Genomic DNA, 267161 nt, shown 5'->3' on the forward strand with positions numbered 1-267161 from the left:
ATTATTTTCCACGGTAAAAGTAGTGAATACTGTGGAAATCACTGGGATACTGTTTTGGTCAGACTGGGTGCTTCTAGCAATCACCCGTGGAAATAGCTTATTAGCAGAAGGAGCAAACAATGCTATGTATGATGTGACTTACTGAGGGGTGACGTATCAATCACACGTGTGAAAGTCCCTCTCCCCTGCTTGAGATTCCAAGTTCTGAATTAACTTGTTCCACAGAATGCTTCACGCAGGATGAGGAGCATATTCAGCAAATGTACCTGATGTAATATGCAGTTGTTAATTAAGGTTATGGTCTAATCTGGTTATCACTTCCCAAAGAGTTCTGAACCAGTTGTGACACTCCCCTGCCGTACTACCACCCAACAATACGATTTTGCCCTCGCCAAACTTCTCTGCTTATACTTGGCTAGCACCTTGTGCCCTGTAGACCCCTACGTCACACTGCTCCAGAACTTCTTCGGGTTGCCTAAATGATTTTGTCCCTTTTGCAAAGCACTGCTTGAAGAGCATCTCTCTCTCTCTCTCTCTCTCTCTCTCTCTCTCTCTCTCTCTCTCTCGCTCGCTCGTTCTCTCCCATTAGTTTCAAAAACACAACCTCTAAGGAGGTTAGAATTCGTGGCATCACCAAAAAGTAGTAATTATGCTGGCTATTATGTGTTTCTAGCTGAGTATTAAAATCTTTTGCAGCCTTGATAGGTTTGCCTCTAAGCTATCTTTGTAATCAATGGATGACTCAAGGCATATTTCCTGGCAGTCTTAGATAAGTTGTAGTAACATCATCTACAAAACTGGAGACAGATAAACCACCTCTAATACCAGACCTATGTCACCCCTTCCAGTCTTTTCACAAATATTTGATGACAGAACACTAATTTAAGTGTTTTTGAGGAGAATTTGTTAACCAGCTGTCAGTTTGGCTTTCATAAAGGATTCTCCACAAAGAAAACAATACAAGATCTCACAAAGAAGTACTGGCAGAATTAAACATGAAAAATTATTGTGTTGGTGTGGTCCATGACTTTGTTAAAACCTAAAATTGTGCAGATTATGAAATTCTACTTCGCAGACTAAAAGGTATGGTATTAATGACATCCCTCCATCATGGATAGAAAGCAGAAATCGGACGTTCCCATTAACAGACTGTATCTCTGGCATAAAAGTAACTCCACACTGGGGAAACACAACATATGGAGTACCAGAGAGACTGTTACTGGGTCCTCTCTTCTTTGTAATCTACATAGATGATCTTCCAATAACATTTAAGGGCAGTTCAAAAACTGTAATGTTTGCTGAAGACACAAGCATACTAGTTAAGGGTTCAGACTCAGCCATAGCAGATACAGCTCATGTAAAGCTGAACAAGCCTACAGGTGGTTCACAGCTAACAGAAAAATCTTAATCTCACAAAGACTCTTATTACACAAAAAACCCTGTTCTTCGGGCGACATTCATCTAATGATTTTTCTGACGTTTTGCCAGCACGAGTGGCTGGCTTTGTCAAAGCTTCACCCTCCATTGCCAGTGGTGAGGGTAAAGCTTTGACAATGCCAGCCACTCGTGCTGGCGAAACATCAGAAAAATCATTAGATGAACGTTGGTCGAAGAACCCGAGACAGAAGCCAATAGGCAATCTGAGCAATATTGCAATAAATTGCCTTGTCTATGTTGACAATGCTGTCCTAATAAGTGGTAGCAAAGAGAACTTACTGCTCATGAGAAGTTCTTACAGAAATGTTGCAAGGAAGGCCAGGTTACAAATCAGCGAGGAGAAAACAGGGTACACGGTCGTGAGCAAGGCACCCAACCATTAAACCACATTGACAGTTGATGAATTCACTGTTAAAGTAGTACATATATGTAAATATTTCGGAAATAATTTAGCAAGCATAACAGAATGGAAATTGAGATTAAGGCACGGATCACTGGGGAAAATGGGTTATATTTTGGCATATGGATCATGTGGTGCGGTAGAGCAGTTTTGAGAAGTTTTAAAAACAGATTATCTTCCCAATAGTCTTACATGGCTCTGAAACATTTACATCAAGGAAAACAGACGAACAAAAGTTGCTAAACAGATGAGCAAAAACTGCTGGTCTTTGAGAGAAAAAATTAAGGAAAAGATTTGGCCCTAAGAAGGACGCCGAGTCACAGGAATGGAAGATACTAGAAAACCAGGATCTGGCAGACCTGTATTCCCAAGCTGATATTGTTCAAACAATGAAGAAATGAAGATTGATGTGGGCTGGACACCTGATTAGGATGGAAGAAAGAAGACTACCATGAGCAGAAATCTCAGGATCCGTGGAAGGCAGAAAGGGCCAAGGCAGGCCATGGATAAGATGGAAGGATAATATGAACAGGGATACAGAGGTGGTGGACCTAAGAGAAGAATGGACCATGAAAGCCAGGAACAGAAATTTTTGATGGAAAAATGTAGAGAATGAATATGGTCTCCCAAGCCAAAGTGACAGTTAGGAAGAAGAAAGCACTATGCACTGGTATAAACAGACTACTATAATTATTTTAAACATTTGATGTATTTTACTGTTATTATCATTAAACTCTTACATCTCTGTGAAGTGTTAGAAATGGGGCTGATGGCAAGTTATACACTGAATTCCATTTTTCAGTTGCCTGAGACTGCAGTTTTGTTTGTTTGTGTGTGTGTGTGTGTGTGTGTGTGGGTTGGTGGGTGTGTGCACATATGTCTGTCTTTTGTTGACGAAGACCGTAATGGCAGAAAGCTATAATTGTGAGAGTCTTTGTGTTGTGCCTATCTGAGACTCAGCATCTCCGCTATATGGTGAATAACTTTCCTTCTCATAATATTTTTGAATTCAATTTTTAAATATTTCTCTACAAAGGAAGGTACAGGAGTATTGCCCCAGTTCAGTTCTTGCATGACTGCAAAGATGGGTGATACAGATATTTGCATCAGTGTTGTTGAGAAACAGCGCCAATCACTAATACTGAACAAGGCTTCAGATAAAAGTAGAACCCCTTTCAAATTCTCTTGGGACCCATGGTTTACACTTATGAGAATGACCTGGCAGACAATACATGAAGATGTTAAGAAAAGTAGTGTTTTTGAATTTTTTAAGTGAAAACTCTTAAAGTGCTTTAAATAAAACAAATATTCTTAACATTCTATATCTTTATTCTTCATGCCTACATATTTATTTCTCAACATAATAACTGTAACATTTTTAGGAGTAGTAGTACTGGGATTGAGAGGTGTGCACAACAGTTTGATCATAATTTAACATTCCTTCATTTCTTAAATCATTCTTGAGCACAATTTCTCTATCAGGAGGGACAACCCCCAGAATAGCTTTGTACTTTATTATTAATTAAGAAACCAACAAGCTACTATCATTAAAATAATATCAATGAGCTCTCCTACAAGTTGGCCAATCACACTACAGAAATTTAAAGAACTTTCTGATAATAAGCAGAATAGTTTTACACCAGTAAACCTTATAAAAAATACCTTTAGCCAGAACTGTACTTCTGGAATATTGATTAAACACAGCTGAATAAGAAATAAACTTAGGAAGTCACGTCCCTCAGCAAGTGAAAGAGCAGATGGTAGTCACCAAGAAATCCTTTAAATAGATAAAAGTTTCTTCAACTAAGTACCAGATTTCAGTGACTATCACTGGCCTCATGACCTGTATCTCAAAATGTTCAAACTTCACTTACCCATAAATCACAAAACATAGAAAATAGTACATTCACCGTCTGATTTAATGCAATGTCCATAAGTTAGAATGGTACAGTGGAACAGCTTTCCAGCCATGCAAGAACATCTTTTTCGCGATACACGGTGCAGTTGCTTTTCAGTAACACACGGCCTGTGGACCCAGTACATGCCATTGGAACTTAATGCACAGCCAGGTGTACCTGCACCAGCATCCTCATTTGAGCATTCTAATCAGGTTGATAGCTCCACAGGAATTTTGGCCCCTGGGAATGCAGTGCTGCTTCTCCAGGCCGCGAAGTGCCCTCCCAGCATTTGTGGCCACTATATTTGTTAATCCAGCAGAGCGGTGCATGCACACGCTGCGCTGGACTCTCTGAGTGGGAATTCAAATCTGCAGGTACTGGTGACAGAAATTAACCATTAAGTAATCCTGCCAACAAACACATTTTCCCCACTAGAGAATAGTTTGTTGACACCAACTCTGTAGAACATTTGACATTGACGGAGTCACAACCTTGCCTCTGCTTGCATCAGCATTCCTTAAGTTTTGGAAACAGATGAAAATTGGATGGAATCAACTCAGGGCTATGTGGAGGATGACATGACAGTTAATCCATGATGTATTGTCATGCTGAAGGAGAGGGTGCTCCATGTGTTAAACTGTTCAAATTTCAAACATGCCATTTCTCACACACCAACAGAGTTATGTTACACACCACCATGTTACAAGCTGTAGTTCAGAGCCCTCTTGTGGCCCAGGCCTGCAAATATGTAGACATGAAGAATAAAGATGTAGACTGTGAATGACAATTGTTTTATTTAAAAGTATTAAAAGGTTTCACATAAAAATTCAGAGGCATTACTTTTCAGCACACCCTTTTATATAGAAACCTCAGAATTCCTGGAAGTACAAAATGCTGTAGAAAAGTAAAATCATACAGTTAACAAAATGCAGAAACATGGAATCCAGTGACTACAATACCAGTGAGTCACAGCTGCAGCCAGTCAACTCTTACAAATACCTGGGTGTAGCAGCTTACAGGGATATAAAATAGAAGATCATATAGTCTTAATCATGGATGAGACAAGTAAAAGTTCATTGGTCAGGCTGCAAAGAAGATTCTTTATAAAAACACACTTGCGACTTGGGCAACATGAATCATCACAGGTTTGTTTGACCCACAAGAGTGTGTAATGGAAATCTAGAAAAACAAGCCAGCAGACGATCAAAGCAGGTGCCAGTTATTCTGAAAAAGCCTACTTAAAAACTTTCAAGAATCAATAATATATGAAGAATGCCAGAATAATTTTATTTTATCCTTTATGAAATCCAAGAATATGCTACACCACTACATATTCTTGCTCCTGTAAGGGCTGTGGAAAAAAGATTAGTTTAAGTAGAGGATACAAAGTCATATTTAAGCAGTATTTATTGTCATGATACACATGTGAATGGAGCAGGAAGAAATCATCTGTTGTGTACTTGACCACAGTTTGAGAGTATGGTTGTAGATGTAGATGGATGTCACTGTTTTACCATGTAAATGAAGATAATGTTATCTTTATTTTAACACTAGTAAATTGAGCAAATAATGCAGCAATGTATGGGTAGTAATCATAAAGTATTAATTATCACCTCAAAAAAATCAGTTGTGATAATGAAACTTAGTGATGGTGTCAGTCCTCTTTGACATTTCTAGCTTTCGGTGGGACCCATTTTTCCCAACAGTGAACGACATGGTGGAGAACTTGGCTGTACAAGACTCGATTCTGGCTGATCAAGAAAGTTCCACCTCCAAAAGCACCTCATCGTCATATTGGAAATACCTGCAATGCAATGTTTTCTTCATCCAAAGAAAGAGGGAGACTGAGGGAGGGAGGAAGGTTGGCCAAGGAAATAGGACTCAATATGACTCATTCCTGTACAGGATGTGTTGGGGCATTGTCGTAGTGCATCAGCACTTGCTTGCACTGTTCCCCACAACCCTTTGTGTTGGTCACAAAACACAACCTTATAACGTGATTTCAGTAGTATTTTCATGTGATGTTTACCCCTGTATGAGCACTAACGTTAGAGTAACAGTATGGCAGTCTCAAAAACACTCAATATCGTCTTGCTGAACGAAGGTTTGGTCTCTGTTTCAGCAGTTGCAAATCCACAAAGTTTCCTTGCTTGGTTTTTTCTTTTGTCATGAGGTCATAATAATGAACCGAACACTTGTCTATGGAGATTAGGCATCTGAAACTGCCATCTGGAAAAGCCTAACTCAGCTATTAGATCTCAACTACTGCCTCAGTTCAGCAAGTTTGCTGGAATCCTGCTGATGGAGATCATTGTCATGTTCAGAATGTTGTGAAAGATGTTGTACACTGAATCATGACAGGATTTCACTTTTTCCACTATTGCATCAATGATGGTACTCAGGTCTTTCAGCAACAGGGACTCCACTTTTCATTCAACTCCTGGTTCTTCATAGATATTCTGTCATGTTATACATCCTCTTTCAGACTTGTTTGATCACACTGGAAGCATCTGCACATCACAGCCACTGTGTCATGTGATGGTGAGTTGTTGCTGCACACTTCCACCAACTCAGCATTGGTAGTTGCAGCATTATTCCTCATCAGAAACAGATTACAGCATGTTATTACAGTTTATCATAGAGCTGTGCCATTTTGTTTTGGTTCGTGTAGTGGTATGCTGGGGTACTGTTGCGTGGGTATTCGATATCTGCCAGGCCTGAAGATTTGTCCCTGCAAACAAACCGACAAATAATTATGTACCTATTTTAAGGTGATAACTTAAACTTTATGACTGACCATGGTATTATAGTGCACAAAATCATAAACCTACACAAGATAGGAGAATAAGCCACTGATAATCTTATTCTTGCAAACAATTTTGTTTTATTTCCCAACAACATTCTGCATATTTCTGTCAAAATTCTCCAGATAACTGAAATAGGATGTAAAGTGAGTCCCATAACCACATATTCTGCTCAATTTTACTTTTGTACATAAATTTATAGAATCCTGATCTGTACTGCTGCTGTCTGCATCTTCCTATCCTCTAATTGCTCTTTCAGTGCTAAAAATTCTGGTTACACTTTCACGATGAATTTCTCCTTAACCCCCTAGTAATTTGTACAGTTGTTATGTGTATCAAAAGCCAAAGAAACAGCACCAGGCATGTTACCACTGGTAGCAGAAGAAGTATCACAGTGATGGGAATGTAGCACCATCACTATTTTGTGGATGCTATTGTGAAAAATTGCAGCTCAGTCAGAGCAGTTGAAGTAGCCACAAGTAGCCGACAGGTACAAAGGCACTGACATGCCTAGTGCAGCAACAGGGCTCTTTGTGCATAGCAAGGTGAGCCAGACCAAACACTGCAATCTTGATCATGCAGTGGAAAGATGGGACTTCTGCAGGACAGGCTGGTCTGTTTCTACACTATCAAGCCACGGATTTGTTGTTCTGTATGTGGCTGGCAGCAGTACACTGTCACAACAAATGATCTTCTAATTGGTATAAATACACTTCAATTGTAGCAGAGGTGCTGCACTCTGGTAGCACCTACTATGATGAGAGACTACACTGGGTCAGAAGGCAGCCGCCACAATTTTGGGCCTCTGCCACTGCTGTAACATCTGCTGACACTAAGTTCTCCTACCAGGACTTAGCACTTTCTACCGATGAGTCGCCTCCAGGCTCGGGCTCTCTTCAGCAGCAGCCAGAGGGGCAGAAGATGTGACTGGCATTACAGCCGCTAACCCTCCTAAGCTGGTGTGGGGATTCTGACACCACGCCTCTCTGTCTGCAGGGGCAAGTTAAAACCCCTTGCAAGAATTCCAGCAGACTTCCGCACTGCTGAAACCTACTGAAAGCATTGCCAAGCCTAACTGGGGCACACAGAACTAAGCTGGTTTCTAGGCATCAGCATTCCAGGATACCAACATCACAAGCGGCCTCCTGGCTGACATCTGGGCTCAGCAGCATTTGTGGGTCATCTACACCAGGTGCTAAAGGGAACACGGCTGATGCATAGTGGCACTAAAAGTGCAGGAACAATAACATATTTGACTTTCTGATACTATTTTCACACGCTATCAAAGAGCTGCACACTTGCCATGACTAACCACCACAACCTCAACCTGAACAGTAGCGGCCATCAAATGTCGGCCACTACAGGAATTAAGTCTTTGGACTGGGACCAAACCTAGACAGATCTGAAATATTTTGTGTGCTGACCAGGTACATATTGTGAAATTTATTATTTAACAGTCTGATAAGGCCATATTGGTGGTAGTTTTATCACATGATGTGATTTTAACTGGTTCTACATTTAACTGTTTTATGCTGTCCATTGACCAGAGAAATTTTACTATTTTAAAAGGACTTAAAAGTATGCACTTCCTCATCAACAGGGTAGTGATTGTTTTGTCAAAATATTTCTCAGAGGATTGCATTTTTTCCACATTTAAATTTCCCTGATATAATTTTTGCTGCATGTGAAAATAAGCTTAACTAACTAGGTCATTTCCTTACATGATTTGAAGTTCTCAAGTCAGTTATTAGCAATTATTCCATGTTCAGCTAGGATTGAAATAAAGATGTAGATGAAACTGATGATTTAGTTGTTACTCAAGAAATCATTTTTATATCTTGTTTTATTATAACTTTATTTACACTGAGAATATTCATACTAGATATTATATACAATCTGCATTATTTTATCATTCAGAATTGTTAAACTGGGTCTAAAATCAATATAGAATAATACACATCAGGGTAATTGTTGCAGTGAAAATAACATTTTTTTTATATATTGCTGTAAGCTATATGCCCTTGCTGTGGAAATTTCTCATTATCATCGTCTGTCATCACTCTGTCCCATGTCATGTCACTGAGTGATAACCTCAGGTGACCAAGAAATCGTTGCAGGAACTCACACTGAACGTCTGGAAATACACATGAGTAGAATTTTACAGCAATAACATATCATGTTTCAAAACAGATCTCACAATGTGGCCATTGACTTCCTTTGAACGTTTTTAATCATTCATATTGCCTGTATTAGGTGCAAATGATATGGAATCAAAAAAGTATCACTGTTAATTTGAAGCATGATCTTGCAATGAAGTTGGCTAAATACTACTTTGCACTGAAATTGAAATTTGGAAAAAGGAACTGAAGTCTGAATATTCAGTGCTGATGCACAAAACATATTCCAAAGTGGGTGTGTATATTAAAAAATTAAAAACATATCTTTGTTTTGGTGCAAATGATGAAGTGACAGATACCTTGTAAATTTCCATGCACCTGTTACACACCATTGGACTCTCAGTCATGCCATGGAAAACAGATTGGAGGTCCAAGACCCACAGAAATTAAAGTAGACTCTCGAGGTTGGTGAGTATGCCAGGGTAGTCATCATCCAACAAAAACCATTACAAGAATTCATTGCACTTCCTGAACTTTTCTTATCAATGGTAAGCAATGAAAACCTCAAAACTCCATTGTTAAACTTTGCAGGTGAAGCAAAACTGGCTTCTTAAAAGTAATATAAAGTGATACAGAAAGTTGCTACATGTGTAATTGTATAGCAGAAGTTTAGTTACTGAGAGATTAGAGAAATACATACACTTTCAGAGCTCTGTGATTATGGAGTTACTGGAATTGTGAATTTTCACAGGCAGATGATGTTACAAGATTTTCATTGCCTACCATCGTTACACAGTTTCACTATTGACTGCTTCTATAGAATAATCTCAGTGACTGAGAATTGCTTGAGTCTCAGATTTTCCTGACTTTTCCAGTAAATTAAAATTCCCCTGAGGATTTTTGGTTTTCCACATTTTCCAGTCAACTCGCCACCCTGATCAACCAAACCTTGGTTTTGCTTTCACATCTGTTTTTGATGTAAACACATTTTTTGTACCTTCTTTAACTTATTAACAAAAGACACAACATTTTAGTGTAATTGTAGAACTAGTGCATGTTGTTAAAAGTAAACCAAAACATAAATATTCGTCTAAACCATTCTCTCTCTCTCTCTCTCTCTCTCTCTCTCTCTCTCTCTCTCTTTCTCTCTCTCTCACTCACTCACTGTGTGTGTGTGTGTGTGTGTGTGTGTGTGTGTGTGTGTGTGTGTGTGGGCGCCAATTTATTGGCAAAAGCTTCTATATGGAAATATGGAAAAGAAGTATTATGTGAAATTCCATAATATTATTTGAACTTTAACAAGATTTGTAGCCTATCTCTTGGTTAAGTGCTCAGGACTTACCCTTCTCTTCTTCTGTTGAACTGAATGGTGCAGAAGATTGTTTGTGGCATATGTGACATTCATTTCATGATTGTACCATGTTGCTTTATTACTAGCTTTTATTCAGCAATGGAATAATTTTACAATCCAATTTAAAATCTGTTCCGTTTCAAAACTGATGGTAACAGTGAAAGTGAATGAATAAGTAAATTCAGTCTAAATTCTTAAAAAATATACACCATATTTATGAGATAAATTTCTCACATTAAAGGTGTGTGTGCACCTGTGAGCCTTGCAGCTGGTCACCATGTGGCTGTGCTTGGCCCACAAGCAAGTAGCGGCACTTATCTCCCCGTCTGGTATGAGGAGACTTCTACGCCCCCATGTGCAGAGGCATGTGCCACTTTGCACCAGTGCATGCACCTCCTCGCCTCTTCGTGCAATGGCTACACACGCCTACTGCTCACAAGAAGTCACACAGGTGTAGATGTACCTTAAGTCCCCTTTACCTTCTCATGAAGTCTCTTCAATAAGCGGCAAGTGTAAGTCTGATAAAATAACATTAAGGAAATGGGTAATATCAAAACTAATGGTAAACATTGCTGTGCATGAAGGAAACTGAGTAATATTACACATGTATATTTTTATTGAATATATACACTCTTTTCAAATGATATATTATCAAAATAATAAATAAAAATGTTAAGTGATCAACAGCTATCACATCCAGTCTTCATTGGCATTGCAACAGAACATGTTGCTACTTAAGAGAGAGCTTGTGTATGTACCACATTTGAACATGGTCCAAGTAGTGTGGCGGCATAAAGATCTGTTTTTAATATACAATGTTCAGTCTCATAGGAACATTATGAACCATTTGTGCATAATTGTAACACTCAGTTTTCAAATATTGCACTGCACATTTCATTGTTCTTTCTGTTAAGAGCAAATGTCCTCCCCGATACAGGAATAACCTTGTATTTTGACTTGCGTAGCCTGTGTTTGCTACCAGGGATTCGTTCGACTTTGAAGACATTGTGTCTGAAACAAAGGAAAAGTTAATTTCTTTTTTAAAGTCACCAGTGACTAAACATTGTGAAATATTTTCATTAAGCACAGACTTACAACTTCCAATTGACGCTAAGTGTGCTTAAAGATTTTCATTTATCTTCAAAGACAAATAAGCACAATGTGATTATTACCAATCAGCATATATTTTAGTAAAATGTTGTGACATCATTAAGAAAACGCAATTCAGTAAATAGTAATATATTTGTTGTATTTCAAGAACATCACAAATCTACTTGAAAGTTACATTTCAAAAATTTAATTCCTTACTTTCAATTAGGGGTTTGGTATGGAAAGAATTACTGAAGTGAAAATCTTACCTCACACTTGAGTCTGGCTGTTTTAACTGAAGACAGAGTGCAATGTTATTAGAAAAGTCAATATCTGAAACTAGATTTAGGCTTGATTCTGTAGATATGGTGAAATCTGCTTGGCTCCTAACAAATTCTGTGTCAACTTTCATTCTTCCTTGTAGCACAAGTGCAGCACTGCAATCAAGAGTAATAGTTAATTACACAAAACAAAACAAAAATTATTCCGCAAAACAGCCATACAGTAGCTAATATTTGTGAAAACGTCCTCTATTGGTAACACAGAATTTATGGGGACACATTATGGCATGACGTTTGGTATACTTTTTACTCTAATTAACTGATGCAGTGATGCTCTAGAGCAGTGACAGCCAAGGATTCAGCACACTGACAGTGCTCCTGCTTGTGTGCCACAGTTCTCTCACTGGCTAACCACTTATCCCACTGACACATCACACTATCTGAGCATGAGGAATGGGAAGAGGAGGAAATTGTGACAGTGCCAAATTTAAATAGTAATACAGTCATACTGCATACAACTTGATTTCAGGTCTCAAGAATGTACATCACAAACAAAACTAATTTTCATTATTATTTAAACATTTTTGGCATGCTCAAGACATAACAGAATTTTATCTGCACAAACTATCAGTATTTGGGCAGGCATAATATTTCATGTATGTTTACATTCAGGTTGGCATGTAATTGTTACTTATTGAGTTTCATAATTGAAAAAGCCTTTCACACACATCTGTTGATGGAAGTATTTTCACATTTGCAACCTCGTTATGGAGACTAAATTCTTCCTGGGGGAAAACAACAGATAACTCCTGGACACTTTTAAAGTAAGAGAATTCATCTTTTAATGGGAAATTACACTGCGCAGATCAATTGGTTCCACTTGCACATGCACAGGAGCACTCTCAACTGAAAGAGCAAATGTACAACTGGCAGTTTCTTCAAAATGTTTGAAAGCCACAATGAATTCTTCAGAACTCATGTTCTCTTTAACCGAAGTGAGCCTAGGGATGCGGATGGTGTTTTTTGTCAGAATTTGTCCTGTCCTCAATGCAGTTTTCTTTTTAAATGTACATCCATCAAATCAGAAATAAGTTGTTTCTCACCTCACTATATCTTACTGTGCACAGTGTGCAGTCAATTCAGCTTAAAATGGGAGGTCTGCAATTAATTTTGGATGTTCTAATTTTCATTCCTGTTCTCCTTTTCATAATTTCAACAGTAGCGGGTTTTAAAGCCAAATATTATTCCAGGCATGTTTCTTGAGTTGCCAACCTACACTGCATCAATATGAGGATTATTTGGAAAGTAAGATCTGTTTCGGTCCAAAAAATCAAGAGTACAAGCCATTCTTTCCATTTTGTGTTCCTGAGTTTGCGGCATGGGAACCTGACGCATGCAAAATTTGTGAATCTGAAACTTTTCAGAGACACTATTCTGCAGAGTTGTTCTACCACATTTGGAAACTTCAATGCTAAAGTTGAAATTATGAATAACCGGTCTTCACAAATCTTTTCATCCATGACTCTGAGCAGATCTTCTGAGATCATTGATGGTTGGCCTGATTGCAGTTATCATGAACATTTTCCAATCTGTCTGTGACAGCTCTCACCTTCTTGCACATCTTGCTGTCACTCATCACATTGGTGCCCTACATCTCTGTTATCCACCAACAAATTTCTGCTTCTGCAAAGTTTCCTGCTGTCAAAAACTGAATGACTGATCATATTTCCCAACTGGTGGGCTGACTATTTGTTTAAACATTCTGAACTGACATTGTAAGCAGCACATCATGACAATGTGAAAGCAAATGATGTCATTTGATGAGCAAGACATGCTGAGAGTCGGTCTGCTTGCACGTTTCAATGTTCACATGACATTTGATTAGCTATGGCTATTTGGAACTTACTTTCCAAATAACCCTCATATATAAAGTCACTATACTCTTCATTCAGTTCCATCAAAAACTATTGCAACTGACAGTGGAGTAATGCATGTGACTTCAAAAGATTTGCTGTGCATAACACCAATTTCCAGCATGTGCTGCAAGCATGCAAATGTACCACAAAGTGCTTCATTACATACAAAACAATGAATTCCACCTATCAGCTGTTGTAGTTTGTTGCTCTTTCACCATTAACAAAATCTTTAAATTATTTTGCATGCTGGTGTAATGTTGCCTATTATGCGATTGTATACCACATAACACATATTAAGAATTTTTATCCTTCTCTCCTATCATTCCCATTCATTTTTAAAGGCTTGTGATGGTAGGTCACCAGACGGCCTTTCTCGCAAAAATAACCACAGGACTTGTGAACTTCTTTTGTATTAGGAACAAGCAGGGAAGGGTAAAAACTGCTGACATCCCAATTTTGCTGAACTGAAGGAAGTTGTGCCAACCAAAAAATGCCATTCTGCAGAGCTCTATGAAATGTCATGCTGTGCCAAATACTTCTGAGACATATTGAGCAAAGTTAAGAAAGGTCAAACCTCAACCCACATGTGGCCTATAGATTGTGCTCACATGCAGTTTGGCATGCTGTGGTCAACCTTTCTCTAGGATATGCCAGGAAAAGCTGGTAAAAGTTTCTGCTACATTCTTATCTGGAACCAGATAAAATCATGTGCATAGTTTAAACATGAAAATGCAGAAACCTGTGAAATATGGATCATTCTCCCCAACACCAACAGCATCTCTGAATTACATTGCTGGGAGCTGTCCATGCTACATGTTCTTTGAACCCATACACCTCTGGCCTCAATACCCTTCACTAGCACCTGCCCCACACCCAAACCCACTTCCACTCTTGCCCTTCCTTGGTTCTATCACCTCTCCCTGTCTGCTCTTCCATGTCATCTTGCATTGCACGCAATTCCCCTGTCCATGGCCAGAAGGCACAACATAATGAGCCAGGAAAATATCACTGCATGTGTGTGTGTGTGTGTGTGTGTGTGTGTGTGTGTGTGTGTGTGTAATTTAATTTCCATTCCGACAACTGTAAACAGATGTTACTTACTTCTTTTCCACCAAGGAATGAGCATTTCTGTTCCACAAACTGAGCTGAATCTGGCCAGATAGGTCAAATGATACTGCGCCAATTAGACTTAGTTCAGCCACAAATCCAGGCTGGAGTGGGAGGTACTGCAAGTGGTCGTGCAAAAGTGCTAGTGCCTGAAATTTTATGATAATCAAATATTAACACAAAAAGGGTAAATTCTTTTTACTGTGTACATAACACAGGCCAACAATGGAAAAACATTAATGAAAGTGGTTTATTACTGTGATTTTTAATGTAGTGAACCCAAATATGATAAAATAACTGTATGATCCACCATTATATTTTACTAGTAACTACAAATATTTAAAAAATGCAATTTTAGCAGTTTTAAACATATTGTATTTTTAATGCAATTTCAGTTAGTAAGAACCTTGGATCTTTCCTATGTACGGTGGTGTGCAAACCTTAACAATACACATAGTGGTCTGTACCTTAGATGCAACCACAGTGGAGGGATATCTGTGGAGAGGAGAGAGAAACATGTAGTTCCTAAAAAGGGCAAAGCAGCCTTTTCAGTAGTAGCAGGGCAACAATCTGGATTACTGGTCTGGCCTAGTAACGTTAGCCAATATGGCACCGCTGTTCTGGTATTGCAAACAGCTGAAAGCATGGGGAAACTACAGCTGTTATATTTCCCCAGGGGTATGCAGCTCTTCTGTATGTTTAAATAATGATGGTATTTTCTCGGGTAATGTATTCTGGAAGTAAAATAGTCTCCCCATTTGGATCTCAAGACAGGGACAACTCAGGAGGAAACAAAACTGGCATTTTATGGGTCAGAGTGTGAAATGTTAGGTCCCTTAATTGGTTAGATGAATGAGAGAATTTAAAAAGAGCAACAGATGACTGAATTTAGATATGGTGAGAGTTAATAAAGTACAGGGTCAAGAAGAACAGAACCTAATCATGTGACGACAGAGTGATAAAAAGAAATTCAATAATGGTAACACAGGAGTGAGTCTGATAATGGGAGACTGGAATTCTAGGAGAATATGGACTGGGCTAAAGGGATGAGAGAAGAACCCACATAGTAGAATCACTACTAACACTTGTTTTAAGAATCATATACAGTATGTAGGTTGTATTTGTGAAAGAGACCTGGAGGTACTGGAAGGTTTCAAATCGATTTATAATAGTAAGGCAGATTTCAAAACCAGATAAGACATTTCCAAGGGCAGATGTGGACTATGACAATAATTTATTGGTTATGAACTGTAGATTAAAACTAAATAAATTGTAAAAAAGTAGGAAATTAAAGAGACAGGATCTGGAAAAGTTGATGGTTGGGAGATTGAGTGTGAGGGACCAAACAACAATTTTATCAGTTTCATGACCAACAGTGTCAGAAATCAAGGGAGGGATGACACAAGCAGCACAGTTCATTCCAGGGAGAGGGAAAATGGGCAAACAAAGAGGTAAAAGAAATGTCGGTATTGGGAAGTGGAAAAAACAGGATAGGGGTGGGGGGAAATGGGGAGAGCGGGTGTGCACCATAAATGCTAAGTGCAGTGGGGCAGTAGCAGTGCCACTGGCCCCTCATGATTCCCACAGACTACAATGATCACAACACAATGAGGACAACACCAGGGAAAAAACACAAGAAAGGGGGAAACAAAACTGGACGAAAGACCAGGCAGATGATAGGGAAGTTGTGTAGAACCTGGTCGGTGTAGAGACAGGGTCAAGGTTTCCATAACCAATGCAACACTAACTGAGGGGTTCCAATTCCAGAGGATAATTCGTTGAGAGTCATCTGCCAACACCTGAAATTAGCTCTGTAATATTCCCACCTATCAGCATTTGCGTTCTTTCATGTTGGAATTATTACAAAGACAGTGTTTTGCATTTCTCATATACCTTGAACACCAAGTGAAATAGTTGCATAATTGCTGGCTCTCCCAAGGATCTCAATAATTTTAAGAGAATGTCACCAACTACAAGAACTTAGATATTTCAGTGTTGTGTCACATTCATTTCATGGTATATTTCCTATCTAATCTTCACCTACTTCCTCTTCTCTTTCTTAATATTGTTCTCAAACTTGTTTCCCTTTTACAGGTCCTCTGTATACTTCCTCCACCTTTCAGCTTCTTTGTTTTGTAGCTAGACTTTTTTTCATAAACTTAATTCAGTATCTCCAGTGTTATAGGATTTCTACTATGCCTTGTCTTTTTACCAATTTGATCATCTGATGCAATCACTATTACATCTCTCACACTATCCATTTGTGTTCTAGTGTATTCCCTTCCCGTGCCACAGTTAATCATTAACTAATGTTCACTCTGAAACTCTCAAAATTTCTTATTGTCTCAGCTTCTACATCTACATCTATGTATTTACTCTGCTAGCCACCAAGAGGGGTGTGCCAGAGGGCACAATTTGCGGATCGTGCGAGGGACAAATGAATGTCTGAACGCCTCAGTACGAGCTCTCATTTCCCTTATCTTCGAGTGATGATCATTGCGCGATTTGAAAGTTGGTGGTAGTAATAGAATGTTCTACATCCTCAGTAAAGATCGGATTTCGGAATTTTGTGAGCAGCCCCTTCCTTTTAGCGTGCTGTCTATCTGCAAGTGTGCCTCACTTCAAACTTTCTGTGAGATTTGTAATGCTCTCGCAATAGCTAAATGTACCAGTCACAAATCTTGCCGCTCTTCTTTGGACCTTCTCAATCTCTTGAATCGGACCCAACTGGTAAGGGTCCCATACAGACAAACAACACTCTAAGACTGGATGAACTAATGTATTGTAAGCTATTTCCTTCGTTGAAGGACTGCATCGCTTCAGGATTCTACCAATAAAACACAATCTAGAGTTTCCTTGCCCATTACTTGTGTAATCTGATCATTCCATTTGAGATCATTTTCAATAGTCACACCCAGATACTTGATGGATGTTATCGCTTCCAAAGACTGGACATTTATTTTGTACTCATACATTAATGGGGATTTCCGCCTTTTATATGCAGTAGGTTACACTTAACTGTTGTTGAGATTTAACTGCCAGTCATTACATCACACATTTATTTTCTGCAAATACTAATTGATTTGTTCACAACTTTCATGTGATACTACTTTCCTGTAGACTACAGCATCATTGGCAAACAGTCTAATGCCGCTGTCAGTACCATCAACCAGATTGTTAATGTAAGTCGTAAAAAGCAGCGGACCTATTACGCTGCCCTGGGGCACACCTGATGTTCTATCCAACTGCATATGTCATCAGATAGACCTTAAGCGTGCACTTTTTGGAGCAAGCAACAGTGTGGAACTGAGTCGAGCACCTTTCGAAAGTCGAGAAATACGGCATCAACCTGGGAGCCGGTATCTAGAGGGTCAGCTGTGTCTCGCATGACTCCTGTTTCCTAAAACTGTGCTGGTTTCTGCAGATGAGCTTCTCAGAGTCTAGAAAGGTCATTATGTCTGAACACAAAATATGTTCCATCTGAACACAAAATATGTTCCATGATTCTACAACAAATCGATGTCAGTGAAATTGGCCACTAATTATGGGCATCCAAGTTTCTACTCTTTTTATAGATTGCTATGACCTGGGCCTTCTTACAGTCCCATGGAACTTTCCGCTGTTCCAATGATCTCTGATATATGATGGATAAGAATGGTGCTTTATTTGTAGCTTAGTGAACATATAATCTTACGCGGATACTGTCTGGGCCAGATGCCTTCCTGGTGTCTGAGGATCTTCACTGTTTTATGATCCCATATACACTGAACACTTATCCACCTCCCAGAGGGCTTGCGGTTTTTTCGTGTTCTTGTGTGGCGCAAATGGGACCCTGAGCTATAGCAGCACATTCTTCCTTCCTATGCTGCATTTTCTCCCCATCTCCTCGCTCTCTGTCCTTGCTCCTTCTCCTCTGCCCCCTCTTCTTCTCTCTTGGTATTCTTATTTATATCTACCTGGCTATCCACCTGGTTTCCTGTATCCCTTGTGGTTTTATTCCACGTGCCCCCCATTTTTTGTGGCATTTTCGGTCCCCCTTTGGTGTTTGACCTGCAATTTTCTCTCTGTAGTGTCAAACATCTGAGGAAGAACTTTATCAGATATGGATTAATTGCCCAAAAATAATGAGATAAAGCCATTACAAAACAGAAAATAACCAAAAATACATTTTTTAATTGTCCTGCATATGTAATCATTTTCTTTGTGCCTTATTGTGGCATTGTTTGAAAACTGAACTAGTTCACTAAAACGTCTATCAACATAAGTGAAAAACAACAATCAGTTAAATCATATGTAATGTCAATTCTGAAGCTCGAAGTTTGATATCACATTTTAGTATTTAACAATGAAGTCTTCTTACTTTACGTGATAATATGGTATTAGATAGCAGGTGCAAACTTACAGTCAACCATTCACAAGCAATAGCTCAGTCATGACCACATATTGCAACATTTTCATTCTGTGCTTATTCGCTATCTCTACATGACTACAGAAAACTTTATGCTATAGTACATACCTCATAGTTTTTATAATGTAGAGGACTATATTAAATTTACTCCCCATATGGTATACTGTGAAACTCACACAAAAACATAAAATTGCTAACTTCTAAACTAAGTATATTGTTTCTTTAGCAGAAGAACGAATGGGACAGAAAGAAGAGATAATAGTGATATTTAGTATATAGCATAAGTTGCAGGACAGGTCACCCATGACCCTAGGTCAAGTGAACTTATTGGAGAGATTCAAAACTAGAAATAGAATGTTGGTACCTCAAGAGATTTGGAAACTTCTTTTTCCAACTTATTTCTCCATTTTGCCAGAGGGAAAAGCTCCTGATATTGAATGCTAAACACTTCACACCTTTTTAAGTGTTTCCATTTATTGCATCTGGGGAATAGATTTTTTATCTGTCCCATGCCTGACAAGTAACCTGATTAAGGCAGGAGATTCCAACTTTTTACTATCCACCTGCACCCCAATTGTTTCATGTGTTTTCATTATGCTTAAGTAATCGGTATAAATCTTTAGACTGTATTTTGTTACCTGTGATGCTTTATTTTTGTGTAACCTGTTGTTTTATTTGTGTATTTTTCATCATATTTGTCATATTTTGATGAGATGTTTTGTTTTTCATTATTGCATTAAAATGTAACTATTTTCTTGAAGCAATATTCTGAACAGTCTCTGTGCATTATTGAGTCTAGTAAAGGTCCGCTGTTTGCATTTTGTACCCTTTGCCAATACCCAGCAGGGTAGCCGAGAGCACTAATGTACTGCTTCCTAGACGCCAGAGAGCACGCTGGCCCTGGATCAAATCCGCCTGGCAGATTAACGATGACTGGTGTGCCGGTCTTCCTGGATGTGGTTTTTAGGCAGTTTTCCACACCCCTCTAGGTAACTACCACACTGGTCCCCACATTCCGCCTCAGTTACACAACTCACAGACATTTGCACACGTTTGCATTATTTCACGGATTACACTAGATGCAGACAGCTCGGGTATACTACTTACGTCCTGAGGGGTTGGTGGTGGAGACAGGAAGGGCATCCAGCCACCTTCTGCACCTAACACTGCCAAATCCGTAACAACACGGCTGACCCTGTGTTGAAAATGGGGACAAGGCCCACAGAAAGAAAGCAAGACTCTTTGCCAAAGGGACATTTGCATATGCATCATAGAAAAAATAGTTTCAGAATATGTGGAAATAAAAAAACACCGAATCAACATTTTGGGTAGTCCTAGAGTTTTCATTTGTGTTTCTATAACTGTTTGTGATGTAAGAAAGGGTTCACATCAGTTATCTTGAGATTATACTGAAACTGAGCTGTGATTTTTGATTATTTGCTAGCAAGTATACAATCCACATTATACATACTTTTGTCCCACGTTTTGGGTGTTGTTGATGTTGCAAGCAGGTTTGCCACAGTTTTCTAACCTCTCACTGCCGATTTCGCAATGGTCAGTCAAAGTATAATCACAAACAGGAAAAGCTACAGGTACATGTACCATTAATCGTGCATAATCTTTCAGTGTTATCGTTATGCAACCCAGCTCCTACAGAATGAAGTCCAGAGTGAGCAACTTTGATTAATTTTTTAGGATGCTTGTTCGCACACTGCTGTTCTCCACTGCATCAAAAAAAATTTAAGTTTCATATTGTCTACATAGGCTTGTATGGTACGGAAAAAAAACTATGGACGGCACCAGATTTATAACATGCAAAGACCAAAGTTTCTTTCTTATCATATTTTTGTGTTAAAATAAAATATGTGAACTGAAATGGCAGGGCCATCTGAATTTCCTTGTTAGACTAGTTTTAGTTTCTTTAAACAAAAATGGCAGTAATTACATTGGTCAGTACTATGAAATTAAGACATTTATTAACTAACAGTTATAAGTACTTAATAGAAAAAGAAACAAATAATTGGTTAATAGTGATAATTTTTGTCTAATGTATAAGTACTATCAAAGACAAACCTGGAAAGCAGGAGTCTTTTCTGAAGCTGTACCAGACCAAACATGACCCATAAGATCTCCTTGCCCACTGAAGAAAATAAATGGCCTCAACTGAACTCCAAGAGCAATAACTTCCATACCAGCAGTGGCAGGTTCATCATCAGGTTCATCACTGTCATCTGATGATATGAGAGAGCCAAGGCCTCCAGCAAACAGTCCAAGCTGGAAATAATTGGAAGTTACTTGTGATATAGACATCCCAGTTGAACATTATATATTATATTACCAGTACTATTGTTGCTAGGCACCAACTTACACTGAAAATTTCCTTTGTTTCTCCATTCATTTCAAGAACAACATCCACTGTACCTCTCTTTAAAAAACCACTGGATATTTCTTGTATAGTAACCAGACTTGCATTACCGTATGGGTTGCTAAATAGAGATCTTGTGAATGCTGTTGAAAGACCTCTCAATGCCATTGCGTGGTAATTTTTCAACAATCTTTTTTCTTCTGTAATTATTTCATTCACCAGTGACCTGAATTGTAAATCTCTTTCTGACATCTGTGTCACTCTTTGCCAGAGGTACTGCTTCACTTCATATGCTGTATCTAAGGAAGTCAGCGATATCAGAATTTCCTTGAGGAAAGATTTGTCTGGGTTAGTTTCGAGCAGAATATCTATGGCTAAGGTTCGAGCACTTGAGTCGTACTTTTTGTCAAGTTGAAAATAGATTCGTTTCATTAGTGACATAACAGTCTGGTCCCAGTACTTTGATGGAAGTGATCTCAAGGCCTTCATTGCCGTCACACTGGTCTTTTTGGTACCATTGACAGCATGCTGTAGCAGTATTGGCACTGTATTACCATCGCCAAGATTCCGCAAGGCTCGTAAGTATTTTTGCTTGCATTCTTCTGAACTGCAGTCATTGAGCCCATCCACAAGGGATTTTCTTGTTTCTTCAATCACCTGGACATAATAAAAAAAAATGGATTTATCATTCAGAGTTTTATTCATTACAGTATTTATGGTTAATATGACACTGACTTAATCCATATCACTATGTGAGTGCCTTCATGGGGTAAGGCTAATAGCTTTCAGTGGAATAGAAGTTTACTGCATCCTTAAAAAATAATGAAAACAAGAATGGAAATATAATAAATTATGACACAGACTCACTGCCCAGCAGTACTTACTTTCTGGTGTGCAGTACTTCTGATAGACACATATAAAAGTAAAAGACACACATTGCCTAGAGCTTGTAACTAACAGCTTCTTTGTTGGGTAGAAGAGTGTCTTAGGTTCCTCAGTACAAGTAGATCTCTCTCATCAAGTGGTCCAAGTGACCTGCCTTTCCTTCTTGACCGTCCCCAAACAATGTGTGTCTTCTCCTTGAGGAAAGAACTATTAGTTCCAAAAACTAGGTAATATATCTTTTTGACTTGTATTTGCAGTACTGCTGAGTGCATGTTTTTAAATGGTCCCTCTCTGTGGTGGAAGTTGGCTGACTTCATGCTGCTCCAGAATGTTTATGTTCGGTGCCAACCATAGCTATGCAACAGTATTGTGCCCCATAACAAAATGTAGCCATTGTGAATATAGTTTTGATCTGTGTGCGCTGTTGTGCATAGTGATCATTAATAACATTTACAAACATGAGGGAAGAGGCTGTACTTGATCTTTCTATTCATTCACTATAAACTTCCAAGATGCACAGTATAAATTCTGTGATGCAGTAATCAATTAATGTTCATTTCTTTTATACACTATAAACTGGCTGCTCTGGGAAAAGAAGGTGGAGCTTGTCTCAACAGCCAGTGTGCTATGAGCTCATCACAAGCTTCTGTCCCAGCATTCTCCATTCAGGTGTGAAGTAAAAGTGTGCAACCAGTACACATTTCACCTCCTGCAGGCAAGTCCTGGCCAGCAAATCTGTTCCACAATTTATTAGTTTTCTTGATTTAATTTTTCCTCAGATACAAATATAAAGCAGAACAATATTATCTCAAGTATTAGGTAACAAGTAAAGGGCCAACTGGATCATATAGATCCAGCATTCCATTTCTACTGGCTACACTAAGAACTACAGGTTTAATTATAGCTGCTGAAAGTTTCTTCTTGATCAAGTTTCAAGAAAATACCCAGAAGTTACCTTATACTGTATATGGACCATTTTGAGTGCACATTGTTGAATTATCAGGATTCTTGCCCTATTGTTTTCTACTGATCCTTTATGCAAGTTTTGAGATGTTGACTTCTGGGGGAGAAAAACACCTCTTTTCCTTCTTGTGCATTTCATATCAGCCTCACAGACGAAATTAATTAAAAGTCATCATTTAATATTCTATCTATGTAACATTTATATCTGTAAATGAGCCATGGAGCTTGCTGAAGTGGGGTGCCTTGCATGCCTCAATGATAAAGAGGTAGGTGTGTGTGTGTGTGTGTGTGTGTGTGTGTGTGTGTGTGTGTGTGTGTGTGTGTACTGTAGCTACAACCAGAACAGAGGTATATCTGTGGACAGCCCACATGAAACTGTGGCTGCCAAAGAGGGTCAGCAATTTAGACAACTGACTATCTGGCTTTGTGATATTAGCCATCATAGTAGGTACTGAAAAGGCTGAAAGCCAGGGAAAACTACAGCTGTTGTTTCTCTTGAGGGTATGTAGTTCTACTTTACAGTTAAATGATGATGGAATCCTGTTGAGTAAAATATTCTAAAGGTAAAATAACCCCCCCCCCCAATTCAGATTACTTGGCTGAGATGACTCAGGAAAATGTCACTGTCAGGAAAAATGAAACTAACATTCTACAGGTTGGAACATGGAACATTCGACCCCTTAATAAGATAAGTAGAATTTAAAAAGGGAAATTGATAGGTTGAATTTAGATGTAATGAGATTTAGTGAAACGTGATGTCAAGAAGAACAGGACTTCTGGTCCCCCCCCCCCCCCCCCCCCCCCACCACGCACACCTCAGAAGATACACAGGCCCACAGTTTCTGGCCACCAAGGTCTGACTGACAGTGTGGCTTAGTGTTTGTTTTGTATAGTTCAGAAGAATGCCTTTTGGCTTAAAGCTTACTTGTTTGGCAGCCTTTTTGTTGTGCCTATCTACAACTCAACATCTCTGCTTTATGCTGAATAGCAATCTATACTTTTCAAACAATGGAAAATCCAGGATGGAATGTAACAATATGAGAGGAAGAAAGTTGCTACTCACCATATAGCGGAGATGCTGAGCTGCGATAGGCCTTTCCCTGCAATACGTCCTACGTTCCCGTAACCCTCCTGGCCTCAACCTTCGTTACTCACTGTCCTCACCCATTCGGCCCCCCTCCCTGTTCCCATATCAGCACTACACACCCGTTATTTCACCACCATACCCAATCTTTAATTTCTTTTATTTTTATTTCTCTCCTTTTCGCTACTTACCCCCTCCCCCCTCCGCACCTTCTCTCCTACCTTCCGTCTAAACTGCAACACTTCACTGTCCGCCACTCCCACAATACTATCCCTCCACCCCCCCCCCCCCCCCCCCGCCGCCCCAGCCTCCTCCTTAACCCCACCCAGCTGCCACGCCCATCATGCATTGGTGTTGCTGGTAGCAGTGTAGTTTTAGCTCTCTGAGACTGCAGATGTGTGTGCAAGTTGCGCTTGCGTGCGTGTGTGTATTTGTGTCTACTGCTGACAAAGGCCTTAATGGCCGAAAGCTTTGATTGTGTGAATCTTTTTAATGTGCCTATCACGGCTCAGCACCTCTGCTATATAGTGAGTAGCAACTTTCCTTCTCTCATATTGTTAATCTATACTTTTCATAACACGGTCAATATTCCATCCCATTGTTTGATGTAGATTGTTAAAAAATGTTTGTTTTTATTTAAAAAGCTTTAAGAGCTTTCACATTAAAAATTCAGAAGCAGTACTTCCAGCATTCCCTCATATAATTAAGTATATTTGTTTGAAAATTTACTGTCTGTGATTTTTAATGGCAGGGTCATAAAGGTGCAGGTATTTACAGTTAATGTGAAAATAATTGAGAAAAAGTACAATAAAACACACTTGACCAATCAAAGTAGCCAAGGTAAGCCAGTATTTTGTTCTTAATTGACAGTAGGAAATTTCTAATTAAAATATATGCTGAAATAATGTTAACTGTGTTCGTTAGTTGGTTAGTAAATGTGTGTGTGTGTGTGTGTGTGTGTGTGTGTGTGTGTGTGTGTGTGTGTGTGTGTGTCTGTGTGAACATCAAACATAAATTTTAAATGTTAGTTAATTTTTTCTAAAGGCATTTGTGTGGGATGTAGACTTTTATGGAAGTGAAACAGGAACAATGAACAAGAAGAAAGAGCTTTTAGAATATGGCACTTCAGAGGAATGTTGAAGATTACATTGGTAGATCAGATAACTAAGTAAAGAGGTATGGGAGCAAGTAGTAGAAAAAATAAATTTTTGGCACAACCCAACTAAAAAGAAGGGTTCAGTTGATAGGACAAATCCTGATGCTTCAGTGAATCAATTTGTAATTGGGGTAGGGGTGGGGGGTGGGGTGGGGGGAGGGTTGAGTTTTAGAGGGATTAGACCACTGTGGATAGCTACAGAGCTACAGAAAATGAATCTTCAGACTGAATACCACAAGGACTATAATGTTTGGTATATCTTTTATCAATAGGGTTTCTTTGATGAGACAGTGCAAGAATGTGACAAGAACTAAAAACAAAACTGAGAATTAGTGGTGGCAGAAATAAATAAAAGTTGTGCAAGACACTGAGTGGCACAAAGTAGGTATTGGAAAAATCAAAATGAATTTAAAAAAATGAATAGAAAATCGATTGAAGGCTTCAAGCAAATTGTATACACTTATGAGAAAAAACGTTATGATCACCTGCTAAATACCATGTTCGTACACCTTTGGAATGCAGTACAGCAGTGATTCTGCTTCCATGGATTCAAGAAATCCTTAGTAGGTTTCTGGAGGTATGTGGCACCAGATGTCTTTCACAAAAGATACCTGTAGAGATAGGGCCTGAATTATATTGATTACTCAGAAAAATATTGCACTGTAGCCCTTGGCGAATGCTTTGTATATTCCACTTTGCTCTGTGTTGTGCAACAATCATTGTTTTCTTTGCTTATTTTAGAATGAGTGAAGGGACTAATTCTGGTCCAGGAAAGTGTTCAAGCACAATCCTTACAACACTAAAAAAGAATCAGCAGTTCCTTTGACCATTACATCAGTTCTGTTTCGCAGGAGCATAAAACACAGACTTTGACGGCCAGCCCTCCAAGAGGGAGTGGGGCTTGTTCCCTGACCACTTCTCTCCCATTGGGCAGTCCCTCATCGTCGCACAACAGTTTACAAAAATATAGAAAACATCGAACTAACAACAACAACAGGCGACAAGAAGAATCGGATCCAGTGAAGAGTGTTGCAGCAAATGCGCTCGTTGATGGACCATGTGTGTTTCTTGGATGTACTCTTAATTTTAATTTGGACATAAATGATACCTTCTCTCATGGTGATTGATGGTTGACAGTTGCCACAGTAAGAGGAGGTAGTGGAGTTCTAAGTGTACCTGGACTCGAAAGTTTTAATGATAGAGATGTAATTTCTTTTCGCACTTATCATATGTTTGAAATTGCTGATAAAGGCACCCGGTGTAGACAACATTCCATTGGAACTACTGACGGCGTTGGGAGAGCCAGTTCTGACAAAACTCTACCATTTGGTGAGCAAGAAATATGAGACAGGCGAAATTCCCTCAGACTTCAAGAAGAATATAATAATTCCAATCCCAAAGAAAGCAGGTGTTGACAGATGTGAAAATTACCGAACTATCAGTTTAATAAGTCACAGCTGCAAAATACTAACGTGAATTCTTTACAGACGAATGGAAAAACTAGTAGAAGCCGACCTCGGGGAAGATCAGTTTGGATTCCGTAGAAATATTGGAACACGTGAGGCAATACTGACCCTACGACTTATCTTAGAAGCTAGATTAAGGAAGGGCAAACCAACATTTCTAGCATTTGTAGACTTAGAGAAAGCTTTTGACAATGTTGTGTGGAATACTCTTTCAAATTCTGAAGGTGGCAGGGGTAAAATACAGGGAGTGAAAGGCTATTTACAATTTGTACAGAAACCAGATGGCAGTTATAAGAGCCGAGGGACATGAAAGGGAAGCAGTGGTTGGGAAAGGAGTGAGACAAGGTTGTAGCCTATCCCCGATGTTATTCAATCTGTATATTGAGCAAGCAGTGAAGGAAACAAAAGAAAAATACGGAGTAGGTATTAAAGTCCATGGAGGAGAAATAAAAACTTTGAGGTTCGCCGATGACATCGTAATTCTGTCAGACACAGCACAGGACTTGGAAGAGCAGTTGAACAGAATGGATAGTGTCTTGAGAGTAGGATATAAGATGAACATCAACAAAAGCAAAACGAGGATAATGGAATGTAGTCGGATTAAGTCAGGTGATGCTGAGGGAATTAGATTAGGAAGTGAGACACTTAAAGTAGTAAAGGAGTTTTGCTATTTGGGGAGCAAAATAATTGATGATGGTCGAAGTAGAGAGGATATAAAATGTAGACTGGCAATGGCAAGGAAAGCGTTTCTGAAGAAGAGAAATTTGTTAACATCGAGGATAGATTTAAGTGTCAGGAAGTCATTTCTGAAAGTATTTGTATGGAGTGTAGCCATGTATGGAAGTGAATCATGGACAATAAATAGTTCAGACAAGAAGAGAATAGAAGCTTTCGAAATGTGGTGCTACAGAAGAATGCTGAAGATTAGATGGGTAGATCACGTAACTAATGAGGAAGTATTGAATCGGATTGGGGAGAAGAGAAGTTTGTGGCACAACTTGACCAGAAGAAGGGATCGGTTGGTAGGACATGTTCTGAGGCATCAAGGGATCACCAATTTGGTATTGGAGGGCAGCGTGGAGGGTAAAAATCGTAGAGGGAGACCAAGAGATGACTACACTAAGCAGATTCAGAAGGATGTAGGTTGCAGTAGGTACTGGGAGATGAAGGAGCTTGCACAGGATAGAGTAGCGTGGAGAGCTGCATCAAACCAGTCTCAGGACTGAAGACCGCAACAACAACAACAACAATAAAGACTTTGGTAAATCTGCTTATGACTCTACATCTCCACTTGTATTGTATACACTTGTTTATCACATGGCCAATGGGCACAATATAGTGTCAACATTACAGTCATCTTTTAGAAACTCAAAATAAAATGACAGCAACGGACTTCCAATGACAAAATTGTCTTTAATTTACAGTTACTATGCAGCAATAAATTCAGCTGGTTTATCGGGTTTATTTGCGTGACCACATTAACTGTACAAATAATGTCTCTCTGAATTGGTATTGTATTGTGAAACAAATATGCACATTCCCTACAAAAATGTGCCATTTGTAGTTCTAGGAGAGAATAATTTATGTGTGCACATGCGATTGAGAGAGAGAGAGAATGAGAGAGAGAACATGAGTGCATTCAGCTAAACATTTCTACTTGTTGAGGAGTGGTCTAACTTCATATACACATTTACATTCTGTCCTCAATTTGCTATCCATTCATTAAAGAAAATGTGTTATATTTGTTGAAGCATGCTGAAATGCAACATGTTTTAGTTTCTCCTGAAATATCACAGTCTTTGTATTACATAAATACTAAGCAAAAAGGATAAAAATCATTACAATGGAAGAATACAAAACAGCATTGAGGTTATAGTTTGTAGTTCCTAGTCTCAATAGTTGAAATGAATCTATGAAATGTGCCCCGCCAGTTGCTGCACTGGAAAATAATAAATGCAGATTTACAGAACAAACAATGTGAATCTAATGCTTTAATCTATTTGTAAACAGTTTAAAATGTACTCTGCAGGATCATCATACTCGTTTGATTGAAGTATCTTGGCTTACCTTGTACTGCCCACTTCCTGGTAAATGAGACAATCTATTTGACAGAGCAGCAGCAGTTAGAATAATAGTTTCTTCCAGCTTCTCACTTGGATTTGTTTCATGACTAAGTTTCAAGACACCTAAAAATAGAAGAAAGTATCAGAAGATAGTAATTAATGAGTGCTGGTGCGCACACTTTGGAATATGTATTTATGATAGAAAAAGAGTGGCAGCCCAAAAACTAAGAATGTCTCTTATGTGTGACACAAACATTTAACACCACATTCAGGTTCTGTTGAATGGTTATCTTTCAGCGTTGTTTTCTGCTTCTGTCCTGCAATTTTCTTAACTGGAGTGTTCAAAATATAAAACTGACAAAGCATATTCTATATATCATTGAATCCCTTTTCTTTTCTTCTTAGCTCTATTCTTGAATTGAAAATCGATTGAAGGCTTCAAGCAAATTGTATACACTGATGAGAAAAAACATTATGACCATCTGCTTAATACCGTGTCCATACACCTTTGGAATGCAGTGCAGCAGTGATTCTGCGTGCATGGATTCAAGAAGTCAGTAGGTTTCTGGAGTATGTGGCACCAGATGTCTATGCAGTTTTGTAAATTGTGGGCCTGTGGTTTGTGGGCACAGAGCTGGTGCCAGATAATGTCCCAAATGTGTTCAATCATATTCAGGTCGTCTGAGCTTGGTGGCCAAGATATCAGCATATGAGCTCACTATAGTGTTATTCAAACCATACTAGCACCCAACAGTCTATCATACAATAAAGAGTTTGCAACAGATAGTAAAATAAGTGGTAACATTATAAACACTGATTCTAAAAGAGACAGGTGTATGACTGCAAAGTGAAAGGTTACTTCTAGTACTGGGGGGGGGAGGACTCTTGATACACAATTTTCTAGTCTCATTGTCATTAATAATCCCAACAAAGTACAGCCAAATCCTTATACTACACTTCTGACAACATAACAAGCCTTCACATGTAAGAGTAGAAGTAGTAAAGAACTAGCAAACTTAACAATTATGGATATTAACTTGGCTGCAAAACCTTCACAAACAGGAAACAAACTTAGTGTGTACTAAGACATTGGCTTTCATTTTAACATATGTTGGATATTTAAATAACCGTTTCCTTTTCTTTTAGTAAGATCCCTTATCATCCAAATAGTTAATCATAAATAGGATCTAGATCTTCACTAGAAGAGGCAAGGCTATTAATAGAAGAGGCCATACCTGCGCAGTTTGAAACAACTGTAATTCCACCAACCTCTCCCTCTGAAATCAGTAAAATAATAAACTCACTGAATAGTAAAAGCTCTTACGGAATTGATGGCATTTCCAGCAAAGTACTTAAAGCTTGTTCCCCACAGATAACTAGGATTCTCAGCCACGTATGTAATAGCTCTTTGGAGCAGGGTGTTTTCCCTGATAGACTGAAATATGCCATTGTAAAACCATTGCATAAAAAGGGGGATACGTCGGATGTCAACAACTATGGCCCAATCTCTCTTCTGACAGCTCTATCAAAAATTTTTGAGAAAGTAATGTATTCAAGAGTAGCCTCCCATATTTGTAAAAATAAAGTACTAACAAAATGTCAGTTTGGTTTTCAGAAAGGCTTTTCAACAGAAAATGCTATATATGCTTTCACTGATCAAATATTAAATGCTCTGAATAACCGGACATCACCCATTGGTATTTTTCGTGATGTGATCTCTCAAAGGCCTTTGATTGTGTAAATCATGGAATTCTTTTAGATAAGCTAAATCATTATGGTTTGAGTGGGGCAGTGCACAAATGGTTTAATTCATACTTAACTGGAAGAATGCAGAAAGTTGAAATAAGTGGTTCGTGTAATGTTAAAACAACAGCTGATTCCTCAAACTGGGGTGCTATCAAGCACGGGGTCCCACAGGGTTCGGTCTTAGGTCCTTTACTGTTCTTGATATACATTAATGACTTACCATTCCACATTGATGAAGATGCAAAGTTAGTTCTTTTTGCTGATGATACAAGTATAGTAATAACATCCAAAAACCAAGAACTAAGTGATGTAATTGTAAATGATGTTTTTCACAAAATTAAGCGGTTCTCAGCAAACGGACTCTCTTTAAATTTTGATAAAACACAGTATATACAGTTCCGTACAGTAAATGGCACAACTCCAGTAATAAATATAGAATTTGAACAGAAGTCTGTAGCTAAGGTAGAATTTTCAAAATTTTTAGGTGTGTCCATTGATGAGAGGTTAAACTGGAAGCAACACATTGATGGTCTGCTGAAACGTCTGAGTTCAGCTACGTATGCTATTAGGGTTATTGCAAATTTTGGTGATAAGAATCTCAGTAAATTAGCTTACTATGCCTACTTTCATTCACTGCTTTCATATGGCATCATATTCTGGGGTAATTCATCGTTGAGTAGAAAAGTATTCATTGCACAAAAACGTGTAATCAGAATAATTGCTGGAGCCCACCCACGGTCATCCTGCAGACATCTATTTAAGGATCTAGGGATCCTCACAGTAACCTCACAGTATATATATTCCCTTATGAAATTTGTTGATAATAATCCAACCCAATTCAAAAGTAATAGCAGTGTGCATACCTATAACACCAGGAGAAAGGATGATCTTCACTATGCAGGGTTAAATCTGACTTTGGCACAGAAAGGGGTAAATTATGCTGCCACAAAAAAGTCTTTGGGCACCTACCAAACAGCATCAAAAGCCTGACAGATAGCCAACTAACATTTAAAAATAAATTAAAAGAATTTCTAGATGACAACTCCTTCTACTCATTGGCTGAATTTTTAGATATAAACTAAGTTTAAAAAAAAAAAAAAGCCTTATTCATTGGTGTCATGCAATATTTTGTGTAATGTAATTTCTTGTACAGACATCTTTTATTAACCTGACACGTTCCACATCATTACAAAGTGTTGTATTCATGATCTATGGAACAAGTATTAATCTAATCTAATAAATGCCATCACATCCATCCCTGCGCTGAAATGTTCGTCATGACTCTGAATGACACTGGAAGCATGTTGTTCATGTACTGGCTGAGAGAACTCAATCAGGAAGAAGAATGCACTAAAATGACTCTGAATGACACTGGAAGCATGTTGCTCATGTACTGGCTGAGGGACCTCAATCAGGAAGAAGTATGCACTAAAATAACCACAAATTACAAATGATTTAATAGTGACACAAGGTCACTTTAAGAATGACCATTTTTCATCAAATGTGGAAAATAAGTACCTGCTGAGCTACTGTGAGTTTTTTTGTGTTATTTAACTACAGAAAACCACTTGAAAAATTCAGATAAGGGAAAGATTAATCTTAAAATGCAAATCTATGGTACACACTAGATAAGCTACCCAACATAACGTAAATATGGTTATCTCCGAGAATGATTTCAAACAAACATATGTGACCTGCTAGTGCCAGAAAGTAGAGAGTGCCACACACAAAGCATATAATTACTCGTCATTCAGCTGTATAATAATGGAATCATATATATAGATCAACAAAGACACTTAACATTATTTTAGCAAATTTTAATTAGAAACCTCCCAATTTGTCAACTAAAACCAAGGTACTGGTTTACTCAGATACTTTGACTTGCGCAAGTGCATTTTGCTGTATTTTCCTTAATCATTTTCACATAACTGTAGTTATCTGAACCTTGCTAACCCCACATTAACAATCACGAAAGGTAAATTTTCAAACTATCACATTTAATTCATTATAAGAGGCCATGTTAAAAGTAATGCTCCTAAATTTCTAATGTGAATACTCTTAAAGCTTTTTTAATAAAAACACACATTACTAACATTCTATATGAAACAATGGAAAATCTGGGATGGAATAATGACAACTTCATGAGAATTATAAATTGTTACTCAACCCACAGCACCACAGATAGGCACAACAAAAAGACTGTCTTTTAACCAAAAGCTTAGTTGTTTGACAGTCTTCTGAATTGTACAAAACACACCCTCATGCAACTCTTGCACTTGCGCAACTCTCGAACTCTCACACTCACGCGTATGACCGCTGTCTCTGGCTGCCGAAGCCACACTACCAGTCTAGCCTTGGCAGCAAGAATCAGTGGTTGTGAGACTGAGAGTTGCATTTGCATGAGGGTGATTGTGTTTGTTGTCTTATTCGGAAGAAGGTCTTTTCTCCAAACTTACTTGTTTGACAGTCAAATAGAATACATATTGATGTTAGAACATGTCTGAATTTTCTATTTGACACAGATTTCGATTTTACACAGAGTACGCGAAGGAACTTGCCCCCCTTCTTGCAGCGGTGTACCGTAGGTCTCTAGAAGAGCGAAGCGTTCCAAAGGATTGGAAAAGGGCACAGGTCATCCCCATTTTCAAGAAGGGACGTCGAACAGATGTGCAGAACTATAGACCTATATCTCTAACGTCGATCAGTTGTAGAATTTTGGAACACGTATTATGTTCGAGTATAATGTCTTTTCTGGCGACTAGAAATCTACTCTGTAGGAATCAGCATGGGTTTCAAAAAAGACGGTCGTGTGAAACCCAGCTCGTGCTATTCGTCCACGAGACTCAGAGGGCCTTAGACACGGTTTCACAGGTAGATGCCGTGTTTCTTGACTTCCGCAAGGCGTTTCACACAGTTCCCCACAGTCGTTTAATGAACAAAGTAAGAGCATATGGACTATCAGATCAATTGTGTGATTGGATTGAGGAGTTCCTAGATAACAGAACGCAGCATGTCATTCTCAATGGAGAGAAGTCTTCCCAAGTAAGAGTGATTTCAGGTGTGCCGCAGGGGAGTGTCATAGGTCCGTTGCTATTCACAATATACATAAATGACCTGGTGGATGACATCGGAAGTTCACTGAGGCTTTTTGCAGATGATGCTGTGGTGTATCGAGTAGTTGCAACAATGGAAAATTGTACTGAAATGCAGGAGGATCTACAGCGAATTGCCGCATGGTGTACGGAATGGCAATTGAATCTCAATGTAGACAAGTGTAATGTAATGCAAATACACAGAAAGATAGGTCCCTTATCGTTTAGCTACAAAATAGCAGCTCAGCAACTGGAAGCAGTTAATTCCATAAATTATCTGGGAGTACACATTATGAGTGATTTAAAATGGAATGATCATATAAAGTAAAGCAGATACCAGACTGAGATTCATTGGAAGAATCTTAAGGAAATGCAATCCGACAACAAAGGAAGTAAGTTACAATACGCTTGTTCGCCCACTGCTTGAATACTGCTCAGCAGTGTGGGATCCGCACCAGATAGGGTTGATGGAAGAGATAGAGAAGATCCAACGGAGAGCAGCGCGCTTCGTTACAGGATCATTTAGTAATCGCGAAAGCGTTACGGAGATGATAGATAAACTCCAGTGGAAGACTCTGCGGGAGAGACGCTCAGTAGCTCGGTATGGGCTTTTGTTAAAGTTTCGAGAACATACCTTCACTGAAGAGTCAAGCAGTATATTGCTCCCTCCTACGTATATCTCGCGAAGAGACCATGAGGATAAAATCAGAGAGATTAGAGCCCACACAGAGGCATACCGACAATCCTTCTTTCGTCGAACAATACGAGACTGGAATAGAAGGGAGAACCAATAGAGGTACTCAGGGTACCCTCCGCCACACCGACAGGTGGCTTGCGGAGTATGGCTGTAGATGTAGATGTAGACTACTATAAGCAGACTGAAGGCGTTGCTATGGGGAGTCCTCTTTCTCCTGTCGTCACTAACATGTAAGTGGAACATTTTGAGGAAGAAGCTTTAGCGTCAGTGCATCTAAAACCTACCTGTTTCTTCAGATATATGGATGACACATTTGTTATTTGGCCAAATGGAAGAGACAAGCTGATGGAATTTCTCACACATCTCATCTCAAGACACGAGAATATCAAGTTCACCATGGAGGTAGAATCAGATGGGATGCTCCCCTTCTTGGATGTTCTCATCAAAAGACGAGATGATGGCAGGCTGGAGCACAGCGTGTATAGAAAGAAAACTCAACCGACTTATACCTACATGAGGATAGCTGCCACCACCCCGCACAGAAGAACAGTGTACTAAAAACTCTTGTACACAGAGCTCGCACCCTCTCTGACGAGGACAGTCTCCAACAAGAATTGTCCATCTGAAGTCCATCTTTCTGAGGAACAGAATTGAGGAAAGGCAAATCCAGGATGCTCTACGTCCAACACTTGCAACACAACTGGCAAAAACTAATGAAGAACCTGAGGAAAGCACGACCATGGTATTCATTCCATTTTGTGTAGCCTTATTGGGAAACGCTGGATGCATTTTATGCAAATATCAAGTAAAAACCATCTTCTGCCCTGCAACTAAAACCAGAGCACTTCTTGGTAGTGTTAAGGACAACCTTGGTTTACGTAAATCAGGGATTTACAAAATACCATGCCAATGCGGTAAGGAATACATAGATCAGACAGTTCATAACATTGAACACAGATGCCATGAACACCAATGGCACACGGGATTGCAACAGTCTAATAAGTCTGCAATCACCGAGCATTGTCTGTCAGAACTTCACGGCATGGATTATGACATGACCAAAGTCCTAACAAGGACTTCGAAATATTGTAAATGTATCATCAAAGAAGCTATAGAGATGAAAATAAGAAATCCTGAACTGAATCGTGACACAGGCTATTCCCTTCACCATGCTTGGGAACCAGTCATTACCCAGATTAAGGAGAAGATGGAAATATTCCTCAATGTACTGACTTTGAGGGCAGGGGGAGAGGAATCTCTGAAACGCCACCAGCAAACCTCCCTGGGCGCAGACCTACGAGGGAACATCCAGATGCTGGGCCACAGGCCACGCGTTGAACCCCGGCAAGGACGGTTAAGAGAACACCCACGGCACGGACAGCGGAAGGAGTGCCCAAGGGATGGGAAAGGGGAATCTGATATATACCTCACGCCTACCATCCCTTGGCAATACATCAGCACAGCTGATGATGGCAGCAAGATCGATTACCGAAATATTGATCAGCACACCTGATGATGGCAGCAAGGTCGATTACCAAAATATTGTGTCCTTTGTACACTCACACCAGGCTGTTCACCTGAGATTTATTTTGTCATGAAATATGCCTGGAGAAATTGAAGAATCACATCACATAGAATGTTAATAACATTTGTTTTACTTGAAAGTCTTACAGAGTTTCCACATAAAAAGTTTGAAGGCATTACTTTTCAGTATTCCCACATATATAGAACTTTTGTATTTTAGTACTTCTTATATTCTTCTGTCATATGAAACAAATTAATTGAGTATGTTTGCAGTTTTAATTGTATACCTTTCAAATTTTATATACATTGTTTTTGTTTGTGAATTTGATTCTACAGTATGTTTCTTGAATTTTCTATTAAACTTTGAACTAAGTATCCTCTTGTGCCTAGACACTGAATAATTAATAACAAATGAAAATATTTTTGGAGACATTTTGAGAAATATCTAAGCACAAAGACTGAGATATATCTGTGTCCAACAGTTTCAATAAATATAAAATTTTTGATACTGTACCTTTTACAATTTGGGGGCTAGGATGTGAACCAAGAGAGAGAGCCCAAAAATATCTTTCATTCTCTTCCAGTTTTGAATCATCACGCAGCTGAAGATATTTCATAGCTGCTTCATGAGCTGCTGCAGTCTGTGCAGCACCAAACACATCCAGAAGTTGCAGCCTGCCATACGAATAACAAAATAGTCTTTATTTCTTGTGCATTGTAATGGTTAGATCAGTTTTACTGTTATGTCATTGATCTGGATGAAGTAGGCCTATGTCAGCTAAGGTGTCAAATGAGACAAGAAGTTCTTATGCTTCCAGGGAGAAGTGGTAAATTGAATGCACTGTTATATGAAAGGCACTGGCAAAATAAAACTCTATACAGTCAATCTTGTCTAAGCAGAAACTACACTTCCAATTTAGAAATTTTATATATAATTATAGAAAGTCTGATTCTGGTGTGCACGAATATGATCCCAGGAGCCTTATAGTTGTTTAACAATTTAAGAGAATAATTTGGCTCAATCACACTTTTACATGTAGTTTTTTAAGATGATTAAGATTATACTTCATGTACATCTTGCAAGTCACTTTACAGTGTGAGACAGAGGGTACATTTGGCATGATTATCATTTCCTTCCTGTCAATAGCCCATTCACGAATGAAATATGGGAGTGACGCCTGCTGGTAAGCCACCATATGAACTAAAATTTCTGATTCTTTTCATCTTGGTCATTTTAAAATTCTTCCAGTGAATCTCAGCCTGGCATCTGCTTTTGGCGAAATTAGTTTTGTGGTCATTCTCCCTTAGATTGCTCCCCACAGTTACGCCTACGTATTTTAGGATTCTTACAGTGTTCGGTTATTTGTCGCATGCAGTGTAATTGAACAGTAACGGATATCTATCTATATGTGCAAGTTGTGTTACATTTATCAACAGTCAGGCCCTGCAGCAATTATCAATTTTCTACAGGTCTTCTTGCATTTTACTACAGTATTTTTCTGACATTATCAACTATTTATACATATTGTTGACATTGCTTTGGGATACTTCCAAGCTACTTTTACATCTACCAGTTTTGTTCTGTTAAGAATAACATACTGATTTCTATCTACTAGAAAGTCCTGAATCCAGTCACAAATCTGGTCCAGTACTTAGCAACCTAGGAAGGTAATAGATAAATTAAGTTTTCCTTTGTCTTTAAGCAAATGTATTTAACTGTAGATATAGCTCAAGTACAACAGAACTAATCATGACAGCCAGGTAAGTGCAACAGAACTAATCATGACAGCCAGGTACATCTTGACTGCTGCTGGTAGTGTTGCAGCAAAGATGAACATAGTGGGTCCTATTCTTTCTGCTGCATACTCCAAGGTTCGGCCTGTGATAAAGATTCATAATTCACAAAACATAGAGCCAATCAAAAATTGTCATTAGCTGTGTCAGATGTAAGGGCCAAAGGTCATGAGCAGATACTGTGTCACTGTACACAGGCAATTTTCTGGAGGTAGTGAAAATCCACATATTGAGGAAGGCCGTCGGTGACCGCCTGCCTCCGCCCCCCCTCCCCCAAAAAAAAAATCCAATCACTGATGACCTTGTAGAGCTGGTATGGTAGCACATTATGGAGAACCATCGCTCCACAATTACGGATCTCAACAGACTTTTTCTGCAGATATCACAATCTATTTTGCATGAAATTTTTACTTAGCATCTGATGTTCAAGAAAGTGTGTACCAGGTAATGCTGAAAACCTGACACCTGAACACAAAATGAATTGCTTAGGAGCAGAAATGAAATTTTTGTAGTGGTACCATGATGACAGCAACAAGTTCTTTGACAGAATTGTCATAGGCAATGAGATGTGTGTTGCTCAGTTTACCAAAAAAAAAAAAAAAAAAATCAAGGAGCAGCTAGTGCCTTCTGATTACAGTGAATCCCCAGTCAACACACAACTCAGACTGTGCCAGTGCAGAAACTGATGTGCATGGTATTCTGGGACAGCAAGAGCATTCTGTTCGTTACTTCCTGCCCTGAGGTGTAAACAGAGAATGCTGGCAATTAGCTGGCCACTGTGGCCGAGCGGTTGTAGGCGCTTCAGAACTGCACTGCTGCTACGATCGCATGTTCGAATACTGCCTCGGGCATGAATGTGTGTGATGTCCTTAGGTTAGTTAGGTTAAAGTAGTTCTAAGTCTAGGAGAATGATGACCACAGATGTTAAGTCCCATAGTGCTTAGAGCCATTTGAGCTGGCAGTTACTCTGTAGCACTGCAGAAATTTCAATAGGCCTTTCAAAACAAGGTGCATAGACTGCAAAGTGCAGGCATTGTATGCATCCATGACAATGCTCCTTGCACTTCAGCACAAAACAACTGTTCTGAAGAAGTTCGACTGGGAGCTTTTTGATTATCCTCCATACAGACCTGATCTTACTCCTAGTGATTTTAATCTTTTCTAGCGCCACAATGATAAAGAGCTGAAGATGACTGCCATTTACTGATTTCATTCTCAGGCAGCACAGTTCTACAACACAAGAATTCAAAAAGTTAATCCCGTGATATGACAGGTGTCTCACTTTTGGTGGTGATTATGCTGAAAAAGAGCTAAAATATTGTAGTATCTGTTGGCAACAAAGTTTTATCGTGTAACAATGTTTTATTTTTAAAAATTTGGAAACTTAATTTGTGTATTTTGTTCACAACTCCACTGTGGAGAACAGTATTGAATGTCTTTTGCAAATCAAGAAAAACAGCATCAACTTGACCACTACTATCTTTGGTGCCGTGAACAAACAGACAGAACAAGCTGAATTTCATGACATCTGTTTTCGGAATCCGTATTGCTTTGCAGAGTAGATTTAATCACACTGAAACTGAGATACTTCGGGAGAGCAACTGTCCACCATCAGACACATATATCATCACAATACTTCTTTGTATACATTAAGGAATAAAAGCACAAATTGGTTAATATTTTTTTAATAAACAAAGAAATCCAACTGCTAAGGAAAGGCAGTGATGACACCCTAGTCTGAATATTTTACTATTTTTGTATTTATGAACCAATTTGTGCTTGCATTCACTGAGTTCTGGCTCTTGTTGTGGTATGTGTCTGAAGATGACAGCCTGCTCTTCTGTGATAGTTCAGCTTTAATATGATTGAATTTTAATGTCATTAGCATTGTGAGTATGGTTGTGCCAAATTAGTCTCATATGCTGTTAAATTACAACTGTCTCACTTCCACTAGCTATGGATAAATTTGAAGTATATTACAACTGTTACTAACTATAACTAAGTATCTGGATTATGATTTTCATATTGATTTTATACCAACCTTACATGTCTGTCATTAGTAGCATAACAAGAATTTAACTGAAATTTTTACCATAACAACACTGAAAATAGTGACTAATTAAAAAGAATACAATGAATAAGATTCTTCTTAAGTTCTTGGTAGTCTCACTTCAGATTACTAATGAAGTATAAAACACTAGGGAGGATTATTTCAAACTGGCTGAAAACCATTATTTAGCTGAGCACAAATATTGTAGTATAAATCCAATTAAATCTGTACTTTGATGAATATTGATGTTAAATGTGATAATATGAACATAGTAAGCTCACTCAGCTCTGACATTCTGGTTAATGTGTGTATATTTATGAACAGCATTTTGCTGGCCACGGTGGCCGAGTGCCTCTAGGCGCTTCAGTCCAGAATCGCGCGACTGCTATGGTCACAGGTTCGAATCCTGCCTTGGGCATGGATGTGTGTGAAGTCCTTAGGTTAATTATGTTTAAGTAGTTCTAAGCTCTAGGGGACTGATGACCTTAGATGTTAAGTCCCATAGTGCTCAGAGCCATTTTTGAACAGCATTTTAATTATGATTGTACATTTTCTAATGTTATTGGTTTTGAGTGTTATGTAAATAATGTAATTTAACAGCACCTAATTAAAGAGCCACAAAGATTGGCTTAACTACTCACTCCAGTCTAGAAGTAGATTTGTGTTAAAACAGCAGTCATGACAGTGAACTAGATATAGAATTAATGAACCCACTTTTTAGAAAATCCCACTTTTAAGAAATATTTCCATTAGTTCTATTTCCGTTGGTTCTGGCAAAATTTCCATAAGAACACTGCTACTCCTCCACGCTTTTAAAGAACCTCGCTTTAAGAAAAAGTCCACTTTTAAGAAATGAACATGAAATATGTTGCAAATTGGAGTCCAGTTTATATTTAATTCCTAACAGACCTGAGTGGGTTTCCAATTTCTTTCTGTTTCACGTAAGTAGTATGTTTTGTCATGAGACACATTAAATGGTAATTGATTCATCCGGTCATTACATAACTAGATCAAACTCAGTAATTCAACTCCCTTTGTAGTGATACTGGCAGATATGCTGAAAGAATTGGAAACTGATTTCCATTTCCATGTAACGTATGTCACATGATGTGATGTCACCATCACAGAGCCAACAAACTATGAAGCCCAAAAAGTGTAGTTGTTTGTTTATTGAAGTGTTGACTTTATCAGTTTTGCTTTTGTCGAGTTATGGCCTGCAAACATAGAAAGTGTAAAGTTCACCGAAAGCTGGTGTTCATCTGCACTGTCAATGACAGTATTAACAAAAATCATTCCAACATGCTGAGGAAATACAGTTTAGTGCCATCTACACATGTGGTGTATTCAAAAATAAGGGAGCGTTCTTAAATGTCAAAGCTATATAATGATTCCTGTAGACCCAAAAAGGAAGAACATCCATATCTCTATATTTAGTGATGTGGAAAACATTCTTCTTAAGTAGTTACAAGGACTGCAAAGTGAAAGTGTTCCTATAAGCAGAATCATACTATACGATAAATCACTCCAAAGATTGACAGTGAAAATTTCAGTGCTAAGAATGGCTGGTTGAATTATTTTAAAATATCATCTTTCGTTACCAAGTGTAAGTTGAAAAGTGAGGCTCCAGTCAAAGAAAGTATACTCTATTGAAAGAACAAAACACTAACATGACTGATAAAAGATTATGAGCCCAGATACATTCTCAACACACATGAAACTGGCGTCTTTTACAATTTACTTCCTGCAAAATCATATTCAGTTAAGGTATAATATGCCATGGAGGTAACAAAACTAAAGAAAGGAAGACAATGCTATTATGTGTAAGTAGTGATACAAGTGAAAAGTTCGCCCCCCCTTCCCCCCACTATTGATTCCAAGGTGTTCCCAGAAGATGAAAAATACTTCTTTGTGCTTACGAGTACAACAGCAGTCGCATGGAGGTGTCAGAAATCTATACAACTTTTCAGGCATTTAGATGCCAAGATGGGTGCAGCAGGAAGGTGAATTGTACTTTTTATTAATCTATGGCCCTGTAAATCCCAAGCAAAAATAATTTCTGAAGAATGTAAATGTGTTGTGTTCCTTCCTCTGAACTGTACAAGTCATCTGCAATCTCTGGACCTGGGCATAATACAGTCTGTTAAAGCAAAATACAGAGTGGCAGTTACATAGAAGTCAATTTCACTGTTTGAGAGAAAGGAAGTGATGAGGCTCAGCAATGTACAGGCTATGCCTATGTTTGTTACTACCTGGAATTCCGTAACACAGCAGACTGTATTCCACTTTCTTCACAACGGCTAGATGTAGTACATCAGTTTCTGATGAAGAATAATGGAGTAGCAAAACTGATATTTCTGAAAATGCAGCATTCTAGGATATTATTTGTTGTGATGTGAAATCCTGATTTCCACACTTGCAGTTGATGCAAGTGAAATGCTTATGAATGAAGGAGCACAGGCAGAAGCTGGCAGTGATGGAAATGAAGAAGAAGAAATGGAGGGCACTGCATCAAGTTCCGTTGTTGCTTTCCAGAGACTTGGTACTATTAGGAATTTTTTTTATATTTTAATGGAGATGAATCAATACCGACTTAATCAACCAGCTGGAGTGATAACTTCTTTCATTACAATATGCTGGAAGGACAAAACAAACAAGATTTCATAATTTTTTTAAAAAAATAAGTGTATGTTCTGTGAAAAGTGTAATATTCTCTGGTGAAGGCTGTGACCAGAAGCTGCTCTGTAAGTATCTTTTCGTTTTTGCCTGTCTGCAGCTTAATGTGTCACCTTTATGGTAAGTAGCAATCTATCTACATTTTAAGGGATTTTGTATCAGTCTTGCTATTGATACTGTTGAAACCAGATACACTGATAAAACTTCAGTTTATTACTATTGCTTGTAGAAAACAACTGCAAAAGAGTTTTTTTATTTCAAATTATGGTACAGAATTGCTAACCAGTACTTACCTACACGTATCGATAGACACATAAAAGTAAACACTCTACCCTAGCATTTGGAACCAATAGTTACTTCCTCAGAGAAGAATGGGGGATAGACACAGGATAGGTTAAAAAGGAAGGGCAAGTTATTCAGACCCACAACAAGTGGCTCCCTCTCATTCTGGGATCTCAATGATGTACCCTTCCTTTTTTCACCTTCCCCAGTCTATCCCCTCTCTCCTCCCTGAGAAAGGAGCTATTTGTTCCAAAAACTAGGGTAGTGTATGAAGTTTTGTGTGTGTGTATTGGCAGTACTAACATTTGTCCTGAAGTTCAGTACTGGAGAGCAATTTTATCCCATAATTTTAGTTTTACCAAAAGAGTTGTTTTTCTTGCTTTATTTAAATATGTAAGTAAATACTTGATCTATTTATTTAAAAAAGTTATAGCCAGTTTATGTGCCAATGATACACAAAGCACAAGATGAAAGTGAAAATTAGTGTTCATAGTGCAGTAGTAACAAACAATACACAAGTCACTTCACATACTCTACATATTCATAGTATGTGTTGTTTCTGACACCTTTCCCCATCAGAAATTTCTTCTTCCTGCCCCCCCCCCCTTTCTTTAATTCATAATGCCTGTCTTTTTCTCTTTCTTTCTGCAGTTACGAAATAGCTTAGGGAAGGATAGTCCTCTGTTGATTCCCCAGAAAATGCCAAGCATGTACATTGTTGCAGGTTGTGTCCTCTTTGTGATTATGTTGTGCAGGATACATGTATTTGATATTGCCACTATCACGTAACAAAAAAAGCAAGTTTTCTCCACCACTTCACTATGTAGTAGTCCAGAGTCCACCATGGCAGATGCAAGTCATAAAGGTGTGTCAACTGTGCCTGACAACAGCTACAGGTCTTAATTTTTTTTGCCATTGTCTTTGTTGTGACACCCTGCTTGGAAGCTACCAAATGAATCACAATACTAACTGAACTTATACGTTGCAGTAACTCATCATTCTAAATGTATTATTTGCATACTTGTTTATAAAGAAAACACTAGTTTTCTTTCTGAATTACTGATAGTTAATTTCCTGAGATGTTTCACATTTTACATGAAAGACAGCATCAGTGCATGTCAGTTTTTTTTCATATCTTTTCACCTGTGACCACAGAGAGAATGAACAGAAACCATCAGAACAAGCGAAAATATAATCCAAACTTCCTGGCAGATTAAAACTGTGTGCTGGACCGAGACACGAACTCGGTCCAGAATCGAGTCTCTGTCCGGCACACAGTTTGAATCTGCCAGGATGCTTCATATTAGCGCTCACTCCATTGCAGAGTGAAAATCTCATTCTAAAAATATAACTGACCTCCTCTGAAGATTCCTTTCATATAGAAGGTGAATCTCATCAGGGAAATTAAATACCAATATTGCAAAAAAGTGTTTTATTTATAAATAAATACTTACATAGTTGACACGGAACACAGTCACGCCAACATACTTGTCATATCTATTTGGTTTATTAGCCATATAAACCTTTAAACCTAACAACAAATTATGACTAGTGCTAAACTACTCACATTAATGACTATGGAAATTACTTCAAGATTACTTTATATATGCATGTATATTAGGAGAAAAACAACTACTTTGAGAGAAGCCATTATGCTTCTATTTTCTTCTTGTATGTATTGGTTATGGTCCACATTTCACTTTCATTTATGCTACACTTCAGACGTGTGTCTTCAGAAAAGACTTTTGAAAACTTAAATTTATATTACATTTTAAAACCATTTCTCTTTTTCAGGAGCACTTTTATTTGCTATTGCTAGTCAGCAATTTATGTCCTCTACTTCTGCCATTAGTTATTTTGCTATCCAAATAACAAAATTCATGTGCTACTTTTAATTCCTCATTTCCTGATCTAATTCTGCCTCCTTCTCCTCCTCCTCCTCCTCATCATAATCATATTTAAGACTACTACATTCCATTACTCTTGTTATACTCATCAAAACAAACGTTCAACACTGACTATTCCATTCAGCTGATCGACTTAGTCCTTTGCAAACCTCAAAGTTTTTATTTGTTTTCCACAATCTTTAATTTTAGTTCCAAATTTTCCTTGGTGACCTTTACTACACACTTAATGTGGAGTTGAATAACATTAATGAAATGCTACAATCCTCTTTCACTCCCTTCTCAACTATTGCTTTCTGTTCTTGTCCTAAATCTGGTTTCTGTACCAGTTATATTTGATCAATTTTTTACTGATTCAGTTTTATCATACAATATAAATTGTACAACTGATATTGGACAGAACAAAATGAGAATAAAGTAGTATTTTGCGTGAGTAGAATGGAAGTGAAAGTAAGTTGGTGGATATTCTTTGAATCTAAACTATAGCTGTAATTGTGTAAGGACAGGTCAATAAAAGGGTACATAGTATCAGCAAAACAGTAGGCAACTTAAAATTAGGTAGCTATTTTTACAATCTGATTTTTTAAAGTAACATTCATTTTACATATTCAGAAATTCTTTTGCAGAATGGAAACAGTGCTTTGTCAGAAATGTCTCTCTAACTAGAGAGTTTCAAACAATATGTTCTTAAGATAGGATTCCAGGGGAATCAATAGGTGGAAAATCCATGAAGACAAAATCTATGACAAGAGTATGTGAAATACCTGTGGCAATTGCACTTCAAAAGGAATTAGACTTGCCATGATTCTCAAAATGTGTGTAATCCAAGTCATTGTTCAATATATCAAGGCCATCCATCATCTGTACAGGATAAACTTTAGCTCCATTGAAAAAAATATGAAGCTTATGTCAGGAAATTTTGTGTTTTTGGTATATGGATCTGTGGTCTGCTGTGAATTATTAGAGAGTAATTACAATATAACTATGATTTTTTACCCCAGTTCTCTTTGTTTCTCTGAAAATACCTTCAAAACAGTAAAAATGTGTGTATTGCGCAATCCTTGTGACGTGGAAGGATCCCATAAATGAGGTGCATATCTGCCATTTCTTAATCAATAAACATATCCTGCTGCTCTGATAACTTAATGCACAACTATCGCTGCCAGGAAAAGTAATCTGAGACAGAATCCGGTGGTACTGAATGCAAGCTTGAGGACGAAGAGAAATTGAGATATTACTGTTGTCAATAGTACATACTGGGAGTGAAAGAAACAGGCTTGTTTCCATACAAGAAACATATTGCATACTGTTGATATCTGGACTGTTGTGCACATACTTTCAGTGCAATACAGATACAAAGAGAAATGGAGATGAGAAATCTAAAGAAATGTAACTACTTTGTGATGAACAACTGGAGACCACAGGTCCCCAACTCCAAAATACTTAGTAAATATCCCTGATGACTCCCTAAATGCTGCCAGAGTTCTGTTTTAACCTGAGAAATTGTCATGTCATAAATCATTTTCTCCCAACTTTGTCCTCTTTACTGCACACTTTTTACTCGAAATAAATACGGAAGCACACAAAACTGTATCGCTTACAAAGCTGTAGTAATAGATTTCTCAATTATCACTAATTATTATGATAACCCAGAAAAAGATATAAGCCAGACAACTATATGGCAAAGTAAATATCTGCTTTTGAAATCAACTGTATAGTATCAAGGTAAAAAAATGGTATGTTAACACTCACACTGTTTCTTCATTCTTTGTGTATTTTAATATTTTGAAGAGGTCTTCTTTCTTTGATTCCCTTACTACCATTAGCAGCTTGAGGAAAGCAGTGGCTGAACGAACTGTGCCAAGGTTATCCTTCTTCAGAAATTTCTTATTTTCCTTTAACACTGTATGAAGCTAGCAAACAAAGGCAGATTTTAAAAATTATGAGGACATGCGAAATGGAAATAACATGTCATTATTTTGAGCTTGCTGACAAAACATATATGTGAGTGATTAAGTTAGTAATTGTAGGCATTACATTCACAGGACACAATGGCTGTAAGAAATTAATATGCAAAGAAACTGCCACAGATTGCGTGTTATTTGCTGTGGCACTAGTTTCATCCAATAAACTTGAGCATCTTCAAATATTAATTGCCCTGTTGGCAACATATTAAAGATTCAAAGCTGTCCATGACATCCATATCATGCAAAAAATTGTGTAGCACATCTAAATTACACTGTAATAGTGCTGCACAGAACTTTGAAGCTTTCAAATGTTGCATTAGCATTGTTAGTAACTCAAGATGCTCTTGTTATAGACTGTAATAAAATAATACGATCTATACATGAAATACAGTCATCAGTAACAATATACATGCAATATCTAGGACTTTAAAGTTTTCAGTTTAAAAACTAGGGGATTGATCTTCACATTTAAATCTGTTTTCAGTGGTTATTGGTGAAAAATTTTTAGGTGACTGAAATATTAAATAAAGGTATGAGAAGATCGATTAGCTGAAAATTCATTACTTTTCCCCCTTATTCAGAAAGTAGTTTATGGAATAAATACTAAATTTGTGTATGTTTTGTTCACCCAAGGAGCCCAACAATAGGTAGGAGGAAGCAAACCCCCTGCCACATTTAACCACAGCTAAATGGAAGTGGCCTGCTTGTAAGCTTGCTACGAACTCTTCGCTAGACAATATCTCTACAACAAAATCATTAGACAACACATGAGTAACAATAATCATTTATTGTAATGAGGCACATCAATATAGACTAAGCTTCCACTTCCAGTGAAGGCAAGCATAAAATAGTCCCTGGTATGAAGTGACTGACCACACTGTTCGTGCCACCACACTGAGACAGCCTGTTACGCGGCGTCCTCTGATGCTGTTACTGTACTGTACCTGGCAGGGACACAGCAGTGTAAAATTTTTAAATGACTGCAGAAAGGAACTAGTTTCCTTTTATTTCACTTATTTTGGGTTATGTAAGATAGATTGTGATCATACTTAAAATGCTCAAGTTTTGACTAATAATGTTTATGAAACACAGCAAAACATAATGGCAACTGAAAACAAAACTAAATCTTAGCAATTTTAAACAGAAAAACTGCAATTTGCAAACCAGAATAATGGACATTTTCAAATATCTTCTTCAAGTAAAATACCATAAAAAGCATGGCAATGGAAAAATGGAAAAGAAAAAAAAATAACTTCAGTGATCAGACATGAATGACAGATATCCCTCATGTGACTAAAACTAACTTCAAATTAATAGGAAGGATACTGGGAAAATGTAGTCAGTCTGCAAAGGAGACTACTTAAAAATCGCTTGTGCACATAGAATATCACTCAAGTGTGTGGTAACTGTATCAGAAAGGACTAAAAGGGATAATGTATGTTTTCAAACAGGGATAGAATGAATGAATGAACAGTAGTTTCTTTGACCCATGGGGTGCATCATGGAAATTCTAAAAAATCAAAAAATCAGAACTGGTGGATGCTTGAGGACAACTTTCAACTATTCCAAGAAAGCCTGCTTTCAAAGCTTCAAGATGCATTATTTAGTGAGGAATATACTGCAGCTCCATATGCATTGCTCCAATGTGAACTGTATTGACAATATCAGACTGATCACAGCACTCACAGAGGCGCTGGAATATTCATTCTAACCACACTCCATACCTTAAATGGAATGGGAAGAAATCCAACCACATGGCACAATGGGAAGTTTCCTTTGCTGTACACTACACAGTGGTTGGCAGAGTATAGATATAAATGTAGATGTTGATGTACATGCAGAGATGTCCTTAATTTGATTATTGTTGTAATGTTTTATTAATTGGAATATATACATACCACTCACTTCATAAACTGGCATTTATCAAGGTGAAAGTAGCCTGCCAGTACCTAGCAAATTTTGGGAAATGTTTTGAAGAACTCTTCACATTTTAAGTGAAACTGCAATATTTAGACAATGTTTTAATGATTGCTCCGTATCACTACTGTAAAGGATTCTCTACAGAGAATGCAATATGTCATATTACAAACTCCATTCTGACAGAATCAAGCAAGAAAGTCACCCTGCTATATCTGTCTGTGGCCCCACAAAGGCCTTTGTGTATATCACAAAATTCTTCTGGGGAAACTAAAACTTTATGACATTAAATGTATCCTCCTGCATGAGTAGTGTTTTATCTTTTTATTTTAACAACAGAAAATAATGTCACATTGGCTAATGATAGAACAGGCAAAAATTTAATAGTAAGCGGGGAAAATTAAATACACCACAACATTGTGATCACCTGCTTAATAGCATGCTTGTCCATGTTTGGAACAAAATACATCACTGATTCTGCATATCAGGGATCCAACATTTTGCTGGTGGATTTATGGAGGTATGTGACATTAGATTTTTGTGCACAGGTCATGCGAATAATAGGGCCCCTGATTTGCATACATGTTGATGGCCCCGATAGTGACCCAGATGGGTTCCATAGGATTTACATCTGGCAAATTTGGTCACCGAGACATCAACATGAGTTCACCATAATGCTCCTCAAATCACTGCACCATCGTTCTGGTTTCAAGATATGGACAGTTATACTGCTGAAAGATGACACTGCAGTCAGGGAGACATCAAGCATAAAGGGGTGCAGGTGGTTCACAGCTGTCAGTGTGTCTTTGACTACTACCACAGGTCCCATGCAAGCACAGCATAATACTGTTCCCACCAGCCTCCATTCGTTCATGCTGCTCTTTTCGAGCCACCATTCACCTCTATTATGGGGTTTGTAAAGATGACCAGTGATGTAGTGTAGCAAAAATGTGTTTCACTGTAAGAGACAACAAATTTCCATTGATTGACTGTCAAATCCTGATAGTCCCATGCCCATTGCAGTCGTAATTGATGATGATGTTGGGTCGACATGTGAACACATACGGGAGGTCTGTTGCGGAGCTCCATATTCAACAATATACAATGAACAGTGTGCTCCAAACCACTTGTGCATGGACCAGCATTTTGCTCTTTCAGCAGAGATGTCACAGATCACCATTTATCCTACTTTACAGAGTGGACTAGCCTCCAAACCCCACATTCTGTGAAGGCATGGATGTCCAACCATTTAGCACCTAGTAGTAGTTTCACTGTCCTACTTCTTTCTGTAGATGCTTACGACAGTAGAAAATGAACATTCAACTAGCTTAGCCGTTTTTGATATACTCATTCACAGGCTCTGTGTAGTAACAGTCTGCCCTCTGTCAAAGTCTCTTATCTCAATGCTTTCCCCCATTTGCAGCCCATATCTCTGCTAGGGTGATCCTCCATCTGTGTTTGCTCCATTTACTTACTTTTATTACCGCATTGTGTGCCCATAATGCCACCAGACAGCATCCAACATTGTGGTGGGCAGTGATCATAATACTTTGGCTTGTCAGTGTATGGTATCTTGCAATATTTAATATTTTGTTCTTGATCTGAATAAATGATTTACTGGGTGCCCATAAGCTGCAATAAAAATGATTTACCAAAGACATTGGAGGACTTCGAAAATGTAGATGTTTGCTGATGAAAAAAATATTCTGGTGAGAGGCCTAAAACATATCCACACACTCAGGTACAATAATGGTCTCCCGAGGAGCTCTGTAATTAGAATGGGATTGCATTTACTACATTTTGCACAAGTTTAATAAGAACTAAATTATTTTTAACCATACAAGATCTTCTGAAGGCAAATTATTGGCATCAGCCTGTAAATTACTGTTTACCACAGGAATGTGCCAAGGTAAATTAACTAAAAATCTCTCACATTTTGTGGGACATTAGTGTGACCACCTGTTAAAAGCCTGAACAGCCCTCTTTTGCATTGCAGAATGCTACAAGATACGCAGAAAAAGGGAGTCATTGAGGTTCTGGAAGTTATTGACAGGAATGATGAGCTATGCTGTTCCATCCCAGGTGCCCTAGGCTTCTCAGTTGAAGATCTGTGGTATGAATGACCTGATCAAAGTGGTCCCACAGATTTTTGATTGAGTTTTAATGTGTAGAGTCTGGTGGCCAGAGGAGTACAGAAAACTCATCCTCGTACTCTTTGAACCATGCACATACACTGTAAGCTGTGTAACATGTTGCACTGTGCTGCTGGTAGGTGCCACACTGCCAAAGAGAGACAAACTGTATGTAGGAATGGACACAGTCCCAAAGGATAGGTGCATACATGTGTTGATCGACTGTAACTTCCTGGAATGACAAGGTCACCCAGAGAATGTCATGAAAACATTTCACAGACCATAACGCTCCCTCCTCTAGCCTGGATCCTTCCAATGATTGTTGCTGGGTGTTTGCTTTCAGACATTTCACGCTGATGGAGCATAAAACATGATTCATCTGAAAAGGCCACTGGTCGCCACTCAGTGGATGATCAGTTGCAGTAATGGCATGCAAATTCAAATCTTTGTCACCAATGAATAGCAGTCAGAAGCAGCAAAGGTCGCTGAATTCTTATTGAGTAGACACTACTCGTAGCCCCTTTTTTCATCTGGCCAGTCAGTTACTCAACAGTTGCATGTTTATTCACCCATAAACATCTCTGCATCTGTAATTCAACCCTGTCATCTATGGCCCATGGTACACCACAGCTGCATTGTTGCCAGTTTTGGATAGTGTCATTTTGCCACGCACCGTGTACTTTAACCACAATGGTAGACGAGCAGTTTACAGTTTTGGCCAATTTGGAAATTCTTTCACCCTCGGTCGTAAGGTCAGTGATTATGCCCTTTTGGACATCATATATATCACTCCATTTCTGCACTATGACAATAACTGAATTGTTTTCTGTGTTCCTGAACCCACTATACGAGGTGCTATCCAAAATTTTTGGGCCTGGTGCTGCCCTCTGTTGAAAACCTTACCTTTGGACTAATGGTCACCATCACCCTCGAAATAGATCCCATCCGCTCGTACACACCAGTCCCAGAACTTCTGCCACTGGTCACATGTTTTCTGGACATCCTGTTCTTTGAGGGCATTTATCACCACCAGCAATGCTTCTTGAATCATCTCTATAGTATCGAACCGATGGCCTTTCAACTTAAGTTTCAGTTTTGGGAATAGCACGAAGTCGCAAAGTGTGAAATCTGGCAAGTACGGTGGGTGGGGTACAGCTGCCTTGTTGTTTTTTGCCAAAAAGGTCGTGGTGAGCAAGGACATGTGACAGGGCACATTGTCATGATGCAGCAGCCAGTTCCCTTGATGCCAAAGTTTGGGCCGTCGTCGCCGCACGTTTTTATGGAACCACCGCAAAATGTCAAAGGAGTAAGCGGAATTCACCATTTGGTTGGGTGGGACGAATTCTTTGTGCACAATTTCCTTGGTTTCAAAGAAATTGATGATCATGCTCTTCACTTTGCTCTTCACAGGCTCCATTTTTTTGTCTTGGAGAACCCGGGTTCTTCCACTGGGATGATTGTTGCTTTGTCTGGGTCATAACTGTAAGTCCAGTTGAATCATTGCAAGGGTCTCTGTAGCACTTTTCCTGCAATTCACACAGCATTTGATACACACATGTTGTTCTGTTCGTGGATCCATTGTAAAATCATCACACACCAGACACAGAATATTACGGAAATCACTGTGGACACGCAACATGTCCTCCCAGCTGAATGCCACTCCGCACACTGAGTCATCAGATGTGCAGCTCTCACCACCTAGTGGTGCAAATATCTACTACTTCTATTTTCCAGATGGCAGCACCAGTCAGTCCTGAAAATTTTGGATTCCACCTCGTATATACTCTCCACTGCTAGTGCTGCCACCCGCCATCAGCATGTTGATATAGAACACAGGTGGTGGTCACATTAATGTGACTAGACTGTACATGATGAAACCACAGCAGGGAGAGGTGAAAAAAGTTTCTTGAGGTTAATTTGTCAAGTAGAATGTACTGTACTTATCCTTACAGTTTACTTGTGGTGTTAGTTACATGGGCAAGACAGATGTGAGTTCACTTCCATGCTCTTTAAACTACTGTATCCTTATGTCCTTGTGACATGGACAGTTATCCTGCTGTAAGATACCAGACCCTTTGGGGAAGACGGCAAGCATGTTTGGATGCAGATAATCCGCCATAATGTTCGCGTAGCCCACAGCTATGAAAGTGCCTTCAAATAGCAGTACAAGTCCCATGGTAGCCCAAGTGAGCCATTTGTCCAGATGATAGTAACTAGGTGACACATTTTCTTTGAGGTGCAGTCCAATCTCGATGATCCTGTGCCCTTTGCAATAATAACTGACTACGTCATTGGTTCAGAATGAGGATACAGAGGTCATCTGTTGTAGAGCCACATGTTCAACAATGTGCAGTAAATCATGTGCTCCACAACACATCTTCAGCATTGCACCTTGCTATTAGAACTAGCACAGATTGCATATCTTCCTGTTCAGACTTGCCAAACCCCTGACTTCCACATTCTGTGACGATATGTGGAAGTCCAACACCTCGCTACCTCCTCATGGTTTCTTTGCGCTTCACCCTCTTCCCCTAGATGCTTAAGACAGTAGCATGTGAACAGCCAACCAACTTTGGTATTTATGAAATGCTCTTTCCGAAGAACTAGGCCATGATCTTCCTTTTGTCAAAGTTGCTTATGTCAGAGATTTCTCCATTTGTGGCCCGCATCTTCACCCGAATAATTCCCAATTCATCACTGTTAAGCTTATATTCTTTCCTTATCATGCTACATGCCTGCAACATCACCCGGTGGCTTTCAGTCTCACAGTGTGCAGAGGTTAAATGTTTTGGATTAACTATATTCACTATTTCAGCTATACAAGCGTCTCAAAAATGAGATCGACAGGAAGTGCAAAATGGCTAAGCAGGGATGGCTAGAGGACAAATGTAAGGATGTGGAGGCTTATCTCACTAGGGGTAAGATAGATACAGCCTACAGGAAAATTAAAGAGACCTTTGGAGAAAAGAGAACCACTTGTATGAATATCAAGAGCTCAGATGGAAACCCAGTTCTAAGCAAAGAAGGGAAAGGAGAAAGATGAAAGGAGTATATAGAGGGTCTATACAAGGGCAATGTACTTGAGGACAATATCATGGAAATAGGAGAGGATGTAGATGAAGATGAAATGAGAGATATGATACTGCGTGAAGAGTTTGACAGAGCACTGAAAGACCTGAGTCGAAACAAGGCCCCAGGAGTAGACAACATTCCATCAGAAATACTGACGGGCTTGGGAGAGCCAGTCCTGACAAAACTCTACCATCTGGTGAGCAAGATGTATGAGACAGGCAAAATACCCTCAGACTTCAAGAAGAATATAATAATTCCAATCCCAAAGAAAGCAGGTGTTGACAGATGTGAAAATTACCAAATGATCAGTTTAATAAGCCACAGCTGCAAAATACTAGCGTGAATTCTTTACAGGCGAATGCAAAACCTAGTAGAAGCCGACCTCGGGGAAGATCAGTTTGGATTCAGTAGAAATATTGGAACAGGTGAGGCAATACTGACCCTACGACTTATCTTAGAAGCAAGATTAAGGAAAGGCAAACCTACATTTCTAGCATTTGTAGAATTAGAGAAAGCTTTTGACAGTGTTGACTGGAATACTCTCTTTGAAATTCTGAAGGTGGCAGGGGTAAAATACAGGGAGCAAAAAGCTATTTACAATTTGTACAGAAACCAGATGGCAGTTACAAGAGTCGAGGGGCATGAAAGGGAAGCAGTGGTTGGGAAGGGAGTGAGACAGGGTTGTAGCATCTCCCCGATGTTATCCAATCTGTATATTGAGCAAGCATTAAAGTCCATGGAGAAGAAATAAAAACTTTGAGGTTTGCATATGACATTGTAATTCTGTCAGAGACAGCAAAGGACTTGGAAGAGCAGTTGAATGGAATGGATAGTGTCTCGAAAGGAGGATATAAGATGAACATCAACAAAAGCAGAACGAGGATAATGGAATGTAGTCGAATTAATTCGGGTGATGCTGAGGGAATTAGATTAGGAAATGAAACTCTTAAAGTAGTAAAGAAGTTTTGCTATTTGGGGAGCAAAATAAGTGATGATGGTCGAAGTAGAGAGGATAAAAAATGTAGACTGGCAATGGCAAGGAAAGCGTTACTGAACAAGATAAATTTGTTAACATCGAGTATAGATTTAAGTGTCAGGAAGTCGTTTCTGAAAGTATTTGTATGGAGTGTAGCCATGTATGGATGTCAAAACATGAACGATAAATAGTTTGGACAAGAAGAGAATAGAAGCTTTCAAAATGTGGTGCTACAGAAGAATGCTGAAGGTTAGATGGGTAGATTACAAAACTAATGAGGAGGTATTGAATAGAATTGGGGAGAAGAGAGGTTTGTGGCACAACTTGACTAGAAGGTTGCAGTAGGTACTGGGAGATGAAGGAGCTTGCACAGGATGAATTAGCATGGAGAGCTGCATCAAACAAGTCTCAGGACTGAAGACCACCACAACAACAACATATTCACTGTGTTGTGTTCTGCAATATTAATGACGTTTTTATCATTGGCCACAAACAACATCATGTAGGGTGTATGCACTCCAGGACAACCAGGAAATCCTGGAAAAACTTGGAAATTTTTTCATCCAGGGAAAAAAACTGAGAATTTTTGAGTATTCTGGGAATTTTTCATTGTTTTAATTTTCAGCTAAATTTTTGTAATTTTGACTGACAAGAACTGTTAATCTAACAAAGAATTCTACTTTCACCCACTACTGCAGACTATTACTGCGGCAATGAAACATAAACAAAAGAAAAGCACCAAAATGAAACCTAAATTGCATTTACAACAAAATACAGTGCACAAAAAAGCGTCTGCTTATAGCAAAATGTGTTAAAGCCATTAGGACAAAAACTATGCAATACTTTGTAGCAACAAACTGCTTTCGATGAGCATGATTAATCAACTGTTTTGTTTGATCAGATGTCAGCAGACTCATGTGCATTCACAGAGCTGAAGTCACATATGAGCAGAGCTTTCTCCCATTTCTGGGTACTTGAAGTGTGGTTGTTAGCTGTATAAGCAGCAAGCACCCTGATACTAGCCAGAAAGAATTTTTCTGGGGCACCCAAGCTGTCAGATTTGCGCGTGCACAGAGCAGTCTGAGTTGTAGTGTTTGTGTGGGTAGTGGGGGGAGGGGAGTCTCCACATGAACTGTGTTTAAGTCTTGTAATTTTGCTATTTTACTCTTTGTTTACAGCTCTCAGATCAAATAAAAACAAAACAAATTTCTGTGGCCTTGAGCTATCAAGTAAGTTAAAATACAGTCATATAATTATGGTAGACTAAGATATGTTGTTAGTTTCAGTTTTCTGATTTTATTTTATTTTCAAATTATTAGCAGTCAAGCATTAATCATTGTGCAGAGCAGTGAAGTTATTTTTGTAAGTTTGCTAAAGAAATTTGGCTTTTATTAATCTATTCCATTGAGATAGACAATTTACTTGAAACTATTCTGCACTATTGCCTAATTTCAATTCTTCAATGAATTTGAAGTGCACATTTTCACCTTCTGGCACACTTGACATAATGCCATAATAAAGAACCAAACACAAGATAATACGGTACTTGTACTCCAAGGAAATTGCAATCCCAAGAACCACATTGAAAAGGTAGAGACCTACTTCAGTGTGAATTTGGACATATGAATGTGCACTTTAAGCTGAATTATGCATTTTCGTATGGTTGATTCCAATGCTTTTGGAGTATACTGGTGTCCTGTTTCTTTTATGATATAATGTAAGATCTGGTAATGCTATATATGTATGAGCATAAGTAAATGTTCACTGGAAGATGACTAAGTAGCAAATTTGGCAAGTAGAACGGAATGAAATGTTTTTTATCAAAATATAAATAAAATAGAAAGAAACTTCCACATGGGAAAACATATATATTAAAAATGTCTGCTTGTGTCTGTGTATGTGCGGATGGATATGTGTGTGTGTGCGAGTGTACACCTGTCCTTTTTTCCCCCTAAGGGAAGTCTTTCCGCTCCCGGGATTGGAATGACTCCTTACCCTCTCCCTTAAAACCCCACATCCTTTCATCTTTCCCTCTCCTTCCCTCTTTCCTGAAGAAGCAACCATCGGTTGCAAAAGCTAGTAATTCTGTGTGTGTGTTTGTGTGTTTTGTTCATTGTGCCTGTCTGCCGGCGCTTTCCCGCTTGGTAAGTCTTGGAATCTTAATATATTTTTATCAAAATACATTGACAGCTGCAGCAAAATTTTACGAAGCCACCTTCCATGAAATACAATGTCTCTGATCGCAAGACATGTTTCGACACATGTCTGGTACCTCCTCTAGGCTTGACTTTATTTCTTAATTTGTGTTATTTAGACCTTAAATTTACAGAACGCCATTCTTCCGCAAATTATAGACGGGCAGCACATCGTGTTTTGTCATTGTGACTTATGTTTACTCCTGTAGTAGAATGCAAACTGCCAGTTGTAGTTACTTGACTGCAGAGGAATGTTATTAATTTGAAAAAGTCACCAAATACTTATTGTCTCAGTTCTGTCATATACAAACAAGTTTATTTTTTTAAATTTTTGCATGAAAATTTATATTTGTTCTTACTAGCTTTTTGCTGTGTGGATGTAAACCTGATTGGAAATGCTAGATAACAGTATTGCAGAGTACAAATAAAAAAATTATGTCAACATCATCAAATAACAAAATATTAGGGCACTTTTCATTGTGAAGTCTAGTTTTGAAATGAATATAATGCCAAGGGCTGCTTTCTTATTTTGGGTTCCTTATCTGGACAAAATATGATGAAACAATTGCCCTAAGTATAACAGGTCTGTGTGTCCTCTCCAAACAACATGCTGCAGTGCTGCACATGGTCAGGTGATGCCTCCATACACATGAAATTCCAAACAGAAATATGACAAAAGGCATATGAACAGATCAAACACCAAATATGGGCTTCCTGCGTCATTGTAGCTGTGCATGCATAGTAATGCCTGTTTTCTGGTGCTCTCTGGCAGCTGTTCAAATGAACCTATTTCTAACAGGTCATGGGAAAATATTGCAAATGTTGGTTTGAGAAGTGTTACTTTCAAAGTCAGTTTCCTTTCATGCAAGATGAATTACGTTATGTGTGAGAGTGTGCTGAATTTCTTAAATCACAGAGCATTAGAAACTTAGAAAAATTTTGGGCCCAGAAGACCAGCTATTTGTCATTATTTAAAAGTTTACTTGCACATTTGTGTTTAATACAGTATATGATACACGTTGGTTGGTGAGGCCTGGCACCAAGTCAGTGTTCGAAAACATCCCAAAGGTGTTCTATAGAATTCAGGTCAGGACTCTGTTAAGGACAGTCCATTACAGGGATGTTATTGTCATGTAACCTCTCTGCCACAGGCTGTGCATTATGAACAAGTGCTCGATCATGTTGAAAGATGCAATTGCCATCCCCGAATTGCTCTTCAACAGTGGGAAGCAAGCAGGTGCTTAAAACATCAATGTAGGCCTGTGCTGTGATAGTGAAATGCAAAACAACAAGGTGTGCAAGCCCCCTCCATGAAAAACATAACACCACTGCCTCCGAATTTTACTGTTGGCACTACACACGCTGATAGATGAGGTTCACCGGGCATTCGCCATGCCCACACTCTGACATCATCCCACATTGTGTACTGCGATTTGTCACTCCACACAACATTTTTCCACTGTTCAAACATCCAATGTTTACATTCCTTACACCAAGTGAGGCGTCATTTGGCATTTACTGTCGTGATATGTTACTTATGAGCAGCAACTTGACCATGAAATCCAAGTTTTCTCACCTACCACCTAGCTGCCCTAGTACTTGCAGTGTATCCTGATGCAGTTTGGAATTCCTGCGTCATGGTCTGGATAGATGTCTGCCTATTACACATTACAACCCTCTTCAAAATGTCAGCGGTCTCTGTCAGTCAAAAGACAAGGTAGGCCTGTACGCTTTTGTTCTGTATGTGTCCTCACATTTCCGGTTCACTATCACATCGGAAACAGTGGACCTAGGGATGTTTAGGAGTGTGGAAATCTTGCATACAGAAGTATAACACAAGTGACACCCAATCACCTGACCATGTTCAAAGACTGTCAGTTTTGCAGAGCGCCCCATTCTACTCTCTCATGATGTCTATTGACTACTGAGGTTGCTGATATGGAGTACCTGCCTGTAGGTGGCAGCACAATGCACCTAATATGAAAAACGTATGTTTTTGGGGTGTGTCCGGGTACTTTTGATCACATAGTGTACATCTTAAAGGATAACATGGGCAATAAAAGGACCAATAACATGTGTGATAACTTAGCTTTGCTTGTAGCTACAGTATATGTATATTGATTTAAACCAATAACTTTTCCTATTTGTGTGTTCACACTAATTAACAATGACGTTGCCCTTGGCTGACTACATCACATGTCCTATGCTCTGAATATCTGCTGTCATTGGTTGGTGAGACCACATGACATGAGCTATGGCTGGCTGACAAAAACACATATCAATCTCGATTTCAGTGCTTCGGAAACTAATGTGGTGTGTTTGGTGAAATTTTTATTTGTACTTTTGCAATAAGCAGTGTACATCTTGCTGCACATCAAATATCTTTCCAAAACTTTTTTTCTCTCCCTCTTGTTTCCTTTCCTAAAGTGCCAGGAAGTTCTATTGTGGTGTATAAAACCTTTACCATGAAAAGAAATTACCTTCCCCTGGGGAAAAAGCACACTTTTTGCCATAAAATCTGTGCCCCCCCCCCCCCTCCCCGTCTGCATACTGCATATACACCCTTCTGCGGTAATGTTTTGTGAATGTAAGAACTCAAGTGACTTGCACAAGAATTTCATTTTTCAACTTTTCACAATACCTAACTGTTCATATTTTTTAAAAGTGTTCTCCGTGCTGTCACTTTCTTCCGCCACAGAAATACCCTGAAGTGAAAACATGAGAAATACGGATCTGTTATGTCATTCTAACCCCCCCCCCCCCCCCCCTCGTCCTCTCCTTATGACCTGGAGTGGTTGAGCAGTGATCCTATGGAACTAGGCAAGTTCAGTGAGAAGAAAAGAAAGTGGCATGATACTCAGGTATGGTTTTATGACATTGCCTCACATGGCTGGAAACAGCCTATGAGAAAAATGCAACAAGCCACCCTCTGAATAAGTATTCATGACCTCCCGACAATGTCACTGATGTCATGTATGGAGTGGTTTGTCATCACTTATCAAATGTTGCACTAGGCAAATAATTTGTGTTGTTCTCTACATTGTTTAAGTCATTTTTATATTAAGTTGTTGGCTGTGACAGGCAATGGTAGTGATAAGTATTCACCATGTTAATTAAAGTTACCTGTACTTATCCATGTAACATGTAACCTGCTGCAGTGTCCTTATAAATTAAATTAAGTAAATAACCAAATGTGTCTAAAGTTTTATAAATCTCTTTCTGCAGCTATTTTCAATTATTGCTTCTCATCATGGGATGGCTTAATGAAGTAGATAGTTTTTGTGTTTTTGTGCAGTTTATCTCCAAATTAGTCAATTTAATTATGAAGTACAATTTTGATATACTGCTTTCATATTTTATTAGCCATCTCCACATAGCTAGGAGATTTCGCCATGTTAATTTAGCAGGTTAGCTCTAACAACAAAATTTGGCATACACATAGTCCACATTAACTAACAAAATTTGCACCAAAATATCTCCAAAAAATGATTTAAGTTATATCTTCAAATTTGCTTTATATCCTAATGGTTTGCAGAGCCATACCAAGTTGAAACTGCTCACCTGGCAGAACTGCCAAAACCTGGGATATTTCACCTCCCTATCGGTATGGCAATGATTAAATGAAAAAATTTAACTTTTTCCTCTCATGACTTTTACAGCAAGAATTGCTGATGTCTTTACAGTTCCATTGTTGGGATGTAATATTTAAATACAGCAATTTTCATTACAGTCTAAAGCTTAATCCAGTATCCATACAGGTGTGCTTCTTCCACTTCCATGATTTGCGACTGGTAAGCATAACATTAGATTTAGATCTACTTCTTAATTTCTGCACCAGACTGAAATTTGAAATCTTGTCAGCACTAAACAGTATACTTGTACTTTCTGTAACTCTATATCAAAAATAAATGTATCATCTACAATAGGTTTTAAGTTGGAATGTGGGTGTCATCAACTGATGTCAATTGAAGTATTTACTGTAATTAACCTAGTCACTTAAAATAAATTGGAATTAATGGAAAAATGTTCATATTAAGAAGAAAAAATTTAAAATGTTTCCCTGACAGAACTACAAAAAATTATTGTAACATAATATTTTGCTCTAGATTCATTAACTTGTGTTGTGACTAGCATTTTCAGAGATTACATTGTGAAGATTAATTCTCAAACCCACTATGTGTTACTTTAGGACTCTCAAATACTACTATAATATCTTCCCCAGAACTTTTATTTCCATTTGCAAAATGGCATTTCACCAATTGCCCATCCTATGAAGCATCCTTCCCGAAACCCTTGCCCCCACCACATGTCCTATCACCTTTATAGATCTGAATGTAATAACCTGTCTCATATTACATCTGTGATGAGGGTAACTGTCACCTTAGGGGCAGAACCGTAAACTAGCTATCCCCCAGTAGAAATGATCAATGCAAAATGTGGCAAAGAGCAGTCTGTATAACCAATTACACAACATGCTGCTAACAATAGTGAAGTCAACTTGAGGATCTGCTTTACAACCAGTGTCATTAGGGTCATTCCATGAGAAAAAAATTTCCCTGAAATGTGCACATGACCAAACATTCTCTTCATCCCTTTCAGTACCTCAACCATCCCATTCTCACACTACACTAGTAAATGTGCTCCAAATGCTACTTCCTCTGTCCCAGTCATCTGCCCCTTCCTATGTACCTCATCACACTTCCTCCTTACAGTTTACTAAATCTGCCCTTCCTCTGCCTTCTACTTGAATTACACATTTCTGGTAACGTTGTACACATCCTACCAGCACTGTTACATTCTAGAAGTATTTTTTTTGTTTATTTATTTGCAACATGCTCCATTACAATATTTGTAATACTGTGTGTGTGTGTGTGTGCATGTGTAATGTAATGTTTGTGTTGAATGATAATGATGATGATAATGATGGGAGAAGGAAGCGTGTGAAACCCAGTGCCGGCACATAGCCTACTTCTCGCGAATAGCACCAACGAGGCTGCCAAGTTTTATGTCCTCATCCTACGGATGGATCACCATTAACAGTGTCACATGCCTTCACTTCATGAAAAATGGCAGAGAGGTTTGGTATTTGAAACAGGACATTGGCACAAAGTCTGGTGATCAGAAACATAATGTCACCATCACTCCTCCCCCAGCTGGCCAAATACTGGCAGTGAAGATTTCTTCCACCAACAGGATTCGAACTGGCTTACCTTAGCATGAAGAGCCACTGCACCGGTGTGCATCAGCGATCTCGGCCACTGAGGCAGGTCAGATGTATGTATATGATATTATGTAAAATCTCCTTTTTCTAGATGAGTCAAAGTAATAAAATACAGTCAAAGTAATAAACATTTTATTTATTTGTCAACACTGTCATGTGGAGTGTGGCAGGTTTCCCTCTTACCATTGGTTACCCTTCCAAAGATTCATATTTATGCACTTTGCAGTGTAATAAATTCACTAGGTTCCTAAAACTAGTAGTAAGTTTCTGTTTTAGCAGTAATGAACTTATTTTACTTGTTAAATCCTTGGAATAGCTATTTAGTTTCATATTTCATTACTGATTACTTGTTACTGTAGTTACTTACATTTGGGCAATCATCCTGGCAAATTCTGGGTTCTCGTTCTGTAATTAAGATTTGCTTGCTGAATTCTGTTCTCTGCATTTCCTGCACCTGAGTCAAAGCTGCATCAACTGATTCAGCTTGAACTGTATCTGTTACCTCAAAACGACCTAAAATCACAAGATGAAAACATTTTTTTCACAAAAAATATGTGCAAGCAACTACTAATGAGCCAAAGGTATTACAGTAGAGTATTACTTATTGTGCACAAAAATTTGCTGCATTTTAACTATAAAAAATTTTAATTTTCTTCAGTGAAGACTAAATCAAGCTTCAGAGCTATTCTGAAAAGAAAAAAAAATGTGTCTTGCAGTATAGCCTCCACCACAAAGAACCTGATACTTGCCTCTCCTAATCACTTCAGTTCCCCAACATTGGAGGCAGGGGGGGGGGGGGGGGTTGTTTAAGAGCAAGGTGTCACTGTAGCAGTGAACACCTGATTTAAGTTTTAAAATTATCGTAGTTTTTGACGTGGTCCCCTTTTATGTTAGCGCAATTTGCCTGTCATTTTGCTAATGACCTGAACAACACGGGATTTCCATTCCACCCCACAACACTGGATTTCCCATCCACCCCTCTCATACATATTTTCATCTTGTTGGTCCAGAAAATGTGGTTTGTATTTGCCAGTTATTGTTGTACTCTTGGAAATCAGCAGGACAAATCTCTTCTGTGTGCCAGAAAACAGTATTAACCTTTCCTAAGGATAAAAATGAATGTAGCCATTCTTCATGCAGTGACATCAGAGTTTGTTTCTGTTCATTCTAGCAAAGAGTTTTTGCATCATGTCTCATCCACAGCAACACATCAGACCAGAAAAATCAGTCCTTTTTAGTTATCTAAACCAGAAGTGCCTGTAAAAAAATTTAATGTTTTCTAAGGTGTGGATGTTTGAATCAAATATCATCCTTTGGTTTATCCAGTGGGGAAACAATGCTGTTTGGTGATAGCTCTGCCCTTATGGAAATAGTTTGTGAGCAATGACTTTTTCTACAGGTGGAACAATGTTTGTTTGCTTTGGTAAACTTTTCTGTTTGCCATTCTCTGTCTTAATCCCGTATCTTTGGCATGCAATGGTGAATCCATGTGTGATCTATTGTTCTTAAACAGCAAAAAACCCTTTGTAATTGGATCCAAGCTGGCCGGCGTGGCTGAGTGGTTGTAAGTGCTACAGTCTGGAACTGCGCGACTGCTACGGTCGCAGGTTCAAATCCTGCCTCGGGCATGGATGTGTGTGATGTCCTTAGGTTAGTTAGGTTTAAGTAGTTCTAAGTTCTAGGCGACTGATGACCTCAGAAGTTAAGTCCCAAAGGGCTCAGAGCCATTTGAACCATTTGGAATTGGATCCAAACAAATGTAAATAATCTTTAGCAACATTGCCTCGAATGGAACCCATTGGCAGGAAAACTTTATCACACCAAAAACTAAGTAATTCAGTTACATGAATTGCTTGTGAAAACATTAACACTTTGTTGTTTATGCTATTGTCATAAACAAGCTGCAAAATATATAACCGGAAGCTTCACAGCACTGTGCAGTCTTACAAAGTTCATACAGTTTGGGCCACATTCACTGCAGTTTTGAATTAAGCCATGAACTTTCAGTATGTACATCAAAACAACCCTTATTAGCTTGTCACTGACTTAATTCTTTACTACATACCAACAATTTAAGGTGATCGAACAAACAGATACAATAAATATGAGTTTCGGACAAAAGCACAAAAGTTTCTGAACTATTAAAGTTAAATAAGATAAAATTGACATTTACACAATAAGCAGTGGGGTACATACCAAAGAGAGGAAAATTTTTTCCTTCCATTGAGTGTACATGTTAACTCTAAAATTTACTGATGAAGTTCATACATAAAGCTTGTTAAATAGTGCTTATAAATGCATAAGTTGCTACAGTATACCTGCCGGTAGCTTAAAGGGAGGGGAATCATGCATTTATACCTGTGGTGGTACATATTTTACAGCTAGAAATGATGTGATCACAATTAGTGTAGATAAACATTTTGAATTGACAGCTGTTTAACTAATAAAGCTAGACATCTATAAGAAGTTAATTTTTCTGTGTGTGTACTGCTTACTTAGTGGTGATGTGAACACTTTTTGTAACAAACTAACCAAAGTGACACAGCCAGTTGGAATTATGTCATCTGTTATGACTACAGCTCCTGTGAATAACTAGCATTTTTCCCTTCTCTCATTTTTCAAATTTTGTACATTTTCTTGGTACTGTTCATGTGGGAGGTGTTAGAGTATTTCAAAACATCAACTAAATTGTTACTCACTTACGATTCATTATTCAAGGTAATGTTTTTGACATGCTAATTCTAATGCCAGTTTCACTGGGAAATAAGTCAATTACAAATTCTACTTAGTTGAATATTCTAGTGTGACATAATAAGGAAAACATTGTTGAGCTAATATTTATTTCTGGGCACAATGATACCACTAGCCATAAAGACTGGTAGTTCAACTTTTAAATAATTTATTCTAAATTCTGTGAAACTAATTAATTTATGAGATAATTAATATTTAATTTCAAAAGAAGCTACATTTGCTGTTGCAGATTTGTTCCTTTCTTGTTATATTTTGACCTTTGCAGTTATACTTTTGTTGACCTGAATTTTATGCAGCAGATGACATATTTCGTCAGTTGGTTGAGTCCTTAATTAAAATTTTTGAATAATTTTCAACGCCTTGCTTATATTCGTAAGTAATTCCCAAGGCAGATGCATAAAGTAGTTCCATAAACTTTTTTTTAAATTTATACACTGCCAGTTTTTCATAAACCCAAATTTTATTGGTACTTATTGTCCATTCTGAAAACCAAAATTAAACTTAGCCATTTTTCAAATGACTGTTGAGTTTTCAAAACAACAATTTCTTCATGTGCCAATCTTGAAATATTCAGATGTGTCTCAAAAATTGTCTGTCTGTGTTCATTCCTGGTCAAGGTAGTGAACATGTAACATCTATGTCCTGTCTGCTCCGGACATTAGCTTACGCAATAGCTATGCATAGTTTTATAATGTTACTTAAAATCCGTCTTGATTGCAAATTTTTTATTCATATGACCAGTTTTGATTCATTCAGAACCATCTTCAGTTCTGATATTTCAGTTACAAACCAGTGATATGAATAAAAAATTTGCAATCAAGACAGATTTTAAGTAAAATTATAAAATACTGATTGCTGTTATCCCATAAGACATTATGTTTGTTTTTGCAAAATATGCACAGTTTGTCCATAAAAAATTCACATACTGGCATCTGAAAAATGCAGTAATTCTGAAGCCTAAAAGCCTACATCAGTTTCCTTAATTGGATATGATAATGTTTTGACTGAACTGTGTGATATTTGATAGGACATTCAGACCCACACTGTAATTTTGAACAATTGATTGTTGAGTTTGGTGATCTGTCAACAAGACCTTGACTAAGTGAACTATTCACAACAAGACCATGACTAAGTGAACTATTCACCATATACATTTATCTGGTGGTTTACTATAAGACTGTGTTGTATGTTAACTGTGGCATTGTGTGTAAATATCAATTGTATTCTGCATCACAGTTAATTATTTTCTTAGCGACTTTTAGAATTCAACTAACTTATGTTTCAATAACTACAATTTTTCTGAGTAATTTTGCCACAGGATTCTTGGATGTTTGTGAGTGCCAACCCAATGGTATGCATTCATAATTTCAAAAAGTATAAAAAACTTGTCACCCTCTCAACAACATGTGTGTAGAAAAGTACAACATAAATGTTATACATCCTTGTAAAAAGAGATCTACGGATGAATAAAGCTCCTCCTCCTCCTACTACTACTGCTACTACTATTAAATCGTGGTGCTGGGTACATCTTTGGTGTGTGTGTGTGTGTGTGTGTGTGTGTGTGTGTGTGTGTGTGTAAGATAAAATGGCTGAATTGTTGTCCCACAGTGAGGAGGAAACCCACAAAATGACACTCATTCACTCACTCACACCTCACTTATGTTAAACTACACAATTGGTCTGTCTCATACTCCTTTAGATAATGGAGAAAAGGTGAAATGCACTACACTTGGAATCAAAACATAACTACAATAACAAAGCAACTCAAACAAAGGCACAGTGAAATGTGAGTGTTTGGCTATGTATAAAAAGTTAGGTGAGTCAATCACCTTGTTAACACATTAAGAACACCTCCCTAAAATCTTAGAAAACATTTTGGACAAATCTCAAAACCTTAACCACATTCATTTGAAAATTACTTAAAATAGAGGGAAGATCTGTTCACAAATCTGCTGCTGCCCTTCAGTCTGAAAATAAAACACAGTCTGTTAAAATGTGACACACATTGATCCATATGCCACAAGCACCATACATTGGAGAGTCCTCTCAAAAGAGCAAAAAGCCATGCATCATAGTGCTGTGGCCAGTGTAAAGACAAATAAGGAGGACCTTGTCCTGTCTGCTGGGCTGGAAGCAGGTATGCAACAGCTGTGTTGCGGGCTTTACGAGATGGAGCTTATCGCTGCCATTCATTGACCCATGACTCTGTACCTCAACAGCGAAACAAAAGCAAGCAGGGGGATGGTACACTAAACTGAGGATCATGATGCCTCCTTGGCAGCTACTTCTGCCCTTCCATTCCCTGCAATCACCATGTCATCTGACATCCATCAGAAAGATGGAGAATGGCATTGTGGGTATCCTGGACTACTTTAGTGGCTGGACACTTGGATTAAGGGTAGCATCTCTGGTTAATAATCAAACTGTCCTTGTTCCTGGGTTTGAACACCACCATGGTTTACATTTTGATAAAAATCATCATAAATGCCCACAAAATACTTCCGCCATATAAAGTCACCCATATTCTGCCAATGGCCTTATCAAAACGGGCGGAGTAGTGGACAAAGGTTCAGGGCACTCTCTTGCCCTTGGGATGGGAAACTACCCCTAAAACATGGGAGACTCAGCAGCGATCAGTGGCATGAGGATGCAGAATGCAATAGAAAACACTGAAATAAATACACATAATATTTATCCATAGGACATGCGGTCTGTAATTGCAAAAGTGTCCTTATGCTGTCTCCAGTCGCAAAAGAGTACAGAAGAGTCCCCCATCTGGACCTACAGGAGGAGAAAGCCAAAGGGGAGGTCAACTTGAGAAAAAGGTTGAATAACCAATGAAAGGATAATGTTCTAAAGTCAGAGCACGGAGTGTCAGACGCTTGAACACGGTAGCGAAGCTAGAAAATCTTAAAAGCGAAATGCTTTGCCTCATTATTGATATCATGGGCATCAGTGTAGTGAAATGAAAAGAACACAAGGATTTATGGTCAAACTAGTAGAGGGTAATATCAACAACAGCAGAAAATGGTACAACAGGAGTACGATTCATTATGAGTAGGAAGCTAAGGCAGAGAGTGAGTTACTGTGAAGAGTTCAGTGATAGGGTTGTTCTCATCAGAATTGACAGCAAACCAACACTGACAACAGTACTTCAGATATACATGCCAATGTTGCAAGCAGAGGATGTAGAGATAGAGAAAGTATAAGAGGATATTGAACGGGTAATTCAGTACGTAAAGGGAGATGAAAATCTAATAAACATGGGGGATTGGAATCCGGTTGTAGGAGAAGGTGGCCTTGGTAGTACGAATGAGAGAGGAGAAAGACTGACTTCTGCAATAAATTTCAGTTAGTAATAGTGAGTACTCCATTCAAGAATTGCAAGAGCAAGACTAATACTTGGAAAAGGCCAGGAGATACAGGAAGATTCCAGTTAGATTACACTATGGGCAGGTAGAGACTCTTAAATCAGATATTGGATTGTAAGCCATATCCAGGAGCAGATGTTGATCCAAATCACAACTCAAAAATGATGAAGAGTAGGCTGAAGTTTAAGAGACTAGTCATGAAGAATCTTAATGCTAATTAGTGAGATACAGAAGTACTGGGGAATGAAGAGAAGTTCTCTGAGGCTATGAACACTGTGATAATGAATAGCTCAGTAAGCAGTTCAGTTGAAGGAGAATAGACATCTTTAAAAAGGGACATCACAGAAGTTGGAGAGAAAAATGCAGGTACTAGGAAGGTAACTGCAAAGTAACCATGGGTAACAAAAGAAATACTCCAGTCTACAACAGAAGGAAATAAAAAAATGTTCAGGGCAATACAGAAGTACAAGTCACTTACGAATGAAATAAATATGAAATATAGGGGAACTAAGGCAAAATAGCTACATGAAAAATGTGAAGCAATCAAAAAAGAAATGGTGGGCGGAAGAACTGATTCAGCATATAGTAAAGTCAAACCTTTGGTGACATTAATGCTAAGAGTAGTAACATTAAGAGAGAACAGGAATTCCTGTGAAATGCTGAGGAAAGAGTGGATAGGAGAAAAAAGTACAATGAAGGCCTATATGAGGTGGAATATTTAAGTGATGACATGAAAGAAAAAGAAACAGCCTGATATGGATGAGATAGGGGATTCAGTATTAGAATCAGAATTGAGAAGAGCTTTGGAAGGCTCGAAATCAAATAAGGCAGAAAAATGATTATTCAAATTGGTACACAGAATATATGAGATTGGCGCTATACCAACAAACATTCAGAAAAGAGTCATCCACACAATTCTATGGGTTTGCAAGAGCCGACAAGTGTGAGAATTACCCCAACAATCAGCTTAACAGTTCATATATTCAAGTTGCTAACAAGAATAATATACAGAAGAATCGAAAAGAAAATTTAGGAGCTGTTTGATGATGATCAGTCTGACTTTATGAAAGTAAAGGCACCAGAGAGACAATTCTGACATTGTGGTTGATAATGAACACAAGACTGAAAAAAATCAAGGCATGTTCATAGGATTTGTCAACCTGGAAAAAGTGTCCAACAATGTAAAATGGTGCAAGATGTTTGAAATTCTGAGAAAAATAGAGGTAAGCTACAGGAAGAGATGGGTAATATACAACATGTGCAAGAGCCAAGAGGTAATAATAAGAGTGGATGATCAAGAACGAAGTGTATGGATTAAAAACAGAGCAAGACAGAGATGCAGTATTTCGCCCCTACGTTTCTATCTATACCTTAAGAAAGCAATGATGGAAATAGTGGAAAGGTTCAAGAATGGAATTAAAATTCACCGTGAAAGGATATCATTGATAAGATTCACTGGTGACATTACTATTCCCAGTGAAAGTGAAGAAGAGTTAAGGATCTGCTGAATGCAATGAACAGTCTAATGACTATAATATGGATTCACAGTAAATTGAAGAAAGATGAAAGTAATTAGAAGAAGCAGAAATGAGAAAAGTGAGAAACTTAACATCAGGATTGTTGATCACAAAGAAGACAATGTTAAAGAACTCTGCAACCCAAGTAGCGAAGTAATCCATGACAGACAGACCAAGGAGGATATAAAAAGCAGACTATCACTGCAAAAAGGGCATTCCTGGCCAAGAGAAGTCCGCTGGTATCAAACATTGGTCTTAAGTTGACGAAGAAATTTCTGAGAATTTGTATCTGAAGCACAACATCGTATGGCAGTGAGACATGGACTGTGGGAAAAGTGGAACAGAAGGGAATAGAAGCATATGAGATGTGTTGCTATAGAAGAATGTTGAAAAATAGGTAGATTGATAAGTTAAGGAATGAGGAAGTTCTCCACAGAACTGGTGAGAAAAGGAACAGAACACATGTAAAACACTGACAAGAAGTAGTGAAAGAATTATAGGACATCTGTTAATACATCAGGGAATAACTCCCATGGTACTAGAAGGAGTTGCAGAGGGTAGAAGAAGACAGAGATTGGGATACATCCAGCAAATAATTGAGCACATAGGTTGCAAGTGCTACTCTGAGGTGAAAAGGTTGGAATTTGTGGCTGGCCACATCAAACCAGTCAGAAGATCGATAACTCCAAAATAAATAAATAAATAACTCACACATCTCATCTGCTCTGGTGCTATCAATATTCCTCCACTGATGGGTACTTAGGTTGCCTCTCAATGATGAATCAACACTCCGGGCTCCAGACAAATTGCTAGCCAAACACGATTCTATGCTTCAGACCACAATGCCTGCCACTGCTGCTACCTATCAAGACAGTGTCATCTCATGCCTTCACTGATATCGTCAGCCACTGGATGTCCATCAGCTACTCCCGCACCTCAACCTGTGTCCTGACGGTCCACAAGCTCACAGCTTCGCGATACACTACCGCTGATCATCCCAAGCACCTCCCAGTTCATCAGGGGTAAGGATGGGAACAGATAAGAGTCCACACTTGAGCAATATTCTAATAGTATCAGCCACATGAGTGTTTTGTAAGTTATCTCCTTTGTAGCCTGCATTGTCTCCTATATCAGCCACCTGCTTTTATCTCAGTGGAACGCATGTGATGCTTCCATTTTGTATCCCTACAAATTGATATACACAACTGTCTTTATGAGTTGAGTGGTTCCAATTATGATTCATTAATACTGTCATATGATACTATGGTTTTGTGACTTAAAGAAAACTGCCAATCTTGGAATCATTTCAAAAAATGTATGAAAATTTGACTGAGTGGTTGTGCAGCTTTTATTAGACAGTACTTCATTGTTAAGTCACCAAGAAACAGATTTCTATTGTAAGTAGCCTCATAGATATCATAGTTTGAAAAAGAGCTCCCTCAGCTACAAATACTGTGTAGAATCTGGTACGAATTCCATTGGGTCTTGGAACTTCATCCCATTTTAACAATTTCAGCTGTTTCTCAACACCACTGATACCAGTATGTGCATTCCTAACTAGGCCAGTACTCCGTGACCAGGACTTCTATTGGTGCATAAGCACTTGAAAAAGATATTTCACTACATGACTATCATTCCTAACAGTGATTAAATCTTTCTACTCCAAATTTCTACTCTTTCCCACATATGAAGAATCAGCTGGCAGGCAAGAGTTTCGAGCATGTTTTCTGTATGTATGATACAATGACAAACCACAGTTGCCAGATAACACTTGTAGGGGAAAAAATTTCTGTGTGTATAATTTTGAAGAGCTAAAAAACTGTGCCAAGTTATTATTTTGAGAGAGATAGAGTACATCACAGTTCATTTACACACTTTATATAAGCATATTGTGACAAAACAAGTTGGTATCTCTATACTTCCTCTCTTGTTTTGTCATCTGCCTCCTTAAATTCATTTTATTTTCATTTTTGCCTAATTATCATTAACATGTGTGAGTATAATCTGCACTTCTATAAAAGAGAAAGGTTGGCCCTCAGTCTTAAGGAATATAGCACCAGATCTAATGTTGTGCTTAGTTTTGTGTATGAAATTTATTTCTTAATCTATTTTGACCGTTCCTAGTTAAATTAGTTTGCTACAGATCATTATAGGGTGACCAGTTAATTGTTTCATGACTTAAGATTCTATTGTTGACTTATTAACAAACATGAATTCTGTACTAATTATAAACATTTGAAAGAAGAACTACTAGGACTCTTAAAGAATTTATTTGACTCTATTGGAAAATATATTAGCAAAGCCAGACCTTAATTAATTCTGAAATAATTGCCAGGTTTGTCAAAAGTATTGTTTGTATAATTATATCTGCTGATTTCATTATTTAAACAAATAGTTAGGCGTAACCTTTGTTGTGGAAAGAACTGTCAAAAAGAAGGAATTTTTTGATGTATTCAGTTAGTTGGATGAGTTAGGTTTTAATTGTAATTTCTGTAACTTAAATATCAAATAATGTATAGTAGTTTCAGTACCTATTATTGCGAGGATACATAAAAAACCAAGTTCTGGTACTGAGACAGTCAGTCCATGGCCAGTTTTCAGACTTGAAGCATGTATTGGTTAGATTAACAACAATGCATCAACTTAACAGTGGAATAAGTCTAACACAAATAGACCATGTATTAGAACAATTAATGACACTGTCTGTTTAATTTATTTGAAAAACAGTGTCACACATACTGTAATATTCTGCAAGAACTGTGAACTGTGTGGTTAGGTTTTTACTCCTCGTAGATGTTCAACAGCAAACAATTACAGCAGTATGCTGATGTTGCTTGCAAGCTATTAATGAGGCTTATCAACATTTACCAATAGTGAACTGGCCATATGAATGTGTCATATGTGGAGGTTGTGAACAGTGAAAGTAAGAACTGTGAAACGCAATTGTGCGACTGTTGGCTACACTATTTACAGTAGTCAGTGCTGAACTTCCACCCCCCCCCCCCCCCCCCCCTCCTGTCACCATTTTTCAGCCAGTATAACAAGGCAGTATGTTGACAGCGAGGACTATCAATGAAGAAATAAAGAGATGGATGTCACAATATGCATCATGCTTTTATAAAGAAGAAGAAGTCTCTCTCTCTCTCTCTCTCTCTCTCTCTCTCTCTCTCTCTCTCTCACTCACTCCCTCTTTCCTTTCTTTCTTAAGAACACTGGCTGTGACACACAAAAACATGTAAACATAATTAATAAAATGTTAACACTTCCTTTGCCTCACTACCAGTATAAGAGAAAGCATTCAATAGTGATGTGGAAATAAATTTATACCCTTACCTGTTCGAGATAATTCTAAGACAGCTTTTATAGAACTACCAGCATCTTGTCGTATGGCCACAAACATTTCATGAGTTTCAGTTGCTATTACTGAGTCAATGGCTAGTAAGTCTCCTGTCATTGTATATTTAGATGTCCTTTGAGAATTTACAAGAGCACTGAGTACCTGCAAAAAGTAACTTTTAAGTTGGAGCTTGTTTCATTCAGTAAAACTAACATTATAGTGTAGTATCTTAACATCATTTGTAAATTATTAGTTAGATCTGCCTTTCATTCACATTTATGACACTCGCTGACTTCCTATGTGTTTCTAAAATAAGAGACACAAATTTAGAAAACCAGTTACACACCACTTCCATTTTGATCTAAACCATATCGAACCCAGTCAGTACTACACTTCTGTGGCTTCATTACCACTAAATTGTCATGCAGTCAAGACTATGTAATTCACCTGAAGTCAACATGTGATCTACAGAAGATGTTTGTGTGTTCCATATAACTGTAACAAACATAATAGCTCTTTGTAATATCCAATAACCATTTCCAATAATTTCACAGAACTGGTGTTGTGTAAATTAGTTTGCCAATTCCTTTAACAAGTTGTAGGATTATCCCTGGAATTTTCACCCTTAAATCATGTACTTATGTTACCAAACTATTGATCAGAGTAGTATATTCTCTGTATATTTGTTACAGGTAGCTGTATATAAACATGAATTGTGCTGAATACTGACAACTTCTTCATGTACTGTCAGTACAACAGATAAAGGTAACAACATTATCTACCAAATGATGACCTTGAACATCACAGTGCTGTACAAGTCATCATCCCATTGGAGGTGGTATGCCATTGCTTTCCTCTGATCTTTCAACTGAATTGGGTAGTTTTATTGGGACTTACAGTTTAACATGTTCTTGCAGTCACAGTGCAGTCTACATTTTTCACATTGACATGTCAATGACAGAGGCTAGTGGTAAATGACAGATAACTCCTTAGAACCAGTTGGAAATCAAACCCAGCATCTCTAGACTTGTATTTTAGAACCTACCCAATAATCCATCAAGCAGTGACACCACTACAATATATTGGTTTGTTTTGCAGTTGATACAAACATTCGAATAAATATAAAATCGAGAGTTCTTTTAGAAACAGCTGTTAATAATATTTTCAGGGCCATTAACAAATAGTTTCTAGCCAATTCTTTGTTACTAAAATTCAAAGATAAATATTTCTAGCAAATTCCTTGTTACTAAAATTCAAAGACACTATATGCAGTTCATAACTTTTAAGAGGTTTCTACACATACAGAAGAGCTTAACCTTGCTAAAATTTTGGGATTACAACTTAATAAATTCATATGAGAAGAACTTGCCATAGAATTTCTTGAATGTCTAAAACAACTCTGTTTTTGAATTGTTTGTGTTTTGGGACAATGGTGACACAAAAATTTAAAAAAAAAATGCTGTTGTACTTTGCTTACATTCATTCCATAATATCACAATCGATCATATTTTGCTGTAGCTCATCACATCAAGCTAAAGGTTTCTGGAGTCCAAAAGAGTGTAATACAAATGACTTGTGGTGTGGATTCACATCATGCAGTGGCCTTTGCAAGAAACTGGGATTATTAACTACTGTTTTCCACTATATTCATTTCTTAATGAAATTTGACAAATAATATATCTATTCCTCAAACAAACAGCTCAGTCCTTGGTATCAGTAGTACACATAAGAGTGAAATGTCCATTATTTATGAGAACATATTTTCATCAGTTTACCAGCAGTTCAGCTAGCAATAAAGTAAAGCATCATTCCTTAAATACTTCCCAACAATTAGGATAGGAGCCCATAAAGAAATAAAATCAGTCAATATCATTTCCTGCACTCATTTCATTAGTGCCTGGTAGGGAATGCAGATCACTACCAACTCTAGCATTGCTCTCCTTTCACAGTGGTAAGACTAGAGGATTTGAGAGTGGTTGCTTCAACTATCTGAAGGATTCTGCTGGTGCTATGCTTCACAACAATCTAGAGAGTTCCCAGAATTCAAACACAGCTAGCTGGTTGCATAGCAGCTATTGGCTTTGCTGAGCATGCACTTGATTATCGCTTTCTGTTGCTGTTTGCAGGAGATTTACTTAAACAGTTTTTAGGTCAATGAAGCAGAAGACTTTGGCAAGATTTCACTAAACAGCACCTGAAAAGACAGAAGAAGAAAGGAGATTGATCTTGGATCTTTGATGACTGGCAAGTAGCACATGTTAGGAGATTGATCTTGGATCTGTGCTGACTGACAAGTAGCTTGTGTTCTAATAAAAGGAAGCTCGAGATTTCTTTTTACCTCTATGGCAATGAGGAAAGAACTGTAGATCTTATTTGCACTGAAATCTGCTAGCAGAAGAAATGGTTAGGGGAGATCCTCTTTGACAGATGTTTGATGGGGTGATATCTGAGCACAATGTAATTCTGTGTTGGCCATAATTTGCCGCAGAAATTTGAGTTCCATACTTGTGAGAACAGATGTTTGATGATACTCTCAACCCTGTCACCATTGGAGTCCTCCTTCTGACAAATCTGATGACTTACTTTGGAATGCTCTTATTACCGGTACATGCAAAAGGACATTTGCTTCTGATTACTGTATCAGTTTGTATTTCATTGGAATATGTAAACCCTTTATTGTCTACATACCCCCTTAACTCTTATTATCTGATGTAAATGCCTTTTTTCTTTTTCTTTTTTCAATTAGAGAGAGGGAGAGGAACAGAAGCAATCTCCTCTTCTGAGCTTCAAGAATTAAATGTTCAGACATTGATGAAGACCTGATGCTCATTAAAATTTTCTGTTCCAATCAAGAAGATTTGCCATATGTGCTCTTATAGGTCTTGATATTCATTCTCACCACTCACTCATACTGTTAACAGCAAATTTAAGATGCCACTAATAGATTCATTATCATTCCATTAAAATCTTGAGTACTAGTCCAGACAACCACAGCTGAGCCATGCATACTGAAGCAGGCAATATGTGACCCTAACAATTCCCTTTACTGACTGTTTTATCTCAACATTGCAGTGTGATACCCAGTGGTAACTGCTGAAGACTCACAGCTTTTGAGATATGGTAGTGATTGATGTACCCTCTTCATAAGAATCCTGAGTTTGGGAGATCCAAACCCAACAAGAATTGCCAGAGTTCTCCTTAATCTCCAGGTGACACATTGTAAGGTTACAGATATCAATCCCGTACTTAACAGATCAAATCTTCCCTTACTCATGTTTGATCTAGAGGGGCAATGCTGAATGACAGGGATGCTCCATTCTACAAGCAGATTCCAGGTTGGCACCTGTCAGTGGTTTTGGTGCATATGTTAGCCAGTGTGGTGTTCCTATATAGAAATCAACATACACTAGACACTTTCCGTTTTGACCACAACTACGGCACTCGCCACAGAGATAACTTCAAACTTCCAACACATCGTTTAAAACTTTATGCCCAAACACCAGAGTGTATGGGGTTACAATTTTTCAATAAAATAAAAGGCAGTAATATATTTAAAATGGAAATGGGTTCACTGAAAAGAGTGCTCTTTACTCTTCTGGTGGAAAAGTATTATTATTCTGTCGATGAATTCATTGAGGACAGCTTCACAATCTGAACACAGGGATTGTATTACACTCATTATTTTATGTACATGTAACTTAGAAATGTAAAATATAATGTAAACTTTTGTATTTCTCTTAAAAAAGTGAAAAAAGTTTATTTTGTAAACCTTGACATGTCTCCTGTATATCAAATCAAATTATCTGAAAATTGTATGTAATGAGATGAATAAACCACATACCACATATCACGCATCACGTGTTCACAGTGTGCACATTTGTGCCACAGAACGTGTGAAGTTTTATTAGAATATTTTAAATTTAAAGACAGAATTCTAGACCAATTGAAACCACACCACAAATATCGAGTCAGTCCGGTACGAGCACAAGTAGTGTGCAATAGAGTACAAAAACGAACCGTTTGGAGAACAGATTTAATTTCATAAGTGATGAAAGCATACATAACTAATTGGTGATTGTTAAGTAGAAACAGAAATGAAAAACTCAAATATAATTGTGTTAAGCAAGTGATCGTGATTGTCAAGTGTGATAGGCCCCATAGGGATGTGTTTCTTGTGAGTAAAGAACAATGAAGTGAGTGTTCAGTGTGCACTTATGAACAGAATTAGTGGAAGTTGTGAGGAGATGCATCAATAGGTGTACCATTAGGAACTTAAGTAATTTGGTATGTGTATCTTGGGCATAAGCCCGATGCCGTTGGTAGTGAGCAATCCCAATTCCTATAACTTTAGCCAGCGAAATAATTATTCCTATAACCGAAATGAGAGCCAGCTTAGAACATGGAGCTTGGAAATATATTCAGCATGTTGCCATAGCTCCCACTGAGAAGATGTACTATAATTGTGAATCTGACATATTCTATATCATAATGAGAGGCCACAGTTTTGAACTATGGATCATGCAGATAAATAAAAAAATTCTCTCCCTCTCCCTCCCTCCCTCCCTCCCTTCCTCTCTCTCTCTCTCTCTCTCTCTCTCTCTCACACACACACACACACACACACACACACACATATGCACACATAAGGAAATTCAGTTATACATGACCTCAACTGAACAGTAAATTTACATTTCACAGAAATCATGAAATGCAGATGGTACACTTAATTATCAGAATCTGAGTAGCTACTACTAAGAATATTCCTGCACTTTATTTTTTAAAGAGAAGTAATTTATTTGCACCATATATGGATACTGATTTTTAGTTTTGGTACTTACCTGCTCTGGATGTGCAATGTATGGAACAGTTTTTGGAGAGACACATTCAGTCTTGGTCTTGGTAAATGAACGAGGATCTGTAGCTGTGTATTTCACAAGGCATTTCCCAGACGCATCCTTTTCTGTTGTTTCTACATCAAGCAACTGGAACTGTTGACATTATCATAATTAACACAAGTAAGAGTGCTATGTGGATACTTTGTTAGTGTATCCTGATGCTCTCATACTATTTTTAAAAAGTACCTGGAAAAGACTTGCTATTCCTTTTTTAAGGTTCACCATTGAGAGATCTTCACCACTGGCCACAAACATATGCTCCACTTTTCCATTATTCCAATGAACATAAAATGGACTGTTATTAGTAGTGTCAAGTTTTGATGCATGGCCAACAAAGCCTTCGGGTGATGGAGCTTTCCGAGATTTAATGTGTAGCCGAGGATTCAGCAACTGAAACACAAATTTAATTTAGTAACAAAAAAGTGGGTCATTTGTAGACTTCATTTCCTGAACAATAAAACATTATCTCTGCTTTCTTTGTGCCACTCACCACTTCATTAGTTGCTATTCTTCAACATACTATACATCTCTTGTCTGGAACAATAATGCTCTAAATTTAACAAATTTCTCTGAGAGAGTACTGAAGACAGCAAAAGATAAGTATTTTTTAAGAAGGAAACAATTGTGATGTGATTGGACTGCATAATTTATTGGGTTAGCGTCATTCCATGAAAATTGAAGTTTTTATTGTATCTGTAACACTTCCTGCTCCTTTGTTTAGTGACGCATCAGCACAGTTCACAAATTCAAAGCTTTGCTGTATCTAATGTCATATTCAGACCTATCTGTTTTTCATTTTCATGTTAATACTTCAAGGTAAACTGTACAAATGTTACATGTGTAACCACAGAATGTCCAGTTAGTGTTATAAGATTTTACTGCTAGCTTTCAATGGAAAGAATCCAGTCAGATTGAAAACAATAACACAAGTGAAAATTTTACAAGTATCTCACTTCAATTAGCTAGGATGTGAGAGGAATTTTAACAGTGCTAAAGGCACTAATAGATAGGTTTATAAATGACACGCTACCTGATGACCAATTGGAAAAATTTTCGGAAGGAAAACAAAAATGGAAGACAAATGAAATTCTATAAAGTTGTTGTTGTACCTACTCTTGAATATGGTTCCAAATCATGGACAATACAAAAAAGGAAAACTCACATACAGGCAGCAGAGATGAAGTTCACAAGATATGTAAAGGGCTGTAATGAAATGGGTAAGATTTGGAATAAAACAGTTAGATTGGATTTAAAAATATTTCCAGTTAAAGACAAGATTGAAATTGTAGTGTGTGTGTGTGTGTGTGTGTGTGTGTGTGTGTGTGTGTGTGTGTGTGTGTGTTTACATAAGAATGTTTTAGCTGCTATTTTTTTCATTTTCCATACATGCAGCAATTTGGGGAAGTGAGTCTGACAGAAAGAATTGTGGAGTTTGTCTCTTAAGCCATTCCCACCTAAGGAATGAGTGCACCCACTGTCTGATTTATTATTACAGTCACTAGAGGAAGACAGTAGGGTAAACAGGGTTTGGCAGCTGAGGCATGTGCTACGAGCATCAGTTCAATGAGGGACACAGCTACTTGAGAAGTGAAGAAAAATAAGGAGGGCAAAAAAAATGACAAGTGGAAAGAGGAGCAGGATGAGAAGAAGAAGAAGAAGAAGAAGAAGAAATGGAGGAGGGAATGAAGGGAACTAATATGAGAAGGGAATCTCTATAAAATTCTGATTTGATTGTGCTGAAAACACATGGAAAAGTATCATATTTGTATTGGATGAAATTTGTGACTGGTTTGAGAATTTCTTTGTAGAGAGATGCAGTGTGATGTGCAGAGTTATCAACAGAAGCTAAAGAGACTTCAGGTATGTTCCAGGGAATTCTTTTGTAACCCTTATTGTTCATGTTATAAATCAATGATCTGGATGCAAAGATTAGTGTATAACTTTAACTGTGCATTTACCACAAAAAGAAAAAAAAGAGGGCACCTACATCTATGAATTACAAGTGGAATGAATCAGCTCATACACTTACTAATATAATATATAGGGATTTGAAATGGAATGATCATGTACGCTCAATTGTAGGTTAAGCAAGTGGTAGACTTCAGTTCATTGGCAGGAAACAGAAAAAATGCAATCAGTCAACAAAGGAAACTGCTTAAAAATTATGCATAAGGCCTATCTTAGAATATTGCTCAACTACTTGGGACACATCTCGGTCCTAGGAAACTGAATGTATACATGTATGATCACATGTTTATCTGAGTCATAGGGGAGCATCACAGACATGAACCCAAGGCACCTGAAGATAGATGCCAACCGTCTCATGAAAGCATACTTACAAAGATTCAGGAACTAGCATTTAACATGGAACCTACAACAACCACTTGCATACTAATCCCATAGGAACAGCAAAGAATAGATTATATTAATTACACCATTCACAGTGGCATTTAAGCAATCCTCTTCCCAAGGCTCTATATCAAATGGAACAAGGATCCATAATAAATAGTATGAAGAGAAGTACCCTCTATTAAGTTCTAGTTTGCTGAGTACAAATATAGGCACTAGCAAAAACCTACATGGAATTTCAATATCACTGTAAAAAATTAGTCTGGCTTTGAGATAACAACACAACTATACAAGCCATAGATGGCATTTTGGACAGCATTAACTGTTGACCACTCTTTGAATAAATAAAGTAGCATGAATTTCTGTGACTTCACAAAAGAAGCTGATAGTGTGGACCATCCTGCTGCTACATGATCTAGAAATACGTGGGATCAGTGAAATTATTTGGAGCGGTTCAGGTCATATCTGTGTCATTCCATATCAAGCAGTCCAGGGTCCCTGATCAAACATTCCCTAATCTGATGAAATTTTGTGGGAAGGTTCACAATGTCATGTATGGATAAGCACAAAGTTTCAAAAGTTTCAGCTTGATATGTCTTTTGGTTACATTTCTACAGCTGCTTTTAGATAAAGTCTGCACTATCTACATGCATGCCAAATTTGGGTAACTTTTGTTACTGGTACTCTTGACTTACAAGTGCCTGCTTTTGTATACTTAAAACAACTTTTTATCTGAAATACTAATATATTATTGATTAGATTTTAAATACATCTGATGACAGCTGTACTTTTTTAGAATAACAGAATATTCATTGTTCGCCTTGGAGAGCCCTACCTTAACCAGCCTTAAATCATAACAGGATGCATTCAGCCAGAAATTAGTTATATGACACATAACCATTCTGTCTTCTTGTACTTTTTGTACAGCAGCCTCTGTCCTTCTCTATCAAAATATATGAACCTGCAAATTTGATGAACACATTTGGTGTGCCAAATTTTAGATAGTTACATGTTTCAATCTTTTTTTATCTTGTTATATCCTGTATTGACAATATTGTAAGTATTTATAATTATTATGTGAAAGAAAAGTCTCTTCTAGATTTAGGAGTATCAGACCATAAAGCACTATTTGCATCACTACCAAAGCAAAATGCAGTGTGCACAACAAAAAGAGTAGGAATTTCAGTCAAGAAAATGTGGAAGTATTTTGTAAAAAACTAAGCCAAACCAAGTGGACAGTCAGCAAACACACTTCCACAAGTTATTGTAATTGTCACAATAACTTTTTAACTGAATTCTTGGCCATATTCAATGAATGTAACAATGAGAAAACAGAAAGTAAAATCAGTGAAAACTGTTTTTATGTCAATAAAAATACAGGTGCCATTATATGTAAATCAATTTCTAAGCAATAATCAGCAATAAATCAATAAAAATCTACACCTACTTATGGATGAAATGACCCAAAAAAGCTTTTGGAGATTCATTACTGATATTTTTATAAAATTAAGACAGAACTTAACAAACTGCCAAACCATATTTGTTGAAGGAATATGTTTTTCTTCTTTTTCTCTGAACTGTCAGTTTCTCTTTGGTGTTGATCTTGTGATTAGCTTGCTCTTAGAAATTTTTATGACTCAACTAATTTGTGTTTTGTGAAATGGACCAAGTAGCACCTGACTTTTTTTTTTCTTTTTTTTCTCTTGAGATTGCACTGTCTCTTGAGCCACACTGTTTTATTATGGTAAAAATCACCTTAAGACAGTAAAAGGAATGTCATTGATGGACAAAAAGCTTTTAAAACTTAAATCTTGACTTGGTTTTACAGAAGATACCCAAATTTGTTCATATTATAATGCCCTGCTGATGACAAAATTCCAGTTACTGCAAAATACCCACTTCAGTCCACATGGGAAAACCAAACAAAGTTATGAAGGGTTTACAACCAACTGGCATTTCCCATGTTAAAAAGTTGTAACTGTTGACTTAAAAGTTTTCAAGCCTAGCCAGAAGCTTTGTCCCACATTCAGACATACAGCCTCTGGATGAGCAAGAATCAATGTCTACTGTTTTATTGGGGCAGTCGGTGCTCACTGCACTGTGGACACTTTTCTAATAACTATTGGAGATTTGTCTGTACAGCTTCAAAAAAATTGGCAAAAGGGATTCAACAAGTTACGTAAGGCAGAAAGCACAAGGTTCTATCACCAATGATACAGTAGTAGCTGCTGGTGTGAGCTCCACTGACGTGAAAACACAAATGGTGAAGCAATGCCAGAAATGTAAGGATATGAACTTTTTAACTGACCAACTAAGAAATGAATTGCATCACTCAAATTGTTCCAACAGGTTTCAGATTTTGACCCTAACTCCTAGCAAATGGATTATAGAACAAGTAGCAAACAAATTTTTAGTATTTCTGCTAAAATGGGGAAGCAAGCAAGGAAACTAAAGATGGAGGCTGGCACCACTTCATTTCATAATAGCAGTGTTCATGACTGAGGCATGTAAAAGAAAATCTTCAGATGGTGAAGTGACTATTTTGACAGCATTTGCTGAGGCCTATTCATTTGCCATTCAAGATGCTGTTCAAGGGTTTCATTGGGAGAACAGCCAAGCCACATTAGATGCCTTTGTGATTTACGTTAGTAGTAAAGAACTACAGAATATAAGCGTCTGTATTATTAGTGACTGCCTTTGTCATGATATAATTGCAGTTCATGCATTCATAATGTGGCTGATTAAATATTTGAGGATAATAATAGGAGAAATGAATCACATTCACTATGTTAGTGATGGATCTGCTGCTCAGTACAAGGATTTTTATCAATTTGTGCCTGGATAAAAAGGACTGTGGATCCAGCCATGGAAAATCTCCTCAGATGAAATTAAGGAAACAGCTAAAATAATGGTAGCTCATGCTAGTTTGCAGAGGCCTTATGATAAAATAATGATGCCTCTTGATCTGTTTAAGTTCTGCAATGACAGCATTTCAGGCATCATCTTTTTTACATTACACAGAAGTAAAATGAAGAAATTCAGTTTGGTTGGGAAAGAAGCTTGCCAAAGGCTACACAGTTTCTGGGACAAATGAAAATCACTAGTTCAAGCCCACAGATTTACACAAGATCAAAGTAAGCAGAGTTTCCAATCATGCTTCAGCATCTACAGTTAAAACATTTAAAGGGAATTCTAGCTGTTACCACTACAACATTATCACCAGGAATTTTGCTTGTGCATATGACAATGCTTGGTTGGTGTAAATGTTTGAGACATTTTATTAGAAGAAATAGATCCTGTGATCAGCTTTACACCTCCCCATGGTTCTACCCATTCCTTCCACTGGCCATATTTTAAAAATACCTGCTGGATCCCAGAGCAATACATATTTAACAATCACAAAAGCACCATTAACAACTTCAGGAAAGCAATGTACTTATTCAGTCTGAACAAGACAGTATTAGCAGTTTATTCAGTCTAAAAGGGTAAAGAAGTCTTATTGTTGTACAGTGTGTTTGAAGTCCCAACTTGCTAGATTTTCATTTGTTTCATGGCTGCTTACAGCTTGAAATTGATTTGTACATAACTAAACTTGTTTTTTTATTGACATCAAAATAATCTTCACCTATTTTACTTTTTTGTTTACTCAGCAATGTCACATTTGAGCATATACACTGTGTGTGAAAATTAATAACTTTGAGCCATGTTTTTCAGGCATAAGCAGGCATGGGTCAAACATTAAACTGTATAGATTCTGAGGTTTAGAGAATACTCTTTCTGGATGTAAGATGATAAAGGAGGTTGAAGAACACTTAGTTGACATTTGGGCCCCTAAAAGATATCCAAAATATTACACACAAATTGTTATCATCAAATTTGCAGGTGCATGTATTTTAATAGAGAAAGACAGCAGCTATTGCACAGAAACACAAGGATTCAACATGTCTGTGTGTCATAGAACAAGTTCTTGGGTTTATCTGTCCATAAAATTATGATTTATGACTGGTTAAATATGAGCTCTCCAACCCATAAAATATATATTTTCTACCATTTTTGAAGGTATTAAAAACAAAGATTCCAAGACTTACCAAGCGGAAAAGCGCCGGCAGACAGGCACATGAACAAAACACACAAACACACACACACAGAATTACTAGCTTTCGCAACCGATGGTTGCTTCTTCAGGAAGGAGAGGGAAAGACGAAAGGATGTGGGTTTTAAGGGAGAGGGTAAGGAGTCATTCCAATCCCGGGAGCGGAAAGACTTCCCTTGGTTGCGAAAGCTAGTAATTCTGTGTGTGTGTGTTTGTGTTTTGTTCATGTGCCTGTCTGCCGGCGCTTTTCCGCTTGGTAAGTCTTGGAATCTTTGTTTTTAATACCTTTTTCCCATGTGGAAGTTTCTTTCTACCATTTTTGAAGACGTACAGCTGTCCACAGATGCATTCAAAGAATGTAATCAGTATTATGAGGGCATGCTGAAAAGTAATGCCTCCAAATTTTTTTACGTCAAAACTCAAAGCTTTTAAAATAAAATGTTATTAACATTCTACATATTATTCTTCATGTCCACAAACTTATTTCTTGTCATAGTCACGAGGGTGACAAAAATCTCTCCCAACAAGAGACCTGTTTGTTGATATCGTCACAGCATATTGTTTGACTTTGTTGATAGAGCCACAATGTCATCTCTGCTTGCCCCACTTCATTACTATCAAAGAGAAGTCCTCAAAGATGCTCTTTAAATTTGGAAACAGATGAAAATCAGATGGAGGATGATTGATGATGGTGAACCCAAGGCATCGGGGTGTTGCAGATGCCACAGTATTGTTGTCTGGCACTGTCATACTGAAGGAGAGGATGGTTCATGTGTTAACAAACTCCTTGAATTCAAAACTCGACTATAACACACTGTTTCTAACACACTGACATAGTTATGTTACACACCACCATGTTACGTGCTATAGTTCACAGCCTTCTAGAAGCAGAGAGCTGGAAATATGCAGACAGGAAAAATAAAGATGTAGAACATTAATAACATTTATTTTATTTAAAAAACTTTAAAAGTTTTCAAATAAAAATTTAGAGGCATTATTTTTCAACAATCTCATATATATTCTTATTCAGCAAAAAAGTTTTTTAAGTATACAGGAGCATTAGAAGTACCTTCCATAAAAATTGTCCAAAGTTGACACTTTGGCATGCACATAGGAGGACACCTACCTATGAGAGGCTGTAGAAATGTAACCAGGAGACACCAAACTGAAACTATGTACATAACCATCCAAGACATTGAACCTACTCAAAAAATTTCATTTGATTCAGAAGTGGTCCATCTCTAAAACTGGACTACTTGACCTGGAATGACACATGTGTAAAATAGAAAATAAAGGATTGTTGTGGCTTCAAAACAATGGAAATCATTTATCACAATACGAAACAGTTTTACAAGGATGCCCACAATTTTCAGATCTGGATCCAGTTTTATACCATTTTATGCAAACAACTTATGTGTTAATTTAAATTCTCACATGATACTATTCATAGCTGATACTGTGCCAATCAAAACAGATGGCATTTAGCTAATTCCACCAACAAATGTTAATCCCTTCAATTAATTTAGATAACTAGTTTTACCACCACAGCGTAAAACTAAACTTTGCAAAATGCCATATTATACGGTTTAAGCATGAACAATACAGAACAAATGAACTCCAAAACATTTATAAAAACCATTTGCTTATACAGAAAACTTCCTTACCATAGAGCTGCATAAAATCTGTCCTGGGCCACACAAAAACTACTTGGCGAGTCAGCTAAATACTTTAAACTATAAAATTCTGAGACAGAATTTCTGGTCAGTCCTTACCTAGGGGAGGCAAATTATTTAACACTAACAGTACACAGATAAAAGTACATGACAGTATATGCAATTGTAGGCTTTCTCGGTGAATCTCAATGATGAGGTTTTCTCAGGTTATCAGCCGAATTAAAGCTCCATTTTGTGGCAATGTTTCAAAAAGGTTCCTACTCATCATCTTCAGAAGAAATGTAAGGTTCATGTCCATTGTATGTCTTTATAGCCACTGGATCACAGATTCCTCTGCCTCGACTCCAACAGCTGTGCCAATCATTTGTCTCTAGATGATGTGTTGCATATGTGCCCTGGAGGGACCAGGCCTCAGGTCATGGTGCCATCTGTCTATTACATTTGCTTCTTTCACCAACTTCACATTAGAGCAAGCTTGGTGTATAGCATGAGACATATGAGACAAGCAGAGTCTATCCACTGAGTTGTAGGATCTTCAGGAAATCTTTCACAAGAAAAGCTACTCGAACTCCAGCCTGACAAGGAGGAGACAGATGATGACCTGGAAGAAGATACAAAGTGCCAGATATGCCTTCCATATGCTGGACCACCCAGAGCCAAGATTGCAGGAGTCTTGAGAAAAATAACATTAGAATTATTCTCCATACAGTGCATATTCCACAGCACACTCAGAACACATGAGAAACCCTCACCTCAGTCAAACGGACAAATCTGCAGTCACAGAGCACAGCCTTAATGAAGATACAGACCAAGGTGCTATGCTGGGGGAACTACTTCTGACACGCAATTATCAAAGAGGCAGTGCAGATAGGGGTCCACAAGGATCCTGTCAATCAAGATAGTGATTTCCAGCTGAGCTCTGCATGGGGTGTAATAGTTGCAAGAACACACCAAGAGCATCCTGAAATGGAAGCAACAAAGGCAGCTGATGGAACAGACAGGCAGCCAGGATGCGATGCCCGGGCTCTCAAGTGAGTTCCCCCTCCACTAGCATCCATGGCTCTCCCCATTACCATCTGCAGCACCCCTTTTGGGCGTGTCCAGCTGGCAGCACAGCTGTTGCAGATGAGGCAGAGGACCCTTTTGTCCAATGTCCTGAGGTCAGGGAAACTAGTGTCAGGTTGGAGGCAAAACAATGTAGCAGTGACTCCATTCTCTCAGCAGCTGAGTACTGGGTATCCCCAAGGCACACAGTTCTTCTGTATTCATTTATTTGCTCAACAAGTCTAATGATGGCCATTCCAACACAAGACACCATGCAATGAACACATTTTAGTTCCTGAACGTATAAGGCCTCACATGTTCTACCTTTGATGACTTAAAATTTACCAGTGCTGAGAATGGCACAAATGGTAGTGGATGGGTGCATGGGGTAGATTTTTTGGTGAGAACATTATTGCAGGGGTATGAATTTTGAGGTAAAGGTATCAATCTTGGAATATAATTTGCTTTGACAAAGAGGTTATGGTGATTAGGAGAATGGAAGGTGACAGTGGGGATTGTGGGTAAAAAATGAGGGAGAGACTAACTCATGTCAGTGCTTGACTTGAGAAGGTCATAGATCTAAGTCTCTATTCATTCCACTTGTAATTTCTTTTCTCTCAATCTATCTTTGTTGCTCAATCTGATCCATAATTTCAGCACTGAAGATTGCACACAGTATACCAGTGTAGTACTAGCATGCAGCCTTCAGTCCAGAGATGATAGATCACACTCAGAAAGATGGAATACAAAAAAAGAAATGCACACTGTTTACCAATGACCTAACCGCAGTGTATGGTCTAATAACTAAAACTGATGCTCTTAGATTGCAAAATCGCAGGTTCTATTCCTGGCCAGATAGGGTATTTTCTTCATTTAGGGACTGAGAGGGTGTTGCTCTAATCATTTCATCTGATCTTCACTGATGTGCAAGTTGCTGAAGTGATGTCAAATAGAAAGACTTGCACCAGGCTGCCAAAAAGCCTCATATGGAGTTTCCTAGCCAATAGTGCCATACAGTTATTTCATTTTGTCAATCTACTCTATCATATGCCTCCTCCAACTTTTTTTCCTCACTCTTGTAAGTAGGTCCCTCTTATCTTGGGGTGTGAGTGACCTGCCCCTCACTTCAGTCCTGTCCCAAGCTATCCGCTTTCCTCCCTGAGAAATGAACTACAAGCTTTGAAAGCTAGGACAGTGTTATGTATTTTTAAGTGTGTCTGTTAGCAGTACAGGAATTTTGCCTCTGATTGGTACATACTGGGCAGCTGTTCAGTGACCTTTTAATTTTAGAGTAAAAAGTGAAAAATTTGACATAGGCCTATATAAACTCATCAAAATCTACTAAAGATCAAACTGGATATAGCAAGATTATTTACATATTAGACAAGTCAATCAGGACCTTGAACCAACAGGCTAACAACTGGTGTACAGAAAACATTTCAACTAGCTAACGCTACAATTTCCCAGGTTTGAAATCCAGACAAGTTCACTATAGTAGAAAAAGTAGGCAGTGAATAGGGAGAAAGATACAAATTTAACGCATTGCTGCCAACTACGTCATTAGAGACTGTGCTCAAGGTTGGATCTGACTAATGCTGGGAAAAAAGTTTGCTGTGTCCTTTTGAAGGGAACCATCCTTGAACACACCATATCTAGTTAACAATAGACTATTTGAATTTGGATGTCTATATACAGCCTTAAGCCTCACCCGCATTGTATTATGTCCAGTTCATTAATTGATGACTCAGAGATACAGATAGGACAAGCTAAACATAGAAGCATGTATGAGATGAGGAGTAGTAGTAGCAGCAAATTGTAAAGAAGCAGCCATTGAAACATAACAGGAAATAATGATGCAGTTAATAAACGAACAAGATGAAAAGGGGTGTTAACTGCTTATCACAAATAAGGTGAAGCATGTAGATAATTTTTGGTGTTCAGGCTGCCAATATACTGGTATGAAAATACTAGTATATTGCAGATAAGCTCAATATAAGAGCTCTATTGTGTTTTACTACAGATAAAAATGTTAGTTTGTTTTGTCAATGAAAGTAGTCAATTTTTGAAAATATAATAAAATTGGACACATAAAAAAATCTTCTCATCAAGCAGCAATGGGGAAAACATATATAAAAGTTAAGTAAATGTGCAAGCTTTTAAGCCAGTGGCTCCTTCTTGTGGTAGAAGGGTTTATGGGGAAGCATGAGGGATGAAGGAAAATGACTGCCAAGGTTTAGGAAATGGGTAGCGTTGGGAAAAACTTCAAATCATGGGAGACTTACCACACAGGATGAGTACAAAAGTCTTTTATTCTCATCCTGTACTCTAAGTCTCCTCTGACCTGGGGTTCTGGGTGACTTTTCTGAAGTCTCCCCATTTCATATACTTTGTCAGTCCTTTTCCTTCATCACTCTTCCTTCTCCTTCAACCCTTCTGCCAGAAGGTAGCACAAAGTCCAAAAGCTTGCACACATACATAACCTTTACAATATTTTCTCCTCTCACCACTTTGTGAGTAGATTTTTTATCTATCCCATTAGCTTATTTTCTCTTATACAACTAGAAATAATAAGAATTAACTATGCAATAGCTATTGATACAAACAACCAGTAAAGCAAAACATATTACAGACCTTTTAAAAGAATGTAACATTCATACTCTGACTGCAAGACGACCATAAATTCACCAACACACCTATCTCAGTGTGTGCAGAACTTGTATCAAATGAGTCTTAGATACTTGACACAGTCCTTCCACTCTTACAACTATTTTCAGTGTGAGCACACATCAAGACATTAGACACTGTGGGGTGTAATGAAACCCAGCTCTTATACAGCTCATGTTTCCATCACAAGAAGAGGTACGGCAGCTAGGAATCAATGGATCCTGATTGTGGTGATGTATTGCAGGTGTCGAGCTGACATTTTAGGAACTGTGCGAGTAGAATAAAATCACCAATAAACTGGGAGGGATTGTGTTCAGAATCGTTTCAAACTAAGAGGTGGTAAGAGTTTCAATGAGCAGTGACAGTTTCAAATAATGGTGGAACAACATATTCCTTTTCATCAATGTCACAAAAATCTAGAGTCACTAGTTTTCTTGGAGATAAATAAAATGGGAAACTGAATGATTAAAACAGGCCATTTGCATGAGAGAAGGGGGATAATCTGTTGCTGATTTAAGGACTTTTCTGTTGTCATCTGTGGTTCTGCAGTCATTTTCACTCCCACTGACTGATTACCAACAGCATCTCAAGACCATAGGCTGCAGGTGGCCCATCGAATACTTTCACAATATCAGGAAGATGGGCATAGTAATTTGTTGGACCCTCAGCCTGGCGCTAGAGTAGACAGTATGGTACACCCAATTTTCACCTGTTAGCATTTTGCTCAGCTCCTGGACTAATGATTGTTACATAGTAGTGCTAATGCAACTACTTTTAGGGAGCCCACACATAGAATAATTAATATACTAGAAAAATGTTCAATTTCCCAGATTCACTGGAAATATAAATTTCTAATGCTTTCATTTGTTTCTATATTTAATATTTCCCATCAGCTGTTTTTTCTCCATGTAACTTGTTCCCAACTTTAAAATTTGATTACTATTGATCTGCATTTTTTCACTGCTTAGTGATAGCCCATCAAAAGTAGCCTCTGAAGTATCTCAATAACTCCTTTAAATTGATCCAGTGTACTATAAAAGGAGAAGACACTAAAATAATGTGACATAGCAGAAGTAATAACAACAAACAACTGATACATACACTAATCCTTGTTCCATATATCATGAATACGACATTTCATAATGATGTGCAACATGTCACTTTAACGTAAGTTTTCTTTACACAAAATAATTAATTACCTTTTTTTTACAGTTACTACTTCATATCTAAAAATTCTTCTATTGAGTAGAAGGAGCTGTCATTCAGAAATTCTTTTACTTTTAAATGTTTGGCTATCTGTCAGACATATAATACTATTTGGCAAATGACCATTTTTGTGGCAGCATAATTCACCCCTTTCTGTGAAAAAAGTGAGATTTAATCCTAAATAGTGAAGATCATCCTTTCTTCTAGTGTTGTACATATGCACCTCGCTGTTATTTTTGAATTGGGATGGGTCATTAATTACAAATTTCATAAGTGAATATATGTATTGCAAAGGTACTGTGAATATACCAAGTTCCTCAAATACATGTCTGCATCGTGATCTTGGGTGGGCTTGGGTGGGCTCCAGCTATTACTCTGATTACACACTTTTGTGTAATGAATACTTTCTCTCATAGTGACGAATTGCCCATATGAAAGCAGTGAATGAAAAAAGGCATAGTAGGCTTAGGCTAATTTACTGATATGTTTATCACCAAAATTTGCAATAACCCTAGTAGCATAAGTAGCTGAACCTAACTGTTTCAGTAGATCATCGCTGTGTTTCTTCCAATTCAATTTCTCATCAATGCACAGACCCAAAAATTTTGAACTTCCTGCCTTAGCAACACACATCTGTTCATAGTCTCTACTTATCAATAGTGTTATGCCATTTACTGTGCAGCATTGTATAAACTGTGTTTTCCCAAAATTTTGTGAAAGTCCATTTGCAGAGAACCACTTAATACTTTTCTGAAAGACATTCTTTACAATTTCCTTAGCTGATTCTTGCTTATTGTGTGTGATTACTGTACTTGTATCACAAGCAAAAAGAATTAGCTTTGCATCCTCATGAATATATAGTGGCAAGTCATTAATATACCGCGTGGTCAAAAAGTCAGCATAAATTTGAAAACTGAATAAATCACGGAATAATGTAGATAGAGAGGTACAAAATTGACACACATGCTTGGAATGACATGGGGTTTTGTTAGAACAAAAAAACTACAAAAGTTTACAAAATGTCCGACAGACGGTGCTTCATCTGATCAGAATAGCAATAATTAGCACAACAAAGAAAGACAAAGCAAAGATGATGTTCTTTACAGGAAATGCTCAATATGTCCACCATCATTCCTGAACAATAGCTGTAGTCAAGGAATAATGTTGTGAACAGCACTGTAAAGCATGTACGGAGCTATGGTGAGGCATTGGCGTCGGATGTTGTCTTTCAGAATCCCTAGAGATGTCGGTCGATCACGATACACTTGCAACTTCAGGTAACCCCAAAGCCAATTATCGCACGGACTGAGGTCTGGGGACCTGGGAGGCCAAGCATGACGAAAGTAGCGGCTGATCACACGACCATCACCAAACGACGCGTGCAAGAGAGCTTTCACGCGTCTAGCAATTTTTATTTGGTTCTAATAAAACCCCATGTCATTTCAAGCATGTGTGTCAATTTTTACCTCTCTATGTACATTATTCCATGGTTTCTTAAGTTTTCAAATTTATACTGACTTTTTGAGCACCCGGTACATACAGAATTTTAACAGACCCAAGACTGAACCCCGTGGGATACCATTCTTGATACCTCCCAGTTGGAGGACTCTCCTGATTTTAGCAGGCTATCTGTACTGTTAATTTCAACCTTCTGCATTCCTCCAGTTAAATATGAATTAAACCCCTCTTGAACTCTCCCACTCATATCACAATACTTAAGCTTATCTAGAAGAATTTTCATGATTCACACAATCAAAAGACTTTGAGAGATCACAAAATATCCCAATTGGTGATGTTCAGTTATTTAATGCATTTAATACTTGATCAGTCTAAGCATATACACCATTTTCTGTTGAAAAGCCTTTTTGAGAACCAAACTGACATTTTGTTAGTACTTCATTTTTACAAATATGTGATGCTACTCTTGAATACATTACTTTTTCAAGAATTTTGGATAAAGCTGTCAGAAGTGAGACTGGGTGGTATTTGTTAGCATCAGATCTATCCCCCTTTTTATGCAATTGTTTAACAACAGCATATTTCAGTCAATCTGGAAAAATGCACTGTTTCAGTGAGGTATTCCATATGTTGCTGAGAATCCTACTTACTTGTTGGGAACAAGCTTTTAGTACTCTGTTGGAAAAGCCATTAATTTCATGTGAGCTTTTACTTTTGAGTGAATTTAAAATTTTCCTCATTTCAGCAGGAGAGGTGGGTTGAATTTCAATTTTATCAAATTGCATAGATATTGACTCTTCCATATACTGCCTTGTATTTTCTAATGAACAGTTGGATCCTATTTTCTCTACAACACTTAAAAAATGATTATTAAAAATACTTTCTACTTCTGACTTCTTGTCAACAAACTTTTCATTGAGTTTGATAGAAATACAGTCTTCCTGTGCTCTCGGTTGCCCTTTTTTCCTTTTAACTATATTCCAAATTGTTTTAATATTACTATGAGATGTGCTAATATTGGACATTAATACACATACTTCTAGACTTTTTAGTAACTTATCTTAATACAGTGCAGTAGTTTTTATAAAGTTTCACTGTTTTGGGATCATTACTCCTCCTAGCTATAAGATACATTTCCCTTTTCTGTTTACCAGATATTTCCTTATATTTATGTTGTCTTCAGTCCAAAGACTGGTTTGATGCAGCTCTCCATGCTACCCTATTCGATGCATGTCTCTTCATTTCTCAATAATTACTGCAACCTTCATCCTTCTGAACCTGCTTATTGTATTCTTCTCTTGGTCTCCCTCTACAAATTAACCTCACCAACCAACTTCCATCCAGAACCAAGTTGGTGATCCCTTGATGTTACAGAATGTGTCATATCAATCAATCCATTCTTTTAGTCAAGTAGTGTCACAAATATCTTTCCCCCTCAGTCTACATCTACATCACACGCTACAAGCCACCTAATGGTATGTTACAGAAGGTACTTCTTATGGCACTGTTCCACTCATGAATGGTGTGAAAGAATGACTGTCAGTAAGCCTCTGTATTACCTCTAATTTATAAGATTTTCTTCTCATCATCATTTAGTGAATATGTTGCCCAACTCACATTTGAAATTTCAGTTGTAAACCTCTCTATGATGCACATCATCTCTCTTGTAATGTCTGCCACTGGAGTTCATTGATTATTTATGTAATGCTCTCGCAGGTACTAAATGAACCTATGATGAAACACGCCTCTCTTCATTGGATCTTCTCTATCTCTTCTGTCGGTCCTACCTAGTGAAGATGCATTCTGTTATCTGCTTTTCCTACTATTTGTTTTATGTCGTCATTCCACTTAAGATTGCTGTGGACAGCTCCTCCTACATGCTATACAGTAGAAACTCTTTCCAGCAATTTGTTATCAATAGTGCTGTTGTGCAGTAGTGAATTTCTTTGCTGATGCATATGCAATATGTTACACTTATCTACATTTAAGGTCAACAGTCAGACTGTGCACCATTCCTCGGTTCTCTGCAGGTCATTCTGCAAACCAACACTGTCTTCTGCTGTTATTACTTCCTTATAGGCAAATACACCACTTGTGAACAGTCTTAAAGAGCTTCTGACATTTTTCGTTAGACCATTTGTAATACATTGTAAATGGTAATGGCCCTATCATATTCCCTTGGGATACTCCAGAACTTACCTTTACATCTGTCGATTTTGCTAATGGCACAACACAGTCAATGCCTTCTCTGCACGATAGCAATGGAAATACTATCAATGACAATGCTAATGCTGTGAAAGCAGAGGTACTAAACACAGCCTTTTGAAATTCCTTCACCAAAGAAGACAAAGTTGTTATTCCAGAATTCGAATCAAGAACAGCTGTTAACATGAGTAACTTAGAAATAGATATCCCCAGAGTAGTGAAGCAGCTTATATCACTTAATAAAAGCAAGTCTTCTAGACCAGACTGTATACCAGTTATGTTCCTTTCAGAGTAGGCTGTTGCAGTAACTCCATACTTAACAATCATATACAACTGTTTGCTCAACAGAAGATCCATGTCCAAAGACTGGAAATTTGCACGGGTCACACCAATATTCAAGACAGGTAGTAGAAGTAACCCAGTAAATTACAGGCCCATATCATTAACATCGATATGCAGCAGGATCTTGGAACCTATATTGTGTTCAAACATTATGAATTACCTTGAAGACGACGGTCTATTCACACACTGTCAACATGGATTTAGAAAAGATTGTTCTTGTGAAACACATCTATCTCTTTACACACATGAAGTGTTGAGTGCTATTGACAGAGGATTTCAAACTGATTCCATATTTCTAGATATCCAAAAGGCTTTTGAAACTGTACCATACAAGTGACTTGTAGTGAAATTTGACACTTAAGGAATATCGTAGAAGATATATGAATGGATTCGTGATTCCCTATCAGAGAGGTCACAGTTCATAATAAATGATGGAAAGCCATTGTGTAAAACATAAGTGATTTCTGGTGTTACCCAAGGAAGTGTTATAGGTCCTCTGCTGTTCCTTATCTACACAAACAATTTAGGAGACAATCTGAGTAGGTGTCTTAGGTTATTTGCAGATGATGTTGTCGTTTATTGTCTAGTAAACTCATCAAACATAAAAAAATATTGCAAAATGATTTAGAAAATATATATGAATGGCACATAAATTGGCAGTTGACTCTAAATAATGAGAAGTGTGAGGTCATCCACATGAGTACTAAAAGGAACCCATTAAACTTCGATCAGACAATAAATCAATGTTGTCTAAAGGCTGTAAATTCACCTTAATACCTACGAAATACAATCATAAACAATGTGAACTGGAAAGAATACCCAGGAAATGTTGTGGGGAAGGTGAACCAAAGATTGTGTTTAAATGCCATGACACTTAGAAGATGCAACAGATGTACTAAAGAGGCTGCCTGCACTACACTTGTCCATCCGCTTTTGGAGTACTTCTGCATGGTGTGGGACCCTTACTTGGTAGAATTAATGGATTACATTGAGAATTAGTTTTAAAAAAAGCACATTTTATATTATTGAGAAATAGTAGAAAGAGTGCTATGCACATGATACAGGATTTTGGGTGGACATCATTAAAACAAGGGCATTTTTCATTTGCAGCAGGAGCTTCTCACGAAATTTCAATTACCAACTTTCCCCTCTGAAAGTACAGCAGTGCAGGATGGTGATAAATGCCTTTCTGTAAAGGAACTTGGTGTGAACATGAGCGCTGTTATCTACAGCACTGTAAATCTCATGGAAGAACAAAGCGAGCTGAGTTTCAGAAGATCTCTGTTTGCGGAATACATCTTAATTTTATAGTTTATAGACAAGATTCCCTTTCTCCTTAAATGTCTGATGTGTGTGTGTGTGGGGGGGGGGGGGGGGGGGGGTACTCAGTGACAAGATTGTCATCTTCCAAAGATGTATTAATTCTTGAGCACAACACATGTTCCATAACTCTACACTAGATTAACATCAAGATATAGGGCTACAATTATGTGCATCTGTCCTATAACTGTTATTTACACCAAGACGGACCTGCACTGTCCAGTCACTAGGTACCCTTCCTTGTTCCACCAATCCATGATAAACTGCTGCTAGAAGGGGAGCAAGTCTGTTTGCATAATCTATGTAGAATCTTATAGGTACCTCATCTGGTCCTGATGTCTTTCCACAACTAAGCGATTGTAGTTGCTTTTCCTATTCAGTGCCTCCTCATTAGTTACATAATCCACCCGTCTAATCTTCAGCATTCTTCTGTAGCACCCAGGGTGATACTCCAGACAAATACCTTCAGAAAATACTTTCTAACACTTAAACCCACATTCTATTTTACCAGTTTCTTTTCTTCAGAAATACTTCACTTGGCACTGTCAGTCTACATTTTATATCCTCTTTACTTTGGTCACCATCAGTTATTTTACAGCCCAAACAGCAAAACATAGCTACTACTTTCTGTGTGTCATTTCATAATCTAATTCCCACAGTACAGTGTGATGTTATTCAACTACATTCCATTACCCATGTTTTGCTTTTTTGGTGTTCCTCTTAAATCGTCCTTTCAAGACACTGTCCATTCCATTAAACTGCTCTTCCAAGTCCTTTACTGTCTCTGACAGAATTACAATGTCATCAGCAGATCTCAACTTTTTATTTCTTCTCATTGAATTCTAATCCCTTCTCCTAGTTTCCCTTACTACTTGCTTGATATACTGGTTGAATAACAATGGGAATAGTTAAAAACCTTGTCTCACTTGCTTCTTAACCACTGCTTCCTTTTCATGACCCTTGATCATATAACTGCCATCTGGTTTCTGTGAAATTTGTAAATAGCATTTTGCTCTCTGTATTTTAACCCTGCTACCTTCAAAATTGCAAAGAGTATATTCCAGTTAACATTGTTAAAACCTTATTTTAAATCAGATGTCATCAAACTTTTTCCACAGCAGGCCAGATAAGTGATAAAATGGCGAGCACAGGTTGCATTATCATACTGCACAGTACCCCGATGCATTAATTTTAAAAAGAACATAATAAATTTAAGGCACTTAGCAGCCAGAAAGTCTCTGCATATGTGAAGATCTAGTATTCTAAACATAATATTTAAATTTAAATGGTATCACAATGTCTTATGGTCCATACATTTTTATAGAGCATGTCATTTCCATGGGCCAGGCCGGATAAACTGGCGTCAGGAGGCCGAACCCAGCCCGTGGGCCGTAGTTTGGAGACCCATGCTCTGTAGTTTGGAGACACGTGCTGTAAGTTTACAAATGCTATAAACGTATGTTTGCTTCTCCTTACTTGTCTTCTGACAAGTCACAAGGTCATTACTGTCTGGGTGTTCCTACATTTCTCTGGAATGCAACTGACTTTGCCTGAGGTCAGCTTCTGCCAGTTTATTCATTCTTCTGTAATGGATTCGTGTTAGTATTTTTCAATCATGACTTATTAAACTGATAGTTATTCACTCCTGACATCATCTGCTTTGTTTGGAACTAGTATTATCACATTATTCTTGAAATATGAGGGTCGTTTGCGTGCCTCATACATCTTGCACAACTGGTGGAATAGTTTTGTCATGACAGGCTCTCCCAAAGATATCAGTAGTTCTGACGGAATGTCTTCTACCCTAGGTGCCTTTTTTCAACTTAGATCTTTCGGAGATCAGTCAAATTCTTCTTGCTTTATCATATCTTCCATCTCATCTTCATCTACGTCTTCTTCCCTTTCCATAAAATTGCCTTTAGGTTCATTTCCCTAGTATAGTCCCTCTATGTAATCCTTCCACCTTTCAGCATTCTGTTTTTTGCTTAGTATTGATTTTCAATCTGAGCTCTTAATATTCATACAGTTGCTTCTCTATTCTCTCAAAGGCCTCTTTAATTTTCCTATAGGCATTATCTGTGAGTAATGTTCAATAAATATTGGCATTAATGCTCATACTGTTTGTAAACATTACTCTCACATACATTTGTCCCCGTCCAAATACTCCCCCCCACCCATGCAATATACTTGTCCTATCTCTTCTATTCCTGGAAAATGTGTAGGAAGTAATTTCTTAACATCCTCTTCAGTATCATCTCTAAAGCTTTCACTGCGTTGGTCTCACCAAACCGACGTCACTTAAGTGCCTTTTTGGCCGTTGGGTTACATAAAAGTCACTCTAAGCCAGGTTGGGATTCTAAGAGGGACGGGATGCATTACAGATGTGTTTTTATGCTAATACCTTGATAACAGCATTAGCAACAGACAGCTTGGCAGTGTTGTTTGTGATGGAGCTTCTACTGTCGAATGGGGGATATGATCCTTTATCAGTTGCTTCAGGACATTCTTATAGTAATCTGCAGTGACTGTTGTTTTTCTTGGAACTGTGTGCACACACCATCTCTTGGTAAATAAAAAAAATGTGACTATGGGCTTATTGTCTGGCTTCTGTGCTTGTGCTTTTTGTGATGGGAGTTGACAATGTTGCACCCATTCTGTGCTACACCACTTCATCTCTGTCTCATAGCAGTGCATCCATGTAACAGGAGCAGTCCTCAACACAGTTTCCAATAGTGGCATACACAGGCACAAGTCTGCATTTGCTGAGGAGTGAGCAGTTGCAGCATCCATCATGTAGACATTTGCAAATGTGTGTGTGTTTTTTAATTATGTGAGCATTCCCAACTGATATCCCAATGAAGTGTGCAAGCTTTCTCAGTGAAGCATGAATCATCACAAATAATGGTATCTGCTGTGTTAATTTGTTGTTTCTGTTATGGTAGTAACAGGTGCACCCGCTCCTCCCTGCATTTCAGCATTTTGTGAGCCATTTTTGAAAGCACGATTCCAAAGGAAACATGCCTGATGAGATACTGCAGAGTCCTGTCTTCAGCCATGACAATGTTTAGAGCTTTTCTCTAAGTTTGCATTCCTTTTCACCTGCTGCATTTTTATATTTTCTCCTTTCATCAGTTAAATTCAATACCTCCTGTGATATCCAAGCATTTCTACTAGGCCTTGTCTTTTTACTTGTTTGGTCCTCTGTTGCCTTCACAATTCATCCATCAAGGCTACTCATTTGTCTTCTACTGTATTCCTTTCCATCATTCTTGTCAATCGTTGTGTATTGCTCGCTCTGAAGCTCTAAACTACCTCTAGTTCTTTTAAATTATTCAGACCCGGTCTCCTTAGTTTCCTACCTCTTTGCAGTTTCTTCAGTTTTAATATACAGTTCACAACCAATAAATTGTGGTCAGAGTCTACATCTGCCCCTGACAGTGTCCTTCACTTTAAAATCCAGTTCCAAAATCACCGTCTTACCCTTATATAATCTATCTGAAACCTTCCAGTGCCTCCAGTCCTCTCCCATGCATTTCATAATTTTTAAACAAGTGTTAGCAATGATTACATTATGCTCCATGCAAAATTCTAACAGGCAACTTCCTGTTTCACTCTTTTCCCCCCGGTCCATATTCACGTACTATTTTCCTTTCTCTTACTTTTCCATCACTAATTTTCAGTTCCCTCAACTATCTGAATAATTTCTTTTATCTGATCACACATTTCAATAAACTCTTCATCATCAATGGAGCTAGATGGCACATACTCTTGTACTACTGTGGTCAGTGTTGACTATATGTCTATCTTTAGTATGATAGTGCATTCACTGTGCTGTTGAAAGTAGCTTACCTGCATTCCTATTTTTTACTCATTATTAGGCTGCCTCCTGCACTATCCCTGTTTGATTTTGTATTTATCACCCTGTTCCCACCTGACCTGAAGTCCTGTTCTTCTTGACACTACATTCAGTAATTCACACCATACTGAAATTCAATCTACCCATTTCCCTTGTTAGATTCTCTACCTCACCTATCCAATTAAGGGGTCTAACATTCCATGTTCTGACCCATAGAATTCCTGTTTTGTTTTCCCTGATGACGATATCGTCCTGAGTCATTCCTGCCCAGAGATAAAAATGAGGAAGTAAATTACCCAAGAGGATGGCATCATCATTTAACCATACAGCAGAGCTGCATGCCCTTCAGGAAAAATGACAGCTGTTGTTCCCCCTTGCTTTCAGCTGTTCACAACAGCAGCACTGCAAGACCACATTTGCTGATGTTATGGGATCAATTCAGTCAATCATCTGGACCTACATATCTGCAACTACTGAAAAAGCTGCTGCCCCTCTTCAGGAAACACATATTTGGCCTCTTAACAGATACCCTTCCATTGCGGTTGCACCTACTGTACAGGTATCTGTGTCACCAAGGCATGCAAGCCACCCCACCAAGCCAATGTCTATGGTTCATGAGGGGAGGGGGAGGGGGTGGGGGTAAGCAACTAACAATCAAAATTGGGTGAAATGTGCAACTGAAATATTGAAAGAAGCCTTAAATAGCCCTAGGACCGACAAGAAGCCTCCTGAGACGCGCCAACGTAGGAGTAGGCAAAATGCAACAGGGAATAACAATATTAATCTGCTAATAGTAAACTGCAGGAGCGTCTATAGAAAGGTCCCAGAACTGCTCTCATTAATACACGGTCACAATGCCCCCACAGTGCTAGGGACAGAAAGTTGGCTGAAACCAGACGTAAGCAATAATGAAATCCTAAGCTCAGATTGGAATGTATACCGCAGAGACAGGGTGGACAGTGAAGGGGGAGGTGTGTTTATAGCGAGAAGAAGTGCAATAGTATCAAAGGAAATTGAAAGAGATCCGAAATGTGAAATAATTTGGGTGAAAGTCACGGTTAAAGCAAGCTCAGACATTGTAATTGGATGTCTCTATAGGCCCCCTGGCTCAGCAGCTATTGTGGCTGGGCACCTGAAGGATAATTCAGAAAATATTTCGAGTAGATTTCCCCACCATGTTATAGTTGTGGGTGGAAATTTTTTAATTTGCCAGATATAGACTGGAAGACTCAAACTTTCATAACGGGTGGCAGGGATAAAGAATCCAGTGAAATTTTTTTAAGTGCTTTATCTGAAAACTACCTTGAGCAGTTAAACAGAAAACTGACTCATGGCAATAACATATTAGACCTTTTGGTGACAAACAGACCCGAACTATTTGAAACAGTTAACACAGAACAGGGAATCAGCGATCATAAAGCGTTTACTGCATTGATGATTTCAGCCGTAAATAGAAATATTAGAAAAGGTAGGAAGATTTTTTCTGTTTAGCAAAAGTGAAAAAATAGAAGATTACAGAGTACCTGATGGCTCAACACCAAAGTTTTGTCTCAAGTACAGATAGTGTTGAGGATCAGTGGACAAAGTTCAAAACCATTGTACAATATGCATTAGAGACAGCTTACACTACACTCGTTCGTCCTCTGTTAGAATATTGCTGCACGGTGTGGGATCCTTACCAGGTGGGATTGACGGAGGACATCGAAAGGGTGCAAAAAAGGGCAGCTCGTTTTGTATTATCACGTTATAGGGGAGAGAGTGTGGCAGATATGATACATGAGTTGGGATGGAAGTCATTACAGCATAGACGTTTTTCGTCGCAACGAGACCTTTTTACGAAATTCCAGTCACCAACTTTCTCTTCCGAATGCGAAAATATTTTGTTGAGCCCAACCTACATAGGTAGGAATGATCATCAAAATAAAATAAGAGAAATCAGAGCTCGAACAGAAAGGTTTAGGTGTTCGTTTTTCCCGCTCGCTGTTCGGGAGTGGAATAGTAGAGAGATAGTATGATTGTGGTTCGATGAACCCTCTGCCAAGCACTTAAATGTGAATTGCAGAGTAGTCATGTAGATGTAGATGTTCCAAGCAAGATCGTAAGAGATGGAAGAGAGCCACTGTGGTACAACAACCGAGTTAGAAAACTGCTGCAGAAGCAAAGGGAACTTCACAACAAACATAAACATAGCCAAAGCCTTCCAAACAAAAATTACGCGAAGCAAAATGTAGTGTGAGGAGGGCTATGCAAGAAGCATTCAATGAATTCGAAAGTAAAGTTCTATGTACTGACTTGGCAGAAAATCCTAAGAAATTTTGGTCTTATGTCAAAGCGGCAGGTGGATCAAAACAAAATGTCCAGACACTCTGTGACCAAAATGGTACTGAAACAGAGGATGACAGACTAAAGGCCGAAATACTAAATGTCTTTTTCCAAAGCTGTTTCACAGAGGAAGACTGCTGTGTAGCTCCTACTCTAGACTGTCGCACAGATGACAAAATGGTAGATATCGAAACAGATGACAGAGGGATAGAGAAACAATTAAAATCGCTCAAAAGAGGAAAGGCCGCTGGACCTGATGGGATATCAGTTTGATTTTACACAGAGTCCGCGAAGGAACTTGCTGTGGTGTACCGTAGGTCTCTAGAAGAGCGTAGCATTCCAAAGGATTGGAAAAGGGCACAGGTCATTTCAGCTTTCAAGAAGGCACGTCGAACAGATGTGCAGAACTATAGACCTATATCTCTAATGTTGATCAGTTGTAGAATTTTGGAACACGTATTATGTTCAAGTATAATGACTTTTCTGTAGGCTAGAAATCTACTCTGTAGGAATCAGCATGGGTTTCGAAAAAGACAGTTGTGTGAAACCCAGCTCGTGCCGTTCGTCCACAAGACTCAGAGGACCACAGACACGGGTTCCCAGGTAGATGCTGTGTTTCTTGACTTCCACAAGGCGTTTCACACAGTTCCCCACAGTCGTTTAATGAACAAAGTAAGAGCATATGGACCATCAGACCAATTGAGCGATTGGATTGAAGAGTTCCTAGATCACAGAACACAGCATGTCATTCTCAATGGAGAGAAGTCTTCCAAAGTAAGGGTGATTTCAGGTGTGCCGCAGGGGAGTGTCGTAGGACCGTTGCTATTCACAATAATACATAAATGACCTTGTAGATGACATTGGAAGTTCACTGAGGCTTTTTGCAGATGATGCTGTGGTATATCGAGAGGTTGTAACATTGGAAAATTGTACTGATATTCAGGAGGATCTGCAGCGAATTGACACTTGGTGCAGGGAATGGCAATTGAATCTCAATGTAGACAAGTGTAATGTGCTGCAAATACATAGAAAGATAGATCCCTTATCATTTAGCTACAAAATAGCAGGGCAGCAACTGGAAGCAGTTAATTCCATAAATTATCTGGGAGTACGCATTAGGAGTGATTTAAAATGGAATGATCATATATAGTTGATCATTGGTAAAGCAAATGCCAGACTGATATTCATTGGAAAAGTCCTAAGGAAATGCAATCCGAAAACAAAGGAAGTAGGTTACAGTATGCTTGTTCGCCCACTGCTTGAATACTGCTCACAGTGTGGGATCTGTACCAGATAGGATTGATAGAAGAAACAGAGAAGATCCAACAGAGAGCAGCGCACTTCATTACAGGATCATTTAGTAATCGCGAAAGCGTTACAGAGATGATAGATAAACTCCAGTGGAAGACTCTGCAGGAGAGATGCTCAGTAGCTCGGTACGGGCTTTTGTTGAACTTTCGAGAACATACCTTCACTGAAGAGTCAAGCAGTATATTGCTCCCTCCTACTTATATCTCGCGAAGAGACCGTGAAGATAAAATCAGAGAGATTAGAACCCACACAGAAGCATACCGACAATCCTTCTTTCCACGAACAATACGAGACTGGAATAGAAGGAAGAACCGATAGAGGTACTCAAGGTACCCTCCGCTACACACCGTCAGGTGGCTTGTGGAGTATGAATGTAGATGTAGATGTAGAAATAACATGAAGAATTACTGAAGACTTGAGGCATACGGAATACATAGGAGCAGAAAAGTGAAAGTGTTTTCCTTTTGTGTCTTCAACAAATATTGAACATCCACTTCTATTAAACACTGGAATAATACTTAAGGGCGTGGTTCTTGTACTTCCATTTCTTAGCAATGCACTGTGTGGAAGAGAAATGAAGCTGAGAAAAATAAATTTTTAGGAATTAGGGAGGAGTGTGGGGATCATTTACAACATGTTGCTGGATGCTGTCTGACTGGCATGTACTTATCAGCAGATGCAGCTTCTAGTAACCTTAAATGTTTTATTTGTGTGTTTCGTCAGCTGTGCGGGGTGGTACACCTTTTGAATACTGAAACTGAGATGTACAGGTAAATAAGGTAATTATAGATGCAAGCAAAGGCATTAAGAAGAAATAACTATACGGAGAACTGTAATACAAAGTAGGAAAAGAATAGTGGAACCTTTGCTACAGCATTCTGAATTAGTTAATTTGGGAATGGAATGAAGAACAACCAGGGAAAAAAAATGTGGTGCCAGTAATAAGTGGAGTATGTAGCACTGAGTTTCACGACATCAAGTGCAGGTATGTGAGTCAATGAGAGAACGGCAGAGAATGTGTGAGATTGAGAGGGTGGCGGGGGCAGGGGGGGGGGGGGGGGGCAGTATTTTTTTTAAATTAAGAACGTTGTTCTAAGAAAAATGATTGTATTTTAATCAGTCAAAGGAACAAGGAGGTTTTAGAAGAAGACACAACGGACAACATGTAAGTTAATGGACCACCCACTAAACCATGTACATTAAAGCACCCACTTCTGAGACTTGGAGAGGCATGCTAGCCATGGTTTGAATCCACCCGGTAGATGAACAGTGAGGGCCAGTCAGTCTGCTGGCCTGGATGTGGTTTTTAGACAGTTTTCCACATCCCAAAAGCTGAATACCAGACTGGTCCACATGTCTCACCTCACATACATGGTATGTAAACATTTAAAAAAACCTTCTCTCACATGAACGTAGAATATACACTATATGCAGACAGATGAAGCACCTTGATTCCAGGAGACTGACGGTCTTAAGAAGTGTGGTCTCCTTAAACACATTGTCCACAGCAGCAGTAAAATAAATGAATGAAGTGCAACAATGAACGTAAGTGCATAGCACAAATCTGGAGGCAGGCCTAAATAATCAATAAAATAATATTACCAAAATTATGACAATACTATGAAAAGGATAGATTGTTACCCACCACATACAGCAGACACTGAGTCACAGATAGGTAGAACAAAGAGACTTCTAAGCACAGAAGTTTTTGCCAGAAGGCCTTCTTCTGAAGTAGACAAAATACACATACATACTCAGGCAAATGTTGCTCACATACATATAACCACTGTCTCTGGCACCCAAGGCCATAATTTTCTAATTATTCCATCTCGTATTTTCCATGCTTGATTACTAAAATAATGCATGGCCAACATATCAAGGAAAAAAACTATGCATTGATAATAAACCATATATTCCATTAATGAATTTGTATATTTAGGACAGATGAAGACAACAGCTTGACAGTTTCTCCATACTTAAAAAGCGAAAATTGTAAATTGTATGCCTAGTGGGTTTTCACCTATATGTTGATTTTTTGTATCAAAACCACTCAGGAAGTAAATGATGCTTAGAAAGTAATGGAGAGATGTGTAATGGAAATCAGCAGGTGACATAAGAAAACTAACAAAAGATCAGGGAATAGAGTGAAGCAGTAGTTGTAATTACCAGAGATAAACTCTAGTAAACTAATGGGACTTTCATATGACTATCAGCTCTTAGGCTGGGAATGCAGTTCTTATTATGGCCTTCATGCATAAAAATTGAAAATATTGGTTATCACAGGGGAAAAAAGGGATTCTGATCATGGGCCTAAATGTTAACTACGAAATGAGCAATGTATTAAACAAAAATATATACATCAAAAGAAGGTTTTGCATCACCTCGGTTCTGAGAGTTCCAGAACCTGTACAGGAAAGTGGAATAGAGATCAACATAAACATCATTTCTGCCCTTTTTACTGCTCATTAAAGCCACACACTGCATGTTGTACTACCATACAGTTGTACCTTCAGAGTTGGTGGTCTGGATTGCTGTACACACCAGTACCTCTGATACCCAGAAGCACGTCGTCTTGAATTGATGCATGCCTGTATTCATTGTGGCATACTATCCACAAGTTCAGCAAGACACTGTTGGTCCAGATTGCCCCTTCTTCAATGGCAATTCGGCGTAGATCTCTCACATTGTCCAGAAACAGCCCTTTTCAATCCTTTCCCAGGCATGTTCAATAGGGCTCATGTCTGGAGAACATGCTGGCCACTCTAGTCCAGCAATGTTGTCATCCAGAAGATGTGCATGATGGGGGTGCGAATTCTCATCCATGAAGACGAATGCCACACCAATATGCTGCCGATATGGTTGCACTGTCAGTCAGAGGATGGGATTCATTTATCATACAGCCATTACGGCACCTTCCATGACCACCAGCGGTGTACATTGTCCCACATAATGCCACTCCAAAACAACGGGAACCTCTACCTTGCTACACTCTCTGGACAGTGTGTCTATGGCGTTGAGCCTGCCGGTTTGCCTCCAAACACGTCTCTGACAATTGTCTGGTTGAAGGCATATGTGATATTCATCGGTGAAGAGAATGGGATGTCAATCCTGAGTGGTCCATTTGGCATGTTGTTGGGCCCATCTGTACCGCGCTGCATCACGTCACGGTTGCATAGATGGACCTTGCCATGGATGTCGGGGGTGAAGTTGCTCATCATGTAGCCTATTACGCACAGTATGAGTCATAAAACGACGTCCTGTGAGTGCACGAAAAGCATGATTCAACATGGTGACATTACTGTCAGGGTTCCTCCGAGCCATAATCCATAGGTAGCGGTCATCCACTACAGTAGTAATCCCTTGGGCGGCCTGAGCGAGGCATGTCATCAACAGTTCCTGTCTCTCTGTATCTCTTCCATGTCCGAACATCATCGCTTTGGTTCACTCCAAGATGCCTGGACACTTCCATTATTGAGAGCCTTTCTTGGCACAAAGTAACAATGCGGAAGTGATCGAACCACGGTACTGACCACCTAGGCATGGCTAAACTACAGACAACACGAGCCGTGTACTCCTTCTTGGTGGAATGACTGGAACTGATCGGCTGTCGGTCCCCCTCCATCTAATAGGCGGTGCTCATGCATGGTTGTTTACATCTCCCTCCATCTAATAGGCAGTGCTCATGCATGGTTGTTTACATCTATGGGCCTGTTTAATGACATCTCTGAACGGTCAAAGAGATATGTCTGTGATACAAAATCCACAGTCAACGTTTATCTTCAGAAGTTCGTGAACTGAGGTGATGCAAAACCTTTTTTGATGTGTGTACTATCTTGTCAACCACGTTGCCTTCACCAACTCACAAACTATTAACTTCCAATCCTACCTATGCCTCAGGTTACACTATACTTCACTCTGTCAGCTTTAAAAAAAAAATGTGAAAAGAAAATATCAGCCCATCATCCAAAACTATCATTGCCCTCAATGAATCGCCATTTCCTCCGAATCTTCATAGGTCTAGCGAATAACAGGATTCAACCCACTACGCTCATAAAAACCATATGTGTAAACGAAACGTACGTCCGACTTCCGAAGCACACACAGTATATAGATATATATCTCGCGCCATCACCTAACAATAAGAGCACATTTCAAGGCATGTACCACCAATGGCTCATGTTAGTTGCTAGATCCTATCTTCGTGACGGACGCTACTTACGAACGGTGCCCTACCGAGAGGGGTGGTGAAAATGGTCCGGCCAAGGGCACAGTCAAAGCTGGACGGAAAACGTAGTACCTACCGAAGAGAAAAGCAGAAAGGGGAACAGTTTGAGAATCAAACGGGAGAAGCAGCGAGTTCCACATCTCGGGTTCTTATCTCCTGCCTGTCAAACGAAACATTTCCCTTGGCCCGCTACGCACGCTGTTGTCAGTTATTTCTACAGTGGCATTTCATCCAAGTGCAACTCCCCCTTGTGGAACAATTGAGTTTTTGCTGTTATTTCGCTACGATATTTTCGGATTTGAAATTACGGCGAGTGGGTGCTGAAGCTCTTTGACCGCTTAATGAACGAGAAAAAGGAGCGAAGAGGTCGTACCCGGCCCTTATAGCGACTCGCCATGTACTTTCGTGTCACTTCTGCGACGCATTAAACCATCACATGTTAGTCTTACATATAAAAAAAATAGCCCCTAGACGATCAGTAATATGAATGATATTTCCGGATGTGCAATAATATTGAACGTGTGGGTGTTAGACTGAAAGGCAATACTATCGACAGCACCTAATAATTTTGAAATATATTGCGCTGCCTGGAAATACTGTGCCGTCTGTAGGCAGTATTGACCAATTATACTGACAATATCCTTGGCATGTTTATACACGCTATTCGTGGTTGCTGTTGCGTCTTAACACAAACATGATTTCGAAACAAGACGAAAGTACATTGTTACTGGAGTGCATCGAAATGTTTATCGGTAAATCATTGTTGGCAATGTGGTATGTTAGGAGGATGAGTATATTAAGAACGAATCGTATGATTTGTAGCTTACAAAATACTGAGAAATGGAAACAGTGTCCCACAGTCAGGAAGGTAGATAATTAAAAAAAGTAGTGCAAAGCTAGGAATAAAAAGTATATGTAGATGTTCGTGTGTGCGTGCTTGTGTACGCTATTTGCCCTAATATAATCCCTTAATGTACGTATAATTGCATGGCAAATTATCATTGCCGGTTTAACCAACACTGTTTGCAATACTGTTGCGTGTCTGTTCTGTGTTAAATCAAATAAAACATCTGTAATATACACCAATATTGCACCTGTCTCACATTTTTATGGTTTTTTTGTTGCATTATTCACATCTCCGTGTTTTTTACGCGGCACAATAAAGTGATTTCCTGGATCTAATGGTTCATCTGTGCTTTCCCTCCCTCCCATCACTTTACTTCCTATTGGTTTTCTACGTTTCGGTGTTGATTCTGTTTCCTTTCGAAGCATGCAAAAGTGTGCGCTTCTCATTTGGATTGCAAATTCGTGTGCGTGCCATGCGTTGGCCATGCAGACAACAGGGTGAATAGTGGCCCCCATCACATTTTTGATCTTTTCCTCGTCCTCTTGAAGTTATATCTGCTTGTCCAGTAGTTGAACGCCTCCCATATGGGCCTTGTATTCTTCTGTGAGATATGCATTGTAATAGATTTTTTTTTCCCCCATGAGTATCTTTTAGGTCGTGCGGTGGCGTTCTCGCTTCCCACGCCCCGGTTCGATTCCCGGCGGAGTCAGGGATTTTCTCCGCCTCGTGATGACTGGGTGTTGTGTGATGTCCTTAGGTTAGTTAGGTTTAAGTAGTTGTAAGTTCTACGGGACTGATGACCATAGATGTTAAGTCCCATAGTGCTCAGAGCCATTTGAACCATTTGAAGTATCTTTTAGCACAGCTCAAAGGAGTAAAATTACTGTAATTTGTGGTCCTCCATTCCACTGCAAGAACATCGTCTTTACGATGTTTCAGTGCCTGTGTTATTCCAAATTACGGTACATGCACATCGGCGATTACTGCCGTTATCAGCTATATAATGGAATGACGACAATGAAAATTTGCGTTGGACCGGGAGCAATGTAAATAGTAATTTTTGTGTATGAGACGTGTACGTAGTAATACGGCACTTACACACAGTAGTGATAATGTAACATTATTGGAACGCATAAAATAAACTGACACTGTACTTACTTCACAAAATTTGAAATATACTGAGTGTTACATGGGCATCCATATGTTCATACCACGCGGGTGCGCGCGCGCACACACACACACACACACACACACACACACACACACACACAGCCAGACAACTACATCCGAATACATTGTCGTACAGAAACTACGAGCAGGCACACAGTGCAGCCAGGTGCGAACACACAAAATAGGCAAATCAATTCCTTTCCTAAAATAAATTACAGATTTTTTTTCTTTTCAGTTTGCAGGCATTATAGCAGTCAGTTCAACCTTTAAATACAACAATCAAGGCTTAAAGTTCCCTGCTTATGCAGAAAGAAATAAAATATTTGCGTCCCAAATGGGACAGTGGTGGTAAATGATGCCACAAGAGCCATTTCAATCATTTTTAATTCTTCGTCAATTATCACACGGCAGCAAAGTCACCAGCGAATTTAATCATTGATATCCTTTAATCTTGAATTTTAATTCCACTCCTGAAACTTTCTTTTATTTCCATCATTGCTTCTTCGATGTGCAGATTTAACAGTAGGGGTGAAAGACTAAATCCGTGTCTTACATCCTTTTTTAATCCGAGCACTTTGTTCTTGATCGTCCACTCTTATTATTCCCTCTTGTTTGTTGTACATATTGTATATGACCTGTCTCTCCCTATAGCTTACCCCTATTTTTCTCAGAATTTAGAACGTCTTGCTCCATTTGACATTGGCGAATGCTTTTTCCAGGTCGAAAAATCCATAAACGTGTCGCGATTTTTTTTTTTTCTTGCTTCCATGTCAGAATTGCCTCTCTGGTGCTTTTACCTTTCCTATAGCCAAACTGATCGTCATCTAACATCCTCAATTTTCTTTTCCATTCTTCTGTATATTATTCTTGTCTACAACTTGGATGCATGAGCTATTATGCTGACTCTGCCATAATTCTTGTACTTGTCAGTTTGGGCAATCTTGGGAATTGTGTGGATCATGTTTTTTTGTGAAAGTCAGGTGGCATGTCGCCAGACGCATACATTCTATGCACCAAGGTGAATAGTCGTTTTATAGCCACTTCCCACAATGACTTTAGAAATTATGTTACTCATTCTTTCTGCCTTATTTGATCTTAAGTCCTCCAAAGTTCCCTCATAGAGGCCTTCAATGTACTCTTTCCACATATCCACTCACTCCTCTGCATTTAACATTGGAATTCCCATTGCATTCTTAATGTTATCAACCTTGCTTTTAATTTCAGCGAAGTTTATTTTGATTTTCCTATATGCTAAGTCTGTCCTGACAGTCATTTCTTTTTCGATTTCTTCACACTTTTCATGCAGCCATTTCATTTTAGCTTCCCAGCACTTCCTATTTATTTCGTTCTTCAGCAGATTGTATTTCTGTATTCCTGAATTTCCCAGAACTTTTTTGTACTTCCTTCTTTCATTGATGAACTAAAAATTTCTTCTGTTCCTCATCAACTGTACTGCCTACTGAGCTGTTCCTTATTGCTGTATCTATGGCCATAGGGATCTTCAAGCATATCTCGTCATGCCTTAGTTCTTCCATATCCCACTTCTTTGTATATTAATTCTTCCTGACTAATCTCTTAAACTTCATCACTACTACATTGTCATCTGAGTCTACTTCTGTTCCTGGAAACACCTTACAATCCAGTATCAAATTATGGAATCTCTATCAGACCATGATGTAATATAACTGAAATCTTGCCTTATCACCTGACCTTTTCCAAGTATACTTCCTCATCTTGTGATTCTTGAACACAGTATTCTCTATTACTACCTGAAATTTATTACAGAACTCAATAAGTCTTCCTCCTCTCTCATATCTTGTCCCAAGCCCATATTCTCCTGTAACCTTTTCTTCAACTCCTTCCCCTACAACTAACTGCATTCCAGTCCCCCATGACTATTAGATTTTCATCCCCCTTTACATACTGTTTTGAACCCTTCAACATCCTCATATACTTTCTTTATCTTTCCATCTTTGGCTTGCAACATCGGTATGTATAACTGAACTATTGTTATTGGTGTTGATTTCCTGTCGATTCTGATAAAAACAACCCTATCACTGAACTGTTCGCAGTAACACTGTCTCTGCCCCTACCTTCCCATTCGTAACGAATCCTACGCCCGTTATACCATTTTCTGCGGCTGTTGAAATCTAGATTGAGCATTTGCATTTCCCTTTCCAGATTTCTAGCTTCCCTACCACGTTCAAGCTTCGGAAATTCCACGCCCCATGTCGTAGAACATCATCCTTTCGTCGATTATTCAATCTTTTTTTCTTGGTGACCTCCCCTTTAGCAGTCCCCTCCCAGAGATCCGAATGGGTGACTATTACGGAATCTTTGGGCAATGGAGAAATCGTCTTGACACCGTTTAATTACACTTTATGTGTCTTTAATGCAGTGGTTTCCGTTGCCTTTGCGTCCTCATGGCGTTGACCACTGCTGATTCTTCCAAGCACAAGAGAGTTCCTTGAACCTCTGCCCCCTCCTCCGCTGTCTTTGACACGCCCGTTGGCAGAAAGAGGCTGACTTCTTATGCCGGAAGTCTTGGGCCGCCAATGTTGATTATTAATCAGATTTAAGCAGTGATGGGTTTCGAACCTGGGACTGAGAACGTCTTACTTACCAGTGCCGCTACACCTAATCCATGGGCGAATCCACGAAGTTGTCATAATGTCTAAGATACTTGGACGTGAAACTACACTTGTAACTTTCAAAACTTGGAAAGAATTTCCAAAAGCCAAGGTATCTTTGAGCAAAAATTCGTCTCTCATGTTGTGCAAGATTCTAATTTGGCATTTTTTATATAAACCATGTCAGTTTCGAAGCGTGTGATGCAAAAAAGAACTAATTTTTTGTAGATGACACAAAAAATGAATAATGTCCCAAAAAATTGATGGTTATCCACTCAGTATATGTTATAAGTACTTTGATATTTAAATCCAGCAGTCAAGTTATACAACTGCTACAGCCATAGTATTGTATCTCTGCTATCAGTCATGAAATGCTACATTTGGCATAATGGAAAAGCCAACAGAATCACGGGTAATCGCTTCTAAAAGTGTATGAGAATTTTCTAATGAATAAAAACTCCGCATCCTACATTCCTAGGGCGGGAGGGGAAGTGAAAAGTGGTTCCTTTTACACTCATTTCCCTCCCTCATGCCCCCGCCACCTTTGAGGATGCCTGTGCATGGGGACAACCACTTCCAGTACTGTTTCAAATGTTGGACCGTCAACGTGTAAATAGTTTAGATAATCTTTTTTCTCGTTGAATTATGATTCTCTCGTCAAGTTTTCGCGAGTGAGCCTGTGACACCAATTTTTCATTCACATCCTTCTCTTTTGGCGTGTCACAAAATAGAACGCTTACCACAGCAGCAGCGACTTGATCGACCAGCATTCCAAAACAGTATTGTACAATATTGTTGCAGATTTTTATTAGGCAGCTTAGGGAGAACTTAAACAATATTGTGCACTACTATTGGTCTGGGAGGCAGACTTGCAGTGGGCAACTCACCTCCAGCCTGAGCAGACGCTCGCCACCGCGCTGCCACACGGCGCCCACCGTCACTTCTCCCGTCACCTGGAAGCCGACGTCCTTGCCCGTTGCTGCCGCGTCGTTCAGCAGGATCGTGCTCTGTAGGCTGTAGCGCTGGCCGTGCCCGGCCGCGAACACGCCGTCGTCGACGCCGCCCCCTCCGGCCCCCGCAGCTGCTGGGGACGAGACCAGGACGAAGCTGTAGCACGTACACACCACGACCCACAGGACACACAACGCTGTCACATTCGGCTGCATCGCGGAACTGAGCTACGACCAAACACACTGCCCGATAACCAGGGAGTTCAGCAGAGCGCAACACCCACTGCACACGTTACAATCTCACTAACAGAGTAATTCACAACTGCTGATGTTCCAGCGGAATGCAATCAAGAGTTCCGAGCAGGCAATGATGGGTACACTACGTGTACAGCTTTTGCTATCCTGAACCAGACTGAGGGCCTCTCTCGGTGTCTTCGAGGCGAAATACGACTTGCATGAAGCGTCGCGCGTCAGCCGAATCGCATTACCATATCTGATAGCACAAGATAAGCGCGCGCGCGCTCCCGTGTGTGTGTGTGTGTGTGTGTGTGTGTGTGTGTGCAATTTCCTTTCGCGCCCAGGACAGTTCCAGTCTCTCACTCCCCACGTGCGCTGCCCGCCGGGCTTCTGCCACTACACTGGGGTCTGCTTGGCCAGGGAGCTGCTGTGTGTGACCTTGCTGAGCATTTGTCGTCGAATGGGGCCCGCTTAATGCGATAACCCCCTCTGTCCAGAGTACGCTGTCGGTGCACTAGCTGCTGCTGTCGCAACTGAACGACTTTTTAATCGCTCGAACAAGCTATCTCCACCCGTAATGACACGCGAGGACTGTCATTTCGAATGCGCAAGCGTTTTCGCCATAGAAGTCGTATCTATTATACTGCAGAGGCCGCAGTCACGGCATTGAATACGTGAAATGCGCACTTCAAATTTCCTGTTAAGGTTCTATGAATGTCTTCCGTCATAAGATATCACCGTGGAAGGTCACGCAAAGGAAATAAATAAATAAATAAACAGGCAACTTAGAATTTTTAAGTTCTATGTATTTCAGGGTTTTATGATTAGCTGGAAGTGATTATATGTTGCCTTTATTGCCTACTACCGTTAAACACTTATAATGTCACCGGAAACACCTCTTCATCTATCTTTATCTAATTAAAGGACAGTCAATGGCAATATAAGCAACGCACTTATCAGAAACCCCTTTACACACTTAAAGCTGAACTATGCTCCCGTGGCAATGATGATGCAATACACTGTTGAAGCTGTACGAATATCTCGCGACAAAAATCGAAACAGAAAGTCTAGGTAAAAATATACAAGTAACTTCAACTTCTTTTAACTTTCGCATTTCAATAGTTTCTGGTAGGCTGCAAATGTGGTTATGTCTTCCTTACGTACTCCACTTCAGCAGTTGTGCTGACGCTGGTTACAAACTTTCCTGTAATATGTAACTTACTAAACGAACTCTCCAACAACAAACACTTTACACCTGTCACCAACCACCTCCACGTTCTCACACAAACAGGCGCTCATGACCGCTGCAGGTGTTGCGCAATGAAATATAGTCTTTGAAAGTTCAATATATGGAGTATAGACAAGGATGAACCGTTCATATTACTGCTGCTCCAGCACACGTAAATTATCTACCGTGGATACGTCCCCTGTGGATGGTTATCGTAGCACTAAATGTCGTCTTCGCGCAGACAGAGTGGCATCGTGTTACACACCTCCTCCAGAGGTCGCAGGTCTCTTATAGACGAAACCAATGCACAGTTTCTGTTAACTAGGGCGCTTCAGCAGTCCCCCAAACACTGTCGCAAATGAGAACGCACGTTCGATGTCACTTAGCTGACGACGAGAGCTCAAGTGTTGAATAGCACCCACTCGTCGGAATCTCGACAGAGTGCCAAAACCGAAACGTTTATCACGCACCTCGCGTAAGATGGGCAGCCCATAAGCAGCAAACTATTTACGTAAGCGAGACACAGCAGTTCATTCCTTCTTTGGCGCCGACTTGCGACTGAGGCACTCTACGCGTCAGCTGGAAAAGCGAGCCCGCTGCCCTCTGGCGCAGGTAGCCTACACTTCTCCTTGCTTCCCCCCTCCCCCTCCCGCCCATCACCCATCACAACGCCGTTATGTGGGCGGAAAGACTCGCTCTTGGGCCACTGGCCACCTTCTTTTTCACCTGGAACCGACACAGCTGGCGAGTCGCACCGAGGTCAGGCACATCGGAACTGGTCAGTCACGCCTTCCCCTCGCCCAGCCTACGAAAGTGCTTTCCATTTTCTTGCCTACCCACGAAGATTCATGCCTGCAGCGAAAGTGAGATTGTTGGAGGTACAGCGCATGATACATTAAGCAGCTATTAGTAAATACAATGACGGGATTTTGTTAATTTGAGCAGTCGAAGAAGGAATGATAGGTGATAAGGGTTTAATGTCCCGTTGACGACCTGACTGGTTAGTTGTGGCCCATCACGAATTCCTCTCCTGTGCCAACCTCTTCATTTCAGAGCAGCACTTGCTATCTTTATCATCAATTATTTGCTGGATGTATTCCTATCTCTGTCTTCTTCTACAGGTTTTATCCTCTGCAGCTCCCTCTAGTAACATGGAAGTTATTCCGTGTTGTCTTAAGGATGTCCTACCACCCTATCGGTTTTCGATATATTCATTTCTTCACCGATTCTGTGGAGAACCTCCTCATTGCATCCTTTATCTATCCACCCAATTTTCAACATTATTCTGTAGAACTACATTTCAAACGCTTCGATTCTCTTCTTTTCCTGTTTTCCCAAAGTCATACAACATACATTCTCAGACATTTCTTCCTCAAATTGAGGCCTGTGTTTGATATTAATAGGCTTCTCTTGGCCAGGAATGCATTTTTTGGCAGTGTTAGTCTGCTTTTAATATCCTCCCTGCTACGTCCCTCAGGGGTTGTTTTGCTGTTGGCAGAATACCATAACTTCTATTTCGCGATCACTAATCGTGATGTAAAGTTTCTTGCTGTTCTCATTTCTGCTGTTTCTTCTTATTACTTTTCGTTTCCTTCGATTTATTCCCAGTCCATCATTAGACTATTCATTCCATTCAGCAGATCCTATAATTCTTCTTCTCTTTCACTGAGGATAGCAATGCCATCAGGGAATTTTATAACTGACGTCCTTTCACCGTGGATTTTAATTCCGCTTTAATCTTTCTTTTATTTCTTTCATTGCTTCTTCGATGTATAGACTGAACAATAGGAGCGAAAGACTACAACCCTGTCTTACACCCTTTTTAATCCGAGGACTTCGTTCTTGCTCTTCCACTCTTATTGCTGCCTCTTGGCTCTTGTACATATTGTATACTGTATAGCTTACCTCTATTTTTGTCAGAATTTCGAACACCTTGCACGATTTGACACCGTATGTTTTTCACAGGTCGACAAATCCTTTGAACGTGTCTTGATTTTTCTTTACCGTAGATTCCATTATTAGCCGCAACGTCAGAAATGCCTCTAGTGTCTTTAGCTTTCCTAAAGCCAAACTGATCGCCAAATAACACGTCATCATTTTTCTTTTCCTTCATCTGTAATTTATTCTTGTAAGCAACTTGGCTGCATGAGTTGTTAAGCTGATTTACGGTAATTCTCACAGCTGTCAGCTCTTGTAATCTTGGGAATTGTGTTGACGATGTTTTTCCGGAAGTCAGATGGTTTGTAGCAAGATCCATGCCTTTTACATACCAACGTGAATAGTCGTTTTGTTGCCACTTCCCTCAACGATTTTAGAAATTCTGATCGCATGTTATCTATCCCTTCCGCTTATTTGGTCGTAAGTCTTCCAAAGCTCGTGTAAATTCTGGTTCTAATACTCCTCTACCTCAAATACTGGATTTCGGAAGGAAACGGATCTTGTATTTCGAAAGGAGCCTTTGTGGCATTTGTCTTAAGCGATTTAGGAAATCGCTCGAAGACATTCACATTGATTATACAGGTGAGCCATGTCTTTAGGGCGAAAATTCTGAAGACAGAAAATAATCTGAACTTAATATTCTGAAGTGTAATCTCCTTTCTAGCGTCCATCCCGCCGTCCAGGGTCAGCTGTTTCTCATGATTTGCCTTTTTTATTTTATTTTGTATTAACGTAGTGGCTGAACGGCCTTCGTTTTGCCCTAGTCATCAAATACTCTGAGGGTGGGAAGTGGTGTGCGCTCTCTGTGAATCGCGTACATTTTGTCCTGTTTATGTACCGCATTTTGTGATGCAGGGATTGGGAAACATCCCAGGATTTAGCTAAACGTGGAAAACATCCTAAAATCTAACTCAGGCTGGCCAGTATGCCAAACCAACAACGATCATTAATCCGCTGCGCAGATTCGATTTGAATCTCGCAACCTCTCCCTCTCGAAACCTACAGCACTGCTCGTTAAGCTATACCAGCAGACCTACTATTCTGAGAGGTAATCAGCTAGCGTAAGTTTACGTTTAAGGTGGTACGAAATCTTGAATGAGCGATGGATGTGATTTCAGGCAAGCGTTTGTAATCCGTTTGAGTTTCACAACAAGCAACTTCCGACCACTTCGTTAGGTGACCTATCTTAAAAAACGATGCACAATCGTCTGTGATGTCTGTTACAGCTAAATCAGTGTACTGGATCCAAAAACAAATTATCGATAACTGTTGCACTCTATCCTTTAATCTGCGTTGAGATTTTTTCTGTGAAAAATAATCCAAAGCTAGATATCAATACCTGAAGAAGCCATCGGTCAAAGCTACCTGATAGGAAACAAATATTAAAGTCTTCACAAACAATGATTTTCCAGTTGAGTCTGCATAACCTTATTAAAACTTATTGTAGCTGCTTTATGAAGCTTAAGATGCTTCCTGCCGAGGGTGAACTGTCAATACTACACGCTTGTATGTTTTCTGTTCCACTTTCGGCGATAGCATTCAAACAGCTATTCAGCATAATATTCGCTAACCTGTAAGGCTTGGGACTTCACCTTTTGCGTGTATAGCTACTTCCCTTTTTTTATACTGGTTCTACAACTATATGTAGCTTGTATCTCTCAGAATTAATCTGGAACAATTTCAGTGATTTCCTTGCAACCAGACATGCACATGTGGTCACCCACTGATTTTTGGATTTTGGCTTAGAGCATGCAGTATATACATACACCCGATTTTTAAACCTCCTCCATTCCATGCAAATGTGGCACGATGGTGAAATGATCACAGTTCATCTCATTTGCCATTTCTCGAGTACACTGACACGGATCATTGTGGATTGATGCGTTTAAACGATCTTCATCAGACGCCGAAAGTCTTCCTGGACGCCGCGTGGGATTAGCCGAGCGGTCTGAGGCGCTACAGTCATGGACTGTGCGGCTGGTCCCGGCGGAGGTTCGAGTCCTCCCTCGGGCATGGGTGTGTGTATTTGTCCTTAGAATAATTTAGGTTAAGTAGTGTGTAAGCTGAGGGACTGATGACCTTAGCAGTTAAGTCCCATAAGATTTCACACACATTTGAACATTTTTTTTTTCTTCCTGGACGTTGAGACTCACAAAACGGTTCTCTTTAAAACGAGAAAACCATTTCCTCGCCGTCCTCTGTCCAATGGCGTTATCCCCATACAAAGCGCAAATGTTTCTGGCTGCATCCGCTACTGTCGCCCCTCTATTGAACTCAAACAGAAGAATACGTTGGAAATGTTCCGATTTCTCCTCTTGGCACTCCATTTTCTAGTACCCACAGCTCCAATCACTATCTCCAAATAACAAAATGTAAACTCAAATAGTGTCAGTGAACTCCAAGTAAAAAATGACAATCGCTAAATAAACCCATAGCAAGCGGAATACCAACATGCAAAACAGAAAGGGTACAAACTTATGAATCAACCCGGCCATCCGAAGCGACCTAAAGTCGAATGAGTACGTGAAACAAACCGTAAGAAAATCAGATGCCAGATGAAGTATCCTAAGGATATTCATTGTTTTACATAAAACTGGAATGAATGTGTAAAGAATAAGTAAAAGTACACCGGTAAATTATATAGTTAGATTTGTCGACGTCTGGATCGTACCCGAGTTCTTAAGCGATACAGTGGAACTGTCACCGAATTTTGCACAAGTTTTGAAAGAGTTCTTTTTTTCATTTTAGAAACTTTGAACTTTCAATATACTAGACTGAAGTGCTCGCAGGTCGCAGATTGGAAAGAGACTAGAAAGATATTTTCTTCGTGGCGTCGTGTTGCAGATAGGCAATAAACTTAGGGTTTTTGGGCGGCACGCTTAGCAGCTGCAGATCGACATCACTTTAAGTAGACAACACTGGGAGTATAGTTCCTTCCTACGTATTAGAGCAACGTTGTGTCCTTCCTGAAATGCTTGCATTCATTATTACAGATATTCTGCGTGATTCAGTTGAGAATGTACAGTTCCTGAGAATACATTTCAAACGTCCTTGTATAACGTGACCAGACGTCCCGATTAAACGGGGACAGTTTAGATTTTTTTGAATCCACTCCCCTTATGCCCATCGGGTTCTGCCAGGACGCCTAAATTTTCTGGTTTCTAGAAAACATAACAAATTCTCGGTCATTCGAGGTTTCAACAAGAAACTTTATATATATATATATTTCTAGCACTGTAAACGTAACTATACTTTATTTCAATATCGTACCCCAAATTTAACATACCATGTTAGGTTTTTACACAGACAGGCATCAATTTTTCACGCAGCAGTATTGAAGGTTGAACAGTATGCGACAGTTGTAGAGGTTGGAGCAGCTCTTTGTGATTTAAGAATGAATATGACAGAAAAACGAAAAACCAGATTCATGCCCCAAATTATAAGAAGTGCTTTGCGAATTTTATGATAACAGTGCACAATACAGTGAGCAGCTGTCGGATCATTTTAATGTCTCTCCAGACTACAAATAAGTCCTTTTGAACTTGTTGTTGTTGTGGTCTTCAGTCCCGAGACTGGTTTGATGCTCTCTATCCTGTGCAAGCTTCTTCATCTCCCAGTAGCTACTGCAACCTACATCCTTCTGAATCCGCTTAGTGTATTCATCTCTTGGTCTCCCTCTACGATTTTTACCCTCCACGCTTCCCTCCAGTACTAAATTGGTGATCCCTTGATGCCTCAGAACGTGTCCTACCAACCGGTCCCTTCTTCTTGTCAAGTTGTGCCACAAACTCCTCTTCTCCCCAATTCTATTCAATACCTCCTCATTAGTTATGTGATCTACCCATCTAATCTTCAGCATTCTTCTGTAGCACCACATTTCGAAAGCTTCTATTCTCTTCTTGTCCAAACAATTTATTGTCCATGTTTCACTTCCATACATGGCTACACTCCATACAAATACTTTCAGAAACGACTTCCTGACACTTAAACCTATGCTCGATGTTAACAAATTTCTTCAGAAACGCTTTCCTTGCCCTTGGCAGTCTACATTTTATATCCTCTCTTCTTCGACCATCATCAGTTATTTTGCTCCCCAAATAGCAACACTCCTTTACTACTGTCAGTGTCTCATTTCCTAATCTAATTCCCTCAGCATCACCGGATTTAATTCGACTACATTCCATTATCCTCGTTTTGCTTTTGTTGATCTTCATCTTATATACTCCTCTCAAGACACGGTCCATTCCATTCAACTGCTCTTCCAAGTCCTTTGTTGACTCTGACAGAATTACAATGTCATCGGCGAACCTCAAAGTTTTTATTTCTTCTCCATGGATTTTAATACCTACTCCGAATTTTTCTTTTGTGTCCTTCACTGCTTGCTCAATATACAGATTGAGTAACATCGGGGAGAGGCTACAACCCTGTCTCACTCCCTTCCCAACCACTGCTTCCCTTTCATGTCCCTCGACTCTTACAGCTGCCATCTGGTTTTTGTACAAATTGTAAATAGCCTTTCGCTCCTTGTATTTTACCCCTGCCACCCTCAGAATTTGAAAGAGAGTAATCCAGTCAACAAATGCTAGAAACGTAGTTTTGCCTTTCTTTAACCTAGCTTCTAAGATAAATCGTGGGGTCAGTATTGCCTCACGCGTTCCAGTATTTCTATGTAATCAAAACTGATCTTCCCCAAGGTCGGCTTCTACCAGTTTCTCCAATCGTCTGTAAAGAATTCGCGTTAGTATTTTGCAGCTGTGACTTATTAAACTGATAGTTCGGTAATTTTCACATCTGTCAACACTTGCTTTCTTTGGGATTGGAATTATTATATTCTTCTTGAAGTCTGAGGGTATTTTGCCTGTCTCATACATCTTGCTCACCAGATGGTAGAGTTTTGTCATGACTGGATCTCCCAAGGCCGTCAGTAGTTCTAATGGAATGTTGTCTATTCCCGGGGTCTTGTTTCGACTCAGGTCTTTTAGTGCTCTGTCAAACTCTTCACGCAGTATCGTATCTCCCATTTCATCTTCATCTACATCCTCTTCCATTTCCATAATATTGTCCTCAAGTACGTCGCCCTTATATAGACCCTCTATATACTTCTTCCACCTTTCTGCTTTCCCTTCTTTGCTTAGAACTGAGTTATAAAAGCTGTGTGTAGCTACCTAAGCAAGTGTTGTGTCCTGTTTACTGACTTCTAAGATTAAAGTGCGTTGTACAGTAATTATGAATATACCTATGTTTGTTGTATTATCATTTGTTGTCTAATATTATTTCGTTGTAAGCTTTAATAATCTATAACAATTACAGAGCATAATTGCATTCCAGCAGTGATCAGTAATAAAATTGGTCCCCGCTTCGACTTACCTTAGGGTGACCAGATTTGCAAAATCAGAATGTGGGACCCAAATTAGAAGTTGAAATGAACAAACATTTTGTGGAAAACGTTTGTTAATACCATTGTAGATTTTTGTTAAACTCCTTGGTTTATGCTACAACTACATAGATCATCGTACCATTTTCTTAAAATTCGCTCTAAAACGGGTATCAAAATACCTTGCATTACTAATCGAGTAAATATTTTATCACTTTGTTGTTGTAACGTGCAAACACATTATATGGCTTTAATGTAACGATTCCTTTAACTAGGTTAGAAAATGATTATAACATGGGTTACTTATTTTTAGATTTAAACTGTGCTAGACGTTTCGCCGTGGGTAGTTTTTGAAAAATCTTTGTCGTTATATTTTGCCCAAGAATGTGTGTGAGTTTGATATTTTCAAACGGAATTTTATAAAAATCAACATATGAAGCATCCTGAAAATGAATCTTAGCTGTAACCAATTCCTTAATGGGTTCAGTACTAAACCTCTTCTTTTCATCAATCCATAGATCACTTGTGATCGAGAATACGCTTTCTGCAGTAGCATTAGTGCAAGGTAGAACTAGCACAAACGCAATAATGAGCTGCAAATGCTTCCATCATCTATCATGACATGTAAGGAAGTTGAAAATGATAGACCTCGTTCAGTTTGGGTTTAATCAAGGAGTATATTTTCTTTATTCTTTGGGTATGAACAAATTTCTTCTTCATCTGGTTATGCCACACGTTACTTAAAAACATGCTATTTCAAAATATACGGTACAGTTAACGAAAAACGGAACAATATACGTCCCGTACGTACTTTGTCGGGACAACGGAATACTTAGCTAAATAAGGGGACCATCCCGTAAAATACGAGACGTCTGGTCACCCTGTCTTACCTTATAACGAAAAAGAAGTTTCGAGCATAAACAACTGTGGCAGTGTTTCGACCTTTCGTGTATTTGCGAAGCACATCTAATATAAAAGTTTACTATACACGAACACTGTGGTAACAGAACAGCCGCAGGCGAATTAGTTTACGTGTCGGCGCTCACCGCCAACGACGACTACGTAACACACGGTAAACGTTTAACGCTCGCTGTCACATCGTTACGCGGGCGACCTTTGTGAAATTGCTTCCGCTGCCGGCAGAACTATTCAGTGGCCGCTGCATAAAAGCCCAACCAAGCCTTTGTCAGTTATTGTTTGCAGTTTATCATGAGGACATCTCCTCCGACTGCCCGTGGCTGCTTGCTCACTAGCGGCACTGTGTGGGCTTTGTCCCACTTAACCGTGTCCGTGCGTGACGCTGTTGGTCGGATGCTGCTCCAATGCGCCAAGCTGCTGCGTGTGTTTCTCCAGGATGCGATGGAAAGGAAAGTCCTGACGCACAAGGCAGGAATGCGGGTGTGTCATCACTCCGTCCATGCCTGTTATCTTCCTTGTATTGGACGTTACAGCAGGAAAAGAACTAGCGCCAGAACGTCAGAGTGAACATTTCGAAAGGAAAACCGGCGTACAAACAATTCTACATATACAGCTTTGTCGTAATCAATACCGGAAAAAGGCATGGGTGAAAGTATACGATAATAGATTTAAGAACGTTCTAGTAAACACCGATAGGCTGCTGAAACGTTTGTGAGATAACTGCAGGTATGTGGTTACGATCCACAATTGTTCTCGTCTTCCGTCCGAATACTGGTTTGATACATTTCTCCATGCCGACAGCAAAGTAAATTGCGTCAGTCATCCAGGCTGTTGCCCCTGCGTCTACTGAAAATGCTATTGTCCCCTCCCACTCCCCTTCAGGATCCATACATAGGTTATTCTGGCCTCTCATCTGAGACCCCGCCGTTGTAGTTACTTCTACGTTGTAGCTTTCTGTACCGATGAAGCACGCAAGTTACCCACCTCGGCGAAGTCCTCGGTACAAGGGTGGTGGAAGTCACTGACTTCGGTCTGGAACAATGTCCCAGTTAGAACAAATGTATTTGAAAAGTAAATGTTCCGATTAAGTTCTCATCTAATTGGGCCGTCTACCAAACATAATTTTGATAATAAGCAGCCTGTATAGAAACACAAATTTTATCATAGACATACTGCAGTTAAAAGAAGAGAACGGATTCAAGTAAATAAAGGACGAAGAAAAGAGTGCAGCTTATCACGCACTCGTTTTAAAATGTACACTCACAATATTTTAAAGTAATGAAAAATGTTTCTAGATCCAGGAATTCAATTATAAAACAGTGACCATTCAAACACTCGTCCATTTATCGACGATCAAATAATGATTATAGAATATTAGACACACTTAAAGAAAGCCATGCATCTTTTAAGTAATCTCTTTAAATCTTATAACTTTAAAATCTCAACTAATAATTAATGCTTTTAGAGGTAATGATCTAGTCAGATCAGAGAGTGCGGTAGAACACAACATTTTAGAACAAGTATCGAATTTTAAAAGTCTTGGCTGCGACGTAAATTTACAAGCATTCAGCAAAAGATAGAAAATTTCAAGCTCTTTTTGACACCACTGAAAGAACTTTTAAAAAGGAAGTAAGGAAAGAAACGAGTAATAAAAATTTTTAAAATAGTGGTTTTACCCACGTTGCTTTATGGCAGCGAAACCTGGGTGCCGACTTAAAGCCAACTGGATAAAATACAGCCGGCAAAAATAAGACTTTTAAGCAGTGTGTAAGGATGTTCGAGAGTGTATAGGGTATGAAATTAAAATATTAGGAAAGAATTACTTATTGAATCAATACACAATCAAACATTAAATAATAGAAACGAACCAATCACTTACAAAGAGTAGAAAATGCCAGACTTCCCAAGGTAGTGTTGTGTAACATTTCTGGCACTACAGTCATCATATTTAGCTACAAGAAGCTCTTCTTAGAGTAGTTTATAAGACAGCGGTGGTCAGATGAAGTAATGTGGTGTGAGGTACCTGTGACAGATGGTTTATTCTGTACGTGGGTGGTGAGGAAGACCGCCTATATTGTGGTCCTTCTCCGCGGTTGGCTGTTATGTTCGGAAGTAGCGCACCAAAAAGATAAACTTCTGTTATGAATATTAAACAAAAAAACCGTGAATTTACTTGCATTTCATATAGAAGTATCTCTCAATAGCAGGCTATCATTCCATTATTTCAAAAGTGTTGATTGCCAGAAAAATAATAAATAATTGCTAAACGAAAAGGCAGACGAAGCACTTCGGAGATCTTCGGGTTGCGCGTGACTTGGATGGCGGATGAGATGGTTCAGCTGTAAAATCAAGCTGGTTTGGCAGTCTCGGAGGACAGACATGTTGAATGCCGCCGTCGATATCAGTTAAGACGTAATTAGACATCTCTGGTTTGTAAACGTAATAACTCCATTGGCGGTGTCAAAGAACAGAGATGTCTCCCGCGGTCTATACCGCTTAAGACCTTAATTAGCAATCTCTGGTTCTTTGGACACACAACTGAGAACTAGTTTGATAGTAATTACGCAGACACGCAGTTTATTCTCTGTGAAAGTGTGAAGAATGGAAATTATTTGTGATTTGTAAAGTGGACTATAATTGTGCAGTTTCTCGTATTCTGTTAATAAGATAAGAGACTGGAAAACCGTTTAAACAAACCTATTGAAAATTTAATTATTTTTACAATATCAGCTCCTTGCTCGTAGTTTATTGCCGGCCGCTGTGGCCGATCGGTACTAGGAGCTTCAGTCCGGAACCACGCGAATGCCACGGTCGCAGGTTCGAATCCTGCCTCGGGCATGGATGTGTGTGATGTCCTTTAGGTTAGTTACGTTTAAGTAGTTCTAAGTTCTAGGGGACTGATGACCTCAGATGTTAAGTCCCACAGTGCTCAGAGACATTCGAACCATTTTTGAAGTAGTTTATTACAGCCTGAAGATAATGGGTTCACGATCTAAGAATTTTTTTTCTGCGCATGGTCAGCAACTATACAGACTGCAGGTTGATGAACATTATGCAGAACTTATGCATTCTACTCAGGGTGGTGGAAGTAACTAGGTACCTTGCGTAACCTGCAATTTTAGTACAGACGAGATTAGTGAAAAGTCATCTTTGGTAACAAATAGGAGGTATGAAGGGAGGAAATTTTCGAGGAAAAGGATTTATTATACATAAATAAATCCATTTCGCTGCCAGTCTCTCTTTCACTTGCCATAGTTGATTACGTGTCAAAGTGAAACAGAGATCGAGGACGACGGAGGACATGCAACAGACAACCAAGAAGCCGTAATAGGCAAGAATGCCTAATCCATGATGTGAATAAGATGAGGGAGAAGAAGCAGAAGAAGAAGAAGATCTGACGTAAATCCATATACTGTTCATGAGGGAACACATCACCATCGTTTCTCATTGAAACTGTGGTTAGAGGAACTAAGTGCGCGTTTCATCGGGGGACACATTCTTCCAATAAAACTTGATAGCCTTTTCTGACAAGTTTTTCCTATATTTGGAGCCCAAGAAATTGTTACTTAGGTCCTCATCTTCACACTGGTCCAGCAGAGGAGTTGATATGATTTTGATGTGATGGAAGTCTTTCAATCCAGCGTGACTGAAAATCAATCATGTGGAATGCAATGACTAAGAATCCACATTCACAAGTGAGCTCTCTGTACCAAGGTCTTGTTGGTATTATTGGTTCTACACTCAAGCGCAAAAGAAACTGCTATAGGCATGCGTATTCAGATATAGAGGTATGTAAACAGGCAGAATACGGAGCTGCGGTCGGCAACACTTACATAAGACAACAAGTGTCTGCGCAGTTGTTAGATCGGTTATTGCTGCTATAATGCCAGGTTATTAAAATTAAAGTGAGTTTGCACGTGGTGTTATAGTCGGCGCACGAGCGATGGTACACAGCATCTCCGAGGTAGGCCTATCTCTTAGGTAGCGCTGAAGTGGGGATTTTCCCGCACGACGATTTTACAAGTGTACTGTGAACATCCGGAATCCAGTAAAACATAAAATCTCCGAAATCGCTGCGGCCGGAAAAAGATCCTGCAAAAACAGGACTAACAACGACTGAAGAGAATTGTTCAACGTGACAGAAGTGCAACCCTTCCTCAAATTGCTGCAGATTTCAGTGCTGGGCCATCAACATGTGTCAGCGTGCGAACTATTCAACGAAACATCATCGATATGGGCTTTCGGAGACGAAGGCCCACTCGTGTGCTTTACACCTCGCCTGGGTCCGTCAGCATCGACATTGGACTGTTGGTGACTGGCAACATGTTGCCTGGTCGGAAGAGTCTCGTGTCAAATCGTATCGAGCGGATGGACGTGTACGGGTATGAAGACAACCTCATCAATCGATGGACTCTGCATGTCAGCAGGGGACTGTTCAAGCTGGTGGAGGTTCTGTAATGGTGTGTGCAGTTGGGGTGATATGGGACCCCTAATAAGTCTAGATACGACTCTGACAGGTGACATGTAAGTAAATCTGATCACCTGCATCCTTTCATGTCCATTGCACATTCCAACGAACTTGGGCAGTTCCAGCATGACAATGCGACACCCCACGCGTCCAGAATTGCTACATAGTGGCTCTAGGAACACTTCTGAGTTTAAACACTTCCACTGACCACCAGACTCCCGAGTAATGAACATTATTGAGCATATCTGGGATTCCTTGCAACGTGTTGTCCAGAAGAAATGTCCACTCCCTCGTACTCTTACTGATTTATGGACAGCCCTGCAGGATTCATGGTTTCAGTTCCCTCCAGCACTGCTTCAGACATTAATCGAGTCCATGACACGTCGTGCTGTGGCACTTCTGCGTGTTCGTGTGGGCCCAACACGGTATTAGGCAGGTGTACCAGTTTCTTCGGCTCTTCAGTATATCATTCCTTAGTGTCTTCCTGTGAGAATCTCCATTTTCCCCCACTCTTATCTCATGAGATGCTTTATTTTGTGGATAAAATCTTCCAGTGGCACTAGTCGTGTTTTCCTTTTCCACTATAAATAGCTTTATTCAAAATGGCTCGGAGCACTATGGGACTTAACATCGATGGTCATCAGTCCCCTAGAACTTAGAACTACTTAAACCTAACTAACCTAAGGACATCACACAACACCCAGCCAGCACGAGGCAGAGAAAATCCCTGACCCCGCCGGGAATCGAACCCGGGAACCCGGGCGTGGGAAGCGCGAACGCTACCGCACGACCACGAGATGCGGGCAAATAGCTTTATTCTCGAGAGTATCAGCTATTTCATTGCCTAGCTTTTTGATACGCGCATTTATCCAACAAATTATCATTGATCTCCCTTTGATGATGGTGTCTGGTTTGTGGGGCGCTCAACTACGCGGTTTTCAGCACCCATACTAATTCCCAACATTGCTCAGCCCAATCTCGCCACTTTCGTGAATGATGATTAAATGATGAGGACAACACAAACACCCAATCATCTCGAGGCAGGTGAAACTCCCTGACCCCGCAGGGAATCGAATCCGGGACCCCGTGCTGGGGAAGCGAGAACGCGACCGCGAGACCACAAGCTGCGGACTGATCTCCCTTTATAGTCAGCTGACAATTATTTGCCGCTATCAAGCACATTATTGAATGGTTTGACCATCCCTTCCACACGTTTTTTTTTTTATCAATGTGATTGCTGATTTAATGTCAGGCAGAATGGCGACTTGTTTCTTTACTAATAAGTGGGCACATTTTATAGTCTTTAATATGGATGTAAGCTAATATATTATTCGAGCTTGCGGATGCTTTACTAATAACTCAGCGAACTCATTTCTATTTCTGCCTTTTGTATCAAACAAGATGTTGCAGAATTCCTGCTCAAACACTAACATCAGCTGGGCAGACAGATGCACATATATGAGGGTCAACTTCAAAATAATCTCTCGATGGGTAGATTCGCTCCCAGTGTGGTCTCCGTTCCTGTTTCTCAGCAGGAGACAGTGAGTGAATCTCATTAGGAGGATCGAACATCCCTGGGGAGTTGAGCACTTTTGCAAACTGGGGCAATGGTCCGCCCCGTGATTTTGTACGGTAAAGCCAGAGTCTGTCCCCACTCATGGCAGAGACTGCAGCCCTAGAGAATAACGTTGTTGCCTTTTCTGTAGGAATACCAAAAAAACCGGATACCGTGGCGCCACCCAACCGGCGTGAGAGAGTCAGCTGCTTCGGCTCCAAAATTTTGGTGTATCCAACTAAATGAGTCTTCCCCACCGCCATGCTTGGTGCACACAAGTTAACCAGTCCGTGGGACAATGCTCCACCCCAGAGCTAACCGTTTGTTTGTTAATGTACATTTTGCACGCCAATAGTGTGAAGTGTCTGCACCGTTCTCCGTTTTGAGATAAGCGACATTCTCGATGTCACATTAGCAACAGCACTGAGCCGCCCACTCCTTGTGGAGCTGTCTTGGACGCTTCTGAGGCCGGTCGTTGTGGATGAGCGGTTCTAGGCGCTTCAGTCTGGAACCGCGCGACCCCTACGGTCGCAGCTTCGAATCCTGCTTCGGGCATGGATGTGTGTGATGTCCTTACGTTACTTAGGTTTAAGTAGTTCTAAGTTCTAGGGGACTGATGACCTCAGATGTTAAGTCCCATAGTGTTCAGAGCCATTTGAACCATTCGCCGGCCGCGGTGGTCTCGCGGTTCTAGGCGCGCAGTCCGGAACCGTGCGACTGCTACGGTCGCAGGTTCGAATCCTGCCTCGGGTATGGATGTGTGTGATGTCCTTAGGTTAGTTAGGTTTAAGTAGTTCTAAGTTCTAGGGTACTGATGACCACAGCTGTTGAGTCCCATAGTGCTTAGAGCCACTTTGAACCATTTTTGAACACTTCTGAGTTGGGAGCGGAGAACGAATTTTCTGTACTTTTCGCCTCCCGGACGCTATGTGTTGCTGATTGGCGCATTCTGGCCGTTTTTGGGGAAATGTAGGAGTCACCATTGCTGTAGTGTGATCCATATTCCGAGCAGCTCGCAACTTACTTGGTGTGCCACACAACTCGTGTTGCGTGTCTCATCATAGTTTTTGGTGTCTTTTTATGTCGGAAACATTGAACTCGCGAGCTGACCAGATGAGGAAATCTTGCTGCGTTTTCTCCTTTCAGTCTTCAATACAATTTGGTACCTCCACACAATGTTAGCGCCATTTTGTGTAATTTCAATTGATATTTTAGAGAACTTTGCTCTCCATCAATTTCCGTGAACTGTATTCATCATAAATTGAAAATAAAATTTGTTACATTCACACTTGACTTAGATTTCAGGATTCCCTTATTGTCCTACACCTTTTCTATGGGCAGGTGATCCACAAACAACAAATATAGCTTATTGTTCACCTAAGTTTGTTGTTCTCAGTGCAATGGTGTTTTCATTGTATACAGTGGCCAAACACAACCAACGGCTGTTCGAAGTTAAAGAGAGATCCGCACCAAGTTTCAAAACCAACACTAATTGGAGTAGCAAGTGGAAGAAAGTTTTCGGACGTTATCCAGGAATGTTCCTTCGGAAATGGGCACACTTCATTGAGAATTTGCGGCCTAACGTGAAGAGATAACTCGTTACTATTAACTAACAGAGCATTTCTTGTGGTCGAAAAATAGCTTTAATACACGTTGTAATTTATCAAGCTTCTTTAATATGTTATCAGAGGTTGACCCAAAGGACAGACTCACATAGTCGAGATGCAGGTACATGAGGGCGCCGTAATTTCTGATGCTCGTCTCATCGTCGCGGCCCAGCTAGTGTCAGTTAATGCAAGGAGCACCTTAACAGCTGTTTTTCCTTACCTGTCCACTACTTTCTCTATGTGTCTGGACCAACTGAGTTTGTAGTCAATGTAAAGATTTAAATGTTTTCGTAGACTTTTCACACGAATACTTAATGGTCCCAGCCTCAATGTTATGATTCCGAAAGTTTATAACGATTAAAACTAAGCGCAGCGGATTTATTTGGAGAGGTTTCTAATCTACTGAGCTTCAGCCTTATGTTATTTAGCTTGATGCATCCCTCTGACGAGGCTGAGCTAGTCGTATAAACACAGGGCGTCAGAACAATGGAAAATCTTGCCTTCGTGGAGAATCAGTTTGTGCATGTCTGCTGTAAATATACACTGATTAGCCAGAACATTAGGTCCACCGACCTACCATCTATATAGACACGTCCAAGCGATAGCCGCCTAACCTGGCGAGATATGACTGCTAGTGAGACACATTCACGATGCACGTCCGTGTGTAGAATGGGGAAGGCTCACGATCTATCCGAGTTGACCGAGGGCAGATTCTGGTGGCCCGGAGGCTCAGCACAAGCATTTCGAATACTGCACGACTTGACCGGGTGTTCGAGGAGTGCTGTGGTGAGTACCTTTAACGCGTGGCGAAACCAAGGTGAAACCACGCCCAGACGCAGACTGGTTGGGCGGCCGCTCCTCGCTACAGGTGTCGCACGTCGTAAGCTGGACAGACTGGTAAAACAGGTCATGCGGCGAACTGTGGCGGAAATAACATCAGGGTACAGGTGTGTCTGAACAAACAGTTGACATTGGCAACTACAACTGAAGTGGGCGCAGTGGCAGAGCCTTGCATGGTCTGATGAATCCCGATCCTTTCTCTATCATGCCAACGGGAGGGCGCGAATCCGTCGCCTCCCAGGGGAAAAGCTCCTTGACACTTGTACTGCGGGAAGGAGATAAGCCGGCAGCGGCTCCATTGTGCCCTAGGGAGCATTCCAGTGGGCATCCATGAGTCCAGTGGAGCTCGTGAAGGGCACCATGACGGCCAAAAGCACGTACACTCCCTTGATGACGATCATGTTCGTCGGAGGCAGTGATATTTCCAACAAGAAAATGGACCATGTTACAAGGCCAGGAGTGTGATTGAGTGGTTCGGGGAACACAGCGGCGAGTTCTAGTTGATTTGATGCCCCCCCCCCCCCCCCCAAGTCATCAGATCTGACCCGACTGAACAAATCTAGGATTTGATTGAACATGGCGTCGGAGCTCATCGCCCCATCCCCGCAACTTACGGGAATTATGTGACTTGCATGCGCAGATGTGGTGTCAATGCCCTCCAGCAACCTACCAAGAACTCACTGGTTCCATGCCACGACGCGTCGTCGCAGCTGTTATCCTTGCCAAAGGTGGACATACCGGCTATAAGGTAAGGGGTCATAATGTTCTGACTGATAGGTATATTTAACAGTAATGGCGATAGAGTTGGTCCATGTGGTAGGGTTTACTAGTTTCCTCAGGACCAATAGCTTTGCTGTTGCATTAAAGTTTGACTTTTGACTGAGAAATGGAAAACCCACTGCATAATGTGCCCTGATGTACGAAATGTAGATGGCGTTACTGCACGTGCTATGTACGGTTACTCTGAAATACTATCTCCTTACCGAAGTATGTACAACACCTCATATCTGCTACACTTTTGTTAAATGCTGCCTTTGTGGAGTTGCAATTTTAGTGGCCAGCAGTGTATTTTGACAGATGAACTACCAGACGAGGATAATCGTATGAGTATTGTCTCTCCGGCGCGTTTGATGTGTACCGTGGCTCTGAAGTACGTATTGTGTGTGCGGCTGACTGCTCTGAAGAACTGCTAGAATCTGACGTCACCAGGTCGCGGCCTTAACGGTCGCCGGTGAGTGTTCCGCAAGGGAGATTTCCATATCGGGGCGACAGCGTAATTAACGCCAGTGTTCCTGATACTGTTCGCCAAGTCCTCAAACACAGTTTGCTTTATTCATATACGTTACTTGGCAAACAGCAGAAGCAGGTGGAGAGGTACATCCCGTCCCCTTAGATTTCTGAAAGGCATTCGACGCTGTACGAAGTTATCGTTTGATAATCAGTATACAGTCATATGGAGTGTCTTCACAGTTGTGCGATTGGCTCGATTAATTTTTGACTTCTGCATCTACATCTACATGATTACTCTGCAATTCACATTTAAGTGCTTGGCAGAGGGTTCATCGAACCACAATCATACTATCTCTCTGCCATTCCACTCCCGAACAGCGCGCGGGAAAAACGAACACCCAAAGCTTTCTGTTCGAGCTCTGATTTCTCTTATTTTATTTTGATGACCATTCCTACCTATGTAGGTTGGGTAGTTGTCTATCAGTCTGCAGAGTTTGATTCTGAAGCTTACTTCCATCTGAACGTTCATCGCAACATTGTGACTTATCATTTTCACGTTATATAGTAAATGGACGTATCCTTACGGCTCGCCGGCCGGAGTGGCCGAGCAGTTCTAGGCGCTACAGTCTGGAAACGCGCGACCGATACGGTCGGAGGTTCGAATCCTGCCTCGGGCATGGATGTGTGTGATGCCCTTAGCTTACTTAGGTTTAAGTAGTTCTAAGTTCTAGGGGACTGATGATCTCATCTGTTAAGTCCCATAGTGCTCAGAGCCATTTGACCACTTTTATGCCCTGGCTCGCCAGATCACCAGATTTGTCGCCAATTGAAAATGTTTGGGATATGGAGAAACGAGAGGTACAGCGCTGTGACCCAATGCCAGTCTACAGAGATGAGCTTTGGAACCACGTGAATGCAGCATGGATGGCTATGTCACAGTATGCCATTCGCGCGTTATACTCGTCGATGCCATCACGCATGGAACAAGTTATCAGCACCCGTGGTGGACTCTGTGCCTACTAGGCAACAAGACTCATGCTGAAGCGAGATGATTGAAACGTTAACCATTTCTGCAGAACGTAGTAATGCACACGTCCTGTGAATATGAAACTCCTACCTCTAGTCGTTCGAAGTGTTCTGTTCTTTCCTGAACAAGAACTGTATGATTCTGTTGACAGATGGCTACGTGAAACAACACAAAGTTCTTTGCAACATTCAGAGAAAGAAACTGTGTTTCAAGTGCGCTCTTATACGCATTCACACTGTCTTCTCGTTGTTGAAACTACTGCGAAATTAAAGATATCAGCTGTGGGCTACGATAGGCAACTGATTATACAGTTTTAATTATCACCCCGAAAAATTAAAATTACATGATTTACTTTTTGTTTGCTGATAATATATTTGAATTCCTAGTACATTCTGAAATCCGCGCGCCACCGTACCGTAGCACTCCGTTAGAGGATCCCATATAGTTTTATCAGTGGACTGTGTCATTTTGTTTTGGCTGCATTAGCAGAGTGCTTTAGCGCAGGGATTTCAATGTATAGGAGGCCTGTAAACCATGGACCAGATATAAATTAATTACGTAACTTAATTTTTTTCGAGGTCATATTTAAAACTTCATAACCACCTTTTATAATTTCATTTCATGAATCTCACGATAAAAATATGTTTGTACCGCTTAAGTAATTTAAAAAGAAATAGAACATTTGAGTTCAGGGACACGGCACGAAATGCCATTCGTCACTGTAGCTAGCTGATTCCGGCGTGCACACGCTGCTCGTGCTATCTTACAGTTTTAGCATAGATTGGTTCGAAGTCTTGTGATGATTGGTTTAGAGAATAACTTCAAGCAGCACCTTTCCCTGGCGAAATATTATTGCACCAACACCATGCTAGTCTTAAGCAAATGTCCCAGAATTTTATATTCGCATTATCCAGTGGCAATATCCCAGCTTATTTGCATTCAGCATGCATTTTCTTTCCGTCTTCTTGCCGTTAAGGGTTTTGAAACAATTTGTGGTTAGTAAAACAGACAGAAAAAATTATGTAGATGCATGCTAGGAAAAATCTTACCTGGCGCCATGTGGCACATTGGACCTAGAAATAAGAAACAAGACAGTCATTAGAATTTTGGTCCCTCCACCAGCAAAAAATTATTTCTGTGGCAAACATAAATTCGAGGAAAGAAGGCAATCGGAGAATCTGATCCCGTCCTTCGTCTCAAACTTGCGGTGCAAGATATCAGCCAGTTTATTTTCCCGACATTTTTTGTAATGTTACAGTTTACCTAATATGAGTGACAGAGACGCATACTGATTAATGCCAAAAATAATCGGACATTAAGTCTTTATTTGTCACACATGCAACGAAATGAAGGACAGAGGGAGGTACTACTCTTGGATGGAGAATCATCGTCAGATGTAGAAGTAACATCGCGTGTGCCGCAAGGAGGTGTGTTGAGACCATTACTGTTCATATTGTATATGACCTTACGGACAATATTAATAGTAACCTCAGACTTTTAGCAGATGATGCAGTTACCTGTACTGAAGTACTGTATGAATGAAGCTGCATAAATATTCAGCCAGGTCTTAAGATATCAAAGTGGTGTAAAGAGAGGCAATTTGCTTTAAATGTTCAGAGATATAAAACTGTGTGATTCATATAACGAAACAAAACGTAGTATCCTACGGCTATAGTTGTGGCAAACTTAAATACGAGGAAAGAAGGCAATCGGACAATCGGATCCAACCCATCGTCTCAAAACTGCGGTGCAGAATATCAGCCGTTTTATTTTCCCTAAATTTCTCGTAAACGCACATCAGTTAGAACCGGCCATCTCATACAAATACCTGGACGTAACACTTCTAAGGGGTATGAAATGAAATGATATGTAGGGTTAGTCGTGGATAGAGCTGGTGGTAGAGTTCGGTTTATTGGTAGAATACTGGGGTAGTGCAATCAGTCTACAAAGGAGATTGCTTATAAATCACTCGTGCGACGCATTCTAGAATACTGTTCAATCTGTGGCAAGTAGGACTAACAGGGGATGTCGGAAGTGTACAGAGAAGGGCAGCACGAATGGTCACAGATTTGGTTAAGTCGTGGGAGAGTGTCACAGAGGTGTTGAATAAACTGAACTTGCAGACTCTTGAAGAAAGACATAAAATATCCCGAGAAAGCCTACTAACGAAGTTTTAAGAACTGGCTTTAAATTCTGAGTCTAGGAATGTATTACGACCTCCTACTTATCGCTCACATAGGGATCGTGAGGACAAGATCAGAATAATTAGAACACTGACAGAGGCATTCAAATGATCATTTTTCCCGTGCTCCATACATGAAAAGAACGGGAAGGAACGCTAATAGCCGGAACCATGAGATGAACATTTTGTCGTGTACTTCATGGTGGTTTGCAGAGTGTAGTTGTAGATGCACATGTACTTGCACCAAACATCATATACTAATATATCGGGGAATGAATCACCGATTTGCAGTGGAGTGTCGTATATTTTGAAATTTCTGCCAGATTTAAACTGTGTGCCGGACCAGGCTCGAACTGTGAACCTCCTCTTTTGTAGACAACGTTCTTGGGAACTTATCTATCCAGTCAACTTCCACGAACCCTTTTCACAGGCTCACGTCCGCCAGTATGTCTCTCCTAGTATCCAGACTTCACAGAAGTTTTTCCGTATTTTGCTGAACTACCATTCCTAAAAATACGAGTATAGCGGAAAAATTATTACGTACAGTCTAGGAGTTGTTTTTAGAATGAATCTTTTTATCGCAGCAGAGTATACGCTGTTTTAAAACTTCCTGGCCGCGCGGGATTAGCCGAGCGGTCTCAAGCGCTGCAGTCATGGAATGTGCGGCTGGTCCCGGCGGACGTTCGAGTCCTCCCTCGGGCATGGATGTGTGTGTTTGTCCTTAGGATAATTTAGGTTAAGTAGTGTGTAAGCTTAGGGACTAATTACCTTAGCAGTTAAGTCCCGTAAGAAAAAATAAATAAAAAAAGCTTCCTGGTTTACTAAAATTGTGTGCTGGATTGGGACTGGAAGTCGATAGATCCAGAGACAGCAAACGTGAATTTGGCTGCGGAAGGAAGCATGGAGATCCGGGGGAGAGTAGTAAAAATTGTGAGGGAGACCAACACTTGACTGTAGTAAACGGCAGCGTATGAATGTAGGTTCAGTAATTATGGAGAGAGAAAGAGGCTTCAATAGAATAGTCTAGAGTGGAGAGCTTCATCACACCAGTATTCGAATTGAGGCGTAGAATATCAACGTGCACACTCCATCACATAACGTGCTACTGGGGAATAGAAATGTAGATGTACGTGTAAATGAACTGATGGTGTACCATAATTTTAATGTCAGTGCTTTTTTCCGTGCCCGGAATTATGTTAACACCTCCTCAAAGGACTAACAAGCGAGGACGCCATTAGCCCGTCGCCGAGAATGGGGAAGGGTGCCGTGGTGCAAAGTCGTGACTGCTGCACTTCTGCCTCTGCGCGTCCTTCACTTTGGAGCCAACTGCGCCGGCCGACGACCCCGGGAAGTCAGGTGGGCGCTCGGCTCTGTACGTGACGTAAGTGAGCAAGCGGCTGTCCGATGCGGTCCGCCGAGAAAGCAACTGCTGGCGACGGCTGGCGAATCGCAAGCGGCAACGAATACAGCTGGCCATCACAAGGAGGGGGAGTAACTCGCCGTCCCGCCGGTCTCACGTTAGCTCATTACCATTTTGACAGAGGGCGACTCAGTTAAGATGTTCACCTCCACGTTTCCGGAACAGTTTAACATTACGTAATTGTATTTTCATCCAGTTAATGGTTGTTGTTGTTGTGGTCTTCAGTCCTGAGACTGATTTGATGCAGCTCTCCATGCTACTCTATCCTGTGCAAGCTTCTTCATCTCCCAGTACCTACTGCAACCTACATCCTTCTAAATCTGCTTAGTGCAGTCATCTCTTGGTCTCCCTCTACGATTTTTACACTCCACACTGTCCTCCAATGCTAAATTTGTGATCCCCTGATGCCTCAGAACATGTCCTACCAACCGGTCCCTTCTTCTTGTCAAGTTGTGCCACAAACTGCTCCCCAATTCTATTCAATACATCCTCATTAGTTATGTGATCTACCCATCTTATCTTCAGTATTCTTCTGTAGCACCACATTTCGAAAGCTTCTATTCTCTTCTTGTCTAAACTATTTATCGTCCATGTTTCACTTCCATACATGGCTACACTCCATACAAATACTTTCAGAAACGACTTCCTGACACTTAAATCGATGTTAACAAATTTCTCTTCTTCAGAAACGCTTTCCTTGCCATTGCCAGTCTACATTTTATATCCTCTCTACTTCGACCATCATCAGTTATTTTGCTCCCCAAATAGCAAAACTCCTTTACTACTTTAAGTGTCTCATTTCCTAATCCAATTCCCTCAGCATCACCCGATTTAATTCGACTACATTCCATCATCCTCGTTTTGCTTTTGTCGATGTTCATCTTATACCCTCCTTTCAAGACACTGTCCATTCCGTTCAGCTGCTCTTCCAGGTCCTTTGGTGTCTCTGACAGACGCTACAACCCTGTCTCCCTCCCTTCCCAACCACTGCTTCTAATGGTAAGACGTGAAATGCTTGTGTAAGAAGAGAGATAATAATTTATTTAACAGTAATAGATGCAATTTATATTTTCGCGTTTTTTATGTGAATCACGCTAAATAATGATGTACTGGGTGGTTACAATTAACAAGCAACTGCCTACGGAGGTCAAGTGTAGGCTGTAATTATCGTATACCAGCGAAACTTGGTAGATATGATAGTAGGTTAATGTGGAACCGATTTATGATCGAAAAATACTAGTACCAGTTTTGGCCATCAGGTGGAAATCTGGCCACAACATCTTGTCGACGTCTCCATTGCTCATATTGAACAAACTGTGTAAGCAGCGGTTAATAATAAAATCAACAGCACGCGCTACTCACTTGTTTGAACTTTTATGGGCCGGCCGTGGTGGCCTAGCGGTTCTATGCGCTACAGTCTGGAACCGCACGACCGCTACGGTCGCAAGTTCGAATCCTGCCTCGGGCATGGATGTGTGTGATGTCCTTAGGTTAGTTAGGTTCACGTAGTTCTAAGTTCTAAGGGACTGATGACCTCATAAGTTAAGTCCCATAGTGCTCAGAGCCATTTGAACCATTTTTTTGAACTTTTATATCCAAGTCCTGTTACTAATCCACTACTTCTATACATATTTCATGCATTCACGGCGCTGCGTGGACAACGATTGTATGAACTTCATGTAATAAAGTGAAAGCATTATGCATCATGTTTAATTCTTGTATAGAATTATGTACTGTTTTTTTTTTAAGATAATATCTGTTAGGCGAGTACTGAAACCGCCACAGACGATACTTATTAAATATCAAACAATGCTGAGAACATATGACAAGTATAAATAGTAATGACCGAACATTAATTTCTCTGTCGTCTTCTTGGAGTTAGGTAAGTAGGAAGAGCCTCTGACGTTATATTGTACGCTTGCGTAGGATTCTTTTGTCAAGATTGAGAGAAGAACGCCATTACGTACTCATTGTAAAGACATTTTTAGTTACTTAAATATTATTCGTGGTGCAGAGCTGCAGTACGAACGAACGAGCCGCTGCCGTGGCACATTCAACCTGCATTAAATGAAACCAATCATACCGCAAAGAAGCGTACAGGTAATAGTAAACTGAAATTATTTCTTTCAGCTTTCGGAATTGCAGAGCAGAGCAGCAGATGTTATGATGTGTCTTACGGGTTGACGCGGGCTGCGGATGATATATTATTAACAGTGCAAAAAGATAATTTACTTTATAACATAAAAGAAATCTTGCTGTGCGTAGTTCCTTTAATAGAAAGCCAGATCCAGAACAATAAGAACGTAATATAATTTGTTTTGTTGAAAATTAATGATCCAAAGAAAGTAACAGCACAGTATCCCTAAAAAGTATTTCGGGACTCTTTTCGTAGCAACATATTTTATTTCGCATATTAGTTGTTACGCGAGCAAAGACGAAGCGAATAGAGCCAGCGAAAATCTGTAGCTACCACGCTTATGAGAAACCATTGTTAAGAACACCGTGGCTTGTTTCTTCCTCTACACAGATGTTTGGAGTATGTAATGCTACAAGTGTACTTTTTTTTTTTTTTTGCTGTGGTAGAAGTGCAAGTAGCCTGTTTGTATGTTAGCAGCGCTACAGACTGTGTTAATATCGCTGACAGAGCTCTGCGCCCTCGGCGAGAGATTCTGTGGTTGGACGGACTAGCAATTAGCGAGTGGATACGGAAGTGTTTGGATGTGATTTTCTTAGTGCAGACTCTGTGTTGGTAGGACACGCAATGTAAAGTGAGATGAAATAATGTGTTTATAAGAAAACATGCAAGGAAATGTATGATGATGGATGTTATTGATGATGTTTGGGTAGTGGAATTATTGACAACTATATAATTTTTGGAACAGGATGTCACATGAATAAGGTTAAATTTTTTAAATACATTGTTTGCTCTTCAACAAAATCTTTCTTTCACTAATCATATGCCTACTAGTACTTGGAGTCAATAGTAGCTAGAATCTTTTTATTTAGCTGGGTGTTGTTGCTACTTGCTGTAATTGCTGCAGTTTGTATTATTAAGATTTTGTGTGAGGTAAGTGACTTATAAAAAATGAAAGGAGTTTCCACTCTCAGAATTCGTGATTTAAATGAGTTTAGGCAATTAACAGAGTAGGAGGTAGTTTCATGTTTCTTTAATTTCATATTTTTTTGGATTTGTATTATTGTTGGGATTTCTTGCAATTCAGGGCCACTCTTTTGTGTTAATTATTGGAAGTCATGTTGTCAATGTATAACAGTCACATTTCGTTGGGCTTGTATGTTGTGGATAATAAATGAGTAGGTTAAGTTTTAGTTGTCTTTGTCAGGGAAAATTCTGTAGGTCAGTGTTTAATGCAAAAAATAATTAACGAGTTAGTTTCACAAGTAACAGACGTATGTGAATGATTATATTAGTATATTTTTTATTTTATTTCTTGTTCTTCTTAAGGCTCCTGTGACTTTTTGTATTATGTTTAGCATTAGATAGGTTGAAAATGTCCAATGGGGTGAAATTACGTAATCGGTAAAACATGAAATAACGTGATTATTTAAAAATAAAACAGTCAATGTAGGTAAATGACTTCCGTCAAGAACTCAGTATCTTAGGCCGGCCGGTATGGCCGAGCGGTTCTAAGCGCTTCAGTTTCGAACCGCGTGACCACTACGGTCGCTGGTTCGAATCCTGCCTCAGGCATGGATGTGTGTGATGCCCCTAGGTTAGTTAGGTTTAACTAGTTGTAAGTTCTAGGGGACTGATGACCTCAGAAGTTAAGTCCCAGAGTGCTCAGAGCCATTTGAACCATTTTTCAGTATCTTATTTTTAGATGATTGCATCACAACCCATACATCAAGTAGTTAACCATCTCCACAAGGTTTTTTACTTCATCCCAGGAAAGACGAGGTGGCACAGTGGTCAGCACCCAGGACAGCCATTCCGGAGGCCGACGGTTCAAATCCGCATTCGGCCATCCTGATTTAGGTTTTCCGTTATTTCCCTAAAATTGGTCTCTTTGGAAGGGCACGGCCGATTTCCTTCCTTTAACCAACTCGAGCTTGGCTTCGTCTCAAAATGATCTGGGTGTCGACGGAACGTTAAAAACTAATCTACCTTGTCCCTTATAGCCACAGAGCGCTGTATCTTAGATGGACGACAAGAAGGAAAAACAGTTCTACGTTCATTACGACGACCAGGAACCAATAGTTTAGTGCGTCATCCAAACAGCGATGTGTTCGCCAGGGTAAGTCCAAATTGCGTCAGAACTGAATACGGGCAATAATTGATAAGTTTATGGTTAACTACGGAGATAGCTAGCAAGTAGAGTCAACTCCCACACAGCGTGCTCTGCAAATTCAAAGCACAGGAGACCACAAAAGAGATATATCTCTGAAATTATCTCATACAGATCTACTAATCTGATGTAAAAAAGTACAAACTAAAGCATCCAATTTATTTTTATGGAAACCACAACAGACACAGAAAGTAAAATAACACAGTTAAATAGAGCAAGATTTTAGCTACATACTGTAATTATTTCACATAGCCACCATAAATCATTGTGCACTTTTCCAAATACGAACAAAAGCCTGCGCACCGCCTTCGTGAAAACCTGAATCAGCTACTGTTTTACAGATGCAGAATCCTAGTATGGAAAATGTTGGCCACGTAGTCCATCTTTCATAGGCCCAGACAGATTGGAGTCTGATGGTGGGAAATTAAGTACGATGAATGTGGTGGGACAGTGTAATCGAATTTGGAAGCGAGTTCCACGGCTGAAAAACTGTTTCGGGGCTTGGCGTCATCGTGTTAGAGCGCAAGTGCTTCTTCTTTTTTTGGATGACTGGAAATTCTGACTTTTAGCTGAGTCAGCATCGTACTGTAGGTTTCCGAACTGACGGCGGCTTTATGCTCCAATACGTCGAAAGAACCACACCCTGCATATCCCATAAAGCTGCACACGTAACTTTACCTGCAGATGGTTGTGTCTTGAATTTCTTCTGTTTTTGAGAAATAGCATGATGCCACTCCATGAACAGTAGTTTGGATTCCGACTCGTAGTGGAGACACCCTACAGTCTCACCTTAGCGATGAAGGTGTTCAGAAAATTGTCACCTTCAGTCTGATATTTATACAGAAGGCCCCGACAAATTTCCATTCAGTGGTTTTGTGTGGTCTTGTGTAAGGATCCGTGGAACCTATCTGATACACATTTTACGATAACCGACGTTGCGTAACATATGGTATACGGTGTTACAGCCGACATTCGGCCGTTCACAGGATTTCTTGTTCGTAATCCGCCGATCGTCGCGGGCTACTTTATCGAGAAGCTGTTCATTATGAGGGATGGTAGCTGAGCAGTATTGACTGGGGTTTTGGCTAATTGTGGATATTCTTTTTACCACAACTAACACGCTGTACCCAGCGCCTCACGTTACTCGCGCCTGCTTTACTGTCTCCACACACCTTGAACACACCTCGATGGACTTAAGTTGGCTCAATTAGTTAAGATCCCATTTTGGAACACTCCCTTGCTTTCTCCGTCATAGGATAATGCAACCAACAGGACATTAGCCGGAAGATTAAAGAATTAACACTTCACCCACATAATCTGTCTCGCACACTCAAAGCCAACAATAGCAGGGGTCAGTTTTAGAATGAAACTCGTACCTAGTTCAGTCTGAAAAGAACGGAGTTGATGCCTGTATTTTGGCCGTTAATGATGTTGGCAAAATGTTGGTCTTCGTTTCATAAGTCCCTGGTTACTATTCGTCCAGATGAAAAGAGATTATAAATAACTGTAACAAGTCAAAAGTTGTGTAAGATGAAAAAAACTTCGGCGCCACATATACCAGTACTAAATTTAGACGGATAGTTGTGAAAGTAATTTGCAGCACTTGGTCAGCGTGAAGGCGCTGTCGCACGAAGGAGAAGCTCCAGAGATTATGGAGGTCAAGTGGTGCGCTAGGCGAATCAGGGCAAGCACACGTCAGGCTTGCAACTGCCAGTGGAATAAAAGTACGTGGGCGACTGCGCTACGACGTTCCGTCAGTATCTCTCTTCACACTTCGCAGAATTTCTCCTGCGTACCTTACGGTGGTAATACTCCAGGAAGAAAGGAACCTCCTTTAGACCCGTTGACAAACAGTGCGGTGGTAAGGGATTTCCCGGGCTGAGTTCTCATCCATTACTGAATTTTATCACTGATCGGACGTAGAATGGAAGTTGTAGAATTGATGTATATAGAATTATTCATTAGTTCCTGACGACTGCGTGAAACTACAAGACATACAAAAACATGGCACATATCATTGGACAGTGCATCTCTCCAAGTTTTGATTGGCAATACACGTCGTGGTGTAGTCGCAGAGCGCGCCACTAGAGCGCAGGTGTGCCGTAACATGGCGTACAGTGGAGTTGTGTTTGTATTCACACGGGTATAGCGAAACGAAACAATACTACACAACCTTAATACGTTTGTTTGCAAGGCCATCTCCTGCAGTAGCTGTTATATAATCATTTGTTACTAGTTAAAACTGTAGAGCCGGCACAAATCGCATGTAACTTTTTCTTAATTTTACACCAACGCGAGCATCTTCAAAACTCGCGTTACGTTGTGCTATACGAGATGCACTCCGAATATGTATTTGTGCATATTTTGGGATGACATCAAGTGTAAGCAGCTTAGGTTAAACTTAATCTTCATGATCAGCTTTAACTTCAGTCGAAAATACCTGTGGACATCTCCCCAGACCTGGCTTGGCGTAAATACAGCGAGCGTTGGCATTTGCCTACATGGGAACAGCGACCTTAGAAATTAAAAATGTATAGCCGCCACAAGTCACATGTAACTTTTTCTTTATTTTACATTTTACACTCGACCAACGCGAGCATCTTCAGAACTCCGCTGTCCTCGCGATGGGTTGTGCATTGCGAGACGTATTCCGATTACTATTATTATTATTGGTTTTTGTCTTAAGCTTGCTTCATTTTAAAAGCAGTTTTCAACAGACGCTTTTCGCTTTCATTTATCAAGTTCAGTGCCCAGTCTGGAAATATAATGTACATCTGCATCTACATCTACACAGATACTCCGCAAACCAGTTCTAAGGTGCGTGGCGGAGGGTACCCTGTAGTACTAGTTGTTTCCTTTCCTGTCCCACTCGCAAATAGAGCGATCGGTAAACAACTATCTACATGCCTCCGAATGAGCCCTAATTTCTCGTGTCTTATCTCCGTGATCCTTACTGACGATGTACGTTGGCAGCAGTAGAATCGTCTGGCAGGCAGCTTCAAACCCTTGTTGTCTAAATTATCTCAATAGTGTTGCTCGAAAAGAACGTTGCCTTCCCAGCAGGGATTCCCATCTGAGTTCCCGAAGCATCTCTGAGCGCTTATGTGTTGTTCTAAACTACTGGTAACAAATCTAGCAGCCCGCCTCTGAATTGTTTCGATTCAGTCGGACCTGGTACGGATCTCAAACAATCGAGCAGTACTCAAGAGTAGGTCACACGAGCCTCCTACATGCAGGTTCCTTTACAGATGAACCACTCTACCGCAAAATTCCCCCAATAAACAGAAATGGACGATTTGCCTTCCCTACCACGGTTCTCATATGCTCGTTCCATTTCATATCGCTTTGCAAGTTACGCCTGATGAACACTCACCGCCGAGGAAAACATACTAAATTCAATTGAGACTTTGTGCGTGGCGAGAGATTCACGATAAATGCAGGCTAGATAAGAGGCCAATACTGTAGAGTACTCTTTGTAAAACCAAACTGGGATTCCATCCGGACCTGCTGATTTATATGCTTTCAAATCTTTCAGTTGTTTCTCTACGACATAAATTCTTATTACTATGTATTCCATCCGATGGTCAAATGACGGTTTTTTTGAATGATTCTCTTGTGGACGATTCCTTGAACGTGTAATTTAAAACTTCGGCTTTCGTTTTGCTATCTACAACTACCACACCCGACTGGTCAATAAGGGACTGAATGGAAGCCTTAGACCCGCTTACTGATTTTACATAGGACCAGGACATTGTGTATTGAACCGGGACCTAGAAACGACGGAGAGGCTTTGTCCCGCCATAGCCCTCAGTGGTTCACAACATGCCACAGCGGTCCACCTTCCCCCCCTCGAAACATGTCGCTAAATAAATAAGAAATACAATAGTTGAGAAAGTTTGTGACTGGTAGTGGTAATTTAAAAAAAAAAAAAAACCTTTACCATTCGTTTTGACTCCCTACGGACAGTCGTTGTGCTAGCTAGACCGCTGGTGGCACTATGGAACTCGCCAGTGATGCCTTTTGCTGCTGTCATACGATTTTTTACACTGCACAATACTCGACGATTCTTGTTTGTCAGTACATGATGCTTGCCTGATTTTGGTTTAGCCTTCCTTCGCGTTTCCGCTTCACAATTATACCGCCAACAGTCGACTTAGGCAGCTATAGAAGGACTGAAATGTCTCTGATGGACTTGTTACTCAGAAGACTAGCCCACGTCCGGGGTCACTGAGTTGGTCACAATATGACAATCGGATTTTTGTAATTTTTTACATGAGGTTCAGAACTCAGATATAATTCTCACAAGGCCACGCAACTCTCAAAATTTCCGAGAAAATCGACTTTGAAATTTTTCGAGCGTCTTTTGTAACATAAAGTAGTTTATTTTTCGAGATGCAGCGTGGCCGTGCGGTGGAACGCTTAACTGACAAGTGGGCTCTCTGTGTTCGATTCCTGAAGCGTAAAATACGTAAAGATGGGAAAACATCAGTAGCGCTAGACACTGGTAATCGCTGGATCGAGTCTCGTTTTGGTTATTCTTTTTTTCATTTTTTCCATTAAATTCGAATACCTACGTCATATAAATGTAAAATTCAACAAATATATCCTAATTAACGCGTATCTAATTTTCATTTTTATTTATTTATGAAAAATGCACATCATATTGTTTATAATTACATATCACACACAAAAATCCGTTTTTTGCAAATTCTCAGTTAGTTATCTTTTAAAAAAATAGTTAATAAAGATGGTTTAGATTTTAATTTAATAAAAATCATTACAAATTACGTTTTTTCGTGTGTACATATTTTATTCTTCACGGAAATGATAGTAGAACATGAACTTTTGTTTAAAAATTTGCATCTACCTGAAATCGAAACCAGACTGTCCATTGGACAGGCAAGCATACTACCGCCGAGCCACACTGCCTGTCGAAAAGTCGACCTTATTTTACGTGTTAAAGACGCCGGAAAAAATTCGAAGGCTACTTTTTGCAGAGTTTTTGAGAGTTGCTTTGTGGGATTTATATCTGAGTTCTGAGATTAATGTATCTTTAATATAAAAACATTGAATAAATTTTTAACCGCCATTTATTCATATAGATTACCGGTTTCGACAGTTCCCTGTTGCCTTATTCGGATCTATGTTTATATCATTACACAATTTTCTCCCTCAGCACAGTAAGCGGGGCTGTACAATGTACAGGATGGAGCAAAATAAAATTGGTCCACATGAGTGGATACCATTTGTGGTAGCATTGACGGGGGCGGAAAAGACCACAGCTACTTCCTACAGGATGGAGCAACTGCCCATACAGTCGGCCGAACCCAAGAGCACAAAATGGTTCAAATGGCTCTGAGCACTATGGAACTTAACATCTATGGTCATCAGTCCCCTAGAACTTAGAACTACTTAAACCTAACTAACCTAAGGACATCACACAACACCCAGTCGTCACTAGGCAGAGAAAATCCCCGACCCCGCCGGGAGTCGAAACCGGGCGCGGGAAGCGAGAACGCTACCGCATGACCACGAGCTGCGGACCCTTAGAGCACATTTACACAATCGTCACGCCTGATAGAGTCGTCAGCAGAGGTCAGTCTGGTGACGGTACTGGCTGGTCACTCAGGTCGCCTGATCTGTCAGTGTGCGATTCCTTTGTGTGAGGAGCGCGGAAGTCCAAAATGAATCGCAACAACCCTCGTAGTCTTCAAGAACTGCTGTAGAACATTTCGGATGAGACTGTTGCAATTCCAGCAGTCCAGCTTCGATGCGCCTTCAGCAACTTGCTGACCAGGGCCCAAAAGTGCCAGGAGATGAATAGATGAATGGTGGTCAGTTTCAAATGTGCTATAGTCATATTAGTACTGTGTTTCCTTTCCTCTGCTATGTTTCTTTGTACCCTCAAACTATGTTCTCGGGGCCACTTTTGTTTGCCGGCCTGAGTGGCCGAGCGGTTCTAGGCGCTGCAGTCTGGATCCGCGCGACCGCTACGGTCGCAGGTTCGAATCCTGCCTCGGGCATGGATGTGTGTGATGTCCTTAGGTTAGTTAGGTTTAAGTAGTTCTAAGTTCTAGGGGTCTGATGACTTCAGAAGTAAAGTCCCATAGTGCTCAGAGCCAATTGAACCATTTGAACTACTTTTGTTTACTCTACCTATATGTCCGTGATGATATCATGGGCTGTACTGGAAGTCGAAATGTCAATTTTAAAATAAGAGATAAGTACACATACACATGTTATTGCGCCGATTACAAGTGTTCATATTCATCACCACTTTACAACTTTGGAGCTGTAAAGTGGTGATGAATGTGAGAACTAGTAATCGGCGCAATAACATTTGTGCACATAGCTATTATTTTAATACTGACTTTCAGTATAGATCACAATAGCTTTCAAAATGGGCATACAGTACATAGTATAGCACCACTTACTGTGCTGAAGGAGAGTATTGTCTAATTACGTAAATGTAGGTCCCAAAATGACAGCAGAGATTTTCCGAAACGAGGAAATGATTTTAGTGATCTTCGCAGCTGAAAATTTATTCAACGTTCAAAACACCATAGATCGCCCCCACGCTGACGATGTCAAAAGCGTGTATTAATACAAAAGATTACAAGAATCTGATTACCATGTGGTCTCCTTGTGAGGCCTCCTGATTGGCACATTCTTCTGTTAATGCTTCTCTGCTGACAACACACTATTATCCGCCTGTTTGTAAACTCATGACATCTAGTGCTTAATTGCATTACACTCGATGTTCGAGTACTTTTGAACAGAAAGTGTAGTAACACTATTGTACGACACCGCAGTAAGGAAAACAGTAGGTTAGATATCAGATTAGATTAGTTTTCGTTCCATAGATCCGTGCTGATGAGATCGTCGTGGATTTGGAAAATGTCATTATTTTTATTTTTTTATTTTTGTCTGAAATAATAATACTAATAGTATGAATATATACATCATTTCTTTCTATTAAAAATTCGTCAATGGAGTAGGAGTTGGCCACCAGTAAGTCTTTCAGGCTCCTTTTAAACTGATCTTTATTTGTAACTAAATTTTTTATGTCTGCTGGCAAATTATTGAAGATGAGTGTTCCTGAGTAGTGGACCCGTTTTTGAACTAAAGTAAGTGCTTTTAAGTCCTTGTGCAGATCATTTTTGTTCCTGATATTGCATGTATGAACTGAGCTGTTTGTTGGAATAAAGAGATATATTATTTAAGGAAAAATTTCATTAAGGAGTAAATATACTGAGAGGCAGTAGTTAATATACCCAGTTATTTGAAGAGGTTTCTACAGGACGCCCGTGAATTTACTCCACAAATAATAAGTATTACACTCTTTTCGACTCTGAAAACTTTTGTTTGACTAGAAGAGTTACCCCAAAATATTATACCATATGACATTATGGAATGAAAGTAGGCAAAGTATGCAAGCTTTTTCATTTTTATGTCGCCTATGTTAGCTAACACTCGAATTGCAAATACAGATTTGTTAAGGTGTTTCTGCAGTTCTGTGGTGTGCTCCTCCCAACTGAATTTATTATCAAGTTTTAATCCCAGGAATTTAAGACTGTCAACCTCCTCTATCTGCTCTTTTTCATGCTTTATGCATGTGCTAGGTGGAAACCTCTTACAGGTTCTGAATTGCATATAGTGAGTCTTTTCGAAGTTTAATGTCAGTGAGTTGGCTTTGAACCATTTATTAATATCCATGAAAATATCATTAGCAGATCTTTCTAGAACTACAGTCGACATACTATTTATTTCAATACTTGTGTCATCTGCAAACAAAACGAACTCTGCTTCTGGCAGTGTATCTGATGAGAGATCATTAATGTACACAAGAAAAAGCAATGGCCCTAAGATGGATCCTTGTGGGACACCACATGAAATTTCTTCCCATTCTGATGATGACTGATGACTTAATTCACTAGTCCCTTGCACTGACACCCTTTGTTTCCTGTTATCGAGGTATGACTTGAACCATTTTGCAGCACTGCCCTTGACACCATAGAATTCTAATTTCTTTAAAAGGATGTTGTGGTTCACACAATCAAATGCCTTTGACAAATCACAGAAAATACCTGCTGCTTGTAATTTGTTATTTAATGAATTAAGTACATTTTCACTGTTGGTGTAAATAGCCTTCTCGATACAGAACCCTTCAGAAATCCAAACTGTGTTCTTGATAATATGTTATTTGTGGTCAGATGGTTGAGAAGCTGCCTCCACATTACTTTTTCTAAAATTATTGAGAATTACAAAAAGTTCGCCAATTTCGTTTGTAACAGAATGAGGAAGGGGAGACGAGCGCCCGAGAAGGCGACACGGAGTCCCTCGCCGGCGCCACAGGAAGGCGAGGTGCGCGCCGCTTCCTGGCTCTAACTGCTTCAATCACCGGCAATTGTCCCCAGCCAGAGGTGATTCACCCGGCAGCGCGCTGGCCAACGTGGCTGACGAGCCACGCACGCTGTTTACCATGCAGGCGGAGAATTCCGGGTAACGGCTGCGTCAAGGAGTCACGTGCTGTCGCAGCGTCTATGATTGAAGTTGAATCATACTACTGAAGACAGGTTAGAGGCAGACTACGAAGTTTTCCTTACTCTCGTTGACCGTACCGTTTTCACCTACACTGAAGAGCGAAAGAAACTGGTACACGTGCCTGACATCGTGTAGGGCCTCCGTCAGCACGCAGAAGCGCCGCAACACTACGTGGCATGGACTGGACTAACGTCTGTAGTGCTGGAGGGAATTGACACCATGAATCCTTATGGCCAGTACATACGAGGATGAGTCAAATGAAAAGTGCAAATATTTTTTTAAATATTATTTATTGTGCAGAAGTGGTACAAAGCTGTATCACTTTTCAACATAATCTCCTCCCACGCTCAATTCAAGTCCTCCAGCGCTTACAAAGTGCATAAATTCCTTAAGAAAAAAATTCTTTTGGTAGTCCGCGCAACCACTCATGCACCGCGTGGCGTACCTCTTCACCAGAACGGAACTTATTTCCTCCCATTGCGTCTTTCATTGGTCCAAACATATGGAAATCACTTGGGGCAAGGTCTGGTGAGTACGGTGGATGAGGAAGACACTAAAAATGCAGGTCTGTGATCGTTGCAACTATTGTACGGGCAGTGTGGGGCCTTGCATTTTCATGTTGCAAAAGGACACCTGCTGACAACAATCCACGTCTCTTTGATTTGATTTGCAGGTCGCAGATGATTTTTTGGGAGATCTGTGTATGATACACTGGTAACAGTCGTCCCTCTAGGCGTTCAATGTTCCAAAATGACGCCTTTTTCGTCCCAAAAGAGAGTCAGTATAACCTTCCCTGCTGATGGTTCTGTTCGAAACTTCTTTGGTTTTTGTGATGAGGAATGACGCTATTCCTTGCTCGCTCTCTTCGTTTCCGGTTGGTCGAAGTGAACGCTGGTTTCGTCCCCTCTAACGATTCTTGCAAGAAAGCCATCACCTTCTCGTTCAAAGGCCGAAGAAGCTCTTCACAAGCATCAACACGTCGTTCTCGCATTTCAGTAGTCAGCTGCCGTGGCACCCATCTTGCAGACACTTTGTGAAACTGGAGCACATTATGAGTAATGTGGCGTGCTGACCCGTGACTGATCTGTAAACATGCTGCAGTGTCATTCGTAGTCACTCGGCGGTTTTCCTTCACTATGGCTGCAGTGTTCTGCGGAGTCACAACTCGTCGAGCCTGACTTGGACGAGGAGCATCTTCCACTGAAGTCACACCATTTGCGAACTTCCTACTCCATTCGTAGACTTGCTGCTGTGACAAACGTGCATCACCGCACTGAACCTTCATTCGTCGATGAATTTCAATAGGTTTCACACCTTCACTACGCAAAAACCGAATAACAGAATGCTGTTCTTCCCTGGTGCAAGTCGCAAGTGGGGTGGCCATCTTTATAGTGATACTGCGACGGTATGTGTGCATCCGCACTACGCTGCCACCTACAGGCCATTCTGCACGCTGTTTGTAGCACGCTTACCAACTTACCGGATAACGGCGCGTAATTTCGATTTGTTATTACAAATTAAATGTTTTCATTTGACTCACCCTTGTATGTCCATAACAGCACGAGAGATGGAGATCTCTTCTGAACAGTACGTTGCAAGACATCCCAGATAAGCTCAATAAGTTCATAGATGGGGAGTTTCGTGGCCATCGGAAGTGTTTAAACTCAGAGCAGTGTTCCTGGGACGACTCTGTAACAATTCTGGATGTGTGGAGTGTCGCATTGTCCTGCTGGAATTGCTCAATTCGGTCGGAATGCACAATGGACGTGAATGGATGGCAGGTGATCAGACGGCATGCATAAATACGTGTCACCTCTCAGAGCCGTATCTAGACGTTTCACGTGTCCCATGTCACTCTAACTGCACTCGCTGCACACCATTACTGAGCCTCCACCCGCTTGAATAGTCCCCTGTTGACATTCAGGCTCCATGGATTCATGAGGTAGTCTCCACACACGTACACATCCGTCTGCTCGATACAATCTGAAACGACACTCGTCCGACAGCGCAACGTGTTTCCAGTCATCAACAAATGGTTCAAATGGCTCTTAGCACTATGGGACTTTACATCTGAGGTCCTCAGACCCCTAGAACTTAGAACTACTTACACCTAACTAACCTAAAAACATCACACACATCCATGCCCGAGGCAGCATTCGAACCTGCGACCGTAGCGGTCGCGAGGTTCCAGACGGAAGCGCCTAGAACCGCTCGGCCACAAAGGCCGGCCCAGTCATCCACAGTCCAATGTCGGTATGACGAGCCCAGGCGAGGCGTAAAGCTTTGTGTCATGCACTCACCAAGGATACACGAGATGGCATTCGGTTCCGAAAGACCATACCGATGACGTTTCGTTGAATGGTTCGCACACTGACACTTCTTGATGACGCAGAATTGAAATCTGCAGCAATTTGCGGAAGGGTTGCACTTCTATCAAATTGTGTGATTCTCTTGAGTCGTCGATGGTCCCGTTCTTGCAGAATCTTTTCCCCGCCCGCAGCCATGTCGGAGATTTGATGTTTTACCGGATTCCTAATATTCACGGTACACTAGTGAAATGGTCGTACGGGAAAATCCCAGCTTCATTACTACCTCGGAGATGCTGTGTACCATCGCTTTTGCGCCGACTATAACACCATGTTCAAACCTACTTCAATCTTGATAACGTGCCATCGTAGCAGCAGTAAGCGATCTAACAACTGCGCCAAACACTTGTTGTCTTACATAGGCGTTGCCGACCGCAGCGTCGTATTCTGTCTGATTATATATCTCTGTATTTGACTACGCATGCTTATACCAGTTTGTTTGGCACTTCAGTGTACATTATTGCCGCTTACTTAAACACCCATCACAGATCCTTGGCACAACAGCAGCGATGCCGTCAGTTTACTCTTGAGGAAGAATAGGGCTGCCATTCCTCCGCAGACATTGTCACCTTACTGAATGTGTTTCCAACTGAATTCAAGACATCATAAAGACGAAGACTGGACGCTCTCCATATTAATGTCGACTAATAAGTTTTCGGATAGTTTGCATCATATAGTATAATTCGTAATGCTTCCTTCTCGTTGCGGGCCGAATCCATTCACATCCACATCGAACCCGTATATCCTAATCGCCCTACCTTCCCTCTACAAGCTCTATTCCATCTACGTGAGACCCGTCGCTTCTAACACTCATTCCTTCAGAATCGGGACCGAATACACTCACACGTCACTGGCAGTTACAGAAACATGTCAGAAATTTACTCAGTGCCAGAAAAACTTAGGGATTGACGCCTAAGAGCACTGGGCTTAACGTTACACTCCAAGTATCGGACAGCTTTCCACTGATTTCTTAAGCTGTATTTCCATTTCTCATTATCCATTTCTATATAATAACAATTCCCTACCTGAATGATCAAATCTAATCACTTTGTATCATATTACTGTTACATCATTGCAATTCTTGATGTTATTCATTTCGACTACTCCTTATCCCCTACAATATATGAATGTACAAGCTCCGCTGTCAAGCCAATTGCTCCCAGATTCCAATATTTGGACAACATTCCACAATAAGAACAGAAAACATAAATAATAGAAAAGACATAAAACAAATATTACATTGATAATGCAACATCAGCCGGCCGCTGTGGCCGAGCGGTTCAAGGCGCTTCAGTCTGGAACCGCGCGACCGCTACGGTCGCAGGTTCGAATCCTGCCTCGGACATGGATGTGTGTGTTGCCCTTAGGTTAGTTGGGTTTAGGTAGTTCTATGTTCTATTGGACTGATGATCACAGCTGTTAAGTCCCATAGTGCTCAGAGCCATTTGAACCATTTGATAATGCAACATCGCTTTCTGTCACAACTGCGTTGCCTACAACACCTAAAAGAGCGTCTCCATTCCTTCACAGGAACCCATTTCGCCCTTTACAACACGATGCCCTCCGCAGGTATAAAACCTCCAAAATCCTACTTCTCCTCAAACCAAACAAATCCCCTAGCAGTACTTCCTCCTATCGAACTGTCAGTCTCACATCGGAGTAGAGCAAGGTCTTCAGAACCATTCTCTTCCATCACATCCATAAAACCCTTGCTGTGTACCAGTGTGGATTAAGTTCCAACTTCTCCTCTGATGACCAACTCTTGTTCCTCACGCATCTTGTATTCTATCATCCTCGACAAGGATACTCCGCAAATCACACCTCAGTGCCTAGCAGAGACTTCATCGAACCACCTTCACCATATTCTCTATTATTCCAATCTCGAACAGTGCGCGGAAAAAACGAACACATATTTCTTTCCGTACAAGCTCTGTTTTCCCTTATTTTATCGTGTTGATCGCTTCTCCCTATGAAAGTCGGCGTCAACAAAATATTTTCACGTTCGGAGGAAAAAGTTGGTGTTTGAAATTTCGTGAGAAGATTCCGCCGCAACGAAAAACGCCTTTGTTTTTATGATGGCCACCCCAAATGGTGTTTCATGTCAATGACACTCTCCCCCTATTTTGCGATAATAAAAACGTGCTGCTCTTCTTTGAACTTGGTAAGGTTTCCAGACCACGCAAAAGTATTCCAAAAGAGCACGGACAAGCGTAGTTTAGGCAATCTAGGCAATCTCTCTAGTAGATCTGTTACATTTTTTATGTGATATTCCCAATTTAAGTTGTTTGTAATTGTAATTAATAGGTATGTAATTGAATTAAAGGCCTTTAGATTCGCCTGGTTTGTGACGTAACAGAATTTTAATGGATTCCTTTTAACACTCATGTGGATGACCTCACACTTTTCATTGTTTAGGGTAAACTGCCAATTTCCGCACCATATAAATACTTTATCTAAATCGTTTTGCAATTTTGTCTATCTTCTGATGACTTTACTACACGGTAAACGACAGCATTATCTGCAAACAACCGAAGACGGCTGCTCAGATTGCCTATTAAATCGTTTATAGAGATAAGGAACAGCAGAGGGCCTGTAACACTACTTGGGGAACGCCAGAAATCACCTCAGTTTTACTTGATGACTTTCCGTCAATTTCGTGATAGGAAATCACGAATACCGTCACATAACTGAGACGATATTCCACAAGCAAGCAATTTGACTACAAAGCCGTTTGTATGGTACAGTGTCAAAAGCCTTCTGGAAATCTTGAAATACGGAATCAATTTGAAATATCTCGTCGACAACACTTCAACAGTTCGTGTGTGTAAGAGCTACCTGTGTCTCACGAGAACGATGTTTTCTATATCTATGTTGTCTGTGTGTCGATAGATAGACCGTTCTCTTCGAGATTAACTTATAATGTTCGAACACAATATATGTTCCATAATCGACGTTACCTTAACAACGAAACCCGCAATTTCGTATCTCTTCACCCCGCAAAAACGCATGCCTCTGTATAGCATTCCGGTCTCCTCTTCAAACTACAGACATATGCAGTTCCAGCTAACCTTGTCTGCATAATTGGTTCATTTATACGTAACCATCTTTTGTCAGTATCAACAGTACTACTTCCCTCATCTTCTATCCTATCACAGGAGTATCCCACCCTCTCCTCTGCTTCACATCCTCTACACTGTTGTTATGCCAAAGTAAACCCCTCCAGTTCACCTCCTTCAGTATGACGATGACACTGCATTCCTAGATCTCTCCCTAATACTCAAGAAATCTCAACGATCCTTCTACCTTAAGCAGCTTTCCTCCTGGTGTAACCAGTGACTGTTGAAGATAGTCCACTACAATGCACAGGCAATACTTTTGGAGCGAACCACCTGTGCATTTCGTATCTGTAACTTTACCTCATTTACAACCACCCTATCCAGTTACCTAATATATTCGCGATGGGAAATTAGTATGTAAACTGCACCTAATAAACATCCAACAAAAAGCCACCCATGTTATATGTCTCTAATTCCTTGAGCTACATGCACATCTGTTTGCTTTCCAGATCCGTTAACCGCCCCCTCACGGCTCCTCTAGCATCTTATCAAATACTCACTCGCTCCTTGTTCACACTGAACACCTCCGTATATCTTACACTACTTGCAAAGTAGATTCCAATGTCCCCATTGCTACCCCTCCGATCACCGATCCTGGCATGCTACCGCGCCTGTAACAACACATACCACTGTCCCTGCGACTACATAAATTCTATATCCCACCCCAACGCGACTTAAACCGACTCCATCTCACAGACAATGCACTGCGTTCCGATATTTATCAGTCCTACCAACTATATATGTTCTCCACCTATCCCACTCCATGTCAGGGCTCCGCTCCCTCTCCGTTCCCTTCTCTTCATAGTACGGTACAGTAGAATCCGTCTCACTTTCGATCTTCCCACTATTCACCCCCAACATATACTTTCGTCTTCATAGATACCAACCAACAGACCCATATACTTCTCACAAACCCCTCAACCATAAAGAGCACATTTTCCCCTCCGTCCACATTTCTTTTTTTTCTGTGTAAGTCATTCTGCTTTTTGGTGAGTGTGTACTGTTCTTTTTAAAACGCCATCTCTAAGGAAGGCATTGTTTTTCAACTGGTTCAAATATATTTATATTTCTCTTTTAATGTTTCGATTTTAATGAAATCAACAAAGAAAATCAACTGTTTTAATGTTACGTAAATGTCCACAAAATTTAACTTTTTATAAATTTTAAAAACACCTATGAAATATTCACCTTTTGATTATACAGGATGTCCATAATTATAAGACAGTAATAACTTTAAAACTGAACTAGATATAACGGATGGTTTTCAGCATGCGATACATTTTTTTTTACCATCCACGTGGCGCAATTCTGACACAACGTTGAACTTGGAAACCTGATAAAATGTGGACGCCACAGGAAAACAGCTCAGGGTGTGGGCCAGTTCATACAGACGACGCCCGATACCCAAGTGCAAAGAAACTTTCAAACACGATATGGAAGGCAACCACCGTCGCGATCAACTGTTCGGGCTTGGCTTGCGTCATGTATGGAAACAGGTAGTGTTCTCCATAAAAACATGCCTGGTCGCCCTTCTGTTTCAAAGGATAGCATGGGCAAGGTACGATAGACGTTTGCAAGGAGTCCGACAAAGTCGGTGCGTACGGGGCGAAAGAGTTGGATATGAGACAATCAACAGTGCACACTGTCTTGCGTTAGAGGTTACGGCTATGTCCCTTCAAGGTGCAGCTGCTGCAGGCATTAAAGCCTACGGACAAACTTAAGTGCGAGCAGCCTGCAGCGGATATGCTAGACAAGATTGTCGCGACCAGTGACTTTATGGAAAAGATTTGTTTCCCCGATGAGCAACGTTTCATGTATCCGACAAACTGAACCGCCAGAACGTTTGTATATGGGACTCACAGTATCCTCATGTTACACGTGAAATAGAAAGAGACAGTCCCAAGGTCAATGTTTTTCATCGAGTCTGCCGTCAACGGTGGTGGTTACGTGGAGATGTCACAAGATTTTGGTGTGCCACAATTGGAACAATAGCAACCTCATGTCGTTTTCCAGCAGAGTGGGGCACCACCTCACTGGTCCCAAAATGTCCGTCAGTTTCTAGTGTGTGTGTGTGTGTGGTTTGAGGTTTTCGGGCGCTAAACAGCGTGGTCATCAGCGCTCAAAGGCATAGAAACAGGAACACGTGCGGTGAAGGGACGAAGACGGACAGTGAACAAGGAAAACTGCTAAAAGACACAGACCTGATTACAGTTCCAAATCCTCACATACAGAGGCAAAGCAAGAGGAGAAGAAACGCACTAAGAAAGGAACGGAAACACAAGGTAAAGAGAACAGAAATCGAAGTGAAACAAGTAGGTAATCGTGACTGGCGGACCTCTTACCTAAAACCTGGGTGAGCCAGTCACCCAGCAGCAAATTAAAATCCTCTCTCTAAAATCCGGGGCAACAAATTGGACAGGACACAAAACCGTAAGACCTTAACCACAGTCGTTGCGTCGTCTTGCAAAATAGAGGGCAAATCCGGTGGCAAGGAAACCACCGCCGTCTGGTCAGAGAATAAAGGACAGTCAAGTAAAATGTGGTGGACAGTAATCTGGACGCCATAAGCACTGCAGATTGGGGGGTCCTCCCGCCGGAGTAAAAAACCGTGCGTTAAGGGACTGTGCCCGATGCGGAGGCGAGTCAGGAGAACCTCATACCGCCTGCATGAATGGTAGGACGTACGCCATGGCCGCGTGGTGGCCTTGACCAAACGCAGCTTATTTTCACCGATTGCCAACCACTCCTCTTCCCATTGACGCATAACATACCTCTACGAGGTAACAGCATGGAGGGGGACGGCACATTCAACAACTTGAGGGAGGGAACATGCATCTTTGGCAGCCACATCCGCCAGTTCGTTTCCCCTAATACCCACGTGCCCTGGCACCCAGCAGAAGGAAACCTCTTTCCCCTGCCGTTGCAGGTGGAGTAGGGCACCATGGATGTTCTGGACGACCGTATCCGCTGGGTACAAGTGTTGTATGGTCTGAAGGGCACTCAGGGAGTCAGAACAGATGAGAAACTTAAGACTGGGAACACATCTCATCTGCTCCAATGCCCGCAAGATGGCAAAAAATTCGGCATCAAAGATAGTAAACGCCGCAGGAAGCCGTAACTTGACGCCTCTAGATGAAAAGTTTCCGGATAGGTGGATGGGACAATGTGGTCCAATTCCATGGCCACAACGATCCCCTAACCCACAGCACTAAACTTCTTCCTGTGTGTGTGTGTGTGTGCGTGTGTTTTTTTTAAGGCCCTGGTGTACAGAACGAAGATTAGAGACCTATAGGACTTGAACATGTCACCATGGTGATCCTGAATTATAAGCTGAGAGAAATGGAATTCCGACTAGAAATTATCCGTGCCACTAAGGATGCACACGTTGATTTGTATGCATGCATAAAAAAATCTTTATGGGTCATCTTATCACTTATTGAAAACATTTGTTATTATCTGATAAAGTTTTAAAGGTACTTAAGTCCTAAGTTGTAACGATAATTTATGGGCATCCTGTATTTGTATGGTCTTCATTTACATTATATACACTCCTGGAAATTGAAATAAGAACACCGTGAATTCATTGTCCCAGGAAGGGGAAACTTTATTGACACATTCCTGGGGTCATATACATCACATGATCACACTGACAGAACCACAGGCACATAGGCACAGGCAACAGAGCATACACAATGTCGGCACTAGTACAGTGTATATCCACCTTTCGCAGCAATGCAGGCTGCTATTCTCCCATGGAGACGATCGTAGAGATGCTGGATGTAGTCCTGTGGAACGGCTTGCCATGCCATTTCCACCTGGCGCCTCAGTTGGACCAGCGTTCGTGCTGGACGTGCAGACCGCGTGAGACGACGCTTCATCCAGTCCCAAACATGCTCAATGGGGGACAGATCCGGAGATCTTGCTGGCCAGGGTAGTTGACTTACACCTTCTAGAGCACGTTGGGTGGCACGGGATACATGCGGACGTGCATTGTCCTGTTGGAACAGCAAGTTCCCTTGCCGGTCTAGGAATGGTAGAACGATGGGTTCGATGACGGTTGGGATGTACCGTGCACTATTCAGTGTCCCCTCTACGATCACCAGAGGTATACGGCCAGTGTAGGAGATCGCTCCCCACACCATGATGCCGGGTGTTGGCCCTGTGTGCCTCGGTCGTATGCAGTCTTGATTGTGGCGCTCACCTGCACGGCGCCAAACACGCATACGACCATCATTGGCACCAAGGCAGAAGCGACTCTCATCGCTGAAGACGACACGTCTCCATTGGTCCCTCCATTCACGCCTGTCGCGACACCACTGGAGGTGGGCTGCACGATGTTGGGGCGTGAGCGGAAGACGGCCTAACGGTGTGCGGGACCGTAGCCCAGCTTCATGGAGACGGTTGCGAATGGTCCTCGCCGATACCCCAGGAGCAACAGTGTCCCTAATTTGCTGGGAAGTGGCGGTGCGGTCCCCTACGGCACTGCGTAGGATCCTACGGTCTTGGCGTGCATCCGTGCGTCGCTGCGGTCCGGTCCCAGGTCGACGGGCACGTGCACCTTCCGCCGACCACTGGCGACAACATCGATGTACAGTGGAGACCTCACGCCCCACGTGTTGAGCAATTCGGTGGTACGTCCACCCGGCCTCCCGCATGCCCACTATACGCCCTCGCTCAAAGTCCGTCTACTGCACATACGGTTCACGTCTACGCTGTCGCGGCATGCTACCAGTGTTAAGGACTGCGATGGAGCTCCGTATGGCACGGCAAACTGGCTGACACTGACGGCGGCGGTGCACAAATGCTGCGCAGCTAGCGCCATTCGACGGCCAACACCGCGGTTCCTGGAGTGTCCGCTGTGCCGTGCGTGTGATCATTGCTTGTACAGCCCTCTCGCAGTGTCCGGGGCAAGTATGGTTGGTCTGACACAGCGGTGTTAATGTGTTCTTTTTTCCATTTCCAGGAGTGTAGCTTTTGGCTGAAGAGCGGAATGTTGCACCGCTGGCAGTCTTCTCACAACCCACATAAAAAAGGTTTGGGGGTGGACTAACAGTAAAAGAAACTGCGGTTTTCCTACGCGCTGCAGAGGCGCTGCGCGATATTTTGCCGAGCTGCAATTTTCTTTGTGTCGCCCTCAGTTGCGGCTAGTTTGTCGCTGACGCGAAAAAAGCGGGTTCGCGCTGCGCCACTTCCGCCGTGAGGTGCTTCGACGGCAAGTGATTTTGTGCCACATCTGTTGTTTTTAACATTTGTGTTGCTAATGTCCTTAAAAATGCGAACTCGGATAGTTATCCAGGAATTAAATTACATGTGAACGCTAATCTAAATGCATTAATGTTTGCAGATGATGAAGTACACTGCTGGCCATTAAAATCGCTACACCACGATGATGACGTGCTACAGACGCAAAATTTAACCGACAGGAAGAAGATGCTGTAATATGCAAATGATTAACTTTTCGGAGCATTCACACAAGATTGGCGCCGGTGGCGACATCTACAACGTGCTGGCCTAAGGAAAGTTTCCAACCGATTTCTCATACACAAACAGCAGCTGACTGGCGTTGCCCGGTGAAACGTTGCTGTGATGCCTTGTGTAAGGAGGAGAAATGCGTACCATCACATTTCTGACTTAGATAAAGGTCTGATTGTAGCCTATCGCGATTTCGGTTTATCGTATCGCGACATTGCTGCTCGCGCTGGTCGAGATCCAAAGACTGTTAGCAGAATATGGAATCGGTGGGTTCAGGAGGGTAATACGGAACGCCGTGCTGGATCCCAACGGCCTCATATCACTAACAGTCGAGTTGACAGGCATCTTGTCCACATGGCTCTTACGGATCGTGCAGCCACGTCTCGATCCCTGTGTCAACAAATGAGGACGTTTGCAAGACAACAACCATCTGCACGAACAGTTCGACGACGTTTGCAGCAGCATGGACTATCAGCTCGGAGACCATGGCTGTAGTTACCCTTGACGCTGCATCACAGACAGGAGCGCCTGCGATGGTGTACTCAACGACGTTTAATTAAAAATGAAAACATTAGTAATTATTCAATGTATATGATGTTAATGAAAGTATAGCGGAATACAGTGATAGGTGTAAACAACATGTTACTATCATGAAAATCGTGAGCTGCAAGCCGGAGGAACGAGAGACATAGCCGGCCGACGTGGCCGTGCGGTTCTAGGCCCTGCAGTTTGGAACCGCGAGACCGCTACGGTCGCAGGTTCGAATCCTGCCTCGGGCATGGATGTGTGCTATGTCCTTAGGTTAGTTAGGTTTAACTAGTTCTAAGTTCTAGGGGACTAATAACCTCAGAAGTTGAGTCCCATAGTGCTCAGAGCCATTTGAACGAGAGACATAGGTGGACTAACCAAACAGTGGACATAAATTTTGTGAGTACGGAACAAGTAGATATCTAATGCGTCTCACGCAACACGATGACGACGCGCTAGTCGATCCTGAAGACGAAAATGTTGTGAAAAATGAAAATATGAGATAAATCGGGATTCAAACAAGGATTTCCTGAGCGTCTAAGCCGGACCATCCGAGCACATTCCAGGCCCGAACTAAAAGGATACGACGGTGGGTGTAATGAAATGAATGGAATTAATAGCGATCGCTTTTCAGTATCTTCTTGTGGTTAGCTACTCTGCTTCGTCATTACCATATGTACTGTTTACATCAACGTATTTTCTACCCTTCGTCGATAACTTGTTTCGGAAACACTGAAAGTAGCTTTGACAATGAAAACATCGTCCAAGTATGCTGTATTATGTTGAAACTGGCCAATTGCACAGATAATAAAAAGAATACAGCCTACTTGGACCATGTCTTCATTCTCGAAACACGTTGAAGCTGTGGACCCCCACATAAACAAAATTTTAAAAATCTAGAAATAGCCTTTAGATTCGTGGTCATCGTGTCTTATCGACAGATTTATCATGTACAATCCGTTATTACTTAATTGCTATCTTTTACACCACACACTGCTAATCCTGCTGTTAGTAATCACAAACTGATTTTGTGCCCAAAAATTAGATATGTCTGACCAAATAATTGCAAAAATATTCCTGTTCATGCTACGACTAGCCAGCTGTTGTTGATTAACTGTATGCTACGAACTACGTCCGCTTAGATAGTTCTATTACGTCGTCAATGTCGACAGCCAAGGTCAGATTCCAAGGAAGAGGAATTCTTGCAGTGGTTTGAGGCTGTGGGGGAACGGCAACAAGTATGCGGCTGTACAGAGTTAATAAGAACTCTACAGACGAAAACATAATGTCTTGCAGGGACAATAGCTGAGTGATATTCGTCGGTACGTTACTGAGTAATTGTTTTTTCACGGAGTAATTCCATTTCTAGAGAGACTGAATAACTTGGCCTAAAATGTACATTGAACACTATCCTCTACACTTCTTAGAAAATGGGATGCTGGTGTTCGATGAATCATTTCAACACGACGCGGAGCCGCCATACTTAGATATCACGTTGATGTACAGTCTCAACAAGGCTGAACTTCATGCTGTGGTCACGTGCGCGCGCGCGCGCTCGCGTGTTTGTTTGTGTGTTTGTGTGTGTGTGTGTGTGTGTGTGTGTGTGTGTGTGTGTACCGTGTCATCTATTTTTTTTTCCTTTACACTAGCCTAATATCAGCTTGAGCTACCCCTCCCCCCTACCTCCCCCTCACTCTCCGGTGGCGCCGAAATCTTTCTTTCCGTTTAGTTTCGTGGTTCCACGGTTCATGTGACTACTATATAACGCTTCTCTTTGGGATTTTGTTACATTTATTATGTCATTTAGACAAGTACACCTTTGTCAGTATATCTTCTGTTCACACCACTTGTAATTTTGAAAGCGAGGAAGAAGATGACAAATACAGACAGGAGAACACACGCGTTTGTGTCGTTGAAGGCCTTTCTTTACCTCGGTGAAGTATGAACGCCGTTTTATGACCAGAACAATATTATGCATCAAGAATTGAATCATCAAACGCAATAAACGAAAGAGAATTCTTTAAAAAACTATTGGAATCGACTGAGGCAGGTGTAATAGAGCTAAGGCGTGTACGAAGAAACTGTCCCAGTTATTCGTTGTCCTGTTAAGGTTGCCACATGTCACAGTTGTCTTCTTAACTATTCACGCACGTATTAAGATTGAATTTGTCGACTAATCCTCACGCGGGAACTCCGTAAGATCAGTATTTAAAATACACTCAAACATGTAGCCGATCCAAGTGGTTTTATTAAGAACTCACCATAACTTTTTGCGACTAATTGTATAATTAATATTTACTCGTTTATAATTCAGACTAAATAAGCAGAAGTTTACGAAAGTGAAGACAATACTCATTTTATCCCTACGAAACAAGAAAAAGAAATCGCCATCATTTCCACACACAATCCTATTCATTCCATTTCGAGGTGTGTAAACAAAGTGGTAGTAAAAATTGTTGAAGGTGTTCCTGGAAAAGACGGAACAACCAGTAAGTATCCGGAAAAGCTGGAAGAGGCCGAACCGTAATGCTGGATATGATATATTTATGGTAATGTTAGGGCCTTTGGAAGTTGAAGTACTATTACAGCAATATTTAAGATATTATTAATACTCAGATATTACTAACACTGGTTTTCGTCAGATCACCGAAGTTAAGCGCTGTCGGGTTTGGCTAGTACTTGGATGGGTGACCGCACTAGGCTGCCGAGCGCTGTTGGCAAGCGGGGTGCACACAGCTCTTGTGAGTCCAGTTTAGGAGCTATTTGATTGAGAAGTACCGACTCCGATCACGAATACTGACAAAGGCCGGGTGAGCTGTGTGCTTACTTCATGTCCCCTCCATATCCGCATCCAATTACACCTATCGCCTTAGGGTGACACGGCGGTTGGTCGGTACCGTCAGGCCTTCCGAGGTCTGTTCGGAGGAGTGATTTGAGTTAATAGTAGTAGTGTTGTACCCGTTGTTGCAGTCTTCAGACCGTATACGATGTAGTTCCCCACGTTTGTCTAACCTGTGCTAATCTCCTCCAGCTCTTGATGTGTATACAACCGCCATACATTTGAGGCTGCTTACTATATTACCCCCTTAGTCTCTTTCCACAATTTTACCCTCTACACAGTCTCTCCATTATCAAATTACGTATTCATTGCTGCCTCATGATTTACCTTATCAATTCGTCCCTTGTTTTGCCCGAAGTATGCGATAAAGCTCCGTTCTCCCCGATTCCATTCAGTTCCTCTACATTGATTACGCGATATATGATCCAGATCTTCAAGATTCTTCCGTATAACCACATTTCAAAAGTTTCTACTGTCGTATTGTTTTTACTGTTTGTACTCCACGTTACATTTCCATACAAGGCTACATTCCAGACAAATATTTGTCAGAAGGCTTCCAGTCTAGCACCTAAATTTATATCCGCTGTTAACATAGACAGTGGGAGACAAACATACACACAAACCTATATATTTATTGATTCTTCATTTATTTTGCTAGCCCGGCCTCTAAGGATCACTATAAGGTTCCAGCTGTTACGCCAGTCTTTCTCTTTTATTGTTTCTTCGTTTAAGCCAATTTTTTCATCAGTTCAGACCATTCGGCACATTGTTCATCCAACCATTTGACACAAATAATTCAAAAAAATTATTTCCGATAATGGCACTTCTGTTATCACAGTCAAAAATATGTTTATATGTCTTCTGTTTGTTGTTTCAGACATGTCGAAAAGCTCAGACAGCATTTTATGATCCTGCAACCATATACAGCGTGGTCCATTGATCGTGACCGGGTCAAATATCTCACGAAATAAGCGTCAAACGATAAAGCTACAAATAAGGAAACTCGTCTAGCTTGAAGGGGGAAATCAGATGGCGCTATGGTTGGCCCGCTAGATGGCGCTGCCATAGGTCAAACGGATATCAACTGCGTTTTTTTAAATAGGAACCCCCATTTTTATTACATATTCGTGTAGTGCGTAAAGAAATATGAATGTTTTTGTTCAACCATTTTTTTCGCTTTGTGATAGATGGCGCTGTAATAGTCACAAACATTTGGCTCACAATTTTAGACAAATAGTTGGTAACAGGTAGGTTTTTTTCAAAATTAAAATACAGAACGTAGGTACGTTTGAACATTTTATTTCGGTTGTTCCAATGTGATACATGTACCTTGGTGAACTTATCATTTCTGAGAACGCATGCTGTTACCGCGTGATTACCTGGAAATACCACATTAATTCAATAAATGCTTAAAATGATGTCCGTCAGCCTCAATGCATTTGGCAATACGTGTAACGACATTCCTCTCAACAGCGAGTAGTTCGCCTTCCGTAATGTTCGCACATGCATTGACAATGCGATGACGCTTGTTGTCAGGTGTTGTCGGTGGATCACGATAGCAAATATCCTTCAACTTTCTCCACAGAAAGAATCTGGGGACGTCAGATCCGGTGAACGTGCGGGCCATGGTAAGGTGCTTCGACGACCAATCCACCTGTCGTGAAATATGCTATTCAATACCGCGTCAACCGCGCGCGAGCTATGTGCCGGACATCCATCATGTTAGAAGTACATCGCCATTCTGTCATGCAGTGAAACATCTTGTAGCAACATCGGCAGAACACTACGTAGGAAATCAGCATACATTGCACCATTTAGATTGCCATCGCTAAAATGGGGGCCAGTTATCCTTCCTCCCATAATGCCGCACCATACATTTACCCGCCAGGGTCGTTGCTGTTCCATTTGTTTCAGCCATCGTAGATTTTCCGTTGCCCAATATAGTGCATACTATGCTGCTTTACGTTACCGCTGTTGGTGAATGACGCTTCGTCGCTAAATAGAACGCGCGCAAAAAATCTGTCATCGTGCCCAATGGCAGAACTGTACTCGACGTTCAAAGTCGTCGCCATGCATTTCCTGGTGCATAGAAATACAGAACGGGTGCAGTCAATGTTGATGTAGCATTCTCAATACCGACGTTTTTGCGATTCCCGATTCTCGTGCAATTTGTCTGCTACTGGTGTGTTTCTTTCTTTGTAGTTTCTTCGTTTGATGCTTATTTCGTGAGATATTTGACCCGGTCACTATCAATGGACCACCCTGTATATAGGACGAAATTCCGATCTTAGACACAATTCGGGATTGAAATAAATTCAGTGGCGGCAGGAGAAAATATGTGCCGGACTGGTACTCGAACCCGGATTTCCCACTCTACACGAACGTTCGCCTAAGTGCTCCGTCTATCCTAGGACACTTCACGTTTAACCCAAATTACCAACTTATCGCACAACCCCAGTCCATTACCCTCATTGCTCGTAGCCTCACACTGATATACGCAAGAGGTCAGACGAAGAACCGTGGTGCTTGTACTCTTACTTATATGTTTGGTGCTTATTCTTTATTCAATTAATGGTCATTCTGTGCTAATACACCCATCGTCCGACACTTACGAGAATCAGCGTGAGGCTGGAAGCAATGAGGATAGGATAATGGACAGGGGACGCTACGTATGCAGCGAGCGACAAGTAGGGAATCTGGGTTCGATGTGAAGTCTGCTCGAGAAGCCAAAGCTGTTCAGGCGACCATTTGCGTAAAGCGAGAAATCCGGGTTAGAGTCCCGGTCCAGCACAAATTTTCAGCTGTCGCCATTGAATTTATATCAGTTCCTGATTGCAGCTAAGGTCGGAGTTTCAGTGTCGTTATCATACATATATTTGTCTTCACGCAAATGGAGAAAAAAACTGGATAAGACATTTTCGTTATTCGCACCTACAGTCAAAGCCCATGGCAGAGCGTATCTTTTATTATAATTCAGCACTGGTCAACAAGAAGCTTATAGGTGAGGTGAGATACTATCTAACCCGCAGATTGGAAAACCGGTGAAGGGGTGTTGACGTCGCTTCTTTAGTCGACTCCGTTGTTGTAAACACTGACATGCTGAGACAAGCGAAAAATACAGGTCCATTCGTGACTATATATTATGCAGATGGATGCATGAAGCGATGATTCATGTATCGTTAGGTGAATAGATGGTGATGATGATTACACATTGATGAACGGATAGCAGTTGCTGTTGATTGATGAATGGACAATCATGATTGTAGATGGCAGTAATGGACGACAGCTATAAGACATGGATGAAAGGAAGGAATATTAGGGTTTAAAGTCCAGTTGGCGATGATGTCATCAGTGCCGGAGCACTAAGCTCGGAATATAGAAACGCCGCGTGGTCTAGGGCGTCTTGTCACGGTCTGCGCGGCTCCCCCAGTCGCAGATTCGAGTCCTCCCTCGGGCATGGGTGTGTGTGTCGTCCTTAGCGTAAGTTAGTTTACGTTAGATTAAGTAGTGTGTAAGCTTAGGGACCGATGACCTCAGCAGTTTGGTCCCATAAGACCTTACCACAAATTTCCAAAATTTCGGAATATAGAAGGATAGGATAGAAAATCACCTGTCTCCTTTTAGAGAAACCATGCCGATATTCGCCCTAAGAGAAAACCCGGAAGAGTATTTGAGACGCCGAACCGTCAGTGCGAGTCCTGTGTCTTACCATTGCGCCACCTCACTCGACAATAGGAGGATGAACTGATGACGATGATTACAGGTGAATGGAGTGATGACGATGGATGGATGGGTTGCAGTGTTTATAGATGGCCGCAACTGATGAAGATTATTATAGGTGGTTTAGTGGATGACAATGACACGTGAATGGATGATAATGAATAACGCAGATTAATTAATGGAATGGGAACGAAGTTTTTTGCGTCGGCACTTATATGTAAAACGTTCTCGATATCCTTGCCGCGTCAGTTCTGGATAAAATCTCGAGCTTTCGACGATTACCGTCATCGTCAGGAGCAACTGAATGTCTTCACTGCTGCTTGTGGTAGCCTTTTCTATAGCCCGTGGGCGGCTTCTGATTGGTCGGCTTATGATTGGTAGGCGATTACGTACTGCTGTTGCAGACGGTGCCACTGTGTGCGCCGGTGGCGCCACCGCTTCCGTTGGAAGGTAATCCTTGGAAGGAACGTCTCTGGTGCTTCTCTGCATCAAGCGCCCGTTCCCACGCACACCTCAGATGGTATCCGTTATGGCGGTTGAAGTTCTTTTGGCTCAGTCTTGTTTCAACAGCCTCCTTAATAACAGAATATCAGTACCTGGAGGCATGGGACAGAATTTTGTTTCATCTAACAATATTTTATGTTTGTTCGTGAAGCTGTGCTCAGCAATTGCCGATTTATCCAGTTCTCTATTTTTAATATGGCGTTAGTGTTCTGCACAGCGGTTTCATCCTGTGAGTGAGCAGCATTTTCACGTTTCCTTCTTTTTCTTTTAATTTTCTTTCTGCACATTCACGGGATGAAACACGAATTGCGGTTCTTCCTTTTTGTGGCGCGATTTCCAGAAAAATAGGAAGAGTCCTGCGTAGACGAGGTATAAGACCGATTTTTCGTCCTCCTAAGAAAATTAAGGAGATGATGCGTCCTGTTAAGGACAATCTCGGTCTCAGGGTCCCTGGAGTTTATAATATCCCCTGTGAGTGTGGAAGCAATTATACTGGGTGAGTCACCTAACGTTACCGCTGGATATATTTCGTAAACCACATCAAATACTGACCAACCGATTCCACAGACCGAACGTGAGAAGAGGGGCTAGTGTAATTGTTTAATACAAACCATACAAAAATGCACGGAAGTATGTTTTTTAACACAAACCTACGTTTTTTAAATGGAACCACCTTAGTTTGGTTAGCACATCTGAACATATAAACAAATACGTAATCAGTGCCGTTTGTTGCATTGTAAAATGTTAATTACATCCGGAGATATTGTAACGTAAAGTTGACGCTTGAAACCTCCGACGTTCAGTTGCGTGTTGCAACAAACACGGGCCACGGTCGGCGAGCAGCATCTGCAGGGACATGTTTACGATGACGACCGTGTTTACGAGTGTAGCTATAGTGCACTGTTGTGGTTTGGTTCAAAAATGGCTCTGTGCACTATGGGACTTAATATCTATGGTCATCAGTCCCCTAGAACTACTTAAACCTAACTAACCTAAGGACATCACACAACACCCAGCCATCACGAGACAGAGAAAATCCCTGACCCCGCCGGGAATCGAACCCGGGAACCCGGGCGCGGGAAGCGAGAACGCTACCGCACGACCACGAGATGCAGGCTGTGGTTTGGTCTAGCTGTCGCAGTGTCTGCATGTAACGCTTACTGCTATTGTTATTCTACATTCGTATCCGCACGCAGATCAACTGTAGTACACCGTGTTACCAGACGTCTGTGATAGTGTAGTGGTGTAGGAACTGTGACCATGGTGTATTCCAACTCCGAAAAGACGGAGATGATACTCATGTATGGCGAGTGTCGACGAAATGCAGCTGAAGCCTGCAGGGTGTATGCAGAACGGTACCCGGACAGAGAGCATCCAACGTGCCGCACATTGCAAAACATCTAACGCCAACTATATGCAACAGGTATGGTCTAGCACGCAAACAGGTCCGTAACAGGCCCGTCACAGGAGAAGCGGGTGCAGTTGGTGTGTTAGCAGCTGTTGCCATGAACCCACACATGAGTACACGGGACCTTGCTATTTGTTTATATGTTCAGATGTGCTAACAAAACTAGAAGGGGTTCCATTTAAAAAAAACATAGGTTTGTGTTAAAAAAACATACTTCTGTGCATTTTTTTATGGTTGGTATTAACCAATTACACTAGCCCCTCTCCTCACGTTCGGTCTGTGGAATCGGTTGGTCAGTATTTGATGTGGTTTACGAAATATATCCAGCGGTAACGTTAGGTGACTCACCCAGTATAATTGCTTCCACACTCACAGGGGATATTATAAACTCCAGGGCCCCTGAGACCGAGATTGTCCTTAACAGGACGCATCATCTCCTTAATTTTCTTAGGAGGACGTAAAATCGGTCTTATACCTCGTCTACGCAGGACTCTTCCTATTTTGCTGGAAATCGCGCCACAAAAAGGAAGAACCGCAATTCGTGTTTCATCCCGTGAATGTGCAGAAAGAAAATTAAAAGAAAAAGAAGGAAACGTGAAAATGCTGCTCACTCACAGGATGAAACCGCTGTGCAGAACACTAACGCCATATTAAAAATAGAGAACTGGATAAATCGGCAATTGCTGAGCACAGCTTCACGAACAAACATAAAATATTGTTAGATGAAACAAAATTCTGTCCCATGCCTCCAGGTACTGATATTCTGTTATTAAGGAGGCTGTTGAAACAAGACTGAGCCAAAAGAACTTCAACCGCCATAACGGATACCATCTGAGGTGTGCATGGGAACGAGCGCTTGATGCAGAGAAGCACCAGAGACGTTCCTTCCAAGGTTTGCCTTCCAACGGAAGCGGTGGCGCCACCGGCGCACACAGTGGCACCGTCTGCAACAGCAGTACGTAATCGCCTACCAATCATAAGCCGACCAATCAGAAGCCGCCCACGGGCTATAGAAAACGCTATCACAAGCAGCAGTGAAGACAGTCAGTTGCTCCTGATGATGACGGTAATCGTCGAAAGCTCGAGATTTTATCCAGAACTGACGCGGCAAGAATGCCGAAAATGTTTTACATATAATTAATGGAATGGTGGATGACGGTGGGTCGACGTGTGGAGTATGAAGATGACGATTTTTGTACACGGACAACGATGATGTTGATGATGGCGATGTTATAGAAAATAATGGTAATTACTGTGGATAGAAGATGATGATGACGACGATTCCAGATGGACTATGATGTAGTTACAGGATGAAAATGGTATTATTATAACAAAGACCGGTGGCGAGGAGGAAAATAGGATATCAATGGTTGGTGTATTAGGGCGTTTCCGTGGTGAAGCTCCTGTTCATAAGTAGATCATAGCGGCACATTTAGTAACACAGGACGCCCTGCAGTGTGCTACTTCCGCCGTTGACATCCGAGGCCGCCCTGACAGCCAGCCCTTCCGGTGGCTGTAAGGGGCACGAGGTACCGCGTGCCCTGCACGCGAACGCTTTGTGCATTTGGAGCACAGAATGACATAGCCGGAAATATTTGTCGCTTTTCACGAGAACGAGGTCATAGTTATGAGGTAAAACGTGCCATAGCGATGGAGATAGCAAAGGTTTCAAACTAAGTGACTGTAAGGGTGCCGTTTCTATTTTTTGTCACGACACGATGTAATGATACTTCGAATTGAAATGGTCTTCAACATCGATGACACATTTGGGAGAGGTACCCGAAAACAAATCGGCGACGGTTTCCATCGAAGTAATTTCAAACTTAAAAAACTCTCCCGAAAAATATACATAGCTCCTCAAATTGTTCTAGTTATAAAGATGAATGACAAAAGTTTGCACAAGTACCGATCGTTAATACCGTTGCGATCGGATGTCGTTATCCGCGCACGTGTAAAGTGAACCATAGGTTTTCGACTTCAAGGTTTCAACACCCGTCCGTAAACAGGGTCTCATCTCACAGACTAATTACACAGGACAACGATGAAACGATCTTCGTAACGAAAGTGGCTTACTCCTGTGGCTTCTAATGTACTGCACCCCAACAAGACAAGAAAAAAATCCTATGACCCACCGTTTTACATATTAATACTCAATATCTAAAAATTCATTTTTATTGTTTTAAACAATGTGTAATTCATATATTATCAATATTTCAGTTTGTTACAGCATGCATGGTATTCGTAGATCTTAAGGTATTTCTTGACTCAGTTTCACCCAACTCTGTACTAACAGCCCTTCAACGTATGTTAGCACACTGAATAGCATATACAGCTGTGGTACAGTCTCCACGGAACTTCGAGGCCGTGCCGTGGTCACCATCAGGGCCACTATACGGTGTTGGCCTACGGGGCTGCAGTCACGAGGAGAACATGGCAAGGACCACCATCCGATTTCGCAGAAACTTCACTCTGTGGAAGAGTATTAAAAATAAGCGAATACGTGTATCTGTTTATCTGTAAATACTCGACCGTTTCTGGAAATCGAACGGTCAAAGTTTTCGAGGTACTTTCCAAGTCGTTTATGCGCCTTTTACCACGTGATATTCTCAGAGGAAATGGTGGCAAAGTTGTTAATGTCACGGCTTTTTAATTTTGAATCCCGCGTTCGAAGCCCGATTACTACTTTTAGTTTTGTTCTTCATTTATATACCGCTGTCTGCAGAAAGTTACTACACGAATATGTTCCAGTGTATATTGATAAAACGTTGTCCTTATTCGTCTACTAAGTGCATGTCAGATGAATGAGTTAAAAACAAGAATGAGAAAATTATCTGAAACTTTTTTCGGGTGATATTCCTGTAGTGTACCCTGATTCATAATTAACTGCAAGCTCCAGTTTCCGGAAAAGTGATCCGTTATGTATGGTTTGCCGCGAGTTTATGCCAACGCGCGAAATCTTCAACGACGTTCCTTTTCCGAGTGTGATCCGTACGAAGAAATGTCACTGTGGCAAACCCGCCTTACCGCAATGCTCATGGTGTTCAGAGTATCTGTGTTCCGAATCTCTCTACGGAAGGCATCACCGAAGGGAATGCACCAAATCCTCCTGAAGAGCAAATATGAATAAAATATAAGAATTACTAGAAGAACTAATACGAGAATGAAATATTAGAATGTTATAATTTAGAAAATTGTTTCCAACACGGGCGCAAAATTAAGGAACTGCGACACTAACCACTGAGCACTCATTTCATCTGAGCACATTGCGCGGTAAAAGATTCATAAAGTACCTGGAAAATACCTCGAAAAATTTGACTCGTCGTAACGGTCGAGTATCTACGGATAATCCGAGACACATGTTCGCTTATTCTGACTCTTCTTCCACTGAGCAAAGTTTCTGGGAAATCGGGTGATGGCACTTGCCTTGTTCTTCGCGTCAGCTTCGTGATACCAACTCAGGAGCCACTTAAGCGAGTAGTAGAGGCTCCAGGTAGTGAAAACTGACGACTTCCGGGAGAGTGGTCAAGTTAACCCTATGGCACCAGTCGACTAAGCGTGACACGGCGGTCGGCGGTCGGTCGGTACAGTTGTACCTTCCGAGGCCTGTTTTGACGGAGAGAAAGAGAGAGAGAGAGAGAAGTTGCATGAAACTTTAGTAGGATATTGGAACTTTCAAAAGTCAAAAAAGAGGTTTCATATTACAAAAATTGTTGTCTGCGGGCCAAGAGGAACTTTCCAACTCCTTAGAGTGCTGATAAAATTAACTGAACCACTTCCGTTTTGTTCACGACGTAGGACCGTTTTCATCTAGTAAGAACCGAAGTAAAAAGGCAAATGGAGCAAGTTTGAAAATGAATTACAACCAGATTGAAATGGTGTATAATGAACAAATCATAAGGAAAGTTCTACAACTTATCAATGAAGTCATGTGAACAGTAAATGCGCTTTTGTATGTAGGGCTGATGACAACGAAGATTGTATGGACAGAAAAAGTAAAAGAAATAAGAGTGGAAATCGGTTAGAGTACATTTATGTAGTGTCCTCCCATCAATTATTTTTATCTAGTTATTATTCTGATTACCTAAAATATTACCTCTGAAATGTAGCTTGATGAATCAGATTCAGTTTAAAGAAATTATAGAACTACAAAGATTTTAACGTTTGAGTACGCTCATCAATTTATTAACCAGCTCTGTGTTGTAATGAGAGCAAATACAGCCAGCGAATCATTTCGTCCGTTCTGTACAACGATTAGCTCCACAGTCCTCCCACACTGATCCATTCATTTGTCTCTTTACTGCGGATAGCTTAATGGGCTGCGTTATAAGGCGATGCAAACGTAGGTGTTGTCCCAGTTAAATTCTAGTAACACTGCAGATCTGGTTGAAACAGATATTAGCATCAGTGGCATTGAGAAAAAGCTGATGGAATCCTTACTAGATTTTATACAGACTCTGCGGCTGAGTTGGCCCCTCTTTTAACCATAATATACCGTAAAACCCCTGAAGAGGTATGCCCAGCAGTTGAAAGAAAGAACGAGTCACAACCATTTACAAGAAGGGTAGGAAAAGTGATTCGCAGAAACTGGTGTCCAGAATTGTGCAATATTAGAATATATTCTGAGATTCTTGCTAACGAGCATTGATTCCGAAAACATCAATCAAGCGAAACCCGGCGGTGGCAGCGCTATCCGTAGCCTCCAAATTAGCGTAGAGCTGTCACTGAGTATCTTTCTGCGGAATACTAGAGCATCGCAGATATTCATTGGCGCTTGCATCAATGAACAAAAGCGAGGCAAATCGTCCGTCGTCTTCGCAACGAGGTCGCGCAAACCTTTCCGACCTCCTGCAAGCCGGCCGACCGCACACAGCTGTAACTCCAGCAATTTTGGAACGTGCGGACACTCTCGTTCGAGGTGATGACACACTCGTCCACTAGCTGGGGTACTCAGAAGTATGAGTCCGCTGGGTTACTCGTCGCCTAAAAGAAGACCGTAAAGAGCATCTGTGCGGAACTTCTTGCGCGTTTCGAGGCCGATAGTGACAGTTTTCTGTCGAACTTCGTCACGGGTGATGAAACATGGGTTCATCACTTTGAACCGGACTGCTTTTCCTCAACCACCCCACTGCTTCGATATCTCACCTTCCAACTTTCGTCTGTTCGGCCCAGTGAGGGATGTACTCCGCGGGAAGTAGTGCGTGGATGAAGGGGAGATTGTGCAGCAAAACGTTGGTTCCGACATCGACCAGTAGAAAGTTACCATGCGGGCATACAGGCACTCTAAAGGTAGCGAAAAGCCCTCGCACTGAAAGAAGATTTTATAGCTAAAAGAGCGGGGAATAATATGGTGTACTGAAAGCCTGGATGAAACTTCCAGAAAAAAATCTGTTGCCTTACTTATCTCCCCTCGTGTGTAATTGCAGCGCGCACAGAGGCGTTTAATTGAGTGCCACGAGGCTGCCGCCGGCTACAGCAGAGCCTCGCGCCTGATGCCTTGTGCAAGCCGGCCTGGCGGTGAAACTGTACGGCAATCAACGTGTTAAGTAATCATCTCCAGCGCTCCGCAAGTAAACGGTACTGGAATAAGTCTTAATAACTGGCATTGTCGGAAAACTTTCTGCCTGCCGTTTCACAGTGATTTGCAGAGTATAGATGTGGGTGTGGACGTACCTGGTGGTTATAATTAAAATGCAGCTACTCAAGGGAGGTCCAGTGCGGGCTGTAATTATCATATGGAAGCGAAACATCGCAGATATGCTAATGCTTTTAGGGGGAACCAAGTTTCACTGGAAGAAATTAGTTCCAGTTGTGGCCACCAGGTGCAAATCTGGCGCTGTGTGCAGTCTGCGTAACGGCATACCACGCACGCTGTCATTTGACAACCCATAACGTGAGTGAGCAGTATGGCTATCGAGAAGAGAGATCGTGCGCTGTTCGTGTACTGTTGTATGTGAACGGCAGTAATTACAGTACTCCACTGAGAGAATATCGCCGACTGGAAGGTTTGAGGAGAATAGCGATGTTACTCGTATTAAATGGTTTAAAGAAGGTGATAATGAAATTCGAAAACGGGTGAGTTTGGTTTGGCACCTGGAAGAGGTTTAAATGGTTCAAATGGCTCTGAGCACTATGCGACTAAACTTCTAAAGTCATCAGTGCCCTAGAACTTAGAACTACTTAAACCTAACTAACCTAAGGACATCACACACATCCATGCCCGAGGTAGGATTCGAACCTGCGACCGTAGCGGTCGCGCGGTTCCAGACTGCAGCGCCTAGAACCGCTCGGCCACCCCGGTCGTCCCTGAAAGAGGAAGACGTCCGGTCCTTGGGGGAATTACTGACGAGGTTGCTGTAACTGATCATGCAGCACGTGTCCCGTGTATTGATAATGCTCGTGCACTGTCAAGAGAGTTGTCCATCCCATGCTCAACACTATAGAAAATTTAGCGGTCAATACTACACTGGTATCCGTACAAGATCCAGACGCTGCAGCAACTGAAACCTCATAATCTGCGGTAATGCTCTGAATTTCTGAAGTTGGTGACATGTGGCCGGGCAATATTCTAAAGAGTGACGAGGCACATTTTACACCACATGCAGCAGTGAACAAACAGAACTGCCGAATTTAAGGTACGTTAAACCGCTTGCTATGCACGAAGAGCCATTGCATTCGCCGTATGTGACTGTGTGATGTGGATTCACAAGCGCCTTTATTCTCTGTCTGTTCTTCTTTGCAGAGAATACATACAGGGAGCCTGTCCGCTGTTCCGTGACGTCCGCATGTTATCTCCTTGTGATTCTTGCTTTGGAAGGGCGCATCTGTGTGGAAACCACTGTTTTCGCGTAAGATGCAACATATCACGTCGCTCACCCAGTCGCTGCTCTATGCAACCTTCGACGAATGTCTTGTCTCCAGAGATCTTACAGAAGAACGGCCGCAAGATCACCTGACCTCAACCTACCTGACTTTCGGCTCTGGGGATATCTAAAACAACGCATTTCCCATGGACACGCTCGATCTTTACCTGATCTGAAGGCCACTATACAGGAAAACGTTGCTCAGATTCCACCGGAACTGCTGCAAACAATTGTTGACAAATTCATTTTACGAATGCAGCATCTCGTCGACGTCTTCGGTGCTCATATTGAACAAATTGTGTACACATTGGTTATTAATAAAATATATATTATGCTTTTCCCTTGATTTACCTTTTCAGCCCATGTCCCGTTCCCAGTCTATTACATATGGAAACATTGCTATTCTGGTTTTTTTCATTCACAGTACCAGATTTGCACCTCGTGGCCAAAATTGAAACTAATTTTTTTTTTTCAGAGTAAATCGATTTCTCATGAATGCATTAAAATATCCTGCCCATCGACTGTTCCTTATTTCAAAAAACTAATTAACTGTGCACCTCTTCGCCCGAAACAAATCAACAGCCATGAATGTCTTGCTTGATTCATGGCTCAAAAAAGAAAAAAAAATCGTTGGCACCGTGAGAGTCATGTTCACATTGTTTTTTGACTGCTTGAAACCATCCATCACTTTCCATATCGATATTTTCACTTTATATACGTGGGCTGATCTACATGTTGTTTCTACAACTTATCATAAGTTTCGCTGGAATGGCCTTATATATTCTCCATATTTTCCCAGCCTCTCCGCAAGTGATTTCCATATTTTTGGAACGCTGAAGTAAGACATTCGTGGAGATGTATTTTCTTCGAATGAAGAGGTGCACCCCTGTGTGTACTGAACCGGGGACCTAGAAACGACAGAGAGCTTCGTCCCGCCGTAGCCCTCAGTGGTTCACAACCCCACAACAGGCCACAGCAGTCCACCCACCCCAACCTCCGCCCCACACAGAACCCAGGGTTATTGTGCGGTTCGGCTCCCAGTGTAACCCCACTCTCCATCCCCCGGGAACGTCTCATACCAGACGAGTGTAGCCCTAAATGTTTGCGTGGTAGAGTAATGACGGTGTACGCATACGTGGAGACAGTGTTTGCGCAGTAATCGCCGACGTAGTGTAACTGAGACGGAATAAGGAAAACCAGCCCGCGTTCGCCGAGGCAGGTGGAAAACCGCTTTAAAAACCATCCACAGGCTGGCCGGCACGCCGGACCTAGACATTAACCCGCCGGGAGGATTCGTGCCGCCTTCACGCTCGGGAAGCAGTGCAATAGACCGCGCGGCCAATCATAGTTCCGTTGGCACCCGATAACATTTCTCTTGTCTTACAGTGCAATACATGCATTAACAGTTATGGTGATTACCTTTGAAATAATAAACAGTTTACTTACTTTTTTCATCTGTCTGTTGTAGAACTCAGCGGCATGAAACTATTGCAGAACCAAGCACAAAAATTCCTGCCACCTATAAACGCGGAGTCTATTTAACGTTTGATACGCTAAACAGGGTTTTTACAGTGAAGTGCCAAAGAAACTGGTATAGGCATGCGTATTCAAACACGGAGGTATGTAAACAGGCAGAATATGAAGCTGCGATCGGCAACGCTATTATAAGACAAGTGTCTGGCGCAGTTGTTAGACCAGTTACTGATGTTACAATGGCAGGTTATCAAAATTTAAGTGAGTTTGAAATTGGTGTTATAGTTGGCGCACAAGGGATGGACACAGCATCTTAGAGGTAGCGATGAAGTGGGGATTTTCCCGTACGACTATTTCACGACTGTATCGTGACTATCAGGAATCCGGTAAAACATCACATCTCCGACATCGCTGCAACCGGAAAAAAGATCCTGCAAGGACGGGACCTATGACAACTGAAGAGAATCGTTCAACGTACCAGAAGTGCAACCTTTCCGCAAATTGCTGCAGATTTCAATCCTGGGCCATCAAAAAGTGTCAGCCTGCGAAACATTCAATGAAACGTCATCGACATGGGTTTCAGAAGCCGAAGGCATACTCGTGTGCCCTTGATGACTGCACGACACAAAGCTGTACAATGGTAGCTGGTCGGACGAGTCTCGTTTCGAATTGTAGCGAGCGGATGAACGTGTACGGGTATGGAGACAACCTCATTAATCCGTGAACCCAACATGTCAGCATTGAACTGTTCAAGCTGGTGGAGGCTCTGTAATGGTGTGGAGTGTGTGCAGTTGGAGTGATTGGGGGCCCCTGATACGTCTAAATACGACTCTGAGACGTTACACGTACGTAAGCATACTGTCTGGCCACCTGCATCCATTCATGTCCATTGTGCATTCCGACGGAGTTGGGGTATTCCAGGAGGACAATGCGACACCCCACACGTCCACAATTGCTCCAGGAACACTCTTCTGAGTTTAAACACTTCCGTTGGCCACCAGACTCTCCAACCATAAACATTATTGAGCATATCTGTGATCCATTACAACGTGCTGTTCAGAAGCATTCAAGGTGTCACTTCCCTCCAGCAATACTTCAGACATTAGTCGAGCCCATGCTGCGTCGTGTAACGGCACTTCTGTGTGCCCGCGGGGGCCCTACACGGTATTAGGGAGGTCTACCAGTTTCTTTGGCTCTTCAGTATAAAACTAAATCACAAATGTGTCTGAAACGGATAGTTTACATTATGCGTTTATTACCAGTTTTGCATTGCGGTAGTTAGACAAGGACTTATTACTAAGAGAGGTAGGAAAACAAAAAAAATGGACCAGGGGAAACTCTGGGGTGGAGGACGTAATTATGACCGCAATTAAAATGTAATGTATGGGTAGGAAGTACAGTCAAACAAATGGATGCTAGATTGACCAAGGTAGTACCTCGCAAGGAGGTGATGGAGCGTGGGTAAATGACATTAGAAAACGCATAGGGACAAAACGGGGACGTAAGTCTGGGGTCTGTAATGCACAGAGCTTGAGAAGCTCTTGTCTTGTAGTGGTTATCGGAAGGCTGGCGATGATATTGAACAAACTATGTTCACCTGAAGTTGACAGTTCTGCTGAAATGCTCCTTGGGCAGCTATTGTTGGAAACGAAAATTGACTGAAGCAGAAAATGTGTCAAGACTTATAAACTTGATACGGATGTTAACAGAAAGTTCAGACCCAGTGATGGCCAGGAGACAAACGGAGGATTTGCGAAATTTTACTTAATCTGGATCTGGGACAACTTGGATTACACGTGCCGACTGTTATTGCAGGATAAGGAGCTAGACAGGTAACAAAGTGGAGGACTGTTTAGAAAGTGGCACTTCAGTCGGTATTCTATGCTAATGAATCAGTGCAAGAAAGTTGTAGATCAGTAAAAGTGTGATGTAGCGCATTTCATCGATAGCAGGATAATGTCGTTTGTAATGCATGTAAAAGGTTTTTATGATCCAAATGTAGTTAATGGGAGTTGGAACGCCCTATCCTGACAATGTTAAATTTAGTGAATTGGCTTCCCTGTATTTCGAGAACTACTGTAGACTCTGACATGAAAATTTTACAGGACATTCAACTGTGTGTTCTGAGTCTACTGAACTACACTAAGTGCATTTCAGACACTCCTTCCGGAAGTACAATTTTTAATTTCACATTTAAAATTTTGTTTACCTTTTTGTACGTTATCCTAAATAATTTTAATTATACATAACATTATTTTCTTCTTTTAGTTCAGTAGACTCAGGATACGTATGTTATTACTCTCTGAAAATTTGAATACTCTACTCGGAGTGGTTTCTGAGATTTAGGGAAAAATACAACAGAAAATGAAAATTTTCAGGAGCGGCTTCTAAAGTTTTAAAAGACTACAATCGTTTTAATATATGTTTAATTTTTTATTTTTAGTCACTCAGGAGCACCCTGCACCATACTGTATATCATCCTCTTGAACTTTTTCCAAGTTTTTTTCTTTTTCTTTCTGGTCTCCTTAGTAGCCAACTGCGCTGCATACTCTGCTTTATGGATGCGCACCTTGTCGACCCATTCAAGTTCTCTGGTGCAGTTTGCTCCAGGATTACTTCCCATATGCTGTAGCACCTACACCCTACTAATGTTACCATAATTAAAAGCAATAACAGCATCACTGATCCATCTCTTCATTCCAACAAAAACATTGTTTGGTAAGCGAGTCCATATAAGATTACTGAACGACACACTGAGATTTTGAGTCTGACCATGGAGAAACTTCTTCATTAATTCAGAATTTTCCAGGTCTCTGTGAATAGGTTTTGTGATATCCATGACTGCTGCTGATATGGAATGTTTATGGCTGTATGAACTGTTGGAGTACAGGGCATTGCGGTAATTGCACCATTAATCAGGTCCAGGAGGGTAAAGGTGGTGTACTGGTTTTTCATCAGTTGACAGTCTGTGGAAGAAGGTAGCCCATACTACCTGCTTCATTTTCACTATATCCTCAGTATTATTTCTAATGACCATCCCATAAAACTGCTGTAGTTCGTTAGTCATTTTGTCTGTCAGCCTGCCTCTTACGGTTTGACCATCAGTTAGTTTTTTGTCTCTCAAACTTTGTTTCAACTTCCTCAACCTGGTGCCCATCCTCTTCTGGACATGATTAACACATCCCAGTTTTGTGATAATCTTCTCACCATAAGGCTAAGCGGCTCTATATTGTTATATGCTTTTGAGTCTCCATCACCTAAGAACTTAGTGTAACACACACCCCTTTCGTTCAAAGACTGACTAATAATTCAATAGCTGCAGAGGCCTCCATACCACCACTTATTCCTTCATAATTTCTCTCACAAATATGCCCCTCTTCATTCCCTGATTTACACTTATAACAATGTTTGGTTAACATCTGGAAATCTATTACCTTTCCAGTATGCACAATGGTCACTGTAGCAACAGAATTCTTAGAACTGTAGCTGCACTTCTGCCATGTGCCATCAAAAGCTACTGATATGTCAGTCATACCATCATTTATTTCAACAGATTCATTTGCAGCACGTTTCATTGACTCACATGCAACAGATTTCACAGCAGCTCCAATAAATCCTGGATACTTGTCGATTTTACAAGGTGGGTGTTGCATGTTCAACACGGCACACATTTTTTTTGGCTGCAGTGTGTCCTTTGCTAATAGCTCTCAATCCATAAAACCACCTAACATTTACTTCAAAATAATTATCTTTACATTTATCAGAATTCCAAAATGAATAAGTATATTTACAACTGGCACAATTAATGATAAGTTTCCTGGCTAGTCCATTTGATACCTCACTGTCTTCATGTAAACTAAAAGGCCCTCCGCATATTTTACAACACACACATTCTTCTAACACCCTTGTTAGGGTGTGTAAATCTACCAGAATACAACCTAACCTATCATTCACATCACTTTTGTTTTGAAAAAAGCTGTGTATTACAACGTTTTATTTTAATCCGCGAAGCACTAATGAGTGTTTCTCTAGATACTGAGGAGTTAGCATATATTTCATTGTCTATTACGTCACACACCACATGTTGACCACAAAGTTTCCCTTTATTCGAAAATCTGTTACCATGAAGCCCATGTTTCTTAAAAACACTTCGTTTTGGCGTCATACTTTAATTTTTGAGAGATTTACGAATCTACTCGTTACTTTTCCTCGGAAAAACGTTAGCACTTCGACATACAACGCGTGTTTATACTATGAAACGATACCATACTGTTTTTGACAGTGTTAGTAATACAAACACGTAATTTAACCTTTATGACACAGAAATCCACAGTCTTTTATATAAAAAAATTACCGATTTTATTAGATGTTGAAGTAATGCACGTAAAAATTTTAAAATTTTCAACTAGTGTAGATTATATTTACAAAATAAAATGAAATACTTCCCATATGTGTTTATAAGTGATTTATATATCATTTTATTGGGAAAATTGCAAATTTTAGAATGAGATAAAAATCCGAAAACGAGAAAAAAAATCCGTTTTAACTCCCCTTAAAGTAAATTGTAGAAACATTTAAAACGTCCGTCTCTGGAAGACTACATCCCCTATATGCTAGCTCGAACGTGTATTTAATTCACGTGCTTGAGTTTCAATGTGCTTGTCTGTGATAGTTCAATTCAATCGAAACTTTGAAGTACATAAAGCGAATGGAAACGAAACCACACTTAAAATTAGTTCATTGAGCGGGAATGAAACTTCTGTTATTGCGTGTTTGGAATTCATATTGAGTGCCCACAAGAACTGACATATTTTATGCTTACGGTAGGTAGAGCTACTGATTTTCGAAGTGGTTAAGTTGGGATCACTTTACCCACCTTCATTGTTTCGGTTCAATGGCTCTGCCACAAGCACGTCTGAAGATTAAATTGCAAAATTTCGAAGTAGATCATTTAAATTACATACCACAAATAAAACAGCTGTATGGAATACCCAGTAACAGTATATTAACAAACAATTATTTTGTTTAATGCCCAGGTACGTTTCAGTACGTTTGTGCCCTCATCAGTGGATAGTTTTATTCAGGTCTGTTACATGCAAACATGTTTAACTGATAATTATTGAAAAGAAAATAATTATTAATTAAAACATGTTTTCGTTTTTCAAAACCTCAATAAAAGTACCCACTGATGATAGCACTTACGTTCTGAAACGAATTTGGATAATACAGAGAGTAGTTGTTTGCTTAATACGAATTCCATCAATTTAGTCTGCAGTCGCCACCCTGTCAGAGCTTCTTTGTTTGTTTGTTTACCTGGAATTTGGTAATGAACGCATCATAGAGCCATTCCTGCATCTTTAGAGCGCAACTGTATTCAACAACCTGTCAGGGCATATATTAAATGCCCTACCGGTGGTGAGATGGAGTTTAAGTGTGACTTAAGTAACTTTCTGTCTTGCGTCCTACTGTATTCAGTTGAAGGGTATCTTCCAAAAAATTCTTAAACTTAATAGTATGTAGTACGTCTTTACACCGCATTGGAATGATAGTTGCGTCTTCAGCGTCTTTTCACATTCCAAAGATCACTCTTCGCGGCTCCGTGGAACGTGAATAATGTAATGTAGTCAGCAGCTGGTGGTCTTGTGATTAGAGTTGCTAACGATAAATCACAGAGACTTGGCTTCGACTCCCGGTCAGGAGGTTTTCTTTCTACACAGTATGTTGTGTATGTTGTGCTCATCATCATTTCATCATCATCGAAGCCCAAGTTGCCCAAGTGGTGTCAAATAAAAAAAAAAACATTCATCAGGCAGCCGAACTCCACAGAAAGGCACTGCCGCAATGGGTAATGTGATATGTCATTGTTGTGGTCTTTAATCCAAAGACTGGTTTGATGCAGCTGTCTATGCTAGTCTACCATGTGCAAGGATCTTCAACTCCATACATACAGGATGTGCCGGGTATAAGTGTATATATTTTTATATGTGGTATCTTAATATGTACATGCACCGGTGTGTCGATTGTTTTTTCTCTGCATCCAAAGTCTTCGTGCTAATACGTCACATAATTTACTACCTGGTGTTTTCTGCACGGTCGTAACTGCACCTCTTAGTGGACCACTCTCTCAGTACAGAGTAACCATTTTGCGTCCACGCGTCCACACTTCAGCTCCTGACATGCTGCTCAGAGGAAAATAAACATTAGTTGTTTGCTCTTGCCATGTATATTTGAACGTACTATCCAGTCTAAAAACATTTGAGATGTAGTATATGTAATTATTAGTCTGCAAATGATTTAAGTACTGATGAAATGTCCAATATACTGTCCTCAGTCATCTGCAGTAATATCAGCTCTTACACCCGTTACACCCTGTATATTACAACGTAGATCGTTTTGAATCAGATTATTGTTAGACCTTTGTCTCCCCCCCCCCCCTACAACTTGTACTTCCAATACTTTCCTCCATAAACAAACTAATTATTAAACTTCCTGACAAATTAAAACTGTGTGCCGAACCGAGACTCGAACTAGGGACCTTTGCCTTTCGCGGCCATGGGCTCTACCAATTTTTTCTGATCTCATTTTGTTCGTTAATGTTCGTTGCATTTGTCCTAGGCGGACGTGCCATGACACCTGTGCAAGTTTGTCATTAATCCGTTCACTCAGTTTTTTATTACATAGGGCAGTTAACCCTCTGACCGAACACTGAGCTACCGTGCCGGCTTCCAACTGAGCTAATCAAGCACGACTCACGACCCCTCCTCATATCTTCAATTCTACCAGTACCTCTCCTCCTACCTTGGGACTTCACAGAAGCTCTCTGGAAATTAATTATTGCTTGTGTCCTGTCAATCGATATATTCTTTTAGCCAGATTGCACCACGAATTCCGTTTCTCCCCTTTTCGAACAGTATATATGGCGGGCGAGGGAAGAGCAGTCATATATATTTTGAACATGGCTACTTTTCAGCAAAGGTTAGAGAGCAGTAAATGAATCCAAAGCTGCTAGCCAGCTGCAACGCAAGGCGATTTAATTCAACCCCAGACGGATGTAAAGCCGTCTTCTTCAGAAAGACATGTAACTAGAATTTCACATTAGAAAAATACCAAATAGTGGAGTGATCTGACGTTTATTGCATGAAAATATGCTGTTCAGATGGTTCAATTGGCTTTGAGCACTATGGGATTTAACGTCTGAGGTCATCAGTCCCATAGATTTAGAACTATTTAAACCTAACTAACCTAAGGACATCACACACATCCATGCCCGAGGCAGGACTCGAACCTGCGAGCGTAACAACCGCGTGGTTCCAGACTGTAGCGCCTAGAACCGCTCGGCCACCCCGGCCGGAAATATGCTGTTATGCACATCATTGAATACACTTTTAAATTCGCTGGCCCCTTCTCAACTACTATCTCTCTTTCACGTATTTGACTCTAATAACTGCAACTTCGTTTGTGTACAAGTTGCAGATGACCTTTCCCTTTACCAGCAGAGTTTCGAAGTTTATACTTGGTCAACACTGTCAACAGCTTTATCTAAATTTGCAGTGTGATATAGGATGTAAACATAGTAGATATACATATAAATGTCACAGAATCCTCATAACGGTTCATACTTTATCTCTACATATTTGTAATGTCAAATTACGTTAGCATCTGTGTGTCACCAAGTTCGTTAAAAATCTGGCCGAACGGTTCTAGGCGCCTCAGTCTGGAACCGCGCGACCGCTACGGTCGCAGGTTCGAATCCTGCATTGGGCATGGATGTATGTGATGTCCTTAGGTTAGTTAGGTTTAAGTAGTTTTAAGTTCTAGGGGACTGATACCTCAGATGTTAAGTCCCGTAGGGCTTAGAGCCATTTGAACCAAGAAAACCTTGAAACTGCAGCAAACTGTGGAAACAGCAATGTAGTTCGGTTCAGAACGTGCACCAGGAGCATTCTTCCAGCACAATACACGTTCTATGTAAATATGAGTGGTTGCTCTTCATCGCTGGTCGATAGGCACGCGTCGAGGATATGCTGATGGCATGAGTCGGTAAGCATCGTTGGCGGTCGAAGCGCCGAGGGCAGCATAGAGGTCGGCCGATAGCTAGAGATAGCAGTCGATAGCTGAATCTGCGACGCAGCGGCCAATTCTCGAACACTTTACAGTCACATAGTTGCTTTCTTATTCTAGTGTTTTTCCCACTCGCCACGGCGAAACTGTATGTGTTCATTCTTACCAGAAACTTCTTCCTCTGTACACTTTTTGACCATAGGAAAATGCTTGGTACTACTATCTGTGTACTGGAGGTAAAAATATATGCTTTTTCAGTGCAATGCAGTAAAGTGCGAACGGGATAATACGGTGGGGGGGGGAGGCAGGCGGGGAGGTCCTAAAATGTACGTATTTAACGGATTTAACCGAGGATCCGAATAGGGCGTATCTTCGCACGTGCCTGAACGTGGAGAGAAGCACGTAACACGTTGTTGACGGCGCACAGATAAGCGCTCAGGAGTGTCGCACACGAGTCTACATTGAAATGGTCGAAACCACGCTTAAGTACGAGCGACTGCGTGGCGTGTGGAGTTTAGTTTCGTAGAGAACTTCTGATCTGCTTTACTCAACGTAGATGTGTTACATGAACGTGCAAACTAATCAGTCCTACGCCTGTTGCGTATTAATTTTTCAAAACCTCAGACACAACGCGTCATCGCTTTTCCATGCAACAATGACGTATGTGTATGAGTTTCAGAAAAATTACCAGGCGACAACTGCTTAGTTTGTGCGTCCGCTGTAGCACATTTACGTTAAGTGGAGCACAGCAGAAGTTCTCTGGACGTGCTATGAGAGCTTTTCGTATCCTTTCCACAGACTAAAATTGCTGCTGAATATCGCAGAAATTACCAGGCAGCAGTGTACGACTGATTGGTTTGCCGGCCGTAGTGGCCGTGCGGTTCTAGTCGCTGCAGTCTGGAACCGTGAGACTGCTACGGTCGCAGGTTCGAAACCTGCGTCGGGCATAGATGTGTTTGATGTCCTTAGGTTAGTTAGGTTAAACTAGCTCTAAGTTCTAGGGGACTAATGACCTCAGAAGTTGAGTCCCATAGTGCTCAGAACCATTTGATTGTTAAGTTCTACGTTCACTGTAAAATTATAAATATTTTAAAAACGTTCTTTGAAACTTTTTAAAACTTTCAGCATTTTTCTACATATTGCCTCAATTGAATTTAACATTAACTATTTCTTTTTTTCCAAGTTGATGACCAGTTTCGGTAGCTTAACTACCATCTTCAGATCACATGTGGTACTACACACATCAAAAAAGTTTTGCATCACCTCGGTTCCGAGAGTTCTGGAACCCGTATAGGAAATTGGAATAGAGATCAACATACAAGTCATTTCGCCCTTTTTATTGCTCAGGAAAACCACACATTGCATGTTGTACCACCATACAGCGAGTCCTTCAGAGGTGGTGGTCCAGATTCCAGTTCACACCGGTACCTCTAAGTAGCACGTCCTATTGCACTGATGCATGCCTGTATTCATCGTGACACACTATCCGCAAGTCCATCAAGCACTGTTGGTCCAGATTGTCTCACTTCCCAACGGCGATTCGGCGTAGATCCCTCAGAGTGGTTGGTGGGTCACGTCGTCCATAACAGCCCTTTTCAGTCTGTACCAGGCATGTTCGACAGGGTTCATGCCTGGAGAACATTCTGGTGACTCTAGTCGAGCGATGTCATTATCTTCAATGAAATCATTCACAAGATGTGCACGATGGGAGCGCGAACTGTCATCCATGAAGACGTATGTCTCGCCAATATGCTGCCGATATAGTCGCACTGTCGGTCGGAGGATGGCATTCACATACCATACAGCCGTTACGGCGCCTTCCATGACCACCAGCGGCATTCGTCGGTCCTACATAATGCCACCCGAAAACATCAGGGAAACTCCACCTTGCTGCACTCGCTGGACAGTGAGTCTCAGGCGTTCAGCCTGACCGGGTTGCCTCCAAACACGTCTCCGACGATTGTCTGGTTGAAGGCATAACCGACACTCATCGGTGAAGAGAACGTGATGCTAATCCTGAGCTGTCCATTCGGCATGTTGTTGGGCCCATCTGTACCGCACTGCGTGGTGTCGTGGTTGCAAAGATGGACCTCGCCATAGACGTTGGGAGTGAAGTTGCGCATCATGCAACCTATTGCGCACAGTTTGAGTTGTAACACGACGTCCTGTGGCTGCATGAAAAGCATTATTCAACATAGTGGGGTTGCTGTCAGGTTTCCTCCGAACCATAATCCGTAGGTAGCGGTCATCCACTGCAGTAGTAGCCCTTGGGCGGCCTGAGCGAGGCATGTCATCGACATTTCCTGTCTCTCTGTATCTCCTCCATGTCCGAACAACATCGCTTTTGTTCACTCCGAGACGCCTGGACACTTCGCTTGTTGAGATCCCTTCCTGGCACAAAGTAACAGTTCGGACGCGATTGAACCGCGGTATTGACCGTCTAGGCATGGTTGAACTACAGACAATACGAGCCGTGTACCTCCTTCCTGGTGGACTGACTGGAAATGATCGGCTTTCGGACCCCGTTTATATCTCTGGGCGTGTTTAGTGACATATCTGAGCAATCAAATGACTGTGTCTCTGATACAATATCCACAGTCAACGTTTGTCTTCAGGAGTTCTGGGAACCGAGGTGATGCAAAACTTTTTTTGATGCGTGTATAAATGCACTAGCAGTGTACAAGACTGTTCCATCAAACATAAGATTATTTTAAATCTTAAGGTAAACAGTGCGATGTACAGCCATTGAAGCTATTGAAACAGATAGAGAATTTTCAAAGTTTTAAAAAGTTTCATATAATTTTTTTGAAATTTTTATAATTATACATTTGATTATCTACCCACAATCGCTCTCTCCACTCGGACCATGTCAGATATATTCAGTTGCACGTTTACGTTGAGTAAAGCAGATTCAAAGTTCTCTGAACGCGCTATGAAAGCATTTCCTAAAACTGCTGCTGAGCCACTGAGAATTCAGGCTGTCTCTTCTGACTGTGAATATTACCGAACTGGTCGTATGAAGCTGGAGTGTGATTTTGTATTGCCGTCATTGCTGAGCGAGGGTGTGTAGCAAATGTTCGTCTGCCTTAATCAGGAAAAAAATCATTTCTGACAATAACCGCTGAGAATTAACAGGAAATAGGGGAAAATATGGAACTGTTTATGCCGAGGAAAATAAGTGCTGTAAGTCAATCTTGATAAAGATGGGAAGATACCGAAACGAAAAACAGCAGCTTGAAATATGGAAAATATGACTCGATTCAGTTATCTTAAGATGCTCATTGTGGACCAAGATCGACAGTCTGACAACAATTTTGTTTGCAATCATTTACAGAAATTACAGAAAGAAATTTGGTACGGAAAGCGGTTAAAATTAATCTTATCGGCTCCTTAGCTCTATTATTAAGTACTCGCATTGGTGGACATAAGATGCAGGAAACTATATATGTTAATATCGCAAGTACATGAAGCTAACGAGTTTTACAAGCGTCATCAATTTCGCTTACTGGACAATAAGGTCGGATTTCTAAAATTAGAACGCTGATAACCCCTACAGCGTTTGGCTGTAGCGCATTTTCTGTACGTTGGTCAAATTTACACATCACCTACGCAGTCAGTTACCCTATAGCAGTAAAGGGAGGCGCTTTTGAAAGATACGTCATATGGACTTCGGACTATAAACACAGCGGCGTGACTGCTGAGTTATCGGCGGCTTAGCCAGTGTTTGCTCTAAATGTTGCCATGTATTACTCTGGCAGTTTTATGTCTGAACTTCTGCTATGACCTCGGGATGTTAGCCATCATTGTTTGCCAGGTAATGGGGATGAGGCTTTGTTACAGAAGCTTTAAAGTTTAACTTCCTGTAAGCATTGTGGTTATTACGCGATATGGGAGGGATGGGCAAGGAAGAAATCATTCGAAATCTTGTTCACAGAAACTTCGAGACATTCTACTGAAGAGTTTCATGAAACATCATCTAAAAGATGAATGAGGATGAACAGCACGTGACCTGATTATCGCTAGTTCCATACACGATTTCAATGCCTTAACAATTGAACCACCTGTAACTCTCTTCTCAGCCAGCAAAATCGCTTAGGTAAAAACTAGACACAAATGTTCTGTACCTCTTAGTTTCAAATTAGACAGTAAATTCAAGTCCTAGGACGTTGTGAAAGTAGAAATATTGATATGGTCTTACTACTAGCCAAACCCTACAAGTACTTCAGTCCGATTCGTTGACGTTGTTAACTTCCGATAATTTCGTAAAGGTGATAAAGAGGATATGCACAAGCGAAGTAGCCGTAATACTACTATATTTGACCATGAGTCTATCTCCTGTGGCCGGCCGCGGTGGTCTCGCGGTTCTAGGCGCGCAGTCCGGAACCGTGCGACTGCTACGGTAGCAGGTTCGAATCCTGCCTCGAGCATGGATGTGTGTGATGTCCTTAGGTTAGTTAGGTTTAAGTAGTTCTAAGTTCTAGGGGACTAATGACCACAGCAGTTGAGTCCCATAGTGCTCAGAGCCTATCTCCTGTGACGAAATAATTTGTCACGGGCCAGGAGAAGTTATGAGATATGTTACTTGATTACACTAATGTTTTATTTATTTGTAATTTTGTATTAATTGTTTGCATTCTTTTTCGCCCTTCTTTACTAATTTTATTGCCTGTTACAGCTCTCAGTTATTCTATTTATTTGCCACAGTGCTATAAAATTCTAAACGTGTAAAAACTCAAAGAGAACTGAACGTTGGTCGTTTGTGCACAAATGAAAAATTTAGATATTGAATACAGAATGGTATGTGTTACACGAGTTCCAATTGCCGTTCATAACACTGAACATAGAAATCATATCTACCAAATAAATCCCAGAAGGTGTAAGCATACTTCTTAAAGCATTCTTCAGCGACCATCACGCTGTCTGCACGGAACCTATAGAGGTTATAAATGTAGAGCACTGTGCATAATAAAATAACATAAACACAAAATGAACATGCAATAAAACATAAGTTAAAATTATAAAAAAATACAATCTATATACACCAGAATACAGAAATATGAACGATACAACGAAACACAATTTATACAGGTCTCGAAATTTTCTGGTGTATTTTCATTCTAGACCATAGGTTACTGATCGGAGATCGCCCTTCGATCCCACCACAGCCATTTCCATGCCTTAACAATGCCTTTTAAGTACGAAACTATCAGTTACTTCTTTGCTAAAACAAAAGAAAATGTTAAAATTCGTGAAGCCATTCTCGGTCTGACGGTTTTCATTTTTTCTGATATTTAAATCACATCCGATACCGATGAGATGTGACATCGCTATGAACCCTGCCTATAACGAGAGACACTGGCTAAGGTGTGCTCACGTTCTCGTGGGGTCTTGCGCTGCATGCTTGTGTTGGCGAACCTGGATATGCTGATAAGAATGTCGTGTAACGTAGCCCGAGGCCAAGGTTAGCATGGAATGTAGACAGTTTGTTACTTGGTCAAGCTTGTGAGCTGGTGAAGACAACACAAAGATACGACTGCCATAACATAATGTCTAGAGTAACCCGAGATATACATTCGTCGTTGCATTAACATACAGGTATGTCTTATTTCGTATTTTGCTGAAAATTCCGACGACGTGGTTAAATTCTAACCGAACAAACAAAGTAGTAACTAACTTTATTTGACAACCATAGAAAATAACGAACGAGAATCTCATTGGCTACCTAAATCTGCGTCATGAGGCGTCACTCCTGATTCGTCGTGTTGACTGCCTATTATTCATCGCGCGTGCCGTTACCAACAGCACGCAACGGAAAAGCCACCGAAGCAGAACATGCACTTTCACCGGAATGCTAATCCTTCTTTCCTTTCCTGTCGATCTCCGATGGACTTTCCGCGTTCACAGCTTGAGAAAAATTACTTTTTATATTATATGTACGAGACATAGAGAAGATCTTGTAAGTTTGTCCATGATGAACTGTCCGCGAGATGTCGCTGCAAATAGTCTAGCACGGAATTATATCTACTTGTAAGACGAGGAAACACTCGGTGCTGTATCGTTTATTTTAAAACGCGGTAATGTAGTAATATATTTTATTAGATTATGTTTTCGCTTTTTATCTGCCAACCACTGTGTAATTCTATTTGTATTTCATTACGTACCAGGCCCGCCCACTGTATTTTTACAACTTATAACAAACATAAGTCTGCTTGACGCGTTATAGTAAATGTCTCTTACTGTCAATTTAATTTAATATACGTTTTACTTTTATTTCGTCGACTCAACGACGAATTAAACTTGTGTTTTGCCAATATTACGTCTGGTATGTAATTCAGACCCTCAAAAATGTCTACACGGACGAAACTGTGAAGCAGTGAAGAATACAAAATAAAGGATAATCTAATCCAAGTAATACCAGCCGGTGCGAAAAATCATTGTGGTTTTGAAAAATTCATTTGTCTGTGGATCTCGTTGCAACTAAAGTACTGTCGCCACAGCTACTTCAGTGTACCTGCCATATTTTAAATTCTAGTGAGCATTTTCGCGTGACTCTTGATGACGTTCTTGTGCACTATCTGTAATGTTTATCAAATGGCTCTGAGCACTATGGGACTTAACTTCTGACGTCATCAGTCCCCTAGAATTTAGAACTACTTAAGCCTAACTAACCTAAGGACATCACACACATCCATGCCCGAGGCAGGAGTCGAACCTGCGACCGTAGCGGTCGCGCGGCTCCAGACTGTAGCGCCCAGAACCAAGCAGTAGAAACTGTCGCCATGCGTTATCTTGCTGAAATGGAGGACCAGGATTGCTTGTCATGAAGGACAACAAAACAGGGCACGGATTATCACTGAAGAACCGATGTGCTGTAACGGTGCTGTGGATGACGACGAAAGGGGTCCCGCCATAAATAGAAGTGGTAGCCCACACCATCACTCCCGGTTGTGTAATGTTTATCGGAACACGGCTAGGAAACTAGGATTGTTTAACGAACATGTTAATAGCTTATGTAAAACGTAGCGTCCTCTCTCATAATTAGCATTTACGAGTGAAAGTTGAAACACGCAACGAGTGATTAGATTCCTATTACTGCACCTCCCGTGTTAACCGGTCAAATGAGCGCGAAAGCGCTGAAGGATCAGCGTGCTGAATGGCCTGTGTGCCCATCGAATATAGTTTAGCAGTATGGAGATCTGACGAATGTGTGAACGAGCGATGAGATCCCGTTACTGCATATACACTGAGTTGACGAATCATGGGATAGCGTTATGTACATATACAAATGGCAGGAATAGTGCGTACACAATGTATAAAAAGGCATTTCATTTGTGGAGCTGTCATTAATATTTAGGTGATTCGTGTGAAAATGTGTCCGACGTCATTATGGCCTCACGACGAAAATTAACAGACTTCGAACGTGGACTGGTAGTCGGACTAGATGTATGGAACATTGCGTTTCGGAAATTGTTAGCGAATTCAAGTCAGTGTCAAGAGAGTGCCGAGAATACCAGATTTCAGGCATTACCTCTCACCACGAACAACGCAGCGGCCAACGGCCTTCACTTAAAGCCTGAGAGCAGCGGCTTTTGAATAGAGTTGTCAGTGCTAACCGACAAGCAACACTGGATGAAATAACCGCAGAAATCAATATGGGAAGTACGACGAACGTGTCCGTTAGGACAATGCTGCGAAATTTGGCGTTATGGGCTACACCATCTGACGACGAACGCCTTGCCTTTGCTAACAGCACGGCATCACCTACAGCGCGTCTCATCTGGTCGTGTCCGCAGGTCGTGGTCTCGCGGTCGCGTTCTCGCTTCCCGAGGACGGGGTCCCGGGTTCGATTCCCGGCAAGGTCAGGGATTTTCACCTGCCTCGAGATGACTGGGTGTTTGTGTTGTCCTCATAATTTAATCATCATCATGAATGTGGCGAGACTGGGCTCAGCAAAGGTTTGGAATTTGTATGGGCGCTGATAACTGCGCAGTTGAGCGCCCCACTAACCATACATAATCATCATCATCATCCTAGACGAATGTAAAACCGTGGCCTGCGCAAATGAGTCCAGATTTCAGTAAGTAAGAGCTGACGGTAGCTTTCGAGTGTGTTCCTGACCACACGAAACCGTGGAGCCAAGTTGTCAATAAAGCACTGTGCAAGCTAGTGGTGGGTCCATAATGACGTGGGCTGTGTTCGCGTGGAATGGACTGAGTCCACTGGTCCAACTGAGCCGATTATTGATTGGAAATGGACATGTTCGGCTACTTGGAGACCATTTTCAGCCATTCATGGATTTCATGTTTCCAAACAGAGATGAAATTTTTATGGATGACAATGTGTCACGTCACAGGGCCACAATTGCTCACAATTGATTTGAAGAACATTTCGGATATTTCGAGAGAATGATTTAGCCACCCAGATTGCCCGACATGAATCCGATCCAACATTTGTGGGCCATAATATACAGGTCATTTCGTGTACAAAATCGTCCACAGGCAATAATTTCGCAATTATGGACGGCTATAGAGGCAGCGTGGCTCACTATTTCTGCAGGAGACTTCTGACGATTCGGTGAGTCCATGATGCACCATGCCGGGAAGAAGTAGGTCCGAGACGATATTAGGAAGTATACCATGACTTTTGTCACCTCAGTGTGTACTTGGCTTGGAAACTAGCCCAGGGTGTTCGCACATTAACTGGCCACTTTACACAAGTAGTACAGTTCACTGTACGGTTCTTAAACAAGAAACAATATGTACATCGTACGAGTGGATGTGTCTCGGGCACGGGTCCAAGAAACTGGGACGGGGGCCCTCCCAATAAAAAGAATCATATCTATATATAACTTTCCGGGCATAAAGTGGTATGAAAACTATGAGTCTAGGAAACGTGAATAATTATAATTGCTTGCATGAAGACTAATCTATATGGCTGGGGTCGCGGAGCGGCTAGGGTGACCATAATTTCCTTTGATAAAAGTGGGATTTTCTTACTTTTAATATCTTCCTAAGTATCGCTTTTAATTCTACCATTGTGAGCAAGGAGTGATTTGCAAGAACTGAAAAACCTACGTCATTTTTTACAGCAGCTATTACCTGCTTCTAGGAATGTGGAGTATAACATCGTTAGTTGCTTCACACCTGGTTCTTCCGCACGAAGCATTTTCTGCTATCTCCGATATCTCGAATTATTGTGTAGTTGAACACTGCAATCATTAGAACGGTAGATCTGGTGGTGTTTAACAACGTGTAATGACATGGTTCCTCCTGTTGCAGCTACGTATATCTGTTTGTATTTATCTAAAGTCAAAAAATATCTAGTCATTTTTAGCTAAGAGTCTGCCGATCGAAGATTCTTCAAGTTTTTCTCGCAATCCATGTAACGGTTGAGATCTGCATCACCACGATGACACACCGAAACAGTATAGATACATAACTTACATTTTGCTAAACGATCATTTTCTGTGCCACTAAAGCAAGCGAATTTGCTCTGAAACTCTTTTGAAAACCCTGATATCCGTTTCGGCATTGTAATTATTACATCTCCTTATAACTTATCACGTACAACTTCACGAAATTGATGCTGACGCCAGTGCAAAGCAAAGCAAAGACAATCGAGTACGCAACGATTATAGCACTTTGTCTGTACGTGTGTCAGGGGGTACCAACATAAGAAACGTCATTTTCGACCGTTAATTTATAAAATCGTTAGTCAGAAAATATTTTAACCGGTACGGAAGTGTTTGAAAATATTCTTGGAAATTTTTGAGGCTCAGAAACGGGACTGTTCCGATTAATCGCGATGTATGACCGCTCTAGGCATGACCGCCTACAGAGAACATTGCCGCCAGAAATAAAAACAGAAAGACTAACTTCTGACACGTAAGCGGAAACGACTGAAAGAAACAATATTCCCCTCATTTACTGTAGACCAGTGTTCATAATCGTAATGGCGACTGAAGTACTGATCATGGTGAGTACCCACCATAAGTATACACTACGATTTTAATACTGTGTTGTTATAAGTGTTCGACTTAGTTGCTATTATAGTTCTTAAATCAACTGCACGTCATACGTATTTCCCAAATTTTCGGACGTATGCTTTTCAAATGCTGTAGTTCTCTGAATGACAATTTCATGAAAGTGTTGCTAAAACGATGTACTAAGAGCTGATGCAAACAAATTATGGTTATATGAAACCATTTTATAAATTTTATTGTAACTAAACAGTTTGTTATTATTACATCGAACAACGATAGTGTCTGGAAAGGAAGATATTAGATGAACATCAACAATTGAAAAACAAGCATAATGGAATGTAGTCGAATCAAATTAGGTGATATTCAGGGATTTAGGTTAGGAAACGAGATACTTAAAGTATGTAGATAAGTTTTTCTATTTGGGCAGAAAAATAATTGATGATGGGTGAGTTAGAGAGAATATAAAATGTAGAATGGCAGTGGTAAGGAAAGCGTTCCTGAAGCAGAGAAATTTGCTTACATCGAATGTAGATTTAAGTGTTAGAAACTCTTTTCTGAAAGTATTTGTATGGAGCGTAGTCGTGTATGGAAGTGAAACATGGACGATAAACAGTTTATAGAAGAAGAGAATGGAAGCTTTTGAAATGTGCTGCTAAAGAAGAATATTGAGGATTAGGTGGGTAGATAATGTAACTAATGAGGAGGTACTGAACAGAATTGGGGAGAAAAGAAGCTTGTGGCACAACGTGACTAGAACGAGGGATCGGCAGCTAGGACGCATTCTGAGACATCAAGCAATCACCAATTTAGTACTGGAGGGAAGTGTGGGGGGTAAAAGTCGTAGAGGGAGACGAAGAGATGTATACAGCAAGCAGATCCAGAAGGATGTAAGTTGCAGTAGTTATTCGGAGATGGTGAGCGTGCACTGGTTAGAGCAGCATGGAGAGCCTCATCAAACCAGTCTTCGGACTATAAACAACATAACAACAACAACATATCAAACATTTCATATTGATGTTGTTGTGGTCTTCAATCCGAAGAGTGGTTTGATGCAGTTCTCCTAATTAGTCTATCCTGTGCAATCCTGTTCATCTCGGAATAACTGCTGCATCTTACATCCTTGTGAATCTGCTTTCTGTATTCACGCTTATGTCACCCTATACAATTTTTACAGCTCACCCCCACATACACTTCTGTCCATTGCCAAATTAGCTATTCGTCAATGCCTTCTACATCTACATCTACATTTATACTCCGCAAGCCATCCAACGGTGTGTGGCGGAGGGCACCTTACGTGCCATTGTCATTACCTCTCTTTCCCGATCCAGTTGCATATGGTTAGGGGGAAGAACGACTGCCGGAAAGCCCCCGTGCGCGCTCGAATCTCTCTAATTTTACATCCGTAATCTCCTCGGGAGGTATAAGTAGGGGGAAGCAATATATTCGATACCTCATCCAGAAACGCACCCTCTCGAAACATCGGCAGCAAGCTACACCGTTATGCAGAGTACCTCTCTTGCAGAGTCTGTCACTTGAGTTTGATAAACATCTCTGTAACGCTATCACGCTAACCAAATAACCCTGAGGCGAAACACGCCGCTCTTTTTTGGATCTGCTCTATCTCCTCTGTCAACCCGAGCTCTTACGGATCCCACACTGATGAGCAATACTCAAGTACAGGTTGAACGAGTATTTTGTAAGCCACCTCCTTTGTTGATGGACTACATTTGCTAAGGACTCTCCCAATTAATCTTAACCTGGCACCCGCCTTACGAACAATTAATGTTATATTATCATCCCACTTGAAATCGTTCCGTACGCATACTCCCAGATATTTTACAGAAGTAACTACTACCAGTGTTTGTTCTGATATCATATAATCATACAATAAAGGATCCTTCTTTCTATGTATTCGCAATACACTACATTTGTCTATGTTAAGGGTCAGTTGCCACTCCCTGCACCAAGTGCCTATCAGCTGCAGATCTTCCTGCATTTCGCTGCAATTTTCTAATGCTGCAACTTCTCTGTATTCTACAGCAACATCCGCGAAAAGCCGCATGGAACTTCCGAGACTATCTACTAGGTCGTTTATATATATTGTGAAAAGCAATGGTCTCATAACACTCCCCTGTGGCACGCCAGAGGTTACTTGAGGTTACTTTAACGTCTGTAGACGTCTCTCCGTTGAGAACAACATGCTGTGTTCCGTTTGTTAAAAACTCTAGCTATCAACAGATCCCTTCTCTCAAGTCAATTTTTACCAGAACTTTCTTTTTCGTTCAGTTCCGTTCTGTACGTCCTCACACACTATTCGCTCTACCCACCTAATGTTCAGTATTGTCCGGCAGCTGCGTATTTGAAAAGTTATTATCTTCTTGTCTGATCTTTATTTCTTTTATAGTTATTATTACAGTAGTAGGCGTGTCTAGCATGTTACAAGAGGGTTTGGCAGCAAGTTTTGTTTAGGGGGGACGACTAGAAGAAGTAATGAAGTGTGATCTCCGCTAGATCGAGTCTACCTCGTGTGTGTGTAGGTGTGTGAGTGAAAGACAGACAGAAAGAGATAGACGGCATTTACGAAATTATGAAATGTTAAATATGTTAATTTAATAATTATAAGATAATTAATGTATATGTGATGCTACAAAAATGCTGTATGTGTAGGCTATCAAGTAAATGTATGTGACTGTTAAGAATTTCACGAAAGGCATGAAACTGAGCTGTTCTTATGCCCAATGTTAACACTGTTTCGGTTAATATCGATCATCACGGTACGAAAGTTCACACATAATTTACGTACTATTTCACATGGTGTCAATAAGACAATGTTATTAGTACGACCCGTGGAAACTGGTAAACGCCAAAACCACAAAGAGTAAATGAGTCAAGCTCAAGAGTAGATGTGTCTGATGTGAAAGCACAATTATATCTGATCTAGCTAATTGTAATCTGCTGATGATCAGCCTCATCAGCGACTTACGGACGCTGTGCACAACACGTAAAGCTGACGCCTATCTCTGCAACTGTAATAGATCAGATGTTCGAAAGTTGAAGGAAACCTGTAATCATTTTAAAGTCAAATGCGACAGTAGACTGCTATAAAAAATATTAGAATGCTGGGGGTTTCCACTCAGACGCCATGAGATATAACTAAAATAACTGGCTCTCACTGCTCGTTCATTTGTCTACAGTACACGCCATGCTAGAGCACACCGCGCGCGATATGGGAGATTTGTGCTCTGTCGCGGATTGCGGAGGCAGCGAGTAGGCGCCGCCCCTGACCCTTACTCACGCGCGTCAAATGGGCCCGCTCAGCAGAGGCTGCGGCAGAGTCAGATGGGAAACTCACCCAGGGCGGAGAAGACGACGATGAGCGTCAGCGCGCGTCGCATGGCTGCGGCTGTGTTGTCTCTGTGGCTGTGGAACTGTCTGGGCGGGGCGGCGGTTGGCGGGCGACTGCCGTGTACCACGATTGCCACTGTGCGCACAGACTGAGCCGCTGCGCGCCCGCTTCGCCCGACAGGCCGGCCCTCCCACCGTACAACAACACACGTCATGCCGGCCGGCAGCTCTGACGCCGGCCAGCACACAGCCACACTCCTCTCCCGCTCCCTCATCATGTGGTAATAATCCATTGAAATCCACCGTCCGGCCGCTCCCGGCGTGATTGACGACAAACTGACTACCACCTTCCAGCAAGGTTAACGGCTTCCGACAAATAAAAGAATTTTCTGCTTCAGTCTATAACGGTTCTTCTTCTTGATGATTTATAACAGTGCTGAACCGAAATGTCGACGTGCGTGAGATATTTTCTTCACCAAGAATCGTAATTCATCGTTCGTAATCGATGTTTAACTGATTAATGATGAAATATTAATTATAAAACCAATACAGTCACATCCACAACAAATTCCCTACAAGCTGGTCGTAATTTCAAGTATCTAAGAAATCGTAACAGTGGGCTTGTTATTTGAGTCAAAGACTCTACACAAGCACCGAGCGCTACAGTCAAATATTATCGCTGCGCGTAATTATTACTCGGGACAAGTCAATAATTTGATAGTATTTTAAATCACAAATGCACGACGTGGCACGAGAGGGTGTTTTATTGCACAATATCAGTCACTTCCTAACCGAGCCTTGAGAAGAAAACTTTCCCAGGTGTTGGGGGGATTTAAATTATATGCTTCGGACCTATCACTGAAGTTCCATAAACCACTGGCTATTATGAATAAAAATTGTCTAACAGTGTTCGTTGCCTAAATCACTGCCTAGGTAATGTTAGTTCAATTATCTAGTTAAAAGTTCACTTTATTCTAGTGGGTAAAAGTCCTACGTTCGAATTCTAATGCCGTGATATTTGAAGTCAGAAGACTGTATTACCTCGTCATAATAGATCGCTATTATTCAATCTCAGAAACAATCTAAGCGCTCCTACATGTACGAGCATTCAAATATATGACCTGCTTCAGCTAACTCTCGTAACGTAGTGACAATGCATTGAATTATACGTAGTCATTACTCACGATTCCCAAAGATTACTCATACGGAGTGCTCTTTGGGATCGTTGGCTCTACTTTGCGAATGTTAATTTATGCTAATTTTGCGATTTATTATGATTTTCATTTTAATTTTACTGAAATTTAATCTTTCTTTCGTAGACTGCTAAATTGTCAACTCTTAGATTCCTAATTTAATTACTTGTTATTGTCCTAATAATAGTGATAAATGGAACTTCGCTCGCTTATCCACTTTTCTGGGAATTTGGGACTTGGGGGGAAATCTTTGGGGTATTGGGAGCTAATTTTTGATTTTTATTTCTCGGCCGAGGAAGTAGCATTTCAAGTCGTTTATTTGACCACTACGCTTTTCGATGGTTCGCACCAATATAGAACTGTTTATTTACATAGTTGGTGTTAGTGATGAGATGGACGTCATTTAGTAGCAGACCAAGAGCACTGTAAGTTGCGTTGCTTCTTTAGCTAATGATAAAATTATTTACTTATACAACACATTTCTGACAGTGAATTGCACTTGCAGGGACGACAGAGTCTGCTTACTGCTGCCTGTTGCATATTGTCCTCCTCACTGTATACTGTAAACTGACGCTTCAGAGTTGTACGTGTTACTGGATATATAAAGAATTAAATGTTTTATACATAAATATGTCTTTATTTATTTCAAAATATGAATGGACTGCACCAGAATGTGTTCATTAGGTAGTTTCACATACATAAAGATGTTCTTCTTGTATTTTTGAAAAATATGAATAGGCTGCAGCAATGGACACAAAAACAAAAGCTTAAGTGTTTAAGTACATAAATATGTTTTCCCTTTATTTAAAAAATGAATGGGTTACACCAGAATATGAGCAAGTGCACAATTCAATTATTATATTAATTTCTTGTATATTACAACAGGTCATACATATATCCTATAGGTCGAACTTATTGAGAAATGAATGGAAGTGCAGCCCATTTATTTTTTTGAAGAAAAGCATATTTGTGTAGAAGCATTTAGTCTTTTATGTTCGTATCCATGCAATAAAGCATATCGGTATAATTACATTTTTGATGTGACATTGGAGAGAATATGCGACGGGCAGCAGTGTGTATTCAGGGCGTCGACGTGCAGATACCGTCAGTCTTACCTAGACACCAGCAAGGTTGAACCACCTGAAGATGTCGGACAGTTGCTCCGAGGAAATATTGTGGAACTTGCACAACGTCATCCGGTGGCAAACCTGTGAAGACTATTTACAATTTTATTATTAGCAAAAGACGCAACATATGCTACACTATTCATGGTCTATTACGGTGAAAAGAGGTCTGTACTCTTCACCAACATCACCTATGTAAATAAACAATCCTCCATCTGAAGATGATGCTGTGAACCATCGACACGCGTAGAGGTAAAATACACAGGCAACTCACGCAGAAAACTGTCTTATTTGTGTTTATCACCCTCATAATACCGTCCTTTATGGACTAAATATTCATAACAGATTCCTACATTGGACACGAAATCCACCGTGCTCCAAGTCGGTCATGTCCTGACTTTAAAAAAATCGTTAAAAGACGCCGCAATAATAACTGCACTGGGCAGTACAACACCTCCACTAAGATTTCCGTTTTTACTGCAGAAATTTAACAGTTTTCAACTTAAAGCCACCTTCAGACTGTGGCAGATAAAAGCCTCAGACGAGAAGCAGTTATCTTAGAAAGCACAAAATGTTACCCACCCATACAGAGTATTTCAGATGAGATATTTTGCTCTGTAACTTACAAAATAATAAATGAAACTAATACATCTTTCTACGCGGTAGGTAAACGCAAGAAACGGTACTCTTTCTGCGAATTTATAATCATAATTAATTCAGTTTTTGTCCAAAGAGTTACGGCGATGAGTTACAATTTTTTAATAGAGCATTATTTTCACTGACATGTCGCTGATGTGAAACTAAAACGATATAAAACAAATGCAAGTGACTCAGTACCAGCCGATATCTGGAAAATAAGAATCTACCTGTAGCGGAAAAACTCCATACTCTCACTGCCAAGATTTGGAAATAAGAGCAAATTTCAGAATAACAGAAAGATGTTTTAATTCACCCAATATATAAAAAAGAGATCCATATATCCGCAACAACTACAAGAGAATATCATTGCTCAATTTTGCGTACAAAATACTTAGCCATGTAATGTTATCAAGACTACAACAATATCTCGAAGAAATTATTGATGATACACAAGCTGGTTTTGGAAGAAATAAATCAACAGTGGATAATATTTTCACGTTACGAATCCTACTTGAAAAAAATTGATATGCTCAGAATGTACAAATATTTTTATTGACTAAGAAAGCATTTGGTAGTATTAACAGAAAATATCTCTGAACGTCTATGAAATAATTTGGAATCCCAGAAAGATTAATTCAACTGTTAAAAACGTGCAGTCCAAATACAAATTGTTGAGTTGAAGTGCGAAACCGTCACCTGAAAATGCTTCAAGTTACTTCTGAAGTCAAAAAAAGAGACACACTGATACCTCCAGTTTGCAACATCTTATGGAGCAGATCATCATCAGAAATATACAATCATTGCAACTTGGAACAAAACTAGAGCATAGTTCTAACATACTGTCACATGCAGATGACATCATAATCTTGGGAGAAAATGAACAACAAATTAATTCTCCAGCCTCAGTATTCTTTAACAGTATACTTGGAACGGAACCAGGAATTAATATCAGTTAAACCAAACTCTTGACTCACAACAAATGAATTCGCAATTGCGAATAAAGACTACCATCAGTTGTAGAATGGAATGAAGACAATGAAAATCTGTGCCGGACCGGGACAAGAACCAGGATTTCCCGCTTATCGCGAGCAATCGCCTTACCATTTTTTTAAATTTATTTATTTTTTATTCTTTGTTCATCTCAGTTTTTTTATTGCAGATACTAGCTAACCCTCTGACCGAACACGCTGAGCCACCTTGCCAGCGTCATTTGACTATCAATGCCGACTCACAACCAGACCCAAACTTCCACATGTCGTCAACCATGCGTCTACGACTTAACTTGTAGAGCCATTATGTATATTCCCATACATGCCTGCATGTCCAAAGGAACATGAGCCATTATGTATATTCCCATACATGCCTGTGTGTCCAAAGGAACTTTGCATAGTAATCAGAACAACATAGGCACTGCAATACTATAAATACTTTATCGTCTCACAGATGATTAAGGCCGGTATTACACTATCAGATTTCTTTGTCAAAGAAATTTGATGGTGCAGTAGGGAACTTTGTCAAAAATCGTCTGTCGTCAAATAAATTTGATCAAATCTAGGACCTCGCTGTAGATTTGATAAAAGAAGTCGCTTGACTTCTGTCCACTGCAATGTGAAGTGTTACCACATGGAGCGCTAGCATCGCTGAAGCGTTCTGTCATCTGTAGTATTTTTATAAACATTGCTGATAAATACAATTCGTGTGTATTGACAGCTACAAAATTAATAGAGATGTATGAGGCTGATAAGGCGCTTTACAACATGAGGCACCTTGAATACAAAAATAGATTAAGAAGATTGGAGACCTGACCTGACCTAGCCTAACCTAACTCTCTCCTGTAGCAAGGAGTCGGGAGTGCTAGTGAGCCTGTCTTCTGCAGACATAGCAGTTCTTAAGAGAGTATTGTGCTTTGTGATATGAGGATACACTTCACTGAGCACATATTGAAATGTATGCTCATCCATTCTTAAGTAACTGATGTACGACTTGATGTCCTCCACTATGAGCTCACGTAACAAGTTTTGTTTATTGCTTTTATCGATCGTGTTGTCGTAAAACCCACGGCTTCACCCAGGTACGTTTCCTTTTTTCCCCCGCTTCTCTTCCGCATGTGCACACAGTGCAACTGTGGTACATGCAACTGCTGCTGTTAATAACAAGTTGTTGTGACGAAAAATATCACGACAGTGTAGCACTCTTTTTTAGCGCCACGTCAAAGAACTTTGTCAAATATATTGAACGAATATTTGATCAAATATTTGATCAAGCCTTTGACAAAGAAATTTGTTAGTGTAATACCGGTCTAAAGCGGATCATACCTTCACAAATTGGTGCAGAGAAAAACGAAACAGTAACTCACATCAATTATTTCGCAACCTTCCTAACTGCAGACAACGGCGTCAAAGAAGAAATAGATAATAGAATACAAAAGGCTAGTAAATGTTATTTCGTGTTACTAGGCATATTAAAAAGCAAACATTTCAAGAAATTCGAAGATATGCAAATAAAAAGCTTCTACGGTATCTGTTCTGACATACGCTTGTGTGAAAGACGAACACTAAATTGGACAGAATTTGGAACGATATCCCTCAGTAGGGCATCCAACAGTCTATCAATCGACGCCAAGCCGAACAACTGCTTGCATAAGGGCCAGGGGTTTATCAACGTGTTATTGACTTGCTGAATTTCTGAAGCTCTTTCTCTTGAATAAATCATCCAACTTATCGGAAACTGTAACCTTTTGTTTGTCTGTACATGTACATCACGTCTACCGATTACCGTCCCATTCTGATAATTCCCTCGTGGTGCGCCATTTTTATTTTATTTTTCTTTCTTCGTTTGGGTCATCTAAGGACCACGCACCAATTTCAATGCTTCATTCTTTGTTGTTCTTTCTTTTTCTTCCAGTATTCTTTCATATTTTCAGTATGTATCCTTTTTATTTCCTCGGACCATTTTGACCCTGTCTTCTTCTCCCTTCTGCCTTGGAGTCCTTCCATTTTTAACCATTTCCTCTTGAAACTCTCTCTTTCTGTTGGATCTTTTTCACTTAGGTTGTTTCTTTCCAAATATTTCCTCACTTCTTGAATCCATGCTATTGTTGACTTCTTGTCCCAAAGATATTTAAAAATCTGTTTGGTTAACCTGTTGCTATTCATTCTATAAAGTGTCCAAAAAAATATCAGTCGCCTCTTTCGTAGTGTTTCATTTGTATTTTCTATGCTGCTAGAAACTTCTTCATTGCTTCGTAATTTCCATACCTCTGTATTTTTTGGTGGTTCAAGTATGTTTCGAACGGTTTTTCTTTCTATGACTTCAAGTTTGTGTAATTTGTAGTTCAGTACTAAACATTCACTTGCATGAAGACATTCTGGTTTTACTACTGTGTTGTAGTGCTATATCTTCAAATTTTTAGACAGACACCTTTTGTTGTAGACATTCCTAGTTATTCCATAAGCTCTCTCCATTTTATGTACTCATTCTTCTATAGCGAATTTTTCTAAGCCATTTTCTTGAATGATTTCTCCGAAATATTTAAATTTATTTCCCCTCTTTATCTGGCCGATATCTCTTGCTAGAGATTCCGGACCATTTTTTATATTTGTCATAAATTTTGCTTTTTCTACAGATATTCTTAAACCTGCTTTGTTGCTATTTCTTCTAAGAGATTGATTTGTATTCCAGCATTAGTTAGGTTTTCAGAAAGAATGGCAAAATCATCCGCAAATGCTAAACAGTGAATTTCAATACCTTTGTTTTTAGTTCCCAGTCTGATTGGTCATAGCTTCTTTTAGTTTTTGTTGCCATTCTCTTACTATTTTCTCTAGTACGGAGTTAAAGAGGAGTGGAGACAGGCCATCACCTTGTCTTACACCTGTTTTGATGTTGAATGCCTTAGATATTTCACCCTGAAACTTAGCTTTTGATTTGGTGTCTGTGAGCGTTTCACGAATAAGGTTTGCTAATTTAGATTTGATGCCAAATTCTCTGATCATTTTATCTAGTGTTTCCCTATCAACTGAGTCAAATGCCTTTTTAAAATATACAATCTTTGGAGTCTGTAAGTTTGTGACGAATTATGGATTTAAGGTTGAAAATCTGTTCTGAGCAAGATCTGCCCTATCTAAATCCACTCTGATACTCTCCCAATTGTCTATTCCTTGTTTAGTAGTATTGTTGAAAATATTTAAGAACCCAGTGGCAACAAAGATATATCTCTGTACTTATTTATATTTTGCTTATGACTTTCTTGTGCATGGGATGGATGAGAGCCACTTTCTAGTCTTCTGATATCTTTTCAGTTTCCCATACTTCTTTAAACATAACTGCTTTTTTAATTTCTTCAGCTGTAGGTGGTGGATCTGCTTCTATATTTTCATGGAGATCTGGAAATTCTAGCTTCCAGTTTGGTTCTTCGCAGTTCAATAATTTTCCAAAGTACTTTCTTAGTATTTCACAATTCTGGCTGTTGCTTAGGCCTTCTTTACCATTTTAATCTGTGAAGTAAATACTTGGAGCTTGGTAGCCCTTTAGATGACTTTTAAACATCTGATAGAATTCCGGGAGCTATTTTTTACATAGTTGTTTTGTATGTCAAGAAATTTTGATTTCTCAAAAGATGTTTTAGCACTATTTATTATTCTTGCTGTTTCTTTCCTTTGCACTCTAAATGCATCAAGGTGTTCAGGCTTCCCAGAAAATTTCCATTTCTTCCACTGCTTTGTTCTTTCTGTAACTTCTTCTTCACAGATTTCATTGCACCAGACTTTCTTCTTCGTTTTCGTTGACTCAAATCCATTTTTCGCTGCCCTGTTGATTTCTTTCGATATTTATTCCCATTTCCCTGATTTAGTTCCATTAATTTCTTTCCTAAAATTTTTTATTACCTCTTTGGTGATGTTGAGCCTGTCTGTATTGTATTTAATTAATTTTTGCTGTCTCTTTTGGTTTTTATTGGGGAGCAGTTTCAGTTTGATCTTACTCAGGTAGTGATCAGAATCAAATTCCCTGTTTCTTGCTACTTTTACATTAATGATTTTTTAAAAATTGCATTTAGAAATAGCCACATGATCTAACTGAAACTCCCCTAGCACTGGATTCGGAGAGATCCATGTTTTTGCCTTTTTGGTAATATTTTGAAGAAGCAATGCACTAAACAGCAGCTGATTGAGCCATCGACCATGGACACGAAACTGGACTGAAAATTTTGCAAATGACATGCTGTCAAAAGAATCGACAAAAACGAGCACTAAAATCGATGTATAATAATACAGTTCAGTTAGCGATGTAATTTTAATTAATAAAATTTGACCCACAGAAGATGACACATTGGTGTCAAAACATGTCTGGGTAAATATAAAAAATAAACTAATCGTGTTTGCGTATGGCTGATTTCCAAAACCACCCAATGTTTGAAAATCCTAACGGCTGACAGTAAAAGATTCCTCTACGACTCCCGCCTCCATATCCTCTTCCCCCACCACCGTCCGACTGTAGTCGAGTGAAGGTGATGTTCCGACTAGAGGAAGGACATGCGGCGACGATTATTAAAATTAGCTTATTATCATTATGAGCTATGTCTGCAACTACGGGACAAACGTAAGTGGAGAAAAGCTCTGTCGATTTTCCGCAATCTACTATTATGTTCTTTCGACATGACGCAAAAAATTATCGCGACTCACGTAACTACTCGTACATATGTCCCTGCCGTCTGTAGCCAAATCAAGTTCAACTTTCTAGCCGGAAACTTAGCCGAATGATGTCCCGTTAGATTGATATACTGAGCGATCCAGCCAAGCTGTTTGTTTCAGATATTTCCTCGAGCGTTTAAGATAACATAATTTTCTTTTCACCTAATTAATTCTAGAAGTTTCAGCACTAACTTACTTATAATCTCTCTTCATATACGTACTAATTACAGAGATATCAAGTGTAAATTTCGCCTTTGAAATGGAATTTTAGTAATTGCTGCTGCTAGACCCGTAGTTCTAAAAAGAGAAAAATTCAATGGCGTTTCACTCTTCAAAATCTGATTACTAGTTTCGTACAAAATACAATTTTTGGAACTTAGGGTTTATATATTTTGAAACAGATTGCTGTCTTATAAGAAAGTTCGTGGTGTTTCTTGTCGACCGCAACATTATTGCACCTGGAAGTGAGAGCGCTTCGGTAGGCTTATCGTGAGTTTTTGTCGTGTATTTCACGAGGACACGCTGAACCACTTGACAGTATATTCACAACAGTCTTGAAATTATTCACAATGCGATGAGTTTACCTTAGTCACTACTGTACTTGTTTACCGTAACGTCACCGCTCGTTTCCGATAACGCGTAGTATAACGGAACTGTCGCAGCAGGCTTATAGAGCGTTCCAACAGGATGCATTTGAGATATCTGTATACAAAAGCGGAACAGTGCAGAAAATGTTTTTTGCAATACATGTTTGCAGTATATGATGGAAGAACGGTTGGAAGGAGTGAAGAGATCCCTTCGCAATCATTGTGCGTGTTGCAGCAACGCCATGTTTTAACCCACGTGCGTCGTCTGACCTTGTGCATGGATTTCATCTTTAGTGTTTACCCTAGAGAAGAATTCCAGAGGCGTCAAATCAGGCAACTGTGCAGGCCAACTGATAACGCCTCCACATTCTTTCCAGCGATGAGGAAAGAGGTGAGTGAGTGCTTTATCATCTCCAAGTGAGTGGCGAGCCGGGGACCCACAGTGCTTGGACATACACCTGCGTGTTTCAGGTGGCACCGAGTGGTTGTAGTCAAACTGCAGCTACTCACAGAGGTCCATAATGTAATTATCGCATGACAGCGAAACTTGATAGATACCCTAATGCGTTAATTCCGAACCGATTTACGCTGGAAAAAAAAGTTCTAATTTCGGCCACCAGGTGCAAATCTAACACTTTGACTGCAAGAAACACACATAGAAATATTTCCGTATGCTATGGATTAGGAATGGGACGTGCACAGAGAAGGGCACACAAATGAGAAAGGCATAATGTTGGCTTTATTATTATATCTTTATCTATATCCGAATCCCGCTCCAGCTACTACCAGGTCTGGGTGCTGACGAGTCCTCTCCACTTGGCTCGGTCCTCCCACCACTTTTCTTCCTCCACTTGCCGCCAGGTCACACCTCTCCTTTCAACAGATATTCTCACTCCCATTTTCCACCGTGTTCTTGGGCGCCCTCTAGGTCTTTTCCCATCCATCTTTAGTTCTTCCATAGTTTTGGGGAGTCTCTGCCCATGCATCCTCTTAACATGCCCATACCATCTTAATCTCTTTCTTTCAATTTGTTCTCTCATACTTTCTTGTTTGAGGTCCTTTCTAATCTCTACATTCCTTACTCTGTCCATTCTTGTTTTTCCCTTAACTGCTCTGAGAAATTTCATTTCCCCTGCTTGCAGTCTGCTCCAGTCCCTTTCTGTCATTGTCCATGTTTCTCCACCATAGGTGACAATAGGGATGTAATAATTCTTATACATAAGGAGTTCTGCTCTTTCTGAAACCTCATTATTCCAAATCAGATGTTTTATTGTTTGGTAGAAATTGCCTCCCTTCTGTAACGTCCTATTAATTTCGTTAGTTATTCTTCCATCCCTAGATATTTCACTCCCTAAATAAGTGAAACTTTCTACCACTTTGAGGGGTTCTCCATTCAAGGTAAAATTTCCATTGATTCCTTTCTCTCTTCCAAATACCATTACTTCACTCTTATCTTTATTTATTTTAAATCCATACCTTTTCATTATTTCCTTCCACGCATCAAGCTGTAACTGTACATCTACCTCTTTATCACCCCATATTACCATATCATCTGCAAAAATCATATTTTTGTACTTTCTTTTACTATATCTTTAGCTGCCCTATTCATTCCCACCATCACAACATTAAAAAGCGCAGGAGATAGAATACTTCCTTGCATAAGTCCTTGTCTTATTTCGAAGTATTCTGAGTTCGCCAATTGTGTTCTAATTCTACAATTGTGGCCTCTGTACATTGTCTTTATAACATTAATGTATCCATCTTCTATATCTATCTTCTTCAGTTCTTCCCAGAGTCTTTCCCTGTCAACTGAGTCATATGCCTTTTCTATATCTATAAAAACCATTATCACCCTTTTGTTATAATCCTACCTTTTTTCCATCAGGTCGATCGTGCTCCTTCTTTTCCTAAACCCATGCTGTTCTTCACTCAGCTCCTTTTCTATCTTTTCACTTATTCGATTTAGTAAAATTATTTCAAATATCTTGGCTGTATGACTCATGAGGGTTATTCCTCTGTAGTTTTTACAAAGTCTTTTATTGCCTTTCTTGAAGATGGGAACAATGTCTCCTATTCTCCAGTCGTCAGGTATTTTACTATTTCTCCACACGCTTGATAGTACTCTATACAGCCACTGCATTCCCACTGGACCTGCTGCTCTTATCATGTCCACTGATACTTCATCAGGTCCTGGGGCTTTCCCCCCATTCATGTTCTTCACAGCTTTTTCCATTTCTTCCCGTGTAATTTGTCCTAATTCTGCTTCCCAACTTCTTTCAATTTCTCCATTATTTGTTGTTGCCTCGTGTACCTGCTCCTCAGCGTTTAACAGCTTCTTAAAATGTGCTTTCCAGAGATCTTTTATATTCCCTGGAACTTCAATAATGGTACCGTCCTCTGTTTCCATCTTTACTGGTACTTCAGAAGCCTTCCTTTTATTTTTCATCATTTTATAAAACATTTTCTTATTGCTCTTCACATCTTCTTCAAGTTTTTTTTTGTTATTTTTATTAACCATCTTAAATGTAAACAGTGATTTCCACACAGCTGCGCTCATCCAAATCAGATATCACACGTTGTACGAGGAGTTACCGATAACGTGCAGCCCTCACGGTACACCTGAGAAGCACTCTGCGTGTAATCTCTTTAAAGAAGAACGGGCCGAGAATGAAGTTGCTTATGAATCCGCACCACACAGTCACGCATGGGGAGTGCAATGGCTCTTCGTGTACAGCTCGTTGTTTAACGGTACCCCGTATTCGGCATTTCTGTGTATCCCCTGCACCCTGTAGTGTAAAATGTGTCTCGTAATTTCGTACAGCATTGTTCGGCCGCATATCACCAACTTCAACCCATGCCAGAAATTCATAATGTTGCTGCAGATTATGAGGTTTCAGTTGTTGCCTCGTCTGGAACTTGTACAGGTACCAGTGTAGTATAGATCACAAAACTTCCCATACTGTCGACCAAAGGATGGACAATTCTCTTGATATTGCACGAGCACTCAGGGCACATGCTGCATGGTTAGTTACAGCAACAGCAATCTCGTTAATAACTTTCACCGGGCCGGGACACCTTCCTCTTCGAGGTGACACACCAAGCTGTGTACCATCTCCTTTAAACCATTTAATGACATCGGGCCTCTCCTCTGACATTTCAGTTGGCGAAATACAGTATTGTAATTGCTGCCGTTCATACGGTCTCACTTCTCGATAGCCATTGTGTTCACTCACATTAAGGCTTGTCAAATGACAACGTGGATGTCATACCGTCATACAAACCGTGTACAGCGCCAGATTTGCGACTAGTGGCCAAAACTGGAACTAATTTTTTTTCCAGCGTAAATCGGTTCCGCATAACGCATTAGCGTATCTATCAAGTTTCCCTCCCATACGACGGATACAGACAACACTGGACCTCCATGAATAATTACGCTTTAACTATAACAACCTGATAACTTGCTCTAGGAGAACTGGTAACACTGCGGTAAGAAATTGTACATATCTTTTGCCCGTCAAGATTTCTTCAAGAAACACACAGCGTTGCTCTAGAGCTCAGAACAGAAACAGACAATTTACTGATTTATCGATGACGTAGCATACAGGAAAGAAGGAGATAAAAACCAGCGAACTTCTTCGGGGCAACTTCGATGTGAGCACTGTCAAGAAATTTCGACGACGAGCTGCTGCTCTTCCATGACTGTATGGGCTTCCAAAGAGGGCATCCCACTGTGGGCCATATTCAGCAACATAAGGGCAGCTACGTCCGTCTTGGCCAAATACGTGACTGCTCTGCTGAATTCGTCTGTGGGCTGCGGCAGTTTTAGCTTGTGGAAACGGTGTATCTGCAGTACAGAAAATCCAAACCAGACACTGTCCATCTCGGAAACCCGAATTCGATCCTCTGAATGCACGACCCACACGACTTGCAAGTATTATAATTACCCCACATTTAACTAGCGACTTGCTGTCGTATACACTGTTCCCCTTCCTGTGACACACAGTTTGGATATTGTGTCTACGAAAACTGTAATAAAAAGTGCAAAATACATGCAGCTATAAGAGACGATGCTATAGGTCCAAGATACTAGCTGCAATATATTTACTACGGAACTGCGATGAGGGTAACCAGTTTTTCGTTTCTACACTGTGTATATTTGTAGAGAGCTACAGGTATGGAGCAAATTATACTAGTTTGGCGTTTCCTCCATTTCAGTTCATCCATCTATACTATGAGGGACGACAGGACGACATCCGGTATAGGTATACCCAGCAATAAATAAACCAACAGCAATATTTTCATCTCTGATTTATTCCAGAGGCAACCGATTTGGGGATTTCATTATGTCATCATCAGGCCCTCTGTGGTAACGAAGTGGCTGAGCTTGTATTGCAAGACAAAATATTATGCAAAAGTTGTACACTCGTAAACAATCTGGGCACAAATCAATACGCTGGTGTAGATACTAGTTCACTTTTTCTTGATACTTTGTCTGGCAGTTCAAGCTCAGCCACTATGTTACCGTAGAGGGCCTGATGATGGCGTAATGGAATGCCGAAACGGTAGCCTCTGGAATGAATTACACATGAAAATACAACTGCTGATTTGTTTATTTCTGATTATTTTCTCGATTCGTTGTATATTCCAGTGGTACGCCTCTCCCTTTCCTTCAAATGAATTGCTTTTTGACAGAGACACACTGCTTCTACAACTGCGCCACAACAAACTAACGAAAAGCATTACACTGCGATAACTTCATGCAAGAAAAATCTGTATATATGCGTCAAGGAAATGATTCAATTCATGGGTAGAAAGAAGGGTATTGACAGGATGTCCTGCTATGTTTATATTCAATGACCTTATCCAGAATTAGCGTTGTGACATTTTTGCAATTTCTGTAAACCTTGTATTTTGACCATCGTGGTTACTCTGACCATCTGCTCTCTACTGGCTCTCAGCTGGGTGTTTAGTCAGTTAGGTGGTAAAGTTCCATCAAAATATACCAGATGGCACCGTGTAGTGCCGATTTTCTTGCCAACAATTGGAGAACCTGTTGCGTGTTATAATTGTATACGAAAAAGTATGTTAAAATCTCGCTCTGCAAAATGCAACGATATCATTTAACTGGAAAGCCATCAGGTGTTTTCTACTGTATCAAGTATGTTAATTCTGATAACAGATCACTCATTAGTTTTGTGTTCACATGCATATATCTGGGACAGTATATTAAGACTTCTGAGGCAATGTGCATGATTTCTCTGTTTTGGGGTTACTTTGACCAGTGGTTATTGTTGGACCAGTATTACAGATACACAATAAATTTGTTAAACAATGTTTATGCCAATGACAGTGCAGAATTCAGAAATACAAACATTAATCATCAGTATATAGATGAAGCTAATTTGTAACTGGTAATGTAATTATAACTAAGAAAAACAAATGTGAGTCAAATATCGCTCAAACTGCAAGTTGTCGTGGTTCGTGCTGTGATCCAGCCATGTCAAATACCTCTGGAAACAGGGAGTAAAGTCTGTTTGACCACAGGTGCCGGATATTGACTAAATAAATGAACAGCAGATGATCTAAGTTGTAACTGCACTGGATGTTTTGAAGCGAGGATATAGGTTAAAGATGGATGAAATTGAAGGTATTATGCTCAACTAAATTTCAAGCTATGTGTGTGGTACTCCATCCTAGTAAGTTTCATTATATTTATAACGTTGGTTATGGATCACACAGTTTGATTTATATACCTTACTACTACTCCATTCTAGAAAGTTTCATTATATTTATAATGTTGGTTATGGATCACACAGTTTGATTTATATACCATACAGCTTTTATCTTTTAAGAGGCTTAATAAAGCACATAAGGAAACTTCAGATCATTGTATTTAGTTCTGGATGGTCAAAGTTTCATTGTATTTTTGGAATATTGACCACTGACAGTTGTTTGGGAAGTATGGGCCGTCAATGCGTCCCCAAATCCATGCTAAACTTGGCCAACTGCAATTTTTCTCATTACTTCCTCTACATTGTAGATATTGTATTAATTAGCATGTTATCAGTTCATAAAATCCCCTGTGTTCACTAACATAAATATCGCAAAGTTAATCACATTTGAATCTGAAAATCAGTCAAAGTATACTGGTTTACAGTTACTCGAGGTCCGAAAAATTCCTCTTTTGTTAATCCAGTACTAAATCAGCTGATCATTGATGCTACGCCTTTCCTGTAGCAAATTATGTTGTCCTTCATAACGAAATTTTACTGTCTTTTTCACTCGTAACACATTTTTGTAGAACCTTGTTTAATTTCTGCCAGTTGCTCTATGTCTGGTTTTACAGCAGTTGCCCATTTTAATTCAGTAGCGTACATCGACTGTAAAATATCTATAAAAACAGTTGAAGATATGCAATATTGAAGTGATGAAGCTGCACGGCAAACAACTAAAGACCACGTGAAGCTCCTCAGTAGGTTCTACTGCTACGGTGCAGTGGTATCCACCCCTGTCCTGTTATCACCTTCCTCCGTTCATTAACAGCCCGGTTTTTTACGTCCAGACACATTAGGTCGCTGCAGTCGCCACAGGACCAGCATCGCCAACAGGCTGCCCGTAGAGCCGTCCACGAACCGCGCCTTATCTAGGATCAAAGAGCGAGGTCTAGCTGATAGGGCAATCTCCGCTCCTGTGTCAGCTACGGTGTCGACAGCCGTAAAGGAAAGGAGCGTGCTGGGGCAATCGGAACGGTTTATTACCACTCAGTTTTCAAGTCGTGCAGTATTTTTCTAGCGCTGCAGCACTTATGTCACTGGTAGTTTTACGGCGAGACACCTGCAACGCCTATCGTCTACACAAAGGACTTGTTTTTGTACAACGCTTGGCGAAACTTGCTATCTCAGAACATATTAACTGGCGGAGAATGAATCTGTAACCCCAGTGAATATAAGACAACAGGTTTCTATAATCCATCAGGCACCATAAGGTGTGTAGCGTAGGGTACTATGTGTACCACAGTCAGCCGGCCGAGGTGGCCGATCGGTTCTAGGCGCTACAGTCTGGAACCGCACGACCGCTACGGTCGCAGGTTCGAATCCTGCCTCGGGCTTGGATGTGTGTGATGGCTTTAGGTTAGTTAGGTTTAAGTAGTTCTAAGTTCTAGGGGACTGATGACCTCAGAAGTTAAGTCCCATAGTGCTCAGAGCCATTTTTTGTATCACAGTCACTTTTCGCCCTCCTTTTTCCAATCGTGAATGGTTCACGGAAAGAACGAGTGTCACGAAGGTGGTTTGATTAGTCCGGTGAAGAAGCAAGAAAATACGTTTGTTTCGTAAACAGCTTGTCTTTGTTCTCGACAGTCTCCTCTGGGTGATATACACTTGGTCCAGCGATCCTCCAGCTTATCATCCCATAGGAAAAATAGATATGTCAGGCTCTGCAAAACACTCGTTGACTTCAACTATCACTTTTCATTTCATGAAAATTCTTCCCAGGAAGCCGAAGTTTCAAGCTAGGGGAACAGGAAGAAGTCATTTAGGGCTAATCTGGCGAATAGGATGGATCAGGAACCAGTTTAAAGCCGAGTTTATGCGATTTCCCATTGTTATCGCTGATTTGTGGGATTTTGCTTGATCCTAGTGAAAGAGAACTTTTTAGCGTGCAACCTTAGCCTTTTTTCAGCCAGAGCATTTTTCAAAATATCCGGCAACGAAGCATAATAGGGTCCAATTACAATTCTGTCTCTTTCCAAGTAATCTATGAGAACTATTCCTTGGGAATACCAATAAACAGCTGACAAAATAACCTCTACCTTCTCCGGTGCGCTTTCACCAGCCTTTGTCCACTGTTATGACTGTAGTTTTGAGTCTGGTGTGTACGGATGGATCCAGGTTTCATCAGCAAACTGGAGACTTTAAAAAAAATGGCTCTGAGCACTAAGGGACTTAACATCTGAGGTCATCAGACCCCTAGACTTAGAACTACTTAAACTTAACTAACGTAAGGCCATCACACACATCCATGCCCGAGGCAGCATTCGGACCTGCGACCGTAGCAGCAGCGCGGTTCCGGACTGTAGCGCCTAGAACCGCTCGGCCACAGTGACCAGGCGCAGCAAAAAGTCTTGTGGATTGCGATTAAACATCACCAGACATTGTTTTGAAATGTTGTGCCGGAAACGCTTTTGGATGACTGTGGGAAGTCGCGGCACTCACTTCGCACACAGCTTCTGCATAGCCAACTCTTTGTGCAGGATGTTATGCACTTGCTCAGTTGAGGTGCCTACAGTCTCAGCAGCTCACGAATTTCCATCCCGCGGTTTTGGATTACCATATCGCAGATTTTGTCAACGTTTTCCTTTGTGGCCGCTGGAGCGCCCTTTGTCTTCAGTGCTTTTCTAACCACGTTTTAATTCATTAATCCAAAAGTAAATGGTCTTCAGTGATGGTGCGTGAACTTCATCCAGTTGTGTTTTGATCTGTGCGGCACTCCTGCCCTGCAAATGGAAATGTTTATTAGCAGCACACACAATAAGTTTTTTCTTTTTCAATAGCAGTTGACACACTGATCCAGTCAGACGGCTCTCAGAATGAACTGTACGTTGTGCCTTGGAATAATCAAGCTTACTAACTGTGAAAGTGCAACAAAAATTTTCCATTCTATCGTGGAAATTTACCAGACACATCACACCACTCAGTTGAGCTTGCAACGAAACATGCTGCTCTTCTCTAGATCATTAAAAAAAAAAAAAAAAAAAAAAAAAATCAAATGGCTCTGAGCACTATGGGACTTAACATCTGAGGTCATCAGTCCCCTAGAACTTAGAACTACTTAAACCTAACTAACCTAAAGACATCACACACATCGATGCCCGAGGCAGGATTCGAACCTGCGACCGAAGCGCCTAGAACCGCTCGGCCACATCGGCCGACTAGATCTTCCGAATTTCCTCTATCTGTCTTATCTGGTACGAATACCAGATTGACGATCTTCGCGAGCGTTTGGTAAGCTACCTCCTTTGTGGACGGGATTTTCCTATGAATTTCAGTCTGGCTTTTGCCTTACATGCGATTTGTTTTACGTGGTCGTTCCACTTTAGATTGCTCTTACATATTTTATGGAAGTAACTGCTTGCAGTGATTGTTCTGCAATCGTGTAGTCATACAATAGTGGCTCCTTCTATGTATACGCAGTAAGCTACATTTGTTTATGTTGAGGGTCAAATGCCACTCCGTGCACCAAGCGCCGATCGTCTGCAGGTCTTCTGGCACTACGAAACGTTTTTCTAACGTTGCGGTGCCGGCCGCGGTGGTTTCGCGGTTCTAGGCGCGCAGTCCGGAACCGTGCGACTGCTACGGTCGCAGGTTCGAATCCTGCCTCGGGCATGGATGTGTGTGATGTTCTTAGGTTACTTAGGGTAAGTAGTTCTAAGTTCTAGGGGACTGATGACCACAGCTGTTGAGTCCCATACTGCTCAGAACCATTTGAACGTTGCGGCTTCTCTGTATACCACAGCATCAAGAGCGATAAGCCTCAAGAAACTTCAGACATTAACTACTAGGTAAATCATTTAAGTTCTGAGAAAACAATGGTCGTGCAAACCTTATTTGGAGTACGCCAGATTTTACTTTTATGTCTGACGATTTCTCTCCGTTGAGAATAGTGTACTGTGTTGTGTTTTCTAGCGACTCTTTCGACCTTTTACATAACTGATGTGATATTCTGTAGCCGGTATTTCGTCCATTAAGTGGCAGTACGAAACTGTACCGTAGTACGTGTCGAAAATAATGAGACTCAGCTGAAGTTCAGAATGTATGTCACGTTATAAGGAAAACGTGTGCACACATAAATTCTATGTCGATAGCCAGAAACGTTTTCAAACGCACAAATTAGATGTACCAGTTTGGTGTAGAGCAAGGTGCCTGAGTCCCGTGTGTGATTTTCACAAACCAGCAAAATTGCGATGTTCGACGTGGTTGACAATTGCGTCTATAAACTCCGTGCGAAGGGAATTTTGTTATTGAAAAGCTCCTCTCATTATCGCAAGGGTGTTCGGACATGTCCGAAAGAACAGATGCCATCTTTATATAGTTAAGGCTAACCGGCCATTGACTATCTTCTTCTGTGCGGATGCACACGTATTGGCCGAACTCTTACGGGACTCTGTAAGATTGTCTGCCGCGAGTAATGAGTGTAATGGGCAGGGACACTGCGAATGTAGTGTCTGGACATTAAGCTGGGAATGTGGGTCTCACGGGGAGCGTGCAAGGTATACATCCCTGCAGTCGCAGTGTCCTCTGTTCCCTCGGTGGCTCAGATGGATAGAGCTTCTGCCTTGTAAGCAGGAGATCCCGGTTGGGGCACACATTTTCAACTGTCCCCGTTAATGTATATCAACGCCTGGGGCCTTAATTTAATTATCATTTCAAATCTAATCGTCTTGAACCTCTTAGCCCTCGAAATGACATATACGAAATCGACAGTAGTCTTCGTGTAGGATGAAATCATTGTCTCTTGTAAGGGCATTACATCAGTACCTATGTAGTCACTTCTGTAGACTTGCGAGTCAAAATACTTCTAGGACAGATATTATCTATATACGAACCATCCACGATGTAGGCAGTACCTCGCCCGTAGGCGGATCTTTGGTGTATGTTAATAGGTTCCGACTGGTCGCCAAATCAAAGCACGTGTGATATTACTTGTCAGACTGAACTCCACTTAATTCGCGAGGTGAACGATACTGGCCTCCAGTGGCGAAAGTAGCAATCTTATTTGGGAGACATTTAGTTGAATTTTTCTTTCCATAAACTGAACTATTGAGGTAATAAATATTTTTGATTTTCGAAGTTGCTTAGTCTAATACAAAGTTTGCTTACATCTACATCTACATCCATACTCCGCAAGCCACCTGACGGTGTGTGGCTTAGTCTAATACAAGTAGAAAGAGCGGATAGTGATTCGCTTATTATTAGTTTCTGAGAGATCATTTGTCATTTTGGTAAGTATTTAGTAAATTTAGATATTGCCGTAGCTCAACTTTTAGCCTTGCACAGAATGAGAGTACAAGTGAAAAGGGCTGTTGTCGCGAGGACAAATGGCAAGCAGAATATACCGGACAGCACTTGAATAAGAAAAAGGACGCAGATAAATGAATACCGACGTGTTTTGACTGTAGATAGCGTGCACGAAAAAAGTAGAGCTTTCTTCAGTGACAAGTGTAAGCCAATATATGTTGCTTATCGTGGCTCTGTTGGTGGTAACTTTGTTAGTTCATGATTGCGGTTCATTGTGTACTTATTGTGTTGTCATATATGTGTGCATGTTTTTTGTAAGTATAGTTTGTAAATTTGTAACTGCCATTCACTGTTCGTTTAAGACATCTCGAATTTTACTTGGTATCAATCGTGTAATATCGGACTGAGCGACGTAGAAAATGTTCATGGTTTTCTCGCTAAGTGAGTGGAAGAGTAAAGGCAATAACGAGAAAAGCAAAGACAGGAGGGAGAAAATGAAGGTTGTGAAGATAAACAAGGAAATAAAGACCGCATGAAGTTGAAAATGCACATCAAATAAATAATTACTTGAAAATTTTAAAAAACCATTTGGTGGTTTAGGAAGGATATGAATGATAGTGTTAATCAACGCCTAACGGAATGGATAATAAAATGGTAACATTGTATCTTCAGTCACACTACTACTTGTCAAAGAACAAGAGGATCACAACGAAATTGGAAAATTATAGTACGCTTCAGAAACATTTCGTCAAGAAAGAGGTACAGATTGGGTATTAAAATAATGAGAGATTTTGATTTTCCAGTGAAGAATTTAAGTATCATGAATGTTTAGTAATGCAGCGCTATGAAAACACAGGGAGGTTACAGTGAACTCCTATGAAACCAGAGCACCATGTAGCGTTCGGGAATGTGGAATGAGATTAATGGGAGAATGTAGAGATGCTGGAGAGAATCCAGGACTCAGTCAGAAAGGATATGGAGGCAGTGCTGATCCGGGAAGTGCGAATTTAAATGGAAATCACGACTGATGGGGAGAATTTCGCTTTGAAATAAGGAAATGTATCACACAGACATTTCCTGCTTTCTATCACTATCCAGTACCGTTCTTGAGAAATTTTGAAGGTACTTCACCTACCTCAAGGTCTCGTAAAAGGGAAATACGGTATGTAACTAACGATTCATATGTAAGCGTTTTCCAATTAACATTGTTGCATGTGGATGGATTTTGAAATGTTTGAATAATATGAGAGTGCGTATAAAGCAAAAGTTTGGCCATCAGGATCTGAGAAGCGTTTAAGGAGACCACCATTATGACTAGCGGATTTTAATGAATCGTGGAGGATGGTTACCGAAATTTGGTAGAGTGCTAAACTGGGTAGAGGCACCAGCTCAGAGGTAAGAGATGGGGAAGGCCAGATGGTCAGTATGTTAGAGACGAGGGAGAAGGATACGTGGAATGTAGACACTTTTCGTCAGGGCTCGAGAATGATATATAAAAATGTAAGTACAATAAATTCGAGAGAACCGGTTGATCAAGCAAACAATATTATACCCAGGGAGAGAAAGGAAACAGTTTACCAGTCTGCGTTTATAAGACGTCAGGAGAGAGAGGGAGTGCTATTAATTGATAGCATACTGGAAGAAAGGGCGATACAGAATAAAACTGAGTCGTGACCTGTGACCTATTGTCGAAGGGCAAACAAGTGATGAAACGGTGATTTTGTTAGTTGATTCTGGGTATGACGTATGTTTAATAGACATAACTTGGGGGAATAAAGCAAAAGACTGGAAGCAGGCACCATCTCATTCAGTTAAAGGATTCCAATGACGAGAGGTAGTTGGAAACATGAGAAAAAATATAGAGGAAGTTGCTATGGTGAAATTTTCCGTGTAAGATATGGATATACAACATCCAATGTATGCAATGCTGAAGCTACGAGTACCAATTTTGTCAAAACTAGATTATTTGAAAAGACACAAGTCAATCAGTTACCTTTACCAACATTTCGTTGGATAATGTGGTAATTGCCTGCTAGTTAGCGGCAGAAAATCAAATTTCAAAACAAAAGTTTCTGGAGCAACCAGAGGCAACAGTGAAAATATCGGAGGCGAATCTTTTTGTAACGTGTATGCTGTAGTCATGTCACATATGGCAAAATAATGAGGCCATTTAAGTGCAAGGTGAAGATACAAATGAATCATCAGGAGCGAAGAAACCACAATTTACTGAATCAGATGTTGATGAAAGGAGAACACACAGAAAAGTAGTAGCATTGTGTGAAGCAACATTGGAGAGTGAAAGTTGTAAACATTTAACATGTGATGAAACTTTCGACGATCTGGTGGAGAGTTGGCTGGGATTTCACTAGAGCACACAAGCAAGAGCGTTAACGATGCATGAAGTCAGATCGTGTCCATGTATAGCAACCAAGTAATAAAGATCATCTTCCCTAAGAACATCCCAAAGCATAAACCGCATCAGAAGTGACAGCGCTCTGCAATCTCTCAACGTCAATACACAGAACCGTAGAATATGGGGAATGGAAAATCCGCAAGCACATAACCAGTACTTTATTCTACAAAGGTGACTGTGTGCTGTGTGTTGACAGCATCGTTTATCATAGCGACGGATTTTTTCGAGGAAATGAGTCCTGTGGGTCCTTCCTCCTGTTCTGTCACTACTAAATGCTAGAAGAGTCTTTTACGCACCAACGTCATTCCAAGCGGTCGGCAATGTGGATGTGTGGGTAGGATCATTGTCACATGATGGTGCTTCTCCCTCACATTGTACAGTCAGTGAAGCGGCCTCTGCAGAGGCATTTCGGAAACTCTAGAATTATCAGCCACCCTTTCCCTACAACATAGCCGAGATGACCAGATCTTAATCCGTGTGACTTCTGGCTGTGGGATTATCTGAATACTATTGTGTTCAGTGTTCCATTTACGAACATAGCTGAACTAAAGGCACGCATTGAGCAAAACATTCTCAACTTCACCCCCGAGACACTCCGATCTGTTGTAGAACATGCTGTGTCTCGTTTTCAACTTGCGACAGAAAACAATGGACTGCATACTGAACATGTCTTGCGTCAGTTCACGACAAGTAGAAATAAACGTCATTGTACATTTTATGTGTTTTTGCCGCAGGACAATTAAAAGCCGATGACATTTCGATTTTTATGCTGTGTTTGGCACCATGACAATTAAAAACCGATTTCTCCCTCCGATGTGGTTCGACCTTGCCGTAGTGGATGGGCTTACATAACTAACAGTGCTACAGCTGTTCACTGCGGAAATTGTGTAGTCATGCACATTTGACAGTGCGGAAGGTGTGATGTGCAGCTAAACCATAGCCATCATATTGCGATGGATTTTAATTATGGTGACGCTGTATGATCGAGGAAAGAAGGAACAGTGTGGAAACTAACGTAATGCTGGCGTCGGCTATTATTTGCTCTATAATCCAAGAGAAAGTCTGGAACAGTACTGGAGGACAAAATTGGCTGTTTTATCCAGTAATGGACTTGCATATACTAGGAGTGGATGGGAGGAGTAGTACTTAATATACGAAGGTGGCATTCATTTCTTTCAGTATTAATGAAATGCTTTTCAATCAGTTAATGTTGCAGTTACCAAAATGAATATGAGTATCTTATTAGGTTTGTATTGGCTATTCACTCAAGAGGACGAGTTAAACGTTGTTGAATGAAGGCTGGAGATAATATATCTAGGAACTGAATAGGAAGCGTTCGACTGTGGTATGACTATCACTGAAACAAGTAGTATACAAAGAGAGGAAATGATGGAGGTCAGTGAGAGAAAACAATAGAAGAGAGCTGCTTTTCTATGAGAAGAAATAAAACGTTACTTTTTATTTACTGCAAATAAAATTATAGTAGATTCATAGGAAAAATAAGGGACAACTCTGCTTCTGTTTTTAGAGCTGCAGTTTTAATCTGTCTGGAAGTTTGGAATTATAAAGGATAATGGTATAACAAAATTAAGCAGGCGACCATATAAAACTAGATATTGTACAATAATAAAGTATAAGGTTATTCCGAGAGGCTTAGTTAATAATGATACAGAACTTGTTAAGGAGAGAAAAGAGAATATGAAAATTAAGAATTAACTTGTAGATGGTATTGCTCTGGGGATGAGAGTCCATGCATTTAAAATGTTTTATGAGTGAATATTACTGAAAGAGAAAACTTAATTAAACAGGAAATTCTTTACATTTTTTAAGAGGGATATTCAGGTAAAAAGCGGTCAGCAGTTAATTATATATTGTATTAACGATTCATGGAGCAAAGAGCCGGCCGCTGTGGCCGAGTGGTTCTAGGCTTTTCAGTCCGCAACCACGCGGCTGCTACGGACTCAGGTTCGAATCCTGCCTCTGGCATGGATCTGTGTGATGTCCTTAGGTTAGTTAGGTTTAAATAGTTCTAAGTCTAGGGGACTGATCACCTCAGAGGTTTAGTCCCATAGTGCTCAGAGCCATTTGAACCATTTTGAACCATTTCGTGCTACGTTGCCTAGTATGTTTGATGGTAACTGGAGAAGGAGGATTCATTTAGCTTTTGATGTACTGCCTTAAATATTTCAGAAGGTGGAAGATGTAATGACACGAAGGTATTTTGTTAAATGAAGAATACAAGTTTCATTAGAGCAGTTTAGGCATGATTTGAGGAATGAAAGTAACGTCGTGCTAATGACATCCATGTTCATATGTGAAAAGAAATAAAGTTAACTATATAATGTGAGAGCAAAAAGTAAGATCTAACCGTTTAACGGCATTACTAACAGTGTACTTGGTTTTCGAATTTTTTTTAATGATTGTGGACAGAATAGGTTGAAACTGCTCATATGTATCTATGTACGTATATTAGGTTAACGAAAGTACATACATTCTGTAAAGAGTAGCGATTTCGTCTCGTGTGAAATGGATGTTTATTTCAACATTTTCGGTGACTAAGTATTCCTCTTTGTGTGCACTATAAGGAAAAAAACGACGCATCACGAAAGAGGTACGCATTTGGTCAGAAATCCATACAGGTATCGACAGAATTTGGGGGCCGATGGACGAATGTGTGACGCTGCAGCGCAATTTGACCGCTCGGCTGGCAAGCATATTAAACAGGGGACATGGCAAAAAATCTTTACGAATTTCATTCCGTGTGCTCAGTCGGACAGTAACTATGCCTCGCAGACAGGCGCCTGAACAGCATACGCAGATGTCAGCCTTTGAGAGAGCGCGTGTAGTTGGGCTCAAAAAATGGTTCAAATGGCTCTGAGACTACTTAACATCTGAGGTCATCAGTCCCCTAGGCTTTAACTACTTAAACCCCAATAACCTAAGGACATCACACACATACGTGCCCAAGGCAGGATTAGAACCTGCGACGGCAGCAGCAGCGCGGTTCCGGATTGAAGCGCCTAGAACCGCTCTGCCACAGCGGCCGGCCAGTTGGGCTCAAAGAAGCCGGCTGGAATAATCAGCGAGTCGCTCGACTTTTGAACAGGAGCGATACAAGTGGTCGACGATGTTGGCAGGAATGGGCGAATCATAGCCGAATACCGTGTCAGGAAGGAAGTGGTCGACATAGAGAGGCGACGGAACGAGTGGATGTAGCAAACGTCATAGACGCACTCAGAGCACCGGATTCATCATTATCATCGAACTGACGTGCAACTGCCGTTTCACTGAACACAAGGACCATTAACAGGCGGATCACAAACGGGGGGGGCCGAGCTGACGGCGCCCTTACGCCGACTACCATTGAAGAGTGATTTCAGGTGTGCCGCAGGGGGGTGTCGTAGTTCCTTTGCTGTTCACAATATACAAAAATGACCTTGTGGATGACATCGGAAGTTCACTGAGGTTTTTTTGTGGACGATGCTGTAGTATATCGTTAGGTTGTAACAATGGAAAATTGCACTGAAATGCAGGAGGATCTGCAGCGAATTGACGCATGGTGCAGGGAATGGCAATTGAATCTCAATGTAGACAAGTGTAATGTGCTGCGAATACACAGAAAGAAAGATCCCTTATCATTTAGCTACAATATAGCAGGTCAGCAACTGGAAGCAGTTAATTCCATAAATTATCTGGGAGTAGGCATTAGGAGTGATTTAAAATGGAATGACCATATAAATTAATCGTCGGTAAAGCAGATGCCAGATTGAGATTCATTGGAAGAATCTTAAGGAAATGCAGTCCGAAAACAAAGGAAGTAGGTTATGGTACACTTGTACGCCCACTGCTTGAATATTGCTCACCAGTGTGGGATCCGTACCAGATAGGGTTGATAGAAGAGATAGAGAAGATCCAACGGAGAGTAGCGCGCTTCGTACTTAATTGCCGCAAAAATAAAGTAGCCTTCTTTAATTGGCTGAACTATAGTATCACGGAATAGATAGAGATGGGATAGAAAGATGGAACTGTACCCCGACAACCCGTACACACGCAATGATCTACGTACACTGCACTCCTCCAATTTCAGAGCAATGACGGACACGCCTATCAAAATGTGTGTGATGGCATATTACTGAACTCGTTGCTCTTTTCATAAAGCCTTATCGATTATGTCCAATCGATCCATTACACATCGAATGCTACAGATGGAACTCGCTATAGTTCTTGTAGTTCCATCATACGGATGTAGATATGGGACTCGGTTCATCAATAACTCGTAGAAGAAGCATACTAACAGCCATAATTCTTCCTAAGCATATTTATTATTTAATCAACCAGTTTCGAAGCTTCATTGGCGTGAACTTCAGTTCCCTATGCAAAGAAAGAGTGGAGGCATCCAAACACTGGCGAACATACAATAGGTACCATATTTGCTAAACTGGACACCGTGGACTTTTGTTTATTCGAAGTGCATACGTTTTTCTGTGTGTAAATGTATACAAAAAATACTCAAGATGTAATACAAGAATATATGTGTTCTTATTCATTACCCTACCGGGCATGGGTTGGTTTCTTTGGTATCCAGTCATACTGCAGATCCCTCACACCAGATAGGGTTGATAGAAGAGATAGAGAAGATCCAACGGAGAGCAGCGCGCTTCGTTACAGGATCATTTAGTAATCGCGAAAGCGTTACGGAGATGATAGATTAACTCCAATTGAAGACTCTGCAAGAGAGACGCTCATTAGCTCGGTAAGGGCTTTTGTTGAACTTTCGAGAACATACCTTCACCGAGAAGTGAAGCAGTATATTGCTCCCTCCTAAATGTATCTCGCAAAGAGACCATGAGGATAAAATCAGAGAGATTAGAGCCCACACAGAGGCATACCGACAATCTTTCTTTTCGCGAAGAATACGAGACTGGAATAGAATGGAGAACCGATAAAGGTACTCAAGGTACCCTGTGCCACACACCGTCAGTTGACTTTCGGAGTATGGATGTAGATGTAGACCTCTGTACTCCAACAAGCCTGTTTGCAGTGATGTCGAGCACATTCGGCCTGGAATATAATTCACTGGAGTAGAACTGTCTTCAGTGATGAGTCCCCCTTCGGACTGGGCTCCGGTGACCATCGAAGACGTGTTTGGAGGCGCGATGGGATACCATCTGACTATCGCCCGCCATACAGCCCGACAACCAAGAGTGACGGTCGGGGGTCTCATTTCTTTTCATGGCAGTACATTTTTGGTTTCCGCGGCACCCTTACAACACAGCGTGCGTCGACGGTGTTCTACGCCCCGTTTTGTTGCCCTTTATGGCCAGCCGTCCTGGCTTTACATTTCAGCAAGATAAAGCCCGCCCGCGCTAGGAGAGAGTGTCTACTGCTCGTCTTTGTACGTGCTAAACCCTACCTTGTCCAGCAACGTCGCCGGATCTCTCTCCAATTGAGAACGTTTGAGGCGTTGTGGGTAGTGCTCTCCAACCAGTTCCTGATTTTGGCGATCTAACGCGCGAATTGGACAGAATTCTGCACGGTATCCCTCTATATCTCTATACTGCAAGCCGAATAATTGCTTTCGCAAGGGCCGGAAGTTGACCAAAGCGTTTTTGACTCGATCATTGTGTAAAGTTCTTTCTCTTGAATAAATCATACAATTTTCCTGAAATTGTACCCATTTGTTCGTCCGTACATGTACATCCCATGCACCGATTTCTGTCCCATTCGGATATTTCCTTCGCGGTGTCTCTTTTTTTTTTTTGTCTTAGATTGTATCTTCCTGACGAGATCGATAACCCCGTCTTCCGATATGACAACAGTCGTGTTCACTGTGGCTGCACACATGCGTTTCTGGTTTGAGGAGCGCTCAGGCACCCTACCGCACCTCAACTAGCTAGCTAAATCGCCGGATCATAAAGCCGTAGAAAATGTCTACGACTATATGGAACAGTGGGTGAGACGTAGCTGTCAGTATCCCGGTAATTTGGTAGCTATTTTCGCTGCCTGTTTTCTTGTTATTGCTAGCACAACAGCCAATATATGAGATAAAATATGTTGCTGCGAAAAGAGCCCTGAGATACTTTTTAGGGATGCTGTGCTGTGACTTTCTTTGGATCATTAATTTCCAACCAAACAAAATATATTATGTTCTTATTATTCTGGATGTGGCTTTCTTTAAAAGGAACACTGTTTCGTTACTGCAACTCACTATAAAGTTCAACATATCTTCCTTACTTTACAGTTATTGAAAAAGTTACTGAAAATTATTTCGTTATCAAAATATCCACGGGTGTACTGCCGCTCTATAGTGTCCAACGGGCACAATATTTCGGCGATCAAACATGTCGCCATCATCAGGTGAACTGACGGACAGAGCCCCTGTGAACGCGCCGGCACGGAGATCCGTACGCTATGGCTGCTCAGGAGGAACTGGGTTCGGTCGCGGCGGTGGCTGATTTAAATACCCTCCGCCCGCGGCGCGCTCCCTCCGCCGTCCGCGCCCCGCGCCACGGTCTCGCGGTGGAACAGATTGCGACGGCGTCTGAGATGACGTCGGTGTGATGGCTCTGTCCGCCGTGGTCGTCACAACTATGCGTTTGCTCGATTTACTCTTGATTAACCCAATCGCTGGTTCCCAAGCCTTGCTAAGATTATAGCCACAGTCACGGTTTATGAGGTCGTCATTGGTGCGAATTTCGATGGCCTCTCTAACAACGCTGTCCCAGTATCTCGACGCCTCTACCAGAATCCTCGTGCGGTCATACTCCATAGCGTGATTTTCCGACAAACAATGTTCAGCGACCGCCGACTTGCTCGGATACATCAGTCGAGTGTGCCTCTGGTGTTCACGGCATCGATCCTCGACGGTACGCATCGTCTGACCAATATACGACTTGCCACATTGACACGGAATCTGGTACACGCCGGCCTTCCTCAAACCGAGGTCATCTTTGGGGCTCCCCACCAGTGCACGAGTTTTATTCGGACGACAAAACACAGATCCGACACGGTGTTTCTTCAGAATGCGGGCGATTTTCCCCGAGAGTTATCAATACCGATGTTACAGTACGCAATGTTTGTTCAACATCAAAATTTTGCAGTGGATTTTTGTTAACACTAAAACACCAATAAGTACCACGACTAACACGTGAACATGAGACTATTATCAGAGAAAAATGTTTTTACTATAATGTTTGCCAGACCACAAGTACACACAGCTAGATTTATATTACGTCATCAAGGTATATTATTTCTTTGCAGTGTTAATAATACATCATCCGCCGCCCGCGTCCACCTGTAAAACACATCAGAAAATCTGCTGCTCTGCCCTGCAATTCCGAAAGCTGAATGAAATAATTTTAGTTCACTATTACCTGTCTGCTTCTTTGCGGTATGACTAGTTTCATGTAATGCAGTTTGAATGCGCCGCGGCAGCGGCTCGTTCGTTCGTAGCGCAGCTCTGCACCACGAATAATATTTAAACAGCTGAAAATGTCTTAAATTCAAAAACTCTATTCAAAACATTTAAACAAATCAATTAATTACACACCTTTCCAAGACTATGTCTAATGGCGTTCTTCTCTCAATCTTGACAAAATAGTGATACACAAGCATACAATATAGCGCCACAGGCTCTTCCTACTCACGTAACTCCAAAAAAGACGACAGAGAAATTAATGCTCGGTCACTACTATTTATACTCGTTGTAACTTATTTAATCTTTATTCGATATTTAATAAGTATCGTCCGTGGCGGTTTCAGTACTCGCCGACACAGATATTATCTTTAAAAAAACGGTACATAATTCTATACAAGTATAAAACATGACACATAATGGTTTTTCTTTATTACATAAAGTTCACACAATCATTGTCCACGCAACTGCAATCATCCAGTTCAATTATTTTTTTCTCCTTTTTCACCACATATAATATGTGTTTTGCCAGGAGACGTTACACTATTTAGGATCTAGTCATCAGTGACTGGCTTCAGCTAAGTACGGTGCACCTGAGGAAACTCGTGGACTCTAATCCTCGTCAAAATAATCTCATTATGAAAGCCAGAGGCGGTGTTTTGCGTTGTTAGGTTCGTATCTCCTAGCGTGCCTCATTTTTTGTCCGGAGTTGTTATGTTTATATCTTCACCGCTTCCAGTACATCAGCCCACTTAACCAAGAGCGCAGAACAGTGAGTAGGAAGATAGCGGCAGAAACTGCAGACAAACCTAACTAACGGAAGTTTTGCAGATGCTGCATTTAATTGCCGCAAAAATAAAGTAGCCTTCTTTAATTGGCGGAACTATAGCATCAGGGAATAGATAGAGATGGGATAGAAAGTAGTAACTGTACCCCGACAACCCGTACACATGCAATGATCTATGAACATTGCACTCCTCCAATTTCAGAGAAATGACGGACACGCCTATCAAAATGTATGTGATGGCATATTACTGAACTCGTTGCTCTTTTCATAAAGCCTTATCGGTTATGTCCAATTGATCCATTCCAGATCGAATGCTACAGATAGAACTCGCTTTAGTTCTTGTAGATCCATCATACGAACGTAGATATGGGACTCGGTTCATCAATAACTCGTAGAAACAGCATACTAACGGCCGTAATTCTTCATAACATATTTATTATTTAATCAACCAGTTTCGAAGCTTCATTGGCGTGAACTTCAGTCCCCCATGTGAAAAAAGAGTGGAAGCATCCAAACAATGGCGAACATAGAACAGGTACCATATTCACTAAACTGGACACCGTGGACTCCTGTTTATTCGACGTGCACACGTTTTTCTGTGTTTAAATGTATAGAAAAATTAACCAAGATTTTATACAAGAATATATGTGTTCTTATCCGTTAACCTACCAGGCAGGGGTTGGTTTCTTTGGTATCCAGTCATGCTGCAAATCCCTCACACAGCCACATTATCTACAAAGTGCTTGCAGGAGCACCTCTTCTTCTCTCTCCAAATGTCTTCCCGGGAAAACGTGTATAATCACACTATGACAACTACCAAAGCTAGCCCTTATATACACTAAAACACATGGACTGTGGTGTAGGCGGAGTTCGTTACATTGTTAGCTGGCGCATCATAGGTGAGTCTGCTGACTTTCACTATCTTAAGATGCTTCTTATAAAATCTCGCTCCATGACCGTCTAACACAGGTGACACGCATTTTACTTTCTCATATTCGTTCATAACACAAAATAGTATGCAACTGTAGCTGCCAGTACTGCAAAAATCCAAGATGTATGTAACAGATGGAAATACAGTTCCAGGAACTGGTTTGTCCAGTTGGAAACGTCTACGATAATTACGCTGTTTTAAATATATGTATACTTTTGTTTGTTTCGTGGCTGCTACTGGATCCTTCCCGCAGGTAACGTGGGTGAATCCACCTCTGAACCCTACCAGCAGAACTGGTGGACGCACCTGTTGGCCTAAATACAAGCTCACTCGTATTATGTTAGGACGCACTAGTTCAGCCAATGTGATATTTATTTAATGACTTTAAATGTGTCAATGGCTAACAGCTTACGCGATAAGCACATATAGACGAGGGATAGTCCAAAAACAATTCTTTTCGACCTTGGCTAACCAACATCCAATGAACTGATTCTTTTCAAAGTAAATACAGTGGATAAACCAGCAAGTTTAAAAGGGATATGTGTGGGACCGTGAACATTTCTGAGAGATTCCACAAGATTTATTAAACAATAATAGAATGGGTAACGCCTAACATAAAACATAGATATTAGCAGAAGCTAAATTGTTCCCCCACGTCGAATAAAATAATCAGTTGTTCAGTAACATTCATAACTTGAACCTCCCAGTTTTACATACTTTTTACGAGCACAGTGTAGTATCAGGGACCTTAGGGTAGGTACTGTTGGTGACAGAATTAGCGCGACCCCTTGCTTGTTCGTTATGCTCAACTGCAAAGCTGGGAAACACAATGCTACCAACGTACTGTGAATGTGTAACTAGTGTATTTTACACGAAACGACAGCTGAGAGGAAAACACTTATCTACGAGCATCAGAGCTAGTAGTAACAAATTGGCCCCTTTTTTCTGCGACATGACGTGGATGTCGCAAATGGATTTTCAAAATGCTTTGCATTTTCTTTCCCACAGTGTTTTAAGCTATTCACGACTAAAACATTATTTTGTAAATACATTTTATCGTAATATCAGTGAGCGAAGACACCAATAATAATTGAAATTACAGTTTGGTAACGTTATGAAGATGTTTCTGGCACGTTAGAAAGGAAAATGTGCTTACATAAGATAAAATTCCATGAATTAGATGACGGGAAACAAATTATCGACAGTAGCTAGTACTTAAAGTAGCTTTGATCATACCAGATCGAGTCGACAGACCTTTGGTGGATGTTACTCCGACATATGTACAGGACCCACGCAACAATATGTATTTGTTGATACATAAGGGGTCCTGTTCTACACCCTTTGCTACGGATTGATGGAAGCCACAGTGCAACACGATGTTCGAACAGCCCGTGTGCTGCTCACTGGATCCGTCAGCCGCTAGAAAGGCGACAACTATCTGGCGTGGCGAATCGCTGGTGGTTTTCTTGAGACTGAAGACTTCATTCTAACTGGGGTCTCCACTGGTTTTAACATTTTCTGTTGACGTTGCAACTCAAATGTTAATGGAAATTTAAACAGATACTGTCTTTGTAACTTCTAATGACAGTTCCTTAAATATATATGTTACCTTTAAGTTATCTATTGGATTTTGTATGTTTGATATATAATCCACTAGGCAACGGCCTTGCCGCAGTGGATACACCGGTTCCCGTGAGATCACCGAAGTTACGCGCTGTCGGGTGTGGCCGGCACTTGGATGGGTGACCATCCATGCCGCCATGAGCTGTTGCCATTTTTAGGGGTGCACTCAGCCTCGTGATGTCAGTTGAGGAGCTACTCGACCGAACAGTATCGGCTTCGGTCAAGAATACCATCTTACGACCGGGAGAGTGGTGTGCTGAACCCACGCCCCTCCTATCCGCATCGTCCACCGAGGATGACACGGCGGTCGGATGGTCCCGGTAGGCCACTCGTGGCGTGAAGACGGAGTGATGCTAATATAATATGCTTCCGGGTGTCGTGAACTGGTCTCAGAATAAGTGTTCCAACAGCATCCCACCCCCCCCCCCACCCCCCCAAAAAAACAAAAAAAAAAAAAACAATGAAAGGAACCATCGAGTTTCAGGCTGCAGTGGTTATTACTTGTATTAACAGCTTCTTGTAAGTGCACACGTAATCGAGAAACGAATATTGTAATTTTTCAAATAAAAGTGAGAAACTTAAGTCTTGTTTAATACACAAAATTAAAAATGTTGAAATCGATTGTGAATCTTCACAACTAATTGATCCAAAGTCTGCATCTTACCAAAATTATTAGTGATAAGCATTGGATAGCTTACTGGTGTCTAAAGCTAACACATACGATTATTTGATACGAAAACTCAGGGAAAAAAACTTTGTTGAAGGACATGCTTAGTTATTAAGTGTCGCTAGCTGACATGCCACTGGTCAGAAAATTGGTTCAAATGGCTCTGAGCACTATGGGACTTAACAGCTATGGTCATCAGTCCCCTAGAACTTAGAACTACTTAAACCTAAATAATCTAAGGACATCACACAACACCCAGTCCACTAGTCAGAAAACGGCGGCTCGAGTACTGTCTTTTTCACAATGTTCTTGAATGTTTACACACTTCTCATTACGTTTTTCTTGTCACAGAAACAAACATATAAAATTTCAGTAACAATGAGTGTCATAAACAGTGTAGTAAAATTATTGTTCTCATTCAGAGTCTCGTTCCATAACCTGGTAACAAAATGGACATTAAGGAAGAAAACTTGTACAACAGAGAACTGTGTGTACCAATCGAATTTCTGGAAGTCATCGCGTGCAGACACGTAATGATGTTTTTATTTCTTATTGTTCAGTAATGACACAAAAACTACATTTTGCGAATAAACAACATATTGAATTTCAAGTGGCTGCGACATCCGCCTAAGCTATGTTCTAATCTAATCCTATTTCACTCCAGTCGGTAGCGTGAGGGCATCAGGTTTGACGAGAATTCCGAATGACGGCGGGCTCGGGGTTCTTCACTTGGTACTGCCAGAAGCGAAGGAGGTCCTTTAGTGCGAGTGAAGGTTTTTGTCATGGGTGAGCATCGGACACAAGACCTTTCATATACTAAGCAAAAACCAGCATGCCGGAATATCCGCACGCAACATTACAATGGGCAGAATACAGACTTCTCGACTATCATCTTATACTGAACTTGGACATCTTTTCCAAGAAGGTGGCATTGTTTTGATATTGTGAACAGGGAACCAAAGATGTTGAGCAGCTTGTGAAAAGTAAAATTTCGTACCTAAGATTCGAATTTTTCACTATCTTCTTCACAGCAGCTGTCGTACCGTGTGAAAATAAGAACAAAACCTAAAAAAGTCATAGAGTTAAATGCTTCGTATGCTGAGCTCTTCGATTTAGCAGCCGAGCTTTTTCTGGTACGGACTCTGTGGTGTGTGTCAATTAGCACAATCGTCAGTAATCAGTGGGTGAGTTGTTTCCGGATGGCGTCAGTCACTTCTGCAGTAACAGTATGTTCCTTCAGACGATCGAAAATGGTAACGCTAAGTTATATGTCATTCTTTCCGTAGAAGAGGGGATGAAATTTCTCTCGCCCGTTCAATGCCCCACGACCTAGACTTAAAACAGACTGAAGCACAAAATTCCATTTTGGGCCAATCTCAAAAAAATCGTATTCAAAAACTATCGCTGCTCTTTGTAATACGTAATATGTTCGTATTATATTTGGGGATTCGTGGCTCAGGAATAAACGTATTGATACATAAAACTAGATCCTAGGGTCAAGTCCATTTTCCAACAAGTTGATCTTCCAATGTGCATTCGTTTGTGTGATTAAACAATGTGCACCCCGTATACTTGATGTTCAGAAATACGTAAGTTACGAGTCCATTAACCAAGGGAATATAATATCTAAATATCTGGACCGTCCATTTAATCCGTTTATACTACATTAGAAGGGAATATAATCCGTAAAAATTTGGTCAACTGAATTCTTTCATTTCATGACTCGCGTAATCGCTAAGAGAGCTGTTGGGTGATTAACCAAAATATACTGTTCAGTCGATAGATGAGGTTGCGTACTTCACTCCCCATTACCAATGGAAAGTCAGATAGCTTGCAGGTGTTCTGAACAGATCATCTCTGCCACAGAGAAAACGTAATATGAGTCATAGTATGAATGCGTTCCACTGACAGATCACATTTCTACGTAAAGGAATTTCTTAAACATGGCCTTCAGGGCACATAATGTATGCACTTATACACTGTTGTGGGGTTAGAGGGTCGAACCCGAGACTCCAGTTGACATAGCTGAAGCCGGGACCCACCGCACCGTATTTTGTCAGTAGGCCGAGCAAGTTCAAGAGCGTCAAGGGGCAGTGCAGTGTGATACAATTGTATTCGGTAACATTCGTTTATTCAGTCAGTTTACAGTACTCGATGGGAGAAGCGTGATGTCGGCACGCCGCGGCACGCTGTCCCGTGTGTCCAGCTGCCTCAGCAAACTCCAGGTATGCCGACGCCGCGGCTGCCGTCATCAAGTTCGCCCGCCGATGGAAGTCGGCCGACTCTCACGGTCGCCGCCTGCCGGGGCGTTGCGACTGGCGCCGCTCCGCTGCCTGCGATCCTGGAAACTGCTACAGTCCCTGGACCTCGCCGCCCTCTGCCCCATTTGGCGTGCTCTGTCTGAACTTGGGTGTACTGGCCACCCGTGGCCCTCAGCCACGGCTGCTCCCAGGACAGGAGCGAACTCAAACTCGCGCCCTCCTGGACGCTGTGCAACAACTTGCCGCTAATGGTGCTTGCCAGATGGCAACACCCACCGCCGCCTCTGGCGCTGTCGCAGCACTGCTGCACCTCCCGCAGCGTACGCCTCGCCCGGACTCCAGTACACCAGGTGGGAAGCGAACATGGCCCGTAGACTCTATTGGAACTTAGCCCCTCCTGGCCCCGCTGAAGACCGCTGTCACTGCCCTCCTTCAGACAGACCGTGCGATCTCCAAGTTGCAGACTGCCATTCCGTCCTGCCCCAGTGTTGTGTCCCCGGAGGAGGAATATAGCCCGAACAAGTGCATAGAAACAAAGTACAAGTTTATGCAGAATACTTATAACATTGCTGCCAGACTGGCCCCTATAAGCGTAGACCAGCACAGGTCCATCCCGACGCTCGACTGACCTGGTCCACTCTGTCCCAAGGGTGAAATTGCCCACCTGTTTATATTGGCTTCTCCCTCGCCTCTGACGTAGTGTCAAAGAGAGACAGAAACTATGGCAGGGATAAATTCCCACAAGTCAGCCACTTACAAACCGCCACTCTTGGCTCTGGCCTAGTGCCCCACCTCATAAATCGCAAAAACTTAAAGCAACGCTGTTGTTTCCTGCCTCGTTGTTGCTCCACTCAAAACAAATCGTGCGTGCAATACCGCCGTCGCAGCTCCGTGCCCGCAAGTGCCATGTTTACCTTCCTGGCCCACTGGCTGTTGATAGTTACCACACTCTGCCAGCGGCCACAGATTTCATCGCCCAACAGCGACTTCATTGAATTTTGATAAAATTTCCCTTTCCCTCTACTAGGACTGACACTAGCGCAGCAACATATCGAACGCAACAGTACTCGTAATCCACCAGCCCAGATAAATGCATACTGACAAAAGCTGTGTGAACTCAGAACTTCAACTTGTCATGCACAAGCACAGTGCTTGCCGCTGAGCTTCTGCTGCCCCAGGGTGGCAAGAACATATCGAGTTTATAGGAGCTACACTTACCTTAGAAGATAAATTAAGAGTAGTAAAACCTTCGTTTCTAGCATTTGTAGGCTTAGATAAAGCGTTTGACAATGTTCACTGGAATACTCTCTTTCAAATTGTGAAGGTATCAGGATTCAAATACAGTAAGCAAAAAGCTATTTACAATTTGTACGGAAACCAGATGGCAGTTACAAGAGTTGAGGGGCACGAAAAGGAAGCAGTGGTTGAGAAGGGAGTGAGACAGGGTTGTAGCCTCTCCCCGATGTTATTCAGTCTGTATATTGAGCAAGCAGTGAAGGAAACAAAAGAAAAATTCGAAGTAGGAATTAAAATCCATGGAGAATAAATAAAATCTTTGAGGTTCGCCGATGACATTGTAATTCTGTCGGAGACAGCAAAGGACCTCGAAGAGCAGTTGAACGGAATGGACAGTGTCTTGAAAGGAGGATATAAGATGAACATCAACAAAAGCAAAATGAGGATAATGGAATGTAGTCGAATTACATCGGGTGATGCCGAGGGAATTAGGGTAGGAAATGAGACACTTAAAGTAATAGATGAGTTTTGCTATTTGGGGAGCAAAATAGCTGATGATGGTCGAAGTAGAGAGAATATAAAATGTAGACTGGCAATGACAAGGAAAGCGTTTCTGAAGAAGAGAAATTTGTTAACATCGAGTATAGATTTAAGTGTCAGGAAGTCTTTTCTGAAAGTATTTGTATGGAATGTAGTTATGTATGGAAGTGAAAGATGGACGACAAATAGTCTAGATAAGAAGAGAATAGAAGGTTTCGTAACGTGGTGCTACAGAAGACTGCTCAAGATGAGATGGATAGATCACGTAACTAATGAGGAAGTATTGAATAGGATTGGGGAGAAGAGAAATTAGTGGCGTAACTAGAAGAAGGGGTCGCTTGGTAAAACATATTCTGAGGCATCAGGGGATCACCAATTTAGTATTGGAGGGCAGCGTGGAGGGAAGAAATGGTAGAGGGAGACCAAGAGATGAATACAGTAAGCAGATTCAGAAGGATGTAGGTTGCAGTAGGTACTGGGAGCTGAAGAAGCTTGCACAGGATAGAGTAGCATGGAGAGCTGCATCAAACTAGTCTCTGGACTGACCACCACAACAACAACAGGAGCTACACCATCACTCTTCGAATGCGATTTTCTTGTCAGGAGCTCAGAATTGTCCCTTGAGGTTTTATTGTTTTTGAAAGTGTCAGTCACGTTGAGGGAAACTTTGTTCCCCTCCTTATTAGCGAAAACTCAGTGAGACGCTCCTCGTGCTCCTCTGCAGCCTTACTCAAATAATTGTGCTAATACAGTGAATGGAGATATTTGTTTGTTTAAGTAAACAAAGACGGAACCATTCGGCTGTATCTCCCAACGCCGAATCTACGAAGCAATTACGAATCTAAATTTTTAATACAGACATATTGATCACGGTATTCCGTCCCTTGAGTGAAAATTTATCTATAGTTCAAATACTCATCCATTAACTGAGTAGTAATTTTGCGGAAAACTTGCGCATAACTATCTAGATGAGTGGCATTGCGAAACGCTCAAAAGCAAGATTCTGGTTTCTCGAGATGTTCATTCTACTGTCACTCCATGTCGCATTGCCATCGACTGCAGTGGCAACAAGAGAACCATTAATTTATAATGAAGTTGTGAAGTTGCCAGAGAAATGTGTTCGGATTTTATGTCACTATTCAGATGATATGTCACCCTGAGTTATCATTTAATCTCATTTACGGGTACACCCGACGCAAGAGCCATTTCTATAACATCTGAGGCAAACTGAAGAATATTACGTGAATTTTAGCTGCAGTAGGTTGTCATTTAACAAGGAAATCTTGTTTATCCTCGGCCGCCGTGTTGACGAGTGCCATCGTGCACTGTGACGCAGAGCTATCGGCGGGCTCAGGTGGCGACTCGACGACGTGACATGCGCTTGTGGGTAGAGTACAGGGATGCATCGCCTTTCCTCGATTGCCCGCTGACGTGTTTGGATACTGAGTTTCTTATACCGACAGTTTGCTTTATGAGGACTGGTTTTCCTGATAACGGTCTACTAACGGACTCTACTCCTTGTCTATATTATTGTACAATAGACCTTTTGCAACGAATTAAACCAGCAATGTATGTTTTATTAATTGCGGATGATCTCCTCGTTAGTTACCATTTTTCTCGATAGTGATTTCTTTCATTGCTAAACGACAAATTTACAAATAGCTCTACAAGTTGGTAACATCAGTAGCAAGTTGTTGCGCTTTAAAAACGTTGTGTATGGTGCACTAAAATTGAATTCTGTTGAATGTATAGCACATTAAATTCGAAAACTGCGACCAGTTGCGTTTTAAATTTTACATTGTATACAGCTGCAAAATACTAACGCGAATTCTTTACAGACGAATGGAAAAACTGGTAGATGCGGACCTCGGGGAGGATCAGTTTGGATTCCGTCGAAATGTTGGAACACGTGAGGCAATACTGACCTTACGACTTATCTTAGAAGAAAGATTAAGAAAAGGCAAACCTACGTTTCTAGCATTTGTAGACTTAGAGAAAGCTTTAGACAATGTTGACTGGAATACTCTCTTTCAAATTCTGAAGGTGGGAGGGGTAAAATACAGGGAGCGAAAGGCTATTTACAATTTGTACAGAAACCAGATGGCAGTCATCAGAGTCGAGGGGCATGAAAGGGAAGCAGTAGTTGGGAAAGGAGTGAGACAGGGTTGTAGCCTCTCCCCGATGTTATTCAATCTGTATATTGAGCAAGCAGTAAAGGAAACAAAAGAAAAATTTGGAGTAGGTATTAAAATTCATGGAGAAGAAATAAAAACTTTGAGGTTCGCCGATGACATTGTAATTCTGTCAGAGACGGCAAAGGACTTGGAAGAGCAGTTGAACGGAATGGACAGTGTCTTGAAAAGAGGATATAAGATGAACATCAACAAAAGCAAAACGAGGATAATGGAATGTAGTCAAATTAAATCGGGTGATGCTGGGGGAATTAGATTAGGAAATGAGCCACTTAAAGTAGTAAAGGAGTTTTGCTATTTAGGAAGTAAAATAAATGATGATGGTCGAAGTAGAGAGGATATAAAATGTAGACTGGCAATGGCAAGGAAAGCGTTTCTCAAGAAGAGAAATTTGTTAACATCGAATATAGATTTATGTATCAGGAACTCGTTTATGAAAGTATTTGCTTGGAGTGTAGCCATGTATGGAAGTGAAACATGGACGATAAATAGTTTGGACAAGAAGAGAATAGAAGCTTTCGAAATGTGGTGCTACAGAAGAATGCTGAAGATTAGATGGGTAGATCACGTAACTAATGAGGAGGTATTGAATAGGATTGGGGAGAAGAGAAGTTTGTGGCACAACTTGACTAGAAGAAGGGATCGGTTGCTAGGACATGTTTTGAGGCATCAAGGGATCTCAAATTTAGCATTGGAGGGCAGCGTGGAGGGTAAAAATCGTAGAGGGAGACCAAGAGATGAATACACTAAGCAGATTCAGAAGGATGTAGGTTGCAGTAGGTACTGGGAGATGAAGCAGCTTGCACAGGATAGAGTAGCATGGAGAGCTGCATCAAACCAGTCTCAGGACTGAAGACAACAGCAACAACAACAACAACATTAATTATGACATGTTAGTTACTTAGTGATTTAAGTGAAGGAAGATTAGGTTCAAATGGCTCTGAGCACTATGCGACTTAACTTCTGAAGTCATCAGTCGTCTAGAACTTAGAACTAATTAAACCTAACCTAACCTAAGGACATCACACACATCCATGTCCGAGGCACTATTCGAACCTTCGACCGTAGGTTCCAGACTGTAGCGCCTAGAACCGGGAAGATTAGGGTTTAACGTCTCGTCGACATGGAAGTCATTAGAGTCGGGACAGAAGCTCTGACTGTCAAGGATAGAGAGAGAAATTGACCTTGTTTCGAAGGAACCATGGAGCGACTTAGAGAAATCGCGGAAAACCTAAATTTGGAGAGATGGACGTGGATTTGAACCGCCGTCCTCCCGACTGCAAGACCGATGCGGTAACGACTGCACCATATTGATTTGAACATCACCGGTCGCTTTTTGCCTTTATTAATAGTTGCTTCATTGGTTTTAGCTCTAGATAAACAACGAAAGTGCGTGGAAGCTGATAACGAAACAAAGTGTGTTGTTGTATGGACATTAATTACAATAAGTTTCCAAGTACCTGTCACTGTGTCGCGGTATCTGCTGGCTGGTTCAGAGGTTTATGTTGCAGACGGCATCAAACAGAACATGAATGTAACCTCGTAAAAGTTGCATGATAACAAGACCAGAGTTGGTGGCGATTACCATTTAATACCTCTCTAGACGGGGGTTGTGTTATGCTTATACAGTATGTCCCAAAATAATGTATACAGTCTTTGAAACAGAATATCCCCTTAATTAAAGGAGACAGAAATACAATTTTTATGGGTAATAATTTAGATGGCGGTGAAAAACATAACCATGCTTTCTTTTGTTTCAGGCTTGTCAGCAAACATGGCGTTATCGTTTGAACAACGGAAATGGGTGCTTAAGTTTTACTGGAAAACAGAGAATGTGAGTGCGGTACGCCGACGTTGGAGAGATGAATTTGGAACACCACCACCGACAAGAGTAACAATTACAAGAATCAGAGATAAGTTTGAAGTAGAAGGAACGGTGCACGATATAAAGGGGAGACATAGCGGACGGAAGAGAAGTTCAGCAGACAGTGAGGGTGTTGATGCAGTAATCTAGGGATACACATGATCCCCGAAGAAACCTGTGAGGCAATGCTCTCGTGAGACTGGGCTCAGAACTTTAAGCCTTACATTCCAAGATTTCTCCATGCTCTTAACGAAGATGATTCTGATAGGTGAAGCGAATTTTGTGAGTGGTTCGTTTACAGATGTGAAGAAGAGCAACGTTCCCAAGATCGAATTCTTTGGTCAGATGAAGCGACGTTTAAACTTGATGGAAGAATTAACCGCCATAATTGCGTGTAATGGGCCAGGGAGAATTCACAAGTAACCGAGCAAAGGCATGTTAATGTTCCAGGAGTAACAATCTAGAGGGTTAATCGGGCCGTAATTCTTTGAAAACACTGTCACGGGCGACTTGTACTTGGAAATGTTGGAAATGATAACTTTTGGTCTTAGCGTTGTGTTTGGAAATGAAGATTATTACTGTCAACAGGATGGGGCGCCACCTCACTTTCACCTGGATGTGAGGGCATTTCATAATCGTACATTCCCTGCCACATGGATAGTACTAAGAGGGATTGTGGAGTATCCCGCTCGATCTCCAAATTTAACTCCTCTGGACTTCTTTCTGTGGGGTACTCTGGAGAACACAGTTTACTCTGAGAGACCACACACACTGGATGATCTTAGAGACCAAATTGAGCAAGTCTGTGAAGCTATTCCGTTGGAAATAATAAAGTTGGCATGTCGCTCAGTCATGATGTCTTTGTTTTCCTGAGGGTTTAATTTGAAACGGCTAAGCACTGCTGTTTCATTAGACTCATAGTTTTTCCGCCATAGGCAAAACACCAAACATATCAAGCTTCTTGAGAAATGCCGAACTTCTCTTGATATGACACGAGTTGTTCACAAGAAAAGACATGATTTGTAGTTTACTTGATTTAAACCATTCCCACTGTTATACTGTTTGTGTTTGTATCATTCTGATCTATAATTTCATATTATTATTGCGTGTTTTTATCAGTTAATATTAAGTTACAAGACATGAGGAATAAATGAAGATTTCTAATTTAGGTACACTGTTCAACAATTTACATTTTGAACAAAATTCTAAGTAGTCATAGTACAACTGAAGAAGGTATTATACAAAATAACAGGCTGTTCTGTAAAGGGTGATGAAAGTCATAAAAAATTTAAAAGTCTGTAAGAACTATTGTTAATGGTAATAAGCCATAACTGATATGTCACTTTTCTTTCATTCTGAGACTTTGTGAAATTTTTGTAAGTTCTAGAACTGAAGCTGATACCTTATTGTGTGTAAAGGATATAAGAAACTGTGCGGTTTATGGAACAGTGCAGAATTTTAATACACAGTATATAGATCAGGAATGTGTTCGCGCTATCTTACATTATATTCTCACTGATGACGTTGAGACTATAATATTGCACGGTGCTGGTTTCAGTCCGCCCAGCATGCGTCTCTGGCTCTCAATGATGTGAAGCTTTGCGAGGAATGACACATATTCAACATTAAACTGTAGGTTCCATTTCTCTAGTAGGGTTATTAGGATGGGTTGTGGACACACAGCTCGCCGAAATTGTGTCGAATTGAAAGAATTGTACCAGACATCTGAGCACCTCTCTTGAGGGAGGACTGTCTTGCCATACGACTGTTATTACTCTGAAAAAGTATCTCAAAATTTATATTTTGATTTTTGATTTTCAACTACCATGAATTATATGTGACTATCATCTTTAGGCCAAGCCCAACTAAATTTTATGAAATTTTTTACACTGGTAGTTCCTTGAAATAACAACTAAATGCAGTAGTTGTCGTTTCTTAATTATTCAATAATTTCATTTTTCCTATTTCTGAGAAATGTATGAATCCCTGTATCTTCAAAATGCTGATCGTAGCTAAAAGAAATTTTAGGCACTGACAGTACTCTTAGATAATTTCTCGGTGCTTTAATAGAGCTTAATAAATCTTTATTAAAAACCTAGGGAATTGCCGATTTTCGGTTGAAAGCAAAAAACAGGTAACTGAATTTCTGTCAGAGGCCTTTGTTAAATATATTTTCATTATTTTGGTACGATGGTGATTTGAATGAATAGATACTTTACAAACAAACGCAATATATCCAGTCCCACAGTCAATCGACTGTCCTGCTGTTTATCACCCACAACGCTAACGCAGAGTGTATCGACTGGAATGTCCAGAATTTTTTAAAGAATGTCTTTTTTTGGAACTGGCTGTAAATCCCTTTGCACTGATGTATAACTATAACATTTTTCGGTATAGTGACGTATTAAACGGTAATCGTCAGACTCTCCAGTCGTCTTATCATCGAGCTTTTACGAAGTTACCGTCATATCCTGTTTGAAGTCGTCTGCATATTTCACCTGTGAACCATTTACCAGACAAACAGCGACGCAGTGACAAGTAGTTAGAAGCCTATTGTAATTAATGTCAGTAGAACATGACGCTTTGTTTCATTACTTGCCTCTACACTCTTACGTTGTTTGTGTACAACTATAACTAATGAAGCAAAAAATAGTAAAAGGAGCAATTGTCCGTGATGTTCAAATAAATATGGCGCAGTGGTTTGGGGGAGGACTACTACTATGGTTCAGATCCATGCCCAGTCATCCTGATCCACCGGGATGGTTCCTTTCAGAAAGCACCAACAATTTCCTTCCGTTTTCTTGACACTGTCTTAGCGTGTCTGCGAGCCATGTAACTGAGCGGGACGTGGGGACCAGCCTGGTATTCACCTAGGGGGATGTGGAAAACCGCCTAAAAAGCACATCCAGGTTGTCCGGCACATCAGCCCTCGTCCTTAATCCGCCTGGCGGATTCAGTCCGGGGCCAGCGCGCCTACCGAGCCCAGGAAACAACACGTTAGCGCGCTCGGCTAACCTGGTGGGTTTTAATATACACGGTTATTCTAAATGAAGGACTCATTTTCAAACTTTGTATTTATTCAAGTGCAAATCCAAAATGAACAAGCTTTGTTGTTGTTGTTGTGATCTTCAGTCCTCAGACTGGTTTGATGCAGCTCTCCGTGCTGCTCTATCCTGTGCAAGCTTCTTCATCTCCAGTACTTACTGCAACCTACATCCTTCTGAATCTGATTAGTGTATTCATCTATTGGCCTCCCTCTACTATTTTTACCCTCCACGCTGCCCTCCAATACTAAATTGGTGATCACCTGATGCCTCAGAACATGTCCTACCAACTGGTCCCTTTTTCTTGCCAAGCTGTGCCACAAACTCCTCTTCTCCCCAATTCCTTTCAATACCTCCTCATTAGTTATGTGATCTACCCATCTAATCTTCAGCATTCTTCTGTAGCACCACATTTCGAAAGCTTCTATTCTCTTCTTGTCTAAACTATTTATCACCCATGTTTCACTTCCACACATGGCTACACTCCATACAAATACTTTCAGAAACGACTTCCTGACACTTAAATCTATACTCTATGTTAACAAATTTCTCTTCTTCAGAAACGCTTTCCTTGCCATTGTCAGTCTACATTTTATATCCTCTCTACTTCGACCATCATCAGCTATTTTGTTTCCCAAATAGCAAAACTCCTTTACTACTTTCAGTGTCTCATTTCCTAATCCAATCCCCTCAGTATCACCCGACTTATTTCGACTACATTCCATTATCCTCGTTTTGCTTTTGTTGATATTCACCTCATATCCTCCTTTCAAGATACTATCCATTCCGTTCAATTGCTCTTCCAAGTCCTTTGTTGTCTCTGACAGAATTACAATGTCATCGGCGAACCTCAATCATAGAGTGCAGGCTTTCACGGCCGGAATAGTCTTCAGTTAAAACTTCCGGGCTGAGAGGCCGTGGTCGATGTATAAAATTTCCACCTGACGTTTCGTCTCCAGCTGCGGGAGACATCTTCCGAGGTCGTCCGGCTACTGCGACTGAGGCTCCAGGTACTCTCGCATTTATAGAGCGCATAGAGGGCACCACCATTCGTCACGTGATGCCGACAGTATGCCTATCTTTGGAGGCGTCATTATTCTCGATTAAGAGTAATCGATTGTCATTCTTCTTGCGCAACGTCGACATCCATATTTTGTCCAATTTTAAAACTTCCTCTTTTCTATTAAAATTGTTGTGGTGTTTGTGGATCTCTATTGCTTCCCTATACATGCGTGCATGATAATGGGATGTTCGTGCTAGAACGCTAGTCTCATTAAATTTAATTTCGTGGTTCCCATCTCGAAAAACATGCTCAGCTACGGCCGATTTTTCGATGTGTCCTAAGCGACAGTTTCTCTTATGTTCGGCTAAGCGGGTGTTTACACTTCTTTTTGTTGTTCCAATGTATACTTGTCCACAACTGCATGGAATTTTGTATACCCCAGGTGTTGCTAGGGGGTGTCGAGCGTCTTTTGCAGTTCTTAAATATTCCTTAATCTTCTTGGTGGGTCTGAAGATAGTTTCGATCCCATGTTTAGCCAAAACTTTGCCGATGCGGTCCGTGACTTTATTAATGAACGGTAAGAAAACTTTTCCAGTAGGTGACCGTTGTTGCTCTGGAATTCTGGCTTCTTTTCTCCTTTGATGGAGGGCTCGATCAATTTCCTTGCTGGTATATCCGTTTTTCATGAAGACCGAACGTAAGTGATATAATTCGTCTTGCAAGTAAGCCGGCTCGCAGATTTTGTTGGCTCTGTCCACCAAGGTTTTCATTACACCTCTCTTTTGCCTAGGATGATGGTTTGATTCCTTGTGGAGGTATCGATCCGTGTGAGTGTTCTTTCTATATACCTTGTGGCCCAGCGTCCCATCCACCCGTTTAATTACCGACACATCCAGGAAATTGAGTTGACCGTTGCTCTCTTTCTCCATCGTAAACTGTATCTTCGGGTTAATACTGTTCAGGTGCACCAAGAAGACATCCAGCTCTTCTTCACCATGAGTCCACACTACAAATGTGTCATCAACATAGCGGTACCATTTAGCTGGCTTTTTACTGGCAGTCTGCAGCGCTCGCTGTTCGAAGATCTCCATAAATAAATTGGCAACTGCTGGGCTGAGAGGGCTTCCCATCGCCACCCCGTCGATCTGTTCGTAAAACTCGTTGTTGTACTGGAAATAAGTTGTCGTCAGGCAGTGTCTAAATAAAGCCACTAAGTCAGTCGGGAAAATATCTGCTATATATGAAATAGCTTCGTTTACAGGCACCATGGTGAACAATGACACTACATCGAAGCTCACAAGAATATCACTTGAGCTAACGTTAATCTCCCTCAGTTTTTCAATAAAATGTGCCGAGTTTTTAATATAACTGTCAGTTCTGCCAATGTATGGTTGCAGCAAGCAGGCGAGATATCTGGCCACCTCTTGTGTTGGAGATCCTATAGCACTCACAATCGGTCTTAACGGTACCTGTGCTTTATGTACCTTCGGGAGTCCATATAGCCTGGGAGGATAAGCTTCCGTTTTGCACAGTTGTTTTTTATCATCCGAAGAAAGAGAAGATTGTTTTACCAGTTGATTGGTATTTCTCAAAATTTTGTTTGTAGGATCCTTCTGAAGCTTTTTATACGTAGTGGGATCCAAAAGGTCACTAATCTTCTTGTGATAATCTTCGGTGTTCAACAAAACCGTAGCATTCCCTTTATCAGCTGCAAGTACAATAATGCTCTTGTCCGCATTGATCTCCCTCAATGCCCTCCTTTCCGGTTGAGACAAATTGCTGGTAGGTGGTTTCGCTTGGCGTAATATTCTGGCTGTTTCACTCCTGATTTCATCCGCGGAATGCGATGATAACAAACGGATTCCCGCCTCCACATTTGCTATAATGTCCTCCGTCGGAACCTTTAGTGGCGTGACATAAAGCACAGGTACCGTTAAGACCGATTGTGAGTGCTATAGGATCTCCAACACAAGAGGTGGCCAGATATCTCGCCTGCTTGCTGCAACCATACATTGGCAGAACTGACAGTTATATTAAAAACTCGGCACATTTTATTGAAAAACTGAGGGAGATTAACGTTAGCTCAAGTGATATTCTTGTGAGCTTCGATGTAGTGTCATTGTTCACCATGGTGCCTGTAAACGAAGCTATTTCATATATAGCAGATATTTTCCCGACTGACTTAGTGGCTTTATTTAGACACTGCCTGACGACAACTTATTTCCAGTACAACAACGAGTTTTACGAACAGATCGACGGGGTGGCGATGGGAAGCCCTCTCAGCCCAGCAGTTGCCAATTTATTTATGGAGATCTTCGAACAGCGAGCGCTGCAGACTGCCAGTAAAAAGCCAGCTAAATGGTACCGCTATGTTGATGACACATTTGTAGTGTGGACTCATGGTGAAGAAGAGCTGGATGTCTTCTTGGTGCACCTGAACAGTATTAACCCGAAGATACAGTTTACGATGGAGAAAGAGAGCAACGGTCAACTCAATTTCCTGGATGTGTCGGTAATTAAACGGGTGGATGGGACGCTGGGCCACAAGGTATATAGAAAGAACACTCACACGGATCGATACCTCCACAAGGAATCAAACCATCATCCTAGGCAAAAGAGAGGTGTAATGAAAACCTTGGTGGACAGAGCCAACAAAATCTGCGAGCCGGCTTACTTGCAAGACGAATTATATCACTTACGTTCGGTCTTCATGAAAAACGGATATACCAGCAAGGAAATTGATCGAGCCCTCCATCAAAGGAGAAAAGAAGCCAGAATTCCAGAGCAACAACGGTCACCTACTGGAAAAGTTTTCTTACCGTTCATTAATAAAGTCACGGACCGCATCGGCAAAGTTTTGGCTAAACATGGGATCGAAACTATCTTCAGACCCACCAAGAAGATTAAGGAATATTTAAGAACTGCAAAAGACGCTCGACACCCCCTAGCAACACCTGGGGTATACAAAATTCCATGCAGTTGTGGACAAGTATACATTGGAACAACAAAAAGAAGTGTAAACACCCGCTTAGCCGAACATAAGAGAAACTGTCGCTTAGGACACATCGAAAAATCGGCCGTAGCTGAGCATGTTTTTCGAGATGGGAACCACGAAATTAAATTTAATGAGACTAGCGTTCTAGCACGAACATCCCATTATCATGCACGCATGTATAGGGAAGCAATAGAGATCCACAAACACCACAACAATTTTAATAGAAAAGAGGAAGTTTTAAAATTGGACAAAATATGGATGTCGACGTTGCGCAAGAAGAATGACAATCGATTACTCTTAATCGAGAATAATGACGCCTCCAAAGATAGGCATACTGTCGGCATCACGTGACGAATGGTGGTGCCCTCTATGCGCTCTATAAATGCGAGAGTACCTGGAGCCTCAGTCGCAGTAGCCGGACGACCTCGGAAGATGTCTCCCGCAGCTGGAGACGAAACGTCAGGTGGAAATTTTATACATCGACCACGGCCTCTCAGCCCGGAAGTTTTAACTGAAGGCGAACCTCAAAGTTTTTATTTCTTCTCCATGGATTTTAATACTAACTCCGAATTTTTCATTTGTTTCTCTTACTGCTTGATCAATATACAGATTGAATAACATCGGGGAGAGGCTACAACCCTGTCTCACTCCCTTATCAACCACTGCTTCCCTTTCATGCCCCTCGACTCTTATAACTGCCATCTGGTTTCTGTACAAATTGTAAATAGTCTTTCGTTCCCTGTATTTTACCCCTCCCACCTTCAGAATTTGAAAGAGAGTATACCAGTCAACATTGTCAAAAGCATTCTCTAAGTCTACAAATGCTAGAAACGCAGGTTCACCTTTCCTTAATCTTTCTCCTAAAACAAGTCGTAAGGTCAGTATTACCTCAAGTGTTGCAATATTTCTACGGAATCTAAACTGATCTTCCCCGAGGTCGGCTCCTATCAGTTTTTCCATTCGTCTGCAAAGAATTCACGTTAGTATTTTTCAGCTGTGATTTATTAAACTGATAGTTCGGTAATTTTCACATCTGTCAACACCTGCTTTCTTTGGGATTGGAATTATTATATTCTTCTTGAAGTCTGAGGGTATTTTGCCTGTCTCATACATCTTGCTCACCAGATGGTAGAGTTTTGTCAGGACTGGCTCTCCCAAGGCCGTCAGTAGTTCTAATGGAATGTTGTCTACTCCGGGGGCCTTGTTCCGACTTAGGTCTTTCAGTGCTCTGTCAAACTCTTCACGCAATATCGTATCTCCCATTTCACCTTCATCTACATTCTCTTCCATTTCCATAAAATTGTCGTCAAGTACATCGCCTTTGTACAGACCCACTATATACTCCTTCCACATTTCTGCTTTCCCTTCTTTGCTTAGAACTGGGTTTCCATCTGAGCTCTTGATATTCATACAAGTGGTTCTCTTTTCTCCAAAGGTCTCTTTAATTTTCCTGTAGGCAGTATCTATCTTACTCCTAGTGAGACAAGCCTCTAAATCCTTACATTTATGCTCTAGCCATGCCTGCTGAGCCATTTTGCACTTTCTGTCGATCTCATTTTTGAGACGTTTGTATTCCTTTTTGCCTGCTTCATTTACTGCATTTTTAAATTTTCTGCTTTCGTCAATTAAATTCAATATTTCTTCTGTTACCCAAGGATTTCTACTAGTCATTGTCTTTTTACCTACTTGATTCTCTGCTGCCTTCACTACTTCATCTCTCAGAGCTACCTATTTTTCTTCTACTGTACTTCTTTCCCCTTTCCTGTCAATTGTTCTCTTATGCTCTCCCTGTAACTCTGTACAGGCTCTGGTTTAGTCAGTTTATCCAGGTCCCATCTCCTTAAATTCCCACCTTTTTGCCGTTTCTTCAGTTTTAATCTACAGCTCATAACCAATAGATTGTGATCAGAGTCCACATCTACACCTGGAAATGTCTTACAATTTAAAACCTGGTTCCTAAATCTCTGTCTTACCATTATATAATTTATCTGAAACTTGTCAGTATCTCCAGGCTTCTTCCATGTATACAACCCTCTTTCATTATTGTTGAACCAAGCGTTAGCTATGATTAAGTTATGCTCTGTGCAAAATTCTACCAGACCCCATTCCATATTAACCTACTATCTTCCCTTCTCTCCCTTTCCCTACTTTCGAATTCCAGTCACCCATGACTATTCCATTTTCGTCTCGCTTCACTAACTGAATAATTTCTTTTATCTCATTATACATGTCATCAATCTCTTCATGCTCTGCGGAGCTAGTCGGCATATAAACTTGTACTACTGTGGTAGGTGTGGGTTTCGTATCTATCTTGCTCACAATAATGCGTTCACTATGCTGTTTATAGTAGCTTACCCGCATTCCTATTTTTTATTCATTATTAAACCTACTCCTGCATTACCCTTATTTGATTTTGTATTTATAACCCTGTATTCATCTGACCAGAAGTCTTGTTCCTCCTGCCACCGAACTTCACTAATTCCCACTATATCTAACTTTAACCTATCCAGTTCCCTTTTTAAATTTTCTAACCTACCTGCCCGATTAAGGGATCTGACATTCCACGCTCCGATCCGTAGAACGCCAGTTTTCTTTCTCCTGATAACAACGTCTTCCTGAGTAGCCCCGCCTGAAGATCCGAATGGAGGACCATTTTACCTCCGGAATATTTTACCCAAGAGGACGCCATCATCATTTAACCATACAGTAAAGCTGCATGCCATCGGGCATAAATTTATTAGTTGGTAATAATTTGTAATTAATTAGTCTTTAATGATTATTTAATAAATAGAAATGTGTTGAATGTTATAAGTGTTCAATGTGGCCACCGTTGGTTGCACGACAAACATTGACGCAGTAGCCAAACTCGTCCCACACACTCGAAAGCATATCCGCTCTTACTGAGTGCACAGCAGCAGTGATCCGGTTCCACAGAGCATTCAGAGTGGTTGGTAGAGGCGGGATGTAAACAGCTTCCTTCACATAACTCCATAAGAAATAGTTGCAGGGCGTGAGACCAGGAGATCTCGGTGGCTAGAAGTGCAGAGTCAGGTCCTCAACTCCCCTGCGATCGGTCCAGCGCTGAGGGACGGAGTCATTCAAAAAGCCTCGTATGTCACCCTGCCAATGGGGCAGAGCTCCATCTTGTTGGAAAATGAAGTCCTGAGAATCTTCCATAACTTGAGGGAACTGCCATTGCTCCATCATGTCCAGGTACGTGATTCCCGTTACAGTTCTTTCTGCAAAGAAAAATGCTCTAAAAACCTTTGTACAGGAAACGGCACAGAACATGTTGATCTTTGGTGAATCTCTTTCGTGTTGCAATGGTGAATGTACATTTTCCAGAAAAAAAAAAGCAGTCGCACGGTTCCGGACTGCGCGCCTAGAACCGCGAGACCAGACCATTTGCAATGACTGTGTCTGTTGACTTTTCCACTAAGATGGAACGTCAATTCATCACTAAAAAGTACACGCTGTAGAAATGTGTCGTCCTTCATCTTTGCTAGCACATAACCACAAAATGCGAGGCCCATCTGTTTGTCACTGAGATTGAGAGCCTGCACAAGTTGTAATAGGTAGGGCTTGTACAGCAAGCGCCGTCTCAGAACGTTTCATACAGTTGTTTAGGGTATTCCAAGTTCTCGACTGGCGCTATTGGTAGACATACTTGGACTGAGAACAGAACTTTCTTGAATCTTCCGGACATCATCCTCTGACACGCGGTCGTTCTGTGCTTTTTCCTTTGCACACACTCCCAGTCCGTTTAAATTGCATAAACCAACAGCTAATGCTTTTGCGAGTTGGTGGTTGAACACTGAATTTGGTACGAAACGCCCGCTGCTCTGCAATTTGCGACTCATTTTTCGCGAACTGAAGATCGCAGGAAACCTCGTTCTCCACAGTCACTGTCTCACTCACAACTGACAGTGAAACGGAATGACGGCCCTATTACTGCGCGAACTCTACCTGCCGCTTCTAAATCTATCGCCGCCCGGCAGTAACTTTGAAACTTCCTCTTTTCATTGGTATGAAGCTTTTTCATTTTGGATTTGTACTTGAGTACATGCGAATTTTTGAAAATGGGTCCGTCATTTAGAATGTCCCTGCATAATGTTGTATTAAAAACTTGCGACTAGTCGCAGCTTCATCGTGTTTAATGTGCTACACATTCGACAGAACTGAATTTTAGTGCGCCATACACAACGTTTTCAAAGCATCAGAACTTGTTGCTGGTGTTACGAAGTTGTAAAGGTATTTTAAACTTGTCGTTTAGCAACGAAAGAAAGCATTACCCGAAACATGGCCACTAACGAGTAGACTATCCAAATATAATAAAACATACATTTCCGGTTTAATTCGTTGCAAAAGGTCCATTGCACAATAATAAAGGCTAGGAGTAGAGTCCGTTAGTATACCGTTAGCACGAAAACCAGTCCTCATAAAGCAAACTGTCTGTATAAGATACACAGTATTCAAACACGTCCGTGAGAAATCAAGGGAAGGCGGTGCATTCCTCCGCCCTACTTAGTCGCAGCGCATGTCGCGTCGTCACTTAATTCGGTGATGGCTCTGCTTCAGAGTACACTACGGCACTTGACAACACAGCGAGCGAGGATAAACTATAGCTAAAATTCACGTAATATTCTTCAGTTTGGCTCTGACGTTAAAAGCTTCTTGCACTAGGTGTACCGTTAATACGCAACTGTTAAATGATAACTCGAAGTGACATAAATCTGAACGCACTTCTGTGGCAACTTCACACACTCCATTTACAAATAAATAGTTCTCTAGTTATTGTAGTCGATGGAAATGTAACACCGAGTGACAATACTCTGAGGTGACGAGTCGGGCTAGCGATATGCTCATGTAAAGATGGGAGTAGTATTGCTTACACAAGGTATAAAAGGGCAGTGCTTTGGCGGTGCTGTCATTTGTGGTCAGGTGATTCATGTGAAAAGGTTTCCGACGTAGTTATGGCCGCACGACGGGAATTGACAGTCTTTTAACGCCGAATAGTGTTTGGAACCAGACATACGGGACGTTCTATTCCGGGAATCGTTAGGGAATTCAGTATTGCGAGAAACATAGTGTAAAGGGTATGCCGAGAGTACCAAACTTAGGCGTTAAGCCTAGTTTAGAAGACGACATTGGGTTGTGCCACTCGTTGTGTGGAACGAGTTGCAAGCAAGTGGTTTCATATATGACTGTAGACTCGGCGGCACCAGTATACACTTCAGTTTCGCCGTTTCGTAGGTCCCTGAGTCATGTCTGAAATGAAAGTTGTAAGGTGTCATGCTGATCCAACACCTTCCATGAAAACCCTGACATCATAACCAACTCCAGTAGTATGTCACATAGCTCCGAATAAATCGTGACATTAAATTAACCAAAGTAATACGAGTAACGAGTGAGCAAATGGAATACCACAGACTAACACAAGAATGCCTAAATGCATGTCATACCTTCCCACCGTGAGACCGACGCAGTTCCGAGGGGAGAAACGAGAACAGAAGCCGAGAGCAGAACCGTGGTAAGCTAGAAGGCCCTACGATAAGGGACGGACTGGACACCCACGTCGCCAGCTAACCATTAGGACAACGCCAGCAGCAAGTTTTAGCGTGAGACTTTTTCGCGTCTATGTTACATTAGGACCACCCTCCCAGCCCATGTTAAAAGATAGAGCCCTCCAGAAAAACAGTATAGATCTTATGATAACACAAAAAGGGCCACACCACCCGCAAGTTTTAGCGTGAGACTTTTTCGCGTCTCTGTTACATTAGGACCACCCTCTCAGCCCATGTTAAAAGATAGAGCCCTCCAGAAGAACAGTATAGATCTTGCGATAACGTTAAAAGGACCACACCAGCTGGAAGTTTTAGCGTGAGACTTTTACGTTGCAAACTTTAAAAACATTGCCCCACCACGAAAAGTATAACGTTTCTCATTGGATAGGCAGAATTTTTGTAGGCGGAGCTTAAGGTTAACATTGAGACCCTGATTGGTCAGATGAAAACACAGCCAGATAGTTTCTTTTAAACCAACTTCGGTAAATTGTAGTAAGGAGAAGTTAGGAGAGGAGATGCTTCCGAGACAGCGAGGTGAGTGGAGCTGTGCTACCCGCGGCCTCCTGACGAACACCGACAATGTAATGAACGCACGCGATGCCGCATAACAGCGCATAAAGCTTCACTCAGAACTGCAGAAGTCTCATCTGTTACATCTCTTTTTTGCGTAATACTAGTGTCGATCGTCAATTAAAGTTCATGGTGTTCACATTTGCCACTTGAAGTAAAAATCTGAAACGCGATGATTTTTCTGTTATATAATTATTGAGAAGCCACACCAGCCACTGTAATTTACGACAAGTTAGATAAGTTATTAAAGATAATTGAGGGTCACTGTAGACCATTTTGATAGCTTTATCTTTTGTGAAACTTAATTTAAACCTAGATTATAGATGTTATATGGCATAGGTCATCCTTCAATCCATTGTAGAACTTGGAAACCCATTCAGAGAATATTCGTTCACATTTTTGTTGAACGCAGTTGGTTTTTACCATCCTGTATTAAAACACTTCCTTTTATCATTAGTGCAATTTATAAACAATGTTTTGTGAGTAGAATAAAATTTCCAATGGTAAACTTAAATGCTTTTTCGACGTTATTTTACCAGCTAACTAAAAATAGGAAAGCCTTGAACCCCTTCCACTAAATTTAGTTAGTATTAAGATTCTTTTACAGGGAGTGCAGTATAGCTGACGCTGAAATCATTAAGTATTTGGTTATATCATCGCTAGTCCCACTGAACTCTTCTGAATTCTACGTGTCATGTGTGGTCTGGCGTCTCCTTACCAGCAACAGGTCCCAGGTTCAAACTAGTCAATTCCCTAAAAAACACGCTCAGAGCGTCGTTGCGCGAAAGTGGTAGGGAGACACGATATAGAACAAACAGACACCACCATGAATTTTAGAAAGTTTTGGCAGCTGCACGTTGCACGAGTTGTGATGGAGTTAAAGCTTGTTGCGGGGAATTGCTGCATAAAGAAAAAAAAAAAACATGTTTCGATTCGTGGCTGGATGAAGAAAAGACGTCGGCTCGGTTGCTCAGCAACCTTGCTGAAACAATTTATAACGGATGATCCAAGAAGTTCTTTTAATTATCTTCGAATTTCACCAGAACTGTTCACGTTTCTTGTAAATAGAGTTAATTATGCGATAAGGAATAAAGGTACTCTAATGCATGAAGCACTGTCGCCAGAACTGAAATTACATATATTGCGTCCATTACAATTGAGAACACTCGGCATGCCATAAGATATGGTTTTATTTGGTGATGACGCTATTTCATTAACACCAGTATTTATTAACATTAACAGTAATAATTATTAATAATAATTATTCGAAGTAGGCCGCATTAAGAAGAAATGGTTTGAAAACTACTCTCTTGAAGATAGATCTGTACAGTGGCAATATTCCAAAATTCTAACAAATGAGAATGGGGAGCACTGCAGCGACGTTTTAAACAGATGAATATTGAATAAAGAATGCAGCTTCTTGAATTTGTATAGCCTTCCCTCCTGTCAACAATATTCCTTAACAAATAGTTGGCCAACTCGAACGATGAGAGTTTAATCTCGTAGACGAGAGCATTGCCACGGCTAGAATTACACTTGGTTCAATTTTTCTTAATTCAGTTGTATATGTGCTCCTGACTCAATAAATTTCGCCCTGCAGCTCAGATATTGTCAAACCATCTATGTTATGATCGCACATGATGGTCTCAGTGGCAGCAATATGTTGATTATTTTTGTAATCAGCATTACTGAAATCCCACAATTACCTATGCAAAGCAAAGATATCCAAAAAGCGAACCTTATTCGTCATTGCCGACTTCATATTTCAGTTTTTCTACACTCTAAGAACACACATAACCTCAAAAGTCACAACCGACGTGAGTACCTTTTGCTAACAGCACGACACCGCTTGCAGTGCCTCTCCTGGGCTCGTGGCCATATCGTTTGGACCCCAGACTACCGGAAAACCGTGGCATGTTCAGATTAGTCCCAATTTCAGCCATGGACCCAAGTTGTCAAAAAGGCACTGTGCAGGCTGGTGGCAGCTCCATAATAGTGTAGGATGTGTTTACTTGGATCACTGACTCGAAATGTTTATGTTCGGCTGCTTGGAGACAATTTGCAGCCATTCATGGACCTCATTTTCGGAAACAACGGTGGAATTTTTTTGTACGACAATACGCTGAGTCACCAGGCCACAATTGTTCGCGATTGGTTCGAAGAACATTCTGAACAGTTCGAGTCACTGATTTGGCCACACATATCGCCCAACATGAATTCCATCCAACACTTATGGGGCATAATTGAGAGGTCAGTTCGTCCACAAAATCCTGCACCGGCAACACTTTCTCAAATTTGGACGGCTATAGAGGTAGCATGGACTTCTAATAATGTGTTGTCTCCATGCCACGTCGAGTTACTGCACTGCACTGAGCAAAAAGGAGCCCCAACACGATATTATCAGAAATCCATTACTTTTGTCCCTAAGTGGAGAATGAACCCCTCGACTTACCAAGATCTTGCTTTTGAATGTTTCCAAGTGCGACTAGTCTATATGGTAAACACTTTTTTCCTTAGTTTTCTGCAGGATTACTCCTCTGTTAACGGATATGCCTTTCACCTATAGACAAATTTTCACTCACAAGACAGTAAAAAATGAGAAATAAGTCCATGTTAAAAATTTAAATTCGTAACCGTTTAGTAGCTTCGGCGCTGGTAGGTACAGCACTCAGCTGTGTGTACCAACACCAAGTCAATGGAATGCCTTTATCAATTAAAAAAAAAAAGTGTGAAATCTTATGGGACTTAACTGCTAACGTCATCAGTCCCTAAGCTTACACATTACTTAACCTAAATTATCCTAAGGACAAACACACGACTCGAACCTCCGCCGGGATCAGCCGCACAGTCCGTGACTGCAGCGCCTCAGACCGCTCGGCTAATCCCGTACGGCTTATCAATTTAAAGAGACAGATGTTTCCATTTATTGTATTTCCACAGTTCTTCTGTTAGGGCTGTGAAGGAGCATGAGGAGCGTGTCACTGACTGAACTTCCACTAATAAGGAGGGGTACGAACTGTCCCTCAATGATTCGACCCACATTCAGCTTGAGTAAAGTTCTTCAGCGAGAATTACAACACAAAGAACCTTACGGGGCAATTATCATTTCCTGTCGAGAAAATCTCATTCGAAGAGTGGTGGCGTAGTTTCTCGTACACTCGGTATGCCTTTGCCACCCTGGATCATTGGAGACTCAGTGGCAAACACTTTGCTCGTGCATGGGAAGTTGAAGTTCTGAGTTCACATACAGGCAGATTTCCTCGGTATGCACTCATCTGAGATAGTAAATTGCGTGTGCTATTGTATTTGATATTTATAATTGCATATGTCCCGTACCCTGAAGCCCATGTTCAAGGAATTCCTTTAAGCAGAAATATGAACACTCTGTGGAATACGTTCCTGCTATTGCTCATATATTTCAGTTACATTTTCTCCGTGATGATCTGCTCAGAACAGCTGCAAGCAAACAGATTTTCCTTTGGTAGTTGGGACTGAAGTAAGATGACGACTTTGTGTATCGATTGAAAAGTGTATTTTGGTTAATCGTCCAGCTGTTCTCATAGTGATCATGAAAGGATTGAGTGGACAGTTCAAATTGTTATATATGGTATTCCCTTAAAAAGTGATGCGAAAGCGTTGAATGGACAGCCCAAATATTTAGGTACTATATTCCCTTGCTTAGTGGCCAGATAACTATGTACTTCTGAAACTGAATACTAAGAGTTCGAATTTTTTACTCATGCAAACTTAGTGCACATTAAAAGATAAGCCTGCTATGAGATGATCTTGAGCCTAGGCCCTCGTCTTATGCTACAGTGCTGTTAGACCTCCGCCAACAATCCCAAAATATAATCTGAACATACACTACTGGCCATTAAAATTGCTACACCAAGAAAAAATGCAGATGATAAAACGGGTATTAATTTGACAAATATATTATACTAGAACTGACATGTGATTACATTTTCACGCAGTTTGGGTGTACAGATCCTGAGAAATCAGTACCCAGAACAACCACATATGGCCGTAATAACGACCTTGATACGCCTGTGCATTGAGTCAAACAGAGCTTGGATGGCGTGTACAGGTACAACTGCCCATGCAGCTTCAACACGATACCACAGTTCATCAAGAGTAGTGACTAGAGTATTGTGACGAGGCAGTTGCTCGGCCACCATTCACCAGACGTTTTCAATTGGTGAGAGATATGGAGAATGTGCCGGCCAGAGGAGCAGTCGAAGCTGGTAGTCCATGCTGCTGCAAACGTCGTCGAACTGTTCGTGCAGATGGTTGTTGCCTTGCAAACGTCCCCATCTGTTGACTCAGCGATCGAGACGTGGCTGCACGATCCGTTATAGCCATGCGGATAAGATGCCTGTCATCTCGACTGCTAGTGATACGAGGCCGTTGGGATCCAGCACGGCGTTCCGTATTACCCTCCCGAACCCACCGATTCCATATTCTGCTAACAGTCATTAGATCTCGACCAACGCGAGCAGCAATGTCGCGATACAATAAACCGCAATCGCAATAAGCTACAAACCGACCTTTATCAAAGCCGGAAATGTGATGGTACGCATCGCTACTCCTTTCACGAGGCATCACAACAACGTTTATCCAGGCAACTCCGGTCAACTGCTGTTTGTGTATGAGAAATCGGTTGGAAATTTCTCTCATGGCAGCACGTTGTAGCTGTCGCCACCGGCGCCAAACTTCTGTGAATGCTCTGAAAAGCTAATCATTTGCATATCGCAGCATCTTCTTCCTGTCGGTTACATTTCGCGTCATCTTCGTGGTGTAGCAATTTTAATGGCCAGTAGTGTATTACATCAGTACCGATAGTTTTTGAATGCGATTTTATTGAGATTAGCGCAAAATGTAATAGCAATTTAATGCACGGTATATGAGTTCATGCCAAACAGCTGACACACTAAACCCAATGTAGTAGTTTTTACCATGCATCCAAGCATTCAGTGTAGGTGAACATGAGGTGCAACACCCGAAATACAAGACGTATTCTTGTTTCACTGCTTTGGTCAATGGTTGCCTTCTTGAACCACAAACAACATTTACACAAATGTAGCAAAATTATCAGGTTTATTACTAAAGGTGCGAGGCATTTTTGTGAAACTGTACACATGCACAAACACAATCGTTCAGTTTCAACAGATCGCCTCAAATATATTGACTGACAATGTCATGACACTTTCCAGTAGCGAGTGAACTAATGCAACACAGGAGCACGCAAATGTGACAAATGACAATAAAAATCGCGTCTTGTTTCTATATTCGACAATGCTCGCGTGACTGGATGGTGTGCACATGACTCGTGCTGTAAAGCAGTGTTGCCAAATTGTACTGGGAGCGTCCATTTCACTCACTCATGGGAGGGGAATCCTTATACAATGTCTTTCCATGCACCTCTTGTAATGTCTCACAAGTGTGACTCTGAAATGTACACACTTTATTTACTTGTAACCCTGAGTCAGGAACAAGATTAGCCTTGATATTTAAATGTAGCACATCTAAATCTATAAGCACAGCTACTTTTGTCAAAGTGAAATTTGTGGACCATTGTAGGGAGAGTCACAGCAGACTAATAAATTATCAGATAATGGTCTTAAATAAAGACACGAAATCTGGCAACCATGTAGCCTTTGCCAGTGTGCCTCAGCCCTTAGGAGAAAGGCACATAATTTTATATGTAAAGTAATTGGCGTAGAGGGCTAGGGGAGGATGGAAGGGGAATAGGAGGGATGGGAGGGGGGATGGAAGGTTTCTCATGAATGTTGCAAAATCATGAAGACTATAAACTTTTCCCTGCAGTACAGTCGCCCCTCATATTGGCAAACCGCTAAACATTGCACTGAAAACTGCTCTGTCCCACTACTCATGTGTAAAGGAAGTGCTATAGTAGGATTTAAAATTCTCAGGTAGATAGGTGTAATGTACAGGGAAAGACGAGTAGTTTACAATGCATTCTTGGAAGTCCAAGAACGAAATGCTCAGATTAAATAGGGTGTGAGACAGGGATGCAGTCTTTCTCCCCTACTTTTCAATCTATACAACTCTATTCAACAGCGGAAATGAGAGGAAAGTCGAGGACGGCAAGAATATCAATGACAAGAGTCGCTGATGACACTGGTGTCTTCAGGATCTGTTCAATGGAATAAACTGCATAATGAACATACACTACGGACTGGGAGTAAACCAAAGAAAGACTTTATCCCTTTCGTAATGATTGACCTCTGACTTTGATGTCGTTTTCTGGTCACATTGCATTACGAACATCGATATGTTATACGTTGCCGGAGTCGTGAAAATGTCTACTTTTATTTAGTGTATGAACAGTACATCTAGGATGGAATGGGGGCACCACACGCGGTAATATTTAAGAGGATCCGTGATTTTTCTAGTGTTTTTCGGCGACTGTCAACTGCAAGGGGTCATAAAAATCAGATTGTAATTAGGAGAAAAAATTCCTTGGCATAGTTTAAGGATACAATCGTACTCAACTTCCAAACGAAATGTCGTTGCATTCTAACTAGTCATTTTGTCTAACAATGGTGGGCGTAAATTGTTACAAGTCTAATGGTGATACGTGTTAACAAGACGAAATGTGTTGCTGCCTTTCACAGCTGTTATGTTTTATGCATGTAACCCTACATTAAGCACTAATGTCACATATTTAATTTACTTGCTTTTGCGTTTCTATGCGTGGCGTGCTTGCATGTGCTATGTTTGCCGGACCTCTGAAGTGTATGTCCATTTCATTGTTCATTGTTGCAGTGTTCACATCGCGGCTTCCCGTCAGATAGGAAACAATCGTGCTCCCATTCATTGCTGTGTATTCGTGTGAGACAGTGCTCGTAACATGATTAGTTGCCTCAGCCTCGGATCCACAAACATTTCCAAACCTGGGTCAAATCTTGATAGTTGCACAACCCCCACCTCCTCCCTCGAGCTTGTGATATAGTAGGACGTCAAAAGATACAAAAAAAAAATCGATTTTTGAAAAATATGTCCATTTTGTAGGCACATCTTTGTGAGGAGTTTGAAATAGAGAACATATATGTTGGAGGAAATAAAAGACATTATTTGTTCTTAACTGTGCCAAAGTGCAGTGCACCGCCTCTCCACAGAGCATTCTTCTATCTCACGTCACTCACTATACTTCACTCTGTGGAATTCAAACGTATCTATTTTGTAAGGGAAGCTATCAAACCTATGTTCTGGACAGTGGAAATTAGAATGTCCTGTAGTGCCTCTCCTGCTTCTAGGCGCCTAGTTTGACATCCTACCCGGCCGGGGTGGCCTAGCGGTTCTAGGCGCTTCAGTCTGGATCCGCGCGACCGCTACGGTCTCAGATTCGAATCCTGCCTCGGGCATGGATGTGTCTGATGTCCTTAGGCTATTTAGGTTTAATTAGTTCTAAGTTCTAGGGGACTGATGATCTCAGCAGTAGAGTCCCATAGTGCTCAGAGCCATTTTGACATCCTAACCCTTTTAATAAAAACTCACAATTAATACTGGGTGGATTTATTTCTGCCCGGGAGAATAAGAACTCATCAGAAAATTTGCACTCTTTATTGCCTATTAGCTAATAACTTTCTCTTTCGTGTGATGTAAAAGTAAAAGCAGGAAACAAAAAATCAGTAAGGACAAGAGACAAGCAAGACATTACTCACTTCTTCAGTCCTTAGGTTGCAGCATTTCTTTCTCTCTAATTTTGCTACAGCTTTATTCGGCGTGCTTTCCTTTCTGCGAAAGAATCTGTTACTCGTCAAACGTTTTGCTGCATGAAAAATCAAAATGTCATTGTCTAATACTGTTGTTAATATGAATAGTATTAAGAGTGGGGTGGTTTCTCGATTTGATTACGTCTATTTTGTCACTGTCTGCTATATAGAATGAAATAGGCCTTTCTAATACTGCAGCAGTTGTAACACACGCCAAGTAAGCAAGACCGTTTTGGCACAACTTGTCATTTTTATCAACCTCATTTACATAAATAACACGACCTAATAAATTCACTAACTACCAACATCAAATTCCTACTAGGCCTACTAAAAACCAAAAAGTTTTATATTAGGAAACACTTTCATTCATATGCTCCAGTTTCTCAGGCTTGAGATCGAAAAGTGGTAGTACGAAAGTTTTATATAAATTTGGAATCATCATATTCTTCCCTTATAGTCTGTGCGTTGTCCCCATTTCTTCTGCTTCCTCGTTCTAACAAACAATCTTCTCTAACTATTCCTGCCATTTTCGAAACTTATTGTAAGGTTAACTTCACTAGCCCTTCCAGAATTACCGGTTCAGTTACCACGCGGTATTCTATGGTTAAAAGATACTACTCGTTCGTACAGAGCGTATTCCCCGCTATTCCAAGATTAGAACTTAAGCAGCTGCTAACCGGGGACTGTACAACTGGCCCTTAGTAGTGCAGCCTTCTGGCAAAAATGTTCTATCAAAATTTAATTTTCTTGGATACACCGAAGAGGTAATATGTAATCATTCTTACCTGTTATGCCTGTTAGTCGTTTGTTTCCGCTCTGGTAGTCTGAATCTATGTATTTCGCAAATAATTATAACAACGATGATGATTGGCACACCCGATCAACAACATAAACAAACAGCGATTAGCATTAACCTGTTCTGGTTTATTCGGCTCAGCTCGTGGAGTCCCATCCCCATTTGTCTGCAGCAAACACATCACGTACACAATGCACGCACTCAAAAATCAACTTATGATTCGTTCAGAAATCAACTTAGAATGTGTTCAAAAATGTTCAAAAACAAACTGGGGTGCGTTTCAAAATCATATGAATAATTCATAGACCAATGTGGGCAGAAGCTACGCTGGATTAGCCGAGCGGTCTCAGGCGCTGCAGTCATGGTCTGTGCGGCTGGTCCCGGCGGAGGTTCGAGTCCTCCTTCGGGCATGGGTGTGTATCCTTCGGATAATTTAGGTTAAGTAGTGTGTACGCTTAGGGACTGATGACCTTAACAATAAAGCCCCATGAGATTTCACACACATTTGAACATTTGTGGGCAGAATGCTAGCTTGAAGAATATGAATTTTGCCGCCCGGGGCAGACACCTCTGTCCCCCCTCTCCCCCACCTCACCCCCCCCCCCAGTCCGGGCCTGAGTTGCTTTGTACTTGTGTGTAACCATGCATCGTCATTTATGGAGTTGTGAAAAGCCTATGGTAATCAGTGCGTGTGCTTACTTTGAGGCCGAAAAAGAACAGAAGGCGAGCAGTTTTGTATCATAACCAGTAAGAGAACTACTGAATGTAGATTTCGAGAGAATATAGGGAAACTGTGTGTCATGTATCACCAAAAAAGAGTTCTGGCAGGAGACAGAAGTTTATATCGGACAGGGGGTCATAAGAAGAAAAGTCCACGACTTCTATGTGGAAAAGCAATGTCCAACAGTGGCAGCCATGTTGGAAGAGTTGAACAATGAAGTGGAAGATTTTCATGATATGAGTGCAACAGCACTTTGGCGTGCTATTCGAAAATTGGGCTTCAGATACAAAAAGTTTAACAAAAGCCTGTGCTGAAGGAAAATACCCAAGTAGTAGGAAAAATAGACGATTTCTTGCGGGAAATAAGACACTCGCACAATACTGGATAGACTTTTTATTACACTGCTGAGAGTCGGTGTGGTCCAAATCATTCCAGAAAGTTTGGTTGGCAGGAACAAATAATGCCTCATTCATCAGAAAGTGTACAAGACTATCACAGAAGAAGCGTTCAAGAGTGGAATGGTTGGGAAGGAGGAACTCAAACACCGTACGGTTCTGGAAAAAGGGTTATAATGTACCACACTGGGAACGAAGATGGGTTGTTTCAAAATGCTCGCTTATGTTTATTTGGGCAAGAAGAATACGCAGAGTATCACTCTGAAATGAATGCCAGACGCTACGAAGATTGGTTTAGGATCGGTCTCGAAAAATTACCAAACAGATGTGCGATCGTTTTAGACCAGACTCCACATCACATGATGGTAAATCCAGTGTCAGAAGTCGATCTACGAAATGAAGCAAGGGTTCCATTATAGAATAGATGGAAAGCAATAATGTAGAGCTTCCATCTAACGTCACATCATATGAGGAATTTACGATAGCTGGGATACTGGAACATGCGCGACCGCACTTCAGGGCGCGGGATCATCTCTTTGAAAGTATACTGCGACTGGGCAAGGAAATTAAGCTTCTGTGGTTTCCTGTACTGCACTGCGAATTAAAGCCATTGAACTTTTTTTGGCATTTGTCAAGAACAAGGTAGTGACAGAGAACAAGAAATTTAAAATAAATGATACTTTACAGTTGTGTCGCTCCGCTGTGGAAAGTGTTCTCCAAAGTGTGTGGCGGAATTCAGTGAGTCATTTATACAAACGTGAGAGCAGTTATGCACGAACAGGCTTATGTCTTGACACAGCAACAGAACCGTTACTGTGTCAAGTGCGTGACTGCAATTGGAACAGCGAAGCCTCGGCTAGTAGAGAAATCGATTAAGGCATGTTTCATTCCAGTCATCATTCTTTACTGTAAAATTTATTCGAGCTAATCGACGTTTCCATTTGCTGTTAAAATGTGCTATACAAATGTTCATTTATTGTGAGCTGCTTGCATATGGAGCATTTATTTGCAATTGGCTATATTATTTTCGTCTACTCGCAATGAAACTTGAACGCGGCAATGCTGTACTGGAATGTGAGTACGAAGTTGCCAATCTTCGCTGATGAACAGGCTCTTATGGCGCATTACAACAGTGTTGGCGCACTGGTGTGACAACTACGCTCCAACACAGCCATGCGTATATTATAGCTACTAACACAATCGCTTTACAAACTCCTAACTAACACACACGAGGAGCATTCATTAGTAAAGACATACGATGTAACCAACAAAAGTTTAGTGCCTTCTCCGTCGCAATAACTACACAAATAAACTCAGTCGCAGCGTCTTGCGTTTGACATTACAGAGATGAAACGAGTAATCACAAAATAACGGAAATCCGCCTGTAAATAGAACAAGGTTGTGTCTTTAAACTGTGCAAAGGGAATTTTTCTCCTAACGCGGTTTTATTTTTACGCGCACTTAAAGTTGACACTCGCCGAAAAAACTAGGAAAAGCACGGGTCCTCTTAAATATTACCGCTTATGTCGCCTCATTTTAACTACGATGTAATATTCATACACTAAATAAAAGTAGACATTTCCACAATTCTTGTAAGGTGGAACCTATCGCTGTTCGAATGCAATGCGACCAGAATATGAACTCAAAGTCAGCGGTCAAATGGCTCTGAGCACTATGGGACTTAACATCTGAGGTCATCAGCCCCCTGGGCTTAGAACTACTTAGACCTAACTAACCTAAGGACATCACACACATCCAAGACCGAGGCAGGATTCGAACCTGCGACCGTAGCAGTCGCGCGGTTCCGGACTGAAGCATCTAGAACCGCTCGTCCAGCGCGGCCGGCGTCAGCGGTCAATCATTATGAAATGGATTAGTAGTAATAAAACAGTAGCAGAAATGAGATTAGCGATAAACAAGGGAAGCGAAACGTTTGAGATGGTAACATGCTCTGAATTGTCTTCAATAGAATGGGTATTCCTGGATTCCTCGTGGAGAGGGGATGGGTTGTGTCACGTTCCTGATCCTAACCTCACCTGCAAGTCAC

The 267161-nt window shown here is 40.7% G+C and overlaps 1 protein-coding gene across 4 annotated transcripts; it reads right to left on the reverse strand.

Moving 5' to 3' along the window:
- Positions 1-10600: 10600 nt before the first annotated feature.
- On the reverse strand, positions 10601-200358 carry LOC126336762 (microsomal triacylglycerol transfer protein). Of its 4 annotated transcripts, none has more exons than XM_050000768.1 (15): positions 200122-200358; positions 135040-135063; positions 113506-113699; positions 78090-78293; positions 77847-77996; positions 73005-73170; positions 62400-62545; positions 46305-46465; positions 36364-36524; positions 28795-28913; positions 21177-21830; positions 20882-21082; positions 14395-14549; positions 11366-11533; positions 10601-11018 (listed from the first exon to the last, which is right to left on the reverse strand). In XM_050000768.1, exons 1-15 carry the CDS (start codon positions 200327-200329, stop codon positions 10874-10876), a joined length of 2856 nt encoding a protein of 951 aa, XP_049856725.1. In that variant the 5' UTR covers positions 200330-200358; the 3' UTR covers positions 10601-10873. The 4 variants fall into 4 exon arrangements, with proteins under 4 accessions (XP_049856725.1, XP_049856724.1, XP_049856728.1 ...); XM_050000767.1 differs by having other exon boundaries at positions 113506-113702; XM_050000771.1 differs by lacking the exon at positions 135040-135063.
- Positions 200359-267161: the final 66803 nt, after the last annotated feature.

Source organism: Schistocerca gregaria, chromosome 2 (assembly GCF_023897955.1).
Source record: "Schistocerca gregaria isolate iqSchGreg1 chromosome 2, iqSchGreg1.2, whole genome shotgun sequence".
Classification (NCBI taxonomy): domain Eukaryota; kingdom Metazoa; phylum Arthropoda; class Insecta; order Orthoptera; family Acrididae; genus Schistocerca; species Schistocerca gregaria.

Excerpts from the sequence above, each read along its gene's own strand:
- LOC126336762 (XM_050000767.1), bottom strand. The coding sequence starts at position 200,329 with ATGACGTGTGTTGTTGTACGGTGGGAGGGCCGGCCTGTCGGGCGAAGC. Across the intron at positions 113,703-135,039 it reads AATGTGCCACATGGCGCCAG|CAGCTGCGGGGGCCGGAGGG; the intron begins GTAAGATTTTTC and ends TCTCGTCCCCAG. Across the intron at positions 77,997-78,089 it reads GAATAGCAAGTCTTTTCCAG|TTCCAGTTGCTTGATGTAGA; the intron begins GTACTTTTTAAA and ends TAATGTCAACAG.